Here is a 288,358-nt window from a genome sequence, read left to right on the forward strand (position 1 = left end):
CAAAGCTGGTTAAATTACATGGCTGCTTTCACAGATGGGGTAGGATACAGCTGTGACAGGACTGGAAGTCATCCTAGTTACACTCCATGAGCTACACACACACACACACACACACACACACACACACACACACACACACACGGTCTACGAACTTTTGGGGTAGCGCCTTGTATGTATTCCTGAATTTCATTTCTTTGCTTATATGTTTGTACCACAGATCTGATGATAGGGGATATCCTGAAATGTGTATTCAAGAGATGTTAACAAAAATTACACAGGTGAGAAAGGTGAGTATAATTAAAAAAAAACACACAAAAATGTTAAACAAGAGAGACAAAAATCAACAAAACTTTTAAAACGAAGGAAGGGAACAAGGGAAGGAACACCAAAACAAAAATATGAACTCAACAACAGTAAAAATGAACAAATACTGAATGACAAAATTACAGATGCTGCAAGTAAACAAGCTGATGACCAGAAAGAGGAAGAAAGTGTATGTAAAATAAACTACAGATGAAACAACATGGCTTAATAAATCTTCTGTATTTATTAGTTTGTAAATACCATTTATTCACATTTCTTTGCCTTACTGTGGTATGCAGTCAATGAAGTTATGTATACAGAAATGTATAGCATGATTTCTCCTTGAACAAAATGTGGTATCTCCAGGAAACCATACCTTATGTCTGACAGTAAGATTTTACAAAGTACAATGTGAGTGAAAAATATAAAAATATAAATTTCAGCTCCCTGAGTTTGAGAAAACCTTAAACAGTGCAGTTTAAACTTGCAAACAATCAATCACTAACTTCTTTTCTCATAATTCAGTAGCACCATACTTGTCACTATAAAAGCATAATGAAGCTTCAGTTTCCAAGTGATACTTCTAGTTTTGCCTAAACTGATTCTCCTTTCTAGAACTACTGTATGAGAACACACAAGAACAGAGGAACAAGGTTTTCTGACTTTTCTATATGGTTTTCTGGAGATAGTAATAAATTCCAATGTAACATTACAAAAAGGTACTAGTTTTTCCAATTGTGTCATCCTGCACTAAATGCAGTACTATCTTTTTTTTACCCCTAAATTATATCTACTAGTATGTATGAGTTTAAAAGACAATATTAAAATAATGTACAGATCAGGTATAAGAAGGCAATGATTCTTTTCATCCAGGCAGTGTCAGAGGTGAAAATTACTCATGAAATGCTCAGCAATCTGACATACATTACATTCACACCCAGTAAAAAAATGAACACAACAGCCGTATTTACAACTCAACAATAAATTATGTAGACATTTCCTACATCACTGGATACACAGTGAATCTCACTGTAATGATGGTACCAAGTAGTTGCTTTTCTTTACCCCATCAAAACTGAACAACATTATTAACATACCATTTGCACTAATGAAAACCACATTGTATGAGTTCACTAGAAACAAATATTGTGCTAAAAACTGCTCACATGCTATAAACATAGGTAAAATGTGATCTGAGTATTTAATAAGCTTTCATTATGAGTGCAAACTGTTACTTTGGAGTCAATTATTGTCCAAATGGACCAACTGACGTTTTGGTCAGAAAGTCAGCATTGTTGGATTTACATTAACTATAAAATTCTGCAAAGTAACTAGAAGAACACAAATAAAACGCTCATTATTCCCCACAAATTCTCCATGTGTTCTACGGAAATATCTTATCATAATCAGCTAAGACTGTGGAGTTATTTTCCACCGATTCTGTCACAGCTGATGATAATATCTGTGTGACATTACAGTGCTTTGAGTCTCTTTTTCATCATGGTGAGTACATTCCAGTAACCATTACATATTTTTCTTAAATTATCTTCTACTTTCGTCATCACATAAACAGCAGCAAAAGTAGTCACAAAAATATTGTCACCTTTCATTCAAATTTCTTTTGAACTTCTTTTCTAATGGACATAATTAACACCAGCAGGAGGCTATGGAGGCATTTTCTGCACTTGCACTGTGAAATAATGAAAAAAGAGCACTGCAGATGTGGACACTGCTATAACTTGTCAAATGCACAAGATTAACTTCTGTTACATCCAAGATTACTGTTGCCTTTATCAGATAATAACTAACTATACCATATGCCCAGCATTAAATAAAAAATTATCACTTGACACTGATAACTGTAATGTCACAATACAAAATTGAAATAGGTATTTAACTTACAGTTATCTGTGAAAAACAGACCTGAACAGTAATTCCAATACACCAAGGTGAAGCTCTCTGTTTATGTTCAAGTTCACATAATGTCACCTCCGGATAATATCCCGAGTCATATTTTAATTAAAACACGCAAAAATAGAATATCCCACAATACATACAACTTTCCATCTGACAAGCATCTACCGCAAACGTAATATTTCTCTTGTAGCAAGTTTACACAGTAAGTGAAAGTCAACATCCAAATGTGCACGCCAGAACTTGCAGCGTCCCCAGATGTTTGCAGGAAAGCATGGACTTGCAATTCCATGGAAGATTCGAGCTACAGAGCGGCCTGTGAATGTGGTGTCTTTGTAGCTACATACAAGATGGCGAGCATCAGCACAGATTTGATCTTCAATTACTGGTATCTCCTAAAAATAAATAATATGAAGTAACAATTATTTTCCACATTACATTTGCAATAATTTTGGTGGCAGAATGTTATAATTATCTGCTAAATGAAAACATTGTATTCATTCATCAGTATGCCTCCAGATTAGTAAAAATAAGCATGCTTGCTAAAATTTGTCATATACATGCCTCAGATGTAACTCCACTGCTGGGGACTTGCAATTCTTCTGTAAAGTAATGCCTTATAATTTCCTTCAATTTATTACTATTTTCAAGGTCTGTATCATCTGACATATGACTGTAACTTGGGTATGCCACACTGAAAACAAAATACACATAACCATTAAAATATTAGATTAATAATGAGTAGCAGTGCACAGCCAGACTTAAAAAGTCAAAAAACTGCATTAAGCTTTGAAGTCATTAGTCTTCTTGTATTAGCGCACGCACGCGCGCGCGCGCACACACACACACACACACACACACACACACACACACACACACACACACACACAGACAGAGAGAGAGAGAGAGAGAGAGAGAGAGAGAGAGAGAACATTGCTGTCACAAAATTATTTATTTTTTCTGCTATTTTACCTGCTAAGAGCATCAAAAATTGCTTCTAGCTGCTTGAGTGCTGTCTTCTCCTGTCTATCAACTCTTTCATGCAGTGAGTCTAATGCATCATCAAGTTCTGTTGCACTCAGATTACCAGGAGCAATGACATGGAAACCCAATTCACTGAATTCCACATTCATACCAGTCCGCCTCCATTTTTCATTAACTACAAAGAAAAGAAGATGAATTACTTAAAATCAACCACACTGTACTATCACAAGAAAATAAAACGTTAAAACATCTATGAGATGAATCAAACCTGAAAAATTTCATATTCAATCTTGTTTGATTAATCACTTACATAGTTTAAAGGTGATGGTGCCTTTTCAGAGCCAAAACATCAATAGCAAAATTATTTAATAAAATAGGTTACAGATGAATTTAAGAAATATGGTTCAAGAGGAAAAACGTTTTTGTCATTATGAATAGACTGTTGAAAATGATTTTGTCAAGAGAAACATAACAATTGATAAAACGAAACAATATGAGATGTCAATGTCTTTTAATTGTGCCTGTCTGCAACTTGATGTGTCTTCTTTATGGTACATAGCAACGTGTCTTTTCCTACATTGTTGACATTCCTACCTGGAGTTTCCATTGTTTAATATGAGAAGAAAGAGGTTCTCTTAACCAGTACTGGAAAAAATGTAGAAAAATGTTTATTTTGGAGTGACAAGATATGCTATCCTGATGAAACTTTAGTTCTCTAACTGGTTGTGTACTTAAACTAACATCTCTGGCATATTTTTGCTAATTTTTAAACAACACTAAACCAACTGAGACATCCTAACATGTTTCATAGCACACATTAAAACCTTCAATACGAAACTGCTACTCTTGTGCTTATGTTGGTGACTCAGAAGCACAAGGAAAAAAAGGAATAAATAATCCACTATGGTTCAAACAGAACAATGATGTACATAATTAAAATACTGGAAGGATAAATTACATTCATTACTCCACATTAATGTTATCATTTAACCACTGATATAAAATGTCAGACCTGCAGCCAAGTAAAATCTGAAAACAAACTGATAAAGTTTCTTGGCAGCTCTTATTCTGTAGAATAATTTCTATTATACAGGGTTATTACAAATGATTGAAGCGATTTCACAGCTCTACAATAACTTTATTATTTGAGATATTTTCACAATGCTTTGCACACACATACAAAAACTCAAAAAGGTTTTTTTAGGCATTCACAAATGTTCGATATGTGCCCCTTTAGTGATTTGGCAGACATCAAGCCGATAATCAAGTTCCTCCCACACTCGGCGCAGCATGTCCCCATCAATGAGTTTGAAAGCATCGTTGATGTGAGCTTGCAGTTCTGGCAGGTTTCTTGGTAGGGGAGGTTTAAACACTGAATCTTTCACATAACCCCACAGAAAGAAATCACATGGGGTTAAGTCGGGAGAGCGTGGAGGCCATGACATGAATTGTTGATCATGATCTCCACCACGACCGATCCATCGGTTTTCCAATCTCCTGTTTAAGAAATGCTTCTGCTTTAGCCTTTTCCGTAAGATTTTCCAAACCATCGGCTGTGGTACGTTTAGCTCCCTGCTTGCTTTATTCGTCGACTTCCGCGGGCTACGCATGAAACTTGCCCACACGCGTTCAACCGTTTCTTCGCTCACTGCAGGCCGACCCGTTGATTTCCCCTTACAGAGGCATCCAGAAGCTTTAAACTGCGCATACCATCCGCGAATGGAGTTAGCAGTTGGTGGATCTTCGTTGAACTTCGTCCTGAAGTGTCGTTGCACTGTTATGACTGACTGATGTGAGTGCATTTCAAGCACGACATACGCTTTCTCGGCTCCTGTCGCCATTTTGTCTCACCGCGCTCTCGAGCGCTCTGGTGGCAGAAACCTAAAGTGCGGCTTCAGCCAAACAAAACTTTATGAGATTTTCTACGTATCTGTAGTGTGTTGTGACCATATGTCAATGAATGGAGCTACAGTGAATTTATGAAATCGCTTCAATCATTTGTAATAACCCTGTAGTAATGTAAAAAAGGTAGTGAGTAGGAATTACTAACTCACGTCTGTATGTATCTTTCAAAAAACTTAGAAATATTCAGTGTATAATCATACTTCAAATTTATTTGTGATGTGAATGTAAAATGACTTGTTCCACATCATTACAATTTATCGCTCAAATGATCCATGGAATATGAAACTAACTAACTACCTAACTAACTATAACCAACCGATAATTACTGACCCAGTTTTCTGTTATGATAATTAAAAGCAGTTGATATATTAACATTTCTGTGTGGGTGCAAGTGGTGGCATTCCATCATCAGACAATGTTAAACTTCTGTTTCTTCCTGTAGATACGTTTCGAACATCTCGTGTAAGGAGTGACAGTGGTAATCTACTATACAGGGTGTTACAAAAAGGTACTGCTAAACTTTCAGGAAACATTCCTCACACACAAATAAAGAAAAGATGTTATGTGGACATGTGTCCGGAAACGCTTAATTTCAATCTTAGAGCTCATTTTAGTTTCGTCAGTATGTACTGTACTTTCTCGATTCACCGCCAACTGGCCCAATTGAAGGAAGGTAATGTTGACTTCGGTGCTTGTGTTGACATGCGACTCATTGCTCTACAGTACTAGCATCAAGCACATCAGTACGTAGCATCAACAGGTTAGTGTTCATCACGAACGTGGTTTTGCAGTCAGTGCAATGTTTACAAATGCGGAGTTAGCAGACGCCCATTTCATGTATGGATTAGCATGGGGCAATAGCCGTGGCGCGGTACGTTTGTATCGAGACAGATTTCCAGAACGAAGGTGTCCTGACAAGAAGACGTTCGAAGCAATTGATCAGCATCTTAGGGAGCACGGAACATTCCACTCGCGACTGAGGAAGACCTAGGACAACGAGGACACCTACAATGGACGAGGCAATTCTTCGTGCAGTTGACGATAACCCAAATGTCAGCGTCAGAGAAGTTGCTGCTGTACAAGGTAACATTGACCACGTCACTGTATGGAGAGTGCTACGGGAGAACCAGTTGTTTCCATACCATGTACAGCGTGTGCAGGCACTATCAGCAGCTGATAGGCCTCCACGGGTACACTTCTGCGAATGGTTCATCCAACAATGTGTCAATCCTCATTTCAGTGCAAATGTTCCTTTTACAGATGGGGCTTCATTCCAACGTGATCAAATTGTAAATTTTCACAATCAACATGTGTGGGCTGACGAGAATCTGCACGCAATTGTGCAATCACGTCATCAACACAGATTTTCTCTGAACGTTTGGGCAGGCATTGTTGGTGATGTCTTGATTGGGGCCCATGTTCTTCCACCTACGCTCAATGGAGCACGTTATCATGATTTCATTGGGGATACTCTACCTGTGCTGCTAGAACATGTGCCTTTACAAGTACAACACAACATGTGGTTCATGCACGATGGAGCTCCTGCACATTTCAGTCGAAGTTTTCGTACGCTTCTCAACAACAGATTCGGTGACCGATGGATTGGTAGAGGCGGACAAATACCATGGCCTCCACATCTCCTGACCTCAACCCTCTTGACCTTCATTCATGGGGGCATTTGAAAGCTCTTGTCTACGCAACCCTGGTACCAAATGTAGAGACTCTTCGTGCTCGTATTGTGGACGACTGTGATACAATAAGCCATTCTCCAGGGATGCATCAGCGCATCAGGGATTTCATGCGATGGAGGGTGGATGCCTGCTCAATCGGTGTGCTTAGTTGCATTGTACGTACGGCCACCATTGGCTGTAGTAGTAATACACAAACTGCTTTATCACACATTTCCGACTGTATCACGATGGCCACCATCGCTCATGCGATGTACTGCCTCCAAAAATTGCAGTAATCATAATGTATCCTCGCTAACGGAGGATATTTTGAACATTTCCGGTAACAAAGTGTTTGAAGTCACGCTGGTACGTTCTGTTGCTGTGTGTTTCCATTTCATGATTAATGTGATTTGAAAAGAAGTAATAAAATGAGCTCTAACACGGAAAGTAAGCGTTTCCGGACACATGTCCACATAACATATTTTCTTTCTTTGTGTGTGAGGAATGTTTCCTGAAAGTTTGGCTGTAACTTTTTGTAACACCCTGTATACATAAATGAAACTACAGAAAAATTTGAAGTATGGGCTGCTTCAGCTTGAAAACATCTAGGCGCAAGTGTTTTATGGTTGTATTTGTTGCCACAGTTCACAATCACTTCCACAGCAAACATTCAGAAGAATACTAGTTCGTTAAATTTCAATCACTGTGATTATGATTAGTTATTATTACTGTATGGTTGGAGTAATTACCAACAAATGTGACAGCACCATTACAAAAACTGGTAGAGGCAAAGGTCTTTAGCATAAGAAGACTCACACTCGATGAGTACTGGACAGCATAGCAGTTACGGGAAAGATCCTTTACTAGGATGTCTATTGTGGTCTTCTCCCAACGTGCTACGAAATGTCATCATCTGATCCACTATGTTGTACAGTTGTGTAACGGCATGTGTATCAGAAAATTTGCACTGTTGGTTGTTGTCGTAGTCTTCAGTGCAAAGACTGGTTTGATGCAGCTCTCCATGCTACTCTACCCTGTAAAAGCCTCTTCATCTCCAAGTAACTACTGCAACTTACACCCTTCTGAATCTGCTTACTGTGTTCATCTTTTCCTCTACGATTTTTACACACCATGCTTCCTTCCAGTACTAAATTGGTACCCTTGATGTCTCTGAACGTGTCCTACCTACCAATCCCTTCTTCTAGTTGGGTTGTACCACAGATTTCTCTTCTCCCCAATTCTATTCAGTACCTACACATTAGTTACATGATCTACCAATCTAATCTTCATCATTCTTCTGTAGCACCATATCTCAAAAGCTTCTATTCTCTTCTTGTCTAAATTGTTTATCGTCCATGTTTCACTTCCATACATGGTTACACTCCATACAAATATTTTCAGAAAGGTTTTCCTGACACTTGAATCTATACCTGACGTTACCAAATTTCTCTTCTTCAGAAATGCTTTTTTTGCCATTGCCAGTCTACATTTTATGTCCTCTCTACTTTGACTATCATCAGTTATTTTGCTTCACAAATAGCAAAACTCATCTACTATTTCAAGTGTCTCATTTCCTAATCTAATTCCCTCAGCATCACCTCATTTAATTCAACTACATTCCATTATCCTTGCTTTGCTTTTGTTGATGATCATCTTATATCCTCCTTTCAAGACATTGTCCATTACGTTCAGCTGCTCTTCCAGGTCCTTTGCTGTCTCTGACATTGTTGTCATTGGCGAACCTCAAAGATTTTATTTCTTCTCCCTGGAGTTTAATTCCTACTCCACATTTTTCTTTTTCTTCCTTTTGTGGTTGCTAAATATACAGATTGAATAACACTGAGGTAGGCTACAACCCCATCTCAGTATCTTCTCAACCACTGCTTCTCTTTCGTGCCCCTCGACTTGTTTAACTGTCACCTGGTTTCTGTACAAATTGAAAATAGCTTTTCGCTCCCTATATTTTACTCCTGCAACCTTTAGAATTTGAAAGAAACAATTCCAGTCATCATTGTCAAAAGCTTTCTCTAAGTCTACAAATGCTAAAAATGTGGGTTTATCTTTCCTTAACGTACCTTTTATGAGAAGTCCCAGGGTCAGTATTTCCCTGCGTGTTTCTACCTTTCTTGGGAATCCCAAGGTCAGCATCTACCAGTTTTTCTATTCTTCTGTAAATAATTCGTGTTAGCATTGCACTATCCACCCAAGCTGATGAAAATTTATCGTACCACTTAACTCAAACCACCTATTTCCTGATCAGGTGCCATAGCACTAACAAGCATTAGCAAATTCAGCTACTGAGGGCATGTCATTTAAAAACTTTAAAATTCCAACACTGACAAGAAAAAATCTTTGAATCTCAGTTGCTCACTTCCCGTCTCATTCCACATACTACCATGAGCTGCAGTACATGCAATGTGAAGTCTCGTGGTTAGCGTTGCTGGCTGGCATACTGCAGGTCACCAGTTCAATCCCACCACCAGTAATTATCTGTTATTTTGTATTTATCATTTATGGAAGTTTCTTGAAATATCTTGTGTTTCTAATGTCTGTATATTTGGAATATTTGACATCTGTTTAAACACCAGCATTCTGGAATATTCAATGTTTGTACAAATAGCTACAATCTCCATCCAGGAGGTCAATACTGTTCTGGCTGTTCACAGGTTTTGTTATAAATGTGCTTTCATTTTTAACAGTAGTAGTTCACTGACAATGCTGCTTTTGGATCTGGACTTGAGTGTGGCTACTATGTGAGACTGTTTGGTGGAGGCACTGACTATTTCAAGACATACAGGTCCCTGGGACTCCAGCTATGCAATGTAAAACTGTCACCTACATGGACAGGAACCAGAATATAAGCAGTATGGTCCATATATTCAGGAGACCAGAGCCCAATGGATTCCAAGCCACCATGAAGTCAGCTGCATATCATGCATTTATTAGTGTTCTCCACAGGTGATGGTTATATCTCAACAAAATAGATTAAAGAATTCAATCAAGGCACCAAATATGACAGGAGGGATGGGGTGATGTGTTTAATAGATGTATACTTTTACTTGGGTGGCACAGCCCATCATTGGTTCCAGAGCAACAAAGAGACCTCAATAACTGGGACAAATTCCAAGTCAAAGTGAAGAAACTGTCTTGGTTACAATCAATAGCAAGTCCTATTAGCATACAAACAATTGAGGAATAGGGCCTAATGTCATAGCAAAATGACAGTCGTACATGTGGACTGTTTTGACGCTTTGCAACATTGTGAAAGCAAATATGACAGGAGCCAACAAAATCTCACTTATGGCAAAAGGAGACATGGAAGACAGACTATGCTTTTATGGTAAAGGTGGTTGTAACAACAGAATGCATCAAGTGGTACCAGCCCATTGAGGAAATGCAACATAAAAATTAGACAAAATAAGTGTGAGCGACTCTCGAATGCAGTCCCTAAGGCAGTTGTCAAAGACTATCATTCCTAACTTCTGTAACATGTTATGTTGTAAGAGAAGACATACAGCATTTTAAGACGACCAGAACTGTCGGACAAGTACACAAGAGATAACGGCCATTAACCTCACCCCATATGTCTAGAATAATAGAGAATGTTAAAGAAGAGATTTATCAATCTGTGGAACCAAACACCATCACCAATAGAAAGTGCCATGGAGATTGCACTTGGCTAACTTGGACTTATGAGCTACCATCAAAAGACAACCCAGCACCTGAACAATACAGATACAACTAACTCCCCAACCAAGTACAAGGAGCATTGAGTAAGTCATGCAGCACATTTTTTGGCCAATTTCAATTGAAAAAATGTGGAATTTATTGTGCAACATCATGCTATAATTTCACGAAGTTCCAATAGGTGGAGGGGCTATACGTAGCTTTCAAAATGCCGTTAACATCTAAGCAGAGATCTGTCACTGAGTTTCTTTTGGCGGAAAACCAGAACATCACAGATGTTCATAGGCACTTGCGGAATATTTATGGAAACAGTGAACAAAAGCATACTGAGCTGTTGGGTGAGGCATCTGTCATCATCGCAACAAGGTCCTGCAAACCTGTCAACTCTCCTGCTTTTCAACCAACCACACACAGCTGTGACTCTTGCAATGCTGGAATGTGCGGACAACTCAAGGTGATTGATGGATCATAAACACACAACTCACTGCTCAATTGGACATCTCTGTTGCTACTGCTAACACACTCATCCACCAGTTGGGGTACACATAGGTGTGTGCCCCCAGGGTTTCTCAAAGCTTAACAGAAGGCCATAACAAGCAATGACGGTCCATCTGTGTGGAATTGCTTGCATATTAGGAAGCTGATGGTGACAATTTTTTGTCGCACATTGTCACAGGTGATGAAACATGTTTTCATCACTTCTAACTGGAAACGAAACAGCAATTCATGGAGTGGTTGCACACCACCTCTCCTCTGAAGAATTAGTTCAAAGTCATGCCCTCAGCCAGTAAATTTATGGTGACGGTCTTCTGGCACCTTGAAGATGTTATTCTGTTTGACATCCTCCCTCATAGTGCAATGATCGACTTTGAAGCATAAAAAAACTGAAGAAACTACTGCAGCATGTTCATCGTCACAAAAATTCGAACAAACTTCTCCTTCTTCATGACAATGCAAGGCCTCACATCTGAGAGAAGCTTACAAAACTTCATTGGACTGTTTTCCCCCATCCATTCTACAGCCTGGATCTTGCACCTTCTGACTTCCATTTGTTTGGCCCAGGAAACAGTATGCAGATGAGGGGGAGGTTATTGATGCGGCAAGGTGCTGGCTCCGATGTTGACTAGTAAGTAGTACCATGCGGACGTACAGGTCCTCCCAGGAAGGTGGCGGAAGTCAGTCACATCAAATAGAGATGACGTTGAAAAATAGGGTTTTGTACTATGAAAAAAGTGTTGTGTTACTTATTGGATGCCTCTTGTAGAACGCCCCACAAAAAAGCGGTGCTGTCAGAGTTTGTAAGGAAGAAGAGCCTGCTTCATATTAGCTACGTAAGTAAGCCACTAAAAAGAGGAGAATAAAACCACAACTAACAAACTTCGACTCATTCCAACAAGATGCCATTTGTCACCATATGCATGGATATTACAAGAGAAAAGAACATCCAAATATATATAAAAACTGTGTGTTACTCTGCTTGAGTGAGAATTATTCAGTGGCAGCAAGTCTTTGTTAACAGTTGTCATAACTGGAAAAATGTGTGGACAAAAAAGTGTATGGAAAGAGGTGAAATCGCAGCTTAGTGTTGTTGATTTTTAAGAAAAATTGTCAAAGTGCTATTTGAAGACATTGTGGAGTTCAACTAAACATAGATAAATGCTGGTCATTCTGTCAGAAAAGACTGGATAGATTAGAGTAAATGTGGACGTTCTGTTGTTTCCATGGGGAGGGGCAGAAGATTCCTTGTGTTACATGCTGGAATTTCATCTGGTTCCATTTCTCTCTTCTCGTTTACAAATTAAGGAAAGTAAGCAACTACCCTGAAAGGATGAACCAAGATAGTTTTCTGAAGCGTTTCAAGGGGAAACTAGGAAAGCTTAAATCAGCCATCTGTTACTGTGAGGGATAATGCCCCATGCAAGTTCAGGACAATTTGTGCTTGGCGGAGCTCTCGGGACTAGTGGGGGGGGGGGGGGGGGGGCAATATTAGCAGTATTTTGTTGATGAGGAGACTAAAAAACATTGTCTTAGTGTTCTTCAAAAATGTTCAAATGTGTGTGAAATCTTATGGGACTTAACTGCTAAGGTCATCAGTCCCTAAGCTTACACACTACTCAACCTAAAGTATCCTAAGGACAAACACACACACCCATGCGTGAGGGAGAACTTGAACCTGTGCCGAGACCACTTAGTGTTCTTATGCTTTCACCTTAACACTACTACTTCAATGCCTTCAAAATGATCTAGGTGCAGTTAAACATGTGTGGCAATAAATAAAAGCTTCACTGTTACAGAAATTCAAAAACTGTTAGAGGTAAAAGTGGCACAAATAACGTCATAGAAGTGGAGTGATGTTATATACCATACAAAACAGTTGTTAAAGAATCATGGAAAACTGAAGTAAGCGTAGAAAGTAATGTCGAAAATATAATTCACACTGAAAATATACTTATATCCCTTGGCTATTCCAGTGCGTGTTTCCGCGGACCAGAGCACAGATATAACGATAGTGCTGAGAAAGAAAGTGACTCTGAACTAAGTGGCATTTACCTTTTGCCATCATCCTTCTTTATTTTTATGTTTGTGTTTCATATTTTAGACTGGATGCTGTCTATGACACTTCTACAATAAATTTCATCTTGCTGTTAAGGAATACTCCTTAGCACAAGTATGACTTACTCCATGCACAGTACACTTAAGCAGTTTATATTATTTTAATGCTGTGAGTTACTGTATTTATATGAATGATTCAGATCCATTTCAGCACCCCTTTTATAATGAATACCTCAACTAAATGTGAATCATTCCTATTATTGTTGAGATACAAAAATAATAGGAACACGGTATCATTTTATACACAGGAGTGCATTTCTTTACGCAACAGGGATATTATGATCCCGTAAAGCGAACACAATACTGCATTTTGAAAGGCAGCATGAGAAGGCAGTCAGAACAGAACCACATAGCTGTTACTGCTACAGCCATAGCACACGCATGCAAACTGGTGAACCAACATCACCATCCTCTTCCACACTCAACTGGGCTTTGCTGTCGACCACTTTCATACTCTGATCCAGGTACAACAGTAGCATTCAGTAACTTGAAGCAGTGAATTACTGGTACCACTTGGATGAAAATAAAATTGAAAGTACAATGATATCAGTGGAACAAACAATGTGTACAACGGTATAGTTACCTTTTGTCCATTCCAGTTGCTTCAGGTGGTTCTTAACCATTCCACTGTCCCAGTCAAGAGCAGCTGCAATTTCAACAACAGAAAATTCAAGACGGTTGTTGTTTGCATGAGAAATGCCACGGCGCTGGTCCAATGCTGCAGCCATAGCAAGGACTGGACTCTGTAAGATAATACAAGTTAGTAGTACTAACACCTGGAAATATTAAGTTACATTCATGATTCACACAATATTGTATCAATTTAAATGAATATACAATGTTAGTGTGTGTGACTTGATAGCTATAGTAATTAAGTGCTACACTTACGAAAGCAAAAGCTTGCAGTTCAGTCTCAGAAATTCACATTGCATATGCCTCTGCAGGTAGGTAGCAAATGTGACAGATGTAAATTAGACAATGCTCTGGACTCCATACATGAAAGCTTTTGAAGGCATTTCACCCACAGTCACATGAGAAACAACAAGGTTTAATGTTCCAGCAGGGTCATTAGGGATAAAGCTCATGCTCTGTTAGATAAATATATACGGAAGTCAGCACTAGATTATTCAACAGAACAGTTCAAAATGGATTCTAGTAAGTGGACATGAATTCTGCATTACCCAAATGTGAGCCCAATGCCTTAACTGCTGGACCACATGTTCAGCAAAAACTTTAGGAGGTGGTATAATTTTCCTCAGTGGCCAATTCCTATGAAACCTGGTCATAGGAATGCGACTGCAGCAGTTCCTTGGTGCATAGAACTGAACCAATTAAATGAACAATAGGAATTTTGTACCTGAGGCTTAGCGCTTTCATGCACTGTGAAACTACCATGAAATCCAGAAATATGAATATATTTTCTTTCCAGTTATTGTTTATATGAAATGCTGCTCACATTATGGATGGCAGGCATGCAGTGGAAGAGGCCAGTAGGGAGTCAAATGTATGGGCCTCCACTGAGAACAAGATTTTACCTACAATGAGGCAAGCGAGGGACACCCGTCACTGCAAATGGGCAAAGGGAGAATCAAGAAGGAAATGTAGTAGGCTGAGGAGAGAAAATATGAAGAACAGTTTGGAAACTGTAACAGGCAGGAAGCCGTTGGCAAAAGAATGCAATTAAATTACAGCAGAGAGATTTCAAGCAGATGTGTGGGTACAGAGGTTGGAACAAGATATTGACACTGTCACAGAACTCAACTTAATTACATATCAATTGGTATGAGGGGCAACTATAGCTGTGACAATACATTTCAATTGATAAAATCTGAAACCGCTGCTTCAAAATGATTTATTAATCATGACTTGTTTTGTGACATTATAGTCATGCCTTCAGTTAAACTGTTGACCTAAGATACAATAACCGTAATTAGAAATATTTAAAACAAAGCACCAAACTGACAAAATTCTTACTGATGTGTAAGATATAAGGACCTTCCAATACATAATGCCCATACAATTCTGTAAGGATAAAAAATAGCAGCTTCCAGTACGAAATTAGTGTTGCGAAGTATGCAACCATCACGAATAAAATAACCAGAGAAAGACAAAGACCTAGAAACAACAATATCTGAATAATAACAGCACATTTATAGTGGAAACACACAACCCCCACTCTCAAAACATGCTTACCAGACATACACATCTTGCCAGGCTGCAGACAGCAACACTAGTATCTTGTAGACAGAACAAGCAACTCCCAACCTACAAAGACTGCATAATGGTATAAGTGTGGAAACCAGGAGAATCGACATAGCAAGACAAGAGTCACCAACTGATGCAAAAAGCAATGACAAAGTGCCCAACTATACCAATTTAAATACGTGAGTACGCATTGGAAGACAGGGAAATGTCTGTACACTGATCAGCCAGAACATTATGACCACCTACCTAACAACCAGTATGTCCACCCTTGGTGCAGATAACAGTGGCGATTCATCATGGCATGGAAGCAATGAGGCCTTGAAAGGTAGCTGGAAGGAGCTGGCACTACATCTACACACACAAGTCACCTACCTGCCATAAAAATGGGGAGGGGGGGGGGGGGGGGGGAGAGGCGGTGAACTCTGATGTCACATTCAGTCACATCCCAGAGTGTTCAATCAGGCTTATATCTAGTAAATTGGGTGGGGTGGGGAGGGGAGGGGGGGGGGGTTGCAATACATCAAGTGGAACTCGCCATCAAGGTTCTCGAACCAGTCCATCACATTCCTGACCTTGTAACGTGGTGCATTACCTTGTTGAAAAATGCCACTGCTGTTGGTTATCATCATCATTATGAAGGGGTGTTTGTGGTCTGCAACCAGTGTACGATACTCCTAGGCTATCATGGTGCCTTGCACGAGTTCCACTGGACCCATGGATGACCATGTGAGGGTTCCCCAGAGCATAAGGGAGCTGCCACCACCTTGTCTCCTTCCTGCAATACAGGTGTCAAGGAGCTGTTCCCCTCAAAGACAATGGATTTGCACCTTCCCATCGGCATGATAAGGAAGGTATTGGGATTCATCAGGCCAAGCAATATTCTGCCATTGTGCCAACATCCAGTACTGCTGACCACATGCCCATTTCAGTCATAATTTTTGATGTCATGGTGTTAACATTGGCACTTTCATGGGTCATCGGCTGCAGAAGCCCATCATTGGGAGTGTCTAGTGCACTGTGTGTTCAGACACACTTGTACTCTGCCCATCATTAAAACCTGATGTTAGTTTCGCCACAATTCGCCACCTGTTCATTTTTACCAGGCTGCCCAGCCTACAACAGCCGACATCTGGAATGGCCGCCCAACCTCACAAACATCTGGACGTGGTTACACCTTGGTATCAACCCATGCTGAGGACACACCACAGCACTCCGGGAACACCCGACAAGGCATGCAGTTTCTGAAATGCTCATGTGGAGCCTTCAGGTCATCACAATCTGCTCTCAGTCAAACTCAGATAGATTGCGTGCCTTCCCCATTCTACACATGGACAGCACATTCACTGATACTACTTGCACTGCTCACATGTCTGACTAGCAGCCATTTCTCACCAGATGACACTGCTATCACCTGGAGGGGTTTATATATAGGTCAATGGACACACAGTTCGGACTGATCAGTGTGCAAACCAAAGAACAGGATCGCAGGTGTAAACAACGTTACAAGTACCAAGTTAAAAGTTAAACAAAACAGAAAGAAGATACAAACAGAGCCATGACAGACACAAGCAGATGGTAAACGTACTTGTTATGCCCCCCCCCCCTGCCCCCCTCCCCCCCCCCAATCCAGTCGTGTTTTGTGCAGCCAATCGAAATTTCATAAAGGGGAATGATGACATAATTCTACCAGCACATTAGAGATAAACTCAGGAATACTTTTAAGGCATTTCATTATTCCCACCTCTTCTGAAATGTTAAGCAGATAGGCCTTAGACTAATTACGCAAATATTTAGATTTGCGGACATTAGTAATATACTGTCCATTCGCATAGATGTGTAATAGAGCCATTGTCGAGTTGTTCTTATCACAGTGTTCTCTTCAAATCTAAATCTGAAATCTCTCCCCATCTGGGCAACATATTTTATTAGGCAACAGAGGCAAAAAATCTTCCACACTTACTACTGAAGAGGCCAGACCCCGATGTCTCACAGAAACACTACGATTCTTGGGTATGAAAGTGGGTATAACATCTATTCACTGCTTTGACTGCTGTATCATTTATGGAGTGCAGAGATGGGTACGCACCTCACCCACAATAACAAATTAGTGAATAAAATAAGTTTGATTTTTCTTAAATCAGTTCAAGCTTTACCAAGAAATATATTCAGTCACTGCTTGTTGGTCAGCATTCAACAACGGTAGGGTTTGCACATCAGAACAATTTTATTGTATATATTGACATTTTTTTTAGAAATTTTAGCAGGAAAGCTCAAAACAGAAGGCAGCCATGGGTTGGTGTGCCAATCGGAATGTCAAAAAAGCCTCACCTTCAATGTAAGAGACGCCAGAGGAAGAGGTGAGCATTGGCACACAACCTCAGTGAGGCAGACAGAAATGCATATGTTGCTGTGCTACGTAACAATGAACTATGAGGTAACACTACATAACTTCAACACCCAAGCACCACTGCAAAAACAAATGCATGCAGAAAGAACCAACCTCAGCGGCTGAGAATAATTACCGAATTACCACAGTGAGGCAAGGAGCACTGACGGGACTGACAGATGGCGGCAAATGTGTTCATACAACAAGAGCCATGGTGTCATAGGTGTGGGCTCGGGCCTTTAAATAACAAGGTTTTTGGACTTCAGAGACACATTCAGTGATGCTGTCCACCACTCTGAAAACTCTTATAACTCTGTTCATTTTACATGATAAATAAAAGTTACTGCATTGTGTCACTCGTGCCTCCAGGTGTAAACTGGATCACTCACTATCATTCCAAGGTTGAGCTTCCTATTCACAACATGACCCCTGCTCCCCAGGTTGCAACAGTAGCAACATTTTCACAAAGCTTTCTCATAGTTAAATAATCATACCAAATGTGTATCTCTTCTGAAATTCCTTGGCCACGTGCCCTCAAATAAAATTTTCATTATTGATTGCTCAATGGCATACTTGTGTGTGTGTGTGTGTGTGTGTGTGTGTGTGTGTGTGTGTGTGTGTGGACAGTATCAGTCACCTGACTCGTTTGCTGTGGTCCAACATGAATTCCTTTCCTGTGTCAACACATTCATTTCAGAATAGCATCTGCATCCAAAGCCCTCAATTATTTGCTGGATATATTCCAACCTCAGTCTTACACCACTGTTTTTACTCTTTACAAATTTCTCTGGTAGCTAGGAAGTCATTTCTTGATATCTTAACACGTCTTTACACCCTGTCCCTGCTTCTTGCCAATGTCTTCCATGTTTCGATTCTTCTCCAAGTCTGGAGAACCACCTCATTTTTTATCTAATCAGTCCACCTAATAATCTTCAGCATCCTTCTATACCAACACATCTCAAACTCATCAGTTCTCTTCTTCTCAACTTCACTCAAAGTCCATGATTCACTTCCATAAATTCTATGCTCCAGCCGTACATTCTCAGAAATTTCTTCCTCCTTATAAAGCTTAATTATTTTTTGACAAATTTTTGTTGGCAATAAACTGTTCAAAAGATTTGCATTACATAACCATGTCCTAGATAATTCAATTTATCAAGTTGATTGTAGACTTAACAGTTACTGCACAACATGTACCAAAGTAAAGAAAGCAGCACTATATCATTGGCATTAATGACATACAAGGGACAATTTGAAAAAATTTTCATTATCCTCATGTATTACATTAAGAAACAAAAAAAGTTACAATTAATTTATCTGCCAATATGTGTAGTGTCCCCCTGGTGAAGTTCAGAAAAGCTCAGAACTTTTTTTAATTTTAACTAATCATGTGACACTGCTTCATTTTTCAGTCAATTCCATATTGCAGGATAAAAATAAAATAAAATGAAATAAAAAAATAAATAAAGGAAGAGGAGGAGGAAGGGGGTAACAAAAAGGTTAAGCTCAAAATACATCTACATACAAGCAACCGATGATGCTCAGTGAATATTACTGTTATGGAATATGGCATTTTATACTGAGTAGGGAAAATGACTATATCACTAGGAGCATACTATGTATTTATTGCTAACTGTGTGAGATAAACGTAAACACTTGTCTGTGATCCACATACCTTTCTTATTGCAGCCTTTAATGCATTTGCACCTTTGTAACTTAACAATTTGCATTTTGTGTAGGCTGGTGACAAGAGTTTTATCCACGATTTGGGATGTAATTCCAGGTAACATAACATAGTGGAAATATTTTCTTGTGGTATGTCTAATGCTCTCACAGTTTCATCAACTGAGAATGCGACTTCATGACCGGGACATTTAACACCTGTCTGTTTTTTGGGAACTTCCTGATCAGTACAGCTTTCATGATTTCTAATTTCAGTCTCAGAATCATGAGTTGGATCTTTGAGGTCACTGGCATTTTCAAAGTTTACATTTTCCAACAACTCTGAAAGTCTTGCACATCTGCAGGGAATAAAAACTCTCTGCAACAATTTTCTGATTGTGTGACGGTCAACAGAATCTCCATGAATGTGACGCCGCAGCTCCCGCTTATCACCACCCTGTAACAATTATGACATTAAAAATTCAATTTTAAATAAATAAACTACTTAATAAATACCTCTCAAACAAAAGTAATTTACAGTTTATTAACACAGTTTTACTTAGCATTATAAAAGATTTACAGACAAGCAAATTGTGGTGGTGATGGTCACAGTAGCAGTACTAGTAGTAGTGGGAGGGGGGAGGGGGGGTGAGAGAGAGAGAGAGAGAGAGAGAGAGAGAGAGAGAGAGAGAGAGAGGGGGGGGGGGGGGGGGTATGTGTCTTTCACTGTAATTTACAATTACAAACTGACACAAAAATTTAATGTTCACTCGTAAAATCCACAAGGACTACAGACAAAATATAGGTATGTTCCATCACACTCTTACATCCACTTCCTATATGCAGGAAAGCATACTTAACATTGTTTCATAGTGCAGAATTTGAAGACAAGTGAAGTCAAAAAAATGTGGTGTATTGTGAAAAGTTGTTGCAATTTATTGCTGAAAGAGAGGTGCAGTTCAGACACAAGGTTTGGCGGCATTTATCTGCCTTAGTAAATTTCCAAAACCGCTGCATATATGCATCCCATCAAGTAAGTGCCCATCATAATTACCCTTTTCCTGATCAAAGGGTTGCTACCTCGTGCATAGTATCCTGGCTATCCACTACTGGCCTAATATCACTGAACGAATGAGTAAGATTTTGCAGGAACTGAAACAGTCTTGATCACGAATTTCTTTATTTAATTCAGTTACCGGTTTCATTACGATCATTGTCAGATTAATCCGTCTCAAACTTAGCAAAATAAGCAAATAAAATCATTGCTAAAATTTGTATTTGGTTCTTTTAGTAAGCATTTGAAGACGGAACAATCTTTAAAACCAGTAACTGAATTGCATAAAGAAATTTGAAATCAAAGATTGTGTTAGTTTCTAGGAATTCCTAAACACTGGTGCACTACACTCTTCAAGGACATAATATGCCAGCCCTCATCAAAATGTGTTTCTACAAATTACTGGGTGATCTGTCACTTGTATGACTGAAGTTACTGATATACAACTACAGCAAAGTGGTGAAACTTAATACACTCTTATGGGCAGTATGTTAGGGAAAATATAATATTCAAAGACTTGAATCTTACTCGATCACCAAATCTATCCGAACCCAACATTTTCCTACAGGATGTGTTAAAAGGATGTGAATAGAATTAACCCTCAGGCAGCCGAACAACTGGAGACTTGCTACAATATTTACCCACGTACAAGCCTATGCCATTTTTTAAGATTCAGCTTCAGAGGATTTTATTTTTAAAATATTCTGATTAATCAAAATTACAAACTGTTTTACTGATATAAAGTATCTACTTAAGAAAGTAAACATTACACAATACTAGTTATTATCTACATTTTGTTAATACAAGGGGAAATAAAGTGAACAGAAAGAAATGGTTTACATTAATTTTTATCTTCATTTCCTTTCTTGCTTACTTACTATATAAGCCGGTCGTCTATGGTACCACATTTTTTATCATGGCACCACCACTAACTTCATATCATTATCTTCATGTTTAAGCCTACTGATATTTCTTCCTTTCTGACCCTTCACCCTTGGCATGTCCTCTTCTGAGACATTCATTGCATTGGATATGCAGCACTTTTTAAAACCTTTCATAACAGATTCACTTGAGATCCTGTGCCAGGCACTAAGGATCCAATAGCCCAGCATGGATATTGAGGGTCTCTTTAACTCCCTCCACTCCCTCCCCCCCCCCCCCCCCCCCCCTGCAGACGAGCCTTAAAGTGTCTATCCACAACAACATCCGTTACTTGACGTTGTGAAGTCATATTACCAAGAATTATTAACAAGTCTGTACATTTTTTTGCTATCAGATCCTTAACTTCCTGGGCAAGGTGCCCCCTGAAAGAGTCCAGCACCAACATTTTCCTTCCATTTAGCAGAGAGCCTGGTATTCTGTTCCAAACAACCAATACAACATCAGGTCATTTGCCACCCATCACTTTTGGAATCTAAAGATACATCCTGCAGGCAGTTTTTCCTTTGGTACGGTTTTTCAGCAGAGAATCACATACGGGAGGAGCTTCCTTCCATCTGCTAGTGCACCCAGCATTACTGTTAGTCTGGCCTTTTCACTGTCAGAACCTTGTATAGGAATACTTTTATTCCCTTCAAATCAACAGTAACATTTGATATCAATCTCAATAAACAGGTGAACTAAGTTAAATATAGGAACAGAACACACAAAGAAAACTGAAAGAAATACAAGAAACGAAATAAGGAAGACAGATATAATTGTGTTACTTACTCAGCTTGGAGACAAAAGTACATACAAATTTTTGTTTTATTTACAATTCTTGCAAGTCAGTTACTAGGAAAGGCTCCTAATTTAGGTAAACACAGAATGACTACTCACTTTACTATCAAGAAAAAGATGACAGAAAGCTGGCTGACCATCACGTCCAGCACGACCAACTTCTTGCACATAACTTTCAAAGCTTTTTGGCATATTGTAGTGAATGACAGCACGAATGTCTCTCTTATTTATTCCCATGCCAAAAGCTACTGTTGCTACAACAATTCTTAGTTTTCCTGAAAAGTAGAATAAAAATTAGGCATATCTAGCTTTCCAGAAAATCACCCAAATCTTCCAAAGAGATTATTCAATTCCCTAATTACAATAATATAGCAAATGCAACTATTAAGAGACGACATAAGGAGATACCTTTTTCTAAGTGAGAATACAATGGGAAAAAAGAAGGCTAAAGCACAAATCTGAGTGGTATAATCTAAACCCTGTTTCTCTGCACTCTTCTACACAAAATCTGTAGAACAGCACATATAATAGGTCACCATGTAACATATACTAATAAATATGAACCTGTAGTCCACTGCGCAAACATGTGGACATCACATGGGGTCAATGCCATGCCAACTGTAGGTAGAATTATCACTGAGCACCACTTGGACAACATCAGAGAGAAGTCATATGGAAAGATCCAGTGACTTGCCTCGGTGTGAGAGGAATTAACATTCAGAAAAGCAGACCACCTTTTCACATGAGATTCTGTTACTATAAAGAACGATGTAAACAGGTCATGTTGTCTTCTCTGTTTTTCGGCCTATTTTTCCTCTGTTATATAGGTTATAGCATCTTTTGCTACTGTAATAGAAGTCTTACTAAGGTATTATGACAATATACATTTAGCTTTATTTTATAGCCTTTCAGTGGTTACTGTAACAATATCATTTTTCTTGCAGTTCTATTGCTATGACTGAACAATTCTCGTGTTTTAAGTTACTACTATAAAGAGTGTTAAATTATCATTGTTATGGTACTAATGTCCTTTTTATGTTCTTCACACACGTGTGATAGATTTTGTACACAGTACTTTCACCGACATGCAATATATTCATGATTTTTTGTTAGGTCCATTGCTAGCTCATCCTTTCGTGTATTTTGTTTTGATATTGTGTGAGGTGGCAATCTTATTTTGCCAGTAGTGTGTGTGTGTGTGTGTGTGTGTGTGTGTGTGTGTGTGTGTGTGTGTGAGAGAGAGAGAGAGAGAGAGAGAGAGAGAGAGAGAGCGCAATTGTAGACACTCTCACTACCACCAAATCAAAACAGAAAATGATCACATCCCACAATACTGAAATAAAATACACATAATTGAGAGATGGTAGTGGACATCCACAAGAAAGAAATGTCAATGAAGGTACCATGTACAAAAATCTAACACTTATTCAGAAACAACACAGTCCCACTATGAGTAATGATAGAAATACATTAAAGCATGAGACCTGTTCAAGAGCCTAGCAAACAGAATTGTAAGAAAATTTTTATTGTTACAGTAAGGCATTGTTATATCAGTTGCAAAACATAGTATAACCTATTATCTAGATTCATGTTATTTTGAATCTGGATGCTCATATCACTGACAGTGTCTGAAACAACCGCTGATACTTCCAACACTTGGCTTAAGGAAACACAACTTGGGCTTTGGTGTTACATCTCAACAGTTGCCATCAAATGAGTCCAAATCAGCTGGTCCGAAAACCAACAAGGACTTGCTAACATCGAGTACTGAGTTTCCGGAAGAAAGGATATTTGACCCCTTATGTTTACAAATTACTACTATTACTACATATCACGGAAGGCAGGATGAGGATCGCTTCTACAGTCCTGAAACGAGTCTCTAACCAGGTTCACACAATGAATGTATATCACACATTAGTAACGGTAATGTGAAATAGTAATCAAAGGTATGATCTGAAAACATGTAAATTAGAATAAAAATGTACATTTCAGAAGTATTTTCTGTTACAACCATAGTAGACTAAAAACAACAGGAACCACAAACTGGTATGTTAAACCCCTATTACACAATGCTGCTAAGATGTAATCCTCTGCAACAGTACCAAAAGCATACACGTTTGGAACTGCAGATCAGTGCACATCGACCGATTACATGATAGACGCGGGATACTCGCAGCACAAATCTGTGTGTGCACTAGGTTGCAACAATGGGCGAAATTGGAGGGAGAATGTCCGAAGTCTTGTAAAGTTGTTCACTCAAATAAAAAATATCTGGGAGGTCAAGGTTCTTATTTATTAAATAAACAATTCTTGTTGTCTTATGAAGCTATCACGGAATTGTGCTATTACTGTTCTTAATTATGGGTTCAACTGTTCCTTTTATATGATGACACTTGTTTCCACAAGGATATTTGATCTAAATTGATGTTTATATAGAATTTTGCACATGGAAAATGCAGTATTTTCGGAGCTATTGCTCTGACAGTGTCTGTAACTCTTGCAATTAGGGCAGAACGATGAGAAGCAAAAAAGCAGACATTGTTGGATTGGATGCTGGCTGGGAAGAAGACGAGATGGCCTTAATAAAGGAACTGAGGCCTGAAACTCCAAATGAATTTCTGAAATTTGTGAGAGCGGATGTGGCTTGTTTAGACAAGCTGCTGACGATGATACAGGAAGGAATTCGTTCAAGTGACACAGTAATTTGGGGAGCCATTTCATCTAATCGGAAGTTAGAATCAAACCACTTGTTTATTCATCTTGTGAGCAGACACTCCCATTGACTATAGCCAGTTCTCCTTCCTAGCATGGTGAAATAAAGGAAAAGATGTAGTCAAATCAAACAAAAACTTTCATCAATTAAGGTGCTACATACACAAATTGAAAATCACACATGTAAAGTGACATGCATATTTACTCAGAAATAAATGACTGCTAATGTACCTTATTATGAAACAGTGGGTTGTGAGGATCATACAGGTACTGTAGCGATTTGAGAATTTCTGTGTAAATTGTAGAACCACTCAGCCTTCTACCGTCTTGGACACACGATAGTCTGGATATGAGTGTGGAATGGTAGAATCCTACCTACTGTGCGCCACATGTTTGTGTGCGCAGGTTTAAAATCAGTCGCGCGAAGATAGTAGACGCGGCGGTCGGACGGCACCGACAAGTACCTGGCAGGCAATCCATACACGTTTTAAAAAAAAGTACTCTTGTAGACTCTTAACGCAACCTTGTTAGAGGCAAGACTCATTTTATGATTCACGTTAAGAAAGATCATGATATCCAAGCCAACTTTCTTTCAAGTATAACTCAATTTGTTTCTAATGTCCGACAGTCCGAGAGACTTGCAGGAAGTTACACATTCATGTGGAAAGTGAAATTTTTATTGTGTATGGAGGTCAAATACATTGTTAGTTGATGAAAAGTAAAGTTTGTAGGTCTACTTATTTCATAAGTAGAAAGAATCTAAAAATTCCTGTACCTAGCGTTATTCGACGGAGAAGTAGTCAAGCGGGCTTTCAGCAGCCTGATATTCGGTAAAGAAGAGTGGCTGCAAATTCCAATTAAGTCATCTCGTAAAGAAGTGGAAGGTGGTTTGGGGGAATAGGCAGATATAACCCAGAACCACACTCACACTTTCAGTCGTCAGAACGTTAAAACATGGCGGCCTGTGTGAAAGGACCGAGAAAACAGGAATTTTAAGTCAAAAACAAGAGAAGAAGTAGGTATGTGTTGTCATAGAAACCAAACATAATAAGACAAGAGAATTATCCAAGACATTGGAAAATGTTCAAGTATCCAATGGAACGAAATTTAAATGGAAAAGCATCGAAGAAATGAAAAATTCAGAACGATAAAAACAGTAAAGAAGATTTCGACATATTTGTCTAACAAGAAGTACGTATAGAACACTTCAGCTAAGAAGATTCAGTGCAGGGAGTATACAACTTTCACACACATCGCAGGGATGCAGACACGGAAACCAACATACATCCAACGCTGCCGGCACCAGCTGCTGTTCACTCATGCTGACCTGCCTCCACATCCGCTCACCTACGCAACGAGAATTCTACGCCGGGTGAGCGTGAAATAAAACTTGATTACTTTAGTACGAAGTGGTACAAGATACTATTGAGTGAACTGTTATTGTGTAATTATCATATTTAGTTTTAAATGCATAGAAGAGCTAAGGCATATAAAAGTATATGGAAAATATACAACAGGTTGGGGAAACTCAAGACCCAGCAATAGCCATGAAGATTAGCAAGGAAGTGCCTGACGGGGCTGAGTTGATAAATTTAACAGGAGCTCAGAGTCTTAAATTAAACTCATTAAACTCTCAATTAAATGCTCAGAGTTTATCCAAGAAATAGGCTTGGTAAATTCTCAATTAAATACTCAAACGACAAATTTAGGTTTATTAAATGCCAAAGTCAACTCTCAAAGCAAGGAATTTAGTAATCTTTGCGAAGCCATGGGCGATCTGGAGACCGAATTTGACGCCATAAGTAATAAAGTAGAGAATTTAAAAATAGATTAGAAGAACAAGTTGACACATTCTTTGACCACTCATATAAATCATATGTTTACTGACCTTAGTCAGAAACAGAATGACACTTTTCGCAATTTATCAGAAATGTTAGAACTTGACATTGAGAACAAATGTAATAATGTAGAATCAGAACTTATCGAAAAGTTAGGATCTTTTGAAAACATGTACAATATTAAATATAATTATGTAAGACAGGGAATGAATACTTTGAATGATTGGCATTAATTCATTATGCTTATCTACACTCTCTTTCAATCGCAAATTACAGGTGTCAATACACGGGTAGATAATGTAGAAAGGAATTTCAAAGAGAAAATAGCTAACTCCAATATTATAAATGTAATTAGTTTGGGGGAACAATTTGGAGAAATTATAGATCGAAAGGTTACCGAGAGAATAACACCCGGGAACGTACTGCCTATTCCTTCTTCCGAACTTAATGATACCAGGAAGGGTATGGACGAGAAAGTAGAAAAACAGGTAACTTCACCTAAGATAATGTTAACTAGTGAAGTGGTGACTGATTTGCAAAGGGGAGCTAATTCAGGGTTACCTAGACAATTCCCCAAATTTAAGCCAGACAGAGATGTACATCCGACCCCTTTCTTAAAAGAAGACTTTTATCCATTGTGGATTGCAGTAATTTCTGAAAACCCTTTCTTAAAGATTTAACCAAGATTCCAAGAAGATCGAATTTGCTGTGGGGTATCTTCTAGGGGAAGCCTCAGAATGGGGAACAGTAAATATTGAGAATTTTTCCTCTTGGGAAGACTTTCAAAAGAAATTTGAAAAGAAGGACTCGTCTGCCAGTGCTCAAGAAAAGTTAATATCAAATCTACGAGACCCAAAATATTATAATAATACTTAGGGTACTATAAGGAAATATTTTGATTGGCATTTAACACAAGCCAAAAAAAAGGGGGGGGGGGGAAATACAGTGTAAAGGGTGTAAAATTGTACATCCCCCAGGGACGTTAACATTCTGAGTTAAAGGGCGGAGTAATGACCGTCGGATCCCGAGTTGTTTTCGGTGTTTTTTCCAAATAGTTTCCTGCACTGAATTTCTTTAAAATCTAGAACTATTCTGTAATCTTATTGTTTAGAAAACCGGATATGATTATGAAATAGAGAATAACCTAAGAGAATCACAGAAAAAAGTGATATCTAGACGAAATAAACTCAGTAGAGTATTATATTTGTGGAAAATATAATAAGATGTGACTAGCTGAACACCTGTTATACTGTAATGTACAGATTTTCCATTTTGTATAGAGTATTTTATACCTTTTATGAGATGTGATACAGATGGGTGGGTTTGTATAAATTTTGAAAGCGGTGGGTATTGTAGCTAAAAGCACGATTTACAAGAACAGATAAATCATGACTAACACAAAACACACATCACACCTTTCAAACAAGCCCCACAAAGAAGTGTGCCTGATATTTTATCATTTTCCGTTTTCATATGGTTGCTATGATTTCCTTCGGGGACCTAAAAGTGTGAAGGTGGGACAAGTCCGTTCTGTAAGAGACGATTTAACACCAAACCTTCTCCGGTGTCTCACTCAAGTACCTAAGGGGTAGGAATCCTAGGGAAGGGGGGTGGGAAGGGTTTCCTGTCTTTGGGGCTATCTTCTTTCTCTTTGTTGATCCTACCATCCATATCTATTTTTTCCTTTCTTACTTCTCATTTGAGGACCTGTCTATTTTTTTCCCTCTTTCCATATTCAAAAACTTCTATCGCTGAAGTCCTTCCTTATTTCCATGGTTACTAAAAACCTAAATCTTATCTTTAGATAAGAAGGCCGAAGAATCAGACTATACAAACACACATTCACATATACACAAATATACACTTCTACACAAAAATTAAAACACATAAGAGGAAGCCTATCACAACGTGAGAATCGCCAAGTGTAGCAGGGAAAATGTGTGTACGTATGGAAATATGCGCACATATATAGGAAGTTATGACGATTCTACATCAAATATTCGTAACAAGAAGTGCACATACATAACAAACAACTATAAAGTAGTACTGAGTAATGGATAAATAAGATAGGCATGAGCAAATGAAGAAAATGAAAAGTAGGAGTAGAATTAGTCATGTTTATCATTAAGAAACGTCAGCGTAATGAATATTCTGATGAAATGAAGGATAGTGGGACGTAAATAGTATATGTAGACATAGTATCTACTGAAAATATAGAAGTTGATAAGTAGAGGAGGACTCTAGGGAGTAAATGATATATTAAAGAATGAATGCAAAATTTAAGATATAAATCTATCTTTACCAGAAGATACTGAATTAGGGTATACATAGAAATGTATACAAGGGTACTGAACTGTGAAGTCTACTCAGAAAGGATAAGGGGGGCATACCTGGCATCCACTAAGAATAAAGGGCAGGTGTATCTACTTGGAGATATGATAATCTGTGGCCTAAAAAATAGGGATGTTTTGTAAGGGGCATACCTACCAGAATGGAAAGAGGAAGTGCTCTCATAAGGTCAACCACAAGAAAGGAATAGGTGCTGATCTTAGGAGAAGGGAACAGTATCGTGACAAAAGTCACAAATTTTATAGGGATTATTCTGGGTAGTGTGAATTCTATGAACGACTAGCATTATTGTGTTTAGTGGAACTAAATGAGAGTCCAAAGAACACTTTCATTTCGCCCAGAGTTCCTCCAAGCTACAAATAATGAAAATAGTACATACTAGGAAAAATGTAGTACAAAAGATACGAATAGAAAATAGTTTACTCATGCGTCATAAACAACTGAAGTTCACAATTGAAAAAGGAAAAAAAGGAAAAAACAGGAAAAACCAGAAAAAAGGAAATAAAGAAAAGAAGAAGAGTCTTCACGACTCCTAAATATTAGTAAAGCTGACTAAAACCACGAGTAAATGCTTATGTCTTAATAACAAAGTAAAATAAGATAGGAATAGAGAAACAGTAAACGAAACATTGTTTAAGAGAGAACAGAGAATTCTTATGGAAAGGAAAGATATGTATATAACTATGTGTACGAAATGTATACTGTTAAGATATGAAATGTTATTATGAGTGATATTATTTGCATAATGATTATGTTATCTTAGAAGAAAGATTAAGGAAAGGCAAACCTACGTTTCTAGCATTTGTAGACTTAGAGAAAGCTTTTGACAATGTTGACTGGAATACTCTCTTTCAAATTCTAAAGGTGGCAGGGGTAAAATACAGGGAGCGAAAGGCTATTTACAATTTGTACAGAAACCAGATGGCAGTTATAAGAGTCGAGGGACATGAAAGGGAAGCAGTGGTTGGGAAGGGAGTAAGACAGGGTTGTAGCCTCTCCCCGATGTTGTTCAATCTGTATATTGAGCAAGCAGTAAAGGAAACAAAAGAAAAATTCGGAGTAGGTATTAAAATTCATGGAGAAGAAATAAAAACTTTGAGGTTCGCCGATGACATTGTAATTCTATCAGAGACAGCAAAGGACCTGGAAGAGCAGCTGAACGGAATGGACAGTGTCTTGAAAGGAGGATATAAGATGAACATCAACAAAAGCAAAACAAGGATAATGGAATGTAGTCGAATTAAGTCGGGTGATGCTGAGGGAATTAGATTAGGAAATGAGGCACTTAAAGTAGTAAAGGAGTTTTGCTATTTGGGGAGCAAAATAACTGATGATGGTCGAAGTAGAGAGGATATAAAATGTAGGCTGGCAATGGCAAGGAAAGCGTTTCTGAAGAAGAGAAATTTGTTAACATCCAGTATTGATTTAGGTGTCAGGAAGTCATTTCTGAAAGTATTCGTATGGAGTGTAGCCATGTATGGAAGTGAAACATGGACGATAAATAGTTTGGACAAGAAGAGAATAGAAGCTTTCGAAATGTGGTGCTACAGAAGAATACTGAAGATTAGATGGGTAGATCACATAACTAATGAGGAAGTATTGAATAGGATTGGGGAGAAGAGAAGTTTGTGGCACAGCTTGACCAGAAGAAGGGATCGGTTGGTAGGACATGTTCTGAGGCATCAAGGGATCACCAATTTAGTATTGGAGGGCAGCGTGGAGGGTAAAAATCGTAGAGGGAGACCAATCGATGAATACACTAAGCAGATTCAGAAGGATGTAGGTTGCAGTAGGTACTGGGAGATGAAAAAGCTTGCACAGGATAGAGTAGCATGGAGAGCTGCATCAAACCAGTCTCAGGACTGAAGACCACAACAACAACAACAACAACAACAACATGATTATGTACAAAATATTGAGTGTTTGATCTGAGGGGGGGGGGGGGTGTATGTAGTGATTCGAAAATTTCTGTGTAAATTCTAGAACCACTCGGCCTTCTACTGTCTCAAACACACAATATTCTGGATATGAGAGTGGGATGGTAGAATCCTACCTACTGCACATCACATGTTTGTGTGTGCAGGTTTAAAATAAGTCACAGGAAGAAAGTAGACGAGGCGGTCGGACGGCAGCAACAAGTACCTGGCGAGCAATGCATAGATGTTTTATTGAGTGCGTAAGGAAGAACCATGGAGTTTATATGTAGCTCTGTGCTTATTGTGTCATTGAATATTGTTATTAAAACAGGAACAGTTTAAAAAAAAAGGTACTCTTGTAGACTCTTGACGCAACCTTGTTAGGGGCAAGACTCATTTTATGATTCTTATTAAGAAAGGTCATGGTATCCAAGCCAACTTTCTTTTAACTGTAACTCAAACTGTTTCTAATGTACAACTGTAAGCAAGACTTGCGGGAAGTTACATATGCAGGTGGAAAGTGAAACTTTTATTGTGTATGGAGGTCAAATACATTAGTTGACAAAAAGTAAAGTTTGTAGGTCTACTTATTTCATAAGTAGAAAGAGTCTAAAATTCCTGTACCTAGCGTTATTCCATGGAGATGAAGTCAAGAGGGTTTTCAGCAGCCTGCTATTCAGTAAAGAAGAGTGGCTGCAAATTCCAAGTAAGTCATCTCGTAAAGAACTGGAAGGTGGTTTGGGGGAATAAGCCGATATAACCCAGATCCACACTCATACCTTAAGTCATCAGAACATTAGAGTACTATTACTTGCTACACACCTGGGCTAGGATGTTGAATGCTTGTTTGGTCCACTCCATTATTAGCATATGAAGCAATCGTACAAAGAATCTATAAAGAAAGTCTGCTGGCAAAAAATATTGCTTTTGTTTAATTACTTCAGTTATGAAAATTTGCTCATTCAAATATATGCAAAAATCTCCCGCACAAAAACCTGAAGTTAGGCCACAGATGTCAACTGTTACAATAAAAACAATAACAAGAATAAAGCAATCTCCGAGTATCCCCTTCTGTGTATGTCTGCATTACCGTCGCCTAGCGCGTACAGCAGATTCATGGAAGTTTACAACCAGCGTCTATTTCCACAAATGGAAATATCTATTGATTCTCTTAGTTCCACCCTTTCTACAGCCAGGTGATCGACATGCTAGACCTGTAGTGTTCACTGTAGATCGCTGTTTAATACCACCTCTAAAAAAATAAAAATGCAAGGCCCTACACATCACAATGAAGAACTGCAGCAACAAAATATCAACACACAAAATGACAAGGGACTGAACATCACCAAAGCCTCTCATCACTAAGTTAATACTTTCTAAATTATTGATTTATTTGAAGTATCTATGTACTGTATAGCAGTTTTTGAACACTTACCTGCCATGAAAGCTTGCTGAACAGTTTTCCTGCGAAATGCAGTAAGGCCAGCATGGTAGGCCTCAGCATTCCAAGAAACACGGCCTCGCCTCGCATTTGATTCACGTTTGGTGGGATCCTGTAAAATTTAGGTGCATTACAAGTAATTTATTTTCTCTGTGCAGCACTTAGTTATGTTAGACCCAACAGTACATGTTTCTAATGATCTGACTCATTTTAATATTGTGACTAGAAATTACAAACCAAAGTAATTACCTGTAACACAATATACTGATGAAAACAGAGAATAAAAATGGTAAAAACCAAGGTAGCACCAGAAAGTTCAGTGCCTAGAAAGCAAATTACTTTTGTTTGAGTTGTATCTTTGCTCACGTAGTCCCGTACAATTCACATAGAAAGAAGTAACAACAACAAGGATGATGATGATGATGATGATAAAAGTGTGGAGCAGAATCACTGGTTGGATACGTGATGAAAAAGAATGGAAAATACGCAGAAGAAATCATCACAAACGATTTTCACTTCCTCATTTTTAAGGCAGATAATCAGCCTCTTTTACATATGAGTACTGCATGTTGTACCTTCATATTCAGTTAAGAACAAACCTTAAATTGCTGTGGTTGATTGACACAACCTTTTACAACATTTATTTTTCAATCAGGTTGTTATAAATTAAGAACGATCCTTGTTGTTTTAAGAATTTATTGCTGTAGTAGTACAAACATTTTACTACAGAAAATGTCAACAAGCATGAGGTTAAAGTAGCTTCTATTTAAATCATGTATGGCATAAGCAGTGCAATGAACCAAAATATTCTGACATTCTTCAAGTCATCATACCCTGACAGTGCACATGCTCTGTCAAAAAAGGAAAGAAGGAAAACTAAGATTTAACATCCTACCAAGAATGGGCCCAATACAGACAGAGCAAAAGCTCGGTTTAGTCAAGAATGGAGCAGGAAATTTGCTTTTTAGGTGACAGAGAAACCAACTTGCCATTTGCTTTTGGTGATTTATGCAAACTGTGGAAAACGTAAACGTGATTGGTTGATCGGGGACTGTAAATCCACTCTTTCCAAATGTAAGTCCTGTTTCTTATTCACACCCAAACTTTCATCATGCATGAAGGAAACAAACATGATAAAGGATGCTTAAACATTAAAGTGATCTTTTTCTGGAATTTCACAACAAAATTCCTCCTTCACCTAATGGAAGAGGAGGATTAAATTGAAAGTATACTAGCCAAGTGCAGGGCACCACTTGACATAACTATGGAAATCAAGTAGCTGATACAACATTACTGTTGGCTGCTGTGGCACCACTACCCAGAAGATGTTCATCATCAAAAGCAACCTCAGATGAGAGACTCAGAATCCGGCATAAAAACCAGCTCCAAAGGAAACCTCATTCCAAAAACTGACAACAGAAGGATCCAAATGCAACCTGCAGAAATGTGCTTTCACGCAACCATCTCTCACATTTTGGAGTGAAACCTTCTGTCATTGGGTTAACATCAATAAAGGACCAATTTGTGGCCCTCACCCACAAGGAAATGATGTCTAATGTCTTATGTGGTTTCCTAGCAACTTACAGGATCAGCCTGATTGATGGCCACAGCCCAGTGGAGCAGCTTCATGGCTGTTCATCATCACAGACTCTTTAAACAAGCTGTGCCTGCCACCAGCACATGTCATTGCCTAGCCCACTCCTTTTGGGTGAGCAACCCAGCGCAGGTCCCCAAGCTCAAACATAACCTGATACATGCCTGTGGAAACATCTCTCCATGATTTTTACTGTGGCCTGAAAACATGGACTTTGGTAACACTTCCACAGTCACAGATCTATAGAGGCTCAATAAACTTCCAAGAGGGGTCTCATCCAGTCCAGGCCTTTCGTAGCAATGCCCATCGATATCAACCTGCTGCTTTTCCTGGTGGTGGCTCCCCAAATCAGAGGCTACCTGCATTCTTTCCATTCAGTAGTCACTGCTGGAAGGGAAGGGGGGGGGGTAGGGAACTAGGGGTGCCACCGGAAGTCACTATGGAAAAGGAGTAGATGACGCAAAATTACTGTCGGCTGCTGTGGTGCCACTAACAAATGAATGCTTGTCATCAAAAGCCCCACAAGTTTCATGTGTAACTCATCTTTAACAAAAGTGAAGACAACTCCAGCTCTATGACACGTGCAAATAGAACTTTGAAAATTTTTGTAGTTGGGGAAGTGTTGGTTTTCTAACCATGGAGGAACTACAGTAACTACTAATGCAAATCACACAGTGTTAACAGAATCTAACGATAGCTATATTACAGGCAGTGTAAGCATTACTGAATATACCAGGAACAACTCCAGTGCCACCCATGTTCATGGCTTTCCCACCATTTAATGAACAACATGAGAAATGCAATGCTTAGAACCAACATTCGCAGTTACACTTTTTTGGCTTGCCAAGTCTTCAATACGGAAAGACAAAAGACCAGGCTTCTGTCAGAAATCCCGAACTCCACTACAAAATCTAGAACCATTAACAGATCCAGCAGAACTTTGAGTTGCCTAGAATATTTTCTTTACTCCAAGAATATTTTTCAACAAAAACAGATGGTATTGCAGCCAGGTTAGATGTTCAGCTAGGGAAAAATGGTCCCAATCAATCTTGCAGACTGGACTGACAATCTACATGGATTAAGTAGAAATAGCAATTTCAAATGTATGCATGGGCAGAATTACGTGAACACTCTAATCAGGGACATTATAGTGCATCTTACACCTGACTTGGAAGTGAGGAACTTCTTCTTCTTCTTCTTCTTCTTCCATTGGCACTACAATCCGGGATGGGACTTGGCCTCCTCAATAATAAGTGAGGAACCACGCACTGAGGAAACTGGATCTATCTCTGAAGAGTAATGCGATAAGTTTGGGCCTCTGAATCTATCCACATACTCCAGAGTTTATTTATGATGAAAGAATCACATCACCTCCGGTGGAGCCCCACCTGCTCCAAGGCTCTGGACAACATTGTCAACAATCACACCAGGGGTGACAGTCCGCATCAGAAGCAATACTGTTGCCCGCCTGTAAACTTTGTTTCCTTTGCCATGCACTAAGCGAGTGCCCCCATAAGTGCCAAGCACAACACAGTGCAGCAATAAGAGAAATTCACAAGAGGTATACTGTAGCAGTTCCAAGACAGAAACCCTCCAACTTATGGAAGTATACCAATTGAGTGATAAATCTGCAAAAGTGCAGACTTCTCATGATGTAATCTAGCTTTGGTTGGGCTACTCTCCATCCAGTCCACATAACGACAGCTGTAAAAGACCCAGAAGTATACACTAAGGTCCAAAAGAATTCCCCCTATAGGCAAGAGTATTATAGACCTAATAGCATTTGCAACAAGTGCTCTTGAAAAGCACAGAAACTCACATAATAGTAGGTACAGAAAGGTGGTTGAAATCTGAAATTGCTTGCAGTGAGATTTTTGGAGAATATTTAAGTATTTGCTGGAAGGTTGGGCTCGTGGCAAACAGAAGTGGTGTATTTGTAGCAGTAGACAAGAAAGTCAAATACACCACGACAGTAATTGAAGTTGTAGGCGAGACTGTTTGGGCAAGACTCAGTATCATAGTTGGGCATCAAATGGTAACTGGATCCTTCATCGCCCACCAGACTCACCTCCTAATGCTTAAAAACTTAGGGAAAATCTCAGTGTACGTAAGTCCCCAAATCGTATTGTAATCATTGGTGGAGACTTTAACCACCCACCGATCAACTGGGAAAAAGTGATAAGGTGTCCTGTGGAACATTATTACTTCTCTGAAAACTACTTACAACATGTAGTCCAGATCTCCACTCATGATGGAAATAAGTTAAATCTAATGGCAATAAATAGATCTGACCTCTTTCAGTATGTCCACATCAAAACTAGTATCAGTGAACATGACGCAGTTGTGGCAACAATGATTATCAAAGTGCAAAGGACAATTAAAACAAGCAGAAAAATATATAAGTTCATTGAACTAGATGAAAGAGCAGTCCTGTCATATCTGAATGAGGAACTGAAAACTTACTGCACAGGACAGGAGCATGTAGAGGAACTACGGCACAGGAGAAAGACTAGCTGACCATGCACTGATTAAATATACACCCAGTAGAACATTTCATAATGGGAGGGACCCTCCATGGTCTAGTCACTTTAAAGAAACTGCTAAAGAAACAGCGACTACCGCATAATAGGTGTAAAACAAAAAATACGGCTAAAGCTAGAGATACGCTGAATGAAATGCATTTAGTTGTCAAAAGAGCAAATTGTGAAGCCTTCAGTGACTACTGCAGCAGATATTTTCGAAATATCTTTCGCAAAACCCAAAGAAATTCTGATAGTATGTAAAGACTTCTCGTGGCACCAAAGTTAGTCCAGCCATCCATGGACATGACAGGAACTGAAATTAGCGAAGCAAAAGCAGAAATGCTTAACTCTATTTTCACATGTTCCTTTACAAAGAAAAACTCCCCAATTTAATTCTCGTGCCCCTGAAAATATGGGTGAAATAGTTATCACTGTGAGTGGCATTGACGAACAGCTGAAATCCCTAAAACTGAACACAGTTCGAGCACCCGATGTAATTACTATCAGATTCTATTCTAAATTTGCAGCTCAGTGAGCCCCAGTAATTGGAAGAAACCACAATTCACACCTGTCTACAAGAAGGGTAAGAAAATTATTCACAAAATTACCGACAAATATCCCTGACATCGACTTGTTGTAGAACCTTAGAACATATAATAAGCTCTAACATAATGAAGCATCTCAAACAGAATGACATCATCCATGCCAACCCGCAAGGATTCCGAAAACATCATTCATGTGAAAACCAACTCACATTTTCCTCACAAGATATACTGAAATCTTTGGATCAAGGCAGTCAGGTAGATGTAGTATTTACTGATTTCTGAAAAGCGTTTGATTCAGAACATCCATGCTTACTGGATGAAGAGCCATCGTCAGATGTAGAAGTAACTTTGGGTGTGTCCCAGGGAAATGTGTTGGAACCCTTGCTGTTCATGTTGTATATTAATGGCCTTGCAGACGATATTAATAGTAACCTCAGACTTTTTGCAGAAGACACATTTATCTATAGTGATGTACGAGGTCTGGTCAAAACATTCCGGTACATTCATAATTTCATGCCAGTAGTGTCTTGGAACGAAATGTGGTCGACATCCCTGCACACGCCTGTGTTTAATGTGTAACTGCCGAAAGTTTAATTGTTGTATGTCTATTAGTTAGTTGTATGTCTATTAGATAATTCCAATCCCAAAGAAAGCAGGTGTTGACAGATGTGAAAATTACCGAACTATCAGCTTAATAAGTCACAGCTGCAAAATACTAACACGAATTCTTTACAGACGAATGGAAAAACTAGTAGAAGCCAACCTCGGGGAAGATCAGTTTGGATTCCGTAGAAACACTGGAACACGTGAGGCAATACTGACCTTACGACTTATCTTAGAAGAAAGATTAAGGAAAGGCAAACCTACGTTTCTAGCATTTGTAGACTTAGAGAAAGCTTTTGACAATGTTGACTGGAATACTCTCTTTCAAATTCTAAAGGTGGCAGGGGTAAAATACAGGGAGCGAAAGGCTATTTACAATTTGTACAGAAACCAGATGGTAGTTATAAGAGTCGAGGGACATGAAAGGGAAGCAGTGGTTGGGAAGGGAGTAAGACAGGGTTGTAGCCTCTCCCCGGTGTTGTTCAATCTGTATATTGAGCAAGCAGTAAAGGAAACAAAAGAAAAATTCGGAGTAGGTATTAAAATTCATGGAGAAGAAATAAAAACTTTGAGGTTCGCCGATGACATTGTAATTCTGTCAGAGACAGCAAAGGACTTGGAAGAGCAGTTGAATGGAATGGATAGTGTCTTGAAAGGAGGATATAAGATGAACATCAACAAAAGCAAAACAAGGATAATGGAATGTAGTTTAATTAAGTCGGGTGATGCTGAGGGAATTAGATTAGGTAATGAGGCACTTAAAGTAGTAAAGGAGTTTTGCTATTTGGGGAGCAAAATAACTGATGATGGTCGAAGTAGAGAGGATATAAAATGTAGGCTGGCAATGGCAAGGAAAGCGTTTCTGAAGAAGAGAAATTTGTTAACATCCAGTATTGATTTAAGTGTCAGGAAGTCATTTCTGAAAGTATTCGTATGGAGTGTAGCCATGTATGGAAGTGAAACATGGACGATAAATAGTTTGGACAAGAAGAGAATAGAAGCTTTCGAAATGTGGTGCTACAGAAGAATGCTGAAGATTAGATGGGTAGATCACATAACTAATGAGGAAGTATTGAATAGGATTGGGGAGAAGAGAAGTTTGTGGCACAACTTGACCAGAAGAAGGGATCGGTTGGTAGGACATGTTCTGAGGCATCAAGGGATCACCAATTTAATATTGGAGGGCAGCGTGGAGGGTAAAAATCGTAGAGGGAGACCAAGAGATGAATACACTAAGCAGATTCAGAAGGATGTAGGTTGCAGTAGGTACTGGGAGATGAAAAAGCTTGCACAGGATAGAGTAGCATGGAGAGCTGCATCAAACCAGTCTCAGGACTGAAGACCACAACAACAACAACATGTCTATTAGCTATTGTTCAGTACTGTACTGAGTAGAACGTTGTGTTGCACAGTTTGCCAATTTCGAGATGGCACGAATAAAGCAGCAACATGCCTGCATTAAATTCAAGAAAACCTTTGCAGAGAGACACAAAATGATGCAGGAATCCTACGGTGATGAGTGTTTCAGCCGTACTCAAGTGTTATGAATGGTCCACACGGTTTATAAATGGCCGCGCAGAAGTTAAAGATGATCCTCATTCATGACACTCTTTGATGTCTGCCGATGACGCTCATGTCAGGTACTTTAGCAAAATTGTGGATGCCAGTCGTAGATTGACTGTCTGAGAGATTGCAGAAGAATGTTAACATTTCAGTTGGATCATGTCATGAAATGTTAACACAGCCTCTTGGAATTGAGCGTGTTGCCACCAGGGATGTCCCATGGCTCACAAGTCAAGACCAAAAAGCCCTTCACCTCGCAATCTGTGAAGACCTTTTAGATCACACAAATGAGAACAAGATATGTTCCTTAAGAGAATCATAACTCGTGATGAGATGTGTGTCTACGGTTACAATGTTGAGACCAAGGCTCAATCTCAGCAATGGATCGGGAAAGGTTCTCCAAGATCACAAAAAGTTCATCAGGTTAGATCACATGTCAAAGCCATGATGCTGAGTCTTCTTCGACTTTGAAGGATTCGTTCATCATGAATTCATGCCACACGGATAAACTGTTAACCGATGATACTATCAGAACGTGTTGCGATGCCTGCGAGAAAATGTGACATGGAAACAGCCTGAAATGTGGTGAGACAATTCATGGCCCTTGCATCATGATAAAGCACCCGCACATTCATCCTTGTTGGTGCATGACTACTGCACAAAAAATGAAATCGCTATGCTGCCTCATCCTCCAAACTCTCCAGACCTTATCCTGCAGATTTTTAAATTGAAAACCCCACTGAAAGGATGAAGATTTGCAATGACAGATGAGACAAATGAAAATTCACAGACGGTGCTTTGGGCACTCCAACAAGAGGTGTATTAAGACTGCTTCTGGAAGTGGGAACGCCATTGGAAGCAGTGTATCAATTGTCAAGGGGAGTATTTCGAAGGAGAAGTAAAAGGTAAGCGTGAAAGAATTTTATGGACAAAGTTTCTAAAATTGTTTGAACAGACCTCGCACTGTAATTTCTTAGACTTTCCTGGCAATTTTGTGACATCTCATCTCATTGAATCGAGTGTATTGCCAGGGGTCTGCGTTTATCTAACACAATATTTCAACGTTGTACCTCGGCGTCTTCATCAGGTGCTTCCTGTAACTGAACGACAGGATGACCATGTCCCGTATTTATGTCTGGACAATGTCTGGCATTCCCTACGCTATCTGCTCCCGCTGCAACCATGTTGGTTGATCGCCAGATGTTCCATCTTCCGTCCGCACCCACTCCCGCTGTTTTCCCTGGTGGCGGCGATTTCAAGGCGTACCCTACTAGGTCCGCACCCACCAGGCGCGTTCCTAGCACTGTCGACAAGCTGCGTTTGCTGTTGGTGATCATTCCGACTTTCTCTAGTGAGACCGTGTCGGTTGGTCGCCAGGTGTTCCATCGTCCGTCCGTTGGTCTGGCAGATGTAGGATAGCCTGACGTTCAGTCACAGGAAGCATCTGATGAAGACGCCGAGGTAGGTCGAAATACTGTGTTAGATAAATAAACAGAGACCACCGGCAGTACACCCGATTTAACGAGATATCGGACCTCGTACTGTCTGAAACAAGTTGCAGAAATATTCAGTCAGATCATGGTAAAATTTCAAAGTAGTACAAAGATTGGTAACTTGCCTTAAAAGTTCAAAAAGGCAAAATTGTGCACTTCAGGAAACAAAAAAATTTAGTACTTTATGAATGCAATATGAAAGACACAATTGGAATCACCCAACTCCTACAAATACCTGGGTGTAAGACTTTGTAGGGATATGAAATGGAATGATAACATAGGCTCAGTTGTGGGGAAACAAGTGACAGACTTCGTTTATTGGTAGAATACTAGGAAACTACAATCAGTCTACAAAGGAGATCGCATACAAATAACTCGTGCTATCCATTCTGGAATATGACTCAAGTGTGCAAACCCCTTACCAAGTAGAATAATGGTAACAGAGCATACTGAACGCATGTAGAGGACAGCAGCACAAATGATCAGAGGGTTGTCTAACCCACAAGAGGGTGTCATAGAGATGCTGTAGAAAGTGTTCTGGCAAATTCCTTAAGCTCTGCTTGTATTTCAAGCGCAAGGTCAGCAGTCCTATCACTTCCGCCAGCCGCCTATATGAACTGAGCAGGGCCTCAGAACTCATGCAACAGGCATCGTTGGTGCCAATGTGAGCCACAAATTGCAGACGACAGCATCCTGCTCACTCGACAGTCACAGGCAAGGCCACCTCCACATCACTGATGAGGCTCCCCGACAGACACACTAAGTGTACATTGGCCTTCTTTCCAGCCCTGAGCGCTATCTGCTGAAGGGTCTCCATAACATGCCTAACGTTGGAGCTCTTGATAACTAGTAAACCTCTCTCACAGTGTGCCTGCTCGGATCCTGCTGAAGGAGTGGCCACCTGTCCATGTGAATGGATATGGCCAGGTGGCCTGTCTCCGCATTGAACCTCCACACCGAGTGACACAAATGCATTAGCACTCGCCACTTACCCTGCTATAAGGATGGATCCATCAGAACGGGTGCACTAGAAGGAGCCTCAGAAGCAGAGCCCATGGGCAAAACAAGCGACACTTGAGGTGTCCCATGCAATGCACAAGATTCTCCACCACCACTGCTGCACCCCGTGGCTGTATGCTGAAGGTGACTGACCGTAGCCAAAAGTTCATTCAGCTGTTTGTGAACTGCGGCCACCTCCTCCTGCATCCACACACAGGATGCACACATCCTAGCCATCCTAGCAAGACTAAATGAAGAAGTAAACTATAAAAGTAGACAATCCTAGATATGCAATTTGCTACCCTCCCAATGTGTCACCGATGGACCCTTATGCATTAATGAACTGGCTGCTCAGTGAGCAACTACTGCCCTACAGAATGAATGAATTCATTTACAAAAATACGAGATTAAACCTCTTAAACAGAAAAACAAGCGAAGTTTAATAAACACACAACGAGGAAAGCACAGTTAAAAAGAAAAACACTTAACTTTTCACACTGTAGACATACCAGCCAAGAGCTGTAGTCTGCGTGTAACTTCTTAATTTCATGTTTCAGGAATAAATTCATCCAGAAGGTTATTATAGCAACATAAGGAGAATAATATTTCTTTATTTACTTTAAGCATGAACATTTTCAGCAAACTTTATATCCCTTTCTTGTCTGCTGTTTGTGTTCCTTCACTACTTTCACTTTTAATTTTAAAAAATCTATTTGCACTCATTTTGTGGCTGTATACAACAGTGATGTCACATTAATATTTTTGTAGTCATATCAAAAGGGTGATGAAGGCTTTTACACAATGGGTTGGTCTAGTATGCAATATTAAAATATTTTTAGACTTTTCTGTTAACCTGCAAGTTTCATTATGAAATTAACCTGCTGGGCTTTTTCTTGGAATTCTGTGAAACGATCCTCCTGCTTTACATCACATAACTCTGAAGCCAGGACCCACAGAAGTTAAACGCACTCCCTAATTACTTTCGGCGAGAAATCTGCTTCAGTATTTATGTAGGTGTAAGAGGAAACAGCCTTTTTGTACAAATAAGTGGATGAGAAAGGTATAGTTGTTACTATTTTATTTGATAGTTTGGGAACTCCACCTTTAAGTTTAACTAGAAATTTCTATGTGATAAAAATTTGTAATGTTTTTATAACTTAAAAGTCACTGGAAACCTACAGCAGCTGCTTGCTTCAATTTGAACTTAACGTGGATTTCAAAATTATTTTCTCTTCTAAGAGATTGCGGATCCAATTGTTATTACCAAACAGAGCAGGGAAATACTCTTTGAAAGCTTTTCTAAATCCCTTTGTCACATGTTCTTTAACTATGTTCTTGACATTTCCATTTGAAGAAACATGAATGTTTACTAGAGAATTGTGAAGTGCATCAAAGCACTCAATTTCACTGGAATGTTAGACATGTCTCAAACTGTGGTCTTTTTAATAAACATTTTGATACAGTCTTGCGTAGTACAAAAGCTTGGACTTAGTCCCAGAAGTAAAAAATTTTAACTGTTGATTTTTTAACAAGAGGGAAAAAGAAGAACAAGAAGACTGCAAATAAACCACAGTCTGCAGCCAGACATTGACTTGGGAAAGTTGTAGCTAGTGAGAAAAAGATAAACTTCATACAATATGAGAACAATTCTGCCACTAGATAGCCATCTGACTTCCATGTGTGTCAACAAAAATTTAGGAATACTTGTCATTTCCTCATATAGTATTGCAGCAGAAATTCAATAATTAGTGAGCTGCCATTTAATAAAATTAATTGCTCTCTTCGTATCATGAGGCACAGAATTATTTTGCATGCACGTAACAATACACTGACTAACCAATTTCAAATGAAGAAAATTTAACCCTAGAATAACAAGGTGGGGTAAAAAATTATCCCAGTCCGTATATATTTTTTATCCTATGTTAGTATTACTGGCTTCTCGGGAGGAAGTCACCGTTCACCTTTCCATACAGTATTATTGTTCACACTGAGAGGGCTATAACCTCTCAGGCTTTATTCTCCATCATCCTTTAACAGGAGTACTTCGAAATTTATCTGTCGGGGTAAAAAATAACCCTGCCTTGTTATTTATGTTAAATTTTTTTCTTTACAAACTAGGTGGTACTTTCTTTCGTTGTTGTTGTTGTTGTGGTCTTCAGTCCTGAGACTGGTTTGATGCAGCTCTCCATGCTACTCTATCCTGTGCAAGCTTTTTCATCTCCCAGTACCTACTGCAACCTACATCCTTCTGAATCTGCTTAGTGTATTCATCGATTGGTCTCCCTCTACGATTTTTACCCTCCACGCTGCCCTCCAATACTAAATTGGTGATCCCTTGATGCCTCAGAACATGTCCTACCAACCGATCCCTTCTTCTGGTCAAGTTGCACCACAAACTTCTCTTCTCCCCAATCCTATTCAATACTTCCTCATTAGTTATGTGATCTACCCATCTAATCTTCAGCATTCTTCTGTAGCACCACATTTCGAAAGCTTCTATTCTCTTCTTGTCCAAACTATTTATCGTCCATGTTTCACTTCCATACATGGCTACACTCCATACGAATACTTTCAGAAATGACTTCCTGACACTTAAATCAATACTGGATGTTAACAAATTTCTCTTCTTCAGAAACGCTTTCCTTGCCATTGCCAGCCTACATTTTATATCCTCTCTACTTCGACCATCATCAGTTATTTTGCTCCCCAAATAGCAAAACTCCTTTACTACTTTAAGTGCCTCATTTCCTAATCTAATTCCCTCAGCATCACCCGACTTAATTAGCCTACATTCCATTATCCTTGTTTTGCTTTTGTTGATGTTCATCTTATATCCTCCTTTCAAGACACTGTCCATTCCATTCAACTGCTCTTCCAAGTCCTTTGCTGTCTCTGACAGAATTACAATGTCATCGGCGAACCTCAAAGTTTTTATTTCTTCTCCATGAATTTTAATACCTACCCCGAATTTTTCTTTTGTTTCCTTTACTGCTTGCTCAATATACAGATTGAACAACATCGGGGAGAGGCTACAACCCTGTCTTACTCCCTTCCCAACCACTGCTTCCCTTTCATGTCCCTCGACTCTTATAACTGCCATCTGGTTTCTGTACAAGTTGTAAATAGCCTTTCGCTCCCTGTATTTTACCCCTGCCACCTTTAGAATTTGAAAGAGAGTATTCCAGTCAACATTGTCAAAAGCTTTCTCTAAGTCTACAAATGCTAGAAACGTAGGTTTGCCTTTCCTTAATCTTTCTTCTAAGATAAGTCGTAAGGTCAGTATTGCCTCACGTGTTCCAGTGTTTCTACGGAATCCAAACTGATCTTCCCCGAGGTTGGCTTCTACTAGTTTTTCCATTCGTCTGTAAAGAATTCGTGTTAGTATTTTGCAGCTGTGACTTATTAAGCTGATAGTTCGGTTATTTTCACATCTGTCTACACCTGCTTTCTTCGGGATTGGAATTATTATATTCTTCTTGAAGTCTGAGGGTATTTCACCTGTTTCATACATCTTGCTCACCAGATGGTAGAGTTTTGTCAGGACTGGCTCTCCCACGGCCGTCAGTAGTTCCAATGGAATATTGTCTACTCCGGGGGCCTTGTTTCGACTTTGGTCTTTCAGTGCTCTGTCAAACTCTTCACGCAGTATCGTATCTCCCATTTCATCTTCATCTACATCCTCTTCCATTTCCATAATATTGTCCTCAAGTACATCGCCCTTGTATAGACCCTCTATATACTCCTTCCACCTTTCTGCTTTGCCTTCTTTGCTTAGAACTGGGTTTCCATCTGAGCTCTTGATATTCATACAAGTCGTTCTCTGATCTCCAAAGGTCTCTTTAATTTTCCTGTAGGCGGTATCTATCTTACCCCTAGTGAGATAGGCCTCTACATCCTTACATTTGTCCTCTAGCCATCCCTGCTTAGCCATTTTGCACTTCCTGTCGATCTCATTTTTGAGACGTTTGTATTCCTTTTTGCCTGTTTCACTTACTGCATTTTTATATTTTCTCCTTTCATCAATTAAATTCAATATTTCTTCTGTTACCCAAGGATTTTTACTAGCCCTCGTCTTTTTACCTACTTGATCCTCTGCTACCTTCACTACTTCATCCCTCAAAGCTACCCATTCTTCTTCTACTGTATTTATTTCCCCCATTCCTGTCAATTGCTCCCTTATGCTCTCCCTGAATCTCTGTACAACCTCTGGTTCTTTCAGTTTATCCAGGTCCCATCTCCTTAAATTCCCACCTTTTTGCAGTTTCTTCAGTTTTAATCTACAGGTCATAACCAATAGATTGTGGTCAGAGTCCACATCTGCCCCTGGAAATGTCTTACAATTTAAAACCTGGTTCCTAAATCTCTGTCTTACCATTATATAATCTATCTGATACCTTTTAGTATCTCCAGGGTTCTTCCATGTATACAACCTTCTTTCATGATTCTTAAACCAAGTGTTAGTTATGATTAAGTTATGCTCTGTGCAAAATTCTACCAGGCGGCTTCCTCTTTCATTTCTGTCCCCCAATCCATATTCACCTACTATGTTTCCTTCTCTCCCTTTTCCTACACTCGAATTCCAGTCACCCATGACTATTAAATTTTCGTCTCCCTTCACAATCTGAATAATTTCTTTTATTTCATCATACATTCCTTCAATTTCTTCGTCATCTGCAGAGCTAGTTGGCATATAAACTTGTACTACTGTAGTAGGTGTGGGCTTCGTATCTATCTTGGCCACAATAATGCGTTCACTATGCTGTTTGTAGTAGCTTACCCGCATTCCTATTTTCCTATTCATTATTAAACCTACTCCTGCATTACCCCTATTTGATTTTGTGTTTATAACCCTGTAGTCACCTGACCAGAAGTCTTGTTCCTCCTGCCACCGAACTTCACTAATTCCCACTATATCTAACTTCAACCTATCCATTTCCCTTTTTAAATTTTCTAACCTACCTGCCCGATTAAGGGATCTGACATTCCACGCTCCGATCCGTAGAACGCCAGTTTTCTTTCTCCTGATAACGACATCCTCTTGAGTAGTCCCCGCCCGGAGATCCGAATGGGGGACTATTTTACCTCCGGAATATTTTACCCAAGAGGACGCCATCATCATGTAATCATACAGTAAAGCTGCATGCCCTCGGGAAAAATTACGGCTGTAGTTTCCCCTTGCTTTCAGCCGTTCGCAGTACCAGCACAGCAAGGCCGTTTTGGTTATTGTTACAAGGCCAGATCAGTCAATCATCCAGACTGTTGCCCTTGCAACTACTGAAAAGGCTGCTGCCCCTCTTCAGGAACCATACGTTTGTCTGGCCTCTCAACAGATACCCCTCCGTTGTGGTTGCACCTACGGTACGGCTATCTGTATCGCTGAGGCACGCAAGCCTCCCCACCAACGGCAAGGTCCATGGTTCATGGGAGGACTTTCTTTCGTAGACATAGAAAATGTCTTCTGACACAATATTAAAACTCCAGAGGAAATAATGACAGAATTTGAGCATCAGAGGCTGAAAATGTACCTTACAGCAACTCAGACGAAGATGTAAGAGAACCTGAAGACATCCGTATCACAGACGACAAGGAGGATGACGAATTCGATTTAAAACCATTTGAGGTTGATTCATCAGATAAATGTGGTCGCCAAGTAAGGAAAATTTTATATGGCATAAATGGGTATTGTTGGAACACACATTCCTTATATAAAAAGCGTTGAGAGTGCCAGTAAAGAATATAGTGGTAGAAGTATCTGGTGCACTAGGTGAGGCAACAAATGAAACATCTCCTTTGAAACTATTTGAATTGTTGTTTATTAATAACATTGTTTCACTAATAGTTACATACACAAACCAAAAACTTGTTGATTCAAGGGTAAAATTCATATCACTACAACGGTATATTGGAGATACCGACCAAAACGAAATAAAAGCATTGTTTGGTATACTTTTTATGAGTGGACCTCTAAAAAATGCCCATGTCAGTTGTACTAATGCGTAGTCTGTAGTATACTGGTCCCCATTTTTCCAAGGAGTTATGATGAAAAATCAATTTAATTTTTTAATCAATAATCTAAGATTTGATGACCAACATACTAGACTGCAAAGAAGAGCAGCAGATAAGTTAACCACATTTAGTGATTTATGGCATATGTTTGTCAAGCTGTACAGTCCCTCTGCTCTCCTAAATATTGATGAGACACTCCTCAGCTTCCAACGCAGATGCCCGTTCAGTATTTATCTGCCAAGCAAGCCGAAAAAATAAGGGCTAAAGATAATTTCATTAGGTGACGCGAAGACATATTACTTTTTTGGGGTGCATCCCATACTTGGGAAATGATACTAGAGTTACATCTGTTTCAATTCCTACATATTATGTGATGAAATTATGTAAACCTATATATACGAAACAACATTACAATGACAACAGGATTGCTTCTTTAGCAGCCGACAGAAGGTTGACAATGGTTGGCACATTATGCCAAAACAAACCAGAAATCCCAGGATTCCTGCTTCAAACTGACATGAATAGGCCAGTTTCTTCATTTGTATTCATTTACAGGAGAGAAAAAAATGTGGGAGTCATACATTCCGAAGAAAAATAAAAATCTTATTCTTCTGTCAATGATGCATGAGATAGGTGAAATATATGAGAAGGCAAAGAAATCGAACACAATACTTATCTACAATAGCAACAAACGGGGAGTCGATGTATTTGATTTACTACGCAACAACAAGACCACTGCATGAAAAACTAGGTGCTGGCCAATTCGATACTTGATGGGCTTTTAGATGCCTATGGCCTATGGCTTGTATAAGAAGAATGGCGACACAAACACCCGAAACAATTTTCTCAATCATTTGCTTTTGGGGTGGTTGAAGCAGAAATGAAAGACAGACTCACAAGAAAAAATTTACACAAAGAGCTTCTCATAAGCATGGAACAGATTTTGACACTTTTGGGAGCGATATACCAATCTCAGCAGCACAACCAGAAATGATCTTTTTTTTTAAAAGTCAGAAAGAAGACTGGAAAAGTTCCTTTGAATGTGGCGTGTGTCTGAAACCAGTGTGCAAAGACCATTGGAAAAATATTTGTCAAAGTTGCCATAACAGTTTAGTTTGAAAATGTTTGATGTAGTCTAGGAAAAGGGGTAGATTTTTGGAAAGACACCCAGAACCATAGGTCAGGGGAGACTTACCATATGGGATAAGAAGGAAAGACTGATTCACATTCTTATCCTGCATGGTAAGTCCCCCCTAACCCATGGGTCTGGATGACTTTTCTAAAATCTACTCCTTTTCCTAGATCTCTCCAGTCCTTTTCCTTAACCCTTTACCATTCTTCTTTCCCCTTCAAACCCTCTGCCTGAAGAACAATCACAACAGTCTTTTATATGTGTGTTCTGCCGCCGCTTAGTGAGTAGATTTTTTATCTGTCCAATTAAATAATAAAATACATTGATATTATAACTGTTAGTTGTTTTGTCGTATTGTAAAACATCAACAATACTTTGTAATAAATGTTGCATACTGTTTCATTGCTACTTTATATTATTCCAGAAGCATTTTTTTAACAGAGATAATTTAGAAAAATGTGGGGTAAATTCTTATCCCAGCCTGTTATTTATGTCTTGAGAGTCACACTTTTTTACTATAGGGTTAATGAATCACCTTGTTACCAATGTTAAAGCCATCAACTAATTTAATATATAACTAGAGGTGAAATACTGTATCGGTAAACATTGTGCAAAGTAAAAAACTACTTGCGAACAGGCCAAAGAGATCACATTTTGCACCCGTTACAGTGTAGTTTCTGGCTGGCACCTGACTTGACAAGCAGACAAGACACATGGGCATCAACGCGGACATGGGCTGTGGCAGAGCACCACAAAGCCCAATGGGTCTCTGTGCGGCTCCGTCAGCTGCCCAGGCAGCCCAAGTCAAAGATCACCCATCACTCACGGCTATGGTCCTAGGCAGGCCATGTAGGCTCAACGCACGCTTCTGCTCCTTGTTTGCGGACACAAGGAGAATTGTCCACTGTCCAGAAACAGTTGGAAACTATGCTGGACCGGGTCAACAGGCTTTCGGCTACTGCTCAAAGCTGGAAAACACTGGGGCACCAGAGGCGAAACCTAATTACCCCACTGTCACTCTGACTTCCAATGTAAATCATCTGACAAGTGTGTTTTCACCTGAAGTGAGTTGTGGACAGTGGTAGATTTGCTTATTTCTGGGCAGAGGGCAAAACTGGGAACTGGCCGCACAGATGGCACCTTATACCTCAGCAACAGGTACAAGGTGCTATCCTCTATTGATCACACATATGAACCAGCGTACACTGCCTCTCCTGTTCGGCTAGCGGCCAATTTTCCTGCCCAATTCTGACAAGTGCAGAGGGCGGCTGTGCTGGTCATTGGCAGCTCAACCATTAGGCGGGTAATGGTGCCCCTCAGGGAATTAGCAGGTAGGTCAGAAAAGAATGCCATTGTGCACTCAGTATGTTGCCAGGAAATCTCATCTGAGATTTGGAAGAGGCTCTGCCAGCGGCCATCAAACACACTCGGTGCAACAGGCTGCAAATCATGGCTTGTGTCTCCATGAATGACATCTGTCACTTGTGTTGTAAGGCCATTATTGGTTCCTTTTGGTGGTTGGCTTATTTGGTGAGGGCACCACCTCACAAAGGGTACACGCTAAGCTCACTATCTGTAGCATCGTACCCAAAGTCGATCACAGTCCTCTTACTTGGAGCAGAATGGGATGTCTAAACCAGAGGTTCAGGTGATTCTGCGATGGTATCAGATGCAAATCTCTCAACCTCCATTATCGGGTGGAGAACTGGAGGATCCCCCCTCATAGGTTAGGTGTACACTACATGCAGGAAGCAGTTACTTTCTGTACATATTAGAGGAAACTCCCTTGGGATCAGTGACAAACTGCCTGCTAAAATCAAAGACACATCAGCCACATTATTTTCTGAGAGCGTTTGTCCTTGCAAATCAGAAATGGAAAATATCAATATGGTATTAGTAAACTGCAAGTGCATTCAAGGTGAGATACTATAATTACAATTGCTTACTGAAAATAATAATGTCCAGATAGCACTGGAAACAAAAAATTGGTTGGACCCAAAAGTGAATGGCAACAAAATCCCAAATATACATTGGAATGTGTACTGTACAATTACACATCAATGGTGGTGGCATATTTATTGCAGTGAAGAATTAGAAAATATTAAGTGAAGTTATTACAGATTCAAAATGTGAAATAAATGGGTTGCACTTAAGCATCTAAGATGGATCACACATGGTATGGTAACTGGATGCTTTTATAGTCCGGCTGTGTCAGGAGCTGTAATAGCATGGTGCTTTAGGGTAGAATCACAAAATTTCATCAATAAGTTTCCTTATCACAGTAAAGCAGTAGGGGGACAGTTCAATTTGTCAGGAATAGAACGGGAGAGCCATTCAATCAAAGTATTCATGTGACATTATTCTGAATTTCTTCTCTGAAAATTACTTCAAACGAACACTGGAAAGTTGTAAAGGGACACCCTCATCTAGCATTAATTTTCCTCAACAGAAGTAGTCAACACCAGAAATATCTTTCAATTCTGAATAGGTTAATTTTATCTCACCTGTTTTTCTAAAACATTTCATATGATTTTGTACACAATGTGTTATATTTCAAGCTAAAATTTAAAAAAAATTACTTCATTTTCTTTATAACAAACAATATGCACCAGCTCTGAATGTACAGCTGAAATTATTTTCTTTTAGAAACATTTGAAACTACGAAATACTGGGCACACGTAAAATTTCTGTTACTAATTACGCAATTTAGTACTGTTCATTATGTTTATCTCTGGATTCTTTTAAAAAAATAATAATATGAATTAATAGAAAATCATTTGTCAAGAGGAATTGTAAACCCTTTGGAATATTGTTAGTACCGCAAAGTGAAGGAATAATGGGCATGCCTCCGATGTGATTAGAAATGTTTTGGTAATTTGGAATAACAATGTAATTTCGGCTTTGTTAATGTGAAAATTCAAAAGACAGTGTGTTACAAAAAAATGTCGGACAATAAATTATTGTGAAGAAAACAAAAAATTCAGAGCAGGTTTATTTCAAACTTATTATGTCAACTGGCACCATGAGAACCTACAATTTCAAAAATGTTGGCTTCAAGAATCAGCCCCCAGACTTGAAGAACTGGAGCCAACTACGAGAAAGAAGGTAAGTAAAGTTCTTTTGTAAATCTCACTCCTCTCGAAGCTTATTAAAAGAAACTTCCTGGCAGATTAAAAATGTATGCTAGATCGAGACTCAAACTCAGGACCTTTGCCTTTCACCAGCAAGTGCTCTACCATCTGAGTTATCCAAGCACAACTCACGACCCGTCCTCACAGCTTTACTTCCACCAGTACCTCATCTCCTACCTTCCAAACTTCACAAAGCTCTCCTGCGAAACCTGCAGAACTAGCACTCCTGGAAAGAAGGATGTTGCAGAGACATGGCTTTGCCACAGCCTGGGCGTTGTTTCCAGAATGAAATTTTCACTCTACAGCAGTGTGTGCGCTTATATGAAACTTAATGGCAGATTAAGACTGTGTGCTGGACAGGACATGAGTCGTACTTAGGTGGCTCAGATGGTAGAGCACTTCCTCACGAGGGGCAAAGGTCCCAAGTTCAGGTCTCAGTCCGGCACACAGTTTTAATCTTCCAGTAAGTTTCATATCAGCGCACACTCAGCTGCAGAGCAAAAATTTCATTCTTATTAAAAGAGTTAATTAACAAATGATGCGAGGGAGAGGTAGATTACAAGTGGTGGTGTCATCCGAGATCAATTGGCTAATAACGAAATTTTGTCTGTTGCAGAAGAAGGGAGAGTGATTTGTGTCGTTTGCAGTTTATGTAAGAAAGAATTTCCAATCACATGAAGAAAAAAGACTGAGGGCTGCCCAACAAAGAAAACAGTACCAAGAGTGAAGATGTACTACCAACAATGACAGAGCGGTTCAAATGAAAAAGGACTTTACAACTATAATCAGGGACATCTTAAAAGAAAGACAAGTACAAACTATTTGTGACACTCTCAGAATGTTAATTTGTTTGTGGACTCATGTGCTTATTAACAAAATGAACAGAGATAAGAATAGGAGTGAGGTAGAAGTGAAAGCTGTAGGATACAGTCACGACATGTCCAAGCCAAGTGAAATTGTAGTCACTAAAGAAACAATAAAAACTGATATTCTGCAGTTGATTTTGGCAAAGACAGTGGAACTGAAGACAGATAACAATAGTAAATTGGACAGGGTACTAGATCAAATGGACCAACTAAGTAATCAAGTTTCAGAGCTAAAAAACGGGTTGTCAGAGGTTAAAAAGTGTGAATGAAATAGTTGATGTTTTAGAAAATAAATTTATTGTTTTGGAAAATGACTTTATAGTTGAACCAGCAAGACAATCAAAGAATGTTAATAACATCAGTGTTGGACAGAAGGCCGTAGAAAAAAATCATCAGTTTAGACCAAAAAATTTTAAATGTTGAAACAATATGCAAACTAATGTAACTGTTTTAGATCAAAAAAATTCAGTAGTTCACAACATGTGTGAATGAAAATCTATGTGCAAACAATGGTATTGCATGGTCCAACATTCATATCAAAAGTTTTCCATCAGACAATTTACATCCAGTGTGCCTCCTGCACCACTGTAGAGAGAGTTTTGTGTCAGGTATGAATGACAACCAAAAAATTAAATTTGTTAAATGATGTTTGAAGGCAAAGCTCTATCACGAGTAAATTTAAATTTAAGTCATTGGGAAACATCAAAGTTTAAGAAAAACTTTTTAGATAAATTTTAATCAGAATCTGAACAGGGGAGGATTAAAGATGAATTTTTGAATGGTACTAATTATAGGAATAGGTATGGTATTTCGAAAGACTTTTTTAAGAATAAACTTAAAAAATTAGCAGACCTTGATGAACTATTTGATGAAATGACCTTTACTGATGCACTTAAAAGGAGATTGCCAGAAAGGTTGCACAGTGGGATTTAGTACACAGGCCTGACAACTGTCTTGAACAATTTTTACGATATGTTGACAGGCTGGATAGGGCAGTAGAAAGAAGTATGTACCATAATAATTGGAATGATAGAAATCACAATAGGAATAACTACAGAAACAGAGATAATGGTAACTTCTGTCAGGATCAAAGTATCAATACAGAGAGAAATTTTGAACATCAGCAGGATAGGAATAATGGGGATAACCATGGCCATTTTAATAGGAGAAACAATCATAGAAGTAAATACTCGTGAAACGGCATTTCGCCTCATTGAAGGGCCACAGTTTTGGGGTGATGAAACACAACATGCACAGGATGCCCCAGTTACACTTGCAATTAGACAATAATAACAGTGTTAATGATATGGCACATGTATCTGAAATTGAACAGAAGGAATATCAGATTTCTCATTTATGTTTTGATCAAAAGTTTTGGAATACATTTAATTATGGTGATGAAGGTGCTAATCTCAAACCAGAATGTGAAAGTAGTGAGAATTTTGATGTAGTATGTACTAATGATTTCTTCTCTTGATCAGAAAATAGTGGTATTGATGTATGTAAATCGGAGCTGTGAAATAACTGAGGTTGGTAAGTCTGAGACTGGTGACTTATTGCAAATGAATGTAGGCAAGGTAAGTGACTTTGATTGTGATGAGACTTGTGTTGTTAGTGATGTTGTTGATGAAGTAATTTTGGGGGATGATGATGATGATCAGGTGTTTGTGGAGTTTAAGAATAATGAAGTTTCAGAGTTACTTGTGAATGAAATTGACAACATTGGTAAGGTAAATGATATGTGTGATATTGCAAGTGCGAGTCGTAGAATATCAGTCCAGTCACAACAGTTTTTCACTAATGTCAAGTAGAATAATGATCCAAACAGTAAAGGTGAGATATCTGTGAGTCTAGAGAATAAAGGTGAAACCTTCTTAAAGTCTGTTCGAGACCAGATTGATGCTAACATAGATAAATGTGCATTCTGAAATAAGTTAGCTCTGGTTAGTTAGAATTTGTATGCAAATTGGTGGAATGAAGTGAAAGAAAATCTAAGCAGGAATTTCAATTTTGACAGTAATATATTTTGTGTCTCTTCTGTAACAAGTGACATTAGTTGTGGCATTGTTTTCAGTCTTTACCTGATAATATGAATAACCGAAGTAATGCTATGATACCAGTAAAGTTGATAAAACCCTATAAAAACAGTGTGGATGTAGCATTTGATCAAATTGAAGGTGATCTTTTGCATGAAGTGTCTGACAACAGAGAAGATGATTCAGATTTTGGGTGTCCTTACATTAAGATTAAGATTGACCAGTGGGAAGGTAACTGTTTGATTGATACAGGAAGCCCGAATTTGTGGTATATCTGAACAATTTAGAGATAAGATTAGGTATAGGAAGAATTTTGTGGAAAAGATCACTGTAGGTGTAAAGATTAGAGGAGCTACAGGTAAGCGAAGCAAATTGGCAAAATCTCAAGTATTAACATTTAGTATAGAAAAAAAGACCTTTGAACATGGATGCATAATGATCCCTAGTCTGGAAGAAAATGTACACTATGTTTGCAGCTTCATACGACTACACAATTGTTTTTTGTTTGTCAGGAATGTAGTATGTAAGATCATGTGATTTCTTAAGTTCTGTCTTATCTATTGACTGGGTAAGAGGTAAATTTATTACTCTGTGTTCACTCTGCACCCACTGATGGGAGGACCTGTTGGGAATGACGCAATCTGTCTAACTTTCAAAAAGAAGTGTGTACCCTAAAAGAGATTGCCGGTAATAATGATTATAACTCCAACATAGTCGATAATATAATTGAGCGCAAAACGAAAAAGACAGTTTCCACGTCAATGAGGTCTGTGGACAACAGGGACGAACGTAAGAGATTTATAGCTATTCCATTTCTAGGAAACATATCTTATAAAATGCAATGTGTGCTCCATGAACATGATGGTAATGTAGCATTTTCCAACAGCAATAGCTTAAAACGGAATTTTGTTTGTTTCAGCAATAACAATTATAATAAGCTATTGCAATCAGGAGTTTATAAACTGAAGTGTAACGTTTGTTCGGCATATTACATAGTGCAAACAGGTAGGTCTATAGCCATAAGATATAAATAATATATGCCATCGACGATGGGTATGAATAAGAAAGGGTTACCGTTTGCTGAACACATCACTGAAGAAGGACATATGCCCCAACCTGTTAATGACACCGAGCTATTGTGTAATGAAGCAAAGGGTATGAAATTAGATTTATTGGAGGAGGTGCACATATACAAGCACAAAAAGTCTGACAGTAGGAATTTACTAAATGATCAGTGTTATTTGAAAAGTTCCAGCTACCTTGAAGGTTTTCAGCCCGTATTGGGCACTAGTGGTTACTCGATTGTGCCACATGATTGTAGGATTACCTTTTGAGATAAACTAGTGTTTTAGGACAGTGCTCCAGTAGGAATTTGTCATAAAGAGTCATGAGCTGCTTTTATGTTAACAGTGGTTCATGTTGAGACAGATATGTTAATGTGTCCTTTGTTATCTTGTATCGTGTTACCGCACTCATGCACTAGGGTGCTAGTCATAGAAATAATGTCAATCATTGGTAGTGTGGCTATGTGCAACGACTACAGTCAGCAGGTAGAATTAGCCCTATAAGCTACTAGAGCGTATAAAGTAAACTGAAGTTTTATTTGCATATGATAGTCTCGTTTTTGAATCATGCATCAAATAGTGATATGACAAACTTTTTTTATATGAAATTATTAATGTTCTACCACTCTAGAGATCGTACGCAACAGTATTTCATCAGTTGGACATTTCTATTAATAGTATATGGCCCTTCATTTGCACATATAAGCATGTTGTTAATTTATTGTCGTACATAGTGACTAGTTGCCTGATAAACAGTGCAACGTAGCTCAATGTGGTGAGCGCCACCTATGGTGCGTAGGAGTGCAGCACATTTGACAACCGTGCACCCAGCATAACAGAGGTAGTGGCAGAGGACATACGGTGTCATATGTAATTTTACTTACGTTCGAAACAGGCTTATGTCTGTTGAAGTTATTTTATTGGTCTTGATGCAGCCGCTGGGCTAATACATTTTTCATTTATTAGTGTTTATGTAAGTAATACGTTATCACTTACCTAATTTTGAAGTTTATGTGTAGATTGTATCACTGGTCTAGATGTTACTTTGATCATTTTTAGGACTTTTGAAGAAGGCTATATTAATATAGCAGAAACCATGGTCAACGTTTAAAATAAACATAATTTAGTGCAACTGTGGGTTGTTTCTCATTCGAGACAATTTCGTAATGGTTGCTGTTGTCGCTGCCATGATGAAAATTATAGAGCAGTCTAGTACTCAGTGCCGATTTTTCGTGCGCTGCCTTGCACCACTGAAATAATATTGTAGAAGTTATCATATACTCTTTACAAAATGTGACACCAGACACTCGATTATGGAGTGCGGGCTTCATTCGGTTGTAAGTCAGTGTGCCTTCCATAACAATGAACATGCTCTTTTACCTTGGATCAAAAAAAGAACGAAAATGGCCACTCATAAGTGCCGTACCAACTACCTTTGCACGTGTAATACCCAAAAAAAAAAACCTTGCCTTTTTATAAGTATGTTTTCTGCTGTTTATCAAAATAGTAAAGTAAGCTGATATGCCCTTTTGTTACCTGAAAAGATTTATGTATTACATACCATGTAATTTTGACATAATTTACGTAATTATATAACACATTTTAATTACCGGTCGTGGACGCTGAATAGAATACAAAAAGAACTAGAAGTCCAGCGTTCAAAATAGGCTTGGAACAGCTCTATAATGGGCATGCGCTGCGAACGAAACGAGCAACAACTCAATACTGAACTAACTAGGAGCAGTCGGCAGTGGAACTGGGATGAGTGGCCACATGAAGAAGGCTGAGACTGGGACCGGAACTTAGACTGAGTCGGGAATGGGACCGGGAATGCGGCTGGAACAAGATTGACCGTTTCCCGTTCTCAGGAACTATAAGTAGAAAGCCGCGACCAAAGTGAACGACTGTTCCTTAGAATTCTTTCCTCATTCCTTGCGTTCATGTTCGTGAACCATTCGTTTGGACCCGTAAGTTCATGAATGACCGTTCTCTACAATAAGCTGTGGTAGCATCAAAGACTACGGGTATTATCAAGACTGAAACTTCCTGGCAGATTAAAACTGTGTGCCCGACCGAGACTCGAACTCGGGACCTTTGCCTTTCGCGGGCAAGTGCTCTACCAACAGAGCTACCGAAGCACGACTCACGACCGGTACTCACAGCTTTACTTCTGCCAGTATCCGTCTCCTACCTTCCAAACTTTACAGAAGCTCTCCTGCGAACCTTGCAGAACTAGCACTCCTGAAAGAAAGGATACTGCGGAGACATGGCTTAGCCACAGCCTGGGGGATGTTTCCAGAATGAGATTTTCACTCTGCAGCGGAGTGTGCACTGATATGAAACTTCCTGGCAGATTAAAACTGTGTGCCCGACCGAGACTCGAACTTGGGACCTTTGCCTTTCAGGAGAGCCTTCAGGAGAGCTTCTGTAAAGTTTGGAAGGTAGGAGACGGATACTGGCAGAAGTAAAGCTGTGAGTACCGGTCGTGAGTCGTGCTTCGGTAGCTCAGTTGGTAGAGCACTTGCCCGCGAAAGGCAAAGGTCCCGAGTTCGAGTCTCGGTCGGGCACACAGTTTTAATCTGCCAGGAAGTTTCATATCAGCGCACACTCCGCTGCAGAGTGAAAATCTCATTCTGGATTATCAAGACTGTTAAGAAAGATAGACACATTTTTTTTTTTTCCTTGGCAAGAATTACAAGATGCAAATTTCAGAGAATCTGAGTACTCAACTGAATTTAGTGTTGCAGACAAAGATGTGGAGCACAAATGAATAAAATTTAAAAGTGCCATTAATAAACCTCGGATGAGTTTTGTGCCTGGAGTCAAAAATTCCTTGCAGATAGAGTTCAGCACGTCCCTCTTAATAGAAGAAAATCAACAAGTGTAAAGGTAAATTGACAACAGTCTGATAAGACCATTACTGTTTACAAATATGTGAACGATCTTGTGGAGAATGTTGGATCCACCATGAAGCTGTTTGCCAATGATGTGGCTGTCTGTAAGAAGGTAGCAATATCAGAAGACTTGCAAACTGCAAGACAACCTCCAAAGGATTAATCACTGGTGTAGAGACAGTTGATCCCGAATGTAAATAAAACGTAACATATTGCACCTACACAGGAGAAGAAATTTATTACTGTACAATTACACTATTGGTGACAAACTGCTGAAAGCAGTAACACCATAAAATGCCTAGCAATAACCATCTGGAGTGACATTATGTGAAACAACCACATAAAATAAACAGTAGGAAAAGCATACGGCACACTGAGATACATAAGAACAATCTTTAGGAAATGTAATTTGTCCAAAAAAGATGTGACTTGCAAAACTCTAGTTTCACTGTTTCTTGGGTATCTACATCTACATCTACATCCATACTCCGCAAGCCACCTGACAGTGTGTGGCGGAGGGTACCTTGAGTACCTCTATCGGTTCTCCCTTCTATTCCAGTCTCGTATTGTTCGTGGAAAGAAGGATTGTCGGTATGCCTCTGTGTGGGCTCTAATCTCTCTGATTTTATCCTCATGGTCTCTTCGCGAGATATACGTAGGAGGGAGCAATATATTGCTTGACTCTTCGGTGAAGGTATGTTCTCGAAACTTTGACAAAAGCCCGTACCGAGCTACTGAGCGTCTCTCCTGCAGAGTCTTCCACTGGAGTTTATCTATCATCTCCGTAACGCTTTCGCGATTACTAAATGATCCTGTAACGAAGCGCGCTGCTCTCCGTTGGATCTTCTCTATATCTTCTATCAACCCTATCTGGTACGGATCCCACACTGCTGAGCAGTATTCAAGCAGTGGGCGAACAAGCGTACTGTAACCTACTTCCTTTGTTTTCGGATTGCATTTCCTTAGGATTCTTCCAATGAATTGCTCAAGAGATCAACAAGATCTAACAAAAAGTGGAGCATTTCATCATATCATTTAGTGGCTGTGAGAGCATTATGATGGTGTTCATCAGATGAAACGAGGCAGGCATTGTGCATCATAGAAAGGTTTACTACTGAAATTCCAAGAGAGTACATTCCTGGAAGAATCTGACAGTATATACCACCCCCCCCCCCCCCACACACACACACACGTTTCCCAGAATGACCACAACAAGTAACTACAATAAATTAGAGCCAGTATGGAGATTTACCAACAATCATTCTTCCCATGCATCATTCCTGAATGGAATAGGGAACAAGGGATCAAAAGTACACTCCGTCACATGCCATCACGTGGCTTGCAGAGTAAAGTTGTATGTGTAGATTGACACCATTGCTGACACTGTATCTAACAGAATGTAAACAGAATATAACAACAGGGCTTGTTGTGGACTAGTTGCTGTGGCAAATTGTGACAAACGAGTTAAATTAGTGAGTAATGTGAAGTGCAAGTGCTACGTGCAAATAGTGAGCAAAGTAATGCAGTCAGTTATGAGCATTATGCAGCTAGTACATCACAAACATATCAGCTGACAAAGAATTTTCAACCAACATTTACAATGGTGCAGAGGAGGGGGTTGGGATGTAGGGGGAAGAGACCAAACTGTGAGGTCATTGATCTCATCAGATTAAGGAAGGACGGGGAAGGAAGTCGGCTGTGCCCTTTCAAAGGAACCATCCCGGCATTTGCCTGGAGTGATTTTGGGAAATCACGGAAAATCAAAATCAGGATGGCCAGATGCAGGATTCAACCGTTGTCCTCCCGAATGCGAAATGATGCAGAGGACTCAATACCAAGTGGTAACACGACATTACACAACAGTGCAGACTTAGACTAAAGTAACAACCAACAAACATAGTTAGATATAGTATTAACATACACTACAGACATATCACAAACACTAGACGGAAGCCTGTATGTGTCCCTTCCAATACCAAACATGAGAATAATATCAAAGACTTGCTATCTGGAAATAATAATAACCTGTAGATATAGCTTGTGCAGAAACTGGACAAATACTTCTAAGTTTCAAGAAATTAGTGTCGCAAAGGCATTCCACACTCTGACTGGTTAAGTGGCTCTGTCACCCACCCCACCTCCTGTCTATTTTATTTTATGATAAAAAAGTTAGTATATTAACTTGTTTCATTCTCAGTTAGTTTGGCAGAGATAGATAATACCAAACAATGGAAACTCCAGGTAGGAAGATCGACAATATAGGAAAAGTGTTTTTAATTGTGCCTGTCTGCAACTTGAGATGTCTTGTTTACGGTAAACAGAGATAGATAATAACATGACAGGGCTAAAGCCACTATTCACAAGAAAAAGAAGAAAAAGGAAAATTAGTGTAATTTTTTGTTACTTCTCCCTTTCTTCCCATCCATCTTTCATATCCAACAACAGCTTTTGTTGCACCAGCTCCTTCAGTTTATTCACAGATGTATTTAGTTTTATGATTTCTGGAGATTTCCTAGGATTTGTATCGTTACTAAGTAAACTGACAGTAACAAATAAAAATATTCAATGTAATATTGCCCACTTTAGGTAACTGCACACTGAGCCTCAAACAAAATATAACAATAAATAAATAAAATAATAATCATCATATAACACTGAAAATCACCAATGTAAGTTTCAAAACAGCACACACTTCGGGGTAGACTGAAAGATACATTACAGAAACTATACCTTTGGCTGTGGCTAGCTCTTTCCTCCAAAACATGCATGGTATGAAGAGATTCTGTATGTTTAAAACACTGCCCACAAAAGGTAAGGTTCTAGGCTCGAGTACTGGTCGCGCACACAGTTTTAACCGACCAGAATTAAGTTTTAATGGTGTAAACTTTTGCTTTAACATGTTCCGCTACACTCTTATACAGTATAATAAAGGTATAACTGCTTGATTCATTTTTTAGGTACTGCATCAAGACAACACTGCAAAATGAACCAAAATCTCAAAAGAGAGAAATGTAATCACTGGCATACAGCACAAAATGTACAACCTACCTGCAAGAATGTCCTGAGGAGGGTGGCCAGTCTCTCACATTCCTCTCTTCTTGTGCAGTATATGATAGCAGACTGACAATCCTTAAAATGGGTATTAGTGAGAAGTTTGATTAGTGCTTCATCCTTGTTCTCATCTTTAGAAACTGTCAGTACAAGATTGTTGGGAAGAGGAATGTCCTTGATCACCCCCTTCTCTCCATCTGGAATGTCTAAGTGCTGAACTATACTAGCACACGTTGAGTTTGTTGCAGTAGCAGTCAGTCCCAAGATAGTACGGACTTTGAGTTTCTCTCGTAACACCTGAAATGTAAAATAATAAAACTGAAGGTAGCTACATGCAGAAGGAAATTTACTAATGTGATGCGGAGATTAGCGAAAACTGAAGGGATCAATGGAAGCAAGTGTTAACTGACGATGCCATCAGTTAGAACTATCACACATAAGTTGGTTAATTTGGCAACAAGAACATAACAATTTATACAGACATCCCTCTGTACCTGTACAAATTAAACTTCTTGTAATCAGCATGTGGTGCATTCAAAATCACAACACACAGTGTGATCAGACAAATCCGAGTACTGAAGGTTAGCTGTTTTCTCCCCACCCCTTCAATTGTTCTAAAATGTTTTTAAAAGTAACATTTTCACTTAAAAGTAAATTACATTAAATAAAGATTATGAAGTAGTTCTTGTTCATAAATATGAACACACCCCTTATGTAATATAGAATACGACTTGTGGGCTTTTCAAAGTAGTGACTGCTCCAAAGATTATCATTTTCAATCAATGTAAAGTACTTGTATAAACATAGTGTGAAAAAGGCAATGAAAAAAGTACTGAAAAGTAAACAACAGCAGAAAACAAAGAGAAACTAGAAAATGGGCAAACGGACTAAATGGACAGCAGCCAGGATATTGTTAGCTGATAGCGTTCTGCAGAACAGCAAATGCTTTAACAAAAGTATTAGATAAAAACATCTCTCCACTCTCAAGTAGAGAGACGGAAAAATGACTGTCAATAGACCTCTGCATAAGCCCTAATTTCTCTTGTCTTCATGGTCTTTAGACAAAATGTACGTCAGCTGCAGTAGAATTGTTTTGCTATCAGGTTAATACGCTGGTTCTTTAAATTTCCCGCATAACGTTCCACGAAAAGATCATCATCATCTCTCCAGTGATTCCCACTTGAAATCACAAAGCACTTCCGTAACACTCACAAGTAGATCAAACCTACCACTCTAGCAGCTTGCCTCTACATTGTTTCAATGTATTCCTTTAATCTGACCTGGTGCTTATACCAAACACTCACAAATGGGTCGTACTAGTGTACTATATGCAGTCTCCTTTACTGATGAACCACCCTCTCCTATATTTCTCCACATAAAATGAAGTCGGCCATTCACTTTTTCTACAACCGTGTCCTTATGGACTCCTTCCATTTCATATTGCTACGTAACATTACATGTAGATATTTGATCAATGTGACTGTTTCAGTCCTGCATTTGAACATGACGGAATTGTTTTCCCTACTCATCTGCATTAACTTATATTTTTCTCCATTTGTAACAAGCTGCCATTCATCACACCAACTAGAAATTTTGTCTATGTCATGTTGTATACTCCTACAGTCACTCAACGATGATGCCTTCCCGTACAATCATCAAACAGCTGCAAACTGTTGCTCACTCTGTCTGTCAGATCATTTATGTACTTAGAGAATAAGAACGGTCATATCACATTTCCTTTGGCCTCTGCTGACAATATTCTTGTCTCTGATAAACACGCTGCCGAGGACAATGTGGTGGGCTCTACTAGCTAACAGGTCTTTGAGTCACTCACTTAGCTTGCAACCTATTCTGTACGCTTGCACTTTCATTAACAGTCAACAGCTCAATAGTGTAAATGAAGGACTAGTGACTCTTTTGAAAAGTAACCGGTTTTTCTGCATTTTAAGACTCATAACCAGTGTACACATTATTAGTGAACAATCAAGCCTGACATATAAGAGAATAAAAATAGGAACGACACAACATACAGAAGTGCCTATGAACAATAATAATAGCATTCCAAAATAATCAAATTAAGCATCTTGATAACTGGTATGGTAGGTACTGTAATATAAGGAATCTATTGTGACTGTTACGATGAAACGGATACTGAAATTAATTATTTTTTCCAGTCAATTGAAATACATGCAGCTGTGAAAAGTCACTTTGCTTATGATTCTATAACATTTTTCACAGTATATCAACTCCAGTCGTCAAGTGGATTAAACCAGATTAATGTATCAAAACTGTTGATTCTGTGTGCATGGTCCTTTTTGACAATCTGTATTTTGCAGAGCACAGGCTGCTTTTTAAATTCATGTACACATTACATTCCTCGCTTTTCAGAGTGGTTCATCAGCTTCAGTGCAGAGTTATAGTGTGAATGTTGTTTTAAAGGGACCTCTGATGAGCCCAAACCTATTATGATGGCTAGTGTTGTTATGTTCTGAATCATATGTATCAAGGAACAGTTCCTGTATGATACTGATCAAAACAAGGTCACACAAAAGTCTGAAGAACTGCTCTGTGTTCGCCTTATTACCTGTAGCTAACAGGTTTGTAAGCATACAATGACTTCTTCAAATAATCTGCGGGAATGTGGCAAGGTAAATTTGTCGAACACCAACGATATTTCAGTAGGTGAACCCTGTCATTTGAAAATGAAGACATGCTTCCATATCCAAATATCAGCATGACCTGACAAATTTACTCAGCCACATTCCCACAATTTATTTAAAGAACGTGTACACTGTGAAGAGCTTATGATTCTCATGGAATGCCATTATTTCAAACCCACACATCATAGACAGTTAATTTGTTCATAAGGAAATGAAAGATCCAGAAACTTGCCAACAAAGGATATCAGATTTTTTTATATCCCGTAAAATCCAATTTTCAGCTCAATCTCTAATAAGCTCATTGGCAACAAGCCATTAAAAGCCTTTATCTTCCCTCTTTACTGAAGGTCATCAAATAATTGCTATGTCAGCCTGTCACTTTCTCAGCCATCCATCATTTGCACATGATTTGTCTGTAGGGTACGAACCAACTTGTTGGTTAGCAGCCCTGACGCCGGCTACAAGCGCTTTTCGCTTGCTGTGTTATGAGATAAGAAATTTAGCCAGTAATTAATTGTTTTTGCTGTATATTCTATAGTATTTACGTGTATTAGTGCCACATAGACTTAATAAATGGAAGGTTTCAGTTTTTATTTGCGCCTGAATAGGAAAAGCAAAGTTTCTGTTTACGACAGTTTCGCTTGTACGCAAACGTTTGTTTACATTCTTAACTGACATTAAATATGCGGAATTATCAATTAATTCAGTCTACAATACTCAGTATTTACATTTATTAGTGTCATTTAGACTCGATACATTGAAGGTAGCAGTTTTTATGTTTTATTACGTCATTTTTCGCATGTGCGTAAATATTTGTTTACATTATAAATACGAGGGTTAATCAGTTTATGTTAGTGTACAATACTCAATATTCAAGATATGAATTAATAGAGGGAAACATTCCACATGGGAAAAATATATCTAAAAATAAAGATGATGTGACTTATCAAACGAAAGCGCTGGCACATCGATAGACACACAAACAAACACAAACATACACACAAAATACTAGCTTTCGCAACCAACGGTTGCTTCGTCAGGAAAGAGGGAAGGAGAGGGAAAGACGAAAGGATTTGGGTTTTAAGGGAGAGGGTAAGGAGTCATTCCAATCCCGGGAGCGGAAAGACTTACCTTAGGGGGAAAAAAGGACGGGTATACAGTCGCACACACACACATATCCATCCACACATATACAGACACAAGCAGACATATACAGAGGCAAAGAGTTTGGGCAGAGATGTCAGTCGAGGCGGAAGTGCAGAGGCAAAGATGTTGTTGAATGACAGGTGAGGTATGAGTAGCGGCAACTTGAAATTAGCAGAGATTGAGGCCTGGTGGATAACGGAAAGAGAGGATATATTGAAGACCAAGTTCCCATCTCCGGAGTTCGGATAGGTTGGTGTTAGTGGGAAGTATCCAGATAACCCGGACGGTGTAACACTGTGCCAAGACGAGCCACGTGTGAAAGCACCCACGTGATTTACCAACTGACCTGCCTACACTGTGACGCATTCTATGTGGGAATGACCAGCAACAAACTGTCCATTCGCATGAATGGACACAGGCAGTGTTTGTTGGTAATGAGGATCACCCTGTGGCTAAACATGCCTTGGTGCACGGCCACACATCTTGGCACAGTGTTACACCGTCCGGGTTATCTGGATACTTCCCACTAACACCAACCTATCCGAACTCCGGAGATGGGAACTTGCTCTTCAATATATCCTCTCTTCCCGTTATCCACCAGGCCTCAATCTCCGCTAATTTCAAGTTGCCGCTACTCATACCTCACCTGTCATTCAACAACATCTTTGCCTCTGCACTTCCGCCTCGACTGACATCTCTGCCCAAACTCTTTGCCTCTGTATGTATCTGCTTGTGTCTGTATATGTGTGGATGGATATGTGTGTGTGTGCGCGCGAGTGTATACCCGTCCTTTTTTCCCCCTAAGGTAAGTCTTTCCGCTCCCGGGATTGGAATGACTCCTTACCCTCTCCCTTAAAACCCAAATCCTTTCGTCTTTCCCTCTCCTTCCCTCTTTCCCGACGAAGCAACCGTTGGTTGCGAAAGCTAGTATTTTGTGTGTATGTTTGTGTGTCTATCGACGTGCCAGCGCTTTCGTTTGGTAAGTCACATCATCTATGTTTTTGGATATACTCAATATTCATGTTTCTTAGTGTCATTTAGACTCATTACATCGAAGGTAGCAGTTTTTATAAGTTTTATTAGGAAAAGTGATACTGACAGTGAATTTCTGACCTCACTTGCATATGTTTTGACTAGCACAACCTGTGAGCACTAACTGTTTTGTTTTCTTGTTTGGGAAAGCAAATAAAAGTGTCATTAAAGAATATCTTCATCGTCAGCTCCGAGCATTCACCGCGGGACACAAAGATATTGAGCATCTTTGGTCGGAATTTAAAGGTATTGTCCACTATGTGCTACAGAAGTATGTGCCTAGCAAAAATATAGGGGAGGGAAAGGATCCACCTTGGTATAACAAACATATTAGGAAGTTGCTGAGAAAGCAGAGAATTTTGCACAGTCATTTTAAACATAGTCACTGCTCCGCTGACAAACAGAAATTATGCGAAATGAAAGCAGCTGTCAAAAGGTCAATGAGAGATTCTTTTAATGAATTTGAAAGTACTATTTTATCTGCAGATTCTAAAAAATAACCCCAAAAAATTTTGGTCATACATAAAATCTATGAACGGTACAAATAATTCAATACCTTCTCTTCCTGTCAGTATGGGTAATGTAATGGATGATAATAGACAGAAGGCCAAAATTCTAAACCTAGGTTTCAAAAACTGTTTTACGATACAGGACTGCAACACCATTCCCTCCTTTCAATTATCGAACAAACGCAAAGAGGGCTGACATAGTGTTTAGTGTACATGGGGTTGTAAAACCCTTCCTTAGATGCCAGGAAGGCATCTGGCCCAGACGATATCCCCGCAGGATTTTATGTTGACTAAGCTACAAATATAGCACATTCTTATCCATCATCTATGAGAGATCATTGGAACAGGTTTCAAAAACTGTTTTACGATACAGGACTGCAACACCATTCCCTCCTTTCAATTATCGAATAAACGCAAAGAGGGCTGACATAGTGTTTAGTGTACATGGGGTTGTAAAACCCTTCCTTAGATGCCAGGAAGGCATCTGGCCCAGACGATATCCCCGCAGGATTTTATGTTGACTAAGCTACAAATATAGCACCATTCTTATCCATCATCTATGAGAGATCATTGGAACAGCGGAAAGTTCCACGGGACTGGAAGAAGGCCCAGGTCATAGCAATCTATAAAACGGCAGAAAGTCGGATGCACACAATTACCGGCCAATTTCACTGACATCGTTTTGTTGTAGAATCATGGAACATATTTTGTGTTCAGACATAATGACCTTTCTAGACTCTGAGAAGCACATCTGCAGAAACCAGCACAGTAACAGGAAACAGCAGTCATGCGAGAGACAGCTGGCCATCTTTGTACATGATATACAACAGGCTCTAGATACCGGCCCCCAGGTTGATGCCATATTCCTCGACTTCTGAAAGGTGTTCGACTCAGTTCCGAACCGTCGCTTGCTCCAAAAAGTGCGCACTTACGGTCTATCCGATGACATATGCAGATGAATAGAAAAGTTTTCTAACAGACAGTGAAAAGTATGTTGTCCTGAATGGGGAGACTTCAATACAAATAAGCGTAACATCAGGTGTGCCCCAGGGCAACGTAACAGGTCCGCTGATTTTTACGATTTACAGAAACAATCTGGTTGATGGTATTGACAGCGGCATTAGCCTGTTTGCCGAAGATACTGTAATCAACAGGAAAGTAGTATCACATGAATGTTAGGAACAACTCAATGAGGATTTGCAGAAAATAAATGCGTGGTGTAATGACTGGCAGTTATCTCTCAACATTAGTAAGTGTAACCTACAGAATATAACCAAGTGAAAATCCCGATTAATGTACAAGTACAAAATAAATGCCCAGTCTTTGGAAGCGGTAACATCTGTTAAGTATCTGGGTGTGACTATTCGAAATCTCAAATGGAACAATCAGATTACATAAGTAACGGGTAAGGCGAACTCTAGATTGTGGTTTATTGGTAGAATCCTGAAGTGATGCAGTCCTTCAACAAAGGAAATTGTTTGCAATACTTTAGTTCACTCAGCCTTACAGTATTGTTCGTCCGTATGTGACCCTTACCAGTTGGGTTGGTTCAAGATATTGAGAAGGTCCAACAAAGAGCGACAGGATTCATGACGTACTTTTAGCCATCAAGAGAGTGTTTCAAATCTCATAGAAAGTTTGAAGTGGGACATGCGCTAAACAGAAGGGGCTGTTCACTAAATTTCAAAATCCGATCTTCGCCGAGTATGTAGAGCATATATTATTACCACCAACTTTCAAATCACGCAATGATCACCATTCGAAGATAAGGAAAATTAGAGCTTGCATTGAGGTGTTCAGACAGTTGCTTTTCCCTCACGTGATCCATGAGTGGAACAGAGGGGGGAAATATGATTTTGGTGCGAATAGTGATCTCCGCCACACACCACTTGGTGACTAGTGGAGTATATATGTAGATGTAGATATGCAGCTATAGAATCTTTCACTTGGGGACAATTGTACCTTCATAAATTAATTACAATTACACCAGGTCCTTCAGGGAACATTCTCAATGTCAAAACTGTCTGACAAATTGTTAAGGCCTTATTATCTAAAGGCATACGAAACTAATGAGCCAAACAGAGGAAGATGTTGCTGGCGATCATACACAAATTAAGACTTGTAAAAATAACAAAATTTCCGAATTTACCGCCCCACAAGAAATTTCTCACACTCAAATGATTCTCAGCTGTCTGAAACCTGAAGTACAAAGCTCTGAGATATTTAGCTATTCATGGAATGTGTATCAAAAAGACGGATTAGATGCCATTGGAGGGGGAGTCTTCATGACAGTTAACAAAAATACTGTTTGTGTTGAGGTAGAACTTAGTACGCCAGTGACATCATGTATAACAGGTCTACGTAAAATCAAGTTATTGTTGGATGTTTTTACCAGCCACCCGATTCCACTGTGACATTATGAAGAGTCATTCAAAGATGGTCTATGGTCACAAGTGAAAAAATACCAGATCACACAAGACTAGTTGGAAGCGACTTTAGCCTACTGAGTATGACTCAGACATCTAGCGATTCACTGCAGGAGGTACAGACAGTCTTGCAAAGTATTTTTGAGTACACTGAAGTGCCAATGAACTGGTTTAGGCATGTGTACTCAAATACAGAGATATGTAAACAGGCAGAATAAGGCACTGCGGTTGTAAACACCTGGATAATACAACAAGTGTCTCATGCAATTATTAGATCTGTTACTGCTGCTACAATGGTAGGTTATCAAGATTTTTGTGAGTCTGAACGTGGTATTAATAGCCGGCACAAGAGTGATGGGACATAGCACGTCTGAGGTAGTGATGAAGTGGGGATTTTCCCATAAGACCATTTCACGAATGTACTGTGAATATTAGGAATCCAGTGAAACATCAAATCTCTGACATTGCTGAGGTCGGAAAAAGATCCTGCAAGAACGGGACCAACGACAAATGAAGAGAATCATTCAACATGGCAGAAGTGCAACCTTTACACAAATTGCTGCAGATTCCAATGCTGGGCCATCAACAAGTGTCAGTGTACAAAGCATTCAATGAAACATCATTAATATGGGCTTTTGGAGCCGAAGGCCTACTTGCGTACCCTTGATGGCTGCATGGAAAAAGCTTTACACCTCACCTGGGCTTGTCAACACTGACATTGGACTGTTGATGGGTGGAAACATGTTGGCTGGTCAGATGAGTCTCGTTTCAAATTGTATCGAGCAGATGGATGTGTAGGGGTATGAAGACAACTTCATGATTCTAGGGACCCTGCATGTCAGCAGGGGGCTGTTCAAGCTGGTGGAGGCTCTGTAACGGTGTGGGACATGTGCAATTGGAGTGATATGGGATCCCTGATACATATATATACGACTCTGACAGGTGGCATGTACGTAAGCACTCTGTCTGATCACCTGCATTCATTCATGTTCATTGTGTATTCTGACGGACTTGGGCAATTCCAACAGGACAATGAGACACCCCACACGTCCAGAATTGCTACAAAGTGACTCCAGGAGCACTCTTCTGAGTTTAAACACTTCCGCTGGCCACCAAACTCACCAGACATGAACATTATTGAGCATATCTGGGATGCCTTGAACAAGCTGTTCAGAAGAGATCTCCCACCCCTCGCACTGTTACAGATTTATGGACAGCCCTGCAGAACTCATGGTGTCAATTCCCTCCAGTACTACTTCAGACATTAGTTAAATCCATGCCGTGTTGTGCTGTCGCACTTCTGCATGCTCGCAGGGGCCCTACATATTAGGTTGGTGTATCAACTTCTTTGGCTCTTCAGTGTATGTTATCAGAAAACTGTCTCATGCAACTAGACCAAGAGCCCACGTGCAATGGAAATATTTTAGACCTTGCAGATACAAACAGGCCTTGCCATATCAATGGCGTCGTACAGATACAGGAATTTGAACTCATGATGTCAGCACAGTGACGACTGTTAGTGAAGTTAATAAATCAATCCAGAAGGGTAGGTGAATATTTCCGCTAGACAGAGCACATAGGCAATTGTCAATATCCCTCTTTGAGAATGAACAGACATTATTTAGTTCCAGTCATGGACATAGAGGAATTTCGGGCAAAGTCAAAATGGATTACAAACTGTACGATGGAGAAGTATGTGCTGAGTAAGTGAATTAAGGACAGAAAAGACCCGCTGTGCTTTAACAAAAAGACTGCAAAATGTTGAGGAAGCAAGACTGTCGCACTCTCAGTTCAAAAGAGAAAGCACAAATGATGATAAGACTAAAGTTAAGGGCAATTTGTCCATCTGTAAAAACATCAATGCGCAAAGCATACAAATATGACAGTCATACCTTAGCAGATCTTGCCGAGAACCCGAGAAAATTATGGTGCTACATAAAATCACTATAAGTGGGCTAAGGCTTCTAGCCAGTCACTTATTCGCCAGTCTAGTGTGGCAACAGAAGATAGCAGAAGAAAAAACAAAGTTTCAGATTTTGTGTTTAAGGAACTGTTCGTGGAGGAGAATCGTACAAACATAATGTCACACACCCCTGGCATAGAGAAACAACTGAAAGCATAGTAAATGAATAAGCTGCCAGTCCAGATGGAATCCAAACTTGGTCTTACAAAGAATATTTTACCACTCTGGCTCCTTACTTAGTTAACGTTAATCGCAACCTCTTTCCCAGTGGAAAATCCCAAGCAACTGGAAAAAAGCATAGATGACTCCTTTATATAAGAAGGGTAAAAGAACGGAAGCGTAAAATTACAGACCAATATCTTAAACATAAGATTTGCTGCAGAATTCTTGAAGATATTCTCAGTTCAACTATAATAAATGGAAAAACTTGTGTCCACAAATCAGCACTGTTTCACAAAGCCCCGTTTGTGTGAACCTCAGCTTGCCCTTTTATCTGATGCTATCCAGTGAACTACAGATGAAGGGCAAAAGGCAGATTCCACATGCCTAGATTTCTGAGAAGCATTTGACACCATGCCTCACTGCAGAATAAATATGTGTGCAGCTTAAAGAACCCAGTATGTTGTCCTCAACAGCAAGTGTTCATCAGATACAAGGGTATTGCCAGGAGAGCCACAAGAAGTGTGTTAGGACCACAGTCCTTTCTATATCCATAAATGATTTGGCACAAAGGGTGAGCAGCAATCTGCAGCTCTTTGCTGTGAAGCTATGGTGTTCAAGATGTTGTTGAGAGACTGTAGGTGGATGCAAGATGACTTTACACAAATTTTCTAGTTGGTTTGATGAATGGGAGCTAAACCTAAATGCAAAAACATTTAAATTAATGGGATGAGTGGGAAAAAGAAACCAGTAATGTTCAAATATAGTACTAGTAGTGTAGTGCTTGACAAAATCACGCTGATCAAATACCTTGGCCTAAAGCTGCAAAGCAATACGAAATAAAATGGGCAAGTAAGGATTGTAGTAGGGAAGGCGAATAGTCAGCTTTGGTTTATTGGAAGAATTTTAGGAAAGTGTGGCTCATCTGTAAAGGAGACCGCATATAGGACACTAGTATGACCTATTCTCGAGTACTGCTCGAGTGTTTGGGATCCAAACCAGGTCAGATTAAAGGAAGCCATCAAAGCAATTCAGAGGTTGACTGCTAAATTTGTTACTGGCAGGTTTGAACAACACAAAAGTATTACAGAGATACTTCAGGAAGTCAAAATGGGAACACAGTGCTCTTTTCAAGGAACACTATTGAGAAAATTCAGGGAATTGGCATTTGAAGCAGAATGATTCTGCCGCGAACATACATTTCACATAAGGGCCATGAAGATAAGGTGTAAGAGAGGCATATAGACAGTTGTTTTACCCTCACTACATTTGCAAGTGGAACAGGAAAGAACATGATTAGTAGTGGTACAGGGTACATTCCACCAAGCACCATGCTGTGACTTGCAGAGTATATAGATGCAGATGTAAATGTAAACACAGATATGATGGAGCAGATCACACAAAATACAAATTCGTTAATCAAGACATTGTCTCTTTCAGCAGACCTACAGAAGAACCTGCAGAACACAGAACTCCTTGGCTGTATGGATTACTGAAAATCCATAATGATGATGTATCACTAAGACTGATTGGTGTTCCCGGCTCAGTGACATGCTTGGCATCTCTGCTTCAGCCACATGTGGGGAAGACAGCAACATACGGAAGAGCCTGGCTACGTTTCACTGAGAAGCTGAAGAAACTAAAACTTGTACCAAAAGACATCCTGGTCAGCTATGATGATGTTTCTTTGTTTACAAAAGTGCCATTAAATGATTATCTGGCATATTCATTCCATATTCCCACATGACATTACCAACCTCTTTCATGCGCATCTTACCGTGAGTGACTTCATATGGAATGGCAATTTAAGCGAACAGCTGGAAGGTGTTGCTATGAGCAGTCTACTTAGTCCAGTGGAGGCCAATTTCTTCATGCAGCATTTCAAAAGACAGGCCCTGGACTCTAAAAGTACAGTACAGGTACATCGATGGCACCTTCATCATGTGGAGCAATGTTGAGGAACAGCTCAGTGATGGTTATGAGGAATGACAATAACCTAGTACACAATGTGTATCAAAAACCCACACGGACTGATACTTGCACAAACTATCAAGTCATCACGAGAGCCAGGAAAGAGAAACGATTAATATGCTTACAACACACAAGACAAATATGTTAGCTGCATCATCTTGGATGCCAGATACAACGCTTTGAATTATTCTGGGAAGTAGCATGTACTCTACCAGTCGCATAAAAGAAGTGTCATTAAATCTAACACTCAGCAAAGTGGTATGTTGGAAGAAGAAATTTCAAGTAGTGCCTTTCTGCCAAACATCCACAGGGTGATGGACAGAATTGGCCATATTTTGAGGAAATATAATGTAAAGATTATTTACAAACTGACCAAGAGGATCAAAGAGCGTCTCAGATCCACAAAGGACAAAAGGGACCCACTTGCAACATCAGTAATATGGACACCATTCACGATCCCGCAGCTGTAAATATCCATGAAGAAATGAAATAATCACTGATTCGAAATAATTTCAATGTGAAGTCAAAATTTAAGCCAGACCAGAACTTGAACTCACATTTCCCACTTCTCCCACCCAAATCCCCAGCTTGTCGCACACTGAAAAGATATTATGGCCGTCAAGCTGTATATACATTTACACATGTGTGGTGTCTGTTGTTTTCAACATGTTCAAAAGAAGATACCCCAGTCATGATCTTGCAGCCAAACATATACATGATGAAAAGAAATCAAATTAAGTGAAATGAAACGAAATAATCTCAGACTCGACTGGTATAAAGCATCAAAGTTGTTTCAATGGTGATGAGTTCGCGTCGCGATCAGCCACAAATTTTCACTCGAAACTTTTCGTCACTGAAATTACTTCAGTGCCTAATTGCAGCAGAGTTATAGGTTATTCTATTTCATTTCATGACAAAAATGTGAGGCTGCAGGACCATGAATGGTGACACCTCACTGACGGCCACAATGTCTCTTCAATGTGACTGCACACGCACACGTGCTCTCTCTCTCTCTCTCTCTCTCTCTCTCTCTCTCTCTCTCTCTCTCTCTCTCTCTCTCTCTCCTGAACTCCTGTGGGACCCCAGCGAATGCAGCCAAGCAATGAGTATGATAGATAGGAGTGCCATGTCAGTAATGTGAAACAAGATGAAAATCTGAGTCAGACAGGAACCATGTCCAGATAGCCAAGGTGGTTGAGGCGACCATTCGCAAGAAGCATGAAATTCATGTTCGAGTCTCTGTCTGACACAAATTTTCACTTGTCACCACCGAAATTGTTTCAATGCCTAATTGCAGCCGAGTCAAAGATTATTTCATTTCATCCCATAACAACATTCTCTTAACAGGCAAGAGACTAAAATGCTTGGTTACAAACCTAGCAGCATGCTATTTTTTTAATGCAAAAAGACGATGTCTCTCTTAGATCATTTGATCACTCCTCATTTTAACGCTGTAATCCAGGCTCGTCCAAACTGTCCCCCTGGGGCGCTAGTGCTCGCGATCGCCCACGGCCAACACCCCGGGCGAATTCGTATGTTGCTGCAGTGGCCGAGCCGCCTGAACGCCAGCCGATAGATATATTTGTTCGCCCATTTTCCCTTCGGGCAGAGGACATCTCACAAGAGCTTCAACTAGAGCTGATTGACCTGCAGTGCCATATCCGCCTGAAGGACCGCTTTCTTATGTGTAAAACTTTGGATGACTTTTACAGCTGTCTTGCACGAGAGAAATATCCTCTATTGCACAAACACGCGGTCAAAGTTCTCTCAATGTTTGGTTCCACGTATATTTGTGAGTGCTTTTTCTCCCTTTTAAAGCTTGCTAAAACTAAGAACGGTTCATTCCTTGGTGATAAAAATTTGATCAATTCTTTGAGGTCAGCAGTCTCACAGAATATTGTACCAAGCCTAGACAACATCGTTTCCTCGAAAAAGAAAAACGTGTAAAATGTTAATTGTCTTCTTTAACAATGTTGACTGTAAGAATTAAGGAGCTTTATAACCTTAATTCTATTGGTCAGTTAAAACTATTACGTACAAAACAGCAAACTAAGGATCCGATTTCTAAACTCTGAAAAGGGATACAAAAAATTGTAGCATGAAGTATAATAAAAAATACTTACTTGTGACTAACAGTAAGAATGAGACTCTATATCCCTTACATAAAATTAATTCTAAAACAGAATATTTTGTTTACGTTAGATCAGACCGCGGGACAGTCCAGCGCAGAGCAGTGCTGTGTAGTCTCTCTCTCTCTCTCTCTCTCTCTCTCTCTCGCTCCTATGGCGACGCTAGTGTCACACGGTTGCGGCCGGGGCGCTGAACTACACTGTCATGCGCCCGCGGGCACAGGCGCAATTCTTGGATGAGCCTGCTAGCCTGCTGTAATCACTCACAATCAGGATCGCAATACTGTGATCTTGAGACTGAATAAATACCCTAAGCAGCAAGCCCCTGTATTTTTTGACCTCTTAAGTACAGGTATTTTAAGAATCTTTTGTATTATCTTTTTCATTTACACACACTTCCTCAGAGTTCAACATCAAAACTAAGGTATTCAGCACATCTTGCCTGTTATTGATTTTAAATGTTCATTTCATGTCACAATGCTTTACAACTTCACATAAATCAGTTTGATTTTCCTCGGAGGCATGCTATTAATGCTTTAATCATGAACCATGTCTCCACAATATCCTTTCTTCCCGGACTGCTAGTCCTGTGGCCTTAGTAGAGGAACTTCTATGAAGCCCGGAAGGTAGGAGATGAGGTACTAATGGAAGCAAAGCTGCGAGGACTGGTCACGAGTTGTGGCTGGGTAATGCAGCTGGTTGTGAAGATTGGAAGCTAGGAGATGAGGTACTGGCGGAAGTAAAGCTGAGAGAACAGGTCATGAGTTGTGCTTGGATAGCTCAGCCAGTAGAGCACCTGCCCACAAAAGGCAAAGGTCGCAGGTTCGAATCCTATTCTGGCACAGTTTTATCAGCCAGGAAGTTTTGTATTAGGCAAGACGTCATTTCTAATCAGATGAAACTGAGCAAGAGCAGGACAAATTTGTACCAGATGTCTGGGAGTAACTGAGGCACTAGCTTTTGTCACTGGACTGTCCTATAGTGGCTTACAGAATGTCTAACAGACTGGTAAAGACCCGTTCCATGATAACTGTTTCTGATTCAATCAACAGCCATTGCAAATCCCAGATGACCTGATGTCAGAGCACTGTGAACATTCTTGGTCAATGATACGTCACTTTCTTGGTTTCCTGGTAATACCTGAGTCATGAGCATATTTTAGCACAGTTGTCAAGGGCTTACATGCTCCTAAAATGTCTTCGAGAAAACAGTGTCATCAAGATGTAAGAGGTGTTATTTCTATTTGAGATGCCAAGCAAGTTGTCCATCATGCATTTAAAGGTTGCTGTTACATTGCACAGACTGAACAGGACTGCTTTGACAGAGGCCATCAGGAGCTATAAAAGCTCTCTCTTCCCAGTCAGCCTCATCAACCTCAATCAGGCAGTAGTCAGTCTGCATATCTATAGCACTCCCTTCCGACAGTTCAAGGTGTTAGCAATTTGTGTCTATGGGAATACATTCTTTTTCATAATTTTGGCAGATGCTGGTAATTACCATCCAGTGCGTATAGTTTTTTTTGCCCTGGGTTGTCTGAAATGCCTTTTCTCCACTCTCAAATTGAACATGTCCAAAAATTGATGTTCAGTGCAAAAAAACTCACCGACATCATGCCTCAGTCAAGGTAGAGTTTATTGGAAGATGGGTAGTAGATTCCCTTTGTATGTAATCTGTAACGGTAGCTTAGCATGGTTCTACATTGACAGTCCCTCCTGGACTAGTTTGGCTGTCCCTATGCACATACCCTTATGGATGAGTTAGTAGTTGTCAACAGCAACTGGTGACTGAGGTATCTCCTTGTCCACTTGTGATAATTATGTATTATGGTCATCACTAGCATATATATTTGCTTTATGAGACTGAGTACTTTCTTGCTTTTGATTACAGCTTCATAGTTTAACTGAACGTCCAGACTACAGACCTGAAACAGTCTCACTGGTGATGGTGGAATGTGTGCTTCATCAACAGCTGGTGATCATCAAGAGCAATTGTTGCACAAGAACTTGCCAGAGTAGCTTCATAAAACTGGAGCTTTGACCTATCAGTCTATGACTGCTTGGTATAACATTATGACTGCATTCCGGTAAGACAGCATATTCGAAGAGCGTTGTTCTATCACTGGTAGTTACTCTCAGAACGTTAGTTCCTGCTCCTGGATATACTTTCCATTTGCAACCTTCAGCACAAGAAACTTTGAATCTCAAATGTAATCTTCAGCTGGTGTCAGTGTGTGTCTGACACAGTAGAGAAAGACCCCCTCCAGAATCAACCAGTATCAGGGTACTCTGCTTGTCAATGGTGACATCGATACAAGTCCCTTACATCTCGGTAACTCTCATCCATGGAGGATTTTCATCCTCCATAGATGATTGCACTTCTTAGTTTTCTGATTTCAGTGGCTGGGCAATGTAGCGGGACTTTGAATTTCGCCGCGCTACACTCATTTCCTCAGATAAAAAATATCCCCTCGCAGCGGTATGAGCGCTCGACGGCAGAGAAAATACTAAAATTGTAACTCTTTTTTTGTTTTCTATCCGTTTCTTGATTGTCTCTTGATAGCCGAAGCTTAAGGCAGACGTGATCTGATGAAGACGTTAAAAAAACTTATTAGCTAGTCTTGATCTGATTTTAATGTGTAGACACATTGTGGAAGTTGTTAAGAAATTCGAAGGATGGAATTAGCAAAGTAAATTAAATTGCATACAGTATCAAGATGATTTTAATTGGTATAAATTAGTGATTCCTGGACGAGTGCAAGATTTCGGAGCAGACTTTTCACACAGAAATGAAGGAGATTTTTGAAGATCTGCACGCCGCACGAAAGAAGACAAGTTAACCTGGTAAAGGATGAACTCTTATCTACGCCACTTCCCCCTGTCAGTTACATTTTGTTATCCTCTGTTTCTTTTCAATAATTTTTGTAGTGGAAATTGGTTTAACTTTTGCTCAAAAACGCCACAAGGACCACCCCAACAATAGCTTTCCTGAATCACGAAGTCCGATAGCATTTCTGTAATACGAAGTCCGATCTGCATTCCTTCTTTCTTTTCCTTTTTTTTTCGGTCATCAACGATTTTTTTTTAAAAAAAAAAAACATTTTTACTTACAATTTCTTCCCACATTTTCAACCTTTTTCTTTTTCTTTTCTTCTCCCTTTTCTTTTTTTATTAACCACTACAACTGGCTCCCGCAACAGGGCGCAATTTTCAGATGTGTCGTTTTTGAGCAAATTTGAAACTTTAATTTGTATTTTTTCCCAACAGAGAATAACCAAAAATCCTGAAGTTTAAAGGGTAACGAAAACACCAACTTTATTGTACCTAAGCAAATGATTATACAACAATATTGTAAAGAATTTTTGTAACTAATTCAATCTGTTTTCTTTTCATGGCATATATTGATGCAAAACTGTTATTTTGAGACCTTTTGGTGATTATCCGATGGAGATGTATTAAGAAAATCCACATTTTGATGAATACGATTTACGCAGAAGTGTTTGACCAGCCGCTGCAGGACAGAAAATTTAATGGTGAGTAACACAACTATGTTTCATTCAAACATTCAATAGCCAACTGCAGAATCCATTTTTCCCTTTCCACGCATCCTGTAGTTTTCTTCTAGATTTTTCCAAAATTATCTATCTCTATTGTAGTTTGTGGTAATTATAGTATTGTTGTAGCATATGAAGATCGTGAATTTGACCGCCAAACAGTCATTTGTTATGAAAAATTTTGTCCGCCCTGCTGCATCTTTCTCAACCATTGTTTGCAATAGAGCAAACATTTACATTGACGAGAAAATATTTCACCCTAAATTTGAGTCAAATCTTTATTAATCTGACTTATATTATTCCCTTTTTGACTTACGATTATACATCCTATTACAATGGAACGCGGTAAGGTAGAGATAGTTACGAGTTCACAGATCAATGCAATGATTTTGCCTCACACTCGCAACATTTGTGATAATACACAGATGGCGACTTTAAATGACGAAATGTGGAATGGACGCGAGACTATACCATCAGCGCCATTGTTAACATCAATGTCAGAAACGAATATGAGATAAATTCAGCAATGTGACACAAATCGGACACAGGAAACTGACCAAATGGACCGACTATTAGAGTTATTTGCAGTCATGAAACGAGACGTTAGTCACAAAATTGACATATTAAACCATACTATGACCGAAAATTTTGAACGAACAACAAAACAGATGACAGAATTATATAACATCACTCAACAGCTCAGCCAGCGATTTGAGTCATTGTCCGACCGAGTCACTAAACAGGAAGAAACTTTGGTTACATTCACACATGAAACAAAAAACAATATCTCGCGATGTGAAAATCAGTTAACTCAAATAGTTAAAGTGCAGCAGGAAGTGAACACCCGTGTGGAAGAGTTAGCTCAGTCCCACACTTCAGCTAGCTCCACCCAAGAAAAGCTGACTGAAGAAGTGGGAAATATTACCCAACAGCTCACAATGGTAGTTCTTGAACAAACCGACCTCAAAGAAAAGATAGAAAAATTAGAAGACAGAGCGGACCTCGTGTCACTAAACAACGACACCAACATGGCCGAAAGAATTGTACATGAATGTAAATTGTGTGACGAGTATCTGGACAAAAAATTTGAAACAATTACACAGGACATACTTTCAAAAACAAAGACACATGTTAAAGACGAGACAAAACACATAGAAGATGAAGTGACAAAATTACAAGACAATGTTGTGCCGTGTTTGGCGATTGGTGCAAACGCATCGTCGGGGAATGACAAAACAGCTAAAACCATGGCTAATGACACAGACAGAACACCTATTGTGGAATCACCTATTTCCAATCAAAATTACAATGTGCCGCTTTCTTTTCCACCAAATGAGCAATGTTACGGTACAACACCTGGAGTAGCAAGTGACACAAACCATGTCAATACCGTTATGCCAACCAGCATGGCCGATGACACGTTTGTAAGGCATGGGTATTTCCAGACATTTTCCAGTGAGGACAAGCACAAAGTCCACCCTATTGTGTTTATTAGATCATTTGACTGTGTTTTTCCACGTAGTTGGTCAGAAGTTGATAAAATCAGATACGTCACCAATCTCATGAGAGGACGAGCAGCTAAGTGGGGTGCCGCTATGAAGCAGCGGTGCCTTACGTTTGAAAAGTTCGAACAAGCCTTCTTGGACGAATTCTGGTCCGAGAATGAGCAACAGAGTCTAAGGAGAGAAGTGTGCAACCCCGAGGCCTATGACCCTAAGAAAGAGACATTAAGACAATACTTTGAGAGGTACCTAGACAAGACACTGTACTGGTCCAAACCAGCGATAATTGACACTTTAAAGAGCCACTTACCCTTTCCATACTGAGACAGATTAATAGGAGTACCGGAGAATGACGTTAAGACTTTCTTAAACTTCTTAGATCAAATGGACGTAGTTTACAGAGGCGATTCACGCCATTCAAATTTTACTCGTATTAGTAACCAAAATCAGCACCCACCCCAAAGGAACCGTAGTGACGATGGTTGGTGGAACCATCCCTCCGCGCCGCGGCACAGTACGATGCCTGCGCGCGAAACATATTCAAATGGAAACGTGTATAACGGTAGGAACAACTGCAGAAATTCGTGGAATAATAATAATAATAACAACTTGTAATGAACACTATGTGAAAGTGAATACTGTGCAAGATTGTCATAACACAGCGATTTTGAAACTGCCGCACGCGAAATTCAGTGATACTATTGCGCATGCGCAAAGACTACGTGCTGCCAGAGATGCATTGGGAAACCAACACTGGAAGCGCACAACATTAACTGAGCTGGCGAGCAGCTTGTTCAAACAAACTGTATGTAAATATATATTAATTGTGTAAAAAGAATCAAAACTGTAACAATTGTATGTAGTATATAGATTTAGAAAATAAGTATTGACAAAGATAATCCCCTACAAATGCACATGGCCTTTCCTATGAAAATATGTATAATTGACATTAGTTATATCTATTCTATTGTTTGCTAGCCTGCCACGCTAAATGTTTTAGCGTGACAGTCGAGGGGGCGATGTAGCGGGACTTCGAATTTCGCCGCGCTACACTCGTTTCCTCAGATAAAAAATATCCCCTCGCAGCGGTATGAGCGCTCGACGGCAGAGAAAATACTAAAATTGTAACTCTTTTTTTGTTTTCTATCCGTTTCTTGATTGTCTCTTGATAGCCGAAGCTTAAGGCAGACGTGATCTGATGAAGACGTTAAAAAAACTTATTAGCTAGTCTTGATCTGATTTTAATGTGTAGACACATTGTGGAAGTTGTTAAGAAATTCGAAGGATGGAAGTAGCAAAGTAAATTAAATTGCATACAGTATCAAGATGATTTTAATTGGTATAAATTAGTGATTCCTGGACGATTGCAAGATTTCGGAGCAGACTTTTCACGCAGAAAGGAAGGAGATTTTTGAAGACCTGCACGCCGCACGAAAGAAGACAAGTTAACCTGGTAAAGGATGACCTCTTCTCTACGCCACTTCCCCCTGTCAGTTACATTTTGTTATTCACAGTTTCTTTTCAAAAATTTTTGTAGTGGAAATTGGTTTAACTTTTGCTCAAAAACGCCACAAGGACCACCCCAACAATAGCTTTCCCGAATCACGAAGTCCGATAGCTTTTCTGTAATATGAAGTCCGATCTGCATTCCTTTCTTTCTTTCCCTTTTTTTCACGGTCATTAACGATTTAAAAAAAAAAATTTTCACTTACGATTTCTTCCCACATTTTCAACCTTTTTCTTTTCTTTTCTTTTCTTCTCTCTTTTCTTTTTTTATTAACCACTACAGCAAGCAGATGGAACCTCTGGACAGCATTGGGGAATGACTGTGTTGTATTCGAGAACAATGTCAATGATGATATGACCACTGGCTTCATCCTATGGATTGGCTGAAGTCACCTGGTATGCACAAAAATGCCACATTGTTTGATGTCTTACAGCATATAGACATCAAATACTGTTCATTTTTTGAAAGCACTATATGGCATGGCAAGAGCATTCACAATACAAACATACAGGCTTGTTTTCATCTGTACGTCCACATATCTGTGTGGTGATCAAATTGACAAGGGAGTGGACTGTATCTGTGTCATTAAGAATTGTGTATGTTGTCCAACAGTTGTGGCAGTAGTCTATGGTTTCTGATTATTCCCCCGCATTTGTCTGCCCTGAAAAGATCAGTACCAATTCTTGAGTCAATAATACTACTTCCTCTTGGTTGGATTTTACATTCAATGCTACTACTTCTGCCCATCTAGGTTCAACATTAACAGGTGACATATACCCTCGTACCTCGTCTATGACTTTGCAAGGTCCTGATGGTCTTCCACGACTGCCATCTGTACAAAATTCATAAATCTGTCCAATGTCTTTCAATATACTCTTTTCTGGTACATTGCCTCATTGTGCTGGCATCACATATTTAAGTCCTCTGCTATGATGACAATCCCTGAGACCATTTCAAAAAGTCCTCAGTATACGTCTTATGCCACTTGTTTCACTGTGTGTGAAATTTTGTTAATTTCCATCATATGTGGGATTACTATGTGAGTGCCCCAAAACAGAATATATATTATCATGTTGCCTCCCTGGTGTTGGGCCCTGTTCTTCACTTGCTGTTGATTGTCATCAAATGCCTTCTTAATTTTCGAGTGAAATTTGTAACCTGTCCAGGCCATGAATCACTGTACTATTCCAGTAAAAGTACACGTTGGCAAGACATCATGTCATCTCATCTGTAGTATGTAGCACACTTTCAAATTCCTTTGTCCATTCAGTTGGGTCCTGGCCAGTGTCTCCCAAAAGCAATACCAGATGGCTGATGAGCATCTGAATCACCAGTGCCTTTAGTACCTTGACAATGCAGACCATCTGAGGAATGTACTGTTTGTATTAGGGATCCTGGATACAATTGGAATGGCTTTCACACTGCATTAATGGAGCTACAGCAACACTGATGTCCGAGCTATCCAGTGTCTCCAATAAACTATGTCACATGGAACCAAGTACCTGTTATGAAAGTAAACTTGTCCCCAATAACTAACACTTCACAGTGACGGCATACTTAGTGAGCAAATACGTACAAAGTACATGCCTGCCTCAGCCAAGTGTACTCCTATTTGTACAAATATAGAATGTTCCAGTGAATTACAACATTCTGTAGGTATGGCTAATGCCTGGTGAATGTAATCTGCCAGCATGTGTAGTGCCAACAGTAAAATTCGGAGGTGGTGGTGTTATGGTGTGGACGTGTTTTTCATGGAGGGGGCTTGCACCCCGTGTTGTTTTGCGTGACACTAACACAGCACAGGGCTATACTGATGTTTCAAGCACCTTCTTGCTTCCCACTGTTGAAGAGCAATTCGGGGATGGAGACTGCATCTTTCAACATGATTGAGCACCTGTTCATAATGCATGGCCTATGACAGAGTGGTAACACAACAATAACAACCCTGTAATGGACTGGCCTGCACAGAGTCCTGACCTAAAACCTACAGAACACCTCTGGAATGTTTTGGAACGCTGACTTTGTGCCAGGCCTCACCGACCGACATCGATACCACTTCTCAGTGCAGCACTCTGTGAAAAATAGACTGCCATTCCCCAAGAAACCTTCCAGCACCCAACTGAACGTATGCCTGTGAGAGTGGAAGGGGTCAGGATAAGGGTGTGCCAACTCCATATTGAATTCCAGTATGACCGAAGGAGGACACCACGAACTTGTAAGTCATTTTCAGCCAGTTGCCGGATACTTTTATCACATTGTGTGTGTGTGTGTGTGTGTGTGTGTGTGTGTGTGTGATCTTTCAGATATGTCTGAAAGAACAGACACTGTGTGTGTGTGTGTGTGTGTGTGTGTGTGTGTGTGTGTTTTAAGGTGAGATGGACAACGATCTCTTCAGCGCAGATGCACAACAGGCGTGCCTCTTATGGTAATCGGAGAAATGCCGCAAATAATGAGTATACTGGGCAATATGCACTACATTAGTAGTGTGTCGATAGATTGAGAATTTGAGTCAGAAGAGAGGCATGCTATGGTAATTTGTACAGTTGCACTGATCACTTGCGTCCAGATGGCTCAGTGGTAACAGCATCTGCCTAGTAAACATGAGTCCCGAGTTCAGATCCCCGCCCAGCACAAATTTTCAACCTCCCCCATTGATTTCAACCCCACACCTCTTTCAGCCAATGTCTGTAATTCTGTTGTTGTGTACTAGAAGTACTTGTTATTGGTGTGGTCTTCAGTCCAGAGACTGGTTTGATCCAGCTCTCCATCCTACTCTATCCTGTGCAAGCCTCTTCATCTCCGAATAACTACTGCAACCTACAAACTTCTGAATTTGCTTAGTGTATTTGTCTCTTGGTCTCCATCTACAATTTTACCCTCCATGCTTCCCTCCAATAGTAAATTGGTGATCCCTTGATGTCTCAGAATGTGTCCTACCAACCAATCTCTCCTCCTAGTCCAACAGTGCCACGAATTCCTCAGTACCTCCTCATTAATTACGTGATCTACCCATCAAATCTTCAGCATTCTTCTGTAGCACCACATTCTGAAAGCTTCTATTCTCTCCTTGTCTAATCTATTTATTGTCCCTGATTCACTTCCATACATGGCTACACTCCACACAAATACTTTCCGAAAAAGACTTCCTGACACTTAAATCTATACTCGATGTTAACAATTTTCTCTCCTTCAGTCTTCAGAAACAGTTTACCTGCCATGGCCAGCATACATTTTACATCCTCTCTACTTCAATCATCATCAGTTATTTTGCTCCCCAAATACCAAAATTCATCTACTACTTTAAGTGTCTCATTTCCTAATATAATTCCTACATCATCACCTGGTTTAATTTGACTATATTCCTTTATCCTCATTTAGCTTTTGTTCATGTTCATCTTATATTCTTCTTTGAAGACACTATCCATTCCTTTCAACTGCTCTTCCAGGTCCTTTGCTGTGTCTGACGGGATTACAATGTCAACGGCAAACATCAAAGTTTTTATTTCTTCTCTCTGGAATTTAATTCATACTCCAAATTTTTCTTTTGTTTCCTTCACTGCTTGCTCAAGACACAGATTGAATAACATCAGGGATAGGCTACAACCCTCTCTCACTCCCTTCTCAACCACTGCTTCCCTTTCATGCCCCTCAACTCTCATAACTGTCATCTGATTTCTGTACAAATTGTAAGTAGCCTTTCGCTCCCTGTATTAGAAAGAGAGTATTCCAGTCAACAAACATAGGTTTGCCTTTTCTTCACCTATCTTTAAGGGAGGTCATAGGGCCAGTGTTGCTTCGCATGTTTCTACATTTCTACGGAATCCAAACTGATCTTCCTGAGGTTGGCTTCTACCAGTTTTTCCATTCGTTTATAAAGAATTCGTGGTATTTTGCAGCTGTGATGTTCATGATTGTTCGGGAATTTTCACACATGTCAACACCTGCTTTTTTTGGGATTGGAATTATTATATTCTTCTTGAGGTCTGAGGGTATTTCGCCTGTCTCGTACATCTTGCTCACTAGATGGTAGAGTTTTGTCAGGACTGGCTCTCCCAAGGCTATCAGTAGTTCGAATGGAATGTTGTCTACTCCGTTGGCCTTGTTTCGACTCAGGTCTTTCAGTGCTCTGTCAAACTCTTCTCACATTATCATATACCCCATTTCATCTTCATCTATGTCCTCTTTCATTTCCATAATATTGACCTCAAGTACATCGCTCTTGTATACACCCTATATATACTCCTTCCGCCTTTCCGCTTTGCCTTCTTTGTTTAGGACTGGTTTCCCATCTGAACTCTTGATATTCATACAAGTGGCTCTCTTTTCTCCAAAGGTCTCTCTAATTTTCCTGTAGGCAGTATCTATCTTACCCCTAGTGAGATAAGCCTCTACAACCTTACATTTGTCCTCTAGCCATCCCCGCTTAGTGATTTTGCACTTCCTGTCCATCTCATTTTTGAGACGTTTGTATTCCTTTTTGCCCGTTTCATTTACTGCATTTTTATATTTTCTCCTTTCATCAATTAAATTCAATCTCTCCTCTGTTATCCAAGGTTTTCTACTAGCCCTCACCTTTTTACCTACTTTATCCTCTGCTGCCTTCACTATTTCATCTCTAAAAGCTACCTATTCTTCTTCTACTGTATTTCTTTCCCCCATATTTGTCAACTGCTCCCTAATACTCTCTCTGAAACTCTCTACAACCTCTGGTTCTTTCAGTTTTCCATGTCCCATTTCATTAAATTCCCATCTTTTTGCAGTTTCTTCAGTTTTAATCTACAGCTCATACCCAATAAATTGAGATCAGAGTCCACATCTGCCCCTGGAAATGTCTTACAATTTAAAACCTGGTTCCTAAATCTCTGTCTTACCATTATGTAATCTATCTAAAACCTTCCAGTGTCTCCAGGTCTCTTCCACATATATAACCTTCTTTTATGATTCTTAAACAAACTGTTAGCTATGATTAAGTTATGCTCTGTGCAAAATTCTACCAGGTGGCCCCCTCTTTTATTTCTTACCCCCAGTCCATATTCACCTACTATTTTTCCTTCTCTTCCTTTTCCTACAGTCGAATTCCAGTCCTTCAAGACTATTAAATTTTCATCTTCTTCCACTATCTGAATAATTTCTTTCATCTCACCATACATTTCTTCAACTTCTTCATCATCTGTGAAGCTAGATGGCATATAAACTTGTACTACTGTGGTAGGCATGGGCTTCGAGTCTAGCTTGGCTACAGTAATGCGTTCACTATGCTGTTTGTAGTAGATTATTCGCATTTCTATTTTTTTTATTCATTATTAAACCTACCCTGCATCACTCCTATTTGATTTTGTATTTATAACCCTGTTTTCAACTGACCATAAGTCTTGTTCCTCCTACCACCGAACTTCACTAATTCCCACTATATCTAACTTTAACCTATCCATTTCCCTTTTTAAATTTTCTAACCTACCTGCTCAATTAAGGGATATGGCATTCCACGCTCCGATCCATAGAATGTGTTTTGTTCCTCCTGATAAAGACGTCCTCCTGAGTAGTCCCCACCCAGAGATCTGAATGGGGGACTGTTTTACCTCCGGAATATTTTACCCAAGAGGACGTCATCATCATTTAACCATACAGTAAAGCTGCATGCTCTCAGGAAAAATTACAGCTGTAGTTTCCCCTTGCTTTCAGCCATTCGCAGTACCAGCACAGCAAGGCTGTTTGGGTTGATGTTACAAGGCCACATCAGTCAATCATCCAGAGTGTCTCTCCTGCACCTACTGAAGAGGCTGCTGTCCTCCTTCAGGAACCACATGTTTGTCTGGTGGCCTCTCAACAGATACCCTTCCATTGTTGTTGCAGCTATGGTACGGCTATCTGTATAGTTGAGGCATGTGAGCCTCCCCATCAGTGGCAAGGTCCACGGTTCATTGGGGGGGAGATTGACTAGAATGTATGTTTTAAAAATGCATGTCTATGTTGGTGACAAAAGTAGCTATGTAACTGATCTCTCGCCAAAATCGAAACATTACTCAGCTAGTGTTTTGAGGTTACCTGGTACTGGGAGTCCTGGTTTCACCACTCTTTTGCCAAATTTCTACATTACAAAAAAACAACGTGTACAGGTTGTGAAATTTTCACCAGATGTTACTACAGCTAGTTAGTGAAGAAGTATTAAATGTGTAATGAAACTGCTCCCATGAATGTACTTCAACAGACAATTCCTTCTATCAGTCTTTCCTGATGTATTCATAACCACAGCGTCATTGCATCACTTGTTTACTCACACATACATCATGAAGTCTCAACATCATATCATCCTTACACAGTACAATATGCTGTGCAATACACTGAGTGAGTGATAATATTTCTACAGTTCTGCAGTCTCCTAAAATATATTGTACAAAGTGTCAGATACGGCTCTTAGCATTGTGTAATAAATGCTGAGCATGTGAGGGCCCCTTAAAGATAACAACTCAGCATGTAGTTGAGATAGACAGACACGAGTAAGACTGAAAATGTTGAGCTTTCAGACAATGTCTTCCAGCTGGCTCTAGCAGAAAGCTCCAGTTCTTTTTCAGGGCGTACTACACACTTGCTGGAAAATGGAGCAACATTTTCAGTATTGTTTACGAGGCTATCATCCAATCAGCACCTCAACTTTTTACCTTTTCCACTATTTATAGAGTATCAAGGACTTTCCATTACCATATTTATTTTCAAATTTCATTACTTTAAGTCAATGGAGTAACTGTATGCTGGAACACAACAGCTGAATGAACAACAGGCAGTTTACAATGACTGATTATCATCTACAGGTGAAGAAATCTTATACTTCTTACCTTACATATTGAAAGATAAGATGGTCTGAAATTGTGCGACCACTGAGACACACAATGAGCTTCATCAATACATGCAAATGCTATTGGAGGTAGAAGTTTCAGAAGGCCACCAAAACCTTTTGATTTTACACAAGATGCCACTGCTTCAGGGGAGACTAACAATATTTGCAGTTTTCCTGACTTCACCATATCAGTGACCTTTTCCCTTTGTTTTTCTGTCTGATTGGTATGTAGACACGCTGCTTGTAAACAGGAAGATATTCTCATCACCTGTAAGAAGAGTGAGTGAAAACTATAATTTCATTCCAGCTGACATGATGTCTGAGAACATATTTATAAAATAAAATAATGTATATTAGGAACAATTTTTCATCAAAACTATTGATTGTAATTTCTTTCACATTATGATGTCAAATTAATGTGAAGTAGTGTCATTATTTTTACATTGTAAACAATCATCACTAACAAAAATAATTAATTTCCAGAACACACCTGATCTTCCATTAATGAAACTAGTGGAGAGATAACTAATGTTATGCACTTGCTACGCTGAGCAAACATATAAGCTGGTAACTGATAGCACAAGCTTTTTCCCGAACCTGTTGCCAACATTAGTAAAGTTGACTTCCCAGAAAGTATCCTCATTATTGCTTCCTCTTGACCATGACGAAAACTGTCATGTCCAAAAAGTTTTAGGGCTTCATAAACTTCATCTGGAGTATCTGACAACAGTAAAAATTTGCAGTTTAAGGCAGCTGTAATGATTTCACACATACCAACAAACAGTTTAAATTTCTAATCATAGCACAACATACCATACATTTTTAAGTGGACAGATAAAAAAAATTCTCACCCCAAGTGGCAGCAGTAGAACACAAATATAAAAAGAATTAAAGTTTGTAAGCTTTCAGAGCCAGTGGCACCTTCTTCTGGCAGAAGGGGTGAAGGGGAAGGAAGAGGGTTGTAGAAAGAGGACTGGTAAGCATTAGGAAAAGGGGTAGAATTCAGGCAAGTCACCCAGAACCCCCTGCTAAGGGAGACTTACCAGACGAGATGAGGAGGGAAAACTGATTGTTGGCAGTCCCATCCAGTAAGTCACCTCTGATTTGAGGTTATGGGCAACCTTTTCAGACTCTACCCCGTTTTGTAAACCTCACCAGTTCTGTTCCTTCACCCCTCTTCGTTTCTTTCAAACCTTTTGTCAGAAAAAGGTACCACCTTTTCTGAAAGCTTGCAAACTGTAATACCTTTTACATGTGTGTTGACCTGCCGCGGCTTGTTGAGTGGATTTTTATCTATCCAATTACATTATAGTTTAAAAAATTGATTATTTTCATTGATACACTACATATATCTGGTACATTATGAACATGTGTGAATTCCTAAGGGAGCAAACTGCTGAAGTCATCAGTCTCTTGACTTACATACTACTTAAACTAATTTATGCAAAGAAGGCCACCACACACACACAAACGCACGCCCAAGGGAGGACTCGAACCTCCAGCGGGAGAGGCCGTGCAATCAGTGACATGGTGCTGCCAACTGCGTGGCCACTCTGGGTGGCGTTATATTATCATGAACAGACTATCAAACACAACTGAAACAAAAAGAAATTACTTGCTTCTTTTAGAAGAAGACAACATAATCAATGACGAATAATAGATACCACAGTTTTGACTTCAGGTAAAGATAATTCAACATAACTTCCTTTACATTATGTTATTTGGTTCTGAATAATTAATATTATTCCTTTTTCTCTAATTTGTAAGTACTTGCCTTATATATTGACCTGGTAAAGTTAAAGCACTTTAAAAAAAGGTGTAAAACAAAACTGACAATACTCATTAAAACATTACAGGAAAAATATACAGCAGTTCTCATTCCACATGTTCATAATACTCTTTTTTTTCTTACTGTACACATTTAGCATCATGTTTAGCAGTTCAAACTAAATGGAAAACATGGTGAATAACTACTCCATAATTCCACACAAACTCAAGCTTTATTCAACAACGACATTATTTGTGTTTCCTTCTCTTTCTTAACCATTCTGCACCTACAGGCAAACATGTATGCCTAGCAATTAGAATGTACAGACAGCTACAGACATAGGCAGGAAGATCTGACAGCTAAGGGCATTCAGGTATGCCCAGGTGTGGGAGCTACAGGTAATCAGTGACTCACTGCTGTCCACGTTTCAACATTTCTGCGAGTGCTGTCATTATATGGCTCTTTTCCATCTGCTACAGTGTTTTAGCTCCCTCTACCTTTTTCTTCCTGTGTTGTCCATGTTTTACCGCTGACACCCTGCTTCATCCCATGCTTCGGCGTGGGTGAGCACATATTTTTCAACGATTGTTACCCGTGTTTTATGTTCCGTTTTATATTCCTGTTCTGGGATTTTTCTTGACACCCGTCTCCCTATGTTACAGAACGGGCGCTGAAGACCTTGCTGTCGTGCGCCCAAAAAACCCCTCTATTACTACTACTACTACTACTACTACTACTTCTTCATTATGTCAGAAAGTGGTACTGCTTTTATCTGCTCCTGGGTCCTTTCTGATTATGAGCCTTGCACTGGGCCAGTCTTATTTCCATTTTTGGTGAGCCAACAATGTTTGCCTGCATTGCCTTAGCAATGTCGAGATGTAATTTATCAGGACAAGGAAATAATGGAATTCCTCATAAATGGTAGTGATACTTCGGACTTTTTTTCAGATGAAGATTTGGATGTGTCTGGGCATACTGGTGATTCTTCAACATCACAAGAAACTTCTTCAGAAGATTCTTCTCCTGAAGAGGGAAAAGATGATGAAGCAGTAGGAGCAAATTCGTCATGAAAAAGAATGATAATTGGTCAGAGAATCGTCCTATGATGAAATGCCACCGTTTCATGAACATATTTAGCATACATGTAAATGTAGGCTTTGAAGATTCAATAAGTCATTTTTTGTACTTTATGTCATTTGAATTTGTTTCTGCCATTTATAAAGAGAGAAATAATTATTACATATTTCTTAATGAAAAAAATAAAGACAGCGCCCAGCAGATTCGCATGTTGGAAGCATATAGAGCTTGCAGAATTATATTGCTTCTTGGTATATTCCAGGCTTATGCCAAGAACTAAGAAGCTAGAAGTAAATAAATATTTTCAACAGATTCTTTACTTCAAACACCAATATTTTCTCACATAATGTACACAGACTGGTAGAAACTGATTTACTGCACTTTAGTAACAATTTGACCACATGTCAAGCTATTTTGGTGAAAATGCAGCTGATTGTACAACATACAAGGAAAACAACCCATAGAAGCCATACCTCTTTAGAAAAATTTTAATAGATGAAAGTTTGTTTCTTTTCAAAGGAAAGCTACAATTTAAGCTGTACGAAATAAAGAAACATAGCCATTTGGTATGAAAATTTTAGTTCTTTGTGATGTGTAAAATAATCACATTTAGATTACAGTGTATACACTGATGTCACCATGGAAATAGAGTGCGGAAATGCTAACGGGAGAAGATCAGGCACTGTTGTAAGTTTGTTATTGCCATACCTCAAAAAAGGTCGTATCATTTATTTAGACAATTGGTATTCAAGCCCCGAATTATTCCTATGGCTCCAGGAGAAATGTACAACAACATTGGAACAGTACGGAAAGAAAGGGAAATGTTTACCACCATTGCCTGGCAAAATGAAAAAAAGTGGAAAAACAATTTAAGTCCTTTGGAACACTGTCGGTACCAAACTGAATGGACAACAAAGAAATGTGGATGGTTTCCACCATAAATAGACCATATTTTGTTGAAACCTCAAAAAAGGAACACGAACCAGGCCAAAATAAATTGAAATACACTTGTGTAGTGAACTATAATAAGTTAGTGGGTGCTGCTGATAAGACAGGCATTATGTAATGCACAGTGCATCTGAAATACAATGAACTGCAAAAGAGGCTATTCTCTCATTTGACTGACTTTTGTGCACTGAGTGCAAAAACAATTTTTAAATAAAAAGGTAACAGAACACACCACCAGCAAAATTCCACTTTGAACTAATCTGCCAGATGCTATATAAATTTAATGGACAAACATGTAAAACTGAGGTTCAATGGATATCAAAACAAGACTCCCTTTTGACTGCAAAATAAAGAAGGGCTTTACTCGAGGTTCCTTAGAGCAATAGACAAAAAACAAGTTCCCCAGAGGCTCTATGTAGTATGTACTGCTTATTCACCACGAAAAAAGAAAGGCAGATAAAGAGCAAAAATTGTCATGTTGCTCTTTTCATGGTGCCATGTTTTGAAAAATATCACACACTAAGGAAATATTAGGATGTTTCAGTGACTGAGTATGCTGCAAGAAAAGGAAAGTAAAAAGAATAAAAAACTGAAAAGAAAAAGTACCAGAAAAGGTTCTTTATTCAGTCAATAGCAGCCTGCGTCAAAAATGAGGATGAGCAACCACAAAACTAAATTTTACAGAATGCAACAAACTGAAAGAGGGAACAGTGAAGAAGGTAGAATCTTATTCTCAAATTTTTTACTATGGAGAATCAAGTTTAGACTTCAATTATAAACAAAGCAATACGCTTATCGCAAAATGGGTTGTACTGAAGTTTCTGATGTTTAATTCAGTGTGAGACACAATATGCTTTTAAAGTTCAATAATTATTCTTTATTTATGATTATAGTAAGAACCATTGGCCCAAGTTTCGGGCACCTTCACTAGGAATTGCTCACTTTAAACATATACATCTTAAAATGTATTCGCCTGGTGTCAATGAAATTTTAATGGGTTACAGACAAATACATTGGTAGTCTAAATAGCAAGGTACAGAATTTTTCAGTAACAAATACAAAAGTTTTTCATTTTTCTAATGTACTTTTTTCTCAGTTCAGGATAAGCTTATACTACAAAGTATGTGTTAGTTTTCAAAGTTCTCTTTCATCGTTCTCAGAAACTGAACCACAGTGACCTTACAGAGTGATACAGATTTTATAAAGAGTATTATCAAAGAATGGTTCTTAGTGTGTTGAACTTGCAATTAGCTGACAATGGCTGTAGCCCGCAGTGCTTGTCAGCTGAGTCAGCCACCGGCTGGTCCGATACCCGATATGTTTACCCCTGTCAGCCAGACAGGCAAGCAGGACGCTCAACCCTCGCAGCCCCGAAAGGGTTAATCAGCTAAATCTATGTCCGAGTTCATTTCTAATAGTAAGCCATTAATTATCTTTGTTAGTACCGTGAAGCACGTGTGAATAAAATATGCACTCTAAAACTGTGGGGTTACAGAATAATAATACAGAGCACAAGAACTATCAAATGTAAATCATGTTATACAGTCCTATACTTACACCTGTACACAGTAAGTGATGCACAACAAGATTGCATGCCATAGCATTCTAACAAACTTTTTCTTTTTCTAGAACACAAATACCTACATCCTCAGGTCTTTTGAAAACAGAATGTGTAGTGTTAAAAAATCCCTCTGAAGTTAACAACCGTAGTTGTAAACTGGAGCTTGCTCCAACTAAGGTTGACAACCGTCGAAAGTCAAAAACGGAAAGTTCTTTTAGGAAAAAAATTCCACCGTCCTGCTCAAAAAGACAGGAAAAGGCTACATCGGATTCGGTGGGTATTCAACTAGAAGATAGCAACGAATCGGAGTGTTTGCAACCATCCAAATGCACACTAAACCACAAAAAGAAGAGTAAACATGAGCAAATAAATTATATAGCAACACACAACATAAACTCACTACTTCAGACCGGAAAACTCAAGGAGCTCACAGATGAACTAAATAAACAAAAAATTTTAATAACAGGGATCCAAGAAATGAGAAACACCACAGAGGACCCATTCGAATCACAAGGATACAGAATTTATAATGGGAAACCAGGACCGAGGGCAATGAAACAATGTCCCCAGTTTGGAACAGGGTTTTTAGTAAACATAAAAATAATAGATTCAGTAACAGATTTCCAAGCAGTATCACCAAGAACTGAGACTCTAAGCTTTAAAACAATGAATAAAACCTATACAATAATGAATGCTCATGCCCCAACAAATGAAAAAAATTGTCTAACAAAAACAAAGGGAGAGGTAGATAAATTTTGGGACCTTCTACAACAAACTGTGAACAGAGTAAATAAAAAGAATGTAAATATCTTATTGGGAGATTTCAATGCTCAGTTGGGAAAAGAAAGGAAATATAAAGATATAATTGGAAAAAGGAGTCTACATAAATTTACGAACAAAAACGGTCAAAGACTTGTAGAACTCTGCAGAGAAAACCACCTCATATCTAAATCAACATACTTTAGAGGAAGCCAAGTAAATTTAAAACATGGAAACATCCAGACTGGAGGAAGGGCGAGTGGCAGCTAGACCATGTCTGTATGGACAAAAATTTTCATAAGGAGATCCACAATGTTAAAGTACTGAGAGGAGTAGATACAGGCTCAGACCATTATATGGTTAAAATTAAAATCAAATTCACTCCGTTAAAGAAGAGGACCAGAAAAACTAACAAAATAAAAAGGAGGTTTGACCCACATCAGCAAATTACAAATAATAAGTACCAACAAATAACACAAACCATCAAATTAACAAATGATCTAGAACAACTAGTGCCTAATCTTAAAAAAGAAGCAGAGAATCTAGCTCCCTTGAACCCACGAAGGAAACATGTATGGTGGACATCAGAATGTGACAAATTCCATGAAGATAGACACCAAGCATAGTTAAAGTTTCAAACACATAAAACTGAAGAAAATGCCATCAACCTAAAAAATGAAAGAAAAAAATTCACACAAAATATTAGAAGAATCAAGAGAGGATTTCATAAAGATATTACAAACTCTATAGAAGGTAATTATCATAAAACCAACTCCATGAAGTACTATAAAATCTTTGGGAAACAACTACAACAATATGAGGCCCCTACAATAATACTGAAAGATGAAGATGGAAGAATGACACACAGTAACATTGAAAATGCAGAAATCATGGCAAAAGCATTTAACAAACTTCTGAATTGCGAGGAACCCAAAGAATCCTTACAAATCAACACAAATACCCCAATAAAACCAAACCTAACAAACTAGACCCTCCAACTTTCCAAGAAGTAGAAAAAATTCTTCAAGAACAAAAAAATTATAAGGCATGTGGAGAAGATCAGGTTTTTGTGGAAATATGCAAGTGACACAGTCAAGACCTCCTTACATATGGCTCTAACAAAAATTTGGGTAACAGAACGATTTCCCGAACACTCGACCACAGCTATCATCCACCCACTATACAAAAAGGGAGATAAGAGCAACCCAGACAACTACAGAGTAATCTCTCTCCTAGATTGCACATACAAAATTCTATCCAAGATCCTATATGAAAGAATCAAGGAGCAATTAGAACAGGAGTTAGGGGAATATCAGGGAGGTTTCAGACCATGGAGAAGCTGTGCAGAACAAAAAATAGTTTAATACTGATTATGGCATACTACAAGAAATGGAACAAACCTCTGGCAATAACATTTGTAGATTTTAAGAAGGCATATGACTGTCTCCAGAGACCTTCAGTATTAAAAATTTTAAGAAATCTAGGACTCCATCCAAAACTAATTAAAATAATACAACTCACTCTAACCAACAGCAAATCGAAAGTGAAGTTTAGAGGAGAAATTTCGGAACCATTCCTCGAAAAAACAGGCTTAAGACAAGGTGACTGCCTATCACCATTACTGTTCAACTGTGCACTGGAAAACATAATAAGAGAATGGTACAAGGACAATCCAAAGATGATAAGAATTGGAAGTGCAAAAGATGATATTAGCTTAAACTGCTTGGGATTCGCTGATGATCTTGCTCTCCTAGCCAACACCGTTCAAGAAGCAAGGCAACAAGTGAAATCACTACAAGAAATAGCAGAGAAAGTAGGCCTTAGAATATCATTTGAAAAAACGGAGATTATGCTAACTGATCCACCACTTGCAAACAAAATTACAATAGGAGAACAGGAAATCAAAACTGTTGATAAATTTAAATATTTAGGCGAAATAATAACATACAATCTAAATGAGAAGCCATCATGGCAGAATAGAATAAAAAAACTGAACTACACAAATTACATTACCAAAACTACATACAACAAAAAAAGCCCATCTATAGATGCAAAATTACAACACTATAAAACAGTTACACAACCAGAAATTACGTATGCAGCTGAAACTATCTTCAAAACAACTAATACAGCAGAAATTGACAGAATACTAAAAACAGAAAGAAGAATAATTAGGACATGTATAAATAAACAGTATAAAATAAATGGACATTGGAGAATAGCATCAAATGAAACAGTATATAAGAAAATAGACCCAGTCATGAGCACAATCAGGAAGAAACACATCTCATTCTTTGGACATCTGATGAGAACTCCAGAAAACAGAAATAGTAAAAAAATAATACAAAAATTGTGGAATAACAAGATCGACATTAAATGGATCACAGAAATTAAGGAAGATATAAAATAACTTCAAATTACAGTAGATGACCTAAAAAACAAGACCCACAAACCAGACTACAAATGAAAATCAATAAAAGGAGTACAGGAAGAGTGGTCTCAGATGAAGAAAGAAAGAAAATATCTGAAAGAATGAAGAAATATTGGGAAGACAGAAGAGCAAAACACCTTTCATACAAGAATAGACTCTAATAATTATATTACCTAAATATCATATTAAGTTATTGTTGAACCAAATTGTATCCCTGTGTAACAACTTGTTTACAACTTTGTATTTTTGACTAGAGTGGTCCAATGAAGGTCATAAAATAAATAATAATAAAAATAAATAATAATAAATTCTGTAGTTGTATGGTGTCAACATCTAGTTTTTATAGCAGCACCAAATCTACACACTCAAGTAGAAATTCTCAGTCTGCTGCTTCTACAGATGAATTGGTTAACTTACAGTCTTTGGATTTACATAATTCTTTGAGTAACGAGGGTGACTTCTGAGCCTATCAAATTACTTAAATCTTATCATAATTTCCTGGTTCGAGTGTTTCCGCTGTCATCAGGAACATCTTTAAAACAATATTTTAAGTAATTGTTCACTACACATGCAGTGATGCTGCCAACAGGCAAGTAAATAATTAAAGCTATATTTACGGAGTTCAGTGTTTCTAAATATGTGCATGACATTTAACTCATAAAGGGAGGCCACAGTGTTTGACACTAGTAATAGTATTTCATACATATTACATTTAAAAGGTAATGTGGCCAAAAGACATGTATTTGCCAGAACTTTTATTGAATTTCCAACATTATCTGGTTGTTTGGTAAATTTATTAACACTACAAATATTATATTTATAATTATTGTCAAGTAAACAATCAAATGTATAATGTTTTCCTGAAAACATAAGCCTGTCGAGATTTCTGAAATCCCTTACATCTGCACTCCAGTATTGAGAACCACTACACACCTGGATACTTCGACCTGCAGACACAGGCTTCAAGGATGAGGGACAGATTAAGAAAGACCTAGTCAATTACTGGTATACAGAGGTGTAAATAACTTTATTCAATAACACAGTGAATTAAAATAGGCCAGAACACGAGAGTAAATGTCAATTAACCCTCGGATGTGCTTTCAACATTACAATTTGCAGGATAATATTTTTCATATAGATGCGGAAAACAAATTCAAATAGCATCTACTACATCGAATGAATGCAATTTTTGCACACACACGCACACGCACCCACATGCACACACACACACACACACACACACACACACACACACACACACACACACAAACAGAATCTTCAAAGCCTCTAAGAAAACACAAAGCTCACTGACATTTTGAAAAATCTCTCTTTCTTCTGACAACTTTGAAGCAAACTGTGTGTTATGCAATGTTCTTAAACTTATTGGTGGCTAAAACTGGCAATGCGAAGCAATTTCTCATTCGTTGTCAATCAAATATGGACAAAATTGACTGTGCTGTATAAAGTTTCTAACTTTCCTATACAAATAAAAGTTGCATAATATTTGTTGTAATAATTAAAATTAGTAAACAGCAGGATAGCATTGGAAATCAATGAAAGTTCATGCAAATACACATGTCTTTTCATCTTGTTACTTTTCAAATAATCATTTCACCATACAGTAAAGCTGCATGCCCCCAGGAATACCACCTGAAGCTGGCAGATACAAAATACAGGGAGCAAAAGGCTATTTACAATTCGTACAGAAACTATATGGCAGTTAAAAGAGACGAGGGGCATGAAAGGGGAGCAGTGGTTGAAAAGGGAGTGAGACAGGGTTGTAGCCTATGCCCAATGTTATTCAGTCTGTATACTGAGCAAGTAGTAAGGGGGAAAAAAAAGAAAAATCTGGAACAGGAATTAAAATCCACAGAGAAGAAATAAAAACTTTGAGGTTTGCCAATGACATTGTAATTCTGTCAGAGACAGCAAAGGACCTGGAAGAGCAACTCAATGGAATGGACAGCTTCTTGAAAGGAGGATATAAGATGAACATCAACAAAAGCGAAAGGAGGATAATGGAATGTAGTCGAATTAAATCGAGTGATGCTGAGAGAATCAGATTTGGAAATGAGACACTTAAAGTAGTAAGCGAGTTTTGCTATTTGGGGTGCAAAATAACTGATGATGGTCGAAGTACAGAGCATATAAATCGAAGTACAGAGGATATAAAATATAGGCTGGCTATGGTAAGGAAAGAGTTTCTGAAGAAGAGAACATCAAGTATAGATTTAAGTGTCAGGATGTCTTTTCTGAAAGTATTTGTTAGGAGTGTAGCCAAGTATGGAAATGAAATATGGACGATAAAACAGTGTGGACAAGAGCAGAACAGCTTTCGAAGGGTGATGCTACAGAAGAATGCTGAATATTAGATGAGTAGATCACGTATCTAATGAGGAGGTACTGAACAGAACTGGGGAGAAGAGGAATTTATAGCACAGCTTGAATAGAAGAAGGGATCCGTTGGTAAGACACGTTCTGAAGCATCAGTGGATCACCAATTTAGTATTGAAGGGAAGTGTGTAGGGTAAAAAACATAGAGGGAGACCAAGAGACGAGTACACTAAGTAGATTCAGAAGGAGGTAGGTTGCAGTAGTTATTCGGAGATGAAGAGGCTTGCACGGGATAGAGTAGCATGGACAGCTGCATCAAACCAGTCTCTGGACTGAAGACCATAAAAACAACTTTTCTAATCAAATATGTACAAAATATGATGACAAGTCTTGAAAAAATATAAATTAAAAGAAGATGGGCGGGACCCGAGCTAATGATCCATCATTATGGAGTTTGAACACTAACCACATTACTGCTGCCATACTGTGCTCAGAGTCGCGATGCATCAGTACATCACTAACGCATAAAACTTCTCTTGCAATTTCCTCAAAATTGTCTATATAGTATGCCTTATTACTTGCACATTATGTTGTCCTATGGGCTATTAAAAGTGCACAAAATCTGCTGTGAAGCTGTGATCCAAACGTCATGGCAATAAATACTAACAAGAACTGTCTTAGCTAAAAGTCAACCTGCGGTCTGGCCAATTGGGGTGAAAAATATGAGAAACGTCGAATAACAATGGCGACTGAGGAATCAGTAACTGAAATTGAGCGTATATAGATGGAAAGGCATAATACAGAACAGCATGGTGAATCTTACAGCGTGTGTTGCAATCCTGATCACCGTAGAACTGGATATAGTAGAGGTGACCACCACAAGCTAGAGCAGGGCACAAAGTGACACACATGGAGAAGGAAAGTAAATAAGCAGGCTACTAAATCAGTGGGTCAATGCTACAGCCATATAATAGGACAACTACGAAGTATAATGAAAGCGACTAGCCTGGCTGTTTACAAGAAACTGAGCTTTAAACATAAGCTCAGACAGTATACTATGAAATGAAGTAACTAAACCAAAGATGCATAAAATGTAAAAAATATGGTTAAGACAAACAGCCCATTTAAGAGTGTGAGTGAGTGAGTGAGTGAGTGTGTGTGTGTGTGTGTGTGTGTGTGTGTGTGTTTTCTGTCAGACATGTCTGACAGGGGAGGTGCCCGAAGCCAGATTTCACACTTTCTGGAAGCAATTGCCTTAACTGCTTTGGCTATCTATGGACACTTTGTGGCCAACCCAAATTCTCAACTTATCGTACACTACTAAGTAGTATCCCTGTTCATTTACCTAATTTGCTCACAGTGTCTCCTGTATTTTTGCAAAACATTCAAACATTGACATATGCACTGCCATATACTATATTCACTGCAATACAGATACAAATGTAACTGGGGTAAGAGACCAAACGAAATGCAATAATTCCATTTGTGCTGATGGATACTGAGGGACCCTTATACCAAAGTACAAAGAAAGTATCTGTGATCAATCTGTGAAAGTTTGTTGGTGGAGTTCTGGTTCACACTGTATATCGGTGATTTTTCAGACAGTGAAAGACATGGAGAAGAAGTTCTTTGCTGAAGACACCAACAACATACTGATAAAACACCAGAACCCCTAACAAAGAAAGCAAACAGAACCATTACAGATGTTTACAAGTGGGCAGTACGTAGTAAATTAACAATAAACATAAAAAAAACAAACAGCATACACCTCAGCACAAAGAGGGAAACCAGCTCTGTGGCACTGAGCACAGATGATAAACCTATAGATTATGTAACAAATACAAAGTTTTCGGAGATGAACATTGGTTGTCGATTAACACTGAATGAACACAAAGATACTAGCAGAAAGGATGTCATCAGGATGTTATGTGCTTATGCTTCTTGCAGTCATTCGTAACAGCGAAAGTTTGTGGTGACATAACATTCCTAAAGCCACTGAGTTCTTAGCTATGGGATTGTTCTCTGGGGATGAAAGGTTAGCCTTCTGCCGCCGAGCAGTGTGTCAGCAGTGCACAAGTAGCAGCTTTACTGCATTTACTAGGCAGTCTTGTATTTTAATAACCGTTTAAATTTTGTGTGTAATTGTTTGTGTTCTCTGTAAATTAGTTCAGACGTTCTTTGCACAACAGTATTTAGTATGGATACGGACTGCGACTGCTGCGTTTGGATATGGGTTGAGTTAGCATCCCTTCGCTCCTAGCTTCAGGCAGTGTTGGCTTCGGTCCCACAGCTTGAGAATGTTGCCAATGGGCATCACTGTGGAGGTCCAGACGGGGGTTTGTTGGGAACGGCGAGCTCGTCCCACGCAACCCCCCGATTGGACTACGACTGTGGCTGCCCGGGATACTGCCCGCATTGAGGATGACCTCTCACCCGTGGTAGAGTGGCAGGTTGTCTCGAGGTGTGGCAGGGGGCAAAAGACATTCCGGAGGGCTGAACAGAAGGCCTCTCCAGTTTGTCTGACGAACCAGTTTCAGGCTCTGTCTCTGGCTGATACTGATCTTCGGCCGGACATCGCTGCTTGTCCTGTTCCAGAGGTTGCCCTTCAGTCTGCAAGATCTGGGCGGTTGCAGAGGGTGGGCTTACTGGTAGCTGGGAGCTCCAACATCAGCCGTGTAATGGGGCCCCTTAGGGATATGGCTGCAAGGGAGGTGAAGAAAACCAATGTGCACTCTGTGTGCATACCAAGGGGAGTCATTCCAGATGTAGAAAGGGTCCTTCCGGATGCCATGAAGGGTACACGGTGCACCCATCTGCAGGTGGTCGCTCATGTCAGCACCAATGATGTATGTCACTATGGATCAGAGGGAATCCTCTCTGGCTTCCGGCAGGTATCTGATTTGGTGAAGATTGCCAGTCTCGCTAGCGGGATGAAAGCAGAGCTCACCATCTGCAGCATTGTCGACAGGACTGACTGCGGACCTTTGGTTCAGAGCCAAGTGGAGCGTCTGAATCAGAGGCTGAGACGGTTCTGCGACCCTCGTGTGGGCTGCAGATTCCTCAACTTGCGCCATAGGGTGGTGGGGTTTTGGGTTCCGCCGGATAGGTCAGGAGTCCACTGCACACAGCAGGCGGCTACATGGGTAGCAGGGGTTGTGTGGTGTGGACTGGGTCGTTTTTCAGGTTAGATGGCCTCAGGTAAGTACAGAAAGGGCAACAGCCTCAAAGGGACTAAGCAGCAGTCGGTATTGTAATTGTAAACTGTTGAAGCTGCATTGGTAAAGTACCGGAACTTCAAGCGTTGATAGAAAGCACCAAAGCTGAAATCGTTACAGGTAAAGAAAGCTGGCTGAAGCCAGAGATAAATTCTGCCAAAAAAATTTTTACAAAGGCACAGACGGTGTTTAGAAAGGATAGACTGCATGCAATGGTGGTGGCGTGTTTGTCGCTGTTAGTAGTAGTTTATCCTGTAGTGAAATACGGGTGGATAATTCCTATGAATTATTATGGGTGGAGGTTATATTCAACAACCGAGCTAGGTTAATAATTGGCTCCTTTTACCGACCTCCTGACTCAGAAAAATCTGGAATACATTTCACATAAATTTCCTCAGCATGTTATAGTCTTAGATGGAGATTTCAATTTACCAGATATAGACTGAGACACTCAGATGTTTAGGACAGGTGGTAGGGACAGAGCATCGAGTAACCTTGTACTGAGTGCACTATCCGAAAATTACCTCGAGCAATTAAACAGAGAACCGACTTGTGGAGATAACATCTTGGACCTACTGATAAAAGACAGACCCGAACTTTTTGACTCTGTAAGCGCAGAACAGGGAATCAGTGATCATAAGGCCGCTGCAGCATCCCTGAATATGGAAGTAAATAGGAATATAAAAAAAGGGAGGAAGATTTATCTGTTTAGCAAGAGTAACAGAAGGCAGATTTCAGACTACCTAACAGATCAAAACGAAAATTTCTGTTCTAACACTGACAATATTTAGTGTTTATGGAAAAAGTTCAAGGCAATTATAAAATGCATTTTAGACAGGTACGTGCCGAGTAAAACTGTGAGGGACGGGAAAAACCCACCATGTTTCAACAACAAAGTTAGGAAACTACTGCGAAAGTAAGCTTCACTGCAAATATAAACGCAGCCAAAACCTCTCAGACAAACAGAAGCTAAACGATGTCAAAGTTAGCGTAAGGAGGGCTATGCGTGAAGCGTTCAGTGAATTCGAAAGTAAAATTCTATGTACAGACTTGACAGAAAATGCTAGGAAGTTCTGGTCTTACGTTAAATCAGTAAGTGGATCGAAACAGCATATCCAGACACTGTGGCATGATAATGGCATTGAAACAGAGGCTGACACGTGTAAAGCTGAAATACTAAACACCTTTTTCCAAAGCTGTTTCACAGATGAAGACCGCACTGCAGTTCCTTCTCTAAATCCTCGCACGAATGAAAAAATGGTTGACAATGAAATAAGTGTCCACGGAATAGAAAAGCAACTGAAATCACTCAACAGAGGAAAGTCCACTGGACCTGACGGGATACCAATTCAATTCTACACAGAGTGCGTGAAAGAGCGAAAGAACTTGCCCCCCTTCTAACAGCCATGTACCGCAAGTCTCTAGAGGAACAGAAGGTTCCAAATGATTGGAAAAGAGCACAGGTAGTTCCAGTTTTCAACAAGGGTCGTCGAGCAGATGTGCAAAACTATAGGCCTATATCTCTGACATGGATCTGTTGTAGAATTTTAGAATGTATTTTTTGCTCGCGTATCATGTCATTTCCGGAAACCCAGAATCTACTCTGTAGGAATCAACATGGAATCCAGAAACAGCGATCGTGTGAGACCCAACTCGCTTTATTTGTACATGAGACCCAGAAAATATTAGATACAGGCTCCCAGATAGATGCTATTCTCCTTGACTTCCGGAAGGCATTCGATACAGTTCCGCACTGTCATCTGATAAAAATAGTAAGAGCCTACAGAATATCAGACCAGCTGTGTGGCTGGATTGAAGAGTTCTTAGCAAACAGAACACAGCATGTTGTTCTCAATGGAGAGACGTCTACAGACGTTAAAGTAACCTCTGGTGTGACACAGGGGAGTGTTATGGGACCATTGCTTTTCACAATATATATAAATGACATAGTAGATAGTGTCGGAAGTTCCATGCGGCTTTTCGCGAATGATGTTGTAGTTTACAGAGAGGTTGCAGCATTAGAAAATTGCGGCGAAATGCAGGAACATCTGCAGCGGATAGGCACTTGGTGGACAGGGAGTGGCAACTGACCCTTAACACAGACAAATGTAATGTATTGCGAATACATAGAAAGAAGGATCCTTTATTGTATGATTATATGATAGCAGAACAAACACTGGTAGCAGTTACTTCTGTAAAATATCTAGGAGTATGCATACGGAACGATTTGAAGTGGAATGATCATATAAAATTAATTGTTGGTAAGGTGGGTGCTACGTTGAGATTCATTGGGAGATTCCTTAGAAAATGTAGCCCATCAACAAAGGAGGTGGCTTACAAAACACTCATTCGACTTATACTTGAGTATTGTTCATCAGTGTGGGATCCGTACCACGTCAGGTTGACAGAGGAGACAGAGAAGATCCAAAGAAGAGTGGCGCATTTCGTCACAGGGTTATTTGGTAAGCGTGATAGCGCTATGGAGATGTTTAGCAAACTCAAGTGGCAGACTCTGCAAGAGAGGCGCTCTGCATCATGGTGTAGCTAGCTGTCCAGGTTTCGAGAGGGTGCGTTTCTGGATGAGGTATCGAATATATTGCTTCCCCCTACTTACACCTCCCGAGGAGATCACGAATGTAAAATTAGAGAGATTCGAGCGCGCACAGAGGCGTTGTGGCAGTCGTTCTTCCCGCGAACCATACGCGACTGGAACAGGAAAGGGAGGTAATGACAGTGGCACATAAAGTGCCCTCCGCTACACACCGTTGGGTGGCTTGCGGAGTATAAATGTAGATGTAGAACATGGGTACAGTTTACAAACTTAAAGGGCCATAAGAGTAATAACTGAAACTATCAGCAGGGCTCTTTTAAAACAACTGTTTTCAAAACCTGGGTATTCTCACTGCACCAAATGAGTTCTTCACTAATAGTTCTACACATATTCATGAAACAAGAGCCAGTTTCGGCTTGTATTTATCAAAGAAAAACAAACAAAAAACTCAAAAAGGCGTTCTATATCAAGGAAAAGAATTGTGTAATAAATTTCCCAAAGAAATGAAAAGTTTACTAAAATATGTCTACTTAAAACTGGCAGCTAAAATATACTTCGGCAATAACACGGACTACACAACTGGAGGTTATTAGAGGACTCAGAGTAGAGGTTAATGACAAAAGGGGATAACTACAACACCAGTCACATTACTATGTTGTTGTTGTTTTTGTTGTCTTCAGTCCAGATACTTGTTTGATCCACCTCTCCATGCCATCCTTCCTGTGCAAACTGCTTCATCTCCAAGTACCTACTGAAACCTATATCCTTCTGAATCTGCTTAGAGTATTCATCTCTTGGTCTCACTCTACAATTTTTACCCTCCACGCTGCCCTCCAATATTAAATTGGTGATCATTCGATGCCTCAGAATATGTCCTATCACTGATCCCTTCTTCTGGTCAAGTTTGCCACAAATTTCTCTTCTCTCCAATTCTATTCAGTACCAACTCATTAGTTAAGTGATCTACCCATCTAATCTTCAGCATTCTTCTGTAGCACCATATTTTGAAAGCCTCTACTCTCTTCTTGCCCAAACTATTTTATTGTCCACGTTTCACTTCCATATATGGCTACATTCCACAAAAATACTTTCAAAAAAAGGCTTCCTGACACATATATATACTCAATGTTAACAAATTTCTCTTTTTCAGGAACACTTTCCTTGTCATTACCAGTCTACATTTTATATCTTCTCTACTTCGACCATCATCAGTTATTTTGCTCCCCAAATAACAAAATTCATTTGCTACTTCAAGTGTCACATTTCCTAGCTACTTTAAGTGTCACATTATCTAATCTAATTCCCACAGTATCACATGATTTAATTGGACCAAATTCCATTATCCTCGTTTCGCTTTTGATGATGTTCATCTTATATCGTCGTTTCAAGACTCTGTCCATTCCTTTCAACTGCTCTTCCAGGTCCTTTCCTGTGTCTGACAGAGTTACAATCACTCCCTTCCCAACCACTGCTTTTCTTTCATGCCCCTCGACACGTACAACTGCCATATGGTTTCTGTACAAATTGTAAATAGTCTTTTGCTCCCCGTATTTCACCCCAGCCACCTTAAGAATTTGAAGGAGAGTATTCCAGTCAACATTGTCAAAAGCTTTCTCAAAGTCTACAAATGCTAGAAATGTAGGTTTGCCTTTCCTTAATCTATCTTCTAAGGTAAGTCGTAAGGTCAGTATGCCTCACATGCTCCAACATTTCTACGGAATCCAAACTTGTCTTTCCTGAGGTCGGCTTCTACCAGTATTTCCACTCATCTGAAAAGAATTCGTGTTCGTATTTTGCAGCTGTGACTTATTAAACTGATAGTTTAATAATTTTCACACCTGTCTTTAACACCTACTTTCTTTGGGATTGGAATTATTATAATCTTCCTGAAGTCTGAGGGTATTTCTCCTGTCTCTTCACCAGATGGAAGAGTTTTGTCATGGCTGGCTCTACCAATGCTATCAGTAGCTCTAATGGAATGTTGTCTACTCCCGGGGCCTTTTTTCAACTTAGGTCTATCAGTGCTCTGTCAAACTCTTCACGCAGTATCATATCTCCCATTTCATCTTTATCCTCTTCCATTTCCATAATATTGCCCTCAAGTACATTGCCCTTGTATAGACCCTCTATGTACTCCTTCCACCTTTCCGCTTTCCCCTCTTTGCTTAGAACTGTTTTTCCATCTGAGCTCTTGATATTCATACAGGTGGTTCTCTTTTCTCCAAAGGTCTGTTTAATTTTCCTGTATGCAATATCTATCTTACCCCTAGTGATACATGCTTCTACATCCTTACATTTGTTATCCAGCCATCCCCACTTACCCATTTTGCACTTCCTGTCAATCTCATTTATGAGACATTTGTAGTCCTTTTTGCCTGTTTCATTTACTGCATTTTTATGTTCTCCCCTTTCATCAATTAAAATCAATATCACTTCTGTTACCCAAGGCAGGATTTCTACTAGCCCTCGTCTTTTTACCTACTTGATCCTCTGCTGCCTTCACTGTTTCATCTCTCAAAGCTACCCATTCTTCTTCTAGTATATTTCTTTTCCCAATATTTGTCAACTGTTCCCCAATGCTCTCTCTGAAACTCTACAACCTCTGGTTCTTTCAGTTTATCCAGGTCCCATCTCCTCAAATTCCCACTTTTTTGCAGTTTCTTCAGTTTTAATCTACAGCTCGTAACCAACAGATTGTGATCAGAGTCCACATCTGCCCTGGAAATGTCTTACAATTTAAAACCTGGTTCCTAAAGCTCTGTCTTACCATTATGTAATTTATCTGAAAACTCCCAGTGTCTCTAGGCCTCTTCCACGTATATACACAGTCCGGATCAGTCAATCATCCAGACTGTTGCCCCTGCAACTACTGAAAAGGCTACTGCCCCTCTTCAGGAACCACACGTTTGTCTGGCCTATCAACAGATACCCCTCCGTTGTGGTTGCACCTGCGGTACAGCTATCTATATCGCTGAGGCACGCAAGCCTACCCACCAACAGCAAGGTCCATTGTTCATATTACTATATGTGATTAAAATGTACTGCTTTTACAAGCAAATGTGTATGATGGTAATTTCTTGCCATTTAATTTCTTGCCATTCTCAAGTTCAATATCTCACTCACCATGAGGATGATGATTACGTTTTCCAGATGGACTGGAGGAAGGACATGGGATGATGCATGTTCAAGATCCCCGAGTCAGCAGCAACAGCGGAAAGGTCGGGGAAGAGGGCCAGTGTTCACTCTGTCTGCTTGCCGGGGGGGTCTCATCCGAGATGTGGAGGAAGCCCTGACGGTGGCAACAGAGAGCACTAGGTGCATCCAACTGCAAATTGTTGATCATGTTGGCACAAATTGTTGCTCGTGTCAGCACCAATGACTCCTGCCGTCTGGGTTCAGAAGCCATCCTCAGTTCATACAGGCGGTTGGCGGAGTTGATGAAGGCAGAAAGCCTCACTTGCAGGGTGGAAACTGAGCCAACTATTTGTAGTGTCGTTCTCAGAAACGATTGCGGTCCTCTGGTTTGGAGCCGAGTGGAAGGCTTAAACCAGAGGCTCACACAATTCTGCGGAGATCTGGGGTGCAAATTTGTCAACCTCCGCTATCAGGTGGAGAAATGTAGGGTCCCCCTCAATAGGTCACACGTGCGCTATACGCAGGAAGCGGCTACAAGGGTAGTGGAGTACGTGTGGAGTGCACATGTGGGTTTTTTAGGTTAGGGAATTACCTCCCTGGGCCCGACAAGACGCCTCCTGAGACACGACAAGGTAGCAATTGGCAACACGCAACAGGGAATGACAATATTAATATGGTAACAGTAAACTGCAGGAAAGTCTATAGAGACAATAGTCACAATGCCCTTATAGCACTGGGGACGGAAAGTTGGCTGAAACCAGATGTAAACAGTAATGAAATTCTAAACTCAGATTGGAATGTTTACTGCAGACACAGGTTGGACAGTGACGAGGGAGGCGTGTTTATAGCGATTAAAAGTGCAATAGTATCATAGGAAATTGACGGAGATTCGAAATGTGAAATAATTTGGGTGAAGGTCACGGTTAAAGCAGACTCAAACATAGTAATTGTATGTCTCTATAGGCCCCCTGGCTCAGCAGCTGTTGTGACAGAACACCTAAAGGGAAATTTGGAAAATATTTCAAGTAGGATTCCCGAACATGTTATAGTTTTCGGTGGAGATTTTAATTTAACAGATATAGACTGGAAGACTAAAACGTTTATAACAGGTGGCACAGACAAAGAATCCAGTGAAATTTTTTTAAGTGCATTATCTGAAAACTACGTTAAGCAGTTAAACAGAGAACCAACTTGTGGCGATAACATATTAGATCTTCTGGTGACAAACAGACCCGAACTATTTGAAACAGTTAACACAGAACAGGGAATCAGAGATCATAAAGCAGTTATAGCATTGGTGATTTCAGCCGTAAATAGAAATATTAAACAAGGTAGAAAGATTTTTCTGTTTAGCAAAAGTGACAAAAAGCAGATTTCAGAGTGCTTGACGGCTCAACACAAAAGTTTTATCTCAAGTACAGATAGTGTTGAGGATCAGTGGACAAAGTTCAAAACCATTGTACAATATGCATTAGATGAGTATGTGCCAAACCAAGATCGGAAGAGATGGAAAAGAGCCACCGTGGTACAACAACCGAGTTAGGAAACTACTATGGAAGCAAAGGGAACTTCACAGCAAACATAAACATAGCCAAAGCCTTGCAGACAAACAAATATTACACGAAGCGAAATGTAGTGTGAGGAGGGCTATGTGAGAGGCGTTCAACGAATTCGAAAGTTAAGTTCTATGTACTCACTTGGCAGAAAATCCTAAGAAATTTGGTCTTATGTCAAAGCAGTAGGTGAATCAAAACAAAATGTCCAGACACTCTGTGACCAAAATGGTACTGAAACAGAGGATGACAGTATAAAGGCCGAAATACTAAATGTCTTTTTCCAAAGCTGTTTTACAGAAGAAGACTGCACTATAGTTCCTTCTCTAGATTGTCGCACAAATGACAAAATGGTAGATATCGAATTAGATGACAGAGGGATAGAAAAACAATTAAAATCACTCAAAAAAGGAAAGGCAGCTGGACTCGATGGGATACCAGTTCGATTTTACAGAGTACGCAAAGGAACTTGCCCACCTTCTTGCAGCAGTGTACCGTAGGTCTCTAGAAGAGTGTAGAGTTCCAAATGATTGGAAAAAGGCACAGGTCATCCCCATTTTCAAGAAGGGACGTCAAACAGATGTGCAGAACTATAGACCTATATCTGTAACAGCAATCAGTTGTAGAATTTTGGATCACGTATTATGTTCGAGGATAATGACTTTCCTGGAGACCAGAAATCTACTCTGCAGCAATAAGCAAGGGTTTCGAAAAAGACAATCACGTGAAACCCAGCTCGTGCTATTTCTCCACGAGACTCAGAAGGCCTTAGACATGGGTTCCCTGGTAGATGCCGTGTTTCTTGACTTCCGCAAGGCATTTGATACAGTTCCCCATAATTGTTTAATGAACAAAGTAAGAGCATATGGACTACCAGACAAATTGTGTGATTGGAATGAAGGGTTCATAGATAACAAAACACAGCATGTCATTCTCAATGGAGAGAAGTCTTCCGAAGTAAGAGTGATTTCAGGTGTGCCGCAGGGGAGTGTCATAGTACCATAGCTATTCACAATATATACAAACCTTGTCAGTAACATCGGAAGTTCACTGAGGCGTTTTGCAGATGATGCTGTAGTATATCAAGAGGTTGTAAAAATGGAAAACTGTACTGAAATGCAGGAGGATCTGCAACGAATTGACGCATGGTGCAGGGAATGGCAATTGAATCTCAATGTAGACAAGTGTAATGTGCTGCGAATACATAGAGAGAAAGATCCTTTATCATTTAGCTACAATGTAACTGGTCAGCAACTGGAAGCAGTTAATTCCTTAAATTATCTGGGAGTAGGCATTAGGAGTGATTCAAAATGGAATGACCATATAAAATTAATCATCAGTAAAGCAGATCCCAGTCTGAGATTCATTGGAAGACTCCTAAGGAAATGCAGTCCGAAAACAAAGTAAGTAGGTTACAGTACATTTGTTCCCTCACTGCTTGAATACTGCTCACCGGTGTGGGATCAGTACCAGATAGGGTTGATACAAGAGATAGGGAAGATCCAATGGAGAGCAGCGCACTTCGTTACAGGATCATTTAGTAATCGTGAAAACGTTACGGAGATGATAGATAAACTCCAGTGGAAGACTCTGCAAGAGAGACTCTCAGTAGCTCGGTATGGGCTTTTGTTGAAGTTTCGAGACATACCTTCACCAACGAGTCAAGCAGTATACAGGGTGCTCCATTGACAGTGACCGGGCCAAATATCTCACGAAATAAGCATCAAACGAAAAAACTACAAAGAACGAAACTCGTCTAGCTTGAAGGAGGAAACCAGATGGCGCTATGGTTGGATGGCTAGATGGCACTGCCATAGGTAAAACGGATATCAACTGTGTTTTTTAAAATAGGAACCCCCATCTTTTATTACATATTCGTGTAGTACGAAAATAAATAAGAATGTTTTAGTTGGACCACATTTTTCGCTTTGTGATAGATGGTGCTGTAATAGTCACAAACATTTGAGTACGTGGTATCACGGAACATTCCGCTAGTGCGGACAGTATTTGCTTGGTGATGCATTACCCGTGCTAAAATGGACCGTTTACCAATTGCAGAAAAGGTCAATATCGTGTTGATGTATGGCTATTGTGATCAAAATGTCCAACAGGCGTGTGCTATGTATGCTGCTCGCTATCCTGGACGACATCATTCAAGTGTCCGGACCGTTCGCCAGATAGTTACGTTATTTAAGAAAACAGGAAGTGTTCAGTCACATGTGAAATGTCAACCACGACCTGCAACAAATGATGACCAAGTAGGTGTTTTAGCTGCTGTCGCAGCTAATCCGCACATCAGTAGCTGACAAATTGCGCGAAAATCGGAAATCTCAAAAACTTCAGCGTTGAGAATGCTACATGTGTGTGTGTGTGTGTGTGTGTGTGTGTGTGTGTGTGTGTGTGTGTTTGAGGTTTACGGGCGCTAAACAGCGGGGTCATCAGCGCCCAAACGCATAAAAACAGGAACACATGCAGTGAAGGGACTAAGACGAACAGCGAACAAGGGGAACAGCTAAAAGACACAGACCTGACGCAGTTCCAAATCCTCACATACATAGGCAAAACAAGAGGAGAAGGAGTGCACTAAAAAAGGAAAGGAAATACAAGGAAGGGAGGACAGAAACCGAAGGGAAACAAGGAGGTATTCATGACTGGCGGACCTCTTACCTAAAATCTGGGTGAGCCAGTCATCCAGCAGCACATTAAAACCCTCTCCCTAAAATCCGTGGCAACAAATTGGACAGGACACAAAACCGTAAAACCTTAACCACAGACGTCGCGTCGTCTTTCAAAATAGAGGGCAAATCCGGTGGCAAAGAAACCACCGCCCTCTGTTCAGAGAATAAAAGACAGTCAAGTAAAATGTGGCGGACAGTAATCTGGACGCCACAAGCACTGCGGATTGGGGGATCCTCCCGCCGGAGTAAAAAACCATGTGTGAAGGGACTGTGCCCGATGCGGAGGCGAGTGAGGAGAACCTCATCCCGCCTGCATGACTGGTAGGACGTACGCCATGGCCGCGTGGTGGCCTTGACCAGACGCAGCTTATTTTCACCGACGGCCAGCCACTCCTCTTCCCACTGACGCATAATGTGAAAACGCAGGAGGGAGGTAACAGCATGGAGGGGGAGGGCACAGTCAACAACGTGAGGGAGGGAACATGCATCTTTGGCAGCCACATCCGCCAGTTCGTTTCCCCTAATACCCACATGCCCCGGCACCCAGCAGAAGGAAACCTCCTTCCCCTGCCGCTGCAAGTGGAGTAGGGCATCATGGATGTTCTGGACGATCGTATCCTCTGGGTACAAGTGTTGCATGGTCTGAAAGGCACTCAGGGAGTCAGAACAGATGAGGAACTTACAACTGGGAACACATCTCATCTGCTCCAATGCCCGCAAGATCGCAAACAATTCGGCATCAAAGATGGTAAACGCCGCAGGAAGCCATAACTTGACGAGTCGATCAGGGAAAACAACAGCACAACCTACAGAGTCCCCCTGTTTAGAGCCATCCGTAAATACTGGTACATGGTCGGGATGCTGGTTTAAAATATCATAAAATAAGGAGGTAAAAACAAACGCAGGAGTGCAGCTCCTCCGGTACTCCGACAAGCCTAAAAGGACGCTGGGCCTCTGGAGCAACCAGGGAGGCAGGCGAGTAAAACCTTGTCGTTGGGGGGCCACACGCTCCACACCAAGGGACTCAAGCAAATGCTTGGCACGAATCCCAAATGGTCTCGTTGCCCTGGGACAACTGGAAAAAGAGACGTTCCATAAGCGGTCGGGCAACGGTAGGGTACGCAGGGGAGGTAGGACAGGCAAGGAATTGACACACCCGTCGCACCATGAGGAGTTTCCGCCGGATGGCGAGTGGTGGTTCCCCTGCCTCAGCGCACAGGCTGGGGATGGGACTGGTACGGAAGGCACCAGTGGCCAGCCTGATACCCTCATGGTGTACTGCGTCAAGTATCTTCAGATACGAAGGCCTTGCTGACCCATACACGGTGCAACCATAGTCAAGACGCGATCGGACGAAAGCCCTATAAAACTGCAGCAGACGCGCCCGATCTGCTCCCCAGGACCGATGGCTCAGACACTTCAAAATATTCAGTGCCTTCAGGGCCCGCACATTGAGGTCTTTAAGGTGAGGCAACCACGACAGTTTGGAATCAAAAGTGAGGCCCAGGAACCGCACAGTGTCGCTAAAAGGAAGAGTGGTGTCCCTCAGACGCAATTCAGGGGAGGTAAAAAGACGTCGAGAACGATTAAAATGAACACACACACATTTGTCTGCAGAAAAGGTAAAACCCGTCTTCGCAGTCCATGCCTCTAATCGCTGTATCGTAAGCTGCAACTGCCAACTAGCAGTGACAAGACTGGAGGAAGAACAGAAAACAGCAAAATCGTCCACAAACAAGGAGCATTGGGCAGGGCTCCGGATAGTGGACGAGATACTGTTAATGGCGACGGCAAAGAGGGTGACACTTAAAACGCTTCCCTGAGGAACACCATTCTCCTGCACATACAAATCAGATAGCACATTACCAACCCTATATCGAAAGAGGCGGTGGGAAAGAAAGGACCGAATGAAGATGGGGAGACGGCCACGAAAGCCCCACTCATGGAGTTGATTGAGGATATGGCGGCGCCAAGTAGTGTCATACGCCTTATGAATGTCAAAGAATACACCTAGACAATGCTGGTTACGCAGGAAGGCCTGTTGGATGGCCACCTCAAGCAGGGTCAAGTTGTCTATAGTTGAACGACATCTCCGAAAGCCATACTGAGAAGGGCTAAGGAGCTGCCTGGTCTCGAGCAGCCAAACCAGGCGACGGTTGACCATGCGTTCCAACGTCTTCCCGACACAGCTCGTCAAAGCAATACTCCGATAACTACTGGGATGCATTCGGTCCTTCCCTGGTTTGAGGAGGGGAATCAAAATCGCCTCCCGCCACGAGTCAGGGTACGTGCCGGATAACCATATCATATTAAAACAATTCAGGAGAACTTCCTTGGCAGGCAGTAACAAGTGCTGCAGCATGCTATACCGAATTTGATCATGACCAGGTGCAGTATCATGAGCCACAGACAGCGCCGAATCCAGTTCCCACATTGTGAAGGGGCAGTTGTAGGGCTCAGAATTTGGAGACCGGAAGTCCAAGGGACCCCTCTCGATGGCAGTGCGGTAGCGGCAGAAATCTGGATCACAGGTAATAGTGGCGGTAGATGCCGCAAAATGCATGGCCAGTGTCTGGGCAATGTCTCTCGGCGCCATGAGAAGACTTCCCTGATGCAGCAATGCCGTGACAGGTAGTTGGCTGCGTTTCCCGGAAATCCTCCTGATGGCTTCCCATACTTTCGTAGAATTAGTGGAGCAGGAGATGGAGTTCAAGAACGAATGCCATGACTGTCATTTGCTCTCTTTAATCACGCGCCGCGCTTTGGCCCTTGCCACCCGAAAGGCCGCAAGATTGTCAGCTCAGGGACGGCACTTGAAGCGGCGCACGGCGGGCTCGGATGGCTGAGCGGCACTCAGTGGTCCACCAAGGGACAGGACGCTTCTTGGGATGACCGGATGACCGTGGGATTGACAATTCAGCAGCATGGGAGATCACGGCTGTAACATGGTCTACCCATTCGTGGACGCTGGCACGGTGTTCCAAAACAGCCAGTTGGCTGAAAAGTGTCCAGTCAGCTCGGCAGAGGTGCCACTGGTAATGCCATAGCCTCATCCAGGAGGCGAATCCAAAGAGGGAAGTGGTCACTAGAATGGAGGTCAGCAGCAACCTCCCACACAGCAGAATCCGCTAGTGCTGGAGAGCAAAAGGAAAGGTCAATAGCTGTTGACGATCCAGAAGCAGTACAGAAATGAGTGGGAGCACCAGAATTGAGGAGGCACAGTTCTTCAGACATCATGAGGCTTTCCAGAATGTGACCCCTGTAGCAAGTAGTCGAAGAGCCCCATAAGACATTACGAGAATTGAAGTCCCCCAGAAGAAGAAATGGGCAGGGGAGTTGGCTAATAAGGTCTGCAAGAGCCTCAGAGTCTATCGCATCCTGAGGTGGTAAGTAAAGTGAACAGCAGACTGTGAGCCTCTGACCCACAAGAAGGTCAACTGCAACTGCTTGCAAGTCTGTAACGAAAGGGAGCTCAGATGAGGGGTGCATGTCACGGGCAAAAACCGCAACACCACCCTTTGCCCTTTCCCCCGTCAGATCATCTTTCCGATAGACGGTATAGCCCCGTAAAGAAGGAGCAGCAGTGGCCGGAAAATGTGTCTCTTGGAGACATAAGCACAAAGGGCACTCTCGTACAAGGAGCTGTAATTCGGCCACATGCGTCCTGAACCCATTCGGGTTCCACTGTAATATGGGAGCCAGTGATCAGGGGGGCTGAACTCTCACCCTGCCTCTGTGCTTTGGAGGTGAGCCCGTACTGGCCGGAGATTTATTCCTGGGGCGAGAAGATCGCCCCCGGTCGACGTCAATGTCCATCAGCTCCGATGACGACCCACGGGAGACGTCAGACAGTACGATGGCCTCGTCATCGGACCGACCCTGACTAGTCTCCGCAGGTGGCAAAACCTTCAGCTTCGGCGTCTTTGTCTTGGGGGGCTTAGAATGCAGAGCCTTGTCAACAGGTGGAGCATTACTGCCTGGGCAGAAGGCCCCATATGGGGAGAGGGAGGAAGTACCCCAATGTCAGCAACCACAGCCTTGTCCGACGTTGCGGGGAGAGCCGCAGGTTGCAAAACAACCGCAGCAGCACAAGTGCACTGGCAAACGCAGGTATTAGTGCTAACACTAGCAACCTCCGTTTGCGTAGCAACAGTGGCCATTTGTACCGGTTTTTTCAGAGCGGAAGCGAAAGATGTAGGAAACACAGGAGGTTGCATGGCCTTAAAGAGCTTCTTGGCCTCACCATAGGGGATGCGCTTAGATGCTTTAATCTCCTGTATCTTCCGTTCGTCGAGATAGATGGGGCAGACCCGGCTCCAGACAGGGTGACTCCTAGAGCAATTCACGCACTTCACAGGCGATGAACAATCAGCTCCTTCATGGGCAGGCTGACCACATTTACCACAAGTGGCTATCCCATTGCACCCCAACGTAGTATGCCCAAAGCGCTGACATTTAAAGCAGCGCATTGGGTTGGGGAAATATGGCCTTACTGGCAAACGTAAGAACCCCGCTTTAACATGCTCTGGGAGTCGTGGGCAACTGAACGTGAGAATAAACGAGTCAGATTTGACTAGGTCCCCATCGACTCGTTTCATAATATGCTGCACGTCAACAATACCTTCATCAGCCCATTCAGATTTTAACTCATCTGTGGGGATATCCACCAAGTCCCTACATGTCACAACACCCTTACTGTAGTTCAGAGTGGAGTGAAGCTCGGTCTCGATAGCGTACTCACCGAGACAGGTTGCTTTCCGAAGAGAAGCGACTTGACGGGAACTAGATGTCTCAACTAACAGAGTCCCATTGCGCAGTCGCTTCACAGATTTAAGTGTTCCTGCAATTCCCTCAAGACCCTTGTGGATGTAAAAGGGAGAAACCCTCTCAAAGCTACCCTCCTTACATTTAATAATCAAAAACACATTCTGATTATCAGCATGTGCTCTGTTACGACAGTCTGACAAATCTCGATCAACACTAGGTGATGGAGGACGTGCAGCACGAAGTCGCTTCTTCGACGGGGTGTGTTTTCCTACCAGTGGCCCACCCAAGCCACTGGTAGGGGGAAATGTAGAGGTCGAAGGGTCCATTGCGGTCCCACGAGCAGCTAGGGAACTAAAGGTCCGCCCAGACAGAGCCCCGCGTGCCTGAGTAAGCCTGATACAACTGGGGTGTGGCAGGTGCCCCAGAGGTTGCCCGCTTGCGACTGTTCCACCTCAACAGCCATGCATCTCATAGGCACGGAGCACACCGGAAGATTGAGGGGTTTTTATAGAGGTCGGCCTTCCTCGCAATCCAGGCGGTCAAGCCAAGATTACCATTCCCCGCAGCACACAACATTCCACCGCCGCGCCATACGGTGGTCGCTGAAGCATGTCCGGGGGTTACGGTGACAGGAGACTGGCGGCGCCGACCAGTCCCCAGCTCAGGACCCCGGGGTCGCCAAGCCCGTACTCAGCAAATGAATGCTGAGCCCCTGGGGGCGAGAGAATGCTACATCAACATCGATTGCACCCGTACCATATTTCTATACACCAGGAATCGCATGGCGACGACTTTGAGCGTCGTGTACAGTTGTGCCACTGGACACAAGAGAAATTACAAGACAATGACAGATTTTTTCACGCGTTCTATTTAGCGACAAAGCGTCATTCACCAACAGCGGTAACGTAAACTGGCATAATATGCATTATTGGCCAACGGAAAATCCACGATGGCTGCGACAAGTGGAACATCAGCGACCTCGACGGGTTAATGTATGGTGCAGCATTATGGGAGGAAGGATAATTGGCCCCCATTTTATTGATGGCACTCTAAATGTTGCAATGTATGCCGATTTCCTATGTAATGTCCTACCGATGTCATTACAAGATGTTTCACTGCATGACAGAATGGCGATGGACTTCCAACATGATGGATGTCCGGCACATAGCTCGCGTGCAGTTGAAGCGGTGTTGAATAGCATAATTCATGACAGGTGGATTGGTCGTCAAAGCACCATACCATGGCCCGCACCTTCACTGGATCTGATGTCCCCGGATTTCTTTCTATGGGGAAAGTTGAAGAATATTTGCTTTCGTGATCCACCGACAATGCCTGACAACATGCGTCAGCACATTGTCAATGCATGTGCGAACATTACGGAAGACGAACTACTCACTGTTGAGAGGAATGTCGTTACACTTGTAGTCAAATGCAGTGAGGCTGACAGACATCGTTTTGAGCATTTATTGCATTAATGTGGTATTTACAGGTAATCACGCTGTAACAGCAAGCATTCTCCAAAATGATAAGTTCACAAACGTACATGTATCACATTGGAACAACTGAAATAAAATGTTCAAACATACCTACGTTCTGTATTTTAATTTAAAAAAACCTACCTGTTACCAACTGTTCGTCTAAAATTGTGAGCCATATGTTTGTGACTATTACAGTGCCATCTATCAGAAAGCGAAAAAAGTGGTCCAACTAAAACATTCGTATTACTTTACGTACTACACGAATATGTAATAAAAAATGTGGGTCCCCATTTTAAAAAAATGCAGCTGATATCCGTTTGACCTATGGCAGCGCCATTTAGCGGGCCAACCACAGCACCATCTGGTTTCCCCCTTCAAGCTAGACAAGTTTCGTTCTTTGCAGTTTTTTCATTTGATGTTTATTTCATGAGATATTTGGCTCGGCCACGATCATTGCTCCCTCCTACGTGTGTCTTGTGAAGAGACCATGAGGATAAAATCAAGAGAGATTACAGCCCACACAGAGGCATACCGACAATCTTGCTTTCCACGAACAATATGAGACTGGAATAGAAGGGAGAATCGATAGAGGTACTCAAGGTACCCTCCACCACACACCGTCAGGTGGCTTGCGGAGTATGGATGTAGAGTGTCCAAAGTGTGTGCATTGGTACAGTGCAAAACTATGGTTTTATTTTATTGCATTGGTATAGTGCAAAATTATGTTTTTATTTTAGGATATTTGGTGCAAAACATCTTTGACTAAGAGAACATTGTACAGTAGGAACGAACAAAATGAGGACTTTTGTAAACCCTCATCGCCAGTTTTGATAAAGGCCTCATCATTACTGCTGTGGAGGCCGAATTGCCACTGCTGTTATGGTAGGCTGAGATTGTGAGTTCGTGAAACGGCTTCTGGTGCAGTACACTGCTAAGGTAACTTCTTCCTGCCACTATCACAAACATATGCCCAGGGTCAGGTAACAGGACAGAAGAACAAAGGTTCTAAAACACTTCAACAAATTAGTAGCAAAGTCACACGAGTAAGTTAAAAGGCTTTACTTATCTTTGTGACTAGTTAAATGATTTAGTCTGCAACATTTACATGATCTATAACCAAGTGGGCGGGAGTTGCTCTTCTATCTTCTGAATAGGCTTCTGTCCGTTGTCGTTCGGTCATTAGCAGATTGTACTCAGCCAGCAATTGGTTGAAGAGAAGTCAATATCTTCATCCTCAGTGCCGCCCTTAACACTCTTGGAGCTTGTGCAAGTGGGGAGTCCATGGCACTGGGGCCAGCTAGCATCTTTGTGGCTGTGGTGCTTTTTCCCTGGCCATATCTTGTTCGGACGACACAGCACTGACTTCATATTCAGAAGGAGTGAGTTTACTCTGTCTGGCCACCTTTGTTTTGATTTATTATTTCAGACAAATGTGGTCATGGGAGGCCACCTACTCTATCCTCATAAACATATATCCTGTATGTATGTATGTATAGCGGAGCTGTTTATTTTCGTTGTATTATAGTCATAAACCCTGTTTCATTGTGAAACAATTTCTGCATGAATCGTACATAAACGAAATATATAGAAAAGTACACCAAAGAATCTTTTGAAATGTGGTGCTACAGAAAAATGATGAAGATTACATTGGTAGGTCAAGTGCCAAATGAAAATATGTTGAATCAAACTGAAGAGAAAAGAAATTTATGGGACGGCTTCACTAAGAGAAGAAATATGGTGAATGGACACAAATTGAGCATCAAGAAACAGTTCTGTTGGTAATGGAGACATATGGGGTTAAAGTTGTACATAGAGGGTGAGGTTTGAATACAGTAAGCTGATGTGGAGTGGAGTAGCCATACAGATATGAAAAAACTTGCAAAAAATGTACTAGTGTGGAGAACTGTATCAAACAAGTCTTCAGACTAGCAACATACTATGGTATACAAACAAAACAAATACAATAACAAATACTTACCAACTACAGTTCCATCTTCTTTCAAATCATACAAAGGAGGCACAGTACATGAATTTACATTATTAAATAAGTTTAGCTCTTCTACAACAGCAGGTGGCAAATTACCAGCTGGATTCCCATCACTTATCTGCCCATCCTGTAAGAGATGAAAGCATAATTAAAATTGAGTATCAAGATACCATTTACTGCAGACCTTTAAGGACAGGAATATGAAAGGCCCACCCTCCTCCAAAGAAAAACACGAAAAACAAAACAAAACAAAATAAAAAAAATTATAAAGAACTAAGAGGTATTTGCTGTATCTCTAGCCTTCAATAGCAAGGTTGATATCCCGCAATGTTCACTGTTAAAAATGCCTCTGGCAGCCCAGTAAGAGCTATCAGTGGACCATCACAAGATGCCTGGCTACTACATCAAGGCAGAGATAAAACTTGGCACCATGTCACTGGAAGACACTTTGAATTGTGATTTGCTAAAATCTCTGCCTCACTTACGCTATTCCTGCATGACCTGAATGTTTACTGTATTTCAATTGTAATAACTTTTGGATTGCTGTTCTACGGATTACTGACAGATGTCTTGGCTGTCTGGATTGTCCTCTTGGTGTGTTTTACAATTTACAATGAGCAAGTGGGGACTGGACTTGTGAACTATCGAATGATTTCCATGTATCCATACTTTCCGTATAATAAAGAGTGTGCTGCGCTGAAGCAGGTGTAATATTGGTGATGAGGACTCAAACTTAAGAGTGTGTGTGAGGACTAGAGACTAAGTTCACTGATCATGGATACAGAATTCATGGGCTTGTGGCAGCAATGGCTACAAGTTCAAATCTAACACAGGCACGAAAAGAAGAACAACAAACACAACAGCTGCAACTTCAAAAGTAACACCAGGCATGACACGGAGAACAACAGCAACAACAGCTGAAACTTCAAATGTAATATTAGACAAGGTAAGTAGAGCTACAAAAGCAAATTCTGGAACAGCAGCAGCAGCAGCAACAGCAGCAGGAACAACAACAACAACTACAACAACAATTACTACTACTACTACTACTACTACTACTACTACTACTACAGCTAATCAAGTCAGAACAGCATCCTCCACCACCACCACCACCACCACCACCACCACCAATCAAGCCATAGAAAAGACAAAGCCTGAAACTCATGCTACAGACGTTTGTAGCTCCACTTCGCAGTGGGCAGCATAATCAATGTTGCTAAACTGAATGCCCTTCTGCTACTACCCCTCAAATACTATGTCTTCTACAAAAATTATGTCCTCTCAATAAACGTGAGTGTTTATATTTGTCTAAAATCCATAGGTCACTCTCTAAGCCTGTTGGCTGAGGATGACACAGTGTTCGGTTGGTACCACTGGGCTTCCCAAGGCCCTTTCGGATGGAATCACAGTCAGCTAAAGTTTTCTGCAGCATGTCACTACTTAGGAACTAGCCCAGTGTTAGTAGGACTGTGAGATGATCTCTAGTCCAAAACAGACCATCTACTGCAACAAGACATCCTCACACCCATCACTTCCAGTCAATGGACAACACCAGGTAGTGCTATGAAAATCACATGGCTCCCTAAGTGTCTTTAATGATTTTACATGAACTATAAATGAAGACTCAGAAAGTGAGGTCTATCAGATTCTATAAACAGAAGGGCTCATGTCAAGACTATCACCAACAGACAGTACTTCTGCAAAATTGATCTGTCTGAAGCATATTTAAAATTAGCACCAATTTATGATTAGCAACACTTCATTTAGATTGTACAGATAAACCACATTGCGTTTTATAATTGCTAGTGCACCTGTGATTTTCCAATAGGTTTTGGAGCAGATAATTCAGTCAGTTATCTAGATGACCTTTTAGTAAGCTGCGCTACAAGATAGCAATAATTAGCGAACTTGCATCTGCTGTTCCATGCACTAAAACAAAATCGATTGAGGTACAACCTATAAAAGTGTGAATTCTTTCAAGATCAAATGAAGTATTTTGGCAACATATTGAGTTGTGAAGAACTACAACCGACTCAGCAACATGTGGAAGCCCCAGGAAAAATCCAAGTGCCTACAAATTTAACTCCTCCATTTATTTCCCACCAAAATAAATTACTGAACAAAGTTTATACCAAATGCTGCCCAACAAATCTACTCAAGACTGGTACAAAATATGAACAGTCACAGCAGCGCCAGGAGGCTTTTCACAAATTAAAACAGTATCTAGAAGTTTGCTCCTTTTCTGACAACCTAATATCCATCAAAACATCTTACCCTTCTCAGCAAATAATCAACTCACTGTCTGATGACAACACATGCTAATGCCGATGTCCTATCCACACTATCTATGGAACCAGATCTCACATCTGACTCTCGAGAAACACTGTGCTTCCAACAGATATCTAACAAAAATCCATCCAAGAGTTACCTGCCACTGCACCTGTAATCGTGAAGGAATCAGCTAAGGCTACCAAACAAGCTACAAAACATGTTCACCAAGGTTGGCCAGAATGACTCCTACCCCATTCCTCTCCATAAATCTGCACATATTTTCCCCTAAAAATAGTACCCAGATGGTACAGTGAGGTGGCTTTTTTTGTGTGTGTGGGGGGGATGACATCAGACGATGACAACTGCCAGGTGGTCACTCTACTGCCACTGCATCAGTGTGTGTCATAGTTCCTGCATGCTGACCACTGAGGAATGACATGCATGAAGGAACAAGGTGGCATGCCTACTGCCCCACCATCACGCAGGACATTCGATAGGGCATCCACCTCATGCAAGATATGCATGTTGACTCTATCAGCACCTTTGCGATGGCTCAGTGCCTAACCAGCTCAGTAGTGCCCATGGGAACAAGACCATGTGGACTTCATCAACTCCTTCCTCAGGGAGATGTATCTCATCATCATACATTCATTTTCCAAGCTTTGTTATGTAGTTCAAATGTCAATGGGTAACTGTAAATGCCCTGTATGAACTACTGGCCACTGAAGAGGTTCCAGACACATTACCGAGCGAGGTGGCGCAGTGGTTAACACACTGGACTCGCATTCGGGAGGACGACGGTTCAATCCCGCGTCCGGCCATCCTGATTTAGGTTTTCCGTGATTTCCCTAAATCGCTCCAGGTAAATGCCGGGATGGTTCCTTTGAAAGGGCATGGCTGACTTCCTTCCCCGTCCTTCCCTAATCCGATGAGACCGATGACCTCGCTGTTTGGTCTCTTCCCCCCAAACAACCCCCCCCCCCCCCCCAGACACATTAATTTTGGACAACTGACCTCAATTTTTATCTGGTACATTTCAGCATTTCTGCTTTCAGAAAAGCATAATGCACCTGACGACAGCAATGTTCCAACCAACCAAGTGATTTCTCCACACCCTTAAGTTGCAGAAGCTGTCAGTCGCACCCAAGACTGGGATCCTGACCCAGTTCCTGGCCTCATAATACAGGACTACAGTGATACGGGGGCACACTCCTCACAAAGCAAACCAAGGGGAGATGTAACCATGTGAGGGTCGTCCGCTAACATCTGGTACAAGGAGAGTTGGAGGGCACATTTAGTGCGAAGGACCAAAAGGCAGGAGCAGTCCAGTAAAATATGGTTCACTGTGAGAGAGGCCCCACAAAGGGTGGTGCAGCTCATTACAGAGAAAAAAAACCATGGTTCAACCTGCTATGCACAATACGAAGACAGTGCATGATGGCAGATTCCTGTCAGAAGAGGCTGAGGGAAGAACATCACATGGTGGGAGTGCCTTTAATCACACACAGTTTATTAGACAGGGGAGTGCAGCACCCTTAAGTTGGCCAACAACTGAGTGAAAAAGAATTTGATGTGAAGCCGGTAATTGACTGCCGGAAGGGTCACAACAGCAAATATGTGGGAGGTAGGAGGTGTACGCTGTCCCCCCCCCCCCTTGCCCACCACCACCACCACCACCACCACCACCACCACACGACCAGACGATCAGCAAGCTCGTTACCCGGCTTATCAACGTGGCCAGGAACCCAAAGGAAATCAACTGAACAAATGGCACGGTAAAGATTGATGAGGAGGTCGTGGATGGCAGAGACCAAGCAGTGGCAGAAAAAACACCAAGTAAGAGTCTGAAGGCCACTCATTAAGTCTGTACATAATTAAACATGGGTGAGGGAGGACCATTTGATAAAGCTGAGTGCCTAGTAAATGGCCATCAATTCCTTGGTAAATACCCCACACATGGCAGGCAAGAGATGGTGTTCCACGCCAGCAGAGGATGTGAAGGTATATCCCATGTGATTGGTGGATTTAGAGTCATTGAAGTAGAAAATGAAAGCAGCTTGAAACTCTTGTAAAAGCATGTGGAACAAACAATGGAAAAACATCAGAGCTTGGAGGCTTTCGGACCCTGGTAGAGATCCAGCCAAATCCAGGGCTGAGAAACTAACCATAGGGTAAGAGGGACAGGAAGGGGGATTTGGGAGAGAAGGCAGGGAACAAGGCAAAGAAGGAAGATGCAAATCGCAGTGGAGATATTTTAGGTGGAAAGGGAAAGAGCGGATAGTGATGACATATGAATCCAGGAGCTGGGTGGGACCGCCAAACCAAAAGGACGGGGGATCACAGGTCAACGAGAAGACTATCGACAGAGCTAATGTGAAAGGCATTGGTGCCCAAATGGATACTGCAAGGGTGGACTAGGCCCAACAAGAGCAATGTGGAAGGGGCAGATGAGCCATAAACTTGACAGCCCTAGTCCAGACAGGACTGATAAAGGCACAGAAGAGTTGGACAATCCATGCTCCAAGAAGCACAGGCAAGGAAGCAAATGAAATCGAGTTTATGATAATAGCTACTCTTTATAAGGAATATATGGGGCAACCAAGCAACCTTGTTGTCAAAAACGAGACCCAGAAATGGAACTGGGTGACCACAGTCAGACGTTGGGCATTGAGGTAAAGCTGTGGGCCGGTATGGACTGTAGTAAAGCAATATAAATGCACCACCTACAATTCAAGGGGGGAGAATTGAAAACCATATGAGAGAATCCAAATGGCATCCTGGAGCTGCTGCTCTGCACAGGCCACCGAGTGGGGACTAATCCTGTTACAGAACTCAACCAAATACAGAATGGGGTTGACCAACAGCCTGACAGAGGCCACGAGCCCAGTAATAGTGATGAGGGAAAGAATGACACTTAGCAGAGAATCTTGTGAAACGTGGAATATTGTGTCTGCTGAGAGATGACAACAGAGTCAACATGAAGTCAGAACAACCGGTGGGACAGGAACCACCAAACAAAAATTGGGAAGGGGCCCCGAAGACTGCACTCAGGGAGTGTAAGTAAGATGTGATGGCACCAAGCAATGTATTAGGGATTACAAAGATCAAAGAAAACTGCAACAACATGACTTCACTGAGAAAAGGCCTGCTGAATTGTGGTTTCCAACCTAAGCAGATGATACATCAGAGATCATTCCTCCCAAAGGCTTCGATGGCAAGGAGGACCCACCATAGCCAAGTAGCCACTTGCAGAGGACTTGGGTCAGACTGACCGGCCAGTAACTATCAAGGGACGACGGATCTTTACTGGGCTTAAGGACAGGAACCAAAATACTTTCTCTCCATCGAGAGGGCAAAACACCTCAGAGCCACATACAGTTGAATATCCACAGGAGATATTGTCATTGTGGAGGACTGAAGTGTTGAAATGATTAATAATGGATGGAATTGGGGTCAGGGGTTGAATCCTGGGAAGAGGAAACAGTTTCCATTCAGTAAAAGGTTCGTTGTAGGATTCCACCCAACAAGGCTAAGACATAAGTGGGAAGTTCCAGGCCACAGATTCCAGAGGAGGCAGGTGACCAGACACCAATGGATCCATACGAAGACCACCTGGGATAACACGGCTTGGAAGGGGAGACAGCAGCCATTAGCAGCCTTGGAAGGTGCACAGTGCAGCCCACACCCATGGTGATGAGATAGATAAATCTAAGGAAGAGAGAAAGAGTTTCCAACACACCCACTCACTCCGTTTGATTAAATAACAGGCTTTGGTGTAAAGATGTTTAAAGATAATAAGACCAGCAGAGGACAGGTGCCATATTCTTAGGCTCAACAGCACTCACAGATGGTGATAGCAATGGAGAGAACAGAAAGAGGGGTCGATGGATGTTAATGACCCAGTAGCAGTAGAGAAGTATGTTTGAGTACTCATGTTGAGGATGCACAACTCGTGAGACGTCATGAGGCCCTCCAAAACCCAATCCCAAGGGGAAGTATTGGTAGAGCCCCACCAAGACACGATGAGCACTGAAGTCTTCCAGGAGGAGGAATGGTCATGGGAGTTGTGCGGATCCGTGAAAGCCTCAGAGTCTAGTGCATATTGCGGAGGTAAATACAGTGAGCAAACAATGATCCTTCAACACACATGAATTTGAACTGCAACTGTTTGCAGGTCAGTAGCCAAGGGGAGGGCAGAGGAGTGGTGCACTTTAGTGACAAACATTGTGACACCTCCCTTGGTCCTTTCCCCCTATAGGTCATCCTTGTGGTATAGCGTATATCCCTGTAGCACAGGGACATCTATATCTTTAAAATGTGTTTCTTGTAAACAAAAGCATGAGGGACATGCCTGTGCTAGGAGTTCCAGTTCCTCCACACGAGTCCTGAAACCATTCATGTTCCACTGTAGTATGGAAGCCATGTCATCAGCACGGTTTTAATTTTAATCTTTGCACCAGAGAGGTGAAGCACTTGAAAAGCGAAGGGGACTGGAGGACTCCCTAGATCCAAGGCATCTAACTCCTTGATATCTTCCTCATTAGTCAGACAGGATAGAATGACGTCTAACGGCACTCAGGACAGATTTTGACCCAAAAGTCGTGAGCCTTTCCCTGCAGCCTATCCCTTTGAGGATGAGGGGGAAAGTGGTCATTGAGAGGCACTCTGCTTTTCTTGTACCTTCTGGATGCTCGCTGCAGAAATGTTGTTCGTCTTTCCTAGTGCAGCTGCCTGGATTGCTTTGTCCTTACTCTTTTTCCCTTGACATGTACACATGCAAGAATAAGTGCATGTGGTGGATACTGGTACACTAGGCATCGTCTGTGTCGAAGTGTCCGCCTTGAGAATAGGTTTCTGCACCATGGAATATTCTCTTTTGGCTGCGGCATAGGGGTCCACTTGGTCACCTTTATCACCCGTATTTTACGTTATTCAGCAAAAACAGGGCAGTCTCAGCTCCAGCCTGGGTGGTTCCCACAGCAGTTGATGCAGATCTCTGGAGATGGGCAGTCAGTCCCAGTGTCATGAGCAGCTTTTCCACAGTTCCTGCAGACCACTTCACCTCCACAACTCATAGCTGCATGGCCAAAATGCAGGCATTTATAGCAATGCATAGAATTTGGAATGTAAGGTCGAACATTAAGTCGAAGGAACCCCACCGTAAGATGTTCAGGCAGTGTCGAAGGATTGAATGTGACAACAAAAGTGGCAGCTTTTTCAGTTGCTCCATTATTCCTGTACGTTCGTTGCTCCACATTGACTATTCCTTGGGATGCCCATTCTTGGTTCAGTTCTGCTATGTTCATGTCCATGATATCTTGGCATGTGATAACGCTCTTACTGGAGATGAGAAAGGTGTGCATCTCAACAATGATACCATAGTCACCCACTTTCTGTGATTTCTTAAGAAGGTCTACCTGCTTTGACCTGTTAATTTTGACCAACAATGAGCCATTACGCAATTGTTTTATAGATTTTTAATGTTCCAGCAAGGCCTTCCACACCCTTATGGATAAAAAAGGGGAACACCTTTTTCAAATGTCCCCTCCTTCCTCTTTATAACCAGAAACACATTGTTATTCATGACCACATGAGCACTGTTACTGCAGTCCAAAGTTTTCTTATTATCAGGAGAACTAGCCTCTCTCATTCTTCTGGATGAATACATTGTTATTCATGACCACATGAGCACTATTACTGCAGTCCAAAGTTTTCTTATTATCAGGAGGACTAGCCTCTCTCATTCTTCTGGATGAATGGATGGGAATACTCCCAGGCGGTACACCCTTCCCGCTGGGAGGAGAAGAAGATAGGGTTCCATCTTGGTCCCACAAGCAGCTAGGTAAATAAGGGTCCACTCAGACAGAGCCCCGCTTGCCTGAGTAAGCCTTATACAACTGTATGTGGTTTTCTGATTTTGAGGTGTTCTGTTTATCCTGTGGAGCATGTGTGTGAAACTGGCATATTTATGCACTGTTGGGTGGCTGGATGAGCTGTGGATAACAGTGCTTGTGGATGTGGGTTTTCTGTAGATGAAGAATTCATGTTGGTGGTTGTTCCTAGTGATTGTGAGATCCAAAACATTTAGTTTCTTGTTTGTTTTTCTTTTTTTCCTATTTCCATATGTCATCCACATATCAGTACCAGTAGATTATTTTGTACCCACCTTGTTTAACAATGTTATTGACTATTGTGGTCTCTATATGGTCCAAGAAAATGTTGCCTACGGTTCCACTGACCAAGGACACAAAACAAAAAGCAACCACACGCAAAACAACCGCTTCCCCATCACACACAGAGACATAAATAGGGCACAGAAGTCATCATAATTCCCGCTCCAGTTTTCATGGCCTTTTCGCAACATGCGATACACCTCTCAAGGCGTGCGCAAACAGCAAGATGGCGTAATGTTCTCGGTCATAAGCAAAGTGCGGAAGTTTTGTTTTTCTGTATACAGAATCAGCTAAATGCCATCCATCGAACGTGACAACACGAATAACTCATTAATAGCCCAGTACACTCCAAAACTGGATTCCACTACACTACCGCAACCCCAAGTGAATATTGCCGACATGCTAAGTTCACCTTTTAGTATTTGTTTACTAACAGCCATTCACACAGCTGCAGATGACATGATGTACACTGACAAAAAACGGCAACAGAAAAAAGCACAGAAAATATGCCACAAACAGTGAGAATAATTCTTAAACACATTCCATAACATACAATAAATAAGATAGTATGAAAGTATCTGCAGAAAACTATACGTCAAAAACCGAACAGTAAAAACGTAAAAATTTGTTACTGTGTTTTATATAACTGTGCTATTTTTCTGCATGTTTTAGATTTTAAAAAACTCACTGATGATGGTGATATTTGTCACCAAAACTAGTCCGGGAAAATAAATAAGTAAACAAACAACAAGGTGCTTTGCATCAAGGACGACTCAATTTCTGATACTGCTGACAAAGAAACACTCTGACAAGTTTTTATTTGCAAAGGAAATCTAAAATATTGTGGGTAGTTCCTACTGAATACACACAGAAATAATAAATAAAATGCTGCATGACATAATTTAAGTCATTGTACTGAAAATCAAAGCAAAAACTGACAAAAATGTCACAATAGGTACTTGCCTCAGTGAAATTGTAAATGTCTGCCCTCCTCCTGTTACTATACTCTGGTTTTTCAGCCATTGCCGCTGCTTCATCAATAGTGGGGAATGGGCTGTCATCATCAGCATCAATATCATCTAATGGCAAAAGCTTGTCTCCTGCAAAATGCCAAGAAATTGGAGTTTTTCAACAATTATTTACAAGTATCTGCAAGCTACTTCTCTAACTTCAAGGTAAAATTATTGTTTGATTCACACAACGGAGCTGCAATAAAATTTTTTTCTCAACAGGCTGTGAGAATATGACATTGACAACATTAAACAAACTTAAACTTTAGTCAATATGAAATTCTGAGAAAACAATAATCATCATGAAAACTTTCACCAAAGCAAAATGACAATTACAAGAACTTGCTACCAAATAGCAGCAGAGAGAAGCACATGCAAACAGATTACAGGAAACAGATCAAGTTAGAGAAAAATCATGAGTGTCATTAAGGATCCTGGGAAACAAAATGAGAGACAAAACAATGAAAACCCTTCAACAGATTAAAACAAATAAATAATTAAAAAAAAACGACACAACTCAAAGTTGGAACCTTTTATATGTGGGCACCTGACAACACAGCAAATAAAACGTACTTGACAGGCATGAGAGGGGGGGTGGGGGGTGGGGGGGGGGGGGGGTGGGGGGGGGGGAAGAAAGAATAAACAAATAGCAAATAAAAAGCACCAAAGAAAGGAAAGACGGAAGAATCCACTGGTGTTAACAGGAAACAGTGATGGAAAGGGAAAGCGGAAGAAAACAATGTCCATGTCAATGCAAAGGCACAGAAAGTCAAGCGAGTTCACCGAGTAGACAGTCGGAAATTTAAAGAATGTCAGGAATATAACAGGTGCTGTAGAGAAACTTTACACGTGTGAATTCATTTTCTTCAGATGCTGGAGGAAGAAATGAAATGAGTATACGGCATTGTTGGCCGGGAGGCCCCATCTCGGAAGTTCGGCCACCAAGTGCAAGTCTTACTTCAGTCGATGCCACACTGGGCGACTTGCGTGCCAGTGATGAGGATGAAATGATGATGAGGACAACACAACACCCAGTCCATGAGCTGAGAAAATCTCCAACTCAGCTGGGAATCGAACCCGGGCCCGCTGCATGGGAGGCAAGCAAGTAACCACTCAGGCGGATGTTGGAGGAAGAATTTTAACTGCACAAAAAGCAAAACAATCATCAAGGTTATGGTCAGCATCACAGAACATACTCAGTGGTTCAGTATTGAGATTTAAAAGCACAGGAATACTGTGTATGTCTACAAAACCTGAATAATGGCTTACTTTTCAACACATAAATGTATGAAGTCAAGGTAAAAAATACTCAGCCTGTCTGTGAGACTGGATTTTTAGGCCCAAAATATACTTGCTCTTGAAGTAGTCTTCTTTTATATCCACAAATTTGCTCATGGTCTTTACAGGGTATGAATTCCATGACAAGTCTTGTTCTAAAATGTGTCTGAAGTAACCAACCGCAGATGTGATATCCTTGGTCATAACTTTCTTTGTGGAAGTCAGAGGTGTCAAATGTCATGGATAAGAAGAAAGTTCCTCAAGAAACCACTTCAAATGCCTTTGTTTTCCCACTGTCAAAGTACTTCGCTGTCAATAACATGACATTTTCCATTTTGCAATTTTTCCATCCTTTCACTTAGGATTTTAGGCCAGAAGACTTTCACAGGATTTGCCAGTTGTTGATTTACACTTTGCAAAGTTATAAATGAGAAGAAAGTAAACTACAAGAATCAGCATACTGGAAGATGAATCCTTGCACGATTCACAGATGTTGTTGGTCGTTACTTTTCTGATGTACAAGTACAGAACTGCCATCCTCTTTTGCATATCTGCCCATCAAAGATGAAATAATTACTGAAGAGTATAGAACAGACAAGACCAAAGGGAAAGTATATTATCAGATTTGTTTCCCGTGGTGTTTGACTGGTCCGTGGCAGAGCAACCATACAGAATGGAAATGTCTTTATGAAGGGAGGTGACATCTCTAGTGCCTAGCAATGTGTGAGGTGGAAAAAGAGCAGATATATTTCACATATTATTAGCGAATACTGTTTTCAGCATGTGTTGGCAGCTCTTGAACAACACACTGTCCATGTTGATAAGCCAGAGCTAACAGACATTTTTTCCTCTAACTTTATTTCAAACATAAAACAGAAAGTCAACACTGCCAGGAAAAAAAATTGAAACACCAAGGAGGAGCTGTGTGACATAAATGAAAACTGGTAGGTGTGTTTCTACTATTCAAGTTTTGTATCAGTCGAATGCGAGTGGCCCTATGAGGATGCAGAGCAGGTTTGCTTAAAATACATGCAGTGACAGTCATGAGTGTTAGTTACCTTTGAGATTGAACATGGTGAGCTGATCTTAGTCAAGAATGCCTTTAAGATGACAAAGATGCCTTACTGAGTTTGAACGAGATCATGTAATAGGGCTATGAGATGCTGGACATTCCTTCCCATAGGCGATAATGAGGTTTGTGTCCTCAGCTGAGGGCCTCCCTTGGCATTTGTCAGTATTATTGAGGGCAATGGATCCACGAAGCACAGAAGTACATGAACTACACGTTACTAACCATCACCACTTTATGCTAATAATAATGTGCTCACTATGCCAATCCATCATAACTGTGTCTGACGTCTTACCGAGAACAAATACAAATTTATCAAGAGTCCATTGTGGGGCGGAAAAGACATAAATTCCATCTCGAAATCCCACCCATTGGAAACAGTTCTGCCCAAGCAGGCGCACAATGACGTGACACAGCTACCGAGTGCATGGAGGTGCTCTGTGGCCAGCATATACTGACACCGCAGTTCGTCAACATTCCACGATAACACCAGCTCACATTCGTACTCACATGTGGTGGCTGGGTCCAAGCCTGTGATCCGTACATTCTGTGATATTGCACAGAGACTTTGCAGGAATGTAGCCACTGTTTACGATTGCTTGTAGCGAGAATGTATGGTCACAAGAAGACTGGACTCTGGACGGCCACATGGCATTACTGAGGGGGAAGACCATTCTGTTCAGCGTATGGCTTTCGTGCATCGTACTGCATCTGCAACAGCACTCTGAGAAGCAGTTTGCACCACAGTGACACAACAAACTGTTACAAATTGGTTACTTCAAGGACACCTATAAGCCAGACATCCTGAAGCATGCATTTCAAAGACCCCAAACCACAGCCATTTGCGACTTCAGTAGTGTCAAGTGAGAGCTCACTGGAGGACAGTGTGGAGGTCTGTTGTGTTTTGTGATGAAAGCTGGTTCTCTCTCAGTGCCAGTGACGGCCGTGTGTTTGTTAGGAGAAGACCAGTTGAGGGCCTGCAATCAACCTGTCTACATACTAGACAAAGTGGACCCACACATGGAGTTACGGTCTGGGGTGTGAATTCATATGACAACATGTGACACTGTGTTATCCCGTGCACTGGGACCGCAAATTTGTACATCAGTCTGGTGATACGACCTGTTGTGCTGCAATTCATGAACAGCATTCCAGGGGATGTTTTCCAACAGGACAACACTCACCCATATACCACTGTTGTAACACAATATGTTCTATAGAGTGGCTACATGTTGCCTTGGCTTGCTCAATCATCAGATGTCTCCAGTTGAGCGCATATGGGACATCGTTGGATAACAACTCCAGCATCACCCACAAACAGCATTAACTGTATCTGTGTTGACCAACCAAGTGCAACAGCATGAAATCCATCCCACAAACTGACATCCAGCACCTGTGCAACACAAGCAAGCATATCTGCTTGCTTGCATTTAACATTCTAGCAGTAAAACAGGTTATTAATGTAACAGCATTTCACATTTGCAATGGCTTATCTCGCATTTACATTAACCTGTGATCTTTCAGTGTTACTTAAATACATTACCTACATACATACATAGAATTTCACTACTCTACATTAATCATTTCTTGGTGACGTTATTTTTTTGTGTCAATTTATTTGTCATAGACTTCTGTTAAATTCTAAAAATATGTTATGTACTTAAGAAAATGTGACCAACATACTGATGATAATATATTTTAACATACCTTTACTATTGTTACAGTTCCTTGCAAAATGACCAACGTCTCCACACTTGAAGCAGGTGGAAAGAGATGAACCACTATAATCATTATTACTGGCATTTGCCTTCTTCTTTTTCTTCCATTCCATCTTCTTATACTTCACAAAATTCATTGTCTTCTTTCCTCGAACATATACTTTTTTCTTTATGTTTATCTTTACAAAGTTTTCATTTCCTTTCCCAGAGACAATTTTATTTTCAAACTGCTCTTTCTTACTGCATGTTTTAGTACCCTTTTTTGATTGTGAAGGGGCACTATCTCTGGCAACAATACTGCTAGCAATAGCATCAATATCAATCTCTTTAACATTATTTACTGATTTCCGAGTTTCTGAGTCTTTTCTCTCACTCCCAGTACTTTTAGAACTTTGGTTAGTTTTATGAACATCCACTGAATCTGAAAAATGTTTACTCTGAATGCTCAATTCTATATTTTTTGGCACCCCACAGTCTGAGATTTTCGAGCTCTCCACTTCAGGTTGTATCATATTTCCCACATAGTTCCCTTCCTGACATCTATCACGCAGTCCAAAATGAACCTCTGTTCCTGTGAGTTGCGAATCATCTGCATTTGTAACACATGAGGCCAAACTACTGATTTGATTAACCACAGAATTGCAACTGGAAATCAAATCATTCTCCAGCCTCATTTTCTTCACTGCTCTTGATTCAGTAATGGACACATCAACAGCATCTGACCTTTTAATGCTAGATGAAAATTTTCTCTTGGAAATTAGCTTCCTTTTGCGCTTGATCCCCGTCTCATCTTCAGATTCACTGTTGTAGACAACATCCTCATCACTGTAAAATGCCTGACTGTGGGCATTTATGGAATTGCTGATACACATTTCTTGGAACTCTGGTGGAGAACAATTTGTTAAACCAACTATCCTAGTATCTTCTGAAGATGAAGAGTTCTCACAATCCTGGGAGCTGAGATTTGACACACCACTATCATAATCAGTATGTCTTTCCACCCAACCTTTGTCAAGTTTCCTTTCGGACACTAACACAGGTTTCATACTGCCTGTTTCCATGAGAGCTTTGTTTATTATGTTTGTGGCTTGGCAATTAATTGGAAGGGTTCCAGTTACTATTCTGTACCTGCATTCTTCAACATTTTGTAAAGCTGGTGTCCTACAGTCAATGCTCAATGAATTTTCATGTACACGGGTGTCTGGATTCCCTGCAGCCACAACAACAGGTTCCTTATTTTCTTGGTCCTCCATTACTGAGTCACTTAGCTTGCAAGCTGCAATTGATTTGCGTTGTGAGAGCGATTTTCTAGGATTGCGTTTCGAAAATTTTGAACCAGAAAAAAGTTTCTCTGAGAGTACAAATGAAGAGGAACGTTTTAATGAAGGTTTTGTACTTATCTGTCCGATATTAATGGATTGATTTTGAGATTTATTAAGATGTGCACCCCACACAGTCTCAGTATTGCATACAAAGCCCGTGTCAAAAGAGGCTGAACCACATTTTTCCTCTGACAAAGTTTTCTTTTTCTCTGAATCATCATTTTCATTTTGAATGTCCTTAAGAGCAGGTCTGAATACCTTGTGCTTTTCATCAGAAATAAGAGACTTTACGGAACACTTGGGAATGTCAAACTCCGCTATAGGCAGCGTGGTCTCTAAGCTGCTGTCACATGACAACGACACAGAGTTTTCAATATCATCTGAAAATGATTCTCTTAAAGATTCTTCTAGAGCTAGAGTCTTTAGTTTGTAATATATCTTGTATGCATCTCTTACATGTGTTGGTGCTAATTTGATGTCTGCCTGCAACAACAAAATATTGAATTATTAGTTACAAAGTAATAAATAAAATATCTTCATCTACATTAGACATCTCATTTTAACAAGAGTGCATATTCTGTACTGTAACATTAAGTAATAAATAACATTACGCTACCTTAGTATGAATTATTCCACAAGAAGAAAAACATGTGGGATCTTGATTGTCTATTTAAGAATACTACCCAGACTAGTGTTCACTGCCTCTAAACTCCCTAGTCCTCAAACAACAGCCACAATATCGTTTTTCAAATGACATCATTTACTTTCAGATTTGATACCGGTGTATACTGAGTGTCCCTCCCTACAAGTCGAGCACATTTTCTCTGATGTTTGGCAGACATTTCCAATTTCGTATTAGCAATGTGTAGCAAAACTCAGCCTAAACAAATATTGGTCATCAAATCTTTTGTGCAACGTCCTTTGTCAATGGGAAGTGTTGGTTTGTTTCCTGTTACTAACAAAATTATTTAACAGGTGCAGTAAAAAATGAAGTGTAACCATTACTCCAACGATGACTCCGCCCTGGTCCACGCTAACTGCTGCATAGTCACAGCTGGAGTGCTGTTTATTCTGTCTTTTACCGGCCTTGTTAATACACATCAATAAAATGAATATCATACTGGACTGAACTGGGTCTGCTCTACTGAATGGATACACAAAATTACATTTTAAAAATAATTTTGTTTGTAATGGGAAACAAACTGACACTTTCTGTTGACACTGGGTGTCGCATGACAGATGGATAAGCAGAATTCGTTTAAGCTGATTCCAGCTACACGCTGCAAATACAAAATTGCAGATATCTGCCAAAACACCAGAGAAAATATACCTGACAACCCTTATAAGCAACACCCCCCTGTATATCATAATAATGCATGCCTTCTGCAGATCCGCCAGCTTACAATTCAGGTACATAATGTGTTCAGGCATTCGTTTCTGTATTATAGTGTCGTGAAATACGGGGTGGAAGTTTCTCTCTCCACAACACTCCCCCCCCCCTCAAACTCACCAAAATGAGTCAAAGAAAATCTGAGAGGAATTTTGGAGTTAATGTTCTGACTGTGTACAATCATATAATTTTCGATTAAAAATGTCAAAAGTACAGCTACATTAAAATTATCCTGTGGTTGGGTGAATTGGAGTATGTCTCTTTTGTTTCAATATGATTATTTGTACTAAACTAAAATCTCATGGCTGGCCGGTGTGGCCAAACAGTTCTAGGTGCTTCAGTCTGGAACTGCGCGACTGCTACGGTTGCAGGTTCGAATCCTGCCTCAGGCATGGATGTGTGTGATGTCCTTAAGTTAGTTAGGTTTAGGTAATTCTAAGTTCTAGGGAACTGATGACCTCAGAAGTTAAGTCCCATAGTGCTCAGAGCCATTTGAACCATTTTAACATCTTATAGAATAACACAATTTGTTCAGAAATTCTGAAACAGGTAATTTTACCAAGATAATAGGAGTAGAACAATTAGTATAACTTTGAGAGGCAGTGAAGGTACATGTCATGCAATGTGTGAACTGCAAATGAGCAAGAACACAGTTGAAGAATGAGTTACAAATGTGTGGGCCAGTACCTGAGTCAACTTATTGATAAGATAACAATAATCAGTACTACCCTTGAAAATGTGAACACTGTCTATCTTGGCTTTAACAATCTCTATTAACAAGTATTAACTTACTGGTTTAATTTCTTCATACAACATAGATGGGCCTATAAGAGATTTGCATATGTACAAAATATCACAATTACTTAAACAAAACGTTTTCAATTCCTTTGTGCAGCAACTGCTGCTCATTCACTTTAAAAATTAGCCATAATCATGATAAACATTATGAGGTGTGATCTGCTTTCGCATTAGCATTCACGACTGATTTGATTTATTCATCCAGAAACCATCTAACAATGATACAAGATTTGTCATTGTAATACAATGAAAATAAATAGCACAAAATACACACACACACACACACACACACACACACACACACACACACACACACACAGAGAGAGAGAGAGAGAGAGAGAGAGAGAGAGAGAGAGAGCGAGAGAGAGAGAGAGAGAATACATAAATACGATTTTATGAGAATAGGACAAGTAATCAACTGCGGCCTTCATGAAGGAACCATCCCCGCATTTGCCTGAAATGATTTAGAAAAACCAAGGAAAATCTAAATCAGGATGGCTGGGCAGAGAAAACTTCACTCTCCCAAATGTAAGGTCTGTGTCTTAACAACTGAACAGCCTAATTTGGTTTGTTCTTCTTGCAACATGTTCTTTGATTTGCTCACAGTTTCCACCAGATATATTAGGAAAATATCTATTCATAGATACAAATGAAATTTATACATGTAAAGGGTGAAGGCAAGGAGGGGCCTGACCATATGGGAGGTTTGATCCATGTCTGGATCTGCCAACAAATGCTTAACAATGATCAAGAGTTACACTGGAACCCAGCCATGCCTCTGTTGACAGTTACGAGTGGAAAATGCAAGTTTTGCCCATGATGCACACTTTTTTTGTTTCTTCACTAATTTTGTATTGTGTCTCCCTTTGTAGGGTACTGATTGAAACACAGTAGGCCTACCACATGAACATACAAATTTTTATTTGACAAGTAATTTCATTGGATATGCTGACCTAAACATCCACTTCTACACCTACATCCATAGTCTGCAAACTATTGTGAAGAGCATGACATAGGGCACTTTCAATTGTACAATTTATTACGGCTTCTTCCTGTTCCATTCATGTACGGGGCATGTGAAGAATGACTATTTAGATGCCACTATGCACACTGTAATTAATCTAATTTTATCCTATCAATCCCTACATGAGCATTATGTAGGGGATTGTAGAGTCCTAGAGCATTTGAATCCACTTTTTCATACTCAGTCAGCAGGCTTTCTTAAGACAGTTTGCTTTTATCTTCATTAGTCTACCAGTTCCGTTCTGTCAATATCTCTACAACATACTCCCATGGGTCAAACAAACCTGTGACCATTCATGCTGCCTTCTCTGTATATATTCAATATCCTCTGCTAGTTATATTTGGTTTGGTCTCACATTAAAACTCCTCCCGAACAGGCCATGAAGGCCCAACAGCACCGACTGGCCGCCATGTCATCCTCAGCCCAGAGGCGTCACCAGACGCAGATATGGAGGGACATATGGTCAGCACACCACTCTCCCTGTCGTACGTCGGTTTCTGAGACTGGAGCCGCTACTTCTCAATCAAGTAGCTCCTCAGTTTGCCTCACAAGGCTAAGTGCACCCCGCTTGCCAACAGCACTCAGCAGACTGGAAGGTGACCCATTTAAATGCTATCCCAGCTCAGCAGTGCTTAACTTCGGCGATCTGACGGGAATTGGTGTTACAACTGCAGCAAGGCCGTTGGCTTTGGGTCCCACATACTTCAGCAATATTCTAGGAAGTGTCATATAAGTGATTTGTAAGCAATCTTCTTTGTTAACTGATTACACTTCCCTATTATTCTAGCACTATCCACATCAGTCACTAACAAATATGGGTACTGGCCTTATGGCCAAGCCAGCACAACAATAACTAACATCTTCAGAGTTACTGTAAACTATATGTTACGAATTTTTCCTGGTTATTAAAGAACACAGTTTTCTTTTTTACAATTTTTTTTCTAGACTTTGTTAAATTCTACGAGTTGTTCAGTTCCAGTGTGTCTGTTTTGGAAATCTTAACACTGTAGCAATAAGAAGAAGACCTTAAGCTGATGGGGAAATGAAACTGGCCTGTTTTTTGTGATAAATGAAAATAAAAGCATAGTGCTTCAAAAACTTCCAGTTTAGACAGAAAGACCTTACAGCATGGTGTAACACCTAATTATAATTCAGAACACGTTTCCTGTAGTGCTCAGAAAAGCCATTGGTCAATTATCTGAAAACGACAGATAATCATTATAGTTGAAGCCCAAAAACTGCTAGTTTGGAGAAGATGACAACATTTGGTAAAAATGATGTCTAATTAGTACAATATAAAACAAGCATCTTACGTCCGGCTGAGAGGTTTCTTTCTACACAAGCAGAATAAGTGTCACTGTGTAAACCCAAATCTACAATCATAAAAAGAGCTATTGCATTCAATGGGCCAACTGTTGTAGAGTTTTTTAAAAATATGAAAGAGCTGTAAACTAGACAAAAACTTAAAAAAAACTGACTTTAATGAATTTTGAATGTTGACAAAAACGAGGTACCAACAGTGTACGTACCTTGAAAAGCTATTGCTAAAAAGTATTCAGAAGTTACGTTTCGATATAGATGTACCTTGAAAATCTATTGCTAAAAAGTATTCAGAAGTTACTTTTGGATATGGATGTACCTTGGTAACTATTTTTTGTGATATATCTGCCATTGGAACCTCTAATTTTTTTCTATATCTAAGAGTGAGAGTACCTGATCTCACAACCAAAGATCCCACCTTCAGGATGTAGATTTGTTGCATATGCTAGAAGTTGGATGACCGACAAAAATTTTGAACTTTACCGAGGCCAGTTTTGAAGTACACTACATGTTCCAAAGAAAACTCTTAGTTAGTTATGTCAGACACCTGCGATCAACACTTAACTCTCACATAAATACGAAAGTAGCATCATATTTCTGAGTATTTCACCACTTATAAGTCTCTGGATGATGGAGTATTTGGCTCATTTAAGGTATCTTCAGTCAAGCATATAATGGATAGATACAAAGGGAATCCCAAAAGTGAGGTCTCCTATTTATTTATAAGTACATAGACCTGTTTATTTCTATAACAGTTTAAAACAGTTTACAGCTTGAACATTTAGCTATTTTTCGACATAATCACCATTTCTGTCGATGCATTTTTGTAGACGCTGTGTTAGTTTTTTCTTAACCTAGGGAACAGGTGATAGTCACTGGGTGCCAAGTCAGGACTATAGGGTGGGTGGGTGATTATGTTCCACTGAAACTGTTGCAGGAGAGCAACAGTTTGCCAAACGATGTGTGGGCGAGCGTTGTCATGGAGAATGTGTACATCCTTGCTCAACATTCCTCTTCTCCAGTTCTGAATTGCCCGTTTGAGTTTTTTCTGAGTCTCACAGTACCTGTAAGCATTAATTGTGGTCCCATCGATTCAGCTCCAAACGAGATGAAAAAAGAGGTTCATAACTTTCTGAACAGCACGGCAGCAAGCTGGTATGACATGGGCATACAAAAACTGCCACAGCGTCTACTAAAATGCATTGACAGAAATGGTGATTATGTTGAAAAACAGCTAAATGTTCAAGCTGTAAACTGATGTAAACCATTGTAGAAATAAATAGGTCTATGTACTTATAAAAAATAGGACATCTTACTTTTGGGATTACCCTCGTAGTGAGCAATCCTAGCCACCCTAAACAAGTTCAAGACATTTGGAACCAATAGAAAAACTTGTGTCCAATCAATGACAACACAAAACATATTAAATTGTATTTAAAATACTTGAATTTATTTTTTTAAGTCGTCATTATTTACTTATGTAATTGACTGTACAGTTGTGGTAGAAGCCCCTGACAAAAATGACACCTGTAGGCCTACTTCCTCTACACAGATTCTCATGCCTTCTGGCTCACCTTATCAGTCAGCAGAAGGTGTAAGTTTAACTGAATAGACCGTACACCCTTCTGCCTCACACTGAATTTCAGCTGGTACTAGTCCCGTATGTCATACTTCGCCTAGTGAAGGTCTGACATCTTCAATGCCTTCAGTTGTTTTTCTCAAAGTTATTAAACCTAGGAGAAAGTTTAGAGACAGAGGAAGAAAACCAGGAAACGCCCAAATTTTGACAGATATCTTCAACACTGAAAAACAAACAGAAGAGGAATTGCAGAAAAGAGCAGAATCAAAGGCTTAGGTTTTTTAAATATAAAATGTACAAAGGATGATAGTGACAGTAATTGTACAATTTAATTTTTGTGATTGTGACTGTGACCTAGAAGTATTTGAAAATGAAGTTCAGAACTACAAATGTGACATACGTGTTTTTCTCTCAGTGAAAATTTGGGACAAGCAGTCAAAGGCGCACTATGCAGAAAAAACAGTGGCGCACTAGGCAGAAAGAACACTTGCCAAAGAAGCCAAATAAAATTACAATGAAGTAAATGTTCTGAGACTGAAGGCTACAGGACACATATTTATACCCAGAAAATAAAGGTAAATCCAAAAAATGTTCAAATGTATGTGAATTCCTAAGAGACCAAACTGCTGAGGGCATAGGTCCTTTGACTTACACAGTACTTAAAATAACTTATGCTAAGAACACCACACACACTCATGCCCGAGGGAGGACTTGAACCTCCAGCAGGAGGGGCAGTGCTATCTGTGACATGGCACTTCAAAGCGCTTGGCAACGCCACGTGGCAGAATATATCCATTTCTCCATGCAGAACACTGTATTTAAATTATCTGTCTCAGAGAACACACGATGATAGCAGATGTGATCCACAAAACTACAACTCCATGTCTTTGACAGAGATTTATTGTGGACTCTTAGCAAATTTTCTTTGCTCAAACACAACAAGATTTCTGTAATGGAATAATCCTCTCCATGCCAAACAGCATTGATTCTGAAAACATTGACTATGTGAAACTCAAATTGCACTTTTCTCACGACATGCTGAAAGGCTTGGTTCAAGACAGTCTGGTAGATGCAGTATTTCTCGATTGCAAAAAAGCTTTTGACTCAGTAGCACCCCTATGCTTAACATCAAAAATATGATCCTATGGGTATCAAGCAAAATCTGTGGAAGGACTGGGGATTTTTTGCTATGGATAACACAGCAATTTGTCTTCGATGGACAATAATCAACAGGTGTGTGTGTGTGTGTGTGTGTGTGTGTGTGTGTGTGTGTGTCAGGGAAGTGTGTTGGGTCCCTTGCAACATTAACAATAGTCTCAGACAGATGATGCCATTATCTACAATGAAGTACAGTCCGAAAGAATCAGCACAAATATTCAGTCGGATTCTGATAACATTTCAAAGTGGCACAGATTTGGAAATGTGCTTCAAATGTTCAGAATCAAGTAGAATTGTGCACTTAAAAAATAAATAAATAAAGAAGCATAATTCTGTCACTGCAATACAAGCAAGTCACATGGAATCGGCCAACTCATGCAAATTCCTGGGTGTAGCGCTATGTAGGGACATGAAATGGAAGAATCACATAGCCTCAATCATAGATACACCAGGTAGCAGACTTCAGTTTATTGATAGAATACTAGGGAATTGCAATTAGTCTGCACAGGAGACTGCTTGCCCTATAACATTACCCAAGTGTGTGGGATTTCTAAGAAATGGGAATAACAGGGAAAATTGAACGTATACAGACAAGGGCAGAACAAACGGTCACACGTTTCTTGACCTGTTGGAGAGTGTCAACTGTATGAATATACTAAAACCCCTACATAATACTGCCACAGGGATTGTGAGTACCTGATTAGATTAATTATAGCATGCACAGAGGCATTTAAACTCATTCTTCCCGCGTTCCGTAGGTTAACGGCAAAAAGCCCTAATAACTGCTACAATGGGACATACCATCTGCCACACACTTCACACTGACTTGCGGAGTATGGATGCAGATGTAGATGTATTTAGTGTTAATAGACTACATAAAGGATAGCTCTTAAAACAAACTTTGATTTTTCCCTATTTATGATGTTAAGTAAAAGCAGACAGCAATTCAAGTTAACAACCTGCAGTAAATCTGTAGAAGCGTTAAAATTCGGAAATGCCTTAAATGTAAGCCGATATAAATGTAATTAAAAAAAATATAAAGTTAAATCTAGGTGGACAGGTTATTATAAACATTTCACAGCATCACAGTAACTGTCAAAACTACTTTCCACACATTTCTATCACATCACCCAACTTTGTGAAATTCTGCAAAATCTTATTTATTAAAAGTATGATTGGGTCATTCCATATCTAATCACACAATAAAAAATAAATTTTACACCCACCTCCTTAGATTTTCATGAAATTTGGCTCAAATGGTTCTAATACCATCCTGACAACACCGGCAACTGTATCTCTTATAATTTTTTTTTATAGATTTTTAAATTATGTTTTGCATTTTCCGAACCTTCGGAAATGGTAAATTTAATTTGTATTCAAAACTTTAAAATTGCTTATCTTAAAAACTCTTTTAGGTAACATCATGAATTTTTGCAGCAACTTTATTTATTATACATATTTGAAGATAAAAATGATACTATTAAAATATATTAATATTTTCTATGAAAAAATATATATGTATTTTTTCTTTTTTTTAACGGATGTTTTGTTTTATAAGAATTGCAATATCTAGAGTCTCAGACCTGATAGAATGCTCAAATTTGTTTTAATTTACTCTTAAACATATAGGCTACTTGATAAAACAAAAATAATGATGGCTTTTTAACATGTTTATTAATTATAGTAGATTACATTAGAATTATGTACAAAGATAGTGTACTTACGACACTTATGTATAACCCAACTGATTGCTTGAAACATTGAATTTTTTGAGTAATTTTGTCTTTTTAATAAACATTAATGCTGATTCAAACTGTTTTTCCACTTCATCCAAGAGCTTTTAGTTCTTTTGATACAGTCTTTTTGAAGTAATACATTCTTCCAGTGCCGCTTGATTGAGGTGCGTCTACTACATAGACTGTGTGCTCCAAAGGCACTATGCAAGAATCTTCTCTTTCAGGTCAACAAAAAGATGCAGCTGGTCCTGAAGGATGTAGAAATAGAATTTCTGCATCTTCTGTATCATTCAATATTGTTTTTACCAGTCCAAAGTACCAGTTACCATCATAATTTGCAGCCACGTAGCTATTTATTGATGGTTCAACACAAACTCAATCAGAAGAAGAATGGAAAGAAAAGACTAAGGAGGGTTTTACACTATCTGTAGTCCTAATTTCAAGGTTGTTTGTTGGAAGTGGTTTGAAGTTATGAAAACTTCTTGTTCCAGGAATGGTTCGGGTTGCTGAAAAAAGTTTTTCTAGTTTTAACCGTAGTAAATCATAATCTTTTTTGTCAATAAAGTGAAAATGAATGTTTTCAATATTTTTTTCACAAATCTTGTACACATCGATTGCTGTCATTATTTGTTCTTCGTCTGAAAGCTGTAGACTGGCTTTCCTTAAAATTCTTTTAATAGTTCCTCCTAGGCCATCACAAATTGACTTCCCATGACTTGTTGCAAAAAAAAGTGTGTTGGGCCTTCAAATTAAAGTTTCTCAAGTGTTCAGTCAAATTTTTAAAACTGTTTCTATTTTTGTAGTGCCCAGCACAACTATCTGTAAAGTAGTGAACTGAGTCAATGTCAGTATGATGTAATGACAGCCACTTTGTAATTTCTTTTTGTACAAAGTTAACAAAACCAGTGTCATGTTCTTGGTCATCACTAATAAAACAGTGGTTGGAAACAAAAACATTGTTTTCCTCATTTCTTAGAAAAACTCCAACTGGGTGTAGAGTACAACCACCTCTATTCCAGTGGTAACTTTGGATCTCATTTTGTATAACAAAGGAATAATTTTCACTGAAATCCATCACAATAATTGCTGTTTTGGGTGGTGGGTCTTCTTTCAATCTTTTAAAGGCTGCTGATTGGGATATTGCTATAAACGAGTGCGGGGTGAGCTTTTCCAATGACCTAACCAATAAAGAAATGTAGTCTTCAACACTGATAGACTGTTTGATCATTTCTGCCCTGTCTGTGTTAACCCACTGACTGATTACAATTTCTTCTTCTAAATCATAATCTTCACTTAGTTTTTCACTGAAGTACTCAGTTAGTGCAGTATTTGCAGGACAGCTGTCGCAATGATGTAGCATGCAGTTTTGGTTTTCCGTGTTGCACACAAGCATCTTAATTAGGTCTTTATAAGATTCTTCCATTTTCACAGCATCCAGTAATAGTTTAACATTCTGGTGGATACTGCATACACATACAGTGTGTGTGCCTGCAGCACCAGCAAGGACACACCATTTAGGTCTCAAGAAACAAAATTTTGAAAATCCTACTTCTACCTCGGGATTCTCCCATTTGAAAGAATAATAGAGTTCTCTCAAGTTACACAAAATGAGTCTTTTTTGCATGTACACATTTTTTTGAACACTTACTTTGTCTTTTGTTCCAGGTAGCACTAGGTAATTTCATTGATGAATTAAAGTCACCAAATCCAGTTGACATAATCTGCCTCTCTGAACACCATGTGACCACTAGTATAGGAACTAGGCCTAAGCACAATGAGAAACTCAGACAGGAGAGTACTGCAAATGTTAGAATAAGGAAAGGTTCTCATAAAAGTATAATTAAAAATAATGTAAGTATATTTCATCAAAATATTGGGAGTTTAAAGAATAAAGTAGATGAGCTTCTGGTTTGTTTAGAAGATTTAGAAGCTGAGAATGAAATAGATATACTATGCCTGTCTGAGCATCACATTGTTACTTATATGGATAAGGTAAATGTAAGTGGTTATAAGCTCTCTGCACATGTAATGAGAGAAAATATGGAGAAAAGAGGAGTTGCCATATATGTCAAAAGTTATCATTGTGCAAAAAGTATAGAAACAAAAAAGTTTTGTGTAGAGAAACAAATAGAAGCATGTGCCTGTGAGCTTAAATTAAATAAAGGCACATTTATAATTGTAACTGTATATAGGTCCCCATCAGGAAATTTTCACCTATTTCTGAAAAATTTGGACTCCTTGTTGTGCTATCTGTCAGACAGGGGGAAGCAAATTATTATTTGTGGAGACTTCAATGTAGATTCTCTGAAAGAGGGTAATAAGAAAAATGACCTTGAAGTATTACTCAGTTCTTTCAATTTGACACCCGTTATTGATTTTCCTACTCGGGTGGTAAAGGATAGCAGCTCACTGATAGATAACTTCTTTATAGACCAAGATAAGTTTAACCAGATAAATGCTCAGCCTGTTGAGAATGGTCTTTCTGATCACGGTGCACAGCTAGTTACAATATATGACATAGCTCCATTTAGCAATACTAAACAGTCCTCCAAAGTAGTACGTTCAGTCAACGATTTAACAATTGCAAATTTCAGGGAAAGCCTACAGCAGTTAGACTGGGATGAGGTGTACCGTGAACCTGATGCCAATTTAAAATATAATTTATTTCATGACATTTTTGTAAATGCATTTGAAAACTGCTTCCCCAAGAAAATAGTTAAATATACTCGTAAGAAACCTTGTAACAAACCATGGCTTACTAAGGGTATAAAAATATCTTGTAACCGGAAAAGGGAAATGTATCTGACAGCAAGAAAGAGTAGTGACCCAGAAATTATCAAAAATTATAAAAACTACTGTGTTATATTAAGAAACGTTATTAAAAAATCCAGGAGTATGTGTATCATGTCTGAAATCAGCAACTCTGATAATAAAATTAAAACAATTTGGAATATTATTAAAAGAGGAACAGGTCAACCAAGAGCACAGGAAGACAGTATTACCATCAAATTGAATGAAAACTTTACGAACAAAAAGTCAGAAGTTGAAAATATTTTTAATAATCATTTTCTAAATGTTGTGGATATAGTAGGATCCAGGTGTTCATTAGAAGATGCTAGGCTGTTAATGGAAGAGGCCATACCTATGCAATTTGATACAATTGAAATCTCACCCACTTCTCCCTCTGAAATTAGGAAAATAATAAACTTGCTTAAAAGCAAAAACTCACATGGAATTGATGGCATTTCCAGCAAAATACTAAAAGCTTGTTCTCAACAGATAAGTAAGATTCTCAGCCACCTGTGTAATAGCTCTCTGGAACAGGGCATTTTCCCTGATAGACTGAAATATGCTATTGTTATACCTTTGCATAAAAAGGGGGATAGATCTGATGTCAACAATTACCGTCCAATCTCCCTTCTAACAGCTTTATCCAAAAATTTTGAGAAAGTAATGTATTCAAGAGTAGCTTCACATATCTGTAAAAATGAAGTACTAACAAAATGTCAGTTTGGTTTCCAGAAAGGTTTTTCAACAGAAAATGCCGTATATGCTTTCACCAGTCAAATTTTGAATGATCTGAATAACCGAACACCTCCCATTGGGATTTTTTGTGATCTCTCAAAGGCTTTTGATTGTGTAAATCATGAAATTCTGCTAGACAAGCTCAAGTATTGTGGCATGAGTGGGACAGTGCACAAATGGTTTAATTCATACCTAACTGGAAGAGTGCAGAAAGTTGAAATAAGTAGTTCTCGTAACATGCAAAGATCAGCACATTCCTCAAACTGGGGAACTATCAAGAATGGGGTTCCAAAAGGGTCAGTCTTGGGTCCTATGTTGTTCTTATTATATATTAATGACTTGCCATTCTATATTCATGAAGAGGCAAAGTTAGTTCTCTTTCCTGATGATACAAGTATAGTAATCACACCTGAGAAACAAGAATTAACTGATGAAATTGTCAATACTGTCTTTCAGAAAATTACTAAGTGGTTCCTTGTAAACAGACTCTCACTGAATTTTGATAAGACACAGTACATACAGTTCCGTACAGTAAATGATATGACGCCATTAATAAATATAGACCTTAATCAGAAGCATATAGCTAAGGTAGAATATTCCAAATTTTTAGGTATGTCCATTGATGAGAGATTAAATTGGAAGAAACACATTGATGATCTGCTGAAACGTTTGAGTTCAGCTACTTACGCAATAAGGGTCATTGCAAATTTTGGTGATAAACATCTTAGTAAATTAGCTTACTACGCCTATTTTCACTCATTGCTTTCATATGGCATCATATTTTGGGGTAATTCATCACTGAGGAATAAAGTATTTATTGCACAGAAGCGTGTAATCAGAATAATAGCTGGAGTCCACCCAAGATCATCCTGCAGACATTTATTTAAGGATCTAGGGATATTCACAATAGCTTCTCAGTATATATACTCTCTTATAAAATTTGTTATTAACAACCAAACCCAATTCAAAAGTAATAGCAGTGTGCATAACTACAATACTAGGAGAAAGGACGATCTTCACTATTCAAGATTAAATCTAACTTTGGCACAGAAAGAGGTGAATTATACTGGCACTAAAGTCTTTGGTCACTTACCAAATAGTATCAAAAGTCTGACAGATAACCAACAAGTATTTAAGAAGAAATTAAAAGAATTTCTGAATGACAACTCCTTCTACTCCAGAGAAGAATTTTTAGATATAAATTAAGAAAAAAAATATAAAAAAATAAAAATAAAAAAAAATAAAAATAAAAAACACAAAAAATAAAGTTGTTATATTAACTTAAGTATGTTGTTAAATTAACCTAATTATGTCATGTATTGGAAAATTCGACTCATTCCACATCATTACGAAATATCGTATTCATGATCCATGGAACTAGCATTAATCTAATCTAATCATCCTTTTCATAAAATTCTGTTACAAGTCTTACTGTATTTTCAGAAAGAGTTTTACCTTTTTTTGGACCAGGAGTTTCCAAAATATCCTTTTCAGATTTTAGCTTTCTAGCTTGTTGCACCATGTACTCACTTACATTAAATTCTTTCATCACTTTATTTCGACTTCAAGAATCTGGAGCCAAGGTCAGAATCTGGATTTTTCTAGACCTCCCAACAGATGAAATCTTCTCTTTCATAAGAGAAATCATTACATCAAAATCCTTTGCTTTCTCAACCACACTTGTATCTTCTTCGTCATCATCAGAACTTGGTGCATCATATTTTAATGCTTTTGAAACCGCCTTTCTTGCAGTCTTTTCAATACTGCTAACCTTCCTTTTAAAATAAGACCCTTTACTTTGTTCTGACAAGCCATGAAGCTTTATCGGTGTTAAACCTAAATTATCAAGAGCAATGATTGTTTGTACAAGGGATTCATTTCTGGATTCCAACGATTCCAATTCAACCATGACTTCATCATCTGTTTCACTTTCATTGACTTCAACTCTTAATTTTTCCTCACAAAAGTTACGGCATGTTGAGCAAAGCTTTTGTCCAGGCTTTATGCTAATATTTTTTGTCAATAATTGTTTAGAAAGATCCAAGCCTACACTTCTCAACGATTTTTTGATGGGATTTTTTTGTGTTTTTTTAGTGGGTCTACACATGTTGTTTGATACTTTTCAAAAACAGTTAAAAAGTAGTAGCTGTGGTGTGAACATATATTCTTAAATTCACACAGATTAATTCCAGATCGTAAGTGGATCAAATCTTTTTCTTCCTCACTCAATTCAGATACCGGTTGTAACTTATTTGAAGGTGTGTAGGTTGTTTGAAAACAGTCAGATTTTTTAAATAACCCTACGCTACAGGTTTGAATATCTGACATACTGATTTCACTTTTGGTCTGACTACTATTCTGGTTACTTTTATAGGATATCAGAAAAGAATCTCTGTAAACTAAGTAACAGTACTTACTGAAAGTTCGAATAAACTTAATAAAATACTATCCAAGCACTATTTAACACTGTAATAATTTTTTACTTCAAAACACAGGAGTAACAAAACAAAATCCAAGCGTACATTGTTACTCCATGAAGACAAAAACTTATTTTCGGTGTCTAAGTCACTTGGTACTTTTTATTTTTAAAATATAATTAATATTATTTTAAAAATTAGATAACTATTAAACAGGTTAAAAAGCCAACATAATTGTTCTTTTATCTAATAGCCTATACAATTAAGAGTATTTTAAAACAAATTTGAGCTTTCTATCAGGTCTGAGACTCTAGATATTGCAGTTTTTGTAAAACTAAAATAGCTATAAAAAAAATTAAAATAAATAAATACAAAAACTTGTAATTTTTTTTCATTTGGAAGATTTTAATATATATTTACGGCAATTTTTTTTAACATTTAGATATAATACACATACTTATTCCAAAATTTCATACTGATATTTTGGGTAGTTTTTGATATACAAATTTTTTTAGTTGTGAGGACACGTTTAAGCTACGATTTCCGACTGCTGAAACAACGCCAAATCTAAAAACTTTAAAAATTTATATAAAAAAAATAACTATAAGATATAGAGCAAAAAAATTTTACAAGTGCTTTCAGGATGATAAAAGAAGTAATTGTACCAAGTTTCATCAAAATCTGATATGGTTGGTGTCAAGGCCTGGGTGACTTGACATGGAATGACCCGATTACAACAATACACTTCATTTCAATGTAAAACTGGATTATGATCACCAGAAAGGCACATTTAGTAATAGATTAAGATATCGGACGAAGTCCTTCCTCAGATGTACACAAAGTCACACCCCCCCCCCTCCTCCCCCATGTCAATTTTGACTGCACAGATCAAATTAATGTAACAATACCAGATGTCGGTGCCATCCCATGACGTACCGGCAGTGTGGCATGTGACATCAGAACGTAAGCATGCAAACAGAGAGAGAAAATAACACAATTTTTTTTGCATCTATATTATCTGACTACACCACATGGTGATCACTTCTTCTTTCATATCAAAGATAAACAGTGATGTAGGCTTTACAGCACAGCACATCATCTTCCAAAGCCTAACAAAGAACAATAGACTTTTCAAATTGAAACATGTAATGGAGCCTTCCCCCCCTCATTATTTTTAATGGAAGGTGCCAATGAATTGTAGTTGACCTTTTCGTTATTTATACACTGGTATGTTGAGGCAGTGAAACAATTAGCATTATATGCTAGTTCAACAAAAAATCATAATTCGAAGTACCAATGTGTCTACTCATTCCAAATAACACATGCTTTGTTGGAATATATATCACTAACTTAGGCTTCACTTTCATAGATTATGCCTGTGTGTGTGTGTGTGTGTGTGTGTGGAATTGCTAATGAAAAATTGAACTGGTAAATACAGGTTAGTTTGAACATAATTAAGTGACTGGGTTTGGCTCGAGGGATGCAATACAATCTTTCTCAATAGAAATTATCATCAGTACTCATACAAACCAGTAGGCTGTAAGAAGCAGTGAAATTTTGCTGTAAATCACAATATATTATTGTATATGTTAAAGGAATATCTATCTCCTGCAATTAAATACTTAGATTTCATATGACAAAGCTATGATACCTAATGTAAAGAAAGCAAATTAATGAGAAGAATTCTATATCAGAAGCAGCTACCAGGATTTCTCTCTACAACTGATAAGACAACAATTCGTTGGTGTCTGTACGGCAGTAACTTCATGTTACACAAGATTATGGCTCTAAACCTCATTGGAAGGTCATCATTGTCATTTACCATCCACCGATGTATTAGAAAGCCACACTGTAATCCAACATTACAATAGGATTAAGTATAAACTGTTAAGATACAAACGTGATAGAGGCTGTTGTATTGCATTCACTCCACTTAAAACTGATGAGGACTCATCTTGAACATCAAATTGCTTTGGGCTAATCAGCACATGTAGCAAAATATTTTCACATAAAATAATGTAAAGAGGGTACACCTACTAACTTGAGAACTAGAGTTACAATTAAATTTTCGCATTTATAGAATCCCCCAATGTTCGTATCTCAATTGCATCTTCACTCAAACCAACACATTTAAATGTCCCACGAGTATTAAAGTCTTCGGCATTTGTACAAAAACCTATACATATTGTATGAAAATGGATTATCAAAACTACAATGGCTTGCTTGATAGTTCTGCTTCCTTCTAGAACTGCAACGCTTTTCACTTATAACAAATTAATCAGAACTGAAAACTGACATAACTGCTGGACTAACCTTCGTAGGATTACATCCATTTTTCTTCACAAACTCACTTTCCCAGAGCCTCACTTGCCGCTTTGATTTTTGATATTTAGACTGGAAGCCTGGATCGTCTAACAAACCCATTTTTCTGGCACTAATATGTGTTATTACACAACTAACTTTTCATGTGTACACACTTATTCTATTTACGTTACTTCGCCACTTCCCGCGTTTCACACCACGCCACAGAGGCACAGGTAATCACGCACATCTGACAGCTGTGAAATAATATTAAGAACTCTTAAGAATATGCAGCAGTAGTTGATTGACTTCGTTCCTATTTGCAGAATTGCAACATAAAAAACAATCCAAACCCGTATCTCGCAGGAAGCGAAAGTTTTAAGTTAACTACTTTTGCACAAAATTTGTTAACTTTCGATATATACCGCGTTGATTTGAAAAGTCGACTGTCGCATGGTTATACGAGTCGCGTCGAGGTATCGATTTTCAGTTGTTGTCAGGTAGTGACATCTGGTTTAATACTTCGCGAGATTTCAAGATGGCAAAAGTTGTTACAGGGTGGTGTGTGCAATGAGGGTTTTGTATTGTTTATGAGTGTAGTTGAATGGATTGACCATGGCGGAGTATAATATAGACATATCAAAGCTTCCTGAAGACGTCAGGGACAAACTAGCAGAGCTGGATTTGGAACTATCTGAAGGTAATGTATATTTACATCGTTTTAAATGTTGCAGTGCTATCACAAGTTATCACAAATCGATAGTTTGTATGTTCACGCTGCAAAATTTGCGGTGAAAGTACCTTTTAAAGTAGCGAAAGTCAGGCATCTTTGTCATTTTCGGTTTTAGTGTCGGAATAATTTTATACTTGTAAAAAAATTGGAGGAATGTAATAGCATGTAGCATCTATGAGTCACACAATGTGTGTTTCTGTTTATTTGCTTCTCAAAAATACTCTGTTTGATTATATACAGAGTGTATAGTTTTTGTTGTGTGTGATGATGTGTTGCTTTGGCATGTGGAGCGATTATTCTCCTTAAACTGTGACAGTAATGAAAGCTGTAACATTCGAAAATCATACACAGACGCCGCACCCGCTCACCTACTACATCTTTTCTACAGAACGTCTTACAGGATTTTAGTGTAATTTCTTTGCAATATGCAGTTCTTCGGTGGAGCGTATATCATAAACTTCGTGCCCATATGCCGGCATCTTTTCTCTGTTTATTGGTATGGTCTGTCTGTTAAATCAGTTTTTATATTTATTTTGTATGCTCATTTGCAGTGTACACAAAGTTTCTAAACATGGGATTTACAGCTCTCATTAGCTTATTCACCTCCCCTTCTTTCTCGTGTAACGTACTGTAGATTCGGAAAGATTAGCCGCGGAAAACACGCCGAATGTACTGTTGCTGGAAGCTCACTCTTTTTTGGTTAAACCATGCCGGCGTATTACAAACATTTTCTTGCATCGACAAATGTTGTTAGATTTCCACACTGGCATTATCCATAACATCTCTCTGTATCTGCGATTGCAACTTTACAAGGCATTCCAGCGAGACTTCGCAACACACACACACACACACACCTCGTGGCGTTATCAGGAACGGTTTGTATATCAACGTGTCATATTGCCGCCCACTTGTCAGCCTTCCCCTTGTACGTTGAAGAAGCTTACAGTATCAGTTTAGAAAGCGTTTTGGATCATACTTTCCGAAAGACATGTGGCAAACTATCATGTTTATGGTAAATTGCAGACCAAATGCACCACAGATAAAACTGTCGTCAGTCATTTTTATTTAATAACTTCGTGCTGTAGTTTGCTGGTTGTTCCATCGATGATACTGTATCAACTCCAATCATGACTCGGGTTCACAAAGTCGCTCAGTAGATCGAGTGCTTTCACATGGAATGTCGATGAAAGACAGTCTTCATCCCCTGCCATTCAACCCTGTAGAGAAACCTCTTGCTTACATCATCTCCTGTTATTTGTGCATGGTCAAAGACGTCGTCTACTGGAGAAAACGTCAGAAATAAAAAAGTGTTTTGAAAAGTATTCTCTGCAGTCGAATTCATAAAATACATTTTTAAGAGTGGTATACAGATTTGTCATTATAGTGTGCGAGAAACATTTGAAAATGTATTTTATCAGGCACTGGAATATAGTTTGCGTATTCCTTACATGGTAATCAGACGACATGAGACTGCTTATAAACAAGAAATGCGAAAAGATACAATCCATTGAAATGGAGATATCTTGAAGAGGCAGTATCATGACGAAATTTGCTCAGTGCATTGTGATAAATGCGTAGTAATAATTGAAAATTTGTGCCAGACTCGCCTTGAACCCAGATTTACAGCATATCGTGAGCAATCGCCTTAGCCACTAGACGAACTACGCTTTCGGGCTTGAATCGAGCTTTTCATAGTCACTGATGTTTACGCCTATGCTTTCCAAACATGAATCATAGCGGGATAAAGTCCCGGTCTCGCATAGATTGAGTGTTCATTAATTTGGAAATTGTACAGCAGTACTGTAAGGAGAACTACGGCAGTACTGTCCAATAGCAACAGCACAATAGACAGTACGAAGCAAGTTCTTCCCGCGCCGTGTCCGCAAATGGAAGTGGCATAACAGGTAGTCCGGGTAGTGAGCGGCCCTTGCTGTGGTCCAGAGATTACATACAGTTATCTGCTGGATTCTTCGGTTTTTTTCTGGACTTTAGACAGGGGGAGCTATTGCATTGTAAATGAAAGTAGGTAGGTTTGTAATTGGGAGGGTATTGGTTTAGTTACTGTAATAAAGTACTTTCATAGTGGTGTGAATGCGGGACATCAGGAAACGAAACATGTTGATTTGTGTTTCGAGCATCCTACATCGTATATGGGAACGGATTCCATTCATTTTCTTTTATTGAACCACCGCATTGTGTTTGTACCTCTTGCACTTAATCCTAGAACTTCATATTTCCTAACAATTACTTTTATGCTTGATATTAACAAATTTCTCCTCTTCGGAAACGCATGTCTTGCCATTGCGTCTACACTTTACATTGTATCTACTTCGGCCATTATCGGTTTCTTGCTGCCCAAATAGCAAAACTCATTTGCGACATTTAGTGTCTCATTTCCTAAGCTAATTCCTTCAGCATCACCAGACTTAATTCGACTACTTTCCGTGACCCTTGTTTTACTTATGTTGTTTATCTTGCAACCTCTTTTCAACACATTATCCTTCCATTCAGCTGCTCCTTAAAGTTCTTTGCTGCCCCTGACAGAGTTAAAATTTAATCGGAAAACCCAAAGGTTTTTATTTCTTCTCCCTAAACTTTAATCTCATCTGCAAATTTCTCTTCGGTTTGTTTTACTGCGTGCTCCTTGTATACATTGAATAACGTTGGCAGTAGGCTACAATCCTGTCTCACTCCATTTTCGTCCACTACTTGCTTTTCATGTCCTTCAACTCTTAAAAACTGCATTCTGGTTGCTTTACAAGTAATAAGTAACCGTAAGTCTATAAAAGCTATAAGTGTAACCACCCCTTTTGTCAGTTTACATTCTAAAACAAGTTTTAGGATCAGTATTGTAATATTATATATAAAAGTCTGATTACTTTTAAAACTATAGCCACATACAATAGAAGCATTTGAGATGTGCTACGGAAGAATGTTGAATGTTAGCTGGACTGATACGGTAAGGAATGAGGTGGTTCTGTGCAGAATTGGCGAGGAAAGGAACATCTGGAAAACACTGACAAGAAGGGACATGATGATACGAATAAGTTGCATGGTACTAGAGGGAGCAGTAGAAGGTAAAAACTCGAAAGTAAGACAGATAGAGGGATATATTCAGCAAATAACTGAGTACGTAGGTTGCAAGCGCTACTCTGAGATGAAAAGGTTGGCACAGAAGTGGAATTTGTGGCGGGCCGTACCAAACCAGTCAGAAGACTGATGACTCAAAAGAAAAAGCCGCTTCAAACTTTTCCAAATTATATTTTCCTTTCTTGTACGCACCCCATATGGATACGAGATACGCAACCAGTACACGCAAATGTTGAGCCTTTTTTTGTTTCGTTAGTATTTCCTGACTCCTTTGGCCTCGAGAAAACAACTTTTATTTGTTGGCAAATTTTGAGAAAAATATGAAAAAAAGTTGAATACCCTCTCCGGAATTGAAACCGTGTTCTTCATTTGGGAGAAAAGGTAGAGTCAGACACAGGAAGAACAGTCGCAAACAGAAAGTAAAAATTTGTTGCCCAATTTCATTTAAGTAAACGAAGTCACAGAAAATCACTCTTTCCTCAGTTAGTAGTTTCACACACTAGCCATCCCTGTCATAAAGACGTATTTTAGGAATTTACATCGGTTCAAATACCAATATTTTTAAACAACTTTTAGCGTTTTTCTGTATAGACTTTTTCCTGTACCTGTCAAGCTTGCTGGCACCACTATGCCGATTTCGTTCCACTCTGAATGTGTAATAATGTAAGGTAATTTTTAAAATGCAAAACATCTGTTACGGGAACACGCTAGCGTGAATTACTTGATAATAATTCTAGTACGTTGGAAGACCTTGCCAAACAGACCACCAGCCTCCGTAGCCGAGGTCGCTAACACACGCCTGTGGGGTGGCGCTCGGCGTGAAGGTAGGCCGATTAGAGTCCTGGTGGTGAATGAAATTTCCACTGTCACTTGGTTGTGGCGTGAAGTTTCTTATCACCAGGTTTTGGGCCAATGCCGTGGATTAAATCCAAACCTCTCCACAGTGTCCCATGAAGTGTAGGCATTTGACATTGCTGACGATGATACTTCCGTCGGACGTGGTCGTTAAGCTCGGCGGCCGCTTTGATGCTTTTCGAGAGTAGTAGGCAACGTGCCGCTACCGGCATATGTATATATCATTTCGCCTACATTTAACAGATACCCATACGCACCCAGCTGTCATACTTTGTGAAAGATAAGGAAAACCTTTGCAGTTACATTGATGAACCTGCCCGCCGGGGTCTTTCAGCCATTCGTGTTATACGACTTCATTTTATCAAGTAGACTTTCCTGTGACATTGAATGAATTCAGAGACATCGCCAGAATCGTAACAGATCGGCACAGCCGACACGAAAGTGAAACAGTGATTCCCGGGGAGATGAAATCGGAGTTTCTGGATGAAATGCGACGTTTTGCACGTGAACTGAGAATAGTCAAGAACCTAGCACTAAGTGGAATATTTTCTGCCAAATGGAATGGTGCGCAAAGAAAACGTGACGCCTAAATTTCGACTCCTCTCTCTCTCTCTCTCTCTCTCTCTCTCTCTCTCTCTCTCTCTCTCTATGAATTAAGAACTGTAGGCATAGCCATCCTCCGCAGCGAGCACAGAAATATGTAGTATAAAAAAAAGATTAGCCTTGATTGCGGTAATTAAACCAACCTTTATCTAGGTTTCAGCCCAAATAATTGAGCCTTCTTCAGAAAATGCACCTGAATCTATAATTTGTCTAGGAGGGCATGGTCTAGAAATAAAACTAAAACAGCGTGATAGTTTCTTATATATTAGACTATCACGATTGCTGACTGTGCTGCAATGTTGAAAGTACAAAAACAGAAATATATGTTTGGTGAATAAAAAGCGTATTTTAAGGCATGATGCCTCAAAGTGAAAAAGGCGAAACGCATCTGGGAGAAGTAAAGTACAGTTCAGCATGAAAATATGGTTTTTGTTTATAAAACAAATTAGAATTTTCCACACTCTGTTCACACCAACACCAGAACAAGTATTGTACAGCAAGCAAACGGGCGTACCATACACGTTTCCTGTGTCAACCGTAGTCACTTCAGTGGCGAGAGAGACGTGGTTCCTGCAATATGTATTTCTCCAGCCTCGATCTGTATCTAATTCAGTACGTGTTCCCATTTACGTCACCTTCACATTTCATATTTGTTTCTGTGTGGCAAGGTGAGCCACTTCTCTTCAGGGGACTAACAATTCAGTTTTCCCTGTGGCTTTTTTCCTTCGTTGCCTGCCATTTAAGACAATTAACCATTTCCGTGACGCTATAGCGTTGATTGAACACAACAGCCAAGACCAATAGCTCTCTTCTCCAATCACATGTAGTGCATGGACAGAAAAATGGCTGTACCAAGCGGTCTACTTATCAAGTACTTTGCATTTATTATTACTTCCAGTGCAGAGTTCCTTTCCTTTCCAGCCTTGGCGGCATACTTCGTTGTGCTGATTTGAATGAACAACGGTTGCTGCGGATTTGTTCGATTCTCAAAAGCATACTCGTTTAACAGCAATTATCACGTCAGTTTGTTTAGTTTTTGTGTGCACCATTCGTCCTAAGTGAAAGCTAATCAAATGGTTGGTGTTCGTACAGAATACGTCAGCGAGTAACCAACTGGCAGAAGGATGTAATCTTTTTTGTCTCCTTTTTCGGAGACGGAACATCGTCTTCAACAATCGTCCAATTCTTCTTTATATGGATAAATGTTTGCTTTTTCGGTGGGGAGCATCTCATCCTTACTCATCGCTGTGAATCATTTAGATCTTCCCTCGATAGCCAGCTGTTCAAACATCCTGAGTCCACATGCAGTTGGTGACGGGGGGGGGGGGGGGGGGGTAGAATTTGCCATGGAATAGTTTTATGCAGCCCATCGCGTTTCGATCGTAGTGTCCGACCACGGGAGCGCGGTGTCTTCAAATAGGTGGGCGTAGCTGATTGCCTTCTCTGTTTCCATTAGGCTGTCCTGACAATTTTCGTGCAACTATCTTCAGAAGTAGTTTTGTTTATTTGTACTTCAGAGTCCTTAAATATCTTCAGAAATGGTGTGAATAGAATGCCCAAATTCATGATAGTGAATAATGTATAAAAGTGGCTTGATATTTAGTACTCCTAGATGGGGCTACCTGGCCAATAATGCCATGCGATCATTTCATTTCATTCGGTATTTAGAAGAATATACCCACGCTTCTGTTGTGCAAGAATATAAAACTACTACACTACTGGCCATTGAAATTGCTACACCAAGAAGAAATCCAGATGATAAACCGGTATTCACTGGACAAATATATTATACTGGAACTGACATGTGATTACATTTTCACGAAATTTGGGTTTATAGGTCCTGAGAAATCGGTACCCAGAATAACCACCTCTGGCAGTAATAACGGCCTTGATACGCCTGGGCATTGAGTCAAACAGAGCTTGGATGGCGTGTACAGGTACAGCTGCCCATGCAGCTTCAACACGATACCACAGTTCATCAAGAGTAGTGACTGGCGTATTGCGACGATCCAGTTGCTCGGCCACCATTGACTAGACGTTTTCAATTGGTAAGAGATCTGGAGAATGTGCTGGCCAGGGCAGCAGTCGAACATTTTCTGTATCCAGGACCTGCAACATGCGGTCGTGCATTATCCTGCTGAAATGTAGGATTTCGCAGGGATCGAATGAAGGGTAGAGCCACTGGTCGTAACACATCTGAAATGTAACGTCCAGTGTTCAAAGTGCCGTCAATGCGAACAAGAGGTGACCGAGACGTGTAACCAATGGCACCCCATACCATCACGCCGGGTGATACGCCACTATGGCGATGACGGATACACGCTTCCAGTGTGTGTTCACCGCGATGTCGCCAAACACGGATGCGATCATCATGATGCTGTAAACAGAAGCTGGATTCATACGAAAAAGTGACGTTTTGCCATTCGTGCACCCAGGTTAGTCGTTGAGTACACCATCGCAGGCGCTCTTGTCTGTGATGCAGCGTCGAGGGTAACCGCAGCCATGGTCTCCGAGCTGATAGTCCATGCTGCTGCAAACGTCGTCGAACTGTTCGTGCAGATGGTTGTTGTCCTGCAAACGTCCCCATCTGTTGACCCAGGGATCGAGACGTGGCTGCACGATCCGTTACAGCCATGCGATTAAGATGCCTGTCATCTCGGCTGCTAGTGATACGAGGCCGTAGGGATCCAGCACGGCGTTCCGTATTACCCTCCTGAACCCACCGATTCCATATTCTGCTAAGAATCATTGCATCCCGACCAACGTGAGCAGCAATGTCGCTATACGATAAACCGCAATCGCGATAGGCTACAATCCGACCTTTATCAAAGTCTGAAACATGGTACGCATTTCTCCTCCTCACACGAGGCATCACAACAACGTTTCACCAGGCAACGCCGGTCAACTGCTGTTTGTGTATGAGAAATCGCTTGGAAACTTTCCTCATGTCAACACGTTGTAGGTGTCACCACCGGCGCCAACCTTGTGTGAATGCTCTGAAAAGCTAATCATTTTCATATCACAGCATCTTCTTCCTGTCGGTTAAATTTCGCGACTGTAGCACGTCATCTTCGTGTTGTAGCAATTTTCGTGGCCAGCAGTGTATAATGTTGTGGGAAGCCTGTTGTCCACGATACGAACAGTAATACTGGTAATTTTGACGTGGAAATATACTCTAGTGATAGGCACCAAAACAAATTGGAAACAGTGCAGTATTTTTCTTTTTCTACCTAATACAAAATTAAAAATGTTATTGGTTCTGAGTAATTTCTGTTAAAAGTAGGTTACTGCCATTAAAATTAAAAAAGGAAGTTTTAGGACCTCCACTCTTCCGGGAAACTGCGACACATCATTCATCTTGCTACATACAGTTTTTTTTCCGATTGCGAACGTAACAGTGCTCTCAGAGGAAAAGCTTTCTGTGGTGCACGCAATATATACCGCAGCATAAGGTCCGCCCGCTGTCTTTGCTGAAACGACCCCCTCCTCCGTTTTCTCACCGTCTCGTACGACGATATCGTAGATCAGGTGTCTCCAAACTTTTTATTCCGCGGGCCACGTTGACTCCTCCACGAAATCATAAGGGCCGAGATCTACCTAGTGGGATTAAAGCACCCTAGCACTCCATGATCACCGTAATGTAAGGCTAAAGGAAAGATGAAATCGCTAAAATCTAAGGTTGTGGGAATAGCTAGCACTGAAACGAACTACGATTTTTATTTAATTACGTAATTTTGGTTGGTGGACGTACCTGACCGAAATTCTGGCATATTTTATTCTGCCGAATTTCACCGACAAAAAAGTATATCACTGCACATTCTGTATGTATTTTGCAACGTAATCAAAAGAAAGTGAAACCTCGTTTAAGAAGTATCTTCCATAATGACTGATTACTAAGGCTAGTCGCCGAAGTGGCGTCCATTTGAAAGACTTGCACCAGACTCGTGAGTAGAATAAAACGGAAAGAATTTTTTTTACTTAAAATGTTTTCGCCAAACTAGTCTGTTAACCGTTCTTTTTTTTCACTATCGCACGGAGAATGGTCTGTCTGTTTATTGTGGATAGCCACAAGTTTAACCATGACCTCTCGCTTTTTAGAGATAGAGCTCCCACAATGTCGCGGTGTATCGAAACTCAGTTGTTGGCAGTGTAGGTACCACCTCAAATATTTGGCGGGCCGGACACCGGGGGTGTCCGGCCAGCTAACGCGGGCAGGTTTGCCGGCCCTCGCGGGCCGTAGTTTGGAGACCCCTGTCGTAGATAACTGGAGGAGGCGCAGCGCTCCGTGTCTCTGATCTGTCAGTTAACCGCATCTGCTGGCAGCCTCTAATTTGATAGTGTGCCCAATGCCGAAGTTCGGGGCTTACCACCTGAATACTTCCCGAGAGGCGGAGGTGGTGCTCAGATTTGTACTTCGAACTATCCTGTAAACATTAAAATCTCCGGAGAAGAAAGACAGAGTGCTTTCAATTTTACAGTCAATAAATTTTATCAAACCCTCCTAAAGCCTTTCTGTGGGCAGCCACCGTAGCGCTCTGCATCACTAGGCGTCATAAAATCGTTTTAAAATCTCTGTATCGTACAAAAATCTCGCAGACTTTCTGAAATTCATATATATTATAGATCACCATAGGGTCCCAAAGCATGTCAGAAATCTGTTACTAATTGCGGACGTAGTTGTTAATTTTTTTTTAAAACTTGCGCCATTTTCCCGCCGAGAACACAGTATCAAGCTTTCATGTCACATCGCAGAAACTATTGAACCCACTGATTGTTTTAAATAAACTAAATACTTCGCTTGGCAACTGATCTTTCGAAGTTGTGTATGGCACTGCGTTTGCTATATATAAGCGTCGGTAAAGGTACATTTTTTACTTTTGTGTACATTTAATTCGTAACAAAAATGAAATATTGCCTCTATCTCCTAGAAAATCGCGTAAAAATTCTCAAATTCACACAAGGTATAGATAGATACCTATAACGTCTCGAAGCGTGTCAACAATCTGTTGTTGATAAGTGCTGAAGCAACGTTTGTCCTTTGAAAGAGGTGAAGTTTCCGCACTAATGTTTGCTTACGTGAGAAGAGGAGGCACAACTATTTGCGCAATGGAAACGGCAGTCTCGAGAAAGCCGATGGTGACAGTCTCTCATTGGTGTGTGGGTAGCGCGAACGGCCCAGCCGGTATTCTCTCAAATGTCGACTATTTTAAATCTAGCCATAGGGAATGGCGAGAGGATTCCTTCGAGTCCATCGCGATTTCTTCCCCGTCTGCAAACAAAACTGCGGGAATGGTGTGATAAGTGTTGGACTCGTGTAGGATGGAGGCGGAAATACATGAGGCAGAAAATGCGGGCGGAAATTAGCCAAGTGCTGGTCAACGCATGCACGTTATCAGCCCGGACGAGCGGCAGTTAGTTGATGTATGAGCCTCCGGCGACGATGTTAAAGTGTACCGAGGAGACGTCGCCTGCGCAAAGGCGGGAACGGCTGAGCAGCGGTGTTTTGCCGCCAGGAATGACGCTGTTTCTCTGTTACATCACGCTAAGCAGTGCGTCCTCTCTGCGAATCCACAACTCTTGTGCTGCATTATCGCGCTTCTAGACTGCTTACTCGATGGAATGTTGCATGTTCCACTACTTTCATGGGAATTTAGCGAACTAAGTAGAGCTGCTAGCAACCAGAGGGTTAATTGGAACGCTGCAGTCCTTTACGTGGCGCACTGCTGTCAGAAGTTTGTGCCCTTGCCTTCCTCTGGTCTGAGAACCGTCTCATCCAACAAGTCTGCAGGGAATTTACCAGTAGAAATTATATTTTTGTAACCTATCACATGTGATAATATATTAAATAGCCAAAACATTATGACCATTAGCTTGATAGCGGGTTAGTCCGTCCTTCGAACGCAGTACAGTAGCGATTCTGCGTGGTATGGATTCTGTAAGTCCGTGGCAGGTTCCCGGCGATATGTGACACCAGATGTCTACGTACGGTTTACGTAATTCCCGTGAAATATGAGCCAGCGGTTTGTGGGCGCGGAGTTAGCTCCCGATAATGTCCCATTGCGTTCAATGCAGACGAATTTGATGCTCAAGACATTAGCATGAGTCACTGCTGTGCTCCTGAAATCACCGCAACACTGTTATGGCCTTTTAACACGGACAGCTGGAAGATGCCATCGCCGTCGAGGAAGACATCAAGGGAGAACGAATGAAAGTGATCCGCAATAACGTTAACGTAATCCAAAACCGTCACGGTTCATTCCATTACTTTCACAAGCCCCATGGAACCCAGATCCACATTTAATTGCTGGAAGTTCGGCCATATGTCTTCCCGCTGTACTTCCAGTGTCACAGGTCGAGATTGTGGACGCCCATCACATCCAAATACTCCATGTGCCCCACCTCCCATCTGTGTCAACTGCGAAGCGCACCATTCGCCAGACTGCAGGATTCTCCAGAAAGAAAGGAAAATCATTGCGTACAAGACCCTGGACCGGCTGACCTACAATGAGGCTAGGAGAAAATTTGAACGCCTGCATCCTTTACGTATGACATCATCTTACGCCGCCACTACAACAGTTCTGGCACCATCAGCTCTGCCAATCCCCGTCACCTCTCAGAGCCGGAGTACTACAGCTGCCCCCTTGATGGCGGGGGCATTTCCTTCCCTGTTGCTCCTGCGCCACCTACTTCGGTAGCAACACTACCCCCCCCCCCCCCCCCCCCCCAACCATCGGGGACGTATGTACTCACTTCTAAGCCGTAGAAGCGCAAGTCTTCTTCGGCTTCTTTCGCTAGAAAGGGGTCCTTTCGGTCACACCCTTCGCAGGTTTCTGCTTGTGAGAAAGATGATATCCACGAGTGTCTCAAGAGCTCAAAAGCAGCTGGTCTTAGGGCTTAATGCTCATCCTCAGTTCCGGAGACTGAGCCAGTGAAGTCCTCCCAGCCAGAGGAACCCAAGGAGCAGCGAGAGAAATCCAAAAAGACCTCTGAGACAAAGGAAATTGCGATGGAACCCAAGCTCTGCGTCTGAGGATGGGGTGGAGATTCTGGCGTCCGCTGAGGACTTAGATCTCGCCGGACCCTCAGAAAAATGGATATAGACTGCTCAGGCAATAAGTCGGTGGCAGCAGGTGACCCTGAGGCGTAAACTGCCTCAATGAATGTTCCATGCCTTCCCAGTCTCACGATGACGTCAATCTCCAGTGGAATTGCGGCGGTTTTTTCCACCGCCTGGCTGAGCTACGGCAACTGTTAAGCTTTACACCTGCTATATGCATTGCCCTCCAGGAAACCTGGTTCCCGGCAATGCGGACTCCTGCCCTCCACAGCTATAAGGGATATTACAGGGAAGCGTAGCGAGTGTCAGGTGGAGTCTGCGTTTATGTCCTAAACTCAGTCTGTAGTGACACTGTGCCCCTTCAAACCCTTCTTGAAGCAGTGGCTGTCAGAATGACGACGACGCAGGTAATAACTGTCTGTAATGTATATCTTCCTCCACATGGTGCAGTACCATGAATGTATTAGCTGCACTGATTGAGCAACTCCCTGAACCTTTCCTAATTTTAGAAGATTTTAACGTCCATAACCCCTTGTGCAGTGGCGCCGTGCTTACTGGTCGAGACAGAGATGTCGAAACTTTACTTGCTCAGTTTGACCTCTGCCTCTTAAATACTAGGGCCGCCACACATTTCAGTGTGGCTCATGGTAGTTACTCGGCCATTGATATCAATTTGCAGCCCAGGACTTCTCCCATCTGTCCACTGGAGAGCACATGACGACCTGTGTGGTAGCGATCATTTCCCCATCTTCCTGTCACTACCCCGGCGTCAGGCCCACGGACGCCTGCCCACATGGTCTTTAAATAAGGCGGACTGGGAAACTTTCACCTCTGATATCACCATTGAATCTCCCCCACACGGTAACATCGATGTGATGGTCGAGCAAGTGACTATCACAATGGTTTCTGCGGCAGAAAACGCGATCCCTCGCTCTTCAGCGTGCCCGAGGCGTAAGGCAGTCCCTTGGTGGTCGCCGAAGTCGCTGAAGCAATTAAGGAGCGTCGGCGAGCTCTACAGCGGCATAAGCGGCACCCTTCTCTGGAGTACCTCTAAGCCTTTAAACGGCTCCGTGCCCGCGTTCGCCTACTTATCAAACGACGGAAGCAGAAGTGTTGGGAGAGATACCTCTCGACTATTGGGTGCCATATGTCACCTTCCCAAGTCTGGACAAAGAGCAAACGTCTTTTCGGGTACCAGACCCCAACAGGTGTTCCCAGTCTTACATAAATGGCGTATTATCTACCGACGCAAACGCGATTGCCGAGCAGTGAACCCTATGACGCCCCATTTACAGAGTGAGAGCTCCTCAGTGCCCTTGCACATTGCCCCGACACAGCTCCTGGGCCTAATCGCATCCACAGCCAGATGATTAAACATCTCTCATCTGACTACAAGCGACATATCCTCGTCAGCTTCAACCGGATCTGATGCGATGGCGTCTTTCCATCGCAATGGCGGGAGAGCTCAAGCCCAGTAAAAACCCGCTTGATGTGGATAGCTATCGGCCCATCAGCCTCACCAACGTTGTTTGCAAGCTGCTGGAACGAATGGTATGTCGGCAGTTGGGTTGGGTCCTGGAGTCACGTGGCCTACTGGCTCCATATCAGGCTTCCGCCAGGGTCGCTCTACCACTGATAATGTTGTGTCGCTCGATTCTGCCATCCGAACAGCCTTTTCCAGACGGCAATACCTGGTTGCCATCTTTTTTGACTTATGTAAAGCATACGACACGACTTGGCGACATCATATCCTTGCCACATTGGGAGTGGGGTCTCCGGGGCCCGGTCCCGATTTTTATGCAAAACTTCCTGTCGCTCCGTACTTTCCATGTCCAAGGTGGTGCCTCCCATAGTTCCATCCATATCCAGGAGAACGAAGTCCCGCAGGGCTCTGTATTGAGTGTGTATATTTTCAGTGGCCTTAACGGTCTAGCAGCAACTGTCGGGCCCTCCGTCAGACCACTGTATGCATTTCGTACTGCTGCTCCAGCACTGGTGTTGCTGAGTGGCGCCTACAGGGAGCCATCCAAAAGGTGCAATCATGGGCTGTAGCCCACAGCTTCCAGTTTTCAACCGCAAAGTCGTATGCCATGCACTTCTGTCGGCGTCGTACCGTTCATCCGGACCCAGAACTTTACCTTCATCACGATCCACTCACTTTAGTGGAGACATATCGATTCTTAGGATTGGTTTTCGACGCTCGATTGACGTGGATTCCTCATCTTCGTCAGCTTAAGCAGAAGTACTGGCAGTATCTCCATGCCCTCCGTTGCCTCAGCAACACCAGTTGGGGTGCAGATTTCTCTACGCTGCTGCAACTCTACAGAACCCTTGTCCAATCCCGAATTGAGTGTGGTTTATGGTTCGGCAGCGCCCTCAACGTTCCATTTTCTCGACCTTGTGCACCACTGTGGGGTTCGACTAGCGACAGGAGCTTTCAGGACGAGTCCGGTGACCAGCGTACTGATGGAGGCTGGGGTCCTTCCATTGCAGATCAGACGTGCACAACTGAACGCCAGTTACGCTGTACACATTCGTAGTTCTCCCGGCATCCGAATTACCGTCTCCTTTTCCCGCGCGGCGGTTCATCTCCCGCATCAGCGGACCGGATCGGGGCTAACGATTGCGGTTCGCGTGCAGTCCCTTCTCTCCAAACTGGAGTCTTCCCTTTACCACCTATACTTGCGGTCCGTTCACGTACCCCTCCATGGTGCACGCCTCGGCCGCAGCTTCGTCTGGACCTTTTGCATGGCTCTAAGGACTCCGTTAACACCGCCGCTCTCCGCTGTCACTTCCCCTCGATTCTTGACGTGTTCCGGGGCTCTGACGTGGTTTACACCGACGGCTCGATGGCTGATGGTCACGTAGGCTTCGCGTTTGTTCATGGAGGACATATTGAACAGCACTCCTTGCCAGGTGGCTGCAGTGTTTTCACTGCAGAGCTTACGGCCGTATCTCGTGCTCTTGAGCACATCTGATCATGCCCTGGCGCATCATTTCTCCTGTGTACTGACTCATTGAGCAGTCTACAAGCTATCGACCAGTGGTACTCTCGCCATCCTCTGGTAGTGTCCATCCAGGGGTCCATCTATGCCCTGGAACGGTCCCGTTGTTGGTGCGTTCTGTCTTACGCCGCAAGGATTTTTCGATTTGGAAGATGGGGTGAAAAAACGGTATGCACTATAAACTGTGTGTCAGTAAGGCGACTGCGAATGTGTGGAAGTCTTGCCTGCAGGCTTTTCGCAGGGAATCAGTTGTCCTTTGTCGGATCCACATTGACCATTCGTGGCTTCTGGAGATAGGCATCTCCGAAGCTGACCTGCGTTCTGTCTTACGCCGCAGGGTTTTCAGGCTTTGGGAGACAGGACTGCATAACAGTAAGCAGAAATAGCTGCGTATCATTAAGGAGACGACGAATGTGTGGAAGTCTTCAATGCGGTCCTCTCGCAAGGAGTCAGTTGTCCTCCGCCGGCTCCGCATCGGCCATACATGGCTAACGCATGGTTACCTACTCCATTGCGAGGACCCACCTCTGTGTCGCAGTGGCTCCCAAATGACAGTCGTCCACTTCTTGCTGGATTCCCCACTTTTAGCCGCTCTTCGGCGGACTTTTAACTTTTCCAGCTCCCTACCTTCGGTGTTGGGTGACAGTGCCTCAGCAGCAGCTTTAGTTTTACGTTTTATCCGTGAGAGTGAGTTTTATTCTTCTATGCAGGTTTTATCAAATGTCCTTAGTCCCTCTGTGTGCTTCACCCTAGTGCTTTTAGGGTGGAAGTTTTAATGTGTTGCAGAGTGGCTGGCTTTTCCTTTTTATTCTGGTGGTCGCCCAGCCACTGTAATCTGCTTTCATGTTTTACTCTCTGTTTCTAGCCTCTCTGTTGTTTTCCTGCCCTCTTTTGTTTCTTTTAGTGTTCGTTGCCTTTCCTTCGTTCTTGTGGTTTTTCCTTTCTTATCGTTTTGTGTTATATGTCTCGTCTCTTTTATTCTCACACTTGTGGCATTGTTTTATTAGGTACCGATGATCTAGGAGTTTGGTCCCTTCCCCCCTCTTTTAAACCAACCATTCTGCGACGCGACTCTGGATAGAGTAAAAGTGGAATGGTATCATTAAATCTCTTCTTCTTCACCTTATTCTTTTACCTTTTCCCATTCTTCCACGAGTCGACATTGTTCAGAGACTGAAGGAATGCTAGTGGCAGTTGCTGGCCGGATCTCCTTCCTGAAGCCACCACTTCCCCCAGGTGTACCCCATCTGTCTGCGTTTAGAGGAAATTCAAGTTTGAAAACGTATTCTAATTGTTTGCTTAGTATGTATCTGTAGCGGCACCTGGATACCAGCTCGGTATTTACGTACGTGAATGTGGGAAACCGCCTGAAAACCACATCCAGGCTGGCTACCTTACCAATCCACGAGGCGGATTCGATTTGGGACTGGCTCACCTCCGCCAAGACGAAAAAATGTGAACGTAACTGTAAATTTTGAAACCAAACAGATTAGTTTACGTCACAGACAAGGGAGGTGTAATATGACTGTGCATTATCTTTTATCCTGATTACACTTCGTAATTCTTGTGCTCAAGAGTATCGCCGAAGGGGTTTCTGATCAAAAAAACGTGAACTTCGCAAGTCGTGGTGGAAAATTTTTTTTGAAAGATTATTTACAAACATTTTATACACTGGGGTGATAGGTCATGGGATACCTCACAATACCATGTCAGACCTATTGCCCGGCGTAGTGCAGCAGCTCGACGTTGCATGGACTGAACAAGTCGTGGAAGCGACCTGTAGAAATAGTCATATGCTGCCTTTACAGCCGTCCATTATTGCGAAAGTGTTTCCAGTGCAGGATTTTGAGCACGAACCGGCCTTTCGATTGTGTCCCGTAAATGTTTGATGGGATTCGTTTCGGGCGATCCGGGTCGCCAAATCATACACTCGAGCTGTCTACAACGTTCTTCAAACAAATCGCGAACAGTTGTGGCACGGTGACATGGCATCGTTGTTTGGGAACATAAGGTCCATGAATGACGGCAAATAGTCTCAGGTAGCTGAACATAACCATTTTCAGTCAATTATCGGTTCAGTTGGACCAGAGGACTCAGTCCATTGCGTGTAAACACAGCCCACTCCAGTATGTAGCCACGACCAGCTTGCTTAGTGCCTTGTTGACAATCTGTATCCATGGTTTCGTGGTGTCTGCGCCACCCTCGAGCCCTGTCATTAACTCTTACCAACTGAAATTGGAATTCATCTGACGAGGCCACGATTTTCCAGTCATATAGGGTCCATCGATAGGGTCACGAGCCCAGGCGAGGCACTGCAGGCGATGTTCTGCTTGTAAGCAAAGGCACTCGCGTTGGTCGCCTTCTATATAGCCGTTGAACTCCAAATTTCGCGGCCCTGTCGTTATGGACACGTTCGTCTTACGTCCCACATTGATTTCTGCTGTTTTCACATATCGTTGCTTGTATGTTAGCACTCACTACTCTGTCCAAACGCCGCTGCTCTTGGTCGTTAAGGGAACGCCGTCGGACACTGCGTTGTACGGTGTGAGAGGTAATGCCTGAAATTTGATATTGTCGGCACACTCTTGACACTGTGGATCTCGGAATACTGAGATCTTTAATGATTTCTGAAACTGAGTGTCCCATGCATTTAGCTCAAAGTACCATTCCGCGTTGCAGAGTCTGTTAATTCCCGTCGTGCGGCTATAGTCGCGTCGGAAACCTTTCCACATGAATCACCTGATTACAAATGGCAGCTCTGCCAATGCGGTGCCCTTTGGCACATAACGTCTCCCATGGCTTTTGTCACCTCAGTGTAAATGCGTGTAGTGCTGATTTGAAATTTCTACTGGAGTCATTCGAAAAAAATTCCTATCGAGGAGCTGGTGGGCGATTAGCCAGCCACACGTGGGTTACTGTTTGAAATTGTCGTAAAGCTTTAGTTTCGTTGTCGGAAATGAATATTCCTTTGTAATTACTACATCCTTAGCGCATTGGGGGGGAGGGGGCGGGGTAGGTGGAAGGTAGAGAGAGCGGGAAGGAGAGAGTAATTCAGCAGACTCATGGCTGCGCTGAAAAGGCCTCACGTTATTTAGCGCATTGATGTTTTTTTAAACACCATTATATAACACTATTTAAAATGAGAGTATGCCATATAGCACTCGTTGTACGTACTTCGTCAAAAATGCTTTCACGCAGAGGTAGGCACCCAGCAATACCGGTGGCAAACATTCTCATTTGGTTTAACTCTTGTTCATTGGACGTAAAAATTTAATCATACCATGCCTGTTTCATTCCGAATAATTAAGACAAATAAAAACGTGGTCACAGAAGACGCCCTGATTCCCGATTTAAATAGCGACGCTCGAAGGTTGGTGCCAGTGAAGAAAAATGCTCGTTGCTCATAACGAGACCTTGCGCTTCCAACTATGTGGCATTTTCTTGACGGAATTAGGTGTACCGAAATTCGGGACAACGACTCACTCCCTCTAGCGGCACCAAATCTGCCGTTGCAGCTAGTGTACAAACAGATCGTAACGAAGCAGGTGGGAATTTTCTTTTTTAAAAAAGGATCGTTGTATCGTATTTATGTTAATAGAAATTGGAGTTTTGTTAGGAGATATGTACTCATGAAATAATTTTATACTAACAGTGGTGTACCGTAAAGCATCCGAACCCCGATCGATCGAAACAGTTAACGGAAGAAACTGCAATCAGCAATTTTAGATTTTAGCGCGTGTCATGTGGAAGTTTCGCTGGTGGGATAAATATCTGGACATCTGGAGACCAAATAAATACTATGTACGAGGTGTCGCTGGAGAACAGGGACGATTATTCGAAGCAAAAATAGTCTAGAAAACATGGACTCTTTGTTGTTGTTGTGGTCTTCAGTCCTGAGACTGGTTTGATGCAGCTCTCCATGCTACTCTATCCTGCGCAAGCTTCTTTATCTCCCAGTACCTACTGCAACCTACATCCTTCTGAATCTGCTTAGTGTATTGATCTCTTGGTCTCCCTCTACGATTTTTACCCTCCACGCTGCCCTCCAGTGCTAAATTTGTGATCCCTTGATGCCTCAAAACATGTCCTACCAACCGATCCCTTCTTCTAGTCAAGTTGTGCCACAAACTTCTCTTCTCCCCAATCCTATTCAATACCTCCTCATTAGTTACGTGATCTATCCACCTTATCTTCAGCATTCTTCTGTAGCACCACATTTCAAAAGCTTCTATTCTCTTCTTGTCCAAACTGGTTATCGTCCATGTTTCACTTCCATACATGGCTACACTCCATACAAATACTTTCAGAAACGACTTCCTGACACTTAAATCTATACTCGATGTTAACAAATTTCTCTTCTTCAGAAACGATTTCCTTGCCATTGCCAGTCTACATTTTATATCCTCTCTACTTCGACCATCATCAGTTATTTTACTCCCTAAATAGCAAAACTCCTTTACTACTTTAAGTGTCTCATTTCCTAATCTAATCCCCTCAGCATCACCCGATTTAATTTGACTACATTCCATTATCCTCGTTTTGCTTTTGTTGATGTTCATCTTATATCCTCCTTTCAAGACACTGTCCATTCCGTTCAACTGCTCTTCCAAGTCATTTGCTGTCTCTGACAGAATTACAATGTCATCGGCGAACCTCAAAGTTTTTACTTCTTCTCCATGAATTTTAATACCTACTCCGAATTTTTCTTTTGTTTCCTTTACTGCTTGCTCAATATACAGATTGAATAACATCGGGGACAGGCTACAACCCTGTCTCACTCCTTTCCCAACCACTGCTTCCCTTTCATGGACCTCGACTCTTATAACTGCCATCTGGTTTCTGTACAAATTGTAAATAGCCTTTCGCTCCCTGTATTTTACCCCCGCCACCTTCAGAATTTGAAAGAGAGTATTCCAGTTAACGTTGTCAAAAGCTTTCTCTAAGTCTACAAATGCTAGAAACGTAGGTTTGCCTTTTCTTAACCTTTCTTCTAAGATAAGTCGTAAGGTTAATATTGCCTCACGTGTTCCAACATTTCTACGGAATCCAAACTGATCTTCTCCGAGGTCCGCTTCTACCAGTTTTTCCATTCGTCTGTAAAGAATTCGCGTTAGTATTTTGCAGCTGTGACTTATTAAACTGATAGTTCGGTAATTTTCACATCTGTCAACACCTGCTTTCTTTGGGATTGGAATTATTATATTCTTCTTGAAGTCTGTGGGTATTTCGCCTGTCTCATACGTCTTGCTCACCAGATGGTAGAGTTTTGTCATGACTGGCTCTCCCAAGGCCATCAGTAGTTCTAATGGAATGTTGTCTACTCCCGGGGCCTTGTTTCGACTCAGGTCTTTCAGTGCTCTGTCAAACTCTTCATGCAGTATCTTATCTCCCATTTCATCTTCATCTACATCCTCTTCCATTTCCATAATATTGTCCTCAAGTACATCGCCCTTGTATAAACCCTCTATATACTCCTTCCACCTTTCTGCCTTCCCTTCTTTGCTTAGAACTGGGTTGCCATCTGAGCTCTTGATATGGACTCTTAAAGGACTCTTAAAGGATACATTAAGAGCTATGATCACTTGGTCATTACAAGACGTGCTTTACAGTAGCGAATAGGAACGACTGCTCACAGCTCTTAAGGTAGGCGCTTTAGAGCCCTTGTTCACTGGACAGTTTTTTCTTGTTTTGGGTCATATACCACCTCTCAGAGTATGGAAAGCACATATCTTGCAGCAGAAGAGTTTCGTTCCACAGAATCGGAGATGCTGATAGCTAGTTCTCAAGGCAGCTTTTCTCAGCCACGACAAACTGGAGCGTCGCGATTCCGTGGCAGGTATAATGCGAGATTTTTAACGTCTTACAATCTTCCGCAGGTCGAATATCTAGAACATTAAAAAATAAACGCCACATCATTTCGTGGAGTAATAAATTTGTATGTCATAGTCGTTCCATAATGACAAAAGTTTGTAATTTGTGTGCTGCTTTGCATTTAGGGGAAAAAAAATCAAATGTAAGGGTGTCGCGAATGTTTAAAACATACTTTGGTCTTCCCCAAAGGAAAAAAGGTTGAAAACACTGTTAAGACCGCATGCGTTTTAGAGTCATGTTTGTTAGACTTTTTACTTCGAATGATCGTTTCTGTCCTATCGCTCAATATTGACCAATTCTCATGGAACAGCATGAATAATTGCAGTCCGCCGCTGGTGGTCTAGTGGCTAGCGTTGCTGCCTCTTGATCACGGGGTCCCGGGTTCGATTCCCGGCTGGGTGGGGATTTTCTCTTCCCGGGGACTGGGTGTTTGTGTTGTCCTCGTCATCTCATCATCATAATGATCATTCATGATGGTGGCTAGATTGGACTGTGAAAAAAATTGGACTGTGTAAACATTGTGACTTTATACGGGCGCTGCTGACCGCGTAGTTGAGTGCTTCACAAACCAAACCTCATGTATAATTGCAGAAAATTTGCGCTGGCGCTGGACCGGCCAATCGGCTTTTTACCCCGCCCCCTACCCCACCACTCCACCCTTCCTGTCAACCATCATTGTTGTTGTGGCACCATTCTCATAAGCGACTAAATGTAAACTCGTTGTTCATAGCATTTCCGCTAATTTTGAAGTAGTACACCAGTTGAAGATAAGTCCTAGTGAAACAAGTTCAGTTCGGAAATGTGGAGTCTCAGTATCAGATGTTAAAAAGAACACTAAATAACGATCCTCTCTTCCTGATGGCACTCGTGGTCGGCCGTGCCCTGGTGTTCGGAATACAGTTTCGGTCTCTATAAAATGTCGCCACACCCGAGAAACAACAGAACGATTCACTTTAAGCCATCGGGCCATATGGGTTTTCGACTGTTCTGCTTCCATTCTTCCTTTGCCCCTCCACCGTAGGGAGTCTGGTAGGCGTCTTCTCTGGGCCATACTGCACTCCTGTGAGTGCACACAGCGATTGTGGATGTGGGACTGCCCGACAAACATTACTTCGTTTGAAAGGTGACCTGACGTCGTCGTTGGCGTGGTTTTCTGGTGACCGAAACGTCATCTTCCGTGCAGAACACGATCGTACGGACATATGTTGACAGTTTGCATTATTATATCGTGAATTAAACACAGGATGGGGAAAAGCGGTTTGTTGCTTTAGTTTTAGACACCATATTATATGTACAGTTTTCTGCCGAATTACGTGTTTCATCGTTTAATATTCCTATAACTCTAACAAACAGTGTTCTCCGTTAAATGATCGTTTATTCGAAAAATCGGTTACCCCAAATAACCCTCGGCTCCAGTTGTTTCGGATAATCAATCCTCTAATCTAGCAAAAATGTCCGTGAGCTGTTTTTTAAAAACAGATGCCTCGTAAAACAGTTATGTTCGTTGATATTCTGATGGAAAAGACATTGGGCACGACTGTACCTGTGAAGAACTGCTGTTTAGGACGTGGTGGACGCCTCTGTGCTTGACAGTAACTCTCCATACGGGATGTTGTAATACAGGTTGTAATGTACATATACATGATAAATGTGCTTAACTTAACACGTTCACTTTCGCATACATTCAGATTTGAGGATCACCTTCGAAAGCCAAGACAACTGACTAAGTAGGAAGCTTCCGCACGTCTCTCTCTCTCTCTCTCTCTCTCTCTCTCTCTCTCTCTCTCTTTTCCCGCCTGTCCCACGCGTTTTTCGAGACCATTGTTTCCTAGCCAATGTTGAAACGAATTTCTATCAAACTGCTTTACTTCGGGAGTAACCGACTTTCACTTGCGACCCAGCATGCTCGTTCTTTTTCTTTACCCTACTTTGTTCTTACCGTTAGCGGACGAATACTTCCCTCAAAGCAAGAGCGAACACTCTCTCGATTGAAAATGGAAGACCGCAAATTGCAGCCTTTTTGAAGTGAAGTTAGTGACACCTGAACGTCTGTCACATTCGGAAGTGGCTACGTTAACCTCTCAGTACTCCATGAATCAAGGTAACAAGATGAACTCTGTTCGTTGTCCTCCGGTGATTTTGGTGCCATTGTAGATTTGACATGGGACTGTAATCTAAAATTACTATTTTGTGCGTTTTCACCAAGAGACACCCTGCTCATGTTACGCTGAGGTGCTCCACGTAAAATTTCGTTGCAAAGCCACACTACACAATTATGGGAAGATCATAATTCAGGAACCTGGGCCACCATCATGGTGTGTGACGTGTCATTGTTTCCCTAAGCTCTCTTTACAGGAAGTGCTCACAATATCGACGTAGTAAAGAGAGTTTGTGTGTGTGAGAGAGAGAGATGCGAGGGGGGGGGAGGGGGGTGTAAATGGGGGAATTAAGGTTTAACGTCCCGTCGATGACGAAGTCATTGGGGACGGAGCACAAGATATGATGAAGAATCGACTGGATTCACTGTACGCAGTTAACGCAAATCACATGAAACCTGAATCTGGACGTATATTTGAATCTCACTACTTTCGAATGCGCATCCAGTGTCTTATCGGCCCACTTAGTGAAATTCTCAGGAGATAGAAGCAAAACACTATTTTAACACCATCTCTTGATTATCCGCGTTAAATTGCCCGTAAAAACTCAGTCTATTAGAAAATCTTGTTCTCTAAATGTCCGTGAAATGTCGGTGTGACATCAGATCTGTTTAGTTTGTGACCTTCTGGGTAATATTTTCTTCATACAGCGTGCGCGCGATTGCCGATAACCTGATCTGCCTGCCTCTTTCGTTCTTGACACTTGGAGACATTGCTAATTACTTTCATTAGCATAGGACGAAATTCGCTCTTGATGGAATATGGGATCGACATGTTCATTTGTAAATCAATTTTCACCGTATTATAACTGCATTGAAACAATAAGAAGAGAAGAAAAATGAGGGAGAAGGAAGAGTTTGATAAACAATATCGTAAGATGAAGACTAAGTAAGAGAGGAAGGACGGGACTTAAGGTTGCCACTCTGTTGACATCGTGATCATTGGAGGGGTAACACTCGATCATTGGCCGAAGGATGAGAACAGAATCGGCAACGAATGATTGGCCACCTGGAAAGCATCCAACAGCAGCAGGTAGGCGAAGTGACTATTCTTGGCAAAACTGAGCCATTGCCAATTTGAGACTTTATAATAAAATTCATAAACTATTTTCCCAATATCTTTTTCGTACCTGTTTGCCTATTGACTAATTATCAGTTTTCTTTACTCAGGAAGAAAAAACAACAATGGCCCTGGTTTACCGTTGCCCGCACTAAAACTAAGCTCGTTGTGAGGGTTTTTTTCCTCCGTTATCCTAATAAATCCAGACAATACTTACTTTACTAGGTCTTTGTTAGACACAATCCCTTCACGAATTAATGACCCATATATTTTTTGTTTTTTAGTTTCAGTGTTTCACATGAGAAGATTAAATGTGGCGCAGTTTCATTCCCCACACCATATGTCCTACACTCAACGGTTTCTTTCTCTATACCCGTCATGTGCAGGCGTTTCCTGGAGTTCCCGTAGGCAGTCAGACATACCATGAGTTTAATGTGCATCTTGTTCAAGCCCAGGATTGCATAACTTCCCTAAAACCTGGTTCCGGCGTCATTAGCTTGGCATGTTTTTGTTTTCGAATCACAGTCCAATATTCTGTGTTGCCTCCTGGTCCAGCTACGCCCTTCCTGAGTGACCCAGGGACCCACAGGAGGTTTCCGCTGTTGCTTTCCTCTAGCCTCACTAGGGATTCATCGTATTCTGAGACGATCTTCGATATAATTGCAGGAGCTGATAAAGACTTCATAGCGACTTGATTGTCAGAATGAATGTAGATGCCTCGATCCTTGTAGGACCTACGCAGATTCTCTTCAGCCTGAAAGACCGTTGACAGCTTTCCTAGAGAGATAGCGCTCTCTAGTCTGGGCTGTATAAGGTATACCTCGACCCCAACACCTTAATCTCTTTTCGATGCGTCAGTATACCAGACAGTGTCTCCTGAACTGTATCCTTGTTAACTCTTTCACTCCTTCTTACAACCAGTTGTGACACTAAAAGGTTTGGTGAAACTGCTGGAAGTTGCTTAATTAGCCAGAATTTCCCCGACAATTTTATGTTTACCATATTCATTACATTAGTGTGGGATTGGAGTATCTTAAAGTTTTCCAATATTTTCCAGTTTTTAACCTGTATGCTCTGCGGCTGCCTCCGTTGTAACTCAACCATATGATGGCGGCATGTCCTTCCTTGCTCCATTCCAGCAGTGGATGTTCTACTGTAGTTCGTTTAAAATAAGTTGCGACTTTTGATGTTTGGCTCAACGGCGGGGACGTGACGCCGCTGCCCATGTAACACTAATGGCGAGCCAGTTTTCCCTACCACGCCCACGCCCTACCACGTTCGGTCGGTAAAGCGCCCCTGATGCCACGCCGTGTGTAAACTGTACAACGTGGTGTCGCGCATCAGATGCACCTGCGTACATTACGTCACGTTGAAAAGTGGTATTTTTTGGTGTTGATGTGCTCTACAGTCGTCAGGTATTGTGAACGAGTGTTTCGTGTTGGCGCTGCATTAACAACAACAGTGCAGTACATCTGAAAACACAAGTCACAATAAAAGTGGGCGTTCAGAAACACATTCATTGGCTGTGAAAATAATGTTCTGCAGCAAAATATTCCTGCGAATTCGACCATAATTATGGACATTGTGCCGTACCACTCTGCTGCTACAGATAAAGCTACAACAATGCACTGGATGCAAGCGGATATTAGGTTCTGAGTACAAAGAAATGTTCCACTGGATAAAGTTGAACGTAGCATGTATAAGGCGAAGTTAGTGGAACGTGAAGTGCTGTACAAGCCAAAAAAACCCCGGTATCAAGTCGACAAACTGGCTGACGCTAAAGGACTTCGTTTGATCAGCCTGCGTCCTTATCACGCTAATTTAAATACGCTCAGCGAAGCTAAAATGCTGAAAGAAGAAGCCATTGGAAATGTTAAACCACAGGACAGGTCTCGAGTTGTCAGCCATACCAAGAAAATAGTTGAGGAGAGATGGATTCACAAAGGACTATGACGAGTTTTGAGTGATACGTAACTTCTCATGTTGCCACGTTAAAATCTGCTTCTTTTGCATAGTTACAAATATTCCTCTCACTAACATTCCACTGCAGTTGAAATTGCGATAGAATCATGAAATAGTGTGTTATTAAACTAGTAATGGGGGCAAGTCAGGGCAACAAATTATGAAACAGCCCATTCTCAGAATAAAATAAACGCGGGAATTCTTCACTTATATTGCCAAAAAACCCACAGCAATTCACCTTTCACCAGCTATCGATGGTCCTTACAAATTACATTATTGCATTTAAAAACATCAGTAGTTGCTTGACTATCGCGGCGGATATGAAAGTTTCGGACATTGGTCATATGGCAAAATATTCTGCTCTTTGTGTGCTATCATTTGCCAAAATCTTGTTTCGATACCTTTAACCGTTTATGAGATACGTGAGATTTATGACAATTTCTTTCTGGCCTTTTCGCTGGCGCGTGCTTTCATGACTGAGTGGTTTAGATACGCTCAATTTTCTCGAGACTGCAGAGAGATCCCTTCAAGTTTAAAGAATAATTCAGTATGTTTTCTACATTTCTACATACGAAGCAATATATGACCAACATGCACGAAACGCAAATTCATAGCGGCCCATATGGTTCGCTGCAAACTTTAAGAATTTCTTGCAGTAGTTTACGTAAGATGGAAATATCACAATAACTACGAGAATTAACGAACTGCTAAGCACTTCATCATGAAGCCGACATCGAATTAACCTCTAATATCTGCGAGAGTCAGATTTTTTATCTGATAGTTTCTTTACAATCGTTTGAGAAAGATTGCAGATTGGCCAGCTCGCGCGGCTTGCCGCTCATGCAGTCACCTGCTGATGCGTCCAGCTCACGCTGGCGACTACGCTTCCCTCCACTCGTTCCGCACTGAACTGTCAAAAGTCGCAACTCATTTTAAACGCACTGTAGTTCTGCCTGTTACGACTAGACAGGCAAATCTGCGCACCTTCCCAAGCTCCTTAGTAGCCCCTTTCTGTTTCACTTACCGATATACATACGTGCATTTCGAAGTCACAGCTTCATCATCAGGACCCAGGTTGTCACGTAAAGGACCTTCATTGTAGCCGTAGTGGCTATTCTTTACAATATCGAGGCAGCGAGATACACGGCAGAAGACAGTATCGATTTGCAGAATGACCTGCAGAAGGTTGATGAATGGCGCAAGCTCTGACAGCTGATCCTGAACGCAAATAAATGCAACATATTGCACATACATAAGAAAAAATCCACTACTGTACAACTACTCTGATGATGACAAATTTCTGGAAACTGTCTCACCGTACAGTATTTTGGAGTAGCTATCCAGAGCGACCTCAAGAGGAATGGCTACACAAAACAAATAGTGGGAAAAACAGATGCCAGACTGAAATTCATAGGAAATGTGACTCATAAAAGAAAGAAGTGGCTTATAAGGCGCCTGTTTACCGATTCTTGAGTATTGGTCAACAGTAAAGGTCCCTTACCAGGTAGAACTGATAGAACGGACAGGGAAGATCGAACGAGGACGGTGCGTTTCGTCACTGGGTCGTTTAACTGGCACAAGAGTGTTAGAGACACGCTCAATAGACACCAGTGACATAAGTTACAAAAGATGCATCAGGATCGATTTACTATTGAAATTTAGAAGGAGAACTTTCCGGGAAGAGTTGGACGGGATATAACTTCCTCCCACGGACGTCTCGCGAAATAACTACTACGACAGAATTCGAGAAATCATAGCTAATACAGAGGCTTACCAACAATCATTCTTCCCACGCACCATACTCTAGTGGAACACGTAAAGGAGCGTCAGTTAGTGATACCAAAAGTACCCTCTGCCACGCACCGCGAGGTGGCTTGTGGAGTATGATGTAGATGTAGATGAACGGCTGAAATCCTAATGCTGAAACTGTGACTTCGAAATGTACATAGTTGCAGAATATAATGGTAATGGGAAAAAGGCAGACAACGTTCATTATTCAGGGGGTAGGACGTCAAACGGGCCGACTTGGAGCACCAAGGAACGAGTGGAGGGAAGCGTAGTCGCCAGCGTGAGCTGGACGCATCAGCAGGTGACTGCATGAGCGACACCACTGAATATTTTAATTTCCACTGTCTATACTTTTACAAATAAATTCATAAAACTTTGTCAGCATGACCAGGAAGGATTCAGAATTTTTTTTTTTTTTTTGCATGTGAAATTTCTTCATTTTTTTCACTTACTAATGGCAGCATTTGTTGTTGTAGGTACACTTTTCTTCATAAGTAAGAGAGATTCTTCGCTGAATTTTGCGCAGCATACAAACCATGCTTAAAGGTGTATTAAACTCTAGAATTTTCCAAATCTATTAAAAACTGTGGCAAAAATTGAGGTAATTAACTATAAAATTGTTTTTTTAAACATGAAGTTTAAAATATAACAGTTCATTCGTTTTTTCATAAATTAAATAAATTCTAGAGTTTCATGCACCTGTGAGTATGGTATGTATGCTGTGCAAAGTTCATCGAAGAATCTCTCTAACTTATGAAAAGTGTACCTATAGCAACAAATACAGCCATTAGTAAGTGAAAAAATGATGACATTTCGCACGTAAAAAAATTTATTTTGTTATGTTTTCGAACTTCCACTGCAGTGGGTGTGAATCCTGAATCCTTCTTGGTGATGCTGACAAAGTTTTATGAATTTATTTGTAAAAGTATAGACACTGGAAATTAAAATGTCCTGTGATGCCTCCTCTGCTCCAAGTCGGCCCGTTTGACGTCCTACCCCCCTTAAATATGGGGCGAACGTTCACCTCGTGTTATGCCAGAGATCAGCCGTATTGTCTTTACCACTTTTATTGGCTCGGCCAAGTCTGTCAGTGTCACCTTCCAGCCTAATCTTAGATGACGGGCTACAAGTCAGCTTGCCGCTTCATCCAAGATTTTAGAGGGACCATTGGGGATGTTAACTGTCACTCACGAACCGCGTGCGACAGGCTCTTGGGATGTGGGTGCCGGTGTGTTTGGGATGTACCGTCGCAGAGGCATGCGAGCAGAGTCGCGGACCCCGTAGGGTAGCGTTAACCCGGCCGTGGCCGCAGCGTGCTGATGCGCGACGTAAACGAGAGCCAGAGGACGCCACCCTCGCACTGGCGCCTGCTCGCCTCTCTCTGACGAGTCTCGTTAGATCGATACTGCTCACCCTTCACCCTCGCACTTTTTCAGATAGGTATCCCCGTTTCCGGCGGGGAACCGGCGACACAGGGGGCCCCGCTGGGCTACCGGTTTCAGAGCATTTGTACTGTTACACGAACAATGCTATAACTTTCAAGTACTGCAGTTTGCCGTTACGCCCAAGAATGAGAAGCGGTGTTATGGGCCTGGGGGGGGGGGGGGGGGGGGAGGACCGGAGGAATGGGTACTCTTTCCCGGAAGAACGCTTGAGCAGACGTACAAAAAACTCGATCAGACCCTGAAGACCACGAGAGTATACTGCAACGTGCGGTGGTTTACATAGAGTCTTAATAAGCCGATAGGCTTCCACGGCTAGTATCAGTTTGAATGAAGTCATTTCCAGATTTAAACCGACTATATGACGAAACCGACATTCCGACCGTCTTTGAGGCTCTCCGCTTCAGTGAACGTAAGAACTAGCATTTAGTCGAGACGAGGGGACGATGGCAAAAGTACACGAAAGAATCTCTAGTCGGGTTCGCTAAATTTACATCCTTCTCCTGGCAGAATGACAATGACAGATAACTGATCTCAAATTTTCATCGTACTGCTTAAAAGCCTCCTGCCAAGGAGTAATAACACCCACTTGGGCCAAATTATCGCGCTTTTGACTTTGAAAGTTGTACTCGCCGATGCAGGGAAGTTTTGAACAGAAAATCACTCGCGCCTACGCACTGGGTAAGATAGTTGAGAAACTGGTGTCTGATCTAGGAGGAGCGGGCTTCAGATCCCTGTCTGGCAGCTCAGAATTGGGTTTTCTGTGGTTCCTTTAAATCTGTTAAGCAGAACGTCGGGCTGGTTCCCTTCCATAAGCAAACCTCTGATTTCGTTAGTAGAACTCGTCCAGTGCTAGCTCCATCCCGAGCTATTATGACCTCGTCATCGGCGGGACGTTAAACTGGAATACTTCATCCTTTTTTTAAACTTTCAGTAACATTAATCCCCAAATTTTGCTCCTTGTTGACACGAACGTCTTTCGGATTACGTTTTTAATAGACGGCTTCGACATCACCCGTAAAATTCTGATAGAAATGTCATCGTATAATACCAGCTTTGTCTCTGCACTCAACGTCTTTTGTTCTAATATCAGCTATGAGTCAGTACTGATACGTGTTTATTGTCCATTTATCGTCGAGCGTGTAGGCAATTAATGCTCCTTCCTGGAAATTCTCTCTCTCTCTCTCTCTCTCTCTCTCTCCATCTCCATCTCCATCTCCATTGCAGACTCACGGAAACGTGAGAATTGTTTCCTTTCCTCTCTGCTGACTTTGCGTCTGCAGTATTGACAGTTTTTTTACTGTGGGCATAATAAATCTCAACTGCAATCATAAGATAAGCTCTTGCACGTTTTTTATAGATCTCAGAACCAAAAAGGAATGGAACGCTCTGCCGTAAGTCGAACATACCTGGGACCATTCGCGCTACCCTTCCTTGTACACTTTTAATGTCCCATGTTAATCGTATTTCGTACGGATCCCCCCATTCTAGGATGGGTCACAAAAGTGGTTTGTAAGCAGTCTCCTTTGTAGACTTAATGCATCTCTCTAGTATTCTACCAATAAACCGAAGTCTGCTACCTGTTTTACCTACGACTACTCCTCTGTTATCGTTCGATTTCATGTCTCTACGAAGTGTTACACTTAGGTAATTGCATTATTTGACCAGCTCCAGTGGTGATTCACTGTTATTATAGTCATAGGAGAATGCTTTTATTTATTTATTTATTTATTTATTTATTTAGTAACGTGCACAGTTTTATATTTCTGAGCATTTAAAACTAGGTGTAATATGTGCACCACTTGTAAATCGCATCAATATCTGACTAAATATTTGCGCAGCTTCATTCAGACTGTACTTTACTGTAGGTAACTGTATCATCTGCGAAAAGTCTGGGGTGACTATTAATATTGTCTGCAGGGTCCTTAATATACAACGTGAACAATGAGGTAGACGGCACACTTCTCTGCAGCACATTTGAAATACATCTGTACTCTCCATCGAAGTAACATGATGTCCTGCCCGCCGAAATATCCATAGTCTAGTGACAAATCTCACTTGCTACCCCATAAGGTAGTACTTTCGATAACAAGTATTATTGTGGTATCGTGTCCGATGCGTTTCCGAGGTCGAGAAACACTACATAATGTGTAGTGCTGTAAGGTAATGGCAGCAGTTAGGAACAGGCGTTGCTAGGAGTGCCAGAGACTACTGAAATGCATCTGCGGAAGATCTAAACATGACACGCTTACAGTAGAAGTAGCCACTAAATATTTTATGCACAACTTTGTCCTCAAACTTATAAGTGACACGACAGGCATGTAAAGGAACGTCGACAAATTCTTGTTCTGAATTAGGCGTGCGATTTGCGGTAATCCATTCGCTGCTTAGTCACTGTGCATCACGGCTCGTGAATAAACGTACCAGTTAATGGACGCTGTATTGCAGAAGGTAAAACAAGTACCCCACTTGACTGTTGACATGACGAATATTACTTGAACACAAACGGGCAAAGACCACTCGTTTCAAGGAGGATATAACCTGGTACCCTTACAGGAAACTTCTTGAGGTAATGTTCATTCCACGGTAGTATTGCCGGAACAAAGCAAATAACACAACGACGGCTTAAAGTCAGTCGCTGTCGTGACATTTTCCTTTGCACAATTATTGTGCGTCTGTATCGTTGCGTTGCGGCAACATAACGTCAGTCTTTTCATAAAAAAGCTTCTACGTCTAATCAGAGTAAAGCGGGATGTAGGGAGTGGGGTCCACTCGTTCTATACATATTTGTCTTATTCTGTGAGAAAAGATCGCTTTCCGCGGATATAGTTTCCTATTTGCAACATAGATAAGCATCTTACATGTTTATCGAAATTATTCGTCAAGCATGCTAATTCTGTCAAATAATCGCTGAACCTGCCTAATACAGTTTAACTTTTATTACGTGAGGCGTGTTATCATATTTTTTACCTTAGGTGCCCATTTTTGTAGATGTGCTTAGCTGCGTTGCAGATTTGTCTGTATCACGTATTAATATATGCAGCAATTTTTACAATGCTTCTAGGAATTGTAGAAGCGACTTAGTACATTTTGAAGTAGGTTTGATGGTCGGACCACTTTCAGAATTCCCGCTTCACGGTACGCACACAGGGGAGACAATGCCCTCTGACGTATGTGCTCTACAGGAATCCATGCCATGTTTGGAATTCTTGTCGTCGACTTCTCTTGTACGTGATGAAGGGCGTCCTCTTCAAAGTCACGTGTGGGGCGCACTTGCAGCACCACAGTCAATCCTGCTATTAGTAGCAAACCCGTCAGTTTCTCGTTGTCGTAACTTATTCTACATCCAACAGATGCAGTTCCAGGCGTGGCTTCCTTATGTGAAACATTGTCTACAAATAACAGAAGCCTGTAGTAGGACTTCTGAAACACCTAGTAGAACAAATTTTCCTTATTTAGTTGTAACGTAAATCATTGTAGATTTACTGCGTTGATGTATCGGCGAGTCAGTGCCAAGAAACTTCATCTAACAAGTGTAATGAGATGACAGCTCACTCGGAGGCTATAAATTGCAATTAAGTCTCACAGGCAGATGGCTGCAGTTGTCAGCGTGTTTTTGGTTTTATTTTGCGCACGTACTGTCGGCAAAATGGAACTTCAAAGGCCTGTCTTTGTTTCTGCAAGATTCACTTCATTCTCTGCTGCTGTAGGTTTACGACGAAACTAAACTTCGTTGCCAAACGCCTGTAGACAAGAAATGGCCATTAAACGGGGCACTAGATGGAGACAGTTGATAGCAATTAATGGAGAGAAGCAAATAGTTTCGAAGAGGGTAAATTCAACAATGGAAATTGAGCCTGTAAATAAAACATTGCGGGGGGACGTCTATGTTCTCCCATTAATTTCGACCACTTACCGGAAGTGCACATACTTTATTTTACCGTACTGCCCGAAATTGTAATGACGGTGCGATGCGGTGGAGAGGTCACTACGCTACACTTGGTTTGGGAAGACTGGGTTTATTTCCTGCCCCAGCAGACCTGCTGTGCGTACCTCGTACGATTTCAAAATTGTGGAATTGAGCCTTTGTAAGGAAACACGTGACTAATGCTCAGTCTGTTGTGAAAGAGGCGACAAGGAAGAAATGAATGTTACAGAAATTATTTTGCTAGATCTCTAAGAATCACTACTTTGGCCTCAAGAACCAGCCAGAGAAATCAGTTTCTTCAGGCACGATTTATGCGAGTATGTCATTTTGACTGAAAAAAGCAACGTATCCATTGTAAAGTTCACAGGGATTAGTCGATCGCATCGAGTGATTGGAAGAACGGTGCGTGTACTTGGAAGTCATGTTGCCCAGAAAGAAACTGAGTCGGTGTCGTTTCCATTTTTTCCCAGTATGTTAGGGCACATAAAAGTGTATCGTCCAAGTGAGGTTTGCATCAGGGACGTAGATCTGTGTCATATTTTTCAGTGTAATCCTCATGACGGGACGGTTTATGCACTTGCGGTAGTCGAACAACTGTCTATTATCAGGCGATACTACGTCCTGCCCGGTAAACTGATCCGTGACGTTCCATGAGACTTGAATTTCTGACAGTTAAAAAACTAAATAATAGACCATAAAATGATTACACTAGTTTCCATACATGGTTGCAAATTGAATCTAATGAAGGGCGTAAAAAATTGTCGTTGGTATATCTCCTTCTTAGCACATTTTATACATTTGCAGGTACATTATATAGTCCATCGCTGTAAAGAGGATGGCAGAACGTACGTTTTATTGTATCATTGATTATCTCTTCAGTTCCATTCGTGGATGGAGCTTCGAAATATTGATTGCTTACATACATCTGTGTCAGGTGTTATTAGGCTAATTTATTTTTATCTTCATGAAGAGAATTGCGCCATGAAAACGAGTTTTTCTTCCCCAGTCGCGGCAATGACACAAGCCTGACACAGATCGCGTTGCCCGGCATCATACACGCTAGATGTTCCTGATCAGTGTGGATCACACGCACTGGAGCGATATGATAGTTTTGATGTAGAATTGTTCGCATGCAACGGGTTCATTGTGATATTTGCGGTCCACAGCTCCACACATTTTTCAATGTCACGACTGCAGTTGTGACACGTTAACCATGTATTCAGGCGTTACTATTTCATCTTTAACTTTGGTAAAATACAGAAATTTATTTTTATCCATGCTGAGGGAAAGCTTTTACTGTAGATAGATTATTCCTCAAGATGCAGCTGTGCATTACTGGAAATGATATTTCCTGACAGTTTAAACTGTGTGCTAGCCTGGGAATGGAACGTCAATCCTTGGTTTTCGCCCTCACTACTTTTACTGGCTTAGTTGTCGAAGCAGTATTCACAACTTACTGTTCTACCAGTACGTCTCTGCTACGTTCCAAACTTCACGGACGCGTTTCAGTTGCATAATTGTGGTAAGCCACAGCTTATGAACATCATTCTTAACGGAGAGAAATCACCAGATGTAAAAGAAGCTTTGGGCGTAACCCAACAGTGTTTCAGTATCATTATCGTTCAATGCTTATAAAAATAAGACTTCGCACATGATACTGTTGTCTACAGATAAATTACAACGCTAGAAAATTGTAGCAGAGGACAGGAAAATCTGCAGACTATTGACTTTAATGCGGGCATTGGCACTTGATCATCAGCGTAAACAAATGTAATGTACTGTACATAACTAGTTGGAAAGGCCTATCAGTCACCCCTCGTATCAGGATTTTAGTGGGCATGGAAGCTGAGCAGGTGAGGTGACGACGATACTGGTGCAGGAGACCGAACTCGGGAGCTGATGCTGGTGGCTGTCATACGACTTCAGGGGTCAGTGAAACAGCACTATCTGGAAACATATTTATTATTAGTAATTTAGAGTACGGATTGTTTTCTCGAGTACGGGGGAAGGCGCGCTGATTCGCACACTCGCATGCGACAAGAAATGCGAACACATCGTGTCGGCTTCCACCGTCGTGCGCATGAGGATCCACGGTGGAGATGCCCAGATGGCCGGAACAGAAGTCTGTAGGCGCAGGCCTACTGTGGCTCACTGGGAGCTAGTGCGACCCGCCTCAGCACTCTCGAAGGTGGACGTGCTCTTAAGCGGGTGGCAACAGCAAGTCACGGTCAGCGGGCGTTGTGAAGATGGAAGCCCAGGACCTAAATCAGCAACGCTTTGTAAAACCAGGGAGACGGTATTATGCATAGCCAGGGCGGCAGTACTCAGGTGTCTCGCCCAAAGGGCTACAGGTACTAATTTGCAGTCACTTGATATGGCCCTTTACGAGGGGAAGGCCCCGTATCGTCCACATCATCGTCAAACACGGTAGCTGCCAAGTAGCAGTGGCAGCTTGCAATGGCTAAGTCCTTCTACAGTCAGCTGGCTCGTAGGCGAAGTCTTCTATCAGCTGCAGGCGGCACGTCACGATTCGCCAATCAAGTTACCCTGGAACTGGGGCATGTATATGGGATGACCAGACACTGAGCCTGAGGCTTTGGAAACGTTCGTATTTAAACTGGACATAACATCATCATACCCGGTAATGCGGTTATTTTCCCTCATTATCCGAAGGTGTCAGCGCACTTGGCCTCACAGTGTTGTCTCAGTTATTATCGGTTCCCTTTAAAAAAAAGAAATTTTCGCTCTGAAGCGGACTGTGAGCTGATGTGAAACTTCCTGTCAGATTAAAACTGTGTGCCGGACCGCACACTCCGCTGCAGAGTGAAATTTTCACTCTGGAAACGCAATATCCTTTCTCCAGAAGTGCTAGTCTTAGCAAAGTTTGCAGGAGAGCTTCTGTGAAGTTTGGAAGCTAGGAGACGAGGTACTGGCGGAAGTAAAGCTGTGAGGCCTGGTCGTGAGTCGTGCTTGGGTAACTCGGTTGGTAGAAGAGTTGCCCGCGAAAGGCAAAACCCCCAGGTTCGGGTCACGGTCCGGCACACAGTTTTAATGTGCCAGGAAGTTTGAGTTCCCTTTATGTTTGCCCTTCACGTCAGTGCTAGGTTGCCGTGGAGCTGCTGAGCTCGGTGGTTACATGTTAAGGCTCCGTGTTGCAAGGCTTTCAGAATGACGCATTTGGTGCTGTCATACTGCGCCATTTGCCCTTCCTGATAACGGCTGGCCTCGGTGTGGAACGATTTGAACGTTGCAGAACAATCACTATCAAGAGTCACGAATGGTTGCTGAACAATCACTGGAAATAGCCATATTCATTACATTGTTAGGAGTACGCGTGCAGAGCGATTTAAACTGGAACAGCTACGAACGAGTAGTCGTACGAAGGCAGATGCAGCGTTAGATTCATTGGAAGAAACTACATATCTGGTAGCCGTGCGAGATAGGGTTAATACATCAAAAACAGAAGCACGAAAAGGAACAGCGCGCTTCGCCGAAAGTACGTTTAGTGAGCGCGAAAGTGTCACGGACATGCTCAGCCTACACCAGGTGCCGAGAGCATACATTCATAGAAGAATAGAGCAACATACCCTGCAAGCCACCATAAGGTGCATGACGGAGGGTACCCTGTCCATAGCTAGTCATTCGCTTTTGCAGTTCCACTCGCTAACGGAGCTGGGGGAAAAAGCTGTCTATAATATTTTTGCACAAGTCATAATTTCTCGTATTTTGTCACCGCTTTTTCTTACGGAAGATGTGTGTTGGTGGCAGTAGGATAGTTCTCTAAACATTTCAAGAGTGTTTCCCGAAAAGAACATCTTATTTCCCACAGTGATTGCTATTTGTGTTAATGTAACATCTCTGTAATAGTCGCGTATTGGTACAACCTGCCGCTGGACCGCTGAGTTTCTTCTATGTCTTCAATTCAGAGGTCAGCTAACGTTTTCCACAGCTGGCCAGTCAACTGACAAAATTACGAGCGCGGGCCGCATCATCATTCTTGTACAGTATTTGCAATACAGAACGAAAGCTGTGGCGAAAAAAGACGAGAAACTGAGGTCACCATTCCGTGTTAATCATGGATGATTGGCATACTATGCATAGAAAGCGACGACGACTAACACATTTATTTACTAAAAAGTTGTGAAAGAAGACGACGTTAGCAAAAAGATAGCTCATATGTAATATGCACATATCCAAATCTCACGAATGTAGCAGCAATAAACGTTAGTGAAATTGGTGAATCAAACGTTCGGTTTTCTAGACGTCATCAGTGTTTTGTTCGGTATTACAGCAGTCAAGAGCATCCGTTTAAAACGTACATCATTCAATCTCGTTCGACGTGCTGTCAAACGATAATTTTTTAAAATGTTTGCTCACAGATAAAAGTAGTTCCAAATATTGATGTCACAAGAGCAGCAAATTTCTTCAGTTTAGAAAACCCAACATCAGGTAAGCATCTGTAAAATTCATCTCTGTGCTTCCTTTTCAACAAGCCATGTGCTTGCAAAACAGTGCGCTCCAACTGCAGTTCAACTGTCAGATTACAATCTGGAACAGAAGAACGTCACTTTCAGTTCCGTCAAGATCTGAAATCTTTCGAAAAAATGCTTCAAGTCATGATTAATTTTCTTGCGAAAATCAAGATTGACGGCTTCGAGGACTCTAGCACGAAAGGCTTTGAAATGAATACGTTAAAAGTTTTCTCCAGTTATGCTTCAAACAATCCTTCGATGGTTCTGTAGAGAGCACAGGCGAGGTTATCCTTTGCTTTAAGTTTCAAGTTCAGTTCATCAAGTGGGACGTGCTGCCGATTAAAAGCCACAACTTTGACAGTATCTGACAATTGTAGATCAGCTTCGTTTTTCAGTGAGAAAAATATCTATTTCTTTTCGGAGCTTGTAAAAACGAAACAGGACTTAACCGCAGCTGGGCCACCTCGGTGCTGTGTGATAACGCATGTCATAGAAGTCAGAACCAATGTCTTCAAGAAAACCCTTGAGGATTGAGTGCATGTCTCCGAACGAATGTCATACTAGACAATAAGGGACAAGGACCAGTGTACACGGTGGTTTGACAGAGGCTATAAGCAACTTGACATGAAGACACCCCTCTGTGTCGGGATGCAGACAGCGGGCGAAATTTAGAGAGCCAATTTTTGACTTGCTGAAATAGTAACGAAGGTTCTCGTGGCAGGTTGCCATGTTATCGCTTTAAAAATCATGAAAGGAATCTAAGTGGTTCACCTTAAACGAAGCTCCAGTATCGTGTTTAACGGCTGAACGTATTCGTAGTAACACCAGGGGTAAGGTAGGTACCTCTCGTGTACCATACTTCTCATCAAGCAAATTCAAGTGCCGTCGGCCGGCCGGATGAACTGATGTCGCCGTCCTGATCCGTCTAGCGAGCTGTTGTGTGGTGAACCCTGCTTTAATCCGACCTCGTGGAGGATCCTAAACAGTGAAGTAGTACTCAAGAATGGGTTACGTTAACGATCTTACACTTAACTCAATTTTTCCAATACACCGAAGCCGACGTTCCGCCTAACGTACGCTTCGCGTTTCATGTCGCTTTGCAACGCTAGGCGTTCACAGGAAATGTTGAACCACCTCGACAAGGTTCGCAGTTTCATGGTCATCAAAATTGTTGCCTCAGTGACCCCAACATTCTACGGGGTTGCAGCTGTTACCGACCGACCGGAGCATGGCGAATCACTAATATTCTCACGACCCTCTTGGAAGAATGCACACCGCCTGGAGACATTGCTACTGTCCGTACAGCTGTCTCCATCCGCGCCACGCATGTCCCTATGAACTGCACTCGGTTTATGCGCTTTGGCCCACAAATATCCAAATATACTTCCCTGCTCTTCACAAGTCAGCGACAGTAACATGCACTCCATTTTTGTTTGGTAGTTGAGGCTTGCGTCACTAAAGCTGCACATGAAAACAAATTACCTTCTGTAGCATAAAATTCAAACTATTTCGTCGGGAGATTCCAACATTCCAGCAGCAGTACCAGGAGAGAGAAAAAAAATGTATTGTGCGTTACCATCGAATCCGCCAGTGAATGTTAAAAGTGCGCCACTCTTGGCAGGTAATCATCAGACATCGCTGGGCGAGGGTGCGTGCAGCTGTGTGGTGACGCGGCGGCCGTGTTAGTGCGGCGAATGGCAGGGTGCCAGGAACGGCGTGGTGTTATGCGACCTGCCGCACACCTGGCAGGCGCCGGCCCGAGCCCCGCCTAAATCGGGAACAGGTGGCAGCGCGCGGAACCTGTGGCTCCCTAACGTAAACACTCAGCCCAGCCTCCCACGTCTGGCGTCATCGCCAAGTTGATCACACACTATTAAACGTCCCTCGGTCTGCTGATATACACATGGTGATTCAAAAGTAACTGTACACACTTTGTGGATGTTACCTAGGCTATGCATCAAAATAAGAGTAAAATGTTAAATAAAGCTTTGTCTAAATTGCTTTTTTCTCAGCTATGATGCATAATGTCATTTGTGGTAGGCATTACATCATGGGCCAGTACAGACTTTTGGCGTGTCGTGTTCGCCTGCATATCGACTGGTTTTGCTTTGTTCATCCCTCTACACTGCTCGGTTCGTTCTGGCCTTTGTTTACTTGACTTGGGTGTGGTCCGTTGTACTCTATAGCGCTGTTGTGTAGCGGCATCAGACATACTACGTACATTAATTCTGTCGCTAATTCATAGACTGCAGTCGCTGTGTACCATTCGATGGCGTACTCAAACGGTGGACACGCGGGTATGTACCTCTTTTACGGTGCAGGGGAAGGCAATACACGGCAGCAAGACGACTGTGTATGGAAATGTACCAAACCATCAGACTTTCATAGCTGTGGATAGGCGTTTCAGGAGATATGGGATTCGTGGTACCCCACTGTCAGGTCGACCGAGCGAGGTGGCGCAGTGCTTAGACACTGGACTCGCATTCGGGAGGACGACGGTTCAATCCCGCGTCCGGCCATCCTTATGTAGGTTTTCGTGATTTGCCTAAATCACTCCAGGCAAATGCCGGGATGGTTCCTCTGAAAGGGCACGGCCGACTTCCTTCCCCATCCTTCCCTAATCCGGTGAGACCGATGACCATGCTGTCTGGTCTCCGTCCCCAAACAACCAACCAACCACTGTCAGGTCGGCCTCAACTGGATGGTGTTGATGTTAACATCCTGGAAATGGTAGATGAAGATCCGATTATAGCTACCCTTCGTATAATTGCCGTTGTAGGGGTCCCTCAGTGATCTGTTCAGCGCCTGATTCGGAGACAATAATTTTACGCACTTTACCTGCAAAAGGTAGAGGAACTGACACCTGTAGACTACCCTGACGTCAGAATTTCTGTCAGTGGTTATTTGAGCGGCATGATACTGATCCACAGTTCCGTCAGGGGCACTGTTTACAGATGATACTCTCTGCGGGTATCGTGAACGCTCGTAACCCGAACGTGTGGGCGTATGAGAATCCCCGCGTAATCACAGTAGTAGGACATCAAAATCGCTTTGCAGTGAACGCTTGTTGTACTACAGTGGACAGTCAGTTTCTCGGACTGCTTGTTATTCCACAGCACCTGACTGGCAGAGCGTATCGCCAGTTTTTGGAACATGAATTCGGTGGTCTTCTTCATGATGTCCCACTCGCTACACGAAGCAACTTAATGGTTTATGCGCGGCGATGCCCCAGCACATTTCAGTCTGGAGGCAAGAGAGAGTCTGTGTTGCTCTTCCCAGTAAGTGGACGGGCTGAGCAGGACCAGCTGCTTGGACCGCCAGACTTCCAGATCTTAAGCGTCTGGACCACTAGCTTTGGGGTCATCTCAAGTAGCTCGTGTATGTCGCGGCAACTAAGAATATAATACAACAACAGCAGCGAAGTAAAACTGGCTGGGCAGCTGTGCAGAATAAGACAATGGAGCCTGAAACATTCCCGAGAGCGGTAAGACGTAGAGCACATCACCGTCCTCATCTACATGGACACCATTTGGAACATATTCTGGGATAAGTGTACGGTACGTAGTTGTGTCGGATTTTGGGTCCCTTCCCTTCGTTGCTTTCTGAGAAGAATTAATTTTGTCTTGTTGGTGTTGCACTACTCTACAACAGAACTCGGAAATTGAGCAGTTTTAGATAAGACTTTATTTAACATTTACACTTATTTTGATGCGTACTGTTACTTTTGAATCACACTGTATACGAGACAAAACCTCTGCTGACAGTCAACAAAGATAGTCAAATAGATCCTAATGTCGCGAAGAAGAAATGTGTGATTCTAAAAGGACTTCACAAATTTTCGACACACATAATATTATTGAGGTGGCTTATACAGTTAGTAGAGGTGTCATCTTGTAGCGAAATACTGCAAGTTTCACCCCATACTTTCACTCTCACTTTAACTAATAAGAAATGTTCATTAGTCGCTAAAAACCGCTTAGTATGCAGTGTCTCATCTTCCTCGATTCGTCGTAACATTTCGACACAAAATGCATTGCGTGCCTCCTTATTTGCGTCTGCTGTGTGGTTATGTGGCAATGACAGTCTGTATGGCTTCAGGTGCAGTCTTTTTCGTAACACTCTCCTGATAGTTGACTGAGGAACTCCAGGCTCTCGCGACGAACGATGGGTTGATTTCTTGTAACTGTGAACAAAACCCCTCTCACTCATGCTCGGTGACAGCCTCAGAAACTCGTGGGCGACTTAAAGATTTGTTACAACGAATGCTAGAACCAGTTGAACGAAATTCTGATGCCAGAGTAAATTGTATGAAAGCTTGGAAGTTCCTTATGGTACTCGGTACGAAATTTATGTTGATCCCTCGTTGCTAACATTGTTTCTTCCATTGAAAACACGCAACGAGCACTTTCAGACCGTGTGAAGGTTTCCATTCTGATTTTCAATTTTCTCTGTTGCTACTGCAGAGGGGCGATAACAGTTCCTTGGGGAAAGCCAGATAGTTCTTCCTTTTTACTCGATGACTTTCCATCAACTATCTGTTAACATCTCTCACGCATGTTTCATCAGTGGATTTCGTGTCTCCTTAATCGTTGTTTTGATGTTCGTTTTGGTTTCGTGACAAATTTCAGTCGATGCTTGAGGACGTGGATACTTTTTGTTATGACCGTTCTTACACAAATTATTTAGGGTTTACAATATCTGGACAAAATAAAAAAATGAATGCATTTTGGATAAATACGAATGTAAATACAGGGTGACAGTTACTGAACTATTTGAAAAAAACTTAAATTAGCTACAAACTACAACGCGCAGTCACTTCATTCAGCATGCAAACTTCACTACAGATACTCGGATTTTCGGATTTAGGTTGGACATGTACAATATGCCTGCCACCATTGGCGATGATGTGGCGCGAAATTTTGCATGAGCTGTTGAAGTGTCGGAACATCGATGCTGTCGATGACCTCCCGAATGGCGTTTTTCAGCTCAGCAATGATTTTGGGGTTATTGCTGTACACCCTGTAATTAATATAGCCCAACAAAAAGGAGTTGCATATGTTATGATTCGGAGAATATGGCGGCCAATCGAGGCACATGCCAGTGGCCACTGGGTACTCCAGAGCCAGATACCGTTCCCCAAAGTGCTGCTCCAGGACATCAAACACTTTACTGTTTTGATAGGGTCGAGCTCCTTGATAGAACCACATCTTGTCGAAATCAGGGTCGCTGGGTATAATGGGGATGAAATCACCTTCTAACTCCTTCACGTTCAGTAGTCACCGTGCTATTAAGGAATATTGCACCGATTAATCCGTGGCTGGACATAGCACCTGTTGAGGGTGAAGAGACTTCTCTATCGCGAAATGCGGATTCTCAGTCCCCCAAAGGCCCCAACTTTGCTTATTGACGAACCCATCGAAATGAAAATGGGCGTCGTCACTAAGCCACACCATAATGCGCTTGCTAATTCCCATCATGCCGGCGGCCAACCGTCCAGTTTGAACGTCTGAACGAAAACCGTTCAGAAAGTATGACGATTTTATTTAATATAGTTCACTAATTGTCACCATGTAGGAGAAACATCGGTCTCTCCGATGTCGATCTGTTGTAGAATTTTGGAGCACGTTTTATGCTCCCATATGATGACATTCCTGGAGACTGAAAACCACCTATGTAGGAATCGACATGTGGTCCGAAAACCACCTATCGCTGTCCATGAAACGAGTTTCCCGGAGCAGGAGCTTTCACGCCACTTCTTTGAGGGACTCTGACGTGATAAAGGAAGCGCGGGAAGTTCAAATCACTGGATCGATCTTGCCGGCCTTCAGTTTTCGTGAGAAGTTTGAACACAAAAATCTTCAGAAATTGCCGTATTTGTGTGTGCTTCAAAGGAAAAAGAGGTGCAGAGAATCAGAATACTCTGTTGTGTACCAAGCAGGAGGTACACAACAAATACCGCGATAGACCGCCACAACAGAACTGCCTCTCCTGGCATCTCTCAGTTCCGTGCCACTCACAGTGCCAAAACTCTTCCTGCTTCCGCACCGCTTCCTCCAGGGCGTCGTCTGTCAGCCGACAGTGCTGACAGCCGCCATAGGAAGTGCTCTCAACCGCGGACTACATGCTTCCGCCTTGTACTGGCGGACCTGGAAATCCATCCGCCTGCAAGCACCAGAAGACGACGCGCCGTGGACACTCGGTTTAGTTCAGCGTCTCTAACTCTCTCAGCACAGTATTGTGAACACTATCTTCCAACTCGACAGTCCCTATTTATGGAGAACTTGGACTGTACGTAGTGTCTGCAACATTACTATCAGTTGTATGTGATAGTACTGCCAAGAGGTATTAGCTTAAGACGTCAAGTACTGCGCATCAAATTAAGTACTGTTTTGTAACGTACGTGCTGTTTGTTATTTCTTATTTTCTCGTCACCTTTTTTGTTACGAAGCGCCTTGTAAGAGAAGTGTTTGATAATAGTAAGGTGCAAGGACTCCTATTATAGAATAATAGCAACGAAACCATTTTCTGCTACTGTGGATGTCGAACTGAATTAATAGTAACCTTCAGTTACGACGTTCACAACATATACTGCTATCTTTTGATGGCATCGGAATAAAACGTCCAAATTCATACCAGCTAATCGATGTTTTATAATTTAAAGTCTCCCACCGCATTTTTATGCCGTTGTGTAAAATGTTAGATCAGAAACTACTGTTGGGGTTTTGATACTGTTTGCACTGATAGATAGTGTAGATCACATCGTATAAACAAGTCGTCCGGCCATAGATATTGGGCTGGTGCATACGTTCGTAGCGTTTTTCCACGAGTTTATGTTTATTAAACGTAAGAGATACCCATAACAGAGACTTCAGTCACCAATAATATATTCTCTTTCACTATGTACAATAGTCTGCCATCGCTGGGATGACTTTTGCAGTCCATAACTGGAGAAATCACGTGGTTTTGAGACGACGAACTCGTCGAGCCATGTTCGGAGCGCACTTTCATCCGGAAAGAGAGTTCCTTTAAGGTTGTTCAATAGAGAGCGGAAAACGTGAAAATCTGAGGGCACAAGATCGGGTCAATAAGGTGGGTGCGGAATGACTTCCCAGCTCAACTCTTGTATAGAGTTTCTTGATAGTCTAGCAGAGTGCGGGCGGATGTTATGGTGGAGTAGCATCACTTCACGCAGTTTTTCTGGTCGTTGTTCTTAGACTGCGTCTGCAAGACGTCTCAGTTGTTAACAATAAACTTCAGCACTGTTAGCTACACCTAAAGGAAGCAATTAGTAGTACACCACACCGTCGCTTTTCAACCAGATGCCTAGGATTATTTTTCGTGGATGCACACAGGTCTTCGTATGGAGAGCTGCTGCTTTGTTTGGCCTCAACCATTCCTTTTTTTTCCCCCTTAAGTTAGCACACGTCTTGTTAGCAGTAACGGTACAAGATGCACATTTGGCCACACCCAGATTTTTGTGATTTTGGCTTAGAGCATGCGGTACCAATACACCCAATTTTTGAACCTCCCCCATTGCGTGCAAATGTCGCACGTTGGTGCAATGATCCGGAGAGTCACTAATGTCAAAACGATCCTTATTAAAACGAGAAAACCATTTTCTTTCCGTGCTCTGTACAATAGCATTACAGCCATACACGGCGCAAATGTTACTGGCAGCCTCCGCTGCTGTCACCACTCTATTGAACTCTGACAGAAGATTATATCGGAAATGTTGCGATTTTTCCACTTGGAACTTAATTTTCTAGCGTCCACAGCTCCACTCACTATCTTCAAATGACAAAATGACAGTACGTAAACTCCAATAGCAACAGTGAACTACAGATAAAAAATGACAATCGATGAATAAGCTCATACCAACTGGATCAACAACATGTAAAACAAAAACGGTACGAACTTATGCACCAACCCAATGCTGAGTGTTACCTCTGCAAAGGTGGTGTGGGTCACTAATTGCGTTCAGAACTAGCTTTAGGTTTAGTAGAACATATAATTATAAGTTCTGTTTTCTAAGTGGACGAAACTGTCATATTGATATGGAAATGGATGAAGATTGCTATTGAATTCTCCACTGTTAAGACAAATCCTTCCCAAATCCTTGACCAAAAAAAAAGAGAAGTTGTCGTCCTGAAGGTTGGTTTAGCGCTACAGTGCTTTAGTGTGCATGGTCCTGTCGCCCCTACCTTCCAAATTTGGAACAGTCACCCATTTTAACGTTATACCCATACAGCTGTGCTACCATTTTTTATATTGAAAGAAGCGTAAAGGAAAAAGAAAATCAGGCTTTGAGCCTGGTCTACTCGAAAATACTTAAGAAGAACACCGTACTAGTGTAACATTTATGACATGTAAACAGGTACGAAAGTAGTGTGGAAGATCAAATCCGTTACCTGTTCGGCGTCTGATTCCCTTGTTAACATTAGCGTGTTTGAGAAATGAGTGAGGTAAAAGGCGAAAAATCGTTGGTCATTTACCCAGCGATGTAAATAATGTAATAAAATCAACTTCAAACACAAATTGGAATCACATCTGCTTGACAATCCTTTTACTCCATAGAAGAATTTCTGTATGTCAAATTGCGAATACACCGGCCATAAGAATTACTAGCAACATACGAAAATATGTGCCGGACTGGGACTAGAACCCGGATTCCCCGTTTTACGCAAGCTGTCTCCTTAACCGCTTTGGATATCCGTGCATGATTCATGGCGAGACCCAAACTTCCGTAAGTCCTAGTGGCCACGTCCCATAGTGCTCGTACATAATTCGTATGATTCCCGCACAGTGAGAAACATTGTTCTCGCTCGTCAGATTGCCTTGCTTTGGCAGGAAATGCAGTAGGGAAGTGTCTGTATTTTCCAGTGTAAAGTTCGATGCAGTATAAGGAACATTGCATCGAACTATACAGTCACTGCCGTAGTGAATATTAATTACCAACGGGTGAGCAGCAGCACGAACTCTGTCCCTCTGTCGTTTGCACATGGGGGAGAGCAAAATTCCAAGCAGAATTTAAGCGAAAACTTGTCCGTATTAATAAGGTCACTTGTTAATTTAATGTGAACTGCTTCCTTAATGGTATTCCAATAACTGGAAGTGCACGCCAGGATCTCTCTGTAGTTATACGCCATAGAATGACCCGTACCAAGGCAGTGTTCTGCGATAGGAGTTTGCTCGGCTGTTGTAAATAGGTGTGACGTTTATGCTCAAGTACATCTCACTCCCACGGTCCTTCTCGTCTGCTCAGCTGTGCAACATTGCCGCAACTGCCATCTACACGGATAATAAGGATATCAAGTTCATCCCTTACAGACTCTAAAAGGCCGTAATGATGGATGGTTGTCGGTAAACACACTTCACACCGTATTTCCACAGAATACGACGAAACCTGTTGGAAATGCTACCTGCGTCAAGCAAAAAAGCCGTAGACTTAGAAGCTACGTCGTTATTTTCATCACTTGTCCGACTACGGTTGGTTTGATAGTGCAATGCGCGTCTGGTATGTCTTTCACTGTAATCATTCTGACAAAAGATGACTTCAAGGTGGGCTAACTCATCTGAAGGACTTTTACAGTCTGAGATGACTTGGGCCCCATGAACCAAGGTACGAAGTACCCCTTCGTGTTGAGCCAGATGGTGACAACAGTCAGCCCCAATATGTTTCTTGGTCGCTGTAGAACCGCCTGTCAAGGTTCAATATCGCCTTGCACAGGGTTCTGTCGTTGCATTAGGGCCTTGAAAATGACTGATCGTCTACCTGTCGAAATATCGGCGTTGCCGAAGACGTCACCCGGTTGCAGTTCCTTAAGTTGTTTGAAAAGGATCCACGAACTGGTGTGGCAAGGAACACTTGTGGCCGTTCTATATATGTGCGGCGTTCCAACGCTAGTCGCTTTGAGGTGCCGCGACGGGCGGAAGCGGTGAATCCCTCACCATGCGTACACCCAGCCCCGTAAACCCCACCTCCTTTTCCACCCTCTGTCCCGTGCCGCGACAAAAGTGCGTCTGCCCACGTTGGTGACATAAAATGATAGAATTCGCCTCGTGTGGGCGCAGTGTCTACCAGGTGTCCGTATTTTCAAAATGATAAAACCGAAACGAGTCTGGTGTAAAATTACCTCTAAGTAAGTGCAGTAAGCTTCAGACAGGGCGTTCAATAAAAATAGATTTAACAGCCACTGCGGAAGATGGCCTTGCAAAAAGATATATTAAGTTTCTTTTGTATATTTTTGCCAAATAGAACTGCGTAACTTATTTTCACTATTGGCTAATTTTGATGTTGAACAATTATAAAATACACAGTATAACGGCGTAAAGAAACACACATGTAAAAGTGAGTATAATACACATACCAAACGGGATGAGTATATTCGACAATGCCATACAGAAACAAAACAAAGCTCAGATAGTTTTTATTTGAGCTCCATCCGTCACGTCACTTACACATGATATCCCCCTATTAGGTGAAAATGTTTTATGGACCCGAAACAAAATGTCCTATCAATATTAGGAAAAGAATAAGCCTCAGAAACGTGCACAAAGCGAGCAAAGCACATGAAGTACAGTTACCACTTGGCAGTATATTTGCAAAATAGTGCCGGCCGTTGTGGCCGTGCGGTTCTAGGCGCTTCAGTCTGGAACCGCGTGACTGTTACGGTCGCAGGTTCGAATCCTGCCTCGGGCATGGATGTGTGTGATGTCCTTAGGTTAGTTAGGTTTAAGTAGTTCTAAGTTATAGGGGACTGATGACCATAGATGTTAAGTCCCATAGTGCTCAGAGCCATTTGAACCATTTTTGCAAAGTAGTTACTAGGTGGGAAAGACGGAGCTGCCTTGTTCTCCAGCGAACATTTCGATTCCGAAATACTTTTGATAAAGATCAGAATTCTCATCAGTTCTCATTGCTTTAAGACACGTAAAGAAAGCTAGTGAAGATAGTAAAGATATGAGTATTATGAAGTTCACAGTTAGAAGTCCCCCCAGGGGGCTCGCCACTCTGGCGGGTTCGTGCTTGGCTACCACGGGGCCCCAGCCTTGGCAGCATTTTTTCCCTTCCGTGCTGCATGTCTATCCTCTTGGTATTGTTTTTCCCTTGCCTTGGGGAACATGTCTGGGGTGTTATTGGGATGTTCTGCATTGTCTGTCGCTGTCGTAAGAAGTCTCGCCATTGTTTTTTCACTGCCTTTCCCTTCCTTTGTTTCCCTTCTCCTCTCGTTCCTCCGCTTCGGCGTTTGAGATACCTCTTTATCTTCTTCCTCCCTGTGCGCTCCTGAAGGCCGTCTGACGCGTAAGAGGTGACTGGGTAACACATAATTCCCGGTCCTGGGTCGACAGGTGCGGTTCGCACATTCCCCCTGGCACAGGCAAGGCCCGGGGGGGGGGGGATTGCCTGAGCTGTAACCTTCGCAAATTGCCAGTTGGTCCCTCTGTCAGGTGTTTCGGAGGCGTGAACAATCACTTAAGGCGGGTGTGCCCCCTTGTGAAGGGGGACTCCCTGTTGGAAGGAGCGCGCCATCAGAGACGCAGGCAGTCGTGGGGGATTTTCTCGCAATGACTCTATCATCTTCACAATCAACGTCTACAAAACGTAAACTTTATGAGCCTAACGATTCAAAGACGCTTTCCGCTGCACCACGATTCCTAGTGGTCACACTTACTGAAGGCAGTCAGTCTTTTGCCACAGTAAATCCGTTTATTATTCAGAAACGTTTTGATGTAAATGCCGGCCCTGTGAAATCCTGTTCTTGTTTACGGAATGACACTTCGTTTTTGGAGACTACTTCTGATTCTCAAGCACAACAAATGCTTACACCTTGCTTCTCCACGGCTACCTTGTTCATGTCGAGGCCAATGTAACTTTGAATTCTCGTGGCGTTATTTACACTAGGCTGCTCGATGGTCTAACAGAGGCCGAAATCCAGTCGTACCCCTCTGATCAGGATGTCATTACCGTCCATCGTATAGTGAAAAAATAGATCCCTCCTTAGTGCCCACCCACACTCTTTTTTTCTCACCTTTAATAGAGTGGTGCTTCTGTCCAAGATTAAAGCAGGCTATGAAATTATCACAATCCGGCCTTACATTCTGAACTCAATGCACTGCTACCAGTGTGATCGTTTCAGCTGTACTAGAAAGTCTTGCTGACATCCAGTCACATGTGTAACCTGTGGTAGGGATGCAAACGAAGGCGATTGTCTGCCTCCTCCTTCCTCCTCCTCCCCACTGTATCAACTGCAATGGCGGCCATGCCGCCTGCTCTCGGGATTATCTCGTGTATCTTGACGAGCGGGCTGTCCAAGAGGTGTGGGTAAAGGAAAAAGTGCCTTACTCAGTTGCTCACAAGTTACTGGCTAGTCGCAAACCCTGTGTTCTCCCGTCTGCCACCTATAATTCTGTTCTTGTTACAGCTCGCTCCATGAAGGACATGGCCACACAGACACGCGACCTCCAATTTAGCTCCGACGTTGTGAAATCGCCCAGTGTCAAGGTAGCATCGCCATCCCCCCGTCCAGCTGTGTAACAAGCCATCAAACTCTCGCCTCAAGGGGCGACGCCACCAACTACACAACTGGTAGGCCGAAAGGTCAGAAGGAGTACTCCCGTGAAAGCTTCCTACATCCCTCAAGCCAAACAACTCCCGAGTCTTCCTCTAACCGGAAAGGCTCAAAGAAGTCCACCAAAGGCAAACGGTCTTCTCCTTCACTGACTCAAAGATCCTTTTCGACGGTGTTGCCACGTACTACCTTAGCCCGGTCGGCCCTCTGTGTCACTAGTGCACACCACCAACCATTTTTCGCTGTTGGACTCCACAGGCTGACTGCACAAGCAATCCAATGCTTCTGTGGACCCCATGGAGCAGGATCCTCCTGCTTCTGTACCATGTAGTAACGACTCTTCATAGGCTGTCACTCGGCAGCTGCCGAGGTGACACCCGAACATCTCTTGCTCATCATGACTCTCCTTCAATGGAACTTTCGCGGCCTTCGGTCCCACAAAGAGGATTAATGGCTGCTTTTAGCATCGCAGCGTCCCCTTGTACTCTGCCTTCAGGAAAAGAAATTGCGCCCTCAGGGCTGCTTTGAGCTTACACATTTCTTACCGGTTTGTTTTGACCTTACCCCAGAGGGCAGCATTCCATCTCATCGGGGCGTCATGCTGCTCATACGGCATGACATTCATAGTCAGCCCATCTCACTGACTGCCCATCTTCAAGCTGTTGCAGTTCGGCTTTTCCTTCCCCACCTGACTTTTTCCCTGTGTACCATTTATGTCCTTCCATCATTCGACGTCACCAGGGCAGACTTCCTTCAGCTTATTGGGCAGCTACCTCCCCCATTTCTGCTACTCGGTGACTTTAATGCACGTCATCCCCTTTGGGCTTCTTCCAGGACCTGTCAGAGGAGTGCCCTCTTGGCTGACCTTCTTAACCAACTTAACCTCGTCTGCCTTAACACTGGGGTACCCACTTGCCTTTCCGACTTCTCGCACACCTATCCCCATTTGGACCTATCCTTCTGTACTATCCATGTTGCCCATCATCTTGAGTGATCCTTTCTTTCTGACACCTACTCGAACGACCATTTCCCGTGTGCAATCAGTTAGTTGACACTACCCCATCTGTGTGCACACCCAAATGGCAGCTTACTAAGGCTCCTTTCTGGCAACCTTCGAAGAACAATATTTCCCCAGTTGTGATAACCAGGTGGAATATCTCACAAACCTTACCATTACTGCTGCAGAATGTTCCATTCCTCATACTTCCTCTTTAGCACGTCGTGTCCCAGCCTTTCGGTGGACTGTGGCATGCCGCACCACAATTTGCACATGCTTTGCGTTTTTAACAGTCACACTACGATGGCAAGCTGCATTCATTATTAACAGATGCGTGCAAAGTGTCGTCACGTTCTTCGGGATAGCAAAAGAGCTAGCTGGATCTCATTCACTAGTTCTTTTAACAGTTCCACCCCTTTCTCTGTCTTGTGGACCAACCTTCGACGGCTCTCTGGGACCAAGGTCCATTTGCCAATTTCCGGCCTGTCAGTAGCAGACAATGTCGTGAACCCTGTTGCTATCTCCAACACCTTGGGCTGCCATTTTGCGGACATTTCGAGCTCTTCCCGCTATCGCCTTGCCTTTCTCCATCGTAAACGAGCAAAGGAGGCTCGGGCGATACCCTTCTCTTCTCAGAATCGGGAGTGCTACAATACCGCCTTCACTATGAGGGAGCTAGATCATGCTCTCAGTTCATCCCAATCCTCCACCCCAGGGCCAGACGCTGTCCACCTTCAGATGTTGCAGCTCCTCTCTTGTGGGCAAGATCTTTCTGCTTAACAGGTACAACCGCATCAAGACAGAGGGCACATTTACCGGATATTGGCTTGAAGCCACCGTCATACTTATACCTAATGCCGGTAAGGGCAAAAACCTTCCTTCTAGCTACCGCGCCATCTCTCTCACCAACTGCGGTCGCAAGGTGATGGAACATATGACTCATGCCCGGTTCGTATGGTGGCTCCAGTCTCACAATATACTAATGAATGTACAGCGTGGATTTCGAGCGCGGCGTTCTGAAGTTGACCATCTCGTTACTCTGTCCACCCAGGTCATGAATGATTTTCTGCGGAAATCCCAGACTGTTGCCATGTTTTTCATTTGGAGAAGGCTTCAGACACGTGCTGGAGAACTGGTATCATCCGTACTCTTCACACGTGGAGCTTTCATGGGCGCCTGCTCTGTTTCCTTAAGGAATTTTTAAAAGATCGGGTTTTCAAGATGCGTGTGGGTTCTGCCTTGATGGATACCTTTATCCAGGAAAACGGTGTGCCTTTGGCTTCTGTCCTGAGCGTCGTTCTCTTTGCTATCGCCATTAACTCTATAACGGACTGTTTCCCGCCAGGCACCTCCGGCTCCTATTTTGTTGACGATTCTGGCATCTACTGCAGTTCTCCGCGGGCCCGTCTCACTGAGCGGTTTTCAGCGATATCTTGATCATCTTCACTACTAGAGTATCGACAATGGCTTTAACTTCTCTATTGACAAAACCGTTTGTATGAATTTCTGGCGGCGCAAATGGTTTCTCCCACCATCTTTACATCTTGGCTCGTTGCCCTTCCGTTCGTTCAAACTACGAAACTCCTGGGGCTCATGCTCGATAGGAAACTCCCTTGGTTCTTCCATGTGTCTTACATGGCAGCCCGCTGTACACGGTTCCTCAATGTCCTACTACGTGTCCTAATAGTACTTCCTGGGGTGCCGATGGAACCATCCTCCTCTGTTTGTACTGGTCCCTTGTCCTTCGAAACTCGACTATGGGTGCTTTGTTTCTGCGTCTGCACGTCCATTCCTCTTAACGCCGTCTCAACACTATCCACCATCGTGGCATTCATTTGGCCATTGGTCCATTTTACACTAGCGCAGGTGACAGTCTGTATCCTAAAGCTGCTGAACTACCACTGTCCTACCGCCGTCACTTTCTCCCCAGCTGGTATGCATGCCGTTTGTCTGACATGCGTGGCCAACCATCTTACGTCTCTTTCTTCGATGATTTCTTTGATCGCCAGTATGGGGCGCGTCCCTTATCTCTGTTACCTCCTGGAGTCCGCTTTCGACTCTTATTACGGCGGCTTAAATTCTCACTACCTGCAACTCTCACGGTGGGTGTGAAGCCTTCCCAACTAGGCTTCGTGAAGCGGCCCATGTTAACCCTGGCCTTCATTCGCTTCCTAAGGATACTACTCCAGCCGCGCTCTATCGCCTCCAGTTTCACGACCTTCGCATGGAACTTCGCTACAGTACCTTCGTATACACTGATGGCTGTCGGGAGTGCCTTCGTTATTGGCGCCCTTGTGTCTCAGTATCGGCGTCTGGCATACAGCTCAGTATTTACAGCCGAGCTCTCGCCCTGTATCAGGGCATGGAGTACATCCGGCGACATAGCCTTTTCAGTTGTGTCCTCTGCTCATATTCATTTAGCGCCCTTCAAAGTCTATGTGCGCTGTTCACCGCCCACTCCTTAGTGCAGCGGGTTCAGGAAAACTGTCACTTGCTCACTCTTAATGGAGCCACTGTGATGTTTATGTGGGTTCCTGGTCATGTCGGTCTGCCAGGAAACAAGGCTGTGACGCTGCTGCCAAGGCTGCTGTCTTCGTGCCTCAGCCCGCTAGTTCCTATATTCCTTCCGACGATCTCTCTGTTGCCTCCCGGCTGGAGGAGCTTATTTTAACTAGGCACTGCCATTTTTGCCATCGTCATTTGATAAGTGGCACTACCCCACCACTTTGCACCCATTGCGTGCAAGTTTTAACTGTCCGCCACTTCCTGAAGGAATGCCCTTTTTTTAACGGTTTACGTTCCCGCTTGGGGTTACCGTCTGAGTTATCAGCCGTTTTAGCAAATGACGCGCGTGCTGTCGAACGCGTTTTATTTTTTATCCGCCAAAGCAATATGGTGAAGGCCATGTAATTTTTAGTTTTGGACCTCCGTTTATGTACGATGTCCTTTTTAGCTGTTTCTCCACGTGCCTGCTTTTAGCTGTCTTCTCTTACGTCAATTGAGAGTAACATATAAGTAGTTTTTTAAGTCCTCTCTGTCTTCGTGTTCTATAGTTCTGACTTGGTCGCGTATGACCCCAGTTGTTTTTTGCACCCTAAAGCAAAAAAAAAACTAAACAGTTATAAGTATTCCTACAAGAAAAATATAAGCAATGGGTACTAGCCGATGATACATATTAATACCATACTTTTTTGAAGTTGTGAAAGCGACTGCTTGCTTGCCTCGATAGAGGAATCATCCTCACAGACTGTCTCGTGTCTACAACCTTTATACTACGTTCTTAAGTTAGTATTGTAATAGGCCTTAGAAGGATATTAATGTGGATATTAAAGGAAAACGACAGTGATAAATTGAACGTTGATATTGAGACGTCCCATGTGAGGCTGCATCTGTGATTTCGAATTCTCTGTCTTGCCACGAAATAGTGTCACGCATATGTAGAGTTGTTGCACAATGTAGAATTGTGAATAATACCGTTACAAATCATCGTGAGAACTAAATGCCTGCGAATACATGCGCATATTGTTCGAATATGTTGTTACACCATCAGGCACGAATGTAGTTGGCAGTAATAAAAAGAAAAACACTCCAAATATAACGGACTGTTCTGCTGTTGCAGAGACCCGTTTGAGCGGTTGTGCGTACGGGCCCGAGTCGAGTTGTGCATTACAAAGGGGCCGGTTAGGCCCGTTATCCACGGAACGCCTGCTCTACCTGCCGACACTACACTGGTCCGGTGGATCCGCACCCATTGTGCAGACTGCCCTGCAACTTTCTGTTCGCTTCAGACCGTTATTTGATTCTTATTGAAAGCGCCGTTTGGTCAGTGTTGTTCAAAGAAAATTTGAGTCTTCCAGAACGGTTATGTACTTGGAAGATGAAGGCGAAATAGTGACAAAGAATTGTGGGAAACAGCCCACGTCACTGTCCTGTGCGACTTGAAGTTACTGTATCACCATTGCTACGAGATACCGGGTGGTCCTTCTGTCGTGTTTGGTGTGGTAGCTTACCTATATTAACGGCTAGTTATAACTGCCCTCTGACGAATACATTGTCGTGGGCGTCCGCGCACTAACTACAGTGGCAGCTTGAACTAACAACTGTAAACAACAAATGTACGTTCGACCAGTTGATTGTAAGCTGGCAGTGTCAAGTACTGGAGGTGCGACCATTGTGTCAACATTGTTGTGTTACAAATCGCAGTGGAGCAACATTTCTAAATCAATTGTTCAAGAAACCCCCCAGGATGTTTCGAAGAAGAAAGATGTGTGTGCGAAGTGCGTCCCTCACGCCTTGACCCCTGAACACAAACGACGCATGGACGCCTGCTGCAACTTGATGGAAATGCAAAGCGCGAACATTTCTGTGCCAGTACTTGTAAGCAATACTTGGTAATCACACAAAGCTGTAAAGTGGTGTAAAAGCTCTGACACCTACGCAACTAATACAATGTCTGGCAGTGTCGGCGTATTGACCAGTATTAAAGCCAAACTGTTCTCAACCTAATGGGTGGTTGGAACACGACACTGCTTTACAGGTAGTAGCCCCGAAACTTTCTGACGGATTAAAACTGTTTGTAGAACCGGGTCTCGCAAGCCACTATCTTACCGCCTGATCTATCCGGGCACGACTCACGACTCGCTTGAACAACTACACCTCTGCTAGTGCCTCTCTCCTACTTCTCAAAATTCTTAGAAGCTCTCCTCCATGCCTTCGCGCTAGCGCTTCTGGAGAAGAAGAAAGAATACCGCGGAGAAATGGCATAGACACAGCCCAGAGGAAAGTATCCAGGACGAATGCAGCTTTCATTCTGCCAGGAAGTTTCAAACCAGCGCACACTTGGCTGCAGAGCCGTGGTAGGATTGGTGGTGGTATGGCTTGGCCTTCTTCCGAACTGACGTACCCAGCCATTGTTAGGGGGACGTCCAACTTAATGTGAATCCCAGACCATGGTGCAGCTTGATGTTTGACACGTATAAAAATCATTGGGAAAGACAAAAGAAACGACAAGTGACGGAAAGTAAGCTCCAGAATTGACTATACATTGAGCTCCGAAGTTTAGATTTTCAGTCTGACACACACTTAGCCACAGAGCCACACTCCATAATGTGTGTATTGTTGAATTCTCGAAATTTGGAAGTTAAACTACGCGTGACATTATTCGTCCGAAAGTTGGCAAAACATGGTTACTTTGTTCCCACTAGAGGTGAAATGCACTCGCCTATTGGCTATAACGAGACATCGATCTGTCAAGTGAAACCAAAGCAGTACTTCTCGCTTATTATTTGTTACGTGACTAAAGCGAATATCATTCCTGTGTGGTTATACATTTAAAGTGGAGTGCAAAAAGTTTCAATACTGGAATCATAAAAAATAGAAAAAAGTTTACATCGTTACTTTCGTGCTTCTGGTGTTATACGGTCTACCCCCACTTGAGTACAACGCACGGAACGAAATTGTTAGAAAAGTCTTCTTCCGCGTTACATTGACTTTGAATGTCGGTTATGTCGTCAAAGCGTTGACCTTTCGCGTCATTTTCTGCACGTTGTCGTTTTGTGACTGATTCGTATTGATAAACCCAAGTCTCATCACCCATAGCGTGGAAGTCGAATGTTTCACATTAAAAAATCAGTACCAAAATGGCTCAGAATTTATTTGGAAACTCTTACAGCTTTTTAAATAAAACAAACGTTATTAACATTCTACATCTTTATTCTTCGTATTTCCATATTCGTTTCTCAACGTAGACACCCTGGTGACGAACACATTTTTCGCAACGAGAGACATGTTAGCTGATACCGTCACTTCAGAAAATCTTTGTTGACGGAGCCACAACCTTACTTCTGCTTGTACCGCTTCATCACAAAGTGAAGTCCTCGGAAGTGTTCTTTTTCGCTCTGGAAACAAGTGAAAATCTGATTGGGCCAAGTCAGGACTGTATGGAGGATGACTGATCAGAGTGAAACCAAGGTGTCGGATTGTTGGTGTTACACTGCCTTGTTACATGCTACAGTTCATAGCCTCTAGCGCCAGGGGGTTGCAGATGTATAGACATTAAGAATAAAGATGTAGGTTTTTAAATAGAACAAACGTTTTCACATAGAAAATGGGAGGCATTACTTTTCAGCACTCCGTAGTATAAAATGTAACTGACTGAGGACTGAACCCTAGGTCCTTCGACTCGTATTCCAATGTTATGTCACTTAGCCACCAAGACACACAGAAAATGGATTAAATGCTTACAGACACTGTGTATTGTGCCCTAAATGAATTATTTTAATAATGTTTTAGGCCAACTATTAAAATCATTGTGCCGGCCGCGGTGGTCTCGCGGTTCTAGGCGCGCAGTCCAGAACCGTGCGACTGCTACGGTCGCAGGTTCGAATCCTGCCTCGGGCATGGATGTGTGTGATGTCCTTAGGTTAGTTAGGTTTAAGTAGTTCTAAGTTCTAGGGGACTGATGACCACAGATGTTAAGTCCCATAGTTCTCAGAGCCATTAAGATCATTGTGGGACAACTCTTTGGTAGTGAAAATGTGGTCTTACTATTTGAGCTTGTGCTCGCAACTTTTAAATTCTACACTGCGACACTGAATACCTTGAAACAGTAATAGTTACAAAGAATGTTGTTGATTTGTATTTCGTCTTCCCTGATTTTTCAAAAATGTTAGCCACCGTCACCATAATTTTTACACCCAATGGTGGAACAATCTGGAATACCCTTTATTGCCCATTAAAATTACTTAGGCCATATATTAGTTACATTCATTAAATCCATCCTCAATCAAAATTCAGTTTACAAAAATTGGTGTGAACGTTTAATGCAACAGCCATCGCTGCAGATTCGACTTAAAAATTATCCTTTTATTGACGTTAAGGAAAATAAATGTGAAATAAATACACGCAGAAGTTCGCCTACATCCGTACTGTATTTCTGTCTGCAAATGATTTAAACTCTTGAACAGGTATTCGGAGTGATAAAATCGTTGTACAGTGGCATCATCACGCTGCTCCAGCCACAGTAGACACAAGACATGTAAAAGCAGGGTGTCCTGAGCTCTTTCTCCCTCCCTCCCTCCCCCCCCCCCCCCCCCCACACACACACACAAAAAGTGTTTGCGTGTTAGGCAGAGAGCAGGTTTCAACGCCATGGTTCTATTGCAATGTGTAGGTTATACGATAGGCCACCGTGTAGTAAATTCTCCAGCGGGAAGAACGAGGTGGCGCCGGTGTGCGGCGCCTCCCCCTGCGGCTGAGCGGCTTAGCCAGCTGGTACCATGTGGCGCCCGAGCATCACTTTCACCACGAAACACTTGCTCGGCTGGCCGCAGCTGCACGAGCCAAGAACAGCCCGGCAGTGGGCTTAATAGTTCGACCACCTGGTTTGTACCAACGCTCTTAACGGGTAGCGTCGTTAGCATCACATATTATGTACATCTACTTTAGCTCACCTCACGGAACGGTTTTTCCAAAGGCGGAAGTAAGCGATGATATTTCAAAAAGCTGGCGTCATGGTATTTTTTTACCTTCAGCTATAAAAGAGCTAACATTGGAAAATTTATAGCAACTTCAACAACGTGTTCGCTTGCGATGATGTAAAGTATAATAACTGTACTGCTTTCCCGTTCAGAGCTGTTTCGTGCGAGTTCTTGTTTGGTCTGATATTTTATGTGCGAATACTGTAGTGCTAGATAGAATAGAAACTGCGGGTTGCAAATGAATTCCCTCGACGCTTGCATTGCGTCAGTTTGCGTGTTGACCGACCTGCCGATAACTTGTGCAGGTTCTACAAAGGAGCCGGTTCTTACAGCAAATGCGCTCACGTAGTGTCTTGCGAAATATGTAAATGCGCGGCATGGACACAAGCGTGACACAACCCCTCGTTCTATATCTGGTTAGCAATTTTTGATGCCTGAAAATATATTGTTAAACAAAACGTGAAATTATCAACTGACAAAGCGTAATTTTTTCGTCTCTTTCTTTGTATTTCTAATAAACGGGAGCTATCGTGGAATGTTCACAAAAGCTGTCTCCTCGAACATATTGGAGCTATTTTTTAATTTTTTGTCGTATTTTTGTTCATAGCCTTTGATTATTAAAAGAAAAGATTTCGAATCCGTTGTTGTCACCATTATGGTTTTGTTTTGTTGGCCACAAAGTAACAAAGTACTTTTGATTTCTTATTCAGTGCTGTTCAACGTTCGTTGCTTCAAGTTTTACGTGGCACCACTACACCATTCAGTTGCCAATCTCCAACACTAAATATCTCGTGGCTCTTCGGAACGTGAGTGTTTAGTCAGCCTAAAATTACTCGTTAAGCCTCCCTGTTAAAATGTAAGAGAATTGTTTCTTCTTATTTTTATAAAGGTAAACCAGCTATGCTTTCGTTAACACCCATGACTGGGAGATAAATTGCTTAACATTACGCATTTTTATTTGAAATTTCACAAGTTTTGGATACTCGTCCACTAATAATAATCTGCGCTTCGATCAGCCAACGTAATGTGACGTATATTACTTCAAAAATTTGGAACAGACCCGGATAGTTACTACTGTAGTAAACAATTACACAAACATTTGCGCGTGTTGTGGTATCTGTCTCGTCTTGATACTACATTTAAATCTAATTATTTAAAATTTTCTGCGAAGACTTCGTGGAAACGCAGCATTTCCCCAGTGTGCAGTAGAAGCTACAGTGTGCAGACTAAACGAAAATATACAAAAATACAGTTCCAGAATCAAAAACAATATTTTATTCAGAACGAATGTTTTCACTCTGCAGCGGAGTGTATGCTGTTTTTAAACTTCGGAATTTCGTTTCCGCAAAACTGTTCAGCCAAAACGTTACAGCTAACTATTTAACATGGGAATCAGCGCTCCCATGTTAAAATAGAGGATAGACGATGCAGCGCACAATGTGAATGTTTGATTATGGTGGCGAGGTACAGGAAAAAGTACTTGTGCAGTGCCTTTAGTAGTGATTTAGGTACGCCGTTGGATATCACAGACAGTAGTTTCTTGTAGACGTTACCAGGAATTCATATAAACCACCACTGCAGGTGAACTACGTAGCACAAATAGCTACACGGACCCGGATATGCTCTCAGAAGGGATTGTATCGTTATCTGGAACGACCTAATTGCTGGGCCGTCGCTATCGGCTCAACTCAACTCCCTACGCTTTGATGTTTCCTGCATATTTGTCGACTAACAAGTTTTACGCAGCTGCTGAGACCCATTTCGTCAATGAATATCACCTATTGCAATCACTGTGAACTGGTTGGATTATTCCTACGACGACTATATGCTTTCACCTTAACTTACAGGGCTTTAGAATTACCCTGCCTTACAAAAAAGAAGTGAGACGCCCAGGAACGGGGAGGGTATGTGATGTTATTTCAGTGATAAAAAAAATCTAGTCGAATTACAAATAACTTTGCTGTGTGAGCACAGTTAGTGGTAGGAAGCTGCAGCCCCCCCCCCCCCTCCAATCTGGATGCATGAACTCACTCGGTTGGTTGCGGTGTCATAAAGACGTGGTATTCTCTTACGAGGCAAGGTGACCCACAGCTACTGCAAATGGTCCCTGATATCCTGCATAATTGCACTGGGACGGAGTTTCGTTGATTTGGTTCCACACGTTCTATCAAGGACAGATATGGGAATCTTGCTGGTCACGGAAGTACCTCAACATCACGCATAAAGTTCGTAGTTCATGTGTGCCCATGTGTGGACGATCGTTGTCCAGCTGAAAAATGGCATCACGATACCGTCACATTAGAGGTAACACACGAGGACGTAGGATGTCCGTGACACACCATTGTGACGTCAAGAATCCCACAGCTACTACCAGTTGTGAACTGATGTAATACCCGATGGCCCGACACACCGTGACGCCAGAAATAATGCCCGTATTACAGCGCAAAAGATGTTTCTTATCAACTTCTTTAAAATCTTTTTTCATGAAATGAAATGAAGAACTATGCTTCTTGACACAGCGTAGGGGAACGATGCGGGAGACCCGCACCGCCGTACTAGGCAAGGTCCGAATAGAGGTGGTTTGCCGTTGCCTTCCTCCGACCGTAATGGGGATGAATAATAATGATGATGACGACTCAACACCCAGTAATCCTCGTCAGGTGAAAATCCCTGACCCCGCCGGGAATCGAACCCGGGACCCCGTGCTCGGGAAGCGAAAACGCTACCGCGAGACCACGAGCGGCAGATTCTTTTTTTTTCATATTTTTTATAAAAGTTTGAGCGTGGTTCTAGCTACTGTTTGTCAGTCAAAGAAGATTGACAGTGTAAAACAGGCCTAACACCGCTCCGAAACACTGTGTATGGACCACTCTGTAGTGGCACCTCTGTAGGGGATAGTACGTGTGTGGTGCTGCAGTGAGTAGTGGGGACAATTCAGCAATATAGCGATATTATATCTTTAGTTCTACATGGGGCAGGCACGCCTGAGCTCTGGACGGTGCATCTGGCCACGACTGCTAGGACAGCCCCCGGCACCGAGCGAGGTGGCGCAGTGGTTAGCACACTGGACTCGCATTCAGGACGACGACCCGCCAACTCGCGTTCGGACATCCTGATATTTTTCCGTAGTTTCCCTAAATCGCTTGAGGCAAATGCCAAGATGATTCCTTCCAAAGGACACGGCCAATTTCCTTTCCCATCCTTCCCTACCCCGATGAGACCGATGACATCGCTGTTTGGTCCCCCCCCCCCCCCCCCCAAGTCAACCAACCAACAGCGGCCAGCGATGCTGCCTCAGGATTGCGGCTCGGCGGCGAAGGCAAGGCCACGGCTAGTTGCGGCAGCAGCGCTTCCCGGCAGAGTGACAGGCCAGGCGGTGGACCCGCTGCTCTTCGCTCTGCCGTGGCGGAGGCAGCTGTGTGCGGGTCATGACCCGCGCCCCTCGGTCAGGCGGCGTGCGGAGGCTGGCGTCGTGACGCTGGATCCCTCCCTGGGCATCAGCGCCGGCGACATCAGGCACGGGCAGCAGGTGTCCTATTCTGTATCGTTCGTACCGATCGGTGCAGTAGCTCAGCCTCGGTAGTGACGTCATTTTCGATTCTTTATCCGAAGTTGCTATTCAGTAAGCTGCTGAGACCTGTTACCGATCGGTCCTCCTGCCTATTTTTTGACAACTCCACACAAGGATTTCGGTATGGCCCTCTAGTTCGGTTCAGTGTGGTTTCTTTACACCTAGAATTTATTTTAAACATATTGAGCGGTTTTAGCTTCGGATTTAGTGTATTGTGTCACTGAAGAATCAGGAAAAAAAATGGCTTGGAGCACTATGGAACTTAACATCTGTGGTCATCAGTCCCCTAAAACTTAGAACTACTTAAACCTAACTAACCTAAGGACAGCACACACATCCATGCCTGAGGCAGGATTCGAACCTGCGACGTAGCGGTCACGCGGTTCCAGACTGAAGCGCCTAGAACCGCACGGCCACACCGGCCGGACGAACAATCACCAGGATGTGTCCAGGTGGAAAGTGACTTCATAATAGACTATTTTCCTTTGTTAGAAATATGGTTTGTATTGTTGTTACTGTGAATTATTATAACATAAAAAACAGTTTCGGTCAATATTTTCACAAAATACCTGCTATTTTTACGCAATTAAGAGTTTAAAAAATCATTAAATTTCAAAAGGTCAGCTCAGCTTACGTATACCACTAGTGACTTCGCGTACTCTTTTCCGCAAATGGTTTACGTATTAATCATCGAAATACGTTTAAAACTTTTGAGTAACAATGCAAAGGAATTTTGTGAAGCCTGATAGAGGAAACCTTCCAAAATTTCGTGCATTTATGGCTTACACCAGCATCATTCGGCAACGAAGTCAGCCTGCGTGTCTCTCGACTGGAATTATATGAAACAAAGTGCGGCACAATGTTGTAGCACAGTGGGTATGGCAACGAACTTCTATGTCATAGGTCGTATGTTTGCGTACGGCCGGATACCAAAATATTTTTTCTCCTCCTCGTGTTTGTAACACATTCTGAGACTTCGTTAATCGTCAAAGTTAAGCATTTTTCTGATATATTCTTTGTTATTTACACGCAAGAGCGCGCTTTCTGAGTAATGAATATCTTCGATTTCGTGACCTCCATATGTTTAAGAAATGAAAGATGAAATTGCTGTGCGTGAAACAACTGAGTGTGACATTTATACTTTTTCTTGTCACAAATAATTCACCGTTTTTTTCTGAATATATAGTGATTTCCGAGTGTGTGGTCAGACAGGAATCTAAGAGCACAAATTATTGCGAATGAAAGTAGCAGTCTTTATACTTTAGCTTGTCAAAAGTATTTCTGTGATTGAATCCTTAACAACTGTAGACAGAGATGAAAGATTCCCGCCCAAATATTTTTAGACTGTACCACCATGTATGAAACATTTTGATTCATCAGAGGCATGTTCTAAACTACAACGAACTCCTATAGCTGCGCTCGCCACACGCTCTCGAAAAGACTTTTTTTTTTAAATTCGTTTTTATGAACCAAAACGGTGGTGTATCATACAGGGAAGTAGGCTACTTCATCATTTGGACCTCTAGGAACGAGGCACAATCACATTCTATGCATGTTTTTATTCTTTGACACTCTCTGAAGGCAGTTTGATGCCTCACAAATAAAAGCGAAACCCGTATGACAGTAAAAAAACTGCCTTCATATTAGTTATATAGACGGAACATACCTCCATGAATTTTGAAGCAACTAAGGAACGACGGAAAACAGAAAAAAATGACATTTTTCCTCATGTTTCGACACATACATTTGTTCAATATGTTACTAAACTCCATTCCTAAAGGTTTCAATTGCAGGCAAAGAAAATGAAAGCAGCCTCATGTAACAAAATTGCAAAACCTTCAGTTGGACAGAATGTTAGAAAGTACTGGATGTAGAAAGGGCAAAAATTGATGCAAGATCTATAATAGCAATAGTGATAAATATTCAGGATGATGAATTTTATCAACTTCGTGACAAAGCTGGTAAACTGAAGTCATGGTACGCTAGAAACCAATTTACATTTTGCAAGGAAAATTTTATCAACGTCGAAGAAGTATCAAGAGAAGAAATTAGTCAATAGGGAGTGGTTGGCAAACAATATTTTGTTGGGGGACAGGGGTTCAACAAGTGCAATTGCTTAAAAAAGTGCTCAACTAACAAATGTTTGTGTAAATCGCCTTCCATATAGTGTAATTCGAAATGCCACGATAGTCAGCCTTGTTGTAACAAAAATTAACGTTCAGAAGGTAACATTTTTCACTAACATGGAATATTGCTCATTATAATCACATCGGAATGCAAGAATGTTTAAAATGCATAAATTTGCAATAAATACAAACTATTTCAATAAATTAAGCTGCTCATATTTGGCGTTTTTACATTATGACTTCACGTCTTACAAATATTGCTGTTTCGGAGCAGCAGAAACATATTGATTATCTCTGGAAAACACTTCGTTATTTATACGATTTGCTGTAATAAAGTGACTTCGCATCTGAAAGATATGGAATACTTCGTCTTACTTTAATAGAATAATATCCTGTAATATTCGATGTTACGCAAATGTAAGCTTTATCGAGAGAGTTTGTTCGATTTTGTGAACATGTCTAGGAACAAAGGTCAACGATCTGCAAGATTACTTTCTACCTGACTCTATCACAAAACAGCATTTATTTTTTTGTCCATAAAAGTTCTAGGTTTTTGGATACGGAATTCAGGATATTTGCGCTTTCTTGTTCAAATCTTGTGCTTCACAGATCTAAAAATGCTGCTATTGAACAGAAGTACTGACCTAATTGAGTATAAACTTAGGGTTTTACAAAACAGTGAGTATGATCCAATAGTTTAAGGGTTTCTTACAAAAACAGCGCTTGTCCAAAATTTACAAAAATTGAGATATTCGCAGAATTTGTAGAAATAACGATGAGCTACGTACGTTTAGTATTAATTTTGGCAAAACAAACCCACGCTACGAAATACTTGTGTTCAAATAATTCCATAGTCTACAAAAAAAGCCCTTTTACATTCTTTGTCTACAAGAGTGCCCCTTGTCCAGGGCTATTGGTTATCCTGAAACACAAGAAGACTGCTTCCATTTCAAGAGTTAGTCAGTTCCATTGTTTTGTTACATTATCCTGTTGTGTATTGTATGTGCATACATCCTTTTCAGTATGGATAATGAGGCGAATGGTGCAAGGGACATTTAGAAGCATGCAAAGAAGAAAGTATTAGAGATGCGAAATTAAGGGGACGAAGTCATATTAAGACTGCACTCGTCTCCAGTGGAATGACGTAATAGCAAAATGTCGAAAAAGAAGCCCATTTACATTTGTAAGCGTTGCGCAAGAAAATATTTTCAGCATAAAGAAATCTGTAGATCCTTCGCTTCTGAAAACTCCAAAACCACCTCTTGTGCTGAACGAGCTCAGAATGTACAGGGTTGACAGGCATAATCCATTTGTGGTGGTGCGAGACACTTGTACTGGAACATGGAGGGCATGCATCATACGAAACAAGGGACAGACACCTTCAGAACTTCATTTTCCCTGTCTATATACAGGACCAGTTCGTATCGGTGGTGCAAAAATGGATGACGCAAAGCCATATCCCATATTGACATAGAAGGGACGAAATTTTCTATGGGTAGTGCTTACACTGGTGAGTCAGATAATAGTAGCGGCGAAGTCCAATAAACTGAAAGCTGGAAGAAAAGTATAGGAAGCAAATTTCGTTGTTTTAGCACTAATCAGTTATGTTTTGTTACTAAAAATTAACACAAAGAAAGCTGTAAGTAAATCATTTATGTTCTACTATTAAATATTAATACAAATGAAGTACAAAAACAGCCCATATCCTTGCGTAGTAGTTGCGTTTACTGTAGTATATCTTCATCATAATAAATTAAGAATAAATTTATTCACAGGTCAGAATATAGATTTGATAGTCTAGTTAGAGTATAATCGGAGATAATTTAAGTATATGAAAACTGTGAGTTGCTAGACGGTATTTTTGTATCTCCAGAAAAATTGCTGACAGTGGACAATGGCTGTTTTGTAAAAAAAAATTCAGTGTTATGTGGAAGACTGTTGTAAATTCGTGTCGGCGTGTTTGGAATCAAACGTTTAATAACTGCTGTCTTTGCTGAATGGACATGTGAAACTTATAACGTGTTCATGCATACTGAAGTTTTTATTTATATATACTACAGACAGAATAGCATGATTAGCATATGGACAAGAGAGTCCGTTTTAATAGAAATGACGTAGGAATTTTACACTCATCCATTTATGTAAACAAACAGTGTGAATATTGTCACATGTAGCGGACAGTTGCCGCGAGAGAGAGCTGGATTCTGAAATCATGACGTTTCGTCTTTCTGATACTCAAGTTTAATTTTTGTTCATGGTTTAGCGAGATTTATTTACTCCCCCCCCCCCCCCCCACACACACACACACACACACTTTTGTTGCGTCCGGCAGACTGTATTTTTTCTGTGCACTTACAGGAAGCTCGTTGGGACTGCAGCCTGCGTCTCAAATTGACCGCTGTTTCGCCACTGCTTGCCGGGTGACGTTTCCAGTCCTGCCGCCCGGCTCTGGTGTTTATTTCTGTTTCTCCGCCAGAGTCCGGCGGCCGGCGCAATGTGACAGGACGCTTCCGGATCGGGCGCGCGTTTGTTTCGCGGCGACGTTAAATGCTACCTTGCGTTCCTGTAACTCGCTGGTATTTCACGCTGCCTGCCTACAAAAGGAAGCGTTCACATTGCGGGCGATATTTCTGACTGCCTCCAGTTAAGAGTCTCAAGTGTGCCTCTCTGGAACGACGTTGTTTCCGTCGACGGCTCGTTAAGGCTTGTCAGACACGCGTGTACTACAGCGCGCCTCTTTCACGACGCGGGCGCACTTGCGAGACTTGCAGACGGCCAGATGTCAGCTCTTCCGAAGGCTGCTTCACACAGTGCAATGTAAGCGTATAAGCAGCATCCGGAGGAGATTAACTTATTAACGTGTGTACAACATGAACTCTGCTTCCACTTACTAAAATACTTTTTCCTCTCCTGAGACAATCTACATTTATTTATTTCATTATCACTACAGAGTAATCCACCACCTTGAAATTTAAGGTGGGTCAGATGCTTCTAAATCTAACAGCAGAGACTTCTCATTGTTACAGTCTTCTTGGTATACAGTTGTTAATGCTTTTCTTTAAAGACTGTAAAGAACGTGAAACGTATATAAAGATTTCTCAAAGGTTGCCGCGAATTGAATGCTTAACAATTGTTAAAATGGGTCGTTATAATTTGTTTCTGCCTAGTTGATGATAATATAATTTATATAATGCAAATTTCAAAGAAAAATAAAAAAGAAAATGTAATAGAATGAGTGTGGTGAAAATAATTCGCAGTATGTAGAGGGAAGTGATACACTGTATTTAGATTCGTAAAACAGTCTATGTACTAGCATGTTGGTTGATAATGGCTTATTTCTACTTTTTTCAGGTGAGGTCTCGTCATAACCTCGAGCTATTATCATCTGAAATGGTTTGTGCTTACGTATGTTTACTGTGTTTATGTGTACAGGCATATAACTGGGAGTGTTGCAAGTCAGGACACTACAGGATATTCAGAAGCTGTTTGTCCGTTCTGTTGTTGGTAGTTGTGGTATATTCTCTGTGACAGCTTAGATACAAACTCCTGGTGTTATACAGATTAAATACTGATTGAGCATTTGATACATGGAATACATGAATAGTGAAAATAGATTGTAGTTCATAGTTATTTGAATGCCTTACTCTTTAAATATCTAAATGCATTACATTTTTAGTTTTATACATACATTATACAGAGAATACATTTGATAAATAAAATTTATTGATTGTAGCTTTGAATAGAGAAGAGAATATACTTCTGTCTACACACAATAAGACGAACAGTACATTACTGCTTGTGTACAATATACTTTAAACACTATGCAATGTGTCGTTGGGGAGGAGGAGCCTCGGAATGAAAGTTCTTCGAGCCTTCTCCTCCCGAGCGACGTTACCTTATTACTACAGTAACCTGTCTTACGATATGACAAGAACTTCAAAATTTTACACGTTACAAATATGGACTACAGGTTGACAGTAAGTTAGCAACCAGCCACTATCATTCACTCATTTTTTAGGACGTTTTATCAGTTCTGAACCTCGAGATTCATTAGCTGCAGTACATGTTTATTGGTCTTCTATTTCCTTAAAATGAATAGAGCAGACTACATATACTTTCACTCAACCATGATTACGTATAGTTTTCGACAAGATAGCATAAACAATAACGCTAGTTGTTTACATCCCCCCCTCCTGTATTGTAGAAGAATCTACTGTATATCGTCTTAGAGTCCTGTATTTTACACCCTTGTGGCAAACTATTCTTTCAGTGTTATTTTAGTGATGAGATTTTTTCTTGAGTTGCCGTGGAAATTTTGTCAGAAATTCTACGTTGGGTCGGTATCGAAGATTGCTACATACTGTAATGTTCCCACATTGTAATTATCTTTCAGTTGCTTCCGCCAAACTATTATTCACCATTTTGATCTGTATATGGGAAATTGTCACTGAAATGTAACAAGCACATATTTGCATCATGCCTTTGCTGTTTTCAGTAAAACATACTTTTCGCTGAATGAAGTATTTTATCCTTCCTCAAAAATACAACTACGTGTAGCTGTCATATTCAGCGTTTGGCCATGGTTCCATCACATCACGATCTGCTGATAATGATACGAACTGCAGACTTCGCCTCATCTTTCTCAAGGTTGCGTTTGTTCAGTGTTTACGTTCCTTAAATATCATTTTGAAGGCGTTGAGGCAGACATATTGTCAAAATCCTTTTGTCATGTAACGAATTTCGCCCATTTGTTTTACAAAACTCTTCTAAAGTTTATGCTACAATTAACATCAGAAGTTGCATGTCATATTTGTATTAGTATTTCCGTTGCTATCAGCTATGTGTTTATTTGGGACACGCTATGGCCGAGAAATACACGAAATCTAGCCATATAGTGGAAGTGAGTGCGGATTCCTGCATTTGCGCTCCACAAGGAAAAAAGTTAGTAAGTAAAAGGGAAATCGATCTTTGTGGATGTGTTCTTTTTTAAGTTAGCTAACTGCTTCCGAAACTTACAATTCATGTACGGATGCTGGATACACGCCTATTCGAGAAAGTTGAGGCACGATTTTGAAAATTTTGCTAAAGCATTGACTCGAAAATTTATAAGAACAATTCCAAGATCAAGGACTGTGTATCAGATAAGAAGCAGATACGCGATAGCCCTTCAGATTTTTGGCCACTGGTGATTCGCACTGACGTTTGATGTACCTATAGGAACCAGATGTTGCAAAGCTTGGAAGGGTCGAGGAATTCGTTAAGGTAGTATGAAATAAGAATCGAAATGCAATACTTTGTTTAGGCGGTGCTGGAGAGGTTTGATAAAGGTTAAAAATTGCATCATGTAATATACAACTGTATTTTTATTAAAAGCGACAAGGTCGTAGAACTGACCGTCTTCAGGTCATAAAAAAGGTTTTCAGAAATGCGTTACACAACTGCAATACCCAATGAACCTTAAAATGTTCGGTTCTTAATATTGTTAGCCATGCATAACAGTCATTACTAGTAAATATCAAACACGCTTGTAACAGCCCTTGTCTGTGACTGAACCGATTTTGCATACAAACATACAAGATGCAGTGGACTACGCTAACTGCCGAATGGATGGCCGCGCGGGATTAGCCGAGCGGTCTGAGGCGCTGCAGTCATGGACTGTGCGGCTGGTCACGTCGGAGGTTCGAGTCCTCCCTCGTGTGTGTGTGTGTGTGTGTGTGTGTGTGTGTGTGTGTGTATTTGTTCTTAGGATAATTTAGGTTAAGTAGTGTGTAAGCTTAGGGACTGATGACCTTAGCAGTTAAGTCCCATAAGATTTCACACACATTTGAACATTTTATTTGCCGAATGGATGTGTTGTCTCAACTGCTGAATTGGTGGACGTCAAACGAGCCCTTAGCCATGCTCGTTATTGCACTGGCAGCCTCCACGCTATAGACCAATGTTACACTCGTCACCCATTACTCACGGCTATCCAGGATCTTCTTTCTGATCTCCATCAAACTGGACGACCGGTCATCTTTGTTTGAATCCTGGAAATGTGGGAATCTGAGGAAAAGAGGTTGCTGACCGGTTGGCAAAGGTGTCTAACAGGATGCCGATTTTGGAAAAAGGGGGGTTCCAGAAGTGGACTTTTGGTCGACTCTACGCCATCAGTTGTTTGAAGTCTCGCGCTCGTAATGGTCTGCCCTGGATTCCCCAAACAAACTAAAGGCTATAAAAGAGAACAAGACCATGTGGCAACCTTCCCTTCGCCCTTCTTGCAGGCGATCCACCGTCCTTCGTCGGCTACACGTTGGCCACACTTGGTTATCCATGACCACGTTCTCCGATGTGAGTACTTACCTTATGCCGGTGTGGTGCCCGCTTGACAGTGGCCCACGTCCTACTAGACTGCCCAAATTCGACTGCTTTGCGGTGATGCGTTAAACTTCTTCAGACGTTACCCCTGGTGCTCGCGGACGACGCCAAAGCGGCTTACTTGGTTCTACATTTCACCCGGGTAGGCTGTTTCTACTCGTCTTTGCGTGGGGCACTTCGGCCTCGTTGACCGCCTGAGGGGTGCAGGGGCACCCCTAACCTGCTCTTGCCCAGCGCACCAACGGCAGCCTTTGCTCGATGGTCCGACCTGGCTTCTACCCTTTTCATTTTTTTTATTTCATTATTCTTTTATATTTGTTGTTTTTAATGTTTTATCTTCCATAACATTTTATTATCTCGTGTCTGCTGTTCGTTTCCTTGGCGAAATAGAGGGCGACGTAGTGCTGGTCAGATGTAGAGGGAAGGTGGATCTGCCACCATATACCATCCACCAGAGACCCACTGCATTCTCGACTGAGCGACTCGCCCATCTTAGACTTTACTCCTGTCCTTCTACTTATGTCTTATTGCAGCTTGGTTACAATAGGGCTTCCAAGGATTTGCCTTTTGCATCCTTCCTGTGAAGATCATTCGTTGTTCGATACATATAGAATAAACTAACAGATGACTTCTCAGTCTGGTCCCTTTTACTCCTAAAAACCAACCAGCCAGCCCTTTCTTCTATACTGCCACATGATGGCCGTGACGAAGAGACAGTTGGAAAGTTATTGTCCATGAACACGGAAAGAGGTAAGATGAAGCTTTAGAATAGTTCAATGTCGAGAACGTACACTATGTGATCAAAAGTATCCGGACATCTGGCTGAAAATGACGTACAAGTTCGTGGTGCCTTCCATCGGTAATGCTGGAAATCAGTATGGTGTTGGCCCACCCTTAGCCTTGATGACAGCTTCCACTCTCACAGATATACGTTCGATCAGGTGCTGGAAGGTTTCTTGGAGAATGGCAGCCCATTCTTCACGGAGAGCTGCACTGAGAAGAGGTATCGATGTCGGTCGGAAAAGCCTGACACGAAGTCAGCGTTCCAAAGGTGTTCTATAGGATTGAGGTCAGGACCCTGTGCAGGCCAGTCCATTGCAGGGATGTTACTGTCGTGTAACCACTCCGCCATAGACCCTGCATTATGAACCCCGGTCCTCGATCATACTGAAAGATGCAATCGCCATCCGCGAATTGCTCTTCAACAGTGGGAAGCAAGAAGGTTCTTAAAACATCAATGTAGGCCTGTGCTGTGATAGTGCCACACAAAACAACAAAGGGTGCAAGACCCCTCCATGAAAAACACGACCACACCATTACACCATCGCCTCCGAATTTTAATGTCGGCACTACACACGCTGGCATTCGCCATACCCACACCCTGCCATCGGATCGCCACATTGTGTACCGTAATTAGTCACTCCACACAACGTTTTTCGATTGTTCAGTCGTCCAATGTTTACGCTCCTTACACCAAGCGAGGCGTCGTTTGGCATTTACCGGCGTGGTGTGTGGCTTATGAGCAGCCGCTCGGCCATGAAATCCAAGTTGTCTCACCTCCCGCCTAACTGCCATAGTAGTTGCAGTGGATTCTGATGCAGTTTGGAATTCCTGTGTGATGGTCTGAGAGATGTCTGCCTATTACACATAACGACCCTCTTCAACTGTCGGCGGTCTCTGACAGTCACAGACGAGGTCGGCCTGTACGCTTTTGTGCTGTATGTGTCCCTTCACGTTTCCATTTCACTATCACATCGGAAACAGTGGACGTAGGGATGTTGAGGAGTGTGGAAATCTCGAGTACAGACGTGTGACACAAGTGACGCCAATCACCTGACCACATTCAAAGTCCGTGAGTTCCGCGGAGCGCCCCATTCTGGTCTCTCACGATGTCTAATGACTACGGAGGTCGCTGATACGGAATACCTGGTAGTAGATGAAAGCACACTGCACCTGATATGACGAAAGTATGTTTTTGGGTGTGTCTGGATACTTTCGATCACATAGTGTATGTAGAATAAGATTATAGTTCACTGCAGATCTTCAACGACGGTCGGAGCGAAAATAACGTGTTTGAAAGTCTATGTACAACTTTCTGTGTTCCAGAACTCTGGATGTAAATCGACGAATAACATTTATGAAATTCGTAGCTTTCTTGTTTGCCATGTTATGTATTCTTGTAGACAACAAACAAATAGAATCCCTTTACGTCCGCGCGTTAAATTTCGAATTACGGCGAATTAATGTTTCACAGTACGTGACTTCGCACTGCGGCGTTGTTGACGTAGGAAGCCTGTAGACAAGGACGACCTGGCCCTACGACCATACAGAGTAATCTCTACCCTTGTTCATACCACCAGCAGACCTGTGCCACACATAGGTAACTAAACGCAACATCTAGCTTCATCTGTAATATTACCGCCAATACTGTAACATAACCACGTATCGCGGCCACATAGCGGAAGTATTGATGGCAACACTGCTGCGACAACGCATCATCGTAAAATTTCGCAGACGTAAACCTATAGTAATACAGGCTTCCACCTTTACGTAGCGTAAACGCCGTCCACGGATCTTGGTGGACCCAACGGCACCGACCGACCGACCGCCACGTCATCCTCCGCCAGTGGTTTCATTGGATGGCGAAAAGGGGGGTGGGGGCGGAGTCAGCTCACCGCTCTCCCGGACGTCGTCAGTTTTCGTGATCTCGAACCGCTACCATACGGTCAGATAGTTCTCACAAGGCTTAGTGCACACTATTCCAGTCCTTCCCCCTAGAAAAAAAGAGTCCCTGACTGTAACGGGCCTCGAACCCGGGTCCTCCGCATCTCTGTCATCCGCCCAGAGCCCAGACCACTCAACTGCAGAATAGTATTTTCTACGTTGCAGCGTAAATTCCATATCTCTGTCCTTATTTCCGGGTATTTTGTTTTCCTTTCTTTCGTGTGTGTGTGTGTGTGTGTGTGTGTGTGTGTGTGTGTGCGCGCGCGCTACACTTTGACCTTTCATCACACAGAATATTGCTATAATATTTTATTACTATTTTTCCTTGAATGCAGAACACAGTAGAAATACCAGCTGGTTGTAAGTAACGTCTCGGTCTTGGGTGAATTCGTTTTCAGGTCATAGGAAAGTACTCAAGGCATTATCCTGAAACACATTCGACAGCGGGGCTCATAAATGGTGAAATGTTTCTGTGAACGATGTGAACCAATTGTTATGGCGGCGCGAAACGACTGGCTTGAAGCGCAAATCGGCGGCGATCGCGTGATGGGGCGGACGGACCGACTGCCACTGTTCGCTTCCGGCGGGCGGAGCTCGTTACCGCCAGCCATTACCACCGCTGCGGAAATGCTGCCGGCGATTGGCGGCGCCGGAATAGCCGCGGCCGCGGGCGCCGCCGGCCCGCTGTACAGCACACAATAGAAAAGAGCCATCACTCATATTCACCGAGTGAGTGTGTTCCAAATGCTTTTCATCAGTCGGCACAGCTTCCGCGAGACTCGTATTTTTCTGTTTTAGATTCATGGAACTTACCCATACCCTGGACTTCCGTAAGACAGTGTCGGGTTATGATGTTAATCAAAATTTTTAAAATAAGAGCAGGTAAAATACTTTAAAGTCCTCGATGATAAACTGCCCTTATATGTCCAGTAAAGTCCCATCCGCTGTTGTAGTCTTCAGTCCTGGTTTGATGCATCTCTCCATGCTGCTCTTTCCTGTCAAAGCCTCTTCATCTCCGAGTAACTACTGTAACCTACATCCTTCTGAATCCGCTTAATGTATTCATCTCTTGATCTGGCTCTGCGATTTTTATCCCCCATACCTCCCTCCATGACCAAGTGGGTGATCCCTTGATGTCACAAAATGTGTCCTATCAACCGATCCCTTCTTCTAGTCAAATTGTGTCACAGACTTCTTCATCTCCAGTTAAGGTCATTACCTCCTCATTAGCTACGTGATCCATCCTTCTATTCTTCAGCATTCTTGTACAGCACCACATTTCAAAAGCATACAAATACGTTCAGATGAGACTTCCTAACACAAACTTACTTGATGTCGATAAGTTTCTCCTCTTCAGAAACGATTTTCTTGCATTGCCAGTCTACATTTTATATCCTCTCTACTTGGGCCATCATCATTTATTCTGCTGTGTGTGTGTGTGTGTGTGTGTGTGTGTGTGTGTGTGTGTGTGTGTGTGTGTGTGTGTGTGTGTTGTCCTTAGCGTAAGTTAGTTTAAATTAGATTATGTAGTGTGTAAGCCTAGGGATCGATGACCTCAACAATTTGGTCCCATAGTCCTTACCACCGGCAAATTTCGCCGCACTGCCCTAAAAGATACGTTCGTCATACGTCCCACATTGATTTCTGGGGTTATTTCGCTTAGTGCGCTTAGTGTTGCTTGGCCGTTAACACTGACAACTCTACACAATTGCCGCTGCTGTCGGACGTTAAGTGAAGGCCATCGGCTACTATGTTGTCTGTGATAGAGGTAATGCCTGAAATTTTGTATTCTGGGCACAATCTTGACACGGTGGATCTCGGAATACCGAATTCCTGAACAATTTACGAAATGGAATGTATCATGTGTCTAGCTCCATGTAGCTTTCCGCAGTCAGATTCTGTTAATTCTCGCCACGCAGTCATAATCACGTCGGAAACCTTCTTATAAATCACTTGAATTCAAATGACAGCTCTGCCAATGCACTGCCTTTTTATACCTTGTGCACGTGATATTACCGCCATCCGTATATGTTGATATAGCTATCCTTCGACTTTCGTCACCTCGGTGCATGGCATGACTTCATTTCCTTGACTCTCTCCAAATACTTGAAATTCTCTCCCTCTCCCATCCCCATCCCTATTCCTCTCCGTCTTTCTCTTTACCGTCCTCGTTTCTTCCTTAGTTCGGACAGCGGGCACGGACGGTAATTCCACAAGGAAGTAATTTTGTTACAGGAATGTTTTTATCACTAAAATGTCTACTGCAAACTCTTTTGTGCATGCACCTTTTGTTGGGCTTACGTGTAATTCTTTAGTCTGTCGAGATCTCCGACTTGTAAATGCTGCTTCTTTCGTTTTATTCGGACTCCAATATGCGTTCTTCAGCACTCGATTAAATAAAAAAAACAAAAACCGCATTTTCGACGCTTTTCAATGACAGTCTCACCATTATACATTTTAGATTACAATATTGTGTTACAGCGCCAATATGTTGTTATGCAATGTCCTTCAGACATGCTTTACAGCTGTGACGATCCACAGCTACAATAAATATTACGCAACTTACTCGCAGGTTGGAGGTTTGGATTAGTCGAGGCTGCGTGCACTGATAGCCGAATTTCTTGTGGAGACCACACGCGTTAAGGGGAGCCGGAGGTGTCTACGCTGCCCATGTTAAAATCACTAAGTTTGAGGAACATTTATGAATAAACTACCAAATAGAAAAATTTGAATTTTTTTACATATAGAGTGGTTTAGTATTGCAGTTATGACAGAGGGATTTTGGAGTATCTTTTCTAGTTTCCTTCCAATTATTTTTTTATTAATGACCCAAATTTTTTTACAAATAATTGTTTTATAATTAAACTGAAATGAAACTACTGAACATATTGCCAAATGGCTGTGTTACAATGTAAGTTTGCCCACTAGGAGTGCTGTATAAAAATTTCATCTCTCTAGCGTGAGTGGATTTTGAGAAAATGTTCCTTATATTCGAAAAATTCTAATTTATGGGAAATGGCTATCAAAGTTTCTCAATACATTCCTGCACTATAGGATGGATTATCAGGGTCTTCTTCTTCATCCTCCAAAAGCTTCCTCTTCTGTCTTCTTTTCTGGCCTGTTGTTCCATCATACTTCATATGCCTTTCTCTTCTTTCTGCTCCTCTTATCCTTTCTCTGTCAATATTTCTTAGTGCTCGTACAGTGTTCACCCCAGCTGTAAATCCTAATGCCTTCAGAACTTCACACTTCACACTGTTCCCTTAGTTGTAGGTTGCTATTGCATCATAAATGCCAAAGTGCAGTGTTTTTATGCTTACAAACACCCTTTTAGGAATCACTTTCCAAATCAAATTGTTTACGCTCTCATTACGATTCTGCGTCTTTCCGTGTAGACATTTGTGTAACAATTCTGGCTGTGCTAAGTCATGAAAAATTGGTTTTATTGCATTTATCACAGCTGCTGGCAAACCATTTTTGTGATCATAGTCCTTTTTTGCATTATATTTGCACTAGGAATCTTTTGGGCACAGGCTGTGTTGTGAGGGTATTCATTGGAAGAGGCAGTACGAAGGAACAATGCCCACACTGATTTTCGCATGTCACTAACATTACTAGTATTTTGCCTTATAGCATACCCATAGTATATCTGTAGACGTTCAATCACCTCATCAGTAAGCTTGCCTCTCCCTCCTATTGTCTTTCCATCACCGAGCTTACTTGAACCCAACGTTTGTTTGAGCCTTCGAAGCCGTGCACCCATACGCTTTTGCACATGGCCAATGCATTCCAACTTTTCAACTACAAATTTATTTCCATATGGTTTCAGTTCCTCTATAGTCTTGAAACCTTTGGAGTCACCATCCCCAAGGTAGTATTTGTACCTAACGTTGTATCTGGGAACTGAACGTTCAAAAATTTGTTTCACTCCATCCACTTCCATTGCTCCACTTGATCCACTAAAATTTGCCTCACAGGTTCCACTGTGCTCTCCTTCGATTTTATTTTTGCACCTACAATGTTTTGATGATATTGCAACATCTACCACTTTTGCACTATCACCACAAGTAGCAGTTACAACCCCATTCGGGGATTTATGACCCCTCTTTTGCCAGGAACCATGTAATGCCACTACCAAATCCCTAGAACCACCGTTCATTTCTACAGATTCCTCCACTGCTTCCTTCATGGTTTTCAAAGCCACATCTTCAACAGAGGATCCTACCAGTTCACAGTAGTACCCAAATTTGCTTGGAGGCGATGGCAAGTTCACAATACCACAAAACAGTTTACCAGCAGCAGACCCTTTTCCAATGGATCGAAGACCATATACAAGTCGAACATTCACATCAAACACTCTAGATCGTCCATTTTCACCAAAGAGACTGGCATGTGAATTGTAGAAAGTCACTTGATACTTGCAACATGCACAGATATCTTCATCTCACAAGCTAAACCAAAGTGCTTTCTTATCTCTAGTCCCACTCCTACACTTGAACACATTTTGCACAGAACACTTTCTTTCAGCACAGAAGATACTAATCCAATATTCAGTACTTCGTTAATACCATCACTGTCACTAACATATTCACGAAATCTGTCACTTCAACCAGTCAGCTTCTTGCTAGAAGATGTCACAGGGCTATGGACGGCCATGTGTTGCTTAGCAGAAGAACGCACTGTTTCAGTAATTGTATTATCGCAACTTGGTATTAGTGTTAATTTTCTTTTCCCTACGTTCTTCCTCTTCTTATATACACGATTACTGAAACGTGGCATCGTAACCAGAACAACGCTTTACAAAAGAAGTATAATACTACCAACAACAGGCGCAACACTGAACTAATTCGAAACGGTAAACAGCAGAGAGACGATGTTCCGCGCTCTTAGCGCTTCATTTGTCACAGAAAACAATGTAGCCAACCCTTGCACACTCGCTGTATGCGTAACATAAGGCGCTGTATGCGTATTAGGCCGAGAAAATCCCAAGGAGTTCGCGAGGAAGTCACGAGAGGGTGATAGATGCATTCAGCGGCCGCCCATTACCTCTGCAGGCGTGGGGGAAAATTGGGAATAACTCCACTTCTAGGGCGAGTAGAACAATAATTCAAAGTTTACATTAAAGAGGAATGTTCCAATTAATTTTCGGCAGCAAAAAAAATCGTAATTTTTTGGATTTGACCACCTCCGGCTCCCCTTAAGCTGGAAATCCAGGCTCGAGTCCCGTTTTGCAGTGTGCTAATCAGTTTTGTAATGATACCGAGTTTAGTTTTCACCATGACGTACTTAAGCATTTATCAGCGTCTTAGCGCCGCTACTGCAGTGTCCTGTAACGCTGTTATTCTGAAATGTTCTCACTATAACGCTGTAACTATTAATAATCGTGTAGCCATTGTGAAGTGTATAACAATGATTTGCAAGACTCAACATTCTCAATAAGTGTGCGCCATTTGCTTTTGACGAGTTGCTGCAGTCTCTTTGACGACCTCGTAGTCGACCCGGAGGTTAAACGTTAATACTGTCCTTTTACGTCTTTTCCTTTCTCAACCGTCTCCACATCTTCACGTGTACAGTCGACTTCTTTGAAGCGATACGGATGACGCAATCATTCCGGAGGTGGGCTAAATCCGTAGCGGCGTGGGGAACAGTGCTCTGCAGGCAACGGCCGCATTAAGCCCGACGTAGCGAAACCCCCCTCAAAGTTTAATGGCATTCCTGAAATAGAGCGGATTGGAATGACCTGCTTCGATCGGCCGTTGCGCCATGTAGTCAACCGTCGACCCATATGCGTCAGTTGCACCAGCTACTGCAACCACTGTACAGAAACAGTAATAATTGCTCCTACTTGTATTACCGCTCTGAGGGTTCCGTACAAGCCTAATTACGTATATAGATAGTTAATCCATCCCGGAAATCGAGAATCCCGATGATTTTTGCCTGTTATCGACTTTGATGCTGGAAACTCAAATAATTTAGAGTGTGTTTTAATTTTAAGCCTGAAGTCGGATAAAAAAGAACAAAATAAATTTTTTGTATGTGACATAATTGCAAATTATAAATTTTGTGATACTTTTCTTGTTTCATCAAATCTTGTTTCCGGGCAAATTCCATGATTCTAGGCCAAAGTGAAGTACCCTGTAGGATTTAATGAGTGAGTTTGCGAGTGTCAAAACATATGACATAAATAGTCGGATCTTTTGATTGCGCTGACTTAGAAGTTTCAACTTTTTACACCGCCAAGGACCCATAGATCTCAGTATGTGACACAAATTTCAGCGTGTTACGTGTACTGGTTAATTAGAAAAAAAGGTTTGAAAGGGTTGGACAGACGGACGGACGGTCGGCGGAAGGACGGACGACAAAGGGATCCTATAATGGTTCCGTTTTTACCGGCTGAGTTACGGAATCCTAAAAATACGACTACATTTGTAATTTGTAGGACACTGACTTGATGAGGGCGATCGCAATGAATTCCCTTTGTGTGCTTTCCGTAGTACACACATTAGGGTATTTTTACGTACGTAAGTCATACGTACAGTACATTCTCATGCATTATGAGAACAGAAAACTTGCTGCTGACGATACCTTCAGTCAATTAAATCGATTATAGCCGTCTAAAGATGGCCATAATGGCGCGAAATAACGCTCTTCTAAAAGCATTTGTGGCTGATTTCGGCTCACTTAACGATATTTAATTGATCAGCTGCTACGGAATTGGGCAAAATCTGTTACGGATTAAACAACACACCTAATTTATGTTAAAGTGATACCCATTGTTGTTTGACTTTTAATTCTGCATAACGTCATACATCTTATTGTTCTTAAGACAAGATACCACTCATCTACACCACTAAACAGTGTTTCGAGATGGCAATAGCTTGTGGTTTCAGTTATTTTATTTCCACAACTGCTGTAGATCATGACTTTTGGCGTCATGTACATGATTGTTAACCCTAGAACAATAAAGGAGCGAAAATGTTACATTGATACGAAACCATCGTGAATTTTACTATTGCATAGTTTATTCAAAGGGTGTCATAATTTATAGTTTACGCATGAGTTAATTACAGGTCTCCAATGGTATGTCACATACAAAATGCCCTGTTTTACTCCCTGTACCGACAATACCAGTTTGACGGAAACCGCGAATTGGTACCAACTGCAATCGTTAAGTTTGATGAGGGTTTAGTAGCGTAGGTTTAACTACAGGTCCTTGTCAGAGTTCACTTTGAGTAAGGTAAAACTCATATGCTTCCCGGTAATGGTGTTTTGGGAAGGAAGAGTTCTCTGCAATCTAGGGGAAGTAATCAACATTAGAAGACGGCGCCATCACGGCCCTGCTGTCAACACGTGACTAGTCGATACGTATAAGTGGTGCACGAACTAGTCGTAAGAACACCGCATGGCCGAGAAGTGAATTAACTTCATTTCGAGCATAAGCTAGAACTATTTGACATGCTGTATTAGTGTGTGTTATTTCCCATTAACTCTGCCTTACGCTGTGACAACTTCCACCGAGCGATGTGGCGCAATGATTTGCACACTAGACTCCGATTCGGGAGGACGAGAGTTCAAATCCACATCCAGTTTCCTACCCTATCCTTGAAACAACCCAACTTTGTCTGTAATTACTTCGATATCGACGGGACGTTAAAGCCTAATCTTCCTTCCTTCTTCCCTTTTTTGCTGCAGTTTACACAGAGTTCAGTGGCACTGAACGGGTCATTTACTACAAACATGTTCTTATCAGCCACGAAATAAGAGGTCTTACAAACGTAAAGAGAGTTTTGGCTGCAAACTTCTGTAAATAAATTCGTACGTCGCACTGGTAGTAATCTACCATCTTCTTTAAAGTAGAATCCATTTAAACCCACGGTGATCTGCAGGTGTTTCTTCCTCTGTTCAGAATATTTCTGTGCATTTCTTCCTCCGCTGCGAAAAATCTCCAGCTGCTTTTTGCCTTTCTCCGGCTCGCAGGAAAAGGTCTGTAGTAAATTATTTGGGCACTGTCACTGAGATAATCGGTTTTGATAAACCCTGCGAAAGCGTAAGGGCACATGTAAAACTTCCACTTAATCTCTCTTTCAATCATCGTATCGTCTGACAGACAACATACTTGTCCCATGGATGATAATATTGTGCGGATGAAGAAACATATCATAGATTTTTTCAAGATAATTGCCGGAAGTATTAGAAGAGGACTTCCGGGAGTGATAGAGATATGTCCATTACATCAGTCAAGTTCAAAAAGTCCGGGAACACTTTCAATTATTTATAGCACAAGAATCAGACATTATACAGATATCATACTTACGTCATTTTGAAGAGAGGTCCTGATTTTTTTTTTTTTTTAATGTCTAGCGCCACAGCCTAGTTTGGTAATCTGCCGATGTTGTTGTTGTGGTCTTCAGTCCAGAGACTGGTTTGATGTGGTTCTCCATGCTACTCTATCCTGTGAAAGGTTCTTCATCTCCCAGTACCTACTGCAATCTACATCCTTCTGAATCTGTTTAGTGTATTCATCTCTTGGTCTCCCTCTACGATTTTTACCCTCCACGCTGCCCTCCAAAACTAAATTGGTGATCCCTTGATGCCTCAGAACATGTCCTACCAAGCGAACCCTTCTTCTAGTCAAGTTGTGCTACAAACTTCTCTTCGCCCCAATTCTATCCAATACCTCATTAGTTACGTGATCTACCCACCTAATCTTCAGCATTCTTCTGTAGCACCACATTTCGAAACCTTCTATTCTCTTCTTGTCCAAACTATTTATCGTCCACGTTTCACTTCCATACAAGGCTACACTCCATACAAATACTTTCAGAAACGACTTCCAGACACTTAAATCTATTCTCGATGTTAACAAATTTCTCTTCTTCAGAAACGCTTTCCTTGCCACAGCCAGTCTACATTTTATATCCTCTCTACTTCGACCATCATCAGTTATTTTGCTCCCCAAATAGCAAAACTCCTTTACTGTTTTAAGTGTCTCATTTCCTAATCTAATTCCCTCAGCATCACCCAACTTCATTAGACTACATCCCATTATCCTCGTTTTGCTTTTGTTGATGTTTATCATATATCCTCGTTTCAAGACACTGTCCATTCCGTTCAGCTGTCGTCCAGGTAGTCAGCGCTATTCGCAAACATGGCGAGTTCAGGTGCGGAGCGAGCTTTCTGTGTGTTCGACAAAAACAAGTGTACTACAGCTGTTCAACGGGTGTTTAGAACCAAGTACGGTAAGAAGCCACCAAAAAGGAAGGTTATTTACCACTGGCACAACAAATTCGTTACGACGGGTTGTTTGTGCCCGGCAAAGAGAAGCGGACGTCCCAGTTTGAGCGAAGTGACTGTGGATTCTATGAAACCACTCAAATTGGAGCTAGTGCAGAAGCGCAATGACGACAACAAAGACAAGCGTTTCGAATTTCGTTCGCAGTTGCAACAATTGAATTAGGATGGGGATGGCATTGTTGATCGCTCAATTTTTAGCAACGAAGCCACTTTTCACACTAATTGGAAAGTGAACAGGTATAATTGTCGAATCTAGGGTATAAAGCATGCACACGCATGTATTGAATTTGAACGTGATTCCCCAAAGGTAATTGGTGTTTTTTTTTTTCACATCGAAAACTGTACGAGCCATTCTTCTTTGCCGAGAGCACTGTTACTGGATACTCCTACTTGCAACAATGGCTGATGGCTCAAATGCAATCGGACTCTCCGTTTATCTCTCAGCAGGATGGGGCTCCACCCCATTTTCATCGTGAAGTTCGTGGGTGCCTGAACACGGAGCAGCCGCATCGATGGACGGCCGTGCTACAGAAGGCGACAGCAGTTTCATGAAATGGCCTACCCGATCACCAGATCTCACTCCGTGTGACTTTTTTCTGTGGGGATATATTAAAGATCTGATGTATGTACTGCCTCTACTACGTGATGCAGCAGAGCTGCAGGAGAGAATACTGGAAGCGACTGCCACAGTCGACGATGCCGTGCTGGGACGGGTATGGCAAGAATTCGATTACCGTATTGACGTCTGCCGGGTCACTCATGGTTCGCATATCGAATGTTTGAAAACTTTCATCAGAGTTTCTTTTCTAAATGCAATATGTATGACATCTGTACAATGTTTAGTTCTTGTGCAGTAAATAATTGAAAGTATTCCCGGACATTATGTACACCCTGTATTTCGGCGCCGTGGGAAACTTACTTTTTCAGGTTAACTCTCTTGCCACTGTGTTGGGGTCGCAGCGCCGCTTGTCGCCGCGAGTGCGTCCTTCAGAAGGGGCCGTTAGCCATTAGCGGGCTACAGCTAGTTGCCGGGTCGTGTCGCATCGATATTCGCTGCTCTGCGTGAACCAGCGACGCAGGCTTCTCTCACTGCTGCCTCGCGCTGGCGGCCTTAAGCGCTTCCAGTCAGTCCGGAGGCGGCTGCTGGCTCTTTGCCACAGCTCTTCCCAGGCATTCTTGGGTTCGCCGGACTTCATTTAGATTTCTGCTTCGGACACACTGTTCTTTCAGGTGCGCCGTTCATATCTGGGTTTGTGTAACACCTCCTTTCTACGGTGATCCTGTGTTAAACCATTTCCATGTTTATTTCATCTTCTTCTGAACACAAAACACTTTTTGGTGGACACGCATCAAATCGCGAAGGGGATTTGTTTTCCAGATTCTAGTCATGGCACCGTTATTTTTCACACTGGCAGACGCTGCTCTGATCACTGATCACAACATTTCGCCATTCGTGCCTACAGCATGGAAGCGGGCTACATAACGATTGGATGAGATAGGAAAACCGACAGACGACAGTCATGCTTCTGTCAGCTTACAGCAAGCGCTGCCATACTGCAGCAGACCGACGAAACTTGTGCAACTTCTTTGGCCGACACTTGCCAGCATAGATGCCTTTGGGACACCTCCCAACTTCGGTGTTGGGCATTGAAGCTTCCACATTACGACCTCGCTGAAATACATTTAAGTGCACAGATTGTGATATCCGACGCAGAGATATCACATGTGCAGTGTTATTATTTCAGACATAAAACCACACTTTTAGCAAGTCAAAACATCTGAGAATATTTACGTGCCCAGCGCGATTCCTAGTCCTTCCGCGTTACGGCACTTCCAGTCACTGCATTTACGGTCCTCTATTTATGCCTCCTTACAAAAATGGTTTTTATCAGACTTATCTTCAGAAGTATTAAATTCTCATTTTCCAGTAGTGTACGACATTCACAGAGTAAAGTGGTACAGCGTATCGAACAGGTACCCACTTCATCTTGAAGCAGATTCTACATACAAATTACTCCTGTCAATGTCCAATGTATCTAGAATGTATCTGGACACTGCCATTCGGCATTCGAATCGAAATCCTGACACTACGTACCTTAGCCACTTGGCCTGCCATTTTTGGTTTGTCTGGTGCTGTTGCTAGTATGTAATACGCAGGCGTTCTCGAAAACCTGTTTCTGGGGTCCTCCAGCCTAAGCCGAATTCCGCCATTAGTCATCTGTAGATCTTAGATCCTCGAGAGAATTCGACCTTTATCGGTACTTGTCATTGATTCTTGACGCTTCTGTGCGAAACTGTGCCTCAGTTTACGGTATATTTGTTCTATGCTCTCGGGGAAGGCAAGGGGAAACTACAGCCGTAATTTTTCCCGAGGGCATGCAGCTTTACTGTATGGTTAAATGATGGTGGCGTCCTCTTGGGTAAAATATTCCGGAGGTAAAATAGTCCCCCATTCGGATCTCCGGGCGGGGACTACTCAAGAGGATGTCGTTATCAGGAGAAAGAAAACTGGCGTTCTACGGATCGGAGCGTGGAATGTCAGATCCCTTAATCGGGCAGGTAGGTTAGAAAATTTAAAAAGGGAAATGGATAGGTTGCAGTTAGATATAGTGGGAATTAGTGAAGTTCGGTGGCAGGAGGAACAAGACTTTTGGTCAGGTGACTACAGGGTTATAAACACAAAATCAAATAGGGGTAATGCAAGAGTAGGTTTAATAATGAATAAAAAAATTGGAGTGCGGGTAAGCTACTACAAACAGCATAGTGAACGCATTATTGTGGCCAAGATAGACACGAAGCCCATGCCTACTACAGTATACAAGTTTATATGCCAACTAGCTCTGCAGATGATGAAGAAATTGATTAAATGAATGATGAGATAAAAGAAATTATTCAGGTAGTGAAGGGAGACGAAAATTTAATAGTCATGGGTGACTGGAATTCGAGAGTAGGAAAAGGGAGAGAAGGAAAGATAGTGGGTGAATATGGATTGGGGGAGAGAAATGAAAGAGGAAGCCGTCTGGTGGAATTTTGCACAGAGGATAACTTAATCATAGCTAACACTTGGTTCAAGAATCATGAAAGAAGGTTGTATACGTGGAAGAATCCTGGAGATACTAGAAGGTATCACATACATTATATAATGGTAAGACAGACATTTAGGAACCAGGTTTTAAATTGTAGGACATTTCCAGTGGCAGATGTGGACTCTGACCACAATCTATTGGTTGTGAACTGTAGCTTAAAACTGAAGAAACTGCAAAAAGGTGGGAATTTAAGGAGATGGGACCTGGATAAACTGAAAGAACTAGAGGTTGTACAGAGTTTCAGGGAGAGCATAAGGGAACAATTGACAGGAATGGGGGAAAGAAATACAGTAGAAGAAGAATGGGTAGCTCTGAGGGATGAAGTAGTGAAGGCAGCAGAGGATCAAGTAGGTAAAAAGACGAGGGCTAGTAGAAATCCTTGGGTAACAGAAGAAATATTGAATTTAATTGATGAAAGGAGAAAATATAAAAACGCAGTAAATGAAGCAGGCAAAAGGGAATACAAGCGTCTCAAAAATGAGATCGACAGGAAGTGCAAAATGGCTAAGCAGGGATGGCTAGAGGACAAATGTAAGGATGTAGAGGATTATCTCACTAGGGGTAAGATAGATACTGCCTACAGGAAAATTAGAGAGACCTTTGGAGAAAAGAGAGCCACTTGTATGAATATCAAGAGCTCAGATGGAAACCTAGTTCTAAGCAAAGAAGGGAAAGCAGAAAGGTGGAAGGAGTATATAGAGGGTCTATACAAGGGCGATGTAATTGAAGACAATATTATGGAAATGGAAGAGGATGTAGATGAAGATGAAATGGGAGATACGATACTGCGTGAAGAGTTTGACAGAGCACTGAAAGACCTGAGTCGAAACAAGGCCCCGGGAGTAGACAACATTCCATTGGAACTACTGACGGCCTTGGGAGAGCCAGTCCCGACAAAACTCTACCATCCGGTGAGCAAGATGTATGAGACAGGCGAAATACCCTCAGACTTCAAGAAGAATGTAATAATTCCAATCCCAAAGAAAGCAGGTGTTGACAGATGTGAAAATTACCGAACTATCAGTTTCATAAGTCACAGCTGCAGAATACTAACGCGTATTCTTTATAGACGAATGGGAAAACTGGTAGAAGCCGACCTCGGCGAAGATCAGTTTGGATTCCGCAGAAATGTTGGAACACGTGAGGCAATACTGACCCTACGACTTATCTTAGAAAATAGATTAAGGAAAGGCAAAGCTACATTTCTAGCATTTGTAGACTTAGAGAAAGCTTTTGACAATGTTGACTGGAATACGCTCTTTCAAATTCTGAAGGTGGCAGGGGTAAAATACAGGGAGCGAAAGGCTATTCACAATTTGTACAGAAACCAGATGGCAGTTATATGAGTCGAGGGGCATGAAAGGGAAGCAGCGGTTGGGAAGGGAGTGAGACATGGTTGTAGCCTGTCCCTGATGTTATTCAATCTGTATATTGAGCAAGCAGTAAAGGAAACAAAAGAAAAATTCGGAATAGATATTAAAATCCATGGAGAAGAAATAAAAACTTTGAGGTTCGCCGATGACATTGTAATTCTGTCAGAGACGGCAAAGGACTTGGAAGAGCAGTTGAACGGAATGGACAGTGTGTTGAAAGGAGGATATAAGATGAACATCAACAAAAGCAAAACGAGGATAATGGAATGTAGTCAGGTTAAGTCGGGTGATGCTGAGGGAATTAGATTAGGAAATGAGACGCTTAAAGTAGTGAAGGAGTTTTGCTGTTTGGGGAGTAAAATAACTGATGATGATGTCGAAGTAGAGAGGATATAAAATGTAGACTGGCAATGGCAAGGAAAGCGTTTCTGAAGAAGAGAAATTTGTTAACATCGAGTATAGAGTTAAGTGTCAGGAAGTCGTTTCTGAAAGTATTCGTATGGAATGTGGCCATGTATGGAAGTGAAACATGGACGATAAATAGTTTGGACAAGAAGAGAATAGAAGCTTTCGAAATGTGGTGCTATAGAAGAATGCTGAAGATTAGATGGGTAGATCACATAACTAATGAGGAGGTATTGAATAGAATTGGGGAGAAGAGAAATTTGTGGCACAACTTGACAAGAAGAAGGGACCGGTTGGTAGGACATGTTTTGAGGCATCAAGGGATCACAAATTTAGCATTGGAGGGCAGCGTGGAGGGTAAAAATCGTAGAGGGAGACCAAGAGATGAATACACTAAGCAGATTCAGAAGGATGTAGGTTGCAGTAAGTACTGGGAGATGAAGAAGCTTGCACAGGATAGGGTAGCATGGAGAGCTGCATCAAACCAGTCCCAGCACTGAAGACAACAACAACAATGCTCCCGGAGATTTTCCCGGTGGCATGTCTCAATAAAATTATTGTAGTTTTGACTGTTATCACCCGCATCGTCTTAAAAAGTTAAAACTCTGCTTGAAATCATACATTTGTAGCTGTTGTCCAGTCATGGAAATAAGACAAAAGTTTCTGTGTATGTGTGTATTTCTGATGCTGTGGCAGGCGATCGTTCACGAGCAACTGTCACTTGCTTCACGAATTCCCAGAAAGCGCCGCATGTTGAGACATTTTTCAAATAACCGTTCAGACATTGAGATTAGGTTGCCCTTGGTTTTCCCAAAATAGTTTTAGTTGAATGCTGGAATAATTTCTTTGAGCAGGACATGGCCGATTACCCTCCCCATACTCATCTCAATGGAGCCGTGATCCGTCTCTAATGATAAGATCTTAAATCCTGATCTTTCCTTTTCGTATTTGAAAGTTGCGCTATGATTGATCTACTATCATGTACTCTCCTTCTGGTATGGGCCACCTACTGGAACAGTGTGTGGCACGGAGTTGTGACAAATAGTGTTCATTTTTAAGAACATTTTTTTCTCGATTAAACTTCACACATTATAATGTGCGAATGGGTTCACGGCTATTCAGTAATACTCTAACCAGCACGGAAATCAGTAACAACAGAGCAAAGCAAGACAAAATACTGCAGGGTTAGATCTGGAAGAAAACAGAAATTAAATATACAGCGGCTTGTCCGAGGCAAGCACCGTTTATACACTGCTTGAAAATTCAAAGGCAGTGACGGCCGACATGAAACGCAGTTCATACGTGATAGATGTTGAGTGGTATATTTACAACGAAAAATGGTTTACATTCCACCACATCAGAAAGCAGCATAACAGACATAAATAACGTTATGTTTGACTCAAATCAAACTTCTTACACAAAGTTAGTTATCGGACTCCCAGTAAGGAGTGTGCCCTCCTCGGGCCCTAACGCACCTCTTATTCATGCTGACTACCAAACTGTTGAGGACTCCTTGGGGGAGATACAGTCCCACTCCTCTCGAGGCAGTTTTCAACACTTGGAACGGTTCGGGGAGGTGATGTTCCTTGAAAAACACGTCTGCCCAGAGCATCCCATGCATACTCTATAGGATTTAAGTCCGGGGAGTACGCAGCCCATTGCATACTTTCCGTATCTTTACTTTCCACCGTGTCCAATATCTCAGCGGTTCTCTGAGGGTGGGCGTTGTCGTCCTAAAATAGAAAGTCAATCGCCGCGAAATGGTTCTGGCAGATACACGTTTACTGGTAGCGGTTGCAAGATCTGCAAGGATCTGCCTAGGAGGAGTGAGCTGCCTGCTTGTTTCCGTCACTAGGGCTACACAGCGATCGTCTTGCGATGTAGTGGTTTCACGTAACAGTTCCATCTTGAGCTACCTTTTTTAATCGCGAGATAACACATTCGGTCACACCTATTACTGTGGCTACAGTAGTGACACTTTGACCAGCTTCGAGCCGGCCAACATCTCATTCACGGTCGTAAACATTCAAATTACGTGTTGCAGACATGTTGCCGTACCACACCAAACGTCGCACTAATCGGAACCACCATCACCTACGTCAACCACCGAACTGCGTAAACTGTCGAACGCATACAGGGCGGTCGTGCGCACACTTCGCTGCAGTTAGCAGGTCCTGCCCTCTACATTAACTGTCATTGGTCGTGTGTTTCTTAGCAAGTTGTAGTTGTTCCTTAGCAACTATCAACCAGTGTAAGTGTGTGTGTGTGTGTGTGTGTGTGTGTGTGTGTGTGTGTGTGTGTGTGTGTGTGTGTGTTTCATTAACCATCAGAGTTAGTTAAGATTCAGTTAGAACTGTTTCTTATGGAATGTGTTCAACACCGGTTGGAATTAGAAAGATATTAGCGTTTGAATGTGGCTCAAGTTTTTGCACTTCAAGAAATATCTTCGTGTTAAGTTGGTCAGGACAATGAAACACACAATTTTTTGGAATCCATTGTGAATTAACGAAAGAATAATAACCACTTCATTATTCCCCACTTTTCCCCTTCCCCCCCATGCAGCTGTATTTATTGATTACAATTTTTTTATGCTGTAAATTTCTGAGCCAAATGCCTTTATCCTTAGGCAGCATCCAAGGATGGAGAAATCAGTCTAAATTCACTCTTTATGTCGACTGAAACGTTTTTCACGAATTATCGGAAGCCCAGAGACAGATCAATCACACACTGACCCTTACGACCAGTGTAATTATTGTTGGATGTGGGTAATTGACCTGTCTCTGAGCTTGTGGTGATTCCTGACAAATAGTTCAGACGATATAAATGGCCCGTTTAGATTGATGTCTTTCTACTTGGAGGGTACCTAAGGATGAAACCATTTTCCTCTAAAATCAGTAGCAGGAAGATACAACAAATTAAGTAGTAGGTAAAGAAAGTCGAAAAAGTGGGGAACAGAAAACTATTTTTCCTCGTGACTGCTTAACACGTGTTATTACTGGTACCTTGTTCCAGTAGTTGGATTGGGGAGAAAGCGGTGTAAATAAGGATTGTGGGAGCGACGCCGCACCTGTGGCGTGAGTAAGAGGCGAGCCGACGCTAGGTGACGTCATGAGCGTGCCGCCGCAAGTGATGTCATTAAGGGCCGTCGGACGTCGCCAGCTTGGACGTGTCTGACGCAGGATTAGCCCGCAGCCACGATTCTGTGCTCCGTCAGCGTGGAGCGCCGCAACCAGTTTGGCAGCCACGCCTTCGTTGACTCACACTTTCAGTGGCTGTCGTCTTTCTCTTTGTGCCTATGTCAGGAGCATTAATTCCGGATGCAAGTTGCTAACCGCGCTTTCCAGCAGAGAGATTCTCTCCTGGGTATCTGTCTAGTAGACTTAAGCGCCTGAGATTTGCTTGTGGAGATCCGACATTACTTTGAGTAGCAGCGCACATAACGGATTGCGTTAGAGATATTTGTCGTCCCTGACAAAGGAGTGCACACGTACGGGAAATGTTCCAAGGCGTAATGTAACTCCTGCAACAAGTTAAAACCCTTTTTTTTCCCCAAACGAGGAGGAATGATGTATGTTTTAAAGGAAACAGATGCAAACACACACACAGTTTACGGCGTTCGATCAGCATCAGAAGGAACTATATTCGACAGTGCTTTTGAGGTAACTAAACTGATTTGTTAACCATTTCTCAGGTAAAGACATGCTACTTTCAAAGGGCTACGCCTATCAAATAATGTATTGTGAAATCAACGTTTCGGTTCCCAACTGCTCTTTCCATATGATTATTTGTGTGCAGTACTGCAAGGTTATCATATCTGAAACTGTGTCACAAATACCAAAATGCTTTAAGTTAGTCAGGAATAGCGAGTGGCAAATGTTTCAACTGCTGATTAGTAAGTAGCTCAGTGATGAGTGGTCAGGAGGGTGAGGGATGGGGAAAAATAGGAAGGGATAGTAGTGTCAGAGATCTCGGGGGAAGGAGGTGGGCGAAGCGAAATATATTGTCTACCCTTTTCATCACAGACGTATCTGTTACGTAATATTCGTGTACCAAGAATGGTAGGCCAATCATATAAAACCATTTTACTTGTTGGTTTTGGAAATATGATGCGGAACACGAGACTGCAAATATAAGGCAAAGAATTCGGATTACGCTGGAAAGACAACTGATGATTCATCTAGCACACAAGGGTAACGTAATGTAAATATTAAGTGGCAGATGGTCCTCTGTATAGACGATGTTTTAGCGAGACAATAGTTTTCTGGATAACTTCCTCAAGGAATACGAATAAGCAGGGTAATGTGTATGCCGCCATGCTGTTTCCTTCGTATGATTGGTCACTGCGTTAGACGCAGATTCCGTTTTGACGTGCAATTTTAGACACTTTTATTTTGTACATACTTCTGTGAAAGTTCTGGAGGAAGCTGCACCTAGAAAGTAATTAGATGCGCCTGGAGAAAAAAGGGAAAAAAAGCTAGTTGATCGTCACACCAAAGTAAAAGTGTAAGTAACAAAGGTTTTTCCTGTCTGGCATCAGTTTCATTTGTGTTACATTTGCGCTTCAAATGTTTTAAAATGCTCTTTTGTATTGCGTGCACTGCAGTGCATAGTGACAGCAAAGTCTTATCTTCCTAGTACATTCTGCCACGTGTTACATTTGTTATCTAGACTTACTGGAAATTTGTGGTAAGGACTATGGGACCAAACTGCTGAGGTCATCGGTCCCTAGGCTTACGCACTACTTAATCTACCTTAAACTAACTTACGCTAAGGACAATACGCACAGACACCCATGCCCGAGTGAGGACTCGAACCTCCGACGGGAGGAGCCGCGCGAACCGTGACAAGACGCTTTAGATCACACGGCTACCCCACGCGGCATCTAGACTTAAAACGATTGTTTGTGACAGATGGTACTGTTTTGACTTGAGCGCTCTCTTAATTTTTTGATGTGATGTTCTCTGTACGCTGAAACATATTGCTTATTAGGTATGTTAAAGATGCTGTGTAGACGGAAATCAGAATAAAGCATACGAACGTGATCGCAAACTCTCGTGTTAAATTTATTACCTTTACTGACAGTTTCTTAAAGCTGTTCACCAGATTTTGACGGCTGATACACAATTAGATTATTGAGTGTTACCAAATAAGAAAGTAATTGCATTCTTTAATACAAACTTCTTCCCGTTGATATAAGTGATATTCGACACGCAGTCATCGTTAATCGACAACACTTTCATGTTTATAACCTCACGGATTAGGCAGAAAATTGTAGTGTTCTACGTCTACACACTAAAAGTATGGCAACATGTATTGTGTCTCTCTTTTGGGTGGCGTTGGCAGCCTGAAAGAAAGGTACCATATCCTTCAAGCGTTTTCCGTGAATAGATTCATCTCACTGTGAGACAAAACGGCCAGTGCTTTCATGGAAAAATGTTTGCTGCTGCAGAAGAACCATGATTGTATCCAGGCGTGCACCTCTTCTTCCGAAGGAAATTGACGGCCACGAATGTCTTTCTTCAGGGTTCCAAAAGTATAGAAATAGCGTGGAGAGAGATCGGGGCTGTGCGGAGGATGTGTAATGGCTTACCAGCGAAGCTCTTCTAGCGTACTCCTAACAACCTTTGCCACATGGGCGCGGGCGTTATCCTCCAACATAATGATGCCGTCGTCCAACGGCCCTGGGCGTTTGGACTTGATGGCGCGCTTCAATTTTTGGAAAATGTCCGCGTATCGCTGTGCGTTAATTTTGGCGCCGTATTCCAGAAAGTCAATGAGCAGTGGGCCTTTTCCCTCAAAGAAAAAGGTCATCTTGACTTTCCCGGAGCTGACGAGGCTTTTGTTTTGCTACGGGGCATAAGTTTCTCTGGGAAGCCCATACACACGCTCCATACAACCCCGATCTCTCCCCATGCGATTTCATTCGTTTTGAAGCCCTGAAGAAAGAGACTGGTGGTCGTCGATTTTCTTCGGGGGAAGATGGGCACGCCTGGGTGCAATCACGGTTTCGTAAGCAACTGCAGACGTTCTTCCATGAAGGTACTAATCGTGTGTGTCACAGCAAGATAAGTATAGTACATTAATAGTTATGGCGTTTACTTTTGCAATAATAAACAGTTTACTTTTGCAATAATAAACAGTTTACTTATCTTTTTTCGATCTGTCTCGTCTTCATTTGACTGCCCCTTATACTTCCTAGGGAGGAGAAAATGTTGACAAGCATACGTGCATTTGAAAATAAGCTAAAGCTCGAAGCTGGCCAGTAGCGCAAAATAAGGTACTGATTTAAACCGAGCAACCTGGTGGAAATTATCAGTCTTTGAACCATAATAGAGGCCATAACAGAAGGATAGCATGATACATTAGTTCAACTTCGATCCAGCTTCGAAATTTTTTTATAGGAAAAATTACGTGCACATATTTGCGGTTCCCATAATACCAGGTTAGGTAAATGGTTCGCGATCATTACAGTGCTTTTCAGTTGCATTTCTGAGTTTCGCGCTATTAGCTGCAAGAAATGTAGTCAGTACGTTGACAGTATTTTTTTATTTAATAGTGCTTGGTCCGCAAATATTACAAAACTGAAGGTTATGGCTTCGCTTCTATTTTGTTGCTTGCATTTTTCCTAACAGTCCTTAGTAAAAGCGAATTTGCCTTTTGATCAAGATTATACAGTGAATTGCAGGTACTCTACAAACGTCTGGATGACCCAGTTAACACTTCACTGGAATGACCAAACGTAGTAACCACATGAGTATCCCGACAACATCTAGATCGATGGTTCCTTTTTTTATTTAATTATAAATAATGATCAGTGTCATCAAAGAATCCCCTGAATACACGTGTGTCCCTCACAGCCTTCCTGAATTCCTGATCTGTTATTATATAGTCAAATGGCTCTGAGCACTATGGAACTTAACATCTGAGGTCATCAGTCCCCCAGAACTTAGAACTACTTAAAGCTAACTAACCTAAGGACATCACACACATCCATGCCCGAGGCAGGATTCGAACATGCGACCGTAGCAGTCGCGCGGTTCCGGACTGAGCGCCTAGAACCGCTAGACCACCGCGGCCGGCTTATTATATAGTCCATGACAGATTTGGTTCCCCTGCCTTCCCAAGTATACCGGTGAATGTTCTTGTTGTTGTTGTTGTTGTGGTCTTCAGTCCTGAGACTGGTTTGATGCAGCTCTCCATGCTACTCTATCCTGTGCAAGCTTTTTCATCTCCCAGTACCTACTGCAACCTACATCCTTCTGAATCTGCTTAGTGTATTCATCTCTTGGTCTCCCTCTACGATTTTTACCCTCCACGCTGCCCTCCAATACTAAATTGGTGATCCCTTGATGCCTCAGAACATGTCCTACCAACCGATCCCTTCTTCTGGTCAAGTTGCGCCACAAACTTCTCTTCTCCCCAATCCTATTCAATACTTCCTCATTAGTTATGTGATCTACCCATCTAATCTTCAGCATTCTTCTGTAGCACCACATTTCGAAAGCTTCTATTCTCTTCTTGTCCAGACTATTTATCGTCCATGTTTCACTTCCATACATGGCTACACTCCATACAAATACTTTCAGAAATGACTTCCTGACACTTAAATCTATACTCGATGTTAACAAATTTCTCTTCTTCAGAAACGCTTTGCTTGCCATTGCCGTCCTACATTTTATATCCTCTCTACTTCGACCATCATCAGTTATTTTGCTCCCCAAATAGCAAAACTCCTTTACTACTTTAAGTGCCTCATTTCCTAATCTAATTCCCTCAGCATCACCCGACTTAATTAGACTACATTCCATTATCCTTGTTTTGCTTTTGTTGATGTTCATCTTATATCCTCCTTTCAAGACACTGTCCATTCCATTCAACTGCTCTTCCAAGTCCTTTGCTGTCTCTGACAGAATTACAATGTCATCGGCGAACCTCAAAGTTTTTATTTCTTCTCCATGAATTTTAATACCTACTCCGAATTTTTCTTTTGTTTCCTTTACTGCTTGCTCAATATACAGATTGAACAACATCGGGGAGAGGCTACAACCCTGTCTTACTCCCTTCCCAACCACTGCTTCCCTTTCATGTCCCTCGACTCTTATAACTGCCATCTGGTTTCTGTACAAATTGTAAATAGCCTTTCGCTCCCTGTATTTTACCCCTGCCATCTTTAGAATTTGAAAGAGAGTATTCCAGTCAACATTGTCAAAAGCTTTCTCTAAGTCTACAAATGATAGAAACGTAGGTTTGCCTTTCCTTAATCTTTCTTCTAAGATAAGTCGTAAGGTCAGTATTGCCTCACGTGTTCCAGTGTTTCTACGGAATCCAAACTGATCTTCCCCGAGGTTGGCTTCTACTAGTTTTTCCATTCGTCTGTAAATAATTCGCGTTAGTATTTTGCAGCTGTGACTTATTAAGCTGATAGTTCGGTAATTTTCACATCTGTCAACACCTGCTTTCTTTGGGATTGGAATTATTATGTTCTTCTTGAAGTCTGAGGGTATTTCGCCTGTCTCATACATCTTCCTCACCAGATGGTAGAGTTTTGTCAGGACTGGCTCTCCCACGGCCGTCAGTAGTTCCAATGGAATATTGTCTACTCCGGGGGCTTTGTTTCGACTCAGGTCTTTCAGTGCTCTGTCAAACTCTTCACGCAGTATCGTATCTCCCATTTCATCTTCATCTACATCCTCTTCCATTTCCATAATATTGTCCTCAAGTACATCGCCCTTGTATAGACCCTCTATATACTCCTTCCACCTTTCTGCTTTCCCTTCTTTGCTTAGAACTGGGTTTCCATCTGAGCTCTTGATATTCATACAAGTCGTTCTCTTATCTCCAAAGGTCTCTTTAATTTTCCTGTAGGCGGTATCTATCTTACCCCTAGTGAGATAGGCCTCTACATCCTTACATTTGTCCTCTAGCCATCCCTGCTTAGCCATTTTGCACTTCCTGTCGATCTCATTTTTGAGACGTTTGTATTCCTTTTTGCCTGCTTCACTTACTGCATTTTTATATTTTCTCCTTTCATCAATTAAATTCAATATTTCTTCTGTTACCCAAGGATTTCTACTAGCCCTCGTCTTTTTACCTACTTGATGCTCTGCTGCCTTCACTACTTCATCCCTCAAAGCTACCCATTCTTCTTCTACTGTATTTATTTCCCCCATTCCTGTCAATTGCTCCCTTATGCTCTCCCTGAATCTCTGTACAACCTCTGGTTCTTTTAGTTTATCCAGGTCCCATCTCCTTAAATTCCCACCTTTTTGCAGTTTCTTCAGTTTTAATCTACAGGTCATAACCAATAGATTGTGGTCAGAGTCCACATCTGCCCCTGGAAATGTCTTACAATTTAAAACCTGGTTCCTAAATCTCTGTCTTACCATTATGTAATCTATCTGATACCTTTTAGTATCTCCAGGGTTCTTCCATGTATACAACCTTCTTTCATGATTCTTAAACCAAGTGTTAGTTATGATTATGTTGTGCTCTGTGCAAAATTCTACCAGGCGGCTTCCTCTTTCATTTCTGTCCCCCAATCCATATTCACCTACTATGTTTCCTTCTCTCCCTTTTCCTACACTCGAATTCCAGTCACCCATGACTATTAAATTTTCGTCTCCCTTCACAATCTGAATAATTTCTTTTATTTCATCATACATTTCTTCAATTTCTTCGTCATCTGCAGAGCTAGTTGGCATATAAACTTGTACTACTGTAGTAGGTGTGGGCTTCGTATCTATCTTGGCCACAACAATGCGTTCACTATGCTGTTTGTAGTAGCTTACCCGCATTCCTATTTTCCTATTCATTATTAAACCTACTCCTGCATTACCCCTATTTGATTTTGTGTTTATAACCCTGTAGTCACCTGACCAAAAGTCTTGTTCCTCCTGCCACCGAACTTCACTAATTCCCACTATATCTAACTGCAACCTATCCATTTCCCTTTTTAAATTTTCTAACCTACCTGCCCGATTAAGGGATCTGACATTCCACGCTCCGATCCGTAGAACGCCAGTTTTCTTTCTCCTGATAACGACATTCTCTTGAGTAGTCCCCGCCCGGAGATCCGAATGGGGGACTATTTTACCTCCGGAATATTTTACCCAAGAGGACGCCATCATCATGTAATCATACAGTAAAGCTGCATGCCCTCGGGAAAAATTACGGCTGTAGTTTCCCCTTGCTTTCAGCCGTTCGCAGTACCGGCACGGCAATGCCGTTTTGGTTATTGTTACAAGGCCAGCTCAGTCAATCATCCAGACTGTTGCCCTTGCAACTACTGAAAAGGCTGCTGCCCCTCTTCAGGAACCACACGTTTGTCTGGCCTCTCAACAGATACCCCTCCGTTGTGGTTGCACCTACGGTACGGCTATCTGTATCGCTGAGGCACGCAAGCCTCCCCACCAACGGCAAGGTCCATGGTTCTATGTTTAAAAAATGAGTTTGTGATTACTAAGCCCATACTGGCACAGAAATCCAAGAGTTGTTTCCCGTTCCTATTGGCCTCCATATCCTCTCCAAATTTACCTATAACCTTTTCATACCCTTCTGTTCGATTTTTAATGCCAGGATTGGAAATCGAACAGAAGGGTATGAAAAGGTTATGGGTAAATTTGGAGAGGATATGGAGGCCAACAGGAACGGGAAACAACTCTTGGATTTCTGTGCCAGTATGGTCTTAGTAATCACAAACTCCTTTTTTAAACATAAGAACATTCACCGGTATACTTGGAAAGGCAGGGGAACCAGATCTATCATTGACTGTATAATAACAGATCAGGAATTCAGGAAGGCTGTGAGGGACACACGTATATTCAGGGGATTCTTTGATGACACTGATCACTATTTAATCTGCAGTGAAATTGGTATTGTGAGGCCGAAAGTGCAGGAGGTCAGGTCCATATGTAGAAGGATAAGAGTGGAGAAACTACAGGATAAGGAAACCAGGCACAAGTACATAACAATGATCTCAGAAAGGTATCAGGTAGTTGAATGTAGTCAATTACAGTCATTGGAAAAGGAATGGACAAGGTACAGGGACACAGTACTAGAAGTGGCTAAAGAATGTCTTGGAACAGTAGTGTGTAAAGGTAGGATGAAGCAAACAACTTGGTGGAATGACACAGTCAAGGCAGCCTGTAAAAGGAAAAAGAAGGCGTATCAAAAATGGCTACATACTACAACTCAGGTAGACAGAGAAAGTTATGTTGAAGAAAGAAACAAAGCCAAACAGATAATTGCAGCATCCAAGAAGAAATCTTGGGAAGACTTTGAAAACAGGTTGGAGACTTTGGGTCAAGCTGCTGGAAAACCATTCTGGAGTGTAATTAGCAATCTTCGAAAAGGAGGTAAGAAGGAAATTACAAGTATTTTGGACAGGTCAGGAAAACTGCTGGTGAATCCTGTGGATTCCTTGGGCAGATGGAGGGAATATTTTGAAGAGTTGCTCAATGTAGGTGAAAATACGACCAGTAATGTTTCAGATTTCGAGGTACAATAGGATAGGAATGATGATGGTAATAGGATCACATTTGAGGAAGTGGAGAAAATGGTCAGTAGATTGCAGTGCAATAAATCAGCTGGGGTGGATGAGATTAAGTCGGAACTCATCAAACACAGTGGAATGTCAGGTCTTAAATGGTTACAGAGGGTAATTGAAATGGCCTGGGAGAAGGGACAGGTTCCATCAGACTGGAAGAAAGCAGTAATCACACCAATCTTTAAACATGGAAACAGAAAAGATTGTAACAACTACAGAGATATCTCTTTAATCAGCGTTGTGGGTAAAATCTTCTCAGGTATTGTTGAAAGGAAAGTGCGAGTATTAGTTGAGGACCAATTGGATGAAAATCAGTGTGGGTTTAGGCCTCTGAGAGGTTGTCAGGACCAGATCTTTAGCTTACGGCAAATAATGGAGAAGTGTTATGAGTGGAACAGGGAATTGTATCTATGCTTTATAGATCTAGAAAAGGCACATGACCGGGTTCCTAGGAGGAAGTTATTGTCTGTTCTACGAGATTATGGAATAGGAGGCAAACTTTTGCAAGCAATTAAAGGTCTTTACATGGATAGTCAGGCAGCAGTTAGAGTTGACGGTAAATTGAGTTCATGGTTCAGAGTAGTTTCAGGGGTAAGACAAGGCTGCAACCTGTCTCCACTGTTGTTCATATTATTTATGGATCATATGTTGAAAACAATAGACTGGCGGGGTGAGATTAAGATATGTGAACACTAAATTAGCAGTCTTGCATATGCGGATGACTTAGTTGTGATGGCGATTCGATTGAAAGGTTGCAAAGTAATATTTCAGAGCTAGATCAGAAATGTAATGACTATGGTATGAAGATTAGCATCTCCAAAACGAAAGTAATGTCAGTGGGAAAGAAATATAAACGGATTGAGTGCCAAATAGGAGGAACAAAGTTAGAACAGGTGGACTGTTTCAAGTACTTAGGATGCATATTGTCACAGGATGGCAACATAGTGAAAGAACTAGAAGCGAGGTGTAGCAAAGCTAATGCAGTGAGCGCTCAGCTACGATCTACTCTCTTCTGCAAGAAGGAAGTCAGTACCAAGACTAAGTTATCTGTGCACCGTTCAATCTTTCGACCAACTTTGTTGTATGGGAGCGAAAGCGGGGTGGATTCAGGTTACCTTATCAACAAGGTTGAGGTTACGGATATGAAAGTAGCTAGGATGATTGCAGGTACTAGTAGATGGGAACAATGGCAGGAGGGTGTCCACAATGATGAAATCAAAGAAAAACTGGGAATGAACTCTATAGATATAGCAGTCAGGGCGAACAGGCTTAGATGGTGGGGTCATGTTACACGCATGGGAGAAGCAAGGTTACCCAAGAGACTCATGGGTTCAGCAGTAGAGGGTAGGAGGAGTCGGGACAGACCAAGGAGAAGGTATCTGGATTCGGTTAAGAATGATTTTGAAGTAATAGGCTTAACATCAGAAGAGGCACCAATGTTAGCACTGAATAGGGTATCATGGAGGAATTTTATAAGGGGGACTATGCTCCAAACTGAACGCTGAAAGGCATAATCAGTCTTAAATGATGATGATGATGATGACAGGCAGGTCGGGTACAATTTCATTGTGATACGAAACTTGGGAACTGTTTTCGGTGAACTGGCTGATAGATTTTTACTCTGTAAACATCGCATAATCTCTTGTAACTGATGAGGTTTGTCTACATTTACTTTCAAGAAACTTTAATATTGAACAGCCGTATATGAAGCAGTACTAGTTTGTGTTTGTTAGACTGGTACTGGCTATAAAAGACGAGCAACTTTCAAAACCACTACAATGCAAGTCTAATTTATATAGTTCAATATTTTGTACATATTTATGTATTTAATCACTTTATCAAGTATAGAACCTTAGCTCATCATCAAGCAACAATTTAAAGTACATTACTATAGTAACACTAAAAGTAATTTCATGTTGTTGTTGTTGTTGTGGTCTTCAGTCCTGAGACTGGTTTGATGCAGCTCTCCATGCTACTCTATCCTGTGCAAGCTTTTTCATCTCCCAGTACCTACTGCAACCTACATCCTTCTGAATCTGCTTAGTGTATTCATCTCTTGGTCTCCCTCTACGATTTTTACCCACCACGCTGCCCTCCAATACTAAATTGGTGATCCCTTGATGCCTCAGAACATGTCCTACCAACCGATCCCTTCTTCTGGTCAAGTTGTGCCACAAACTTCTCTTCTCCCCAATCCTATTCAATACTTCCTCATTAGTTATGTGATCTACCCATCTAATCTTCAGCATTCTTCTGTAGCACCACATTTCGAAAGCTTCTATTCTCTTCTTGTCCAAACTATTTATCGTCCATGTTTCACTTCCATACATGGCTACACTCCATACGAATATTTTCAGAAATGACTTCCTGACACTTAAATCAATACTGGATGTTAACAAATTTCTCTTCTTCAGAAACGCTTTCCTTGCCATTGCCATCCTACATTTTATATCCTCTCTACTTCGACCATCATCAGTTATTTTTCTCCCCAAATAGCAAAACTCCTTTACTACTTTAAGTGCCTCATTTCCTAATCTAATTCCCTCAGCATCACCCGACTTAATTAGACTACATTCCATTATCCTTGTTTTGCTTTTGTTGATGTTCATCTTATATCCTCCTTTCAAGACACTGTCCATTCCATTCAACTGCTCTTCCAAGTCCTTTGCTGTCTCTGACAGAATTACAATGTCATCGGCGAACCTCAAAGTTTTTATTTCTTCTCCATGAATTTTAATACCTACTCCGAATTTTTCTTTTGTTTCCTTTACTGCTTGCTCAATATACAGATTGAACAACATCGGGGAGAGGCTACAACCCTTCCCAACCACTGCTTCCCTTTCATGTCCCTCGACTCTTATAACTGCCATCTGGTTTCTGTACAAATTGTAAATAGCCTTTCGCTCCCTGTATTTTACCCCTGCCACCTTTAGAATTTGAAAGAGAGTATTCCAGTCAACATTGTCAAAAGCTTTCTCTAAGTCTACAAATGCTAGAAACGTAGGTTTGCCTTTCCTTAATCTTTCTTCTAAGATAAGTCGTAAGGTCAGTATTGCCTCACGTGTTCCAGTGTTTCTACGGAATCCAAACTGATCTTCCCCGAGGTTGGCTTCTACTAGTTTTTCCATTCGTCTGTAAATAATTCGCGTTAGTATTTTGCAGCTGTGACTTATTAAGATGATAGTTCGGTAATTTTCACATCTGTCAACACCTGCTTTCTTTGGGATTGGAATTATTATATTCTTCTTGAAGTCTGAGGGTATTTCGCCTGTTTCATACATCTTGCTCACCAGATGGTAGAGTTTTGTCAGGACTGGCTCTCCCACGGCCGTCAGTAGTTCCAATGGAATATTGTCTACTCCGGGGGCCTTGTTTCGACTCAGGTCTTTCAGTGCTCTGTCAAACTCTTCACGCAGTATCATATCTCCCATTTCATCTTCATCTACATCCTCTTCCATTTCCATAATATTGTCCTCAAGTACATCGCCCTTGTATAGACCCTCTATATACTCCTTCCACCTTTCTGCTTTCCCTTCTTTGCTTAGAACTGGGTTTCCATCTGAGCTCTTGATATTCATACAAGTCGTTCTCTTATCTCCAAAGGTCTCTTTAATTTTCCTGTAGGCGGTATCTATCTTACCCCTAGTGAGATAGGCCTCTACATCCTTACATTTGTCCTCTAGCCATCCCTGCTTAGCCATTTTGCACTTCCTGTCGATCTCATTTTTGAGGCGTTTGTATTCCTTTTTGCCTGTTTCACTTACTGCATTTTTATATTTTCTCCTTTCATCAATTAAATTCAATATTTCTTCTGTTACCCAAGGATTTCTACTAGCCCTACTAGCCTAGTAATTTCATATAGTATTAAATTTCCCTGTCTTCTTTCCACATCAAACTCCAGACAACGCTTGGGTTAACTGTAGAGTTTTGTAAATCAAATGCGTGACACCGTGACTAAAAATTTTCCTAGATCAGAACAAGAAACTGTAGATGTGATGGCGTTGTAGGCCACATCACGCTTCAAGGGATATTGGCGCGAGCAGATGCACGTGTCTCCTGGAAAGTAGCTCGACTTCCTGCTGGCAGGACGCGGGAGTAAGCGTGGAGTGAGGTCGCTAGCGGCTCGCAGCCCCCCTGCCTTTGTGGCGGTAATGAAGCTGGCGCCAGCGGGGACGGCGGCTGACACACACACACACACACACACACACTCTGCTCGGGCCACCGCATTAGCTTTGCCTGCCTGTGACCCAACAGCGATAAACAGCAACTGGTGTAGTACCCCAGCGCGGTAACCCTGGACCAAACACCTAATCGTCCAGACTTCCTTATCATATACCAGTTAGGTGTACTGGGTAAATACGAAAATTTTGCGACGCGACGCTCCGCTCTTAGGAACACGGGAGGGAGAGAGAGAGAGAGAGAGAGAGAGAGAGAGAGAGAGAGAGAGAGAGATACAAGTGGAAAGAAACACGACGACACAGGAGCCGCTAATGCTATTGTTATGATAACATGTGTGCTGCATATTCCATTTCGTATTTCTCTGAAGTGATGCACCTATATTTTGCTCGAGAAATCCTAACACGGAAAGTAGGAGAGAGATGGTACTGGGTGTAATGGAACTGTGAGGATGGATCGTGCGTCCTGAGCAGCTCTCCCGGTAAGAGCATTGACCGAGAATGGCAAGGTTCCGGCTTTTGAGTGCCCGGTCCATCACACTGTTTTATTCAGCCAGCAAGTTTCAAATTGCCTCACTCTTCGCCGCAGACTGAAACATTCATTCTCCAAATCGTCCACTCTTTATTTCTGTCAATTAATTATTCTGTGTAGTTCAAGAGAACGGTAGTGGTCATAAAGACGATCCACAACCCATCGCGGATATAATGTTTGTAGTTTAAAATCAGTCGAGTGTTTGTACTACTGTAAAATTGTCGATGGAAATCGATTTAAATTTACTATGTTTTACGGTCCTATAGTGTGTCCCCTAAAGAACGCAACTATTTAGTGAATTATAACGTACAAATAAATAGATGAAATTAACTAATTTGCACATTATTGTATCTGTGATTGTGTATGGAATATGATATTACCGCAATTCCTGCCACGACTCTGCAGGCACACACTCGTTCCATCGATGAAATTTTCCTTAACTTTTCAGCATAGCGTTATTGCACCTCTGGTTTTGAAATGACAAAGGGGATCTCACCCTTGAATTGTGGAAGTGATCGTGGGGTGTTGGCGTACACACGAGATTTCATATACGACCATAGAAAGAAATCGCATGGTGTCAACTAACAAGATCTGGGCTGCCAGTTATTGTCGCCGTTGCGGAAAGTCACTCAGCTAGGGAATTTCTCGTACGAAGTCCATTGTTGCAATCGATGTGACAGGTTGCGCCATCTTGTAGAAAATAAACCTCTTCAGCATTCACACGCTCTAGTTGAGGCCACAAAAACTCTTTCAACATATTGCGGTAGCGTTCGCAGTCCACTGTTAATGCGCCATCTTGGAAAGAATAATGCCCATTTCTGCCCTGAGCCAAAATGCCACACAGAAGGAGTCACTGTGCGAGATCTCTTCCCTCATTATTTCTCAGGGGTTTTCTGTACCCCTAATCCTGCAGTTTTGCTGTTTACAAAGCCGTTCAACAGAAAATGCGTCTCGACAGTTATCATTTTCTCGATAAAATTGTTGTCCGCTCTTAACTTCCTAAGCACCCAATGGGCAAATGTCGGGCGTTTTTCGTGGTTTTTGGCTCCTATTCAACTGTCAGTTGGATTTCATAGGCCCAGATGTGCAGATGTTTCAGAATTCGTTACTTGATGGTTATGGGAATGTCCAGTTGTAGTGAACGCAGGCGAGTAGAGTTCACCAGAGTTAGAGCAACATTATCACTCACGATGGGGATGTTTTTCCCAGAAGGAATAACACGAAGACGTCCCTACTGTTTAATGTCCACAACCGAATAGGTTTTCTCAAATTTATCAACTAGTCTTTGTACAGTAGAGTTACTAGGAGCATTATGTTGGCCAAACATCTCACGGGGTTTGCAAACAGTCTGTAAACAACATCCACCACATCCGTAATAAGTTTTCATCGTGACAACATACTATTCCGTCGTGAAGCGCTCCATTACTAACCTCAAAGAATCTTACAGCGTTCAGTTCTTCCATGTTAATAGAACAGAAATGGCGGGTATAAAAAGAAGTTGCTTCCTTTACGGGGCACTCTTTATAACACAATTATATGAAATTACTCTCACCAGCTGCGACATCGTCGCGTATAACGAACAGTGATCCAATACTGTCAAATGTTGTTTATTCTAGTCTTTGATCACAATATCAATTCTTTTGACGATGACCGGTTTCAGTCCGTAATGACCATCCTCAGATTTATTCTACACCATGTCCTTAAGTGATAAGGCCATAATGGCATCGTCAAAATATATAAATATAATCAGCACAGCATCGTCACATAGGTCTAAAATAAGGTGTAGAATAGGTCACATCCACACAGTGATGGTTGCAATAATGACTGTAAACTCAATTGCTTTCACGCAAGATGATCACATCGATATTATAATAGTAGAGTGCGAATCTTGTAACTCTGTTTACGGGCCGCAAGTTCTTCTAAAGGTAAATGTAATACTGGACAGTAAGACTTAAAGTATAATTCCGTTTTGTTACATCAACGTTACGTTATCTAGTCTGTTTAGTTTTATGGAAAACCATACGCTAAAGAATGTGAACGCCCGTGAAAATAGCTCTGCGTTTAAGAAATCATCAGTAATTAATGGAATTTCATTGATTTTATGTATAATAATGTAGAGGAACAATAGAGTGTCTGGAGCAATCAAACAGTAAGTCTAAAGTTGTTGGGAATGCCAGACACTTTGACATGAACCAATACGGGTACTGGAGTGCATGCAGAGAGTGGAGGCGACGAAGTAGACATAGCGTACGGTGGTTACGTTAACTTCACTGACAGTATCCATTTTATCTGGGTATATGAAGCACTGACATGGTCAAATAGACGGATGTTGTAACGTAAACAAGCATTTTTGGTTACTACTGTTAGATTACGTCAGAGATTCTGCAGATGTCGCAGTAGTGCGTGTGTTGTTGCAAAATTCACGTAATTTGCATGCTTGTTTCCTTCCTTCGTTCAAGATCATGCAGTTTTTTTCTGCTGGCAGTTTGTGTTTTGCACCCTACTGAAAATTTATGTCAAAAACATTTCTTTCTGTTTCAGGTAAGCTTCCGGCTTGGTGAATGTTGCAAGGTACAGCAGTAGCTTAGCTGGCGAGCAGAGCGATCATGGCCTTCGATCGGAATTGGCGCCGCCCCTTCCCCTGCTCCGGGCTAACAGACACAAACACCTGCCGTTATTGGATTCTCCCCTTGCAGCCAAGTTTCCGGGAGCTTTGTGCCGACGTGACACGCTCCGCCCGTGAAAGGCTCTCAAGCTCATTTTGAGGCATCGCGCGTTTGTATTAGGTGTACCGATTACCAATCTCAGATATTAGATTGTGACTTGGTTTACCGATTTAACTTACCTGTGGGCGGCCACAGAGAAAAGGGTTTCATATCATGCGGAACATTAATAAGCTTTTTAAATTTTTTTGTATTTTTTATGAGAAACAACTGAGGCAAGGACTTCGTAATTTCGCCAATGCAAAGTGAGAAACCGTCCGCAAGAATTGTTTCCAATATGCTCTCATTAGCATTAAGAACTTGTTGCTCGTCATTACTTCTGTAAGCCATAGTTTAATTGTAAGGTTTTAGATAATGTCCACTATCTAATTATTTCCGTGTGACGTGGGAGAACATGTGTTGAGCAGAACTCTGAATACTTGCCTTTCACGCGTTTTCTTTAACTACCATTTTGTACTGCCAGAGTTTGGCATTATTGGATTGTCATTGTGATTCAAGATACGATAATCTATTTAAACGCCATTATCGTTTCCTGCAGACGCGGTAGTGGTTCCAGTGAGTGACAGTGTTGTTTAATTACTCATGTGGGCACAGTAACAAAAGGACAGAGTTAAATTTAGACGATCTGAAAATAACGTTTTGGCTTTCCGGGTATCCTCTTCCCACAAAACAGGCAATAATTTGCCTTCGTTTGCTCTTCCAGACACATTTTCCACTTGTGTGTCGTCATCCGCTGCGCGAGATTAGCCGAGCGGTCTAGGCGCTGCAGTCATGGACTGTGCGGCTGGTCCCGGCGGAGGCTCGAGTCCTCCCTCTGGTATGGGTGTGTGTGTGTGTTTGTCCTTAGGTTAATTTAGGTTAAGTAGTGTGTAAGCTTAGGGACTGATGACCCTAGCAGTTAAGTCCCATCATATTTCACACACATTTGAACATTTTTTGTCGTCATCCGCGTGCGTCTGCCAACTCTATTAAAAATATTGTGTGCACTCAGTCTTTATGCAATTAGTATTTCAGACTCTTACTTGACTAGTTTCTTTATATTGTTGATAAGTCCAATGCTTGTATTTAACTCGTTAATTTATCGAAATGTATTTTTCTAGGCACAGTGTATGGAGTGAAAGTATGTCAACTGCAAGACGACGATGAAACTTCCGTTGATTTTATTATTATTGTACTTTCACTGCAGCTACGAGTATTTAGGGCGTTAGTAGCAAATGACGAAAATTGGAGCAAATACGACACAGTGGCAAGAATTGTGCGTTAATCTACACCATTAGTGGGCAACTGGTGGCCCGCGGATCACACTTGGTCAGCGATTGGTTTCATTCTGGCCCACGGAAGAAATCATGGATGAAAAAAAACCGTGTTTTGAGGCATAATTTGTTGGTTTGGCTTGTCGGGGAATGGGTTCCACTCATATCGCGTGTTACATCACACAGCACACACATCAACGTCACAGACATTGCAGTTCCGGTTTTACGCGCGAGGAGCGCTGCTGTCGTGTCGTGTCAAATACGAGGCGGCCCGGCAGCTTAAGTCGGTGTGCGATTCGGGCCCGCGGGTCACCAAAGGTTGCCCCGGTCTGATCTGCCTGATGACTTTTCTGCCCACGAAGTATGACTTCTAGTTCGACAGATGATTAGAGTTGGATGTCCTGTCTCTTAGTGTCGATTTCCTTGTGCGCATGCGAGCATACCCTACGGAAAAATCTAAGTTTATAGCAACGTGAATAAGCTAGAAATAGACCAAATTTTGTCAATGAGAAACTTTCATAAATACTATCAGAAACATTGTAAATATCGGCAGGCAGGTATTTTTGAATAGTTTTATGTCCATGGACTGTTATAGCAACTGATTATATTCTTCTTACGGACCTTCTATTTTCCTGTGATAAAAACGTACTGACAAGTTACGATCTGAGAAGTGGGAACATCACATGCCGCTCACTTTCCGTCCATGAGCATTACACTTAGATGATGAAAGTCTTAAATTGTGGGATACCTCGTAATATCATGTCGCACCTCCTTTTGTCCAGTGTAGTGCAGCAGCTCGGCTTGGCATGTACTAAACAAGTCGTTGAAAGTACCCTACAGAAATATTGAGCCATGCTGCCTCTATGGCCGTCCATAATTGCGAACGTGTTGCTAGTGCAGAATTGTATGCACGAACTGACCTTTCGATTATGTCTCATAAAAGTTCGATGCGATTTATGTCGGGCGATTTGGGTGGCCATATCACTCGCTCGAATTGTCCAGAATGTTCTTTAAATCAATCATGAACAAGTGTGGCCCAGTGACATGGCAAATTGTCACCCATAAAAATTCCGTCGTTGTTTGGGAACATGAAGTCCATGAATGAATAGTATCCGAGTAACCGAACACAACCATTTCCAGTGAATGATTGTTTCAGTTGGAACAGAGGACACAGTCCATTCCATGTAAACATAGTCCACACCATTACGTAGCTGCCACCAGCTTACACCCATGCCTTTTCGACATCTTGGGTCCATGGCTTCGTGGTGTTTGCGCCATACCCGAACCCTACCATCAGCTCTTACCAACTGAAATCGCGACTTACCTGACAAGGCCGCGGTTTTCCAGTCATCTAGGGTCGAACATACACGGTCACGAGCGCAGGAGAGGCGCTACGTGTGATGTCTTGCTGTTAGCAAAGGCACTCTCGTCGGCCGTCTGCTGCCACAGCCCCTCAACGATTAATTTCGCCGCACTCTCCTAATAGGTTCGTCTTATGTCCCACATTGATTTCTGCGGTTATTTCAGTTAGTGTTGCTTGTCTGTTCACACTGACAACGACCAAGAACAGGGGCATTTGTGTTGCTTTAAGTGAAGGCCGTCGGCCACTGCGTTGTCTTTGGTGAGAGCTAATGCCTGAAATTTGATATTGTCGGCAAACTCTTGACACCGCGGATCTCTGAATATTGAATTCCCTAACGATTTACGAAATGATCCATGCGTCTAGCTCCAGCCACCATTCTGCTTTCAGAGCCTTAATTCGTCATGCGGCCTTAGTCACGTCGGAAACCTTTCCACGTGAATCACCTCAATACAAACGACAGCTCCGCCAATGCACTGCCCTTTTAAACCTTGCTTACGCGGTACTACCGCCATCTGTATATGTAAATATCACTATCCCATGATTTTTGTCTCCTCAGTGTAGAGCTAAATGACGACTGTGCAAGTCACACTTCATTGTTTACCGAAGGGTTCATTGAACCAATTTCACACCATTTCTCGATCGTTCTGCTCTCGGATAGCACGTGGAAAAATTTCCTCAATACGAGCTGCAATTTCTGTAATTTTATTATGATGCTTATTTCTACATATGAAGGTGGGAACCACTAAAATATTTTGGCATTTAGAGGAAAAGTGAAATTTCTTAAAAAAGATCTCGCCGCAATGAAAAGCACTTCGGTTTCACCATTACTATCCCAACTCCAGTACCATATTCGTGACACATTCCCATATTTCGCCCTCCTTTGACCTTTTTGGGTGTCCTCCCTCAATCCTATCGAGTAGAAACCTCTTAATGCGCAGCATTACTTCAAAGGGGAACGCACATAAGTCATATGGTAACTTCTTTAGCAGACTTTTTTTTTCAACTTCTAAATGTTCTGTCGATGAAACGCAGTCATTGGTTCACCTGCACCCAACATTTTATTTGTCATAATTTCAATTTGTTTGCAATCGCAAGGTATTCAGTTGAGTTGAAAACCGTTAAATTTTTGTTATTTATTTGACGGAGTTTCTGTACTCACTTGCAGGACTACACCACAGGTGCCTTTGGCAATTACTACGAACTGTGATCGTCTGACAGGATATCTCGAATCCAGTCGCACAATTGAGACGATACTCCATAGGCACGAAATTCGGTTAGAAGTCGCTTTTGAGGAATGGTGTCAAGTCTTCCGGAAATCGAGAAATGCGGAATGGAGTTAAGTACCGTGGCGATAAGTCATGACTTCGTGCTGGTGAATAGCTATTTGTATTTCACAAGGAAGATATTTTCTGTACATGTTAACATGTGGTTTTATTCAGGGTGTTTCATAATACTGCAGCACTGTATATGCTCCAAAATCCTACTAAAAACAATGTCAGTGATACAAGTCTATAATTCACTGAATTATTTCTATTTTCTTTCTTGTGGATTTGTGTTACCTGTGCAACTTCCAGGCTTTAGGTACAGATCTTCGGTGTAGCGAGCGGTTGTGTACTATTGCCAAAAGTGGCTCTATTTAGTCTGCATACTCAGAAAGGAATATGAATGTTTACTCAGTCTGGACAGGAAGGGTTGTCGTCGTTAAGTGACGTAAGTTGTTTCCCTACACCGAGGGTATCTACTGACAGTTACTGATATTGACAGCTGTTGTTGATTTAGATTCTGGAATATTTACTGCATGTTCTTGGGTTAAGGTACTTAGGAAAATCGGTAACTATGGTGTCGCGGCGCTGTCGCAAGTAACATTACCATTACCATTGTCATCACGAAGTGAAGTGATTGTGTATTGCCGCTGATATATTTTACGTACGACGAGAATCTCTTTGGATTTTCTGCCAAATTTTGAGAGCATTATCGGCATAGTGATATTTGGCTCGGCGTGATTTGCGTTGCGCACAAGCATAGGATGGAAAATGGGGAGAGGGGGGGGGGGGGGGGGCACGACCACATGCTGTCCACGACCACGTTACCATCTGCCGAAGAATCAAACGGCCGATAGCTAGCCAGCGTGGAGTAACTGGTTATTTGATAGGGCGCCCGCATGCCTTGAGCAAACAGGGGATAAGCGACCGACGTGGCTGCTCACTCAGCCTTCCTGTATCTTGCTTGCTTTGCGGCCCCTTTACAAGTCACCGAGACTGGATAATGTTGGTCTGCGCCACCATGTCGCTGTCGCCGGAAATCTGCTGGCGGCTTTTGAAATTGAAAACTTTAATTTCTATGGTGTAGGAGATACTGGACAAAATATCGAGGCACAATGTCAACTGAATCGAGTTTATCTTATGCTTCTATAGCAGATAATAGAGATCAGTGGTCGTCAGACGTTTTCGCCCAAGAACCAGTAGTGATATTGTGGGATGACAACTCGGGCTGCATATGTTCCGATCTTATTATAAACTAGTACATGCACCGATTTCATTGTAAATTAATATATTTATAGACCCAAATGGACTAACTAAGGGTGAGACTAAGTGTCCACCGGACCCACAAGTAATTATCGGTACAATAATCACCGTAGGAACACTTCACTTCGACTGTTTTCTATTTCAGATAGCTAGCACGCTGAGAAAGCGCGAAGTTGTTACGCTAATTGTCTGAATAAGTGTTATTGTGCTTTCTGTGTGAGCGGATGATCAATTGATTAGTAACAGTAATTGTATTCACATTACATGCAGTATGAGAACGTTAATTAAATATTTTGACGCTCATTTTTCTTCTAGTAATTGCGTTGTACTACGACAGCCTTAATTAATGTTTCCGGCTACAAATAAGTACCTCATTTGAAGACGAGCGCTTCTGTAATGAGAACTATTGAATTCATGTTACTTTCCTGTCAAAATTTGTACTGTAGCAGCTGTTCGGGACGAGTCGCGCATGCCCATGAGTTGAAGTACTGAAAGACGGTAAAATATTCCCCCCTCTCACATTGTCTTACCCCGTAATGTGTATGTTACTTACCCTTTTGCCCGCGAGCTAAGCGGCCAACTTTACTTTGCATAAAGCCGAAATTGGCCAACGTCGATTAAAATTAAGCACATTTAAAAATGTTACTCTCTCTGTAAGCAATTTTGTTCACTCTCTTAACTACACTCTTAAGAAGCTCTTTGCGTTAGTTCACATTTTTCGATTCAGCTGGTAGTTGCTAGAAGCATATTATTATAAAATACGGCTGAGAACCACGTGCCCCATAAATACTTCAGCCGCGACACATTTGCCCGTAGTGCTGCAATTTGACAACCACTGATATTTAAGTTTAATCAAAAAGTTTCGTTTCGAAGGCCGTACAGTCCAAAATCAGTGTGCCAGTCAGGCAAAATCGCCGTATGCATTGACGCAATCTTCGCACCGACGCATCAGACTGAAGGTACCAGTATGATAACAAAAAAAAAAAAACAATGTCCTGTCCCGTGAAGTAGTCCGTTAACAGCCTTCTGCACGTACCCAACCGACTTGATTCGTTGACCCTCCAAGACCTTTTTAAAGGGACCGAAGGCGTGACAATCGCAAGGAGAGATCAGGACTGTAGGGCGGTTGGTTGAGTATCTTCCACTTCAGCTGACGTAACTTTTGCGTTACAGCATTTTCAATATGGGAACTTGGCGCACCATTCCACAACGGTGATTTTCGAATTTCGACTCATTTGGTAATAATATCGCCATTGTTTACGTTTCCGCACGAACGTCGGAAGATGCGAATGCCACACCAATTTCTTACCTACACGTCGGTGCTTACACATTCGCATCGGAGTCGCGCTACGTTGCTTATACGCTGCTGCAACGCCCTCAGATGTAAACTTTATGAACGCCCCTTATAGATAGATAAGTCTGTCAATATTATATTGCTTTGGCTCGTGTCTGTAGCGGATGTCTCTCCTAAGAGTTGTTAGGCATATTTTCTGTAGTGTACCCGCAGATATTTGCAATTCTATTTTCGTAATGAGTAGAATTTGTAAGTCCAAATAACTACTGGCTCGTTATACGCTTCGTGCGACGCCCATTCAACAGAAATCGTCAATTTGTTTTCGGCTACAGTATTTTTGAAAGTGTTTTCTTTTTATGTGACCATGCTGTAGAACATTACTAAATTAGTCCAGTGTGATATTCTTTTTTAACGATATGTTTTAACAGGGATAAAAAACACGAAAAATGACCGTACGTCAGCAACAACTGAGAAGAGAAGCATACATCCAACGAGAAAAATTACGGGACCCGAACGCAGTCTGAGTACACTTAGTGACTGATACCCTGGCCGGTAACGCTCGCATCGCTGCTCGATGGCTAGTGCTCTACAAGCTCGTGAAACTTCGAAACTCGACTTGGCGAAAATACTTGATACACCTATCATACTAGAAAACATTTGCTGCATGTATGCATGTGCCATAAGCGCAGAAATTCTGGTATCATAGGGCATTTCGTTGAGAATGTGTCAGTTATCGCATTTTCTTTATAATCTGTAATATTTCTAAATCGTGGAAACGACGTTGGGCGGCGGGGAGGCAGTAAAATTTCTAATAATGAGTTACTTAGGCACTCGCAACGTGAGTTTGACGATCCTTTTGTAGTGATGCAGCTGTTAGGGGAGTCGCCGAAGAAATTGAGACAGCCAGTGCTTTGATTATAAAAGATGGACATAGTCCATTCTAAAATGTAATATAAATTCACATGCTCGAGAAATGTAAATGAAAGTGAATGAACGGAAGACTTCCTCCTGCGTGGAGATCGTAAACTAGAGAAGCAGACCGATTTATAAATTCAGACGCCTTTTTCGTGCTACTACATACTGTTTAATCTCCAAATGCGTTTCGCCTATTACGTTAAATGCTTCTTCAGATTTTTTTCTGGAAAACGCAGCTTTTTTATATGATACTTAGGTTCTACATCTGTTCTAGGTGGTGTTCCTTCCAGGGTTCGTACGTTTCTTAAAAGTGTTTAAGAGTACGTGATTTTTATACTGTGCAATAAAAGCCCTTATAAGTGCTTATTTTGTCCATTTTTTTATTACAGTCCTTATAAGTCTATATTTTTGTCTTGGAAAATATATTCAGACTTAAAAATTGATCAACTTGTCGAATTTAGAAAGGTGAAAAAAAGACTACATGTCCAGGTCGAAGGCCAGAGCAGTTACGAGGATCGCTCAGGTTGATGTGTAGGGCGAGAAGGCTAAGGCTATCCCCGCCTGGGTCATGTAGAATAGAGTGGGGGTACGATCACCCTCAGGCATGTAGAATAGAGTGGGAGTGTGATAATACGCAGTCGTGGCAACTAACACAATTTGCTGTATGTAAATTCACTATTGCCTTGCCGGTAGTGGGAGATAACTTCTATGGGGGAGCGCAAAATATACAAATTACTAAGCATTGATTGGCGTCTGCATCTTCTGCAAGGAAAAAAAATACATGACTTATCTTGAGGAAAAAAACGAAGTGCAGAAGACTAAGAAACTATCAGAAAGGAAGCACAGATTGCAAGAGGGGTTGGAAGGCTTAAAGCAAAAAAGAATGCTGCTTGACTGACATTCCTTCATTGCACAAAGCACTAATGAACTTCCAGAGGTTGCGAAAAGACAGGCCTAATTTCGTATTGCTCACAATCTAATACAATAAGGAAAAAGGCTCATGAAAAGAAACAAGAGGCTCAAGCATTAGAAAGCCAGATTAAGGAAAAGACTGACAAAGTTATAAAAATGTTACGGTTTACTGCCTTTCCTGCTATTCCGTGGCTTTTCAATTTATTTTTTAGGGCTTGTAAGTTTCTCTTATTGACAGTTCGTTATCAATTTCATTAAAATTCACACATTTGGAATTAGTTTTATGCGTTATTGTATGATAGAAACTACAGAGAGGACTATAAACTGTGACATACTTACCGCAACTGCTTTAATAAAAAAAAAACTTTTATCGAAAATCGAGCAGACGTCCAGTGAAGGATATTGTTGATAAGTTATTAAAGAATTTGCCTTATTTCTATTAAGACGATTCTGTTGAATTTTATTATAGTGATACTATATTGCAGTTATCATCTATTTATGCCTCTTTATTTTATTCTTGACCTCACTACAGAATTGAGTGCCACTACTGTCAGTAAAGAAAATGCTTAAAAGTCCTTAATTTAGGTTTTTTAAATTCAGTACGAACCTTACCATGCCTTCCTCAGGTGGTTTAATGTGCGCTCCTTAACCACAGTTTAGTTTGTTGTTTTGTACATTAACAACAAAACTTTATTATTCCAGAAAAAATTACTGAAGATGCGAAGTGCATCTGGAGAGTAAATACTGTAGTGCTGCAAGAAAAGGGCATTTGGAAGAGTAAAGCGAATATTTAAATAGTTACTTTGGGAAATGAACACATTATTTAAAACAGACGCTAGATCTTGTCTGCTGGGTCTGTCTTAGCCGTTTCTTACGAGAAATCTTAGTATAAGAAAATTACAGGCGTATACTGATCTAAGGCAGTTTGTTCTTACCCCTTTCTAAACTGAAATAAAAACGAAAGTGCATCCCAGTATTACGAAATAATTTGCACCTTTCGCTGTTACGTATATTTCCGATATATTTAATATTGGTGACACATTGGTCACGAAAAGAAAAATGGTAATTTGTGTCCCAGTGTCACACACTGCTTAGAGTACAGTTCATAAATTAAAGCGTAAACGCGAAGAGTTTTTGTTGTGTATCAACGCTTCGTACGGAAGATACATCTGGTGACTAGCAGGTTGGTGATTGTGATTTTTGTTTTGCACGATATTTCTTCAGGGGATCTAGTGGTCCTTATGCGGTAAACACGTTACAGAGATGCTCGTTGAACTTGATAGATTGCAACCAATATGCAAACTCGAGAAATCTTATCTTAAATCAGTCACACCTAGAAGACGCTATAAATCACTTCAGCCCTTGTAGATCTGTTATCACATCGACATAATATTAGCATCAGCTTGGTAAAAGAAAGACAGACAACTTGTGGGGGAACCAAGTGTTTTCGTCTCTCGCCTTTCAAGAATAGTCTCAGACGTGACTGATAACGAAACTGGGAAATAGGGTTTTGGTTCCGTAGGATATGCTGATGGCACTTAAAGGAGGAAGTGAAGAAATGTTGCGTCAGCCTTATAAATAAGAAGACAATGTAAAACTAACTGAATATTGCTATAAAAACCAATAAATATTTTGATTCGGGTAAATGAAGACCATGGACAATTAAGTCAAGAAATGAGAACGAAAGAAAATAATGTAGATTTTTCAGTCTAGCCTTCACCTATCAGCGATGTGAGGAGTCACCAGAAGCGACACGTGGTTCGTATTCCGCTTTAAACTGTAGGTCCCTTTCCCCGGTTGGATAAAGAGGGTAGTCTCGGGACACGCAAGTCGCTGAAGTGGCGTTCAGTAGAAAGACCTGCACCAGGTCTGCGAGCCACGTTATTATTATTATTATTATTATTGTTATTATTATTATTATTATTATTATTATTATTATTATTAGCTAGTTTGAAATACAGCATTGAAGTATCTGTTGATCCTGTGGTCTGCAAGATAACAAAACAGGGCGTTGCCCAAAGTGAAATCCAAAAGTGTTGCAGTAAGAAATAAAATTGCTGCAGCATAGCAAGAGGATAAAGTTAAACACTTCTGCAAAGAACAGAGGCCTTCATCGAATAGAAAACAAAGTACTAGATGGGTTGACGACGTGAGATAATACTAAAATGCCCTTGGCTGTAAATTAGGATGCCATCAATTGGAAAACCCTTGGTAGATCGTAACTAAATCTGGCAACCTGAAGATGTTCAAAGAAACGAAACCTGTCGTAGCGCAATAAATGTGTAAAAGTACAGCTAAGGTGGTTTTCGTTGATCATAAACATTAGGATTTGTTTCCTGTCACTTCGCGGCTGTGGCACAGAACCGCACATGTGTATCTTACAGGCGATAAATTGAATACGCCTCGGCCCAAGGCCGCGCGGTCAGCGCAGTGGCTCGGCTTGGCGCTCCCTTGCCGCGAGCGGCCGAGCTGCTCGGCGCCTTAGCGGTCGGTCACCTGTTGCACGCTGTCCCTTAAAGCAGCCAGTCTGAACCGACTTATTACCGCGCAATTAGCCGCCCTTACCGCCCCGTGTGGGGCCGGCGCCGGCCACGTGAGAGTTGCCAGCTCTCTGTTCGGCCTTGCTAAGACGCCGGACTAACATTCGTTTCCGTGATCTCCCTACATCGCATAAGGCAAATGCCGAGATGGTTGCCTTGAAAGCGACATTGTCGAGTTCTTTCCGTGATCAGGCTATTGCTCCGTGTCTTTCTAAGCAACAGAACCCAGGACATTGTCTCGGACGGTAAGTTTTCATCATACACTAGGTTATCGTCAAATGTACTATAGTGTTAAAGGTCATAGGTCCGCGCTTTTCTCTATCCATGGCGTCTCAGGAGGAATGGCCGATATTCGTGAATATGGCAGCAACCCTCATTTGAAGCAAGAGCTTCATGTGGACAGTGCTGTATTCTGAATGGTTTCCGAGATAGATCGTGTGTAATGTACATCAGTTTTTGGGCTACTGCTGCTCGCGTGTCTTACCGTCCCAGCCTCATTGACGTTTTATTCTAGCCCAACCTACATCGTTGCTTTCAACCGCTTTGCTCGGGATGGGATGGCTTTCTTCCATTAAACTAACCCGTTGAACTTGTCCATGGTGTGTTGTGAATGAAGTTTAGCGAAGGGCTGATATTGTGTCAGAGAGAAGCATCAATTTTTCTTTTATTTCTCAATGCATGCTTTGTAAAACGCATGTCGTAATGTGTACTAAATGTTGTACTGACAATGTACTGAATAATACAGAAAATAAATAACAATGTACATTAGATGTGTTCTACCTCGGAAACCATTCGGAGTACGGTATACATAAGACTTTGATTCAAGTTACGATTCCTGTCACATCCCTGAATACTGACCAGTCCTTCTGCTACACGCTGTGCAGCTAAACGACCTGACTAATACGGGGATCTCTGCATGTTTGGCGATGAGGTGTAGTCTATGATGAAGTGTTGCCGTTGATTGACTGTAGGATGATACAGAGTGAAGAAACAATTTGTTTGTTATGATGAATGGCAGCTTCCAGAATGAGATTTTGACTCTGCAGCGGAGTGTGCGCTGATATGGAACTTCCTAGCAGATTAAAACTGTGTGCCGGACCGGGACTCGAACTCGGGACGTTTGCCTTTCGCGGGCAAGTGCTCTGCCATCTCAGCTACTCAAGCACGACTCATGCCCCGTCCTCACAGCTTTACTTCTGCCAGTACCTCGTCTCCTACCTCCTGAATTTTGCAGAAGCTCTTCTGCGAACCTTGCAAAACTAGCACTCCTGAAGAAAGGATATTGCGGAGACATGGCTTACCCACAGCCTGGGGGAGGTTTCCAGAATGAGATTTACACTCTGCTGCGGAATGTGCGTTGATATGAAACTTCCTGTCAGATTAAAACTGTGTGCCGGAGGACGGGGCGTGAGTCGTGCTTGGGTAGCTCAGATGGTAGAGCACTTGCCCGCGAAAGGCAAAGGTCCCGAGTTCGAGTCTCGGTCCGGCACACAGTTTTAATCTGCTAGGAAGTTTCAATGGCAGCTTGCTCTAAATCTAGAAAATTTAAGTTTATGCAGAGGAGTAGGGAAAACAGCCCTATAATGTTTGAATACAGTATTAGTGGTATGCTGCTTGACACACTCATCGATTAGGTATGTAGGCATAACGATGCGAAGCGGTATGAAATGGAACGAGCCCGTAAGGTCGGTTGTTGAGAAGGCGAATGGACGGCTTCGATTTATTGCGAGAATTCTAGGAAAGTGTTGCGCATCTAAAAAGGGGACTGCGCATAGAACAGTTATGCGATCGATTCTTGAGTACTGGTATAATATTTTGGATCTCGACCAGGTCGGATTAAAGGAAGCACCGAAGTAATCTCGAGGCGTGCTACTAGATCTGTTAGCGGCAGGTTCTAGCAGTACGTGATTACGCCGGCCGAAGTGGCCGTGCGGTTCTAGGCGCTGCAGTCTGGAACCGCGAGACCGCTACGGTCGCAGGTTCGAATCCTGCCTCGGGCATGGATGTGTGTGCTGTCCTTAGGTTGGTTAGTTTAACTAGTTCTAAGTTCTAGGGGACTAATGATCTCAGAAGTTGAGTCCCATAGTGCTCAGAGCCAGTACGTGATTACTACGGAAATGTTGCACGAAGTCAAAAGGGACTCCTTAGTTGGGAGAAGCATTATTGAGAAAATGCTGAGAACCTGTATTTGCACTTACTGCAGAACGATTAAACTGCCATCAACACACATTTCCGGTAAAGACCGCACAGACAGGATATCAGGGCTCTTACGGAGGCATGTGGACAGTGGTTTTTACCTCGCTTCATTTGCAGTTGGGACAGGGAAGGGAGTGATTAACAGTCGTCCAAGGCAGAGGGTGTGCTACTGTGAACGGTTCAGTGACCGGGTTGTTCTAATCAGAATCGACAGCAGACCAACACCGACAACGATAGTTCAGGTATACATGCCGACGTCGCAAGCTGAAGATGAACAGATAGAGAAAGTGTATGAGGATATTGAAAGGGTAATGCAGTATGTAAAGGGGGACGAAAATCTAATAGTCATGGGCGACTGGAATGCAGTTGTAGGGGAAGGAGTAGAAGAAAAGGTTACAGGAGAATATGGGCTTGGGACAAGGAATGAAAGAGGAGAAAGACTAATTGAGTTCTGTAACAAGTTTCAGCTAGTAATAGCGAATACCCTGTTCAAGAATCACAAGAGGAGGAGGTATACTTGGAAAAGGCCGGGAGATACGGGAAGATTTCAATTAGATTACATCATGGTCAGACAGAGATTCCCAAATCAGATACTGGACTGTAAGGCGCACCCAGGAGCAGATATAGACTCAGATCACAACATAGTAGTGATGAAGAGTAGGCTGAAGTTCAAGACATTAGTCAGGAAGAATCAATACGCAAAGAAGCGGGATACGGAAGTACTAAGGATTGACGAGATACGTTTGAAGTTCTCTAACGCTATAGATACAGCAATTAGGAATAGCGCAGTAGGCAGTACAGTTGAAGAGGAATGGACAGCGGTAAAAAGGGCCATCACAGAAGTTGGGAAGGAAAACATAGGTACAAAGAAGGTAGCTGCGAAGAAACCATGGGTAACAGAAGAATTACTTCAGTTGATTGATGGAAGGAGGAAGTACAAACATGTTCCGGGAAAATCAGAAATACAAGTCGCTGAGGAATGAAATAAATAGAAAGTGCAGGGAAGCTAAGACGAAATGGCTGCAGGAAAAATGTGAAGACATCGAAAAAGATATGATTGTCGGAAGGACAGACTCAGCATACAGGAAAGTCAAAACAACCTTTGGTGACATTAAAAGCAACGGTGGTAACATTAAGAGTGCAACGGAAATTCCACTGTTAAATGCAGAGGAGAGAGCAGATAGGTGGAAAGAATACATTGAAAGCCTCTATGAGGGTGAAGATTTGTCTGATGTGATAGAAGAAGAAACAGGAGTCGATTTAGAAGAGATAGGGGATCCAGTATTAGAATCGGAATTTAAAAGAGCTTTGGAGGACTTACGGTCAAATAAGGCAGAAGAGATAGATAACATTCCATCAGAATTTCTAAACTCATTGGGGGAAGTGGCAACAAAACGACTATTCACATTGGTGTGTAGAATATACGAGTCTGGCGATATACCATCTGACTTTCGGAAAAGCATCATCCACACAATTCCGAAGACGGCAAGAGCTGACAATTATCGCACAATCAGCTTAACAGCTCATGCATCGAAGCTGCTTACAAGAATAATATACAGAAGAATGGAAAAGGAAATTGAGAATGCGCTAGGTGACGATCAGTTTGGCTTTAGGAAAAGTAAAGGGACGAGAGAGGCAATTCTGACGTTACGGCTAATAATGGAAGCAAGGCTAAAGAAAAATCAGGACACTTTCATAGGATTTGTCGACCTGGAAAAAGCGTTCGACAATATAAAATGGTGCAAGCAGTTCGAGATTCTGAAAAAATTAGGGGTAAGCTATAGGGAGAGACGGGTCATATACAATATGTACAACAAGCAAGAGGGAATAATAAGAGTGGACGATCAAGAACGAAGTGCTCGTATTAAGAAGGGTGTAAGACAAGGCTGTAGCCTTTCGCCCCTACTCTTCAATCTGTACATCGAGGGAGCAATGATGGAAGTAAAAGAAAGGTTCAGGAGTGGAATTAAAATACAAGGTGAAAGGTTATCAATGATAAGATTCGCTGATGACATTGCTATCCTGAGTGAAAGTGAAGGAGAATTAAATGATCTGCTGAACGGAATGAACAGTCTAATGAGTACACAGTATGGTTTGACAGTAAATCGGAGAAAGACAAAGGTAATGAGAAGTAGTAGAAATGAGAACAGCGAGAAACTTAACATCAGGATTGATGGTCACGAAGTCAATGAAGTTAAGGAATTCTGCTACCTAGGCAGTAAAATAACCAATGACGGACGGAGCAAGGAGGACATCAAAAACAGACTCACTATGGCAAAAAAGGCATTTCTGGGTAAGAGAAGTCTACTAATATCAAATACCGGCCTTAATTTGAGGAAGAAATTTCTGAGGATGTACGTCTGGAGTACAGCATTGTATGGTAGTGAAACATGGACTGCGGGTAAATCGGAACAGAAGAGAATCGAAGCATTTGAGATGTGGTGCTATAGACGAATGTTGAAAATTAGGTGGACTGATAAGGTAAGGAATGAGGAGGTTTTACGCAGAATCGGAGAGGAAAGGAATATGTGGAAAACACTGATGAGGAGAAGGGACAGGATGATAGGACATCTGCTAAGACATGAGGAAATGACTTCCATGATACTAGAGGGAGCTGTAGAGGGCAAAAACTGTAGAGGAAGAGAGAGATTGGAATACGTCAAGCAAATAATTGAGGACATCTGCTAAGACATGAGGGAATGACTTCCATGGTACTAGAGGGAGCTGTAGAGGTCAAAAACTGTAGAGGAAGACAGAGATCGGAATACTTCAGGCAAATAATTGAGGACGTAGGTTGCAAGTACTACTCTGAGATGAAGATGTTAGCACAGGAAAGGAATTCGTGGCGGGCCACATCAAACCAGTCAGTAGACTGACCAAAAAAAAAAAAGTATCCTTCGCCATGTACCGTACGGTCGCTTGCAGAGTGTGTGTATAAATGTAAATGTAACGACCTCGTTGTCGATGGGACCTTTAACCCTAACCTTCCTTCTCGCTTCCCCTTTGTCAATAAACGTATACAAAACACTTCAGTAACTTTTGTCACTTTTGATGTGGCAGATTATTTAGCACGTATCAAAGAGTAAGTTGATAAGCGTGGTAGTTTTTCAATGGAATTATTGTCATTAAAACTTCTGACCGAAGACCATGGAAGTATACTAACGAAATATTTTATGTATATACGAGGCGTGTTTTTTAAGTAAGAACCGTTTTGAAATTAAAAAAAGACTTGCTAAGATTTTTACATGAAAGCCTGTATCTTGATCTACGCACTGGCGCCATTACTGTCTGATTCTTCCTTGTCTACGTTGGGTACTGAGTGTTGAAGATGCCGACTGTGAAGTACGGGCTGTTATAAAATTTCTTAGTGCTAAAGGCGTAAAAGCGATCGATATTCATCGTAAGATCTGTGCAGTTTACGGAGAAAACATTATGAGTGATGGAATGGTAAGAAAGTGGGCGAGAGCATTTAAAGATGGCCGCACAATTGTGCATGATGAACAACGGAGTGGGCGTCCGTCGTTCGTTAATGAAAGTTTGGTGCAGGAAGTTGACATTAAGGTGAGAGAAAACAGACGCTTTACCATTTCCTCTTTGCGGGATGACTTTTCTAATGTTTCTCGTCGTGTTTTGTATGGCATTGTGACCGAGCACTTGAATTACCGAAGATTGTGCGCACGTTGGGTACCGAAAATGTTGACGGATGTGCACGAAACCAAACGTTTAGACAGTGCATTGACTTTCCTTGAGCGGTACCACAACGACGATGATGATTTCTTAAGCCAAATTGTTACGGGCCATGAAACATGAGTGGCCTACGTCACACCAGAATCAAAGAAACAGTCCATGGAAGTTGAGCAAGGACATCGTTTTGCTGCAGGACAATGCCCGTCCGCATGTGGCGAATCAGACCAAAGATCTAATCACATCTTTTCGATGGGAAACTCTAGATCATCCTCCGCACAGCCCCGATCTTGCGCCCAGTGACTACCATCTGTTCTTGCACTTGAAGACGATGACAGTCAAAACAGTGGTGATGCAGTGGTTAACAAGTCAGGCGGCAGACTTCTATGAGGAGGGTATTAAAAAACTGGTACGAAGTTATGACAAGTGCCTCAATATTGACGGAAATTATGTAGAAAAGTAGATTAAGGTACAGGCTTTCATGTAAAAATAAAGTTATTGAGATATTGCAGCACGTCTTTTTTTTAATTTCAAAACGGTACTTACTGAAAGAACACGCCTTGTATTATATCAAAATAAGAAAGAGACTTTTTTTTAACTAACGTTAGTGGAGATCTTGCAGGAGTAATGAAACACGTAAAATACTTAGATGAATATATGAAAGTTACATGTGAAGTGCAGGTGCAGAGTAAATCTAAATGAATACGAACTTTAGCCGGGCATATTCTCTGCGGCTCATTTCGTCAGATCTGCGCGCGTAGCCAACAGACGAGATTCGATCGGCGTCTGGCGTCGGCCTCGGCCTCGGCTGGGGCGGCGGCGCCGGGCGTCTGGCCCCTTCCGCTCGCTGTCTCGTCTTGCCGCCCACCACCCCTCAGTGTGGAGCTCTGTCTCTGCAGTAGTCTACCGCCGCCGATAACGTCCTGCCGGCGTCATCTGGCTTCCCTGTGCGGTGGGAGCTTCGGCGAAGAAAGTCTTACTTTGTGGAGGCCTTTTTATCCTCGCACTCCCTCAAAGTTGACATGAACTCTGGTCGAACTAGGAGATGTTAAGTGTCTGAGGGGGCGAGGAGCACAGCAAGGGGGAGCTGTCCTGTGCGAATACACAAAAACGAGTCTAGAAGTCGTAACGCCAAACATAAGCCGTCTCATTGTACTACATGATGTCAGATTTTAAACATACGGTTACCGAAGTATAGACAAAAGACTCGTTTTATTGTAACATTTAAAACTGTTTTTGTGTTATCTTAATTACACTTATTTTAATAAAACCCTTGCAGTGTTTCGTATATGTTATTGTAGACATTAGAAACTACCTGAGATACGGCAGAACAGCTATTGAAATTCTAATAATTTTACAGTTGCAGCAACAGTTGTACTCCGCAGACCACTATACGGTGCATTGCGGAGGGTACCTTGTACCACTATTAGTCTGCAGTATTGACTTAGACGAGTGCATGAATAAAATCTTCACCGGCGATGGGTCCCTCTAAGATCCCCAGCCAACACCCTCTGTTCGTGTATAGAGACAACACTTGACCGACGATTAGTAGGCGCCTGTGGGCAGGCAACCACTTTGACACACGGCAATTGAATGGCGTTATACAGCTGCTCTATCACTTGCTTGCCAGCATGCATAATGTGAGAGGTGTCGAACGAGTTACCTGCCTGCGGCATCAAGGAATCTGTCAGGGGTTATCTTTGTACTGACAAATTTTCAAAACGCTCAACAAAGATGTACGGGTGACATCTTGGGTGTTGACGAACTGGTGTGTCTTACAGGGACTCTGCGCCATCTTCTTTATGCACAAGTCAGTGTTACAGACTACTCCACCCTCGCCTCCCCACGATCAGATCACAGAAGGAATGAAAAGGCATAAACTCCCATCACTGCTTCGGATCACATTCAAATTTCGTCGAATGTTTTTGACCGGTCTCTGGTAGTTCTACCCTGTATACCAAAGTAAAATTTGTAGTTACGCTGCATCCCGAAGGAGTCAGATTACATTAAATGTGGTTGTTGTCCCAAAACGTCTTTAGAGAAAGATTGAATTGTCCGGGGATGCCAGCAGGCAAACGTGTCAAGAATGTCGTCGAGTTGCTAATCGCATTGCAGACAGTCGAAATTTGTGTAAATGAGTGTTCCAAGAGAAGTGGTGGTTTCATTGACGTCATTTATGCCTGGCTCGTTCATTGCAGCCGAGCGATATCTAGCAACGATAAAGGCACCGATCATCTAGTTATACTTTTCCGAAAATAGCATAAGGTTAATGTCGGGATGGTTCCTTTAAAAAATAATACGGCCAATTTCTTCCCCAAACGTAACAGGTGCTCCTCGACGATACTTTAAACTTGATATCATCTTTATTTCGAACCGAAAAGTGCCCGCAACAGTTGAAAATCCAGAAGGTCTGCCTTTCTGATCAACTGTGTTGGTGATTCCAATCCCATATTGTTTGACTGTTCTTATTAACTTTGGTTCAGTTAAACGAAAGACGATCCTGCAGACGGCTGGGTAAACTGCTCCTCTAGTTGGAAGAGTGCGAATGATTTTAACTGTCACTAAGTCGCACGCTGTAATTGTTTTCGAGAGAGTGAAAATGTCTCACCTCATTCCTTATTAATCGTTAATGGGATTTCATCTTTCGTTCTATCATGTTGCTCGCAAGATAAAAACATGATAATGGATATCACCACTTCAATATTGTCAGTGAACGCCTAAACAAAAGATACCTTCATCGTTGGATTGAAGGGTTAGGTATTGTCCCATGGGCAGCACGATCCCCGGATGTCACCCATAGATTTTTTTCCAATCGGTTCGAATAAATTTGGTGTAGGAAATCCCAGTAAAAACAAAAGAGTTGGTAGGTGATTACTTAGCTGTTTGTCTCACAACTCAACATGAAACACTGATGTTCGTGGGTGTATGGTAAATATTTAATTAATTTCTTCATTCATTCATGCATTCATTGTTTGAGGCTGGGGATTGTTATTTTTAACAGTAGCTCTGTGGTTACGTTGTTGCTGCAGGGTGTAAATTGACGGTATAAATGAAATATAGATGTTAATTTCCGCCTGTCAGTTAATTATTTCACAAGTTCTAATATAATGAAGCTACTGATACCGCTCTTCTCGGCTTTCAACCATGACATATTGATGATGTGTGACGTCAGCCGTGAGGAGACAGAAGACATTCTTTCCTAGGTTTTATCACTTCTTACAGACTCCTCGGTGCGATATTAAACATACAGAAAGCATTATTTTAGTACACCCTTCATATTAAGAAATACTTAAATCGTATACGGGGTGATCTGTTTGAGATATCAGGAAAGTAGACCTGTAACGTTATATTTATCAACTTAATGGATATCTCTCTCATCAGTTTTCTGTAATGTACGTGAAAATGATGGGAATTTACAATGAATGACTACGATGATCATGGATGCAAGCCAATAGGGCACAGTTCACAGCGCAAACACCGAATGTGAGAAACACACGTGGAAGCGGAACCAGTAACCCCTCTCAATATGTCTCGATTGTTAAATGAAAATGGACGTTACGCCACAACAACGCGCGCATTATGTCATATCGTGTCTTAACTGCATCCATTCCATATTCAGCGCACGCAAGCACTTATAAGTTCGACTCCAATTTATTATGACACTTTGTCAGTGGCAGGAAGTGGAAAATCAGTGGTCGAACTGATCGATGTTCACTAACGAATCCACATTTCATATGAGTGGCGGAGTCAACATGCATAACTGACTATATTATGTGGGGCACGGAGAGTTCATGTTCCTCGTGCGACCTCGACATGGCGCATGTGTGGTGCGTAGTAATTCTGGAGAAAGTCTTCGGCCCATTCTTTCTTCGTGGACGAGACTGTTCGCACCGTCAGTTACCTTGAAATGAACGACCGATATGTGCCGCTCAGTTACAGGAGGAGCTGCTGGACAACATTATCTATCAGTAGGACGGTACTCCACTCCATTGGGGTCTTATCGTGTGGGAACAATTAAACTGTTGCGGCCGTGTGAGATCTATCCCGTGGCCTCCTAATAATCTCGTCCTAACGCCTTCAGATCGCTTTGGATGGGGCAACGTCAACAGTGAACGCACAAAGATCGCAGAATGTGGTCGACCTGCTGAGGCAGGCTACAGCGGCCTTTCAACAAATCACGCCAGAAAGGGTGCGCGACGCGTGGCGCAACATGGGAGCAAGGTCTGAAAGTTGAGTGCCAATGTGCTGTAATACAAGCTTCAGACACAAACTCCAGACTACACCATACATCTATGTACGTCAGTAAATTAGTGTAGTTTGTTGTATACAGACTGTTCGGAATTTCCGATAACAAACGTCTAGGACTCGTAGAGGGGAGGGAATACATGATGTTTTGAATATGAACCCATGCCCGGGAACGTACCGCTTTCGTTATACGACAGTTTTAGTTGAGATAAAATTGAATATAAATAGTCACAGCCGCAACAAAGCTACATATATATATATATATATATATATATATATATATATATATATATATATATATATATATATATATATATATATATATATGTATGTATGTATGTGCTTACCTGTTTCGGTCTGTTTTAGACCATCCCACACCATGGTATAGATGGTGGCTGTGAACTGAGCAGGCGATACACCTGTACGAACACTGACAGCTAATGTTAGCAGTTAACGTTCCTGGAGGTGTGGCGCCTGCTCAGTTCAGTCACCATCTACCATCACGGTGTGGGTCTGAAGATTGTCTAAAACGTATCGAAATCGGTAACCTTATATAAAAAAATAGTTTATTGTGGTTGTGACTGTTTATATTCAATGTTAAATACTTACTAAACCGCTGTATTCCAGAGAGACATGTTCTCAAAAATTACTTTCAGTTCATATGTTTAACTCATCCATTTCTGCTTGAGGAATTAAATTAGGTGTGACACAGTACAGTTATTAGGTAGAAGTTCGAAAAGAAACATAGCGAAACAAACATTTCTCACTGAAGCAAAAATCTTTTCATTACTGCTTAAAGAATTTGTGTATACTTTATTTTAAAAAAAGACAGGATACTGTACGTACAGAACAGTACTGATGTATTACAACAGCGGCTCGATGTGGCGACCACCAACGTTGTTCAAGACATTGTACCTACGAAGCATGTTCTGGTATACTGTGTCCATTCCACCTGGTCTGTCTTTGATTTCTACTGCAGCGGCCAGAACTCGTGCCAGCATATCTTCCTCTGTCTCTACAGTAGTCTCGTAAATTAAACTGGGTGCACGATCCCACGAGAAATAGTCCATAGAAGTTAAATCCGGCGATCGCGGCGGCCACACTGTTGGATCACGTCGGCCTATCCATCTTTCACCATATCGTATGTTTAGATGTCTCCGAACCGCACGTGAGAAGTTAAGGTGGCGCACCATCATGCTGAAACCACATTTCCGGACGTACATTCAATGGCACAGCTTCCAAGAACGGGTCCATTACGTTTCATAGGAATATCAGGGATGCAGGACCAGTTAATGAGTGGATAGAGGTTATGGCCCAACCACAGGACCGTCCAGACTACCTGCTCAGTTAATGCCAAACCGGTGTTGAAATTCCTGAACACCTGTGGCACGAGGGTATTCGTCTGCCTAGACATGGCTGTTTCGTGAATTCAGGACACAGTCCCTAGTAAACCTAAATTCACCTGTAATCGGAAATTAACATGGAAAGAGGGGTGTGTCGATGCAGCGGCGCAGGAACCACGTGCAGTAGGCAGCGCGTGGAAAATCGACTGGACGCTTAACCTGTACCCTTTGTAAGTGGGACGGATGTAATTGTTGTTCAGACAGAACGTCTCCGACAATACTGTGACTAACGCGCACTGCACGCGCAATTGTTCGATTACTCGTTGACGGGTTCTCTTCAACACGATGCAGTACATCGTCTTCAAATTCGAGCGTGCGGCGTTGCCGTGGAACACGACAGCCTCAAGGTGAAATTACCTGTTTCTCGGAGCCGCTGTGTAACTTCGGCAAAAAGTTTGTGTAATGGCGTGCTACGTTGCGGAAAACGTTCGTGATACAACCGACTAGCAGCTCTTCTGTTATTTCGAGCTTCACCATACACAAGGAGCATGTCTGTGTGTTTCGAAAACTTCGGAAACGCATACCGAATCATGTTAACTGCAGCGGAGGTGCACAAGTTTTGAATAAGTCTCGCAGCAAGGCACACTGATCGTCTGACGTAGTACACGTCATCCTGTCTATCTTACTGCTTGCCAGGCCAAGCAATTACGAGGCTTTCCTCTTTCCCTCGGCAGACATGGACATGTTAGGCATATGAAATGAAACCGTCGTAGAACGGAAAGTATACGTTTCCGGACATGGGATCCTATTCAAAATGTTACGTGCTTACTCCTATCTACAAGTCCCAGAAGTTTGTATGGGAATTTACGAACACCCTGTGTAGTGTTTCTTTCTTGACATCTCTAACAGATCATCCTATACTTTTATGGCCTACCTGACGTCGCTCAAGCCGAAGTGTTCACTAAAATCTAGAGCTCCAGAATTCACCACCGTCGGAAAAAGGCGAAGACCCAGCAATCTTCAGGCGGCGTGATGCAGGGTGTTTTTTGGGATTGCCGTAGTGTGGTACTAACAGATTATGTTCTTGAAGGACAAGCCATCACAGGAGCATCTCCTGACGCGGGGTACTGCCGAACGAGGTGCTTTTGTTTCGTATCAAGGCCTCCAGCTCTCACTGCACACGAGGCAGCTACACATGTTGCATCTTCGGGTTATTAAATTTTGCCGCAAATCTCCCAATCTTCGTGACATGCCACCCAATGAGTTACTACTCTTTCTCTGGACACGGAAATTATTGCATCGCAGACACTTCCGGAATAACGATGCGGTGGTTTTCGAGATGGAACGTTTCCTCAGTAGCAAGAATGCAGACTTCCAGAAACAAGGTATCCGCGGAGTCATCTGTTGTCGGCAAAAAGACTCGCGTTGATAGGTTAATGACATACTAGGAGACGGCACGACCGTGGGGTCGGGGATTTGTCCGCAATTTTGTGTGGTGAAAGAGGACCCCTAACACCTCACGTAGTTAAAATATTAGGACGCACTACTCGGAAAATCCCGAGAAAAATCGATCCAAAGTTTCTTAGGTGCCGTATGAGCATAAAATGTTAGTCCATTGCCGAGCCGCCGTTTGGCCTACATGGTTAGCGTTCGGACCTTTATCCCAGAGGTCTCGGGTTCGATCCTCCTCCCCGCACATTGTTTTTCTTCTGTTGCTTGCAAAATTGCGGCGCATTGTTACAGGAGAATCGTGAAATTAATTCCCGGGAAGATTGTATAAAAATTCATTCTATAATTCACCATCAATTATCGTCACCAATATTCCGAGACATTATTCAATATTCCTGGTTTACCTCAAAATTATCAGAAACTCAGAACATTTTCGTAAATGTTAATGGGGCATGTTTTTGTACAGATTTATTGCAAACGCCCTGTGATCGTAAAAAATCCGCTTTCCTATGTTGCGCAAGATGTCGCAAAAATTATTGCTTTGTTTGTTTTTACGATAATTACCACTGCGGTTCTTGTTTATAATTATAATATGTATAAAAAATTGAATGTTTCCCAATCGATTTTGCTGTTCTGATTAAAAACCCAATGTTTCTCTTCATATACTTTACAAAGAAAAATGGAAAACCCACAGCCATGAATTGTGTTGTTGGACAAAAAGAAAATAATTTTTATTCAATAATGTAACTAATTTGTTAAAGATAATGTAGCTTTGGGAAACTTTCTGAATAATTGGTGGAATAACAAAAGAAAATGAAACAGAAGAAAAAAAGTGCCGGAGGAGGAATCAAACCCGAGACCTCGGGCGTAAGAGTCCGAGCCCTAAACATCTAGGCCAGACGGCGCCTCGGCAAAGCACTAACATTTTATACTCATACGGCACCTAAGAAACTTTGGATCGATTTTTCCGGGTAGTGCGTCCTAATATTTTAACCACGTGAGGTGTTAGGGGTCCTGCTTCAGCACACACAATTTCGGACAAATCCCCGACCCCACCGTCGTGCCGTCTCCTTGTTAGAGATGAAGTAAACAATCGTGACGTTTCGCGGTCACAGATTGATTTTTCGAAATGATGATTAAAGCTTCACGACTGTCGTTCGTGGGTTTCGCGTGTATCCCTTCCGGCCCGTCGTTCAGTAGGCGGTCTGGAGACGGCGCGTTGCGCGGGTGGGCGTGTCGGCGCCTGCTGGAGGCTGGGCGCGGTGCCAGTGCGCGTCAGCCGGCGCGTCCCACTGCCGGGCCGTCCCGAAATAGTCGCCCGCCAGCGCCTCCGCCGCGAGCCGTCCGGCCCCCGCTCCAACCCGTGCGTCACGGCCCGCCGCCGCCGCCCGCTATCGACTGCGAATCCAAACAGCTACCGGCTGCCACCCGGAAACAGCTGCGCCGCTTCAATTCCCCGCGGCCCGCAGCTGCGTGATCACGAGCCTGCTTTACCGAACAACGATCGGTTACGCAACGCGTATGGTCGACGTAAATTGAACGTGTTTGTAATGATGATGTGCTGACCTAAAGTCGTTAAATCACACTGAATTAACTTTAGTAAGTTAGTTAAAAGCGAATTCATAGCCAGAAGGATAACATTTAATTTACATATGATTGACGATCAGCAGCTGTGTGAAATGTTAATCCAAATCATTCGCTGAATGCGAATTTCATGACCTCAGTTGCAATGCGTATAAGTGTATTACCAATTGTGACATGTGAAAATTCATGCTAGACTGAGGCTCCAAACCCGGATTTTCCGCGTATCGCAAGCGGTTCCCTTAACAACTTCCGCCTTCTGTGCGGGCTTCCCGGCCTGACGCAAACCTTCATACGTTACAGTCCACGTCCTTATATCGTAGTGTTCGCACTCAGCGAATAATTTCGGGTAATACAGGGTGATCAAAAAGTCAGTATAAATTTGAAAACTGAATAAATCACGGAATAATATAGATAGAGGGGTACAAATTGACACACATGCTTGGAATGACATGGGGTTTTATTAGAACCGAAAAAATACAAAAGTCCAAAAAATGTCCGACAGATGGCACTTCATCTGATCAGAATAGCAATAATTAGCATAACAAAGTAAGACAAAGCAAAGATGATGCTCAATATTTCCACCATCATTCCTCAACAATAGCTGTAGTCGAGGAATAATGTTGTGAACATCACTGTAAAGCATGTCCGGAGTTATGGTGAGGCATTGGCGTCGGATGTTGTCTTTCAGCATCCCTAGAGATGTCGGTCGATCACGATACACTTGCGACTTCAGGTAAACCCAAAGCCAATAATCGCACGGACTGAGGTCTGGGGACCTGGAGGCCAGTATGACGAAAGTGGCGACTGAGGACACGATCATCACCAAACGACTAGCGCAAGAGATCTTTCACACGTCTAGCAATATGTGCTGGAGCACCATCCTGCATATACATCGTACGTTCCAGCACGTGTTTATCAGCCAGGCTGGGGATGATGCGATTCTGTGACATATCGGCATACCTCTCACCCGTCACGGTAGCAGTTACAAAACCACAATCACGCATTTCCTCGAAGAAAAAAGGCCCGATTACGGTAGACGTGGTAAATCCAACCCATGCCGTGACTTTCTCGTCGTGCAATGGAGTTTCCACGACAGTTCTAGGATTTTCGGTAGCCCAAATTCTGCAGCCGTGGGCGTTGACAGACCCTCGGAGCGTGAAGTGAGCTTCGTCGGTCCACAACACGTTACTCAACCAATAGTCATCTTCCGCCATCTTTTGAAACGCCCACACCGAAAATGCCCTCCGCTTCACTAAATCGCCAGGTAACAGTTCATGATGCCGATGGATTTTGTACGGATAGCATCGGAGGGTACGCCTCAGTGCCAAGCAAACAGTAGTGTATGGAATGCCGGTGCGACTGCATGAGCGCTGACTTCCCCGTGCATAGACGAACCCGCTACAGTCTCCATTTCGTCCTGAGGTGTCTAGGCAGCATTACGCCTTGTGCTCGGTCGGCCGCTACGGGGTCTATCGTCCAAACAACCCGTGGCTTCGAACTTCGAAATCATTCTCGCCACAGCTGCATTTCTCAACGGACCATTACCCGTTCGAACCCCCTTCCTATGGCGAGAGGATCGTAACGCTGAACTAGCACATTCCCCATTCTGATAATACAACTTCACTAAAAGCGCCTTTTCAGGTAACGAGGACATGCTGCGACTGCTACCGCATCTGATTCTCTCTCTCATTACAGCTCCTTTTATACACGATTGTCATGCCCAGTCACCTACGTTTTGCTGTCCAGCGCCATCTGTCGGACATTTTGTGAACTTTGTTTTTTTTTCCTAATAAAACCCCATGTAATTCCAAGCATGTGTGTCAATTTTTACCTCTCTATCTACATTATTCCGTGGTTTATTAAATTTTCAAATTTGTACTGACTTTTTGATCGCCCGGTATTTCATACAGCTGCAGGTCGTCGAATCATATGTTAAGTTTCGTAAGCCGAGACTGGGCATGCAGCGATAAAAATAGTCTCGATGCCTTGCGGCGGTTTCCTTTTCCCTAAGCGGGAATCGAGTGTTGTCGCGAGGTTAAAGGGAGATATAAATAAGACTACGACGTAAGGACGTGGACTATGACAAATGAATGCTCGGGTCGGACAAGGAAGCGTGCACACAGCTGAAGTGGTGAAGGCTACCATGCGGTGTATGCAGCATATCCGGGTTCGATTCCCTGTCTGACACAAATTTTCGTCTATGACAATTGAGCAATCATCTATACCGAAAGTTCTGACTTTTACTTTTATCACATTTTCGGACTGTACGAAATATTTCATTGCAAACATTAATGATTGTTTAGAAGGTAGTATTCTCATATGATGTCCTTAAATGAAGTCAATCGCCCTACTCACAAAATTCTTATTTAATGATTCTCATATTACTATAGGTTCACTGTCTCAAAATCATTTGATCTATAACAAATTAGCAGCAGGTATAGTCACGTGAAAGAGTTACAACATAAGGCTCGAAGAAACGTTAATGTCTTTTTTTTATAAAAC

The 288,358-nt window shown here is 41.6% G+C and overlaps 1 protein-coding gene across 2 annotated transcripts; it reads right to left on the reverse strand.

Annotated features, from left to right (window-relative positions):
- Positions 1 to 524: 524 nt before the first annotated feature.
- LOC126466191 (ATP-dependent DNA helicase Q4) lies at positions 525 to 153,977 on the reverse strand. 2 transcript variants are annotated; one of them, XM_050096365.1, is made up of 15 exons: positions 153,931 to 153,945; positions 153,590 to 153,834; positions 134,997 to 136,812; positions 130,896 to 131,032; positions 121,480 to 121,615; positions 89,737 to 89,966; positions 89,245 to 89,514; positions 61,855 to 62,154; positions 32,353 to 32,470; positions 22,202 to 22,377; positions 19,343 to 19,786; positions 13,660 to 13,819; positions 3,190 to 3,376; positions 2,782 to 2,911; positions 525 to 2,612 (listed from the first exon to the last, which is right to left on the reverse strand). In XM_050096365.1, the coding sequence occupies exons 2-15, from the start codon at positions 153,698 to 153,700 to the stop codon at positions 2,382 to 2,384; spliced, it is 4,446 nt and encodes a 1,481-aa protein (XP_049952322.1). In that variant the 5' UTR covers positions 153,701 to 153,834; positions 153,931 to 153,945; the 3' UTR covers positions 525 to 2,381. The 2 variants fall into 2 exon arrangements, with proteins under 2 accessions (XP_049952322.1, XP_049952321.1); XM_050096364.1 differs by having other exon boundaries at positions 153,590 to 153,977.
- Positions 153,978 to 288,358: the final 134,381 nt, after the last annotated feature.

The sequence above is a fragment of the Schistocerca serialis genome, chromosome 1 (genome assembly GCF_023864345.2).
Source record: "Schistocerca serialis cubense isolate TAMUIC-IGC-003099 chromosome 1, iqSchSeri2.2, whole genome shotgun sequence".
NCBI lineage: Eukaryota > Metazoa > Arthropoda > Insecta > Orthoptera > Acrididae > Schistocerca > Schistocerca serialis.

Bases quoted from the DNA above. Each gene is read 5' to 3' on its own strand.
- LOC126466191 (XM_050096364.1), bottom strand. From the start codon at position 153,700: ATGGGTTTGTTAGACGATCCAGGCTTCCAGTCTAAATATCAAAAATCA. The intron at 131,033-134,996 runs GTATGTTAAAAT...GGCATTTTGCAG, and splicing joins GAACTGTAACAATAGTAAAG to GAGACAAGCTTTTGCCATTA. The intron at 2,912-3,189 runs GTAAAATAGCAG...TTTTGTTTTCAG, and splicing joins ATTTTTGATGCTCTTAGCAG to TGTGGCATACCCAAGTTACA.